The sequence below is a fragment of the Antechinus flavipes genome, chromosome 6 (assembly GCF_016432865.1).
Source record: "Antechinus flavipes isolate AdamAnt ecotype Samford, QLD, Australia chromosome 6, AdamAnt_v2, whole genome shotgun sequence".
In the NCBI taxonomy this organism is placed as follows: Eukaryota; Metazoa; Chordata; class Mammalia; order Dasyuromorphia; family Dasyuridae; genus Antechinus; species Antechinus flavipes.
In genome coordinates this window covers 155,785,351-156,073,708 of record NC_067403.1, presented here as the reverse complement: position 1 = coordinate 156,073,708, position 288,358 = coordinate 155,785,351, and the positions used below count along the sequence as shown (strand labels likewise).

Sequence of the window (288,358 nt, the reverse complement as noted above, 5' to 3'; positions counted from 1 at the left end):
TAAATTGAAGAAATGAAATTCAAATTAGAAAACTGAAATCCACAGGTGATGAGGTCCTCAATAGTGTGTTGGACAGAGAGAAACTCAAGAATTGATCCCTGAGGCAAGCAGAGAAAAGGCACTGATAGAAATCAGTTTATCTCCATAGTCTCACTCCAAATTATGTCAATCCCCTGAAAACCCACCCTCAGTAGGGGTCCAGCAGTCTCATCTTGCCATGCCTTGTCAAAAATTCCAGTCACATCCCTGAAGTTAAAAATTCCCTTTAATCTATTTATGGGCCATCTTATGGATGCTGCCTTCCTTTGGATCATCCCATCATGGCACTCTGCCTTGTGATGTCTTTCCTCTTTCCCTTCCACCATGCCACATAGTATCTCTCCTAACTCCACTATTCTTCTCAACCCCACTCTTCCTTATAGTAAACTTTTAAAAAAAAAATTATTTGAAAATTTTTTTTCTTACCTATTATGCTTGTTTTTCTTTTTTTAAAAAAAGCTATTTATTTTCAAAATATATTCATATTTTTTAACATTCACCCTTGCAAAACCTTGTGTTCTGAATTTTTTTCTTCCTCTGTAATGTTTTTAATATTTTATTTGAATTTTTGAGAGGGAGAGATTATCTGGGGGCAGAACATAATCCATTTTGTTCACAGGGCTGAATTGGACTTTTCTCTCAAAGAATTCAGCATCAAATGTGAGATGCCAATGATTTTTATAGGGCTCTAACAATCAGGGGAGACAACGGCAGGGGGTGGAGTTCGAACACTGGTGAGCCCAGGAATTTCCAGGAAGAGACCATTAATACTGTTCTAACAGGTTGGGGGTAGGATCATAAATTCTGATAAATTGGGAGGGAAGTAGGTAGTCAGCTGGAGACAGAAAGTCTGGAGAGATAGAGGTAGAGGATGCCAATTAGATATCTGAGATAGGACATCTGGAGTTTTATGACTCTTTTGGAATGTCAGAGTGGCCAGATTTCCACAGCCCTTCAGTCCTAATGAACAGGAAAGAGGGGGGGGGGTTCAACTAGGGGAATTGAAGCAGAACAACTAAGGGAAACTGAGGCAGAACAATAAAAGGAAACTGTGGCACAACACCTCCCTTCCCTCCAGCCCCCCTAGACAGTAAATAATCCAATATATGTTAAATATGTGCAATTTATATACTTATTACCATAATTACGCTGCACAAGAAAAATCAGATCCAAAAGGGGAAAAAAGGGAGAAAAAAACAAAAAGAAAGCAAAGAACAACAAAAAGGTGAAAATACAACTTTGTGATCCACACTCAGTTCCCACAGTCTTCTCTCTGAGTACAGATGGCTCTCTCCATCATAAGACCATTGGAACTAGCCTGAATCACTTCACTGTTGAAAAAAGCCACGTGCATCAGAATTGATCATCATATAATCTTCTTGTTACTATATACAATGTTCTCTTGGTTCTTCTTACTTCACCTAACTCTTTTAGGGTGCTAAGTCCCTTTTAGGATTTAGCCTGCCAGCTAAGGCCCCAGGACCTCATGGGGTGCTCCCTTTCTACTGGGTAAATGTGAGTTCCCCTGAGGAACTTGTCTTTCATATGCTTTCCTACATTATTTCATATTTACCATTCCTAGTGTCTATCGTATCCCTTCATTTTGTCTGTAACCTATTCCCTAAATAAATCTACCTTTTGCCAAAGAAAATGGCTATTGTGGATTCTTCACAAGACTGAACCCCAACTTTTGGTGCCGGCCATTATCTGGTATCTACATCATCCACATCATGTGGGTCCTCGAACCACGTCATTTGGCACCAGACCCCACATCATAAACCACAATCCAGGAACATCAAAGAATAATGGAGGGTGGAAATTATCTTCCCCCAAAGAATGTAAGCTCCATGGGGCAGGGACTGACTTTTGTAATCAGGAGTGTCAGCCTGAGATTTGAAAAGAATCTTTTGTTCTTTGCCCTTAAGCCCTACTTTGTTACTCTTCTGTCCTTCTAGAATGCAGGCTCTTTTGGGTCAAGGACTGGCTACATGAAGAGGGGTGAAATTCATGTTATATGATCTGTAATATCCTGGGGAGGAATCTGTGCTTCGGGATAGGAAATAAAATGCTGCCTTTTGTAGTTTCAAAAGTGTGTCTACTAATCTAGGCACTCATTCTTTTTTTTTTTTTTTCCTTTATTAAAGCTTTTTATTTTTCAAAACATATGCGTCAACATTAGCCCTTGCAAAACCTTGCTGTTCCAATTTTTCCCCCCTTTTCCCCTACCTCCTTCCCTAGATGGCAAGTAGTCCAATATATGTTAAACATGATGGAAATATGTTATCTTGTCTAGGCACTCATTCTTGCAGGAATGTAAAATAAATCTTTCCTACCTTCATCAGTGGGTCAGTGGATTTCTTGGTAAGATATTTTGTTTCTTACAAAGATGACTGACGATGGCCCCCAAATGCAGTGGATGATCTTGGTGTCTTTGATATCCAACTAAATTCTAAGCTACCTTTGTGGCCAGTTGAACAAGTTGTTCTCATCTGCCCATTCCTTTACATGCTTGGGGTGAAAACCCCCCACTCACTGACAGGTTTGAGGCCTGTTGGTTGCCCTTAACCTAGTTAATGCTGAGGTGGTTTACTGGAGTGCAGCCATTGTGCATGCTACAATTCTTGAAGACACAGGTAAGAGTTGGGTGAATCAGGTGGACACCAAAGGGAGGATGAGCAGCTCTGAAAAAGGCAGGTAAGCTCTCACATCAGAAGTGCTAATCCTCTTGAATATCCATACACCCTTCTGTGATAGCATATAAAGGCTGGGAAAACTGTCCCCTGGGGCACTGATGCTGGGGAACCAAAGGCTTTAACATGCTTCCAGTCTGCCTGGTTATGGAAAGTATAGCTTAGAAATCATCATGGAGCAAAAGTATAGCAAGGACACGTGTAACTATTTCTTCACTAAAAGACGCCAATATCCGGCTATAGAGTAGATCCCAAATGTGAAAAGAACTAATCACTCACCCTGGATCTGAATGTAATGCTATGAAACATCATGTCACTCTCCAAAACAATCCTTTCTCCTAAAACTGTAAGTTGTTTTGAAGTTTGGGCTTTGCCCTTGGTTGTCTCCTCTATTTTTTATATCTTCTCTTGGCTCTCATGGATTCATTTGTAATCTGTTTGAGGATACACAGTTTCATCTCTTTTCTATACTCTGGTTCCATATCATTGTCTTCATTTAAATGTCACACAGTAATCTCCAATTCAATACATCCAAAACAGAACTCATTATCTTGTCCCTAAATTCCACCTATTGCTTAATTCCTCCATTTCTGCCAAGAGCATCACTCCTTTCAGTCACCCAAGGCTGACAATCTTGGAGCTAGTCTTGCTTTTTCCTTGCCTCTCATCTCCCATTTCTAACCAACTGTCAAAGTTATTGATTTTACTTCCATCTTATCTCTAGCATCTATGCTCTTCTCTCCAATTTTCACAGCCTTAGTTCAAATCCTCATCAACTCTCATCTAGATTATTAAAGTAGTCTCCTAATGTATCTTCTACTTCCAGGCTCTACCTTCTCTAATACATCTTTAATTCTTGAAGCATAGGTCTTACCATGCTCAAAAAAATTTCAGTGGTTTCCTATGGTCTCTATTTGCTATTTAAAGTCCTTCATAATCTAGGTCCAATCTATTTTTTCAGTGTTTTTCATATTACTTCCCCATGTACATTCTCTCTTCTGATCAAACTTAGTTTTCTTTTTATTCTTTGTACAATGTTGTGTCTCTGCATATGCTATCCCCAAAATCTTCCCTCCTTATTTCTATGTCATGAGCTTTCTTGCTTTGTCTATGTCTCAGCTCAACTGCCATTTCCTGCAGGGGGATCTTTTCTCATTCCTTCCCCTTTATTATGTCTCCTTTCTGCTCCTTCCAGTTCTGGATATCAATTTTGTATTTTCTAATCAGTGAACATGCCAATAGAATATAGAGGGAATCAGTGCATAATACTTTCCCGTAGTAGAATTCAATAGAATAAAAACTTTTTTTGGTCTTTCTATCACTGATGCTTACCATAGTGCCTGTAGGTTGAATTACATTGAATATCTAATATTCTTCAATTAAATTAAATTAATTATTAAATTATTAAGATAAATAAAATAAAATTAAATAAATAAAATTATTAGAAACCTATGTAATAAGCATATTAATATTCCAAATGATTAGGAAGAAATTTGATATTATATAAAATCAATTCTGCCTACATGGTAAGAACACTTAATACCATTCCAAATTCAGGCTTAAGAACACAGGAAACCGACAGATAAAATCTATGAGTCATAATCAGAACTATTATTTAAGGATTTTTGAAGGCTTAAAAAAGATGTCACTTGCCTGAAGAAATACAAACACAGCCCTGATTTTTGTTTGGGCAATAAGAAATAGAGAAGAAAAATCACTATATTATCCTGGCCATTAGCAGAAGACCATTTGGAATAGTGCATAAGTGTTAGCCTTGGACTTCAAATCCCCAGATAAGACATGCACTAAGGAGTATGCTCCTGGGCAAGTCATTTATCCTCTCTTTATTGCACTTTCTCTCTTCAGGGAGTCTCCAAACTAGAGACTTCTTCAAGTATAGCATTAAGTTAGCTTTCATTTTAGAGAGAGAAAATAGAAGTCCCACTTCAAAAAGTTCTCAGAGTTACATGAGAACAGCAAGCAATCTTCATCATGTCCCTATTCCCAGTTTTTTCTCCTAGAGATTTAGGGAAGTTTTCTATTGTGTGAGACATTCTCTTTTGGTTGAACTAAGTTATCTCACTCCCAGTGGTGAGAGTTCATTTATTCTGTACTATTTGGTATAAATTCTCCTATCTATACCTTCTCTGATTTCTTTTTTGGTCTGATTTGGATAAACGGACTGCTTTGCTTTTCACTCTGTCTTGAGTATTGAACTGGTATTAGCAGGAAGAGGGATCAAGTCTTGGGCCTAGAATTTGGGGTCTTTCTCTCCCCAAAATGATGAAGTGATCAGAAGTTGGATGGAACTTAATCATATCCCCTAGATGAACAACATGCAAGGGAACAGATAAACCTGGAACCCCCTCTCTCTGAGGGGGGACCTATGGCCTCAAATTTCCTGCTTCCCCCTGGTGAGAATGAAAAATTCCCTTGGAGAAGTGGGGTGGGGGGGAAGGATAGGAAGAAGAGGCTATCGAGGTTATTCTGCTTCTATCTGAGCCACGCAAGAAGACAACCACAAGTGGAGCCTCACTATACATATAGGGCATGATTTGACAACAGGTTTAAATAAATAAGATTTCCTGTCAAGTAGTATGCTCTGTGATTTTTGGTACAATATAGCAAAAGAACCAGATTGTACAGAAAACATACTTACAAATGGAGTCATGTACAAATAAAAAGCTGTAATTTGGTGGGGAAAAAATTGAAGTGTCCTCTTCAGATTTGAACGATTTTTAACCTTGGAAAGGCCACATATGGAGTTTCAATATAAACATGTAATCTTTGGCCGAGACAAATGGATCCTCTTGTAGATGACAACATGTGGCACTACTTACATCCGTTACATTCTGCTTTGGTCAGACTCGACAACCTTGCCACATCCTTCCTTGTGCTATTCTTGTCCTCTTTTACTTTATATACTCTCCATAATCCCCCATCTTGCAGCAAAAGAAAACATGAAAACAAATACTCACATATTTCTTAACAAATGTTTATTGAATTATTGGCAGAGTTTTTGCTCTAAAGAGACTTAGTAAGGAAACAAAATTCATACACAAGAAAGACTGAACTGGCCATGAATGCAATCTAAAACTAGGGAACAAAGCAAAGCAACTTAGTTCATCTACCTTGGTCTCATTACTACCTGGGTGTATCTAAACAAATTAATGAGTCAAAGGTATGAGCAGGTAAGTTCCAAACCAATCATATATAGTGCTATTTCAGTGAAGCTACCCACTGATATGTTCCTTTACTCTTATATTCTATGATCTAGCACATCCAAAAGCATTTGTTCAACTTTCCCTTCTATATTTCAGTTTATAGCAAATCATACCCTGTTTCTTTTTTTCTTTCATCAAAAAATTTGGAAAGTTATCTGAAGTGACCCTAAAGGAAAATTTTAAGACCATAAAGCTCCCTTCCATTCTTCCTCTTGCCTGCCATTGTTCTCTCTCCTATTCATAATATATGTTTTTATTTTTATTAACATTAGTAATTTTAGAAAATTTTAGCATAATGTAATTATTATACACTATATCTTTATATATAGTTTTTATTACATAGAGTGTGGTCTTTTCTCAGTCTTTGTCCTTCTTTGTCTCTCTGTGTCAATCATCTCTTTTTCATTGATACTCTTTCTTTCTGGGTTTTCAAAAACCATTCTCTCCTATTTCTCCTCCTACATATGTGACAATGCCTCATCAGCCTCCTTTGCTGTATCTTCATGCAGGTCACATGCGTATCTCGTAAGCCTCTGATCTAAGTCCTCTTTTCTTCTCCCTTCTTCATTTGGTGATCTCATCAGTGTCTTGGATTTAATTATTGTCTTTACATTGATGATTCTCAACTCTACTTTCCCTGCTCTAATCTTTCTGCTGACCTCTAATCTTGCCTCTCAGATGTCTCATTTTTAATTTTTTTTTTTTTTTTGCAAAGCAATTGGGATTAAGTGACTTGCCCAGGATCACACATTTATTAAGTGTTTAGTGCCTGAGTCCAGATTTGAACGTGGGTCCTCCTGACTACAAGACTCGCACTCTATCCACTGCACCATCTAACTGTCCCCGGCCTCTCAGAAATCTCATACTGGATGACCAATAGACATCTTAATCTTGCCGTGTACAAAACTGAACTCATCATTCTTCTTTCTAAATTCATTTCCCTTTCTATTACTGTCAACAGTACTATCATACTCGCAACTCCCTAAGCTCATAACCTAAATGTCATTCAATGTTCTTCACTATCTTCCACCTTCCAAATTCCATCAGTTGTCAAAAACTGTTGATTTGACCTTTGCAATATCTCTTGAATATGCTTCCTTCTCTCCTCTGATTCAGGCTTTCATCCCTTACTTGGACCATTGTAATCATCTTTCATTGTTCTTTTTGCTATGTCTCTGAGCACCCCAGTTCATCCTCCACTTAGTTGACACCTATCATGTTATTCTTCCTACTCAACAAATTTCAGTCCATCCCTATCACCTCTGGAATCAAATACAAATCATTTATTTGACATTTAAAACCCTTCACAACCTACTCTCCTCCCCTTTCCAATTTTCTTACACCACCCCCTCTCTCAGATACACATACTTATCAATCTATCGACAGTAGCCTCATGGCTTTTCCACAAACAAGACATTCCATCACTCAGCTCCAGGCATTTTCTCTCATCCCTAAAATGTTCCCTCTCCTCATCTCTACCTGTTGGCTTTTCTGGCTTCCCTCAATTCTCAGCTAAAATTCTTCCTTCTATAGGAAATCTTTGACAATCACAATCCTAGTGAAATTTCCCAATTTCAATCCTTTAAATTCTAGTGCCTTCTCTCTCTTGATTATTTTTTGTATATCATTTATTTGTTTATATTTGTTTGCATGTTATCTTCCCCATTAGATTGGGAGCTCCTTGGGTCAAGGGATGTCTTTTGCCTTTCTTTGTATCCCTGACACTTACAAGAGTGCTTAATATATTCTTATTGACTGACTATTAACAAAAATATTTTTTGTACCCTCCTTGTTAAGTTTCTCATGCACATATCACAAGTTGAGCATTCCTGCCTCAAAATAACAATGGTATTATAATCTTTTCTTTCTCAATAATTTAATCTCCATACCATTCCCAAAGAGAGGAATACTGTGTTACTGAGTCCTCTGTTTTCAATTTAGATTTTATAATCCTTAATTTAAGAGAAATGTAAAAAGTCCTTATGTCTATTATGTGTTTTCTGAAAAGAAGAAGCAGTTTTCCCCTTTCCAACAGAAAGCACTGAGCTGACATGTCTTATTTGATTTAAACTCTGTCTCCAAAGGAGAAAGGAAATTGCCCACACAGAAAAAGCTAACAATTTTCTATAATTATCTTCTCCCCAACTCAAACCCAAATAGAGCTAGTATTCATCTCAGTGCTTACAAACCACACTGGTAGGGGGAAGGTAAAAGGAAAGAAGTGATTCATTCTAAGTAGTCAAACCATCCAGTCCCTCAAATGACCTGGTGAAAGTCAATGAAGTCCCAGTGAGCCAGTGAAGAAAAATTCCCATCATCCACCTGACTGAGTACATCTTGGAAGAAGAAACTGAACTGATAAATAAGACTTATTTAGAAAAAAGGCAAGATTACTCTAGACACTATGCCAACATTTCTTTTCACCTTCATCATGAAAGCAGTCTAAAAGTACATCATTAAAAGTGTGTTATACTTGGACAGTATTACTTTTTACAGTGATTTTTCCACAGAGATATGCATAAACAAAGATTTGGGAGACAGAGCCAACTTAACACACTGGCTAGTCATAAAATTAGATTCCTGAATTTAGGCAGCTAAGTGATGCAGTGTAAAGAGTACTGGTCTTGGAGTGAGGAAAAGGAATTCCTATTTTGCCTCAAACATAACATTTCTTAGCCTCAATTTCTGCCTCTGTAAAATGGAGATGAAAATGGAGGCTTGTGGTGAGGATTAATGAGATAACATATGTACTGTGCTTTTCAAACCTTAAATACTAGCTATTATTGTTGTTTTGGAATAAGAAAGCTATGCTTGTTTTGTGATATGTTTCATTCCAAAATGAATGGAATTGGAGATGTATGAACAACTTCGGTGGTTATTATATCCTCAGAGCTTTTTAACCTTATCATTTGGAGATACATATACTATCTTCTTTAGATTAAAACTTTGAGAACTTGATTTAAAAAAAAAAAGAAGATACCAGTCTAAGCTTAATGGCTTAGAAGAGATAGATTCAGTTAGCAGATTTTCCTTTTCCCTGAATTCAAAACAGTAGTTCTAGGGAATTCTTGAAGATTCCCTTTTGCTTATAATAGTCTATATGTGACTTAATGAAAGCCCAGGATGGTGGTTGTGTCAGAGAAGAAGAATTATCTACAAAATATATTAGAAAGATCGAAATGAGAAGTGAACTGAGAGTCTGGATCGCTATGAGGATGTTGGTACCTTGGTCTAATAGGAAAGTTTGGAAGAAAGAGTTCTGAAGGGAAATGATGGATTCAGTTTGGATATATTGAATTTAAGATGTCTGGAAAACATCTAAATTATGATGTCTAATAGACAGTTGGAGGGGGGAGTATAGAGATTGGGATGATTAGAGCTACATTAGTAGAACTAAGAAACATCAGTATAGAGATTATAATTGAGTTAATAAAAGCTGATGAAATTACTAAATAAAGTATTATAAAGGTTGAAGAGAAGAATGTCCAGGACAGAGCCCTAATGACATACACCATTAGCAGACATAAACTATGTTTTCATGCCCGCACAAGAAATGTATTGTGTTTTTCTCAGGCCTCTGATAATTTCAGGGCTGCCTAGGAGTCTTCTAGGCAGAATGTGATATGCAAAAATATTCACCCTTCTTATGATTGACTCTAATTTCTTTTGAACTCCAGTTTTCAGTACACCCCAACTTGGATATGGATTGCCCTCTATCAGTATGTCAAACTCAGTATGTTAAAAATTAATTTCTTCTGTAAAATCTATTTCCAAACTTCATCTTTCAAAAACACATCTATTCTAAAAATAATCATTACCATCTCCTCCATGAAACCTCCAATTGCCCCAACCAGAAGTTATCTATTTGTCTTTGAGCTTCCATAGCCTTTGATTTGTGTTTCTCTTATAGGATTTATTATACATTACTTTGTATTATAGTCATTTGCAAAGATGTCTTTTTAAAATTTATTTCATTTTTAATTTATGGAATAAAAAGCATTTTTTATTAAAAGATGATTGCACCTGAAACTGCAGATCTACCACACACAACTTATTGTTCTCTCCAAACATGCGAAAAAATAACTGTCTATCCTATTGTACAAAATTTGAATTCCAGAATCCTATAGTCCCTTGTTCTCTAGAAATACTCAACAAATATTTGCTAAGTATTCAATGAAAAAATTTCCCCTTTCTCCAATAAAAAAGAAACCGAGATTTACCCCTTAGCTCTGCCAATGTAGAAGTGTGCTTACTTTAGACCACCATGTGACTTAACACTTTAACCTGCTTAAAAAAAATAATTAAAAATCCAGCTTTTTCCAAAGTGTTTATTATTTATAATACATACTGATCTTAAACATTGAAGGGTTCTGCATATAAACTACCAAATTATATGCCTTTGGTGGAATGGAGGAGAAAATCATATAGTTTACTTGAAAGTTAATCTTAGTAACCTACCTCCTTCCTGAGCAACAATGAATCAAAACTTTTTAATAGCACTGGTGGAAAAACTAAAACCAAAGGAAATATTTTGTAATATTCCTAATATTCTAAGCAGAAAAGAAACTTCTCTTTGTGAGATGTACCAACATGGTCAGTTCATTTACAGCTGATGTTGATTCACTTCCTTCTTTTCTTTCCATCTTTCTCTCCTTCCCTCATCCCCCAAACTTTACTTCATTTCCTTCTTTTTTTTCCATTCTTCCTTTATTATTTTAGATGTTAATAAATCAGATTTTGAGGTAATCAAAACTAAAAACTTACTAATTTTCAGGATAAGAAGTAAGGGAATATAATAAACTTGAAGGAAGTATTTCTATTGTGGTAAATAGAATTAGGATTCCTCTCCCCTCCTCCCTTTTTAAGTACAAATTTGTGACTTCATCATTGTGGTTCAAACTCCCTCTTTGGAAATTCCTTCCATTAATGCAGAAAACCAACTTATTTGTAATTCTAGTCATGTGAGCTGACTGGGGCACTGATAGGTTAAGTTCTATGCCCAAGGTCACAGAGCCAGAAGCAGGGCTTCCTGACTCTGAGACCAACTATCCATCTACCACACTTAGACAATAAGTAATTTAGATTTTTTTTTCCCATTTGACTCCAATAAGTTAGTAATAACAAATTTCTTATGAAAGCAGCATAAAATTCCATTTCCCACTGCTAATTTATTCTCAATTTGTCATAGCCATCCCTACTACTCTATTGAAAGTGATTTCTCAAATGGCAAATTCTCTTTTTTTTAAAATAACGTTTTATTGACAGAATCCATGCCAGGATAATTTTTTACAGCATTATCCCTTGCACTCACTTCTGTTCTGATTTTTCCCCTCCCTCCCTCCACCCCTCCCCCAGATGGCAAGCAGTCCTTTACATGTTAAATAGGTTACAGTGTATCCTAGATACAATATATGTGTGCAGAACCAAACAATTTTCTTATTGCACAGGGAGAGTTGGATTCAGAAGGTAGAAATAACCCGGGAAGAAAAACAAAAGTGCAAGCAGTTTATATTCCAAATGGCAAATTCTCAAAGACAAATCCAATAATTTCTCCATTGCTAATTTCCTTGATCTTGAAACATCATCATACCAAACTTTACACTTAACACCATCTCCCTTTATTTTCATGATAATACAATCTCTTCTTAATCCCACCTCTTGACCCTTCCTTTTTTGCCTCATTTACTGACACTTCTTTCCTTTTACTTATCATTTATGGGGGGATTTTATCTTCAGTCTTTTCTCTCACTCACCAGTATAACTTCAGTGATTACCTCTACCCAAATCTGTTTCTCCAGCTCCACCTACATTCTTTAGCTCTACATTTACAAATAGATTCAATTTCAATAAAAGATGAAATATATTAGCAGTAGCATACTTACTATTTGTACAGTACTTTGGTTCACAACAATCCTGGTAAGAGGGGTAGAATTAAATTGATTAATTTGGTGCAGCTAGTTGACAAAGTGGATAGAATACCAGTCCTGAAGTTAAGAGGACCCGAGTTCAAATTTGACTACCGACACTTAACTTCCTGGCTGTATGACCCTAGGCAAGTCAATTAATCCCAAATGCCTCAACAAAGATAAATAAATAAAACAAATAAAAATAATTAACTCAAGATTTTCCAAGTCTACTAACACTGGGATTTCCAAGAAAGGGTAATTGCTACAAGGATCATCTTTAAGACTAGGGATAACCATCCTGAGTAGAAATTCCTACCTACAATGTAGGTCAAGAACCCCTACCACCATGTTTTCCATTAACAAATCAGCTGAGATAAGCTAGTTACCTCAACCAAAATTATTCGCCAAAAAAGACAAAGCAGGAGTGGAAAAATGTGTTCTAAAGAGCAATGTCACTCAGGATGCAGCCCAGGATGACCTATTTTACATATCTGAGTTTAACCACATATGAAAAAAAGCTGGATATTTAGTAATAAATAGGTGTTTGAAACCTTGTGGGAAGGAAAATTAGAACAGAAGAGATTGTTTGCTATTCAAGCATTTCAAACAATAAAAATAGAGAAATGAACAAATGCAACAGGAAAGGATAGCAACGGCAACAAAATGACAAAACTTCCTAAATATACAGGAGACAGGGATCATGTCGAAATGCGTTAGAGGCATCAGGTTAACACTGGACAGAACCCCTTGCCTACAGGTGAATTAATGTGTCATCGAATTGTGTGTGTTATGTGTGTGTGTGCACATCTACATTGATGAGAGTCAAGTGGTAGAGAATTGAGGTCTGAGAATCACCTCTGGTCGACACAGGTCCAACATGAAAGAATTCGCGAACCCGAAAAGTCTGAATGGCAAAAGGGATTTTTGTTGGCACTGAGAAGTCAGCTTTGCTAGGAAGACAGACTTCTTAGTGGCAAGAGGTCCTGTTAGGGAAATAAAGGTTATCACTAAGAAGAGGGTTCTTCTCTTCACAGAGGACAAGAGTCCTGGCAGGCAGCTGAGCCAAGAAGAGAGGTCCCTTCGCAAAGCATGATCCTACCTCGGACTTCTGTGTAGAGTGGGAGTTCAAATTTGTCTTTTATTGGCTGTCTGGGGCTAGGGCTTCCATTGAATGACATTCCTTCAATGTTGGCAATGCCCCCAGGCCTAGATTTCCAGTTGAAAAGAGAGTACTTATCTTGGAGTTTCAAGCCACTCAATAGGAATATCAGGCCCAAATCTCCAACTGAATAAAATCATTTTGAAGGCTTTTTCCCAGAGCCTGGAGTTTCCTGAAGAGGATCCAGGCCACACCAAAAAATCAATGGAAGGTGATTTGACCAAGATCTCCAATTGAATGAAATTACTTAACTTGGAAAAGACTTGTCTGAGAAAGTATGCTTTTTCCAAGACTTTTCAGAGTCTGAGATCCTGAATCTAGTTTCAGGGTTTGCTGCTGTCAACATGACAATATGGGAGAGATATGAAAGAGGCAGGGAAGCAGGGAAATAAAAAGGAATATGTGATGTACTTAGGTCAAAATGAAGAATAACAAATAAGGGACCATGACCTCTGATCCGTGAAAGAAAAGAACCTACAGCTGAATGAGTAAGGATGAAGGGAGAAGGCTTGAAAATGGAAGAAAGGAAGCAGACTTCAGTGATGGGAGATGTTTCTATAGGTGAAAAGATATGATCTGTGAAGGAAAATGAAAATCTTATACTGGGTATGGGTCTGGGGAATTTAATGCTTGAAAAGTCTACTTAGCCTGCATAGGGAGAGGGAGAGTTGAATCCTTTGGGGCCACTGGCACCTGTAGTCAGAGAACATAGAGACTCACGATCGTACTATTGAGGCAAATGTGGGACAAGATTAGTGGTAGGCTGCAATCAGGGACATCATGGGGGAAAGGGTGCTACAATGGAACAGTATCCTCTCTAACCATCTGTAGTAATTGACATTGTTCTGGGAATGAGGCATTGCTGGAAAAAGGGAATTCATGACACAAATACAAAAAGGTAGAAGCAAAACCAAATAAACAAACAAAAACACCTAGAGAAGAGCCTAAAAGGATCCATGGAAAATTTGATTACATGAAGAATATAAAAGAGAGAGAGAGAGAGAGAGATCAGATAAGAGGTCATGAAGCAAAAAAGTAAGTAAGGAGCAAAAATAAAAAGTGAATAGGATTGATTCAAGGAGAGGGGGAAAAAAGTGGGAGTTTACTTGGCTGAGAAGATTAAAAGGAGCAAAGAAGTATATAATAAAGTAAAATCAGGAGAGAAAAAGGAATTAAAACAAAATCCCAATGGAAGTGGTCAAGGATTATGGGTTAAGGAGAGGAAAGCCAATGGGAACAGGGCCTTTAAAAATATTAAATTAAAGGAACTGAAGGAACATAGAACTGTGTTTATAGCAGAAAAGGGGGAAAAGACTGTTGCAGGAGTTTCTCCAGTGTTTCAGAATAGCACTCACTTCCCTGTCTGCTTAAGGAGCAACTAGATGTAGCAAGTTAGAGTACCCAATCTAGAGTCAGGAAGACCTGAGTACAAATTTGATCTTAGCCACAGACTAGCTGTGTGATCCTGGATAAGTTACTTTACCTTTTTAAACCTCAATTTCTTCATCTGTAAAGTGAGCTGCAGAAAGAAATGGTAAATAGTTTCAGTACCTTTGCCAAGAAAATCTCAAATAGAATCAAAAAGAGTAATACATGATTGAAATTATTGAATAAAAACAAAATATTAGAGACATATGGACAAAAGCATAAACCTCTCATAGCTTTAAATATGAATGGATTTAAACAATCCAATAAAATGCAGATAGATTAAATAAGAAAACAAAACTTGACAATGTTTCACAAACATATTATATATATATGTGTGTGTGTATATATATGAATACTATTTATAATGTAAATTAACGCACAGGAATTAGCAGGGAAATGGAGTTTTAACAGTGAATAATTAACAAGAGGAGAGACAAGTATCCTAGTAGAACTTACAGTTAACCAGAAGGAACTCACCATTAAAGGGAATATGCCTTGAGGTAGGAGGACACCATTGACTGGTAGACTAAATACATAGAAGAGTTTAGCAGACTGAACCCAAAAAGGGATTAGTAGGGGAAGGAGTTACACTACTTACTGGTGGGCTAACCCTGAAAGAATTAGCTATAATGGAAAAAGACATCATGAGGTAATGGATGGAGGAGGGAGAACAGGAAGAGAATGAGAAGACAAGCACCATGAGAAGGATGCCATGGTGGGCTAATCCTAAAAGGAATTTAGCAAAGATCTATACTATAAACAGATTTTTTTAATAGCGGAAATATAACCTCAGAGATTTGATATCATAACTTGACTTTCTGATTGGATAAGCTGGTGTTTCTAAAGACCTCCTACTGCAATTAAAAGTCCACTTCAACAAAAGACTTCTTTGACAAAAGGCTCACTTAATGATCCCATGGATGCCCTTCCTGATTGCTTTTGGAAGTATTATAATCCTAATCAGTGCTTCAGGCTTTCTCTGCTAAAGGTCTTTCCAGCAACACAGGATCTGGTCATTAACAATACCAATCTGGTTACCTTTTCCATTACTGATTGCACCTTTATTCATTCCTCTCAGTTCTCTGCCCTAGGCAGTACTTCTTGCTCCCTATTTCAATTTAGGCAATAACCTCTTCTCCTTTGAAGTTCATGCTATTCATTTCTATTACCCAAATAAAATTCTGATAGCTGCTGTGTAAAGCCCCCATCCCCACTCCACCAGGTTACTTTTCTTTTTTTCTTCATTGAATTCTACATATGGCTCACAATTTTTCTGTCTTCCCAAATTCCTGCCCTCATGCTAGGAGACTTCAGCATGCAAACTCTCTTTCTTTCAAACACCCTAATCATGAGTTCCTCCACCTACTCACTTTCCATGAACTACTCCTCCACCCAACCTTAGCCATACATTAAAAGCTACCTCCCTGTAGGAGAATTCCAAAATCCTACTATCCAATCAGGATCTATTGGTGTTGTTTTTTTTTTTTTTTAAACTTCTCTTTGCCTTTCCATACATAACTCTGTCTGCACTATGACATTGAATCCCTTCATCCCTCAGACCTCTCAGGCCTGTTTTCCTGCACTAGCCATTCTCTGTTCCTTTCCTCATCTTGACCCCTTGCTGAATCAATTCAACTCTATAGTCTTTCTCTCTTAATACTCAGCTCCCTTTACTTTTATTATATCTTGCTAAGTCTCACTATTGGATCACTCTCAATATTCTCCACCTTCACTCTTACACACATGTTGAGAAACAAAGGCAGAGAAAATCATGCAACCATTCTGACAGGGTCCCTTTCACCTTTGCAAAATCTCTCAAATATCCCCCTTTCTCTTCTTAGCCACTGCCATCAATATTGATGCTGGCTCTCATCACCTCAAGCCTGGACTATAGCAATAGCCTGCTGCTTTGTCTGCCTACATCATGTCTCTCCCCATTCTAATCCATCCTCCCTATAATGGCCATTAAAGTGATTTTCCTAAGGTGCAGCTCACTCCCCTTCCATGTCTCTCTTCCCCTCACCTCCCAGAAACTCATTAAAAACAAATGGTTTCTAGTTACTGCCAGGATCAAATACAAAATTCTGTTTGGCAAATACTTTTATACCCTGAATTGACTATGTAACTAAAAAGAAGCTCTAGAAAACAAGAGATTAGACCCAAGTAGATTGAAAAATCTAAGTTCTGAAAATCAAAGAAGAGAGAAACAAAATTGAAAACAAAAACAACAATGAGTTGGAGGAAGTCATTTCTACTCTTTTTCTTGATCTCATGGAGCCCCTAACCATGTCTATAACTTTCCAAGCCAAATATTTTTTTCCTAGACATCACTCCCGTTTATATATTATCTTTCTTTATTAGAAGCCAAGCTCATTAAGAAGAGTAAATGTCATTTTTGTATCTTATTTCCAGAATCTATCACAGTACTTGTCACATAATAGTAACAGATAAAGATCAATATGTGTCCCACCAGGTTTTACTAAGCCCAAAACTGTGAGAATGGAGAACTCCTTGAGGAAACTTCCCTTGCACAGAATTCAATACAAAATCATGTGGTGGAGTACATAACAGGGAAGGGCAGCTCCTTTATATTACGTTTTGATGATAAATAGGAAGACTTAGGATTCTTTTCCTGCTTTGATTGAAAATGAGTGGTTCTAAAGTACCACCATCCATTTTCGTTTAGCTAGGCAGAGTTTGTTAACCAAAATGACAACAAATACACTGAATTGGAAACTCACTATATGGCATCACTTTAGACTTCTTAAAACCATAGATTTTTTTTGTCTGATCCATAAACCTTCTGTACACAAAATTAAAAGCAGATGCTGTCTGTTTCACTGTAGATATTTATAACCCTAGAAGTCTACTTCTAGGCATTCTTTAGATAGCAAAACATTTTGAATTTGTAGTATCCATGTAATAGTCTAGTTTAGCTTTTTTAGATTTTTCTCTTTCAAAAGGGACAGAATTTTTTGGTTCTTCCTAAGTAGAAAATAAAAATAAAATAAAATAAAAACTTGCAAAATGAATTCAAAGTTCTTTTCTACTTTAACACAAACACTAGGGTCTACATCTAATAAACTAACTCACACATTTAAATTAATTGTCTTCTTCTTCCCATTAGTAAGAGCTCACACTTCCCTCCCCACCCTTCAGTCTTGGCAGAGTTGTTGTATTCATTCGGCTTTGGGACACTGTCTCAAAGTTAAGCTATACTACTTCCTGGAACATTACATTTAACTGTCCCCAAAACAAGCTTAACATCTCACCCAGCCATCCACCAAGACACCAGACCCTACCAAAACACTGATGTCTAGCCATCCATGTTATGTTTATCACCACTCCCTCCTCACTTGCCACTTCTTGCTTTTGATTTGGGAACAATAATAAATCCATTGCTAATAGCAGGAAAGAATGTGATGATCTAATACCTCACAGATCCACTGGTAATCTCTATGACTATCCAGACTAAATTCTCCCTCTTCTGGTCACTACTCCCCTATGTTTACTGTTTCCTCTGAATATAAACTGCTGGTGTTCAGGGACTGTCTTACTTGAGTATTTGTATCTTAAGTACCTGGCATAGAGTAATTTTTAATAAATGCTTGCTAACTGATTGATTCACCCGTGCAACCCAAATATCCATTGTAAGTTTTTAAGTTCATTTATCTGTTTTGCATACCACCCTAACCCTTACTTATACATAGTATGTTTTAATGACATTAATATGCTCCTTTCCACAGAAACCTATTTTCCCCCTCTATGTTCTCCAAATAATGCTATATGGATATGAACCATGGAAAACCAGTGTCAAGAATAAAAATTATAGGAAAAAGGTAAAACTAATAATGTGTATAATAAGGGGCAGCTCATTACCAACAATGACTTGTAAAAGAAATATCATAAAAGAAATTATCAAAAATGTGTCATATTTGACTCTTCATGATACCATTTGGGGCTTTCTTGGCAAAGATATTGGGGCAGTTTGTCATTTTCTTCTCCAGCTCATTTACAGATGAGGAAGCTGATGCAAACAGGGTTAAATGACTTTCTCGGAGTCACCCATCTAGGAAGAGTCTGAAGGCAGATATGAACCGAGGAAGAGGAGTCTTTCTGACTCTGGACCTGGCAATCTATCCATTCACTGTGCCTTCTAGCATCCCATCAAAAGCATACATAATTTTTAAAAATGTAAAAGTTGCTTCTGAGATATAAAAATCTTCCGTCTTTTAGAGTCCTTTAAAACTTCATCTCCATTTCGAGTCTACCAACTCCTTGGCCTTTCTCCACATATTTTGTGATTCAGTGATACCAGCATCCCTGATGTTCCTTGCACAAGATGTTCACCTGACTGGGTGCTTTCACTAACTATACTCCTTTTGGAAGTCTCTCCCTCCTCATCTCTACCTCCTAGCTTCCTTTGTCTTCCTTTAGGTCTTAACTAACAATCCAATCCTTTTTTTTTTTTTTTTTTAAATTATTATAGCTTTTTATTTACAAGTTATATGCATGGGTAATTTTACAGCATACCCTTCTAGTATATATATGTATGTGTGCATATATATACACACATATATGTAACACACACACACACACACACACACACACACACATATGGATTTTTTTGTCCCAGAATACACTTCTCTACAATTTCCATTGCCAAGGCCCACAGAAACTCCTTAGTGTTTCACTATCTCTTCCTTACACAGTATTCCTTTCTCCTTTGCCAAATTCTACCCCCTTGTGTTTTAGCAACTCCATACTACCAGCAGGAGCTTATTCCTTACCCAAAACCACCTTAAAGTTCTTATCACATTGGCATCTCAATAGGGTCCCATCTTCCCTTTATAATTGTCTCCATGCTACTGCTCTACACCAATCCAAGGTGGTGACAATTAGAGATCATAAATTTTCTAAGTGCTAAATTGGTACATGAATACTAAAAGGTCTAAGAGGAGGTCTTTAATATGTTGTATTGTTATTCTATGGAAGATTGGTTTTTTAAAAATATGTGCAAGAATAATACAGAATAAAAGATGGGAATAAGTTATGATCTGTGACAGTCAAAATAGTAAACAATGATAAGGTCATCCAAAAAAATGATAAAATCATAAATCCATTAAAGCAGTTTTGTGCAATGGAAAGAGCCATGGTCTGGATTAGAGTATTAGCTACATTTTAAACTCAGCATGTCCAAAACTGAACTTATTATCTTTCCCTGAAAATCCTCTTTTCCTCCCAATTTCCTTATCACCATATCACCTTATTAAGGGCATCACCATATTCCCCAGCACAAACTCTCAGGTGTCAGACTTAAGTTCTCACTCTCTCACACCCTATATCCATCAATTGCTAATTGCTGCTGACTTTACCTTCCAAATATTTCTTTTGTATTCCCTTCTCCTCCTCCACTGCCATCACCATTCTGCAAGCTACAATCACCTCACACTCACCTCTCTCTCTTTCAGTCCATTCTCCACTTGCCTGTCAAACTGATCTTCCTAGAAGACAGATCTGACCATATCACACTTCTATTTAATAGACTCCAGGACTGACTCCCCGTTGCTTCTGAGATATAAAAATCTTCCGTCTTTTAGAGTCCTTTAAAACTTCGTCTCCATTTCCCAGTCTACTAACTCCTTGGTCTTTCTCCACATATTTTGTGATCCAGTGATACCAGCATCTTTGATGTTCCTTGCACCAAATGTTCACCTGACTGGGTGCTTTCACTAACTATACTCCTTTTGGAAGTCTCTCCCTCCTCATCTCTACCTCCTAGCTTCCTTTGTCTTCCTTTAGGTCTTAACTAGCAATCCAACTTCTTTTTTTTATTATTATTATTATAGCTTTTTATTTACAAGTTATACGTATGGGTAATTTTACAGCATTGACAATTGCCAAACCTTTTGTTCCAATTTTTCCCCTCCTTCCCCCCATTCTCCCCCAAAATGGCAGGTTGACCAATACTTGTTAAATATTTAAAAGTATAAATTAAATACAATATGAGTATACACGTCCAAACAATTATTTTGCTGTACAAAAAGAATTGGACTTTGAAATCGTGTACTAAACAATCAAACTTCTTTAAAAAAATCTTTTCTAGTCTCCCTTAATGTTGGTGCTTTATCTCTACACATACTCACACATCATACATATATAACATATATGTATATATATGCATATATATTCCATATATATTCATATATCTATATGATATATGACCTCTATAGATTTTAATATATAAGCATATGTGTATATGTGTGTGTTTTGTTGTGGCCAGCACATCACAAATGGGCTAGTGGCAGTTGACAATAAGGAGACGGGATTGCTGATAATTCAACAGAGCCGTTTAATGAGAGAAATCATGTTGCTTATATATCTTAAAACAATATGTTACTATGAAAAACAGTGTTCTGTGACCAACCCTAGTTTCTGTTTTCTATGATCTAATTCTCTGAAGCATGTTGTTAGTTTTTAGAGACAATCCTATTTAAAGTTCACAATGCCCCAGAAATTATGCCAGGACCTTATGTTTTCTCATGATTTCAAGCTTAAATATACTCTTCATTAATCCTAGGAGGAAGGGTATATCCCAGTTACTGAAGTTTCTAGTTTTCTGGGAATTTTCTACACATATACATCTCCATAGATATTCATATATAAACATATGTATATATGTGTATGTGTGTCTTTTTTGTAAACAGTTGTTTATAAATTGTCTCCTTAATTATATTATGATTTTCTTGATAACTGGAAGTTTTTTTCTTTTTTTTTTGTATCTAACCACAGTTCTTACCTGACATATAGCAGATGCTTAATAAATGCTTGTTGACTTGACTTGATATAACACCATCTAAGCTCTGCCGGGTATAAAAAGGAATGTAGTATGAATATTTGATCAGAAAGAATTTGAATACATTTATGACATGTCATACTTAATATGGGGGCCTTTGGAACATGTCCAGATAACCTAATATGGAAGTTTCTGCATTCCCTATCACATGGTAGATGTGACCTCCTTTGATTGCTTACCTGTATCCTTAAAATTGTCAAATCTGAGCCCACTTTTTCCTCCATTTTTTCTGCTGCTTTCTTTTCAGCTACTCTTAACTTCTGTCTCTTGGTGAAGATCACAGTACATTTGTAACATGGGAGCCATGAACTGAACTTATGAAAGAAAAAGGACTTCCTTCCTCTTTTACCCCTAGTTCTGAGAAATGGTGATTCCAGCTTGTGTTTTCTCTTTTTTGTTGTTTGTTTTCCTCAGTTTCAGGTGGAGCTGATCTCTACTAGACTCAAGAGCTCAGGCCATGACAATCTGGAATCCGGGATTGTAAGAAGTAAGCTGAGCAAGCTGGAACTTGAACCTGAGAAGAGTTTTTGATTTGGATTTGGGACTGTGTTTTATAAGAACCAAGTTAAACTATGAACCTTATTCCCTTTCCCTCACTGAGACTAAGGTAGTATAGAGGAAAGGGATTATGTCTTTCATGAATTAGGGGAATAGATTTGCATATTTGTGACAATGCCTTTTGAAGTAAACACCCCTTGGTAAAAGTGAATTCAATTGTTAGTGGCTATACGGAACTCAGGTACAAGAGGACCAATTGAAGAACCATTGATGAAAGCCAGAATTATTGGCAAAGAATTTAGATTCCCCCCTAAAGGCACCAAATAACCTTAGGAGAGGTGAAATGTAACATACCTGCCTTTCCTTCAGAGAGTGGGGGCCAGCATAGTCTCTTACCAAGTATACAAAAGTTCTTCAGTAGGTGTTCAACTAGTTTGCTTCCTACAAAGTTGGGTATTCACTATGGCCCATTCCAGGTAGACCTGACCCCTTACTAAAGGAATATACTTGACAAACATAGTTGGTTCGTTGGTCCTCATGATTGAAGAGTTGTGATTAATGTTATTATTGTTTAATTGTTTGGTCATGTCCAACTCTTTGTGACCACATGAACCATAAAACACCAAACCCTTCTATCCTTCACCATCATTTAAAATCTGTTCATGTTCATTGTTTCCATGACATGATCTATCCATCTCATTCTCTGCTATCCCCTTTTCTTTTTGCCTCAAATCTTCTCCAGCATCAAGATTTTTTCAATGAATCTTCAGCTTCAATACTTGACCTTCTAGGGAATTTGTTTCTGGATTAGTTTCTTTAAATATTGACTGATTTGATCTCTTTGCTATCCAGAGACTTTCAAAAATTTTCTGCAGCTCTTCAGTTTGAAAGCATTGATTCTGCATGTTTAACTATTTTATGGTTCAACTCTCACAGTCATACATTGCAAATGGAAAAACCACAGTATTGACTAGTGATATGGATTTTTGTTGACCAGTTGATACTCTCGTTTTTAGTATGGATATCTATGGTTTTTAGTAAGCTGCCCAGATTTGCCATAGCTTTCCTTCCAAAGAGCAAGCAAGCAAGGAGCAATTGCTGTCTGCAGTGATCTTTGAGTCCAAAGATACAAAATAAGACAACAGTTTTCATTTCTTCTTCTTCTATTTGTCAGGAAGCAATGGCACCAGTTGCAAAGATCTTAGGTCTTTTTTTTATGTTAAGCTTCAAGCCAGTTTTTACCCTCTCCTTTCTCACTCTCATCAAGAGGTCTCAATTCTTCTTCACTTTCCACCATCAGAGTGATGAGTAACAGTACTCAATAAACCAGGAATAATCTGCCTCAGGAGACTACAAGAGATGTAGAAAGGCTCTACCTTTTCTTTTTTGAGCATATTATTTAGGACCCTGCCAGTTCTTCCTTGTAAATCTAATTAAGCAAGAAAATTTATCTTGCTTGTTAACCATAGCCTACAAGTACGTGGAATTGGGTATATTTTCTTTCCTAGATGAGCTTACAACTAGACCTCAAATTACTTCCTATCTTTTCTTTTTTGTGTTTTCTTTAGCTGAGCATATATCATCAAACAGAGATGCTATAAAATGAACAGTTCCAGCCTTAATAACTATTTTATGATTTTGAAAATTCCTAGGCTCCTAAGGTGATTACAACTACCTAGCAAGAACCATATTGTTTCTCAGAGAAGATGACTACTAGTACAATCATTTTGAACCTGAAGGGACTAAAGAGTCATTCCTTATTGGACAGGAGATACAGACTTTGTAATTTGCTCATACAGCACAGATCTGAGGTAAAGATATCTGTTCTACGCTCCTACAAAATTGTCTTTACTTCCAGGAATCTAATAGACATGATGTGTATTAACAAATACTTAAAACACAATACAATTACACATCGTATCTTTGAGGCAAAAAGAAAAGGGGATAGCAGAGAATGAGATGGATAGATCATGTCATGGAAACAATGAACTAATTTTGAATTTGTAGACCCTCTGAAAGGATTCTCAAAGTGTGGTGCAGTGAATCCTGGAGGGTCTCTGAAATCCTTTCAGAGGGTCTACAAATTCAAAATTAGTTTTTTTTCTATTTATGATAAATATCTATTATGTAACCCATATAAACAAAAACTCTTTGGACATAGTTGTTAATACCGTAAAGATATTGAGAAAATGAGTTTGAGAACCACTGTTTCATAGTATTTTAAATATGTTTTTTTGTGATAGAGAAAATAAATAACTGACCTATACTTGATATCTCTTTTGGATATTGAGAACCTTCTCTGCAAGAAATGTTTTAATAATATCTTTTAGGCAGGCCCTAGACATGAGTCATACCTACACTTTGTTCTAAACAATTTCCATCCTTCTAAAGTGGGAGTAATGAAAAAAATCATCCTGCTCTTCTCTCTTTGGAGTTCCCTCAGAATGAACTTGGTTTGTATAACTCCAGAGGCAGAGACATTTTTCTTGGGGAAAGCCTTCTTGGCTATGAGAAACAAATGAAAAGAGGAAGTTTGTTTTAATAGAGAGAACACTGAACTGGGATTCAGAAGATCTGGATTTTAGGACTTACCTTGCCACAAACTTGCTGTATGAACTTGGGCAAATCATTTGATGCATTACTCTTCTTTTCTTTTCTGTAAAATGAAGGTATTGACAAGACTATATGATACTCCAAAGTATCTTCCAATTCTATAATTTAATTTTTTTCCGAATATGCCAAAAAGAAGGAAATAAAGAATATTTAGGAGGAGAGAATGATGCCTATTAAATGGCACATGATAGAATATGAGAAAGAATTAATAAGAGAATTAGGCCAATATCAGCAAAAATTTCTAATTGACAAGTCATTGTCCACATTCTCTGGTTATCCCAAACAAAATTAGTCACCCTGTACTTCAGGTCTGCCATTCCAAGATGATTCTTCCTTCTCTCATCCTGCTTCTTAGCTGTGCCTTATTTCTTAATTTGTCTCTCCTGGGGCTCTTCAGGATCTTTCCTTCCTGTTACTCCACTAGATTATTAAATTCAGCCACCCATTGTCTCCTCTAAGCAATTTTTTTCAATCAAAGAAGAAAATTGTGATTAATATTATCCATTTTAACCAGGATAGAGTAATGAAGACATTACCTTAAGGAGGCAAAATTTGGAGAGTGCTGACAGCACTTTCAGTACTTTACCAGTGCAGAAACCACTCTTTAAAAATGCTTTTTAACTCCCATTTAAAAAATAAAAATAAAATATTACAAGCTGCTATCCTAACCCTGCCCACCCATCAGCCACACAACAGGTGAGGTCCTGTCTGGTCTATAGGCCTGTTGCCCAGCATTCCATGTACTCAAGAGAAATATTTGGGGTTTTATTTCATGACATTTGCCTTGGGAACATTCTGTGCTACTTGTTCAAGTCGCAAAAATTGCAAATTATAGTGCTGCTCTCTACTCCCACATGCAAAGGACATATTACCTTTCCTAAAACTAGCAACCTGAGTTCTCTTTATTCTCCAATTTACAAATGTGATCAACTTATTAAGCTTGTACATAAATATATCCATTATGTTTTTACTTTGTTAATAAAATGTCTGTTCAGTTTATAGATATAGAAATGTGTTGATATTTATATATTTTCTTTATATTCTGTGTTATTGCTTGTTTTGCAGCACCAATGTACCATTAAGTACTCTAGATGATGGTAAGAACTAAGAACAATTACGATGAATTAGAAATGCTCAAAAAGAATTTTAATTTTATTTTTTGCATTGAAAAGGCATCCATGAAAGACTAATGTATTAAATTTGACACAATTTTCACATTAATAACATTTATTAGGAGTCAACTCTGTCAGACTTCTGACCATAGAACATCTATTTCTCACTTTCATTTTTCAAGAAAACCGGATGGAATAATGGTAAAGAAACTCAATGAGAAATTATAGCAATAACTTCTACCATGGAAAGGAAAGGAGTGCACTTTTATAATACAGCGAAAAAATGCTAAGCACTTTTACAAATATTATCTCACTTGATTCTTATAGCATACCTGGGATTTATGTGCTATTATTATTCCCAGTTTGCTTAAGAAAACTGAGGCAAACAGAATTTGAATTATTCCCACATAGCTAATAAGTGATTAAGGTCAAATGTGAATTCAAATTTCAAATCTTCTTGACTCCACTATCAACTTCCTTTAACTGATAGAATGGGAAAGGAGAGCAGCAAGAAGCTTGAGGGACTGCAGCAGGCTAGTAAAGAATACCCTTCTAGCATGGCCAGACATGGACCAGGGTCATATGTAGTTTGCAAGACTATGTTTTCAGTCAGAAAGAATCTAAGAATGTCTTGAAAAAATTCTGGCGAGATCAGAAAGCCCACAGATGATCAGAAAAACAGCAGTAAGAGGGAGCCATGAAAGTCCCAGTAAATGGCAATGAGTTGTGGAGACACTCAGACCTAGACAGTCCAGGCCAGGAAACTTCCTAAAACTCTCTTCTGAGAAGCCAGAAAGGATCCTAAAGTCCTTTTTGAAACTCAAAGATTCAATCAGGTCTCACTATAGGAGCTTCAATTAACAACAACAACCAAAAAATGCAGCTAACTCAGAGACAGATCAAATGGGACCAACTATCATCTAAATTCTAGCAGAAGATAAAAAGCTGGCACAAAGGCACAAATCAGGAACCACAGGTGAAAAAATGGATAAATCAAAGAAAGCACTGACTTGTTTCCAAAGTTTTTTGTAGATCAAGAGATCCTTCAAAAGAAGAAGTCATTCTTCTGACTGAAGAAATCTGAAAGGGAAAACATGGATTTTTTGCAAGAATCACCAAAAAGCAAAAATAAGGATTTTTAACATAATAAATAAAAGATCTAGAAAAAAGAATCAGAAAGAGAACAAATAGCTTAAAGAGAAAGTAGTAAACTTTACTAAATAATAGAATCACTGAAATAAAAAAGAAATCAATTATTCTAGAAAACATAGAGAAATATTAGAACAAACCAATAAAATTAATAAATATAAAATGTAAAATGTCTGATATTAACCTTGAAAACAACTGAAAGTGAACAATTTGAGAATCACTGGACTCCATGAAAACCATGATGGGGTGGGGGGGGGAAGAGGTCTGAATACTACATTTCAAGAAATTATAAATGAAAACTCCCCAGATTTGTCAAAATTAGAATACAAAGAAAATATAAAAAGACTCCACAAATCATCTCTTGAAAGGAACTCAGAAAGGAAAAGTCCCAGGAAAAAAACAATATCCATTGAAAGAAAAGAATCTAAGTGTCTTTCTTTCTTCTTATTATTATTACTATTATTATTATAGCTTTTTATTTACAAAACATATGCATGGGTAATTTTTCAACATTGACCCTTGCAAAACCTTCTGTTCCAAATTTTCCCCTCCTTCTCCCCCCCCTCCCCTAGATGGCAGCTAGTCCAATACATGTTAAATAAGTTGAAATATGTGTTAAATCCAATATATGTAGACATATTTGTACAGTTAGATTGCTGCATAAGAAAAATCTGATCTAGAAAGAAAAAAAACCTGGGAAGAAAAACAAAAATGCAAGCAAACTAACAGAAAGAGTGAAAATGCTATGCTGTGGTCCACACTCAGTTCCCATAGTCCTCTCTCTGAGTGTCGATGGCTCTTCATTACTGGATAATTGGAACTGGTTTGAATCATCTCATTGTTGAAGAGGGCCACGTCCATCAGAATTGATAATCATACAGTATTGTTGTTGAAGTAAATAATGATCTTCTGGTCTTGCTCATTTCACTCAGCATCAGTTCATGTAAGTCTCTCCAAGCCTCTCTGAAATCATCCTGTTGGTCATTTCTTACAGAACAATAATATTCCATAACATTCATATACCACAATTTATTCAGCCATTCTCCAATTGATGGGCATCCATTCATTTTCCAGTTTCTAGCCGCTACAAAAAGGGCTGCCACAAACATTTTTGCACATGTGGGTTCTTTTCCCCCCTTTATGGGATATAAGCCCAGTAGTAACACTGCTGCATCAAAAGGTATACACAGTTTGATAACTTTCTGAGCATAATTCCAGATTACTCTCCAGAATGGCTGGATCCACTCACAACTCCCAGTTTTCCGGCATTCCCTCCAACATTCATCACTATCTTTTCCTGTCATCTTAGCCAATCTGAGAGGAGTGTAGTGGTATCTCAGAATTGTCTTAATTTGCATTTCTCTGATCAATAGTCATTTGGAGCACCTTTTCATATAACTAGAAATAGTTTCAATTTCTTCACCTGAAAATTGTCTGTTCATATCCTTTGACCATTTATCAATTGGAGAATGGCTTGATTTCTTATAAATTTGAGTCAATTCTCTATATATTTTGGAAATGAGGCCTTTATCAGAACCTTTAAATGTTTTTCCAGTATATTGCTTCCCTTCTAATCTTGTCTGCATTAGTTTTGTTTGTACAAAAACTTAAAAACTTAATATAATCAAAATTATCTATTTTGTGATCAGTAATGATCTCTAATTCTTCTTTGGTCACAAATTCTTCCTCCTCCACAGATCTGAGAGGAAAACTATCCTATATTCTTCTAATTTATTTATAATCTCATTCTTTATTTCTAGATCATGAACCCATTTTGACCTTATCTTGGTGTACGGTGCTAAGTGTGGGTCAATGCCCAGTTTCTGCCATACTCGTTTCCAATTTTCCCAGCAGTTTTTGTCAAATAGTGAGTTCTTATCCCAAAAGCTGGGGTCTTTGAGTTTGTCAAACACTAGATTGCTATAGTTATTGACTATTTTGTCCTGTGAACCTAATCTATTTCACTGATCAACTAGTCTATTTCTTAGTCAGTACCAAATGTTTTTGATGACCACTGCTTTATAATATAGTTTTAGATCAGGTACAGCTTGGCCACCTTCATTTGATTTTTTTTTCATTAGTTCCCTTAAAATTCTTGACCTTTTGTTCTCCCAGATGAATTTTGTTGTTATTTTTTTCTAGGTCAGTAAAATAGTTTTATTGGTATAGCACTAACTAAATAGATTAGTTTAGGTAGTATTATCATCTTTATTATAAGGAATCTAAGTGTCTAGAAAGAAACTATTGCCAAGAAACTATAATCATAATTTCACAGGACCTGGAAACTTCTACTTTAAATAAGAGGAGATCCTGGAATACAATATTCCAAGAGAAAGGAAAGTATAATTTACCTTATAAACCTTATCAGGCATAAAATTTATAGAGTAATAATAATTATCCTATAAAGTTGATTATGATGTTTTATAGAGGAGATGGACCTTTACTGGTACAAAAGACTTTCAAGCATCTCTAATGAAAAGATCAGAGCTAAGTATGAGCTTCAAATTACAAACAGAAAAGTCCAGAGAAATTTTTATATTAACCCTTCAAATGACAACATGAATTTTACTAACATAATATAAACTATTTTTTTCTAATTCTTATCCTTAAAATAACAAATGACAGAATAACTTATTAAGTTTTTTAAGGTGAAGGTGAAAATACAGAAATCAGGACAGGAACAAAATAATAACAGTAGCTAGAATATATATAGTGTTTTAACATTTGTAAAGTACTTTACAAATATTCTCTCATTTAATCCTCACAACAACCCAAAAAGGTAGATGATACTATTATCCTCTTTTTACAAATGAGGAAACTAAGGTTGGCAAAGGTTAAGTGACTCTTCATGGATCACCTATGGTAAGGGTATGAGGCTTGATTTAAATTCAGGTTGGACCTAGTGCTCTATTTCACTGTACCATATAGCTGCTATTGTTATGGAGCATCAAAACCAATAGGATCCAATTTTCTCATCTGTTGAATAAATAATCATCATGTTCAGAAAAGGAAGAAATAAATAATCTTGCCTTCCAGATTGTTCGAATGAAAAACACTTATGTAAATAGAACACTACAAGTAGATTGCAATAAAAGAGTAAAAGAAGATAATGACAGAAGAAAAAGCATATCCATCTGTTCAAGAATAGACTTTTACTAATCTCAAGTGGCAATAATAAAACTATGAGTCAATTTTTTTTAAATTAGGGAACATAATATTCCTAAATTATTAATGCTATTGTAAAGGTGTTTTTGATATTGTTTCAAGTTTAGTAAAACATAATAGGCCCTTATCTGATGTTGAGGATGGCAATAAAATTATGAGAAAAATGGGATACAGGTAATTGTTTAAATATATAATAAAGTGCAACAAAAATACTAGGACATATTAAAAGAAATTTAAATGAACATTTTATGTATATTATAGAAGAGAATAACTAAATTGGCAGCATAATTGATTAAAAATCCATAATTTCAAATTATTTATCTCAGATGTGAAGTTCAGTTAGTTCTAAAGGAGTAGTGTTACTGTTGCTTCAAAATTATCAGCAGAATGTTTCAATTCATTTTTATCTGCTTTAAATGACTGTGACTTCAATATTGAATATATGAAAGCAAGCTTAATTGCATTTTGTTCCGATGTGCTAATTCAATTTTGAAAAGAAAGTCTGGAGTTGCTACAGAGTTGTTAGAAAATTTGCTTTAAATCACCATTTGACACTATTTATATAATATAAATGCAATAAATATTATAATTATCATGTGATAATTCAATATCTGAAATAAAATTAATTAGTTACTTTAAAATATTTCTGGGAAAATTTTATTATATTTATCATCAATCTAATAAAAATCAAAATGAGCTAAAAACTTGAAATTGAATTTATTAAAATTGAATACTGAGTCCAAGATGGGCAGCATGAAATTTATGAGCTGTACAGTATCTGTGACTTACATTATAAATTTATTTTTAATTCTGTTTATTATAGATTGGCAAACATGTAAGAAAAAAATAATTTCTAGCAAAACTTTGCTTCAATGATTGCCATTTCTGAAGAAGTTTCATTTTTTCCAACTGAATTGCAGTTAAGGTCAAATAAAATGAATGAAAACTTTTGAAAATTTAAAAATTGTCAGTTGAAAGCATTAATCTCAAGTGGAAGATTTGATTATGTCAGATATGTATAAATATATTCTATTTAATAGTGACCCACTGCTAAGTGTCAAAGTGAGTGAAGCTCTGGGTATGGAATTAGAAAGACTTAAGTTTGAATTAGCTATATAACTCTGAACAAGCCACTTAACCTTTTTCTCTCTCACTTTCCTCAATTGTAAACTGATGATCAAAATAGTACCTATATATTTTAATAGTCCCACATTAGTTGTAAGAATCAAATGAGGCAAGAATTATAAAGCACTTAACATAGGATTTGGTACATAGTAGATACACTTAATGAATTCTTGTTTCTTTCCTTCTTTAATGTTTTTCTTAGAAATGTTTATATTATATTATATTATGAAAATATAATTCAAACTTTAATTTATGTCTTTTATCAGACAAAAACAATGATGAAATCACTTTAATTATTTTGATTTATTAATCTACCTAGTTTGTGAAGAACTAATAAGTTCACCATAGATATCTGGTGAAAAAAAATCATTTCATTGAAGTAAAATTTTAACACATAAAATTGATTTGAATTATCTGGGGAATTTTTAGATAAAACCAGAGAACCAATCAATGTTACAATCCTTATAGCCATGTACTAAGTTCAAAGGAGTTCACATAATTACATGCAGAGGTGCTAAAAATGAAAGAGGTTTCAACTTATGAAATATAATTTGCATGAAGGTGAGAAATAGTTTAAGAGTAAGTCATAGGGCAGATTAATGACAACATTGGGAGAAAAGTTAGAGAATTGGAACACAAGGCCATTTGTCAAGTCATGGTTAAATATTGGCTACTGATAAAGAGTTCGGCAAAAATCACTAAAAGCATTCTGTGAGAATCAATTAAAATAGTGTATTATATTATTATTTGTAAATTGTACGCTATACATTCTTTGTATCAATAAAATTTATAATAAACATATGCATCTACGCATACTTTTTTGTTCAGAGATTCAGATGTTAAACAAATATCAGCACATCACTGCTGAACTGAAACTCTACTGTAAGATTTAGTGGAAAGATTTCCTTAAGGAAAAACTTTGAACCAAAAAAGATTGTTGAAAAAAAAAAAAGACAACACTTCATCCATCTGATTATGGCATAATCAAAGGCTGATTATGCCAGATAATCCAAAACATAAGAATTTAAGAGAGTTAAATAGGAATTCTCTGTTTTCTCTGGGCCAGAATATAAACCTGTTGAAAGCAGAGACTGTTTTGTTTTTATCTTTATTATCTCCAGTGCTTAAGACATGATTAAGTAATTAATAAATGATGGATTGAATAAAAAATATTATTCAACAAAATGGCTACTATAGAGTTGAAAAAAGAATAGACATTTCTCTCATTTATTATGATTTTTTAAAACTCTCCAAAGCAAAAATCATGCGCAAAGATAATGCAACTTCAGCTTTCCATATGGATACTAATTGGAGGTAGGAAGGTACCATGTGACAGTTCACTAATTCTGTTGGAAAGAGCCCAGCATCTCAGGTAGATGACAATCTTTCAGGTGAAGGGTCAGGCTATTAAGGAAGACTGTGGCAAAAATCTTGCCAGAAATGACTGAGAGAATACAAGTCATCTCCCAATTGTTAAATAGTCAAATAATATTAACAAACAATTTCCAGATGAAGAAATTAAAGCCATCTATAGTCATATGAAAAATATTGTGAATCACTATTAATTAGAAAAATTCCAGTGAAAGCAATTCTGAGTATTTCATACTTAACAGATTATTTGAGATGACCGGAAAAGATAATTTTGGAAAATTTTGAAGAAGATGTGGGAAAACTGGAACTCTTTAATTTATTGTTGGTGGAGTTATAAACTGATCCAGATATTCTGGAGAGCAATTTAGAACTATGCCGAAAAGTCTATAAAATTGTTCATACCTTCTGATCCAGCAGTCTCACTACTGGGTCTGTAGCCCAAAGAGATCATAAAAGAAGGGAAAGGGACCTACATGTACAAAAATGTTTGTAACAGCTTTTTTCGTGGTGGCAAGGGATTGGAAATTGAGTGAATGCCTATCAACTGGGGAATTGCTGAATAAGTTATGCTATATGAATGTAATGGAATATTATTCTTAAGAAATGATGAGCAGGCTGATTTCAAAAAAGCCTGGAAAGATTTGCATGAACTGATGTCAAGTGAGCAGAACCAGGAGAATATTGTACAGTATAACAACAGGATTGTGGGATGATGAGTGTAATGAATTTGGCTTCTCTCAGCAATGCAGTAATAAATAGCAATTCCTATAGACTTAGGATGGAAAATACTATCCACATCCAGAGAGAGTATTATAGAGACTGAATTTATATAGAAGCATAATATTTTCACTTTTTTGTTTGCTTTTTCTTTCTTGCAGTTTTTCTCTTTGGTTCTGATTTTTCTTTCACAACACTACTAATATGGAAATATATTTAAAATGATTGTACATATATAGCCTACATCAGATTACTTGCTGTATTGGCAAGGGGAGGCAAGGGAGGGAGGGAGAACTCAAAATCTTATAAAGATGAATGTTGAAAGCTAATCTTTTATGTGTAATTGAAAAAATAAAATACTATTATATAAATAAATGAATAAATAAATAAATACATATGCTGCTATGATACCCAGGGAACTGCTAAATTCCAGTGCTGCTTCAGTTCAGTGACAAGATGATCCTCTGGCCTGGGATGTCCATGTGCAAGATTGTGACTAAGCTTCTAGTGTATCTGCATATACTACTTCATCATTTATCTGTTACCACAGCACTTTGAGGTAGGTAAAAATAGTAAAATGATTTGGGTGATGCCTTTTGATTTTCACATGAATTAGATTTAAATAAGGTAGAGTTGCACAAAATTGGCAACCTTAGAAATGATAAGTAAAATTAAAAGTGGTGATTTGAAAATACTAATAAAATTGACATACCATAAGAGCAGAAAATAAAATCAATAAAATCACAAATGTGCAAGGTGAAAACACAACAAAACTAGAAGAAATAAAAAGAATAACCAGAACATATTATTCACATAAATAAAAGTGAGAAAAAAGAAATAGAAGAATATTAAAAATATAAAATACTCAAACTATGAAAACACTACATAAAGATCTTAAAAGAAAATGGGCCAGCTGTGCCCAGTGGTTCAGGAACATCCCCAATGACAGTGCATATGTATACCAATGCTGCCCTTTAATGAAATAACAGCAATTACACTGAGTCACAGAGTATCAGAACTAGAAGGAGACTTAGCTATTATCTCATGCAAACATCTCATTTTATAGGGGAATAAACAGGCTTAGTAAAGTAAACTGATTAGTCCAATGTCACCCATGTAGAACTCAGAATAGACTTTTACTCTTGGACTCAAATCCTCCTCTAATTTCAATATATACTTACTATTTACACACTTTTATCTCTATCTCTATCTATTTCTTTATGCATTTATTTCAAAAATCTCAAAGAATTTCATAAATTATAATTAATTTATCAACTCAGCATTTCCCAAGTAGTTTTAACTTCCTCAAAACTTATGGAGTGCTCACATTATATTTGCAGTCTAAAGAAAAAAATAAAAGTTAGAGGGAAAAATACTTTTTCCATGTTCTCACTAAAAGTTAATAGCAGAACAGAAACCAAATATTATATTTCCAAGTTTGTTACACAAACCTATAAAATTCTATTATTTTTATACTAAGAAAGCAAACCCAACATCAACAAGATATAAGTAACTTATTCTGCTATGGTAGAATGTCATATAATGATAGTTAGGCTAGGGTTTATTGAAATCCCATTTTTATTTCCCTAGCTGGAACTGTACCTGACATAATTGGTATTTAACAAATGCTTATTGATTAGTTGATTGAAGATAAATGATGTGTACTGATCTGCTTGAATCTTAGCCCAATCTCCTTTGTTTTTAAGTAAGATCAAGAGTTACCAATCATGCTCTCAAAAATCATGTTGTTAATAGACATAAAAATTGTCTTTAATTTTCAAGAAGAAAAAAATTAAATTATTTCAAATGAAGGAAATAAGAATTTATTAAACTTGTACTACATGCCAGACGCTTTGCAAATATTATCTGATTTGATTCCCAGAACAACCATGGGAGACAAGTACTATTATTATCCCCATTTTACAATTTATAATTTTTTATTTTCCAATTTACAATTTACTGAATAACCAGAAACAAATAGAAGTTAAATGAGAATCATCAGCATAGAGATGATAATTGAACCCACAGGAGCTATTATCACCAACTAAAATCATATAGAGGGAGTAAAGTAGAGGGCTCAGGGCAAATTCCTAATGACAACTATGTGACAAGCTACCTGGATCAAAATCCAGAAAGGAGACTGAAAGGAGTGATCAGACAACTATGAAAAGAACTAAGAGAGAAGCTAGTCAAGAAAGAATATCAAAGGAAGAAAGGGTGATCTATGGTAACAAGAGCTAAAGAGAAATAAAGAAGAGTGAAGATTGAGAAAAGGTCATTAGGTTTAGGAATTAAAAGATCATTGGTAACTAGAGAAATCGGATGACTTGGGTCTTCACTAGGAAGAAGGCAATAAAACAATAGAATTAATCTTAACCTGGAGAAATAGCCTGGTTTTGTTAGTTCCCTGCCTGGCATAATTATTTATAATTTTAACTATATCTGTCCCATTTGTTTAAAACTCTCTTCATTGCTGAAGATTGATTACTCAATCCTCCATGCCTGCAAGACAAAGAAAAATTGATGAGAGCTTGGAAGAAGATAGATTCAAGGCTTCTGGCTTACACTTTTCAGAAAACTCCAGACCCCCTTTACATCCTGAAGGGTGAAAAAGATTCTTGGATTTCTAGTCCAAGTGAACATTAGGAGAGGATTCTCTAAATTTGAACAATTTCCATTTCTTTTCTTTTCTTTTCCTTTTTTTTTTTGAGGACAGCATGCTATACTGTATAGTCCAGTGTCAGTGTCTCCCATGCCAAAATATAGAGAAGTCAGTACCTCAACAATGTCCTTCTCCCTAGATACACTAGAGCAGGGGTCAGTCAACTATGACCTAGGTCCAGACCTGACTTATCATATTTTAAAAAGATAAATTAAATATAAAAATGTGAATTGAAATTATAAATATAAAATCAAAATATGAAAATAAATCTTATTATGGTCGTTGCCCCTTATTCTTGAAGAAGATCAAAATGACATCATTAGTCAAGTTATAATGTTTCAGACTGTGATTGATAAGACTAATACAAATTCAGAATGCTCTACCACAAATCAGTCACAAATAATCCAAGTGAACATTTGGAGAGGATTCTCTAAATTTGAACATCTTTCATTTTTTTAAAGTGACTTCACTTCTTTTTTGTCCATAGAGCACAGTGCCTTCTCTGATGATGGCATGCCATGCTCGGGAACCCTGTGTCAATGTCTCCCATGTCACAAATCAATTCCAAAGTTCTTCAGAGACCTTGAGAGAACCCTTGTATTGCTTCTTCTAACTTCCATGAAAGCTCAGATTCCTTTGTATGCCTTCTCCATTAAATAGTCTTTCAAACAAATGTATGTGTGACATTTTGGGCAACTAACTCATCAGAGCTGTGTTCTCTGCAGTAACAGTTCTGTTACTCTGCAAGTAAATGCTTGGCAATTTAGTCTAAGAAAAGACTTCAGTGTCTCATATCTTATCCTGCAGGTGATCTTCAGAATATTCCTAAAACAGTTCAAATGGAAGGAATTCAATTTCATTACCTGGTAATGGTATAATGATCTGGTTTCAGTCAACAAGGAAATCAGCACAATGGTTCTGTACACCTTCCAGTTTGGTAGTCAGCCTAATTCCTCTTCTTTCCCACAGTTTCCTTTGGAGCCTCCCAAACTCTGAGCTAGCTCTGGCAATGTTTGTGGCAACCTCATTATCAATGAGTTCATCTCTGGAAAGTGTACTACCAAGGTAGGCCAACTTATCCACAGTATTCAAAACTTTACCATTTGCTATCCAATGGTTCCATGCACAGATAGTGTGGCTCTGGCTGGTAGAAAACATCTATTTTCTTGGCATTGATTGTTAGAACAAAAATTGATACAAATCCTAGAAAATTGATCCATATTTTGCTGTATCTCAGTTTTAAAGATTGCATTAAGCTCATAATCTGTAATATTCTCTTCTCTAAAATATAATTGTTCTCTGGGAGCAGGTTTCTTGGGAGGTTTCTGGGAGCAGCCTTCATTTCAGTTCAGGGTAATAATCACTTCAAATGCAACCAGCTGTTAAAGTCCAGATCCTTTATTGTCTCCTTCAAAGTCTTGAATCTTTTCCTGGGGCCTGGTTAACTTTAGTAGAAGTCTATTTCTCTCCTTGGTTCCAAGAGCTCCTCCTGAATGAGCTTCTAGTGGGCTTCTGACTTGTGAATCTCCTTAAGTCAATCCTAGCTTATATATAAGCTCTCTAAAGGTGTGAACTCTAATGTTGAATTAATGTGTGAACTCTCTTAAAATTGTGAACTCTAAAGTGTGAACTTTCTTAAAGGTGTGAACTCTAATGTGTGAACTCTCTTAAAGGTATGAACTCTAATGTGTGAACTCTCTTAAAGGTGAACTTAAGAGAGTGAACTCTAAAGATGTGAACTAAGTACATAAGCATTGTCTCTATCAATTCCAGTGACTTAGCACCTTGTTTCAAGTTCTGGCCCATGACAATAATCGTCTACAAATAAGAAATCCCACACCAGATCTCCCTCTACTTTAATCTTGACTCCGTCCCTTTTTCAAGTTAAATAATTTACCATCAATGGGATAGCTGACCCCAATGTCACATTCCTTCTCATTGAAGGCATTTGACAGCATTGTTGAAAACATCATGCTAAAAAGCAAGGGAGCAAGTGCACAACCTTGCTTTATTTCATTGGCAGCTAGAAAGCACGAGAGCATCATCCATTAACCAGAACTTGGGCAAGTGTGCCAACGAATGAATTTCTCTGAGTAACCAAATTTTGATATACTTTTCCCTAAATCCTCATGACTGATAGTGTCAAAGCCATTTACAAGGCAGAAGATCCATTGTTCATACAAAAGCCAACTGAAATTTTCTGGGTTATATGGCAGGAAGAGTTTAATCAGTGATGGCAGGATTCTTACCACCCTTAACCTCCTCTTATCATATAACAGAGAAGATTTTGGTCTGTTTTTGTATAAGCAGTGGACCTTGTAAATCTCAGCTTGGGTAGAATCAGCACCAAGCACTTTGCCACATAAGAGGAATCAAATGGCAATCAAAACCTCTTCTTCAATTAGAAGCTTCACTGGAGAGCGATTGACTTCAATTGAGTGTGATGATTGCGTATTTTAAAATCAGCCAGAGTCAGGAATTCAGGTTAAAGGAAAATCTTCAATCTTTATTCTTCGTGGAGGTGAAGGGCGATGGAGATAGGAATGTGAGCAGCCACGACACGAACCTGGCCATCAGTCTCTCTGCCTCTCTCCCCACCTTTTTCTCTCCACCCACCAAAATCATCCAAATGTCATTTCCTATACAACACATCAGAACTTGCACAAAGAGTGGGCGGAGGCCATTCTTTCTCCAAACATATATATTAATAGAGTATGGTCCAATTACTATTTAGCCTCACGTGCTTGGGACCTTAGTGCATCAATTCAAGCTTCAACCCATTACATCTGAGGAATATGGTTAATAGCTTCAGTATTGATTGACAACAGCTGATTGATGAGAACACTATAAGAGTTTTGAATCCCTCTCTCCAAGTTCATGTCCTTATCACTAATCACAAATCAATATAACTTCATCAGCACTAAGTAATTGAGATGCACAATATGTCTTTGGTACATAAAGAGCATCAGAAAAGCACTTTGGATTGTTACTAACAGCATTTAACTAAATGTCATCTGCCTTTTAACTGATCCAAGAGTAATGCATCTGTCTAAGCTTCACTGTACTTTATTTTAATGAAGTTAAATGCTTCCTTCTCTGAGACACATAAACTGTGCTCCTGGTAAATCCTATGTACTTTTCATTTTTCATTTATCAGCTTCTGAATTTCCCCATCATTTTAATCAGAGCAGTCTTAATGTTTGTGAGTGTTTTGGCCCAGATGAGCAAATACAGAGTTGTTCAGCAAATCTCTGAAAGTTGTCTACTCTTTTTCTGCTCTGCTGTTGCCAGTGGTATTTAGCTTAGTTTTCCCTACAAGTTCCCTACAAGTAAACTGTTCCCCATAAGAGAAGCTCTCTAATCTGTTGACATTAAGTCTTTTGGTAGTCATCTTGCCTAGGGGTCACTACTTTTGTTGAATTTGAATGTTTAGCTTAGAGACAATAAGTCTGTGATCTGTCCAGCACTCTGGACCATCCATCCTTTTAGTCACTCTCACATGCTGTTTCTTCTCCTTATAATGACATAGCCTATTATATGCCAATGTTTGCTGCAGGGTAAATCTGCAAAGATTTTTGTGTTTAGGTAAATGGAAGACAATGCTGGTGATGAGGAGGTTATGAGATACACAAATCTTCAGTAATAAATGATTGTTGCTGTTGCTGTCTCCATCTCCATTGTTTTCAAGGACTTTGTGCCATATCTGTGCCCACTCTTGCATTAAAGTCACCCAGAATTATTAGCTTGTATTTTTTAGCACATTGACAGTGAGAATCATCAGGTCTTTATAAAAACTTCTTTTTATCTTATCAGGATTCATCATGATGGAATATTGGCATGGAGTGTTCTGCAAGTGGCAATCAGATTGTCCCAAGCCTATTGTTCACTCCTTTGGAGAGTTTATGAGCCAAATTAGTTTTGATTATGAAACCTATGTGAGATTCATGTCACTGCTAACCCTGCAGCTGCTTCCAAGAAAAAAAATGGTGTATTCAGCTTTAATTTTTTTGAAAGCTTTTTATTTTCAAAACATATGCACGGATATTTCTCAACATTGACCCTTGTTCATGGCCAAATTTTCCCCTCCTACCCCCATTCCCTTCCCTAGATGGCAAACAATTCAATATCTGTTATAAATGTTTAAATATATGTTAAATCCAACATATGTAAACATATTTATACAATTATCTTGCTGCGTAAAAAAATTAGATCAAAAAGGAAAGAAAATGAGTAAGAAAACAAAATGCATTGAGCTTTGATTTCAGCAAGCTGGTCTTTTTCACTCAGATCTATGATTTGGATGGATAACTACTGAGTTCTCCTGCAACAAGAGCTGTTTATCTTTCAGGTCTAGTAGATTTTGTACTGTCCATAAGAGTGCACAGATTTCATGTACCATGGGGTATGACATTATCTGTGCAGAAATTTTTGTCAATATTTTTTGTGTTTTAACCACAGGGCAGGATCCCTGCTTGCCATAGTAAGCAGTTAGGGTTAGGTTAAATCAAGCAAACAATTTTTAGGACACCTTTTCTAGCCCTTTCCTCACATCAGTGAATGCTATGATCTTTTGAAAGGCTGCTCAGACTCCCAGGGGACTGCTAAATTCCATTGCTGCTTCAGTCCAGTGACAAGATGACCCTCTGGCCTGAGATACCATGTACAAGATTGTGACTATAGTACCTAGTGTATCTCCACATGCTGCTTCATCACTTGTCTGTTATCATAGGACTTTGAGGTAGTTATTTTCCTCACAGTTCCATTCTTATTATTCTATATATATCTACAATATATTCTATATTACAATAATTTGGATTCTATTATTATTATTATTATTGGATTTTGAATTTTGTCAATGAATATTTTTATTTTATCTCTTGTTAAATAAATTTTTTTATCATCCTCTATTTTTTCCTAACCCACAAAACAGAAAATATTTACTATTTAACCCTTCATAGAATATGTTTATCAACCCTTGAATTTCTCCCCTTGGGTAAGATTTGGGATCCTCTTTATTGGCTAAACTGAGATACATCACTCTCAAAGGGAGAGTTTATTTATTCTGGGTATAATCTGATATGAATTCTTATGTATATACTTTCTCAGATTCCTGTTTGCTATCAGTTTGGATAAATGGATTTTATTTTCTATTTGCTACAGGTATCCATTGTGGAAGGAAGTTAAACCTTTGATGTATATCTTGGGATATTCTACAATTAAGAAATAGTTGTCATAGGCAGTACTTCAGTGTCATAAGTAAAGAGTTACTTGGGCAATATATGTACTCTGGCAACATATGGTACTATATCAGTGCTTGACACCTGTGGACTTGGGATACTTGAGTTCCTGAGATATTCCCTGTCTGAAAACATCCTGATGATGAGTGCGTAGGATATATTCTTTGACCATAAGCATTTCCAACGTGTATGTTCTTTCTACGTGTTCTCTAGCCATGAACATTATATTATGCTTTTCCTCAATGTAATAATCCATGTGTACATGGACCTGTGCATATTTTCTTATCACCTTGTTTGTGATGATATTTGATCAGATAGATATCTTTTATTTTGAACTATTCTGTCCACTGACTGATAAACAAATGGAAACTTATTAGTGGGAATTTGTAAGTGGCCAATCAATCAAACATTTATTAAGCATCCATTAAATGGCCAATCAATCAAACATTTATTAAGCCTCCATTAAGCACTATGCTAAGCATGAGGGTACAAAAAGAGGCAAAAGACATTCAAGGAGTTCACAGTGTAATGGGGGAGATAACATGCAAACAAATATATGTAAAGCAACTTACATAGAGAATAATTTTAAAAAATAATAATCAATGGAAGGAAGACCTGGAATTAAAAGAGGTTGGGGAAGACTTCCCATAAAAGGTGAGATAAGAAGTTAGGGAGGTCAGTAGTCCTGTGAAGTTTTTTCTACATATCAGAGATGTCCTTAAAGATTTTCTTAACATAAAGTATCATGCATAAGATTTGTAATCAAAATTAAAGAGTGCTAGACTGGCAAATGAAGGCCAGCTTGCTGAAATAGGTACTGTATTTATTTTTTTTCCTGGAGTAGCTGCAATGATGGGAAATACCATGAATCAAAACTAATTTGGTCAGCAAGCTTGTATGCCTACCAAAAGGCATTAATGATAGGAATAATCTTAATAATTGATTAGAAAATATTTTAAAGAATACTTAGTGATGCAGCATATCCTAATCCTTATTTACATAGCATAAAGGCATATATTTAAAGAAATCTTATTATTGAGGTAAAACAAAACAGAATTGATATATAAAAAGCACAAAATATTGGGAAATATGATGACCACTAAGCTACAAGAAATGTTAGGTATCACTTTATGGAAATGTTTTTTACTTGAACTAAACTTATAATGTATGGGAAGTTGGGACACCAAACGTGGGCCGAAACTATGGGAACAAATCCAGAGAATTGGCTTTGGGAGAGAGCATGTGGGAAAAGGACAGGACTGTATGCTGGTAAACACCTCTTCATTGGAACCACAGACTATACCCAAACCCTTCCTTTAAAACCTTACATTCATTTAGAAAAGTGGAGAAATATGTTAATATAACCTTTGTAATGTCTTACCTAAACAAACAGAAGATTTTGTGTGTGTGTGTGTGTGTGTGTGTGTGTTTGCCATCCTACTCAAAGTAAAACAAAACACTGATAAGATGTGTTTATTTTCCTTTCCTTAAATTTCCTTAAATTATTTTTCTTTTGTAGATGCCTACCAATAAATGTTTCATTTTATTGCTGGACATTATATAGATCAACACAGAGCTATATAAAACCTTAGAAAAACATCCTTCTTTCCAGATACACTCCAGATACAACAAAAACAGACTCCCACTACTTATGGCTGATTGCTTTACCAGTTACATTTCCTGATGGTTGCTTGAACCCAGGGGTATTGTCAACTTCCCAAACAAAGCAGATTGAAAATAGATTTTGGTCAGTGCTGGGATAGTTAAAGTTTGACTTTTTCTTAAGTTCTGATAAAAAATCACTGAGTCTGGGAATTTCTCTCATAATTGCAACTATTGCCACACTAGACATATGAGTCATTTTGGTGTCTCTCATTAGCCGCTCACCCTCTGGCTATGTTTACCTTTAAGAACATGTTCTTGAGAAAAATGCCCTTACAAATTAGTCAGTTAATAGGAAAGCTACTTGGGTAGACATTAATAAGCAAAATCAGACAAAGACATCGTTTAACTGGGCCCATTCATTTAGAAATTTCAGTAGAGAGAGAAAAATACCTTTATAAGTTATGTATCTTTATGAAGACACAACCATGAAGTAAAACAATTGAGGTGCTTGAGAATATGATTGGGGACCCAAGGGAAAAAAAACAAATTGAATTTTTGGTCATTTATGCTAGGATAAATGAGGAAAGCAAAAGTGCAAAACATACTTTAGGTTGATATGTGAAAAGTTGGATAAGATGAGAATTCTCTAGACAAGATGTGAATTTTCTAGATAATGTGTGAATTCTTCTTATCCTAAGACCTCTTACCTTACTAAGAAGGTCATTTTTTTTTGCATTAATATAAGTTCATGGCTTCTTTTTCATGGTAAAAATGAGAATTATTGAGTTCATATAATAAAATCACAAAGTTCACATACATATGATTTCTGGGCTTGACATTTAAAAGGACAGAAATACAGAGGTACAAAGAAAAAAGTCCTATTTGGGGTTAGTCCTAGATGAGTAGCTATAAAAACTTTATTCTTTCCAACGAAAGAATAAAAATAGAGAGGGAGAAAAGGATTCAGAGCCTGGAGAAAAAATGAGAGAAGAGACAAATATATTCAGACTCAGGACCTAGAAAGAAGGCTTCAGGCCAGACTATAAGCATATCCCTAAAGAAGAAGCATAATCAATCAATAGGTCAATTAAACACCCACTTTGTACCAAGCATTAAATATAATAAAATATAATAAATGAAACAGTCATTACTTTCAAGGAGTTTACAATTGAAGAATAAGTAAAGCAAAGAGCTATGTGTATTCAGATGCAACCCAAATTTATTCCTTCACTGGTAATCTAATTCAAATGAACTATAGAGATCCCATGGGAAAATGGGATCCAACTGAGGTTAGCTAGCTTGATATCAAAAAAGGGGAAGATAATTTTCCTGACATTTTAGGGGATCAAATATGAGCTCATTCTGTATTTTATGTCAGATTTTTAAAAACCCTGTCCTTTATTCAACAATTAATATTATTATTATAATAATACTCATAATAGTACTTGTAGTATAATTATATTGTTATAATCATAAGCCTTTGTGCTTGCAGGAAAATTGAGTGCCCTTTTTGTGAGCCAAATTCTGATGCTCCCAGAGTAACATTTGATCAATTGATTAATTGATAATGACTATACTAAAGTATAGTTATTAATAGTTACATGCCAATTTGAAAAGAGGCTTCTGGCAATATTTTCCAGTAATCAATGCTTGTTTAATTTTATTTTAATTGTCTCAGATAAAAGTATCGATGGCATCATTTTCAAATTTGCAAACAGCACAAAGCTGAGAGGGTAGTTAATATATAAAATAACAAATTCAGGGTTCAAAAATTTAGGCACAAATAGAATATGGCAACCATATATTTAGCACAGTTGGCCCACTCTCTGTGCATGCACACATGTGTTCAAAACAATTGTGACATAAAACATTGGATGAAATTTCACAAGATGAATTTGAATAGAGTTGATTATACTCCTAGAGTTAAAAAAAATTAACTTGGCAAGTACAAGAAGGGGATGGTATAACCAAAGAGTAGTCTGAAAAAGATCCGGGGCTTCAATGGATTGTAAACTTAATAAGCCAAATAGTGTGATGTGCTAGAAAAAAAAATCTAATGTAGTCCTAAGATTAATTAAGTGAGAGATAATGAGAATGGGGTTCCTCTATATTCTGCCCTGTCATTACACAGAAGTATTCAACTCTTGGTCTCATGCTTTGAAAAGGGCATTGATGAGCTATAGAATGTTTCTAGGCAATTAGAAAACGAAGGATCTTGAATTCATGTAATATGAATAGGCTGAAGGAATTAGGTATGTTTAGCCTAGAAAAGAGAAGTTTTAGTGAGACATGACAGCCATCTTCAAATATTTGAAGTGTTATCATGTATATGATAGAGAAAGTAAATGACCCAATTGACTCATGGAAATAGAGTTGAGAATAGTTTATGGAAATTACAAAGAAAAAAGTGTGGATTTGATGTTAAGACAAATTTGAGAAAGTTGCCCCCAAAGTGAAATAAAATGATTTTGATTATTTCCTCTTTTCTGGAAGTCTTTAAGCAATATGGCTATATGGCCCATAATAAGGTATCACATAAAGACTCTTTTTTTTTTTAATTAAAGCTTTTTCTTTTTCAAAACAGTGGACAATTCTTCAACATTAGCCTTTGCAAAACCCTATGTTCCAATTTTCCTCCCCTTCTCCCATTACATCCCCTAGATGACAGTAGTTCAATATATGTTAAACATGGTAGAAATATATATTAAATCCAATATATGTGTACATATACATAAATTATTATTGTATACATATATACATATATTATTATTGTAGACATACAATAATGTAAAATAACAAGTAATGTATAAATGACCATTGTATATATACAATATTATTATTGTATACATACATTTATTGTGCCACACAAGAAAAAAAGAGAAGCAAAATAAAATGCAAGTAACAAAAAAAGTGAAAATGCTATGTTGTGACCCACACTCAGTTCCCTTAGTTCTCTCTCTGGGTGTAGATGGCTCTCTTCATCACTGAACAATTGGAACTGGTTTGAATCATCTCATTGTTGAAGAGAGATATGTCCATCAGACCTGATCATCCTATAATATTCTTGTTGCCATGTATAATGATCTCCTGGTTCTGCTCATTTCACTTAGCATCAGTTCATGTAAGTCTCTCCAGGCCCCTCTGAAATCATCCTGCTGGTCGCTTCTTACAGAACAATAATATTCCATAACATTCATACACCATAACTTATTCAACCATTCTCCAATTGATGGGCATTCTACCTTATCTTTCTTTTCCCTAAAGTTGTCTCCAGAGAGCATCGAACCAAAAGTGTCTCCAGAAGAAATAATGACAAATGTTGCTCCTCTCCAAAACTCTTGCAGCAGTTCTTACAGCAACTCTAACCCTCAGAAATCCACATAGCATCATGTCAGCATTCTTTCTATCAGTTAAGAGAGTCTTAGGCAAAATTTTACAGGCTTGATTAGAAAACAGATTTTCAGGAAGATAAACCAAAGAACTAGGAAATTATATTTTTCTCCTTTGTCTCCCAAAGGAGATCCTAATTATTAATCCCTTGCTAATCAGCTTACAAATGTTTGTTAAATTGATCCAAAAGCCTTTTGGTAAATTGAATACTGCATTGTCTAAGAAATAAGGTGGAAAGGAAGAGGATTATTTAACATATATTGGATTCCTTAATGTCTAAGGGAGGGACCGGGGGGAAGGGGAAAAATTGGAACACAAGGTTTTGTAAGAGTTAATATTGACAATTTATCCATCCATATGTTTTGAAAATTAAAAAGCTTTAATAAAAATATTTTTAAAAAAAGAAAAAAGGGGAAACAGGAGTTACTTCATGGTATCAGCTTAAGCCTTTATGATTTATGCTGGTAAAAGAATTTGGCATTTTGTAAATAATCAAGGAGTAAGCTTAAAAGATCACAAGAATGATTTTCTTGTTTTTCTTTATTAAAGGCAGACCTATAGAAAGTGCAGAAGCTTTAAGGGAATTTTGCTAACTGTAATCTTAATTATCGATCTCTACTTCCAAGAAATCTTAACAACACTGCCAGAAACTTTGTACAATACCAGAAATTGAGTAATCTCACCCTGGAATACCACTGCCCTTATGATGACTACTATTTCAGGTAGACTCAGTCATGCTTCACTTCACTTCTTATTTCCTGGCTAGCTTAACAACTTCTTAACAGTTTTGATGCTGGATGAATAGCCTCCTTCCGCCTGATTTCTTTCACCTCTAATTTCCCCACTCTACAATTCTGGAATCATGAATAAACTCTGCCACTATTCCTGAAAAGGTCATCCATCAACTCAATCAACATTCATCTTGAAAGTAGATAATCCTGCCCTTTGGGAGCTTGCAATCTAATGAATGAAGAAAATACACAAAAGAGAACCGAAAAGGATTTATGTACCCAATACATAGACAAGATGTTTGCTTGAGACAGCAGAAAACAAGCAGAGCTGCTGATAAAAAAGGAGAGTTACCTGGAGAATTCTTAGCCCTCTAAAGGAAAGTTTTGTGGTTATTCAATGATGTCTTAACTCTTCATGAACCAGTAGATCATATTGTCCATGGAGCTTTCTTTTCAAAGATAATGGAGTGGTTTACCATTTCCTTCTCCAGTGGATTAAGACAAACAGGTTAAGTGACTTGTACAGGGTCACAGATATGGTTAAGTTTCTAAGACCATTTTTAAACTCAGATCTTCCTGACTACAGATCCAGTTCTTTATCCATTAAGTCATCTAACTGCCCCAAACAAAGGCTTTGAGAGGAGTTTATTATTCTACCTTGCAGCCTTCCAGTCAGAAGGAACAGGCAGGCAAGGGAGCTGAAAGGTGTCAAGTAACAAAAATTTATGGGCCAGCTAGGTGACTCAGTGAATAGAATTAGAAAGATTCCTGAGGTCAAATCCAGCCTCAGACATTTACTACTTGTGTGACCCTGGGGAATATCACTTAATCCTGTATACCTCAATTCTTCATTTGTAAAATGAACTAGAGAAGAAAATGAATGGCAAACCACTCCAGTAATCTTTCTTAAAAAAAAAAATCCCAAAGGAGATCATGAAGAATTGGACACAAGTGAAACAATTGAACAACAAATCAAAAATTGAGTCAATTGCATGAAGATTAGATTTTAGGTGACCAGTTTATCTTTATAGATTACTCATAATGGTCCCTGGAGTCAAAGTCAAGCAGAGCAACAGATTTTGCTGCCAAAACAGGGAATTCTGATAAGACTAACCTTAGAGAAATACATGTTCCAAAGGAACCAACTTGACATTTAACAATTCCTGCGACCTCTATAATTGTTCAATTTCTATCACACCAGGAACAAGTGAAATTTTGTTTAGATGGAATATACCTGTCCCAGGTAGATAGGACTGTAATGTGACATACAGTTTACATGAAAAGGAAAAACTTAGAAAAAATAGCAGGAAAAAAGATTTTGAGATTAAAAGGGCAAGAGACAAAAGACACAATTTTTAAAAAATGGTTAATGGGAGCCCTCAGAGTGGCAGACATGTAAGCAGAGTCAATCTTCCTTACCCCCCAGAGGTCCCTTGATTCTAGCACCTGGTAGCACCATTCTGCTAAGAATGGGCATCTCCAATGAGATAGTTTAGCTAAGTGGAAATTTTATCTCACTCTACTGTAAAACTTTTCCAGTTCCTGTTTTACAGAACAGTGTCCATCACATAGCAAACACAATAAAAATGCTTGTTAGCTTATTTGGATAAAAGTTTTTGTCCACTAACCATGAGTTTCTTCTATGTAGCAAGAATTTTGAGGAAAGATAAGAATTAGCCTGCAATGAATGTGATAGATCCACTCAATGCTCCCAGATAAGGAGACTGCTCATAGGACAAAAGGAACTGACAATTAGCTATAATCTGTAATAACTGCAAGCATACATGTGCACACAACACACAGTCTTAAGCTAGTTGAGGAAATAACCAGGAGAGCTAAAGAGAGGCTACAGTGTTAAATCCAACCCCCTATATGTACATAAGCTCAGTAGTGAGAATGAAAGGAAAGAATCTAAAAGAGGGATTGGGCAGCCCACTCTGCCCCTTAGTCCCTTTACCTCTGACACTCAAATTCTATCTTTTAGAAGGGAGCCAGTTAAACTGTTAGTTACGTGGAATATGCCATTACACTGGTTTGGGATGCCTAGAGAGAGTTAGACATATTTTTTTAGCAAGTAGGGAATCCAGGATGTGAAAGACTGAAAATTAAAGAGAGAATTTCTGCTTAAAATGGCAGCATATAAGATCATAAGGGAACTCGGTTTCCCTGCATAGATTAGAGCAAATATATCTTTAAAAAGACAATCAGAAGAAATTATGATCAAGGGCAACAAGACGAAATTTCTGTTAAGTTCCTCCATTCAATTCAGTACCTTACAAGAAGACAGTCAGAAGCAAAAAGGTCACAATAGAGGGGGCATTAGACTCAGTTAACTGGCAAACAGCCTGAAACTTGCTGATGCTCTGTGTGCTGATAGGGCCGGAAAAGCTAAAACCAGCCCAGTTTCTTGGATTCAGAAACCTGTGGATGATCTGAATCATTCTCTGAAAGAGAGGAAGAAATAAGGGAGGACTGGAGAAGAAAACACATATCTAACCCAATCTCCCAGGATTGGAAACCTGCAGGAGCTCTGAGCAGGGACAGCAGACTAAGAGAACATATACCCAACTTGATCTTATAGGGCAGAATCTCATAGATACTCTAATCAGGAACATATCAAAGAAGCCAGCTCATACTTTAACAGTCAGGACTGAAAGACAGGGAGATATCAGTCCTTCAGAGAAGCAGAACTAGCCTTCCTGAATTAGTTCACAGTGGAGCAATGCCAATTTTGCAGCCGTCAGAGACATAGAAGGAGACCTGGGAAACTGGATGACTTGGCTCATATGCCAGGTTTCTTTGAAGGAAGCCCAAAACCAGTTCTATCTCCAGCTTCCAAAAAAGGAGACTGAATTTAGTAATCCAAGTCCAGGCACATGGAATGTGGTGAAATTCATGTCCAGATCATCTGATCAATCTACAACAAAAGACCTACCCAACATTTTGAGAAGACTTCTACTTCTTTTCATATTATTTCCCTACCAATAGAGCACTCAGGCTTTCCCCTAGTAAATATTCTCATCATGTGAGATCCATCTTTTGTTTCTCTCATACATATCTTTGATGATAACCTTTAAAATGCTTCTTTGTGTGATCAATAGTTTTTAATGTGTTGGATCTTGCACATTGTGCTCAAGATGTACTTGTACTCCAACCCTTTGGGTAGTGCTTATTTTCAGTTCTTTAGAAATCTTTTTTTTTTTTTATTTTAATAGAAAGCCACATAACATTACTCCAAGAATATTGTTAAGAAGATGGGTTTTTGTTTCAGGCAGAAGCTTGGAGTTTTTAAAACAAAAGTGCACGTTCCAAAAAGCAATCCAACTTATCCTATTCTAGTGGATTGCACTTTGTTCATATTTTTCACAGTACCAGCTAAAGGATAGGTATATGTGGTTCCCTCTCAGTACAGGCTGGATGCCAGCTTATCAGTAGACTTTATTTCCCATTACAAAATAGGGGGCATCCAATAAAGAAAAACTATATATATAGTGACTATAACAATATAAATAGAAAGAATATAAAAATAAAAAAGAAAGAAAGAAAAAAATTGAACAGTGTTGATCAATCTTGGCCCTAAATAAAAGAGACGTGTCTTCCTCTTTTCATTGCAGAGATGAAAAGACAAATGGCATGGAACATTGCATATACTTTTGACATACTTTTGACTCAATTTTGCTTATGTAAAGGTGAATTGAGTACACTGATCAAGTTACTCCACCTCATTTTTATGTAATAAGATGCTTATTCTAAATGATAGTCTTTAGATTGTTAAGTCTTTGAAAGCCATTGGATGAACTGAAATGATACCAGATAAGAAGTCTGACTAAGGAATATCACCCCTCCTTCTTCTATATAAAAGCACTGAGTTCCAGAGTGATAAGCTAGGAAATAAGTTTTCTGATAAATCCTTGGGGAAGAATAACCTGAGGAAGAAGAAATCTCATTTTGGTCTTTACCTGGCTTTCCTTCCCCTTTGACAGGAGGATGCTGAAGTCATTAAATGGACCTGAATATATGGCAAAATATGGAAGATATTGGTTTTCCCAACCTCCTTTCAAGGTCCTAGCAGCAGCTCCCTATCAGTGAATGGCAATGTTTCCTTTGGAAATCAAGGAAATAAAAAATGTATAGTTCCATAAGAATCACAGTATAGTAACTATAATATGTTTAAGGGAATCTTCTTGAATATCTCACAAATGAAAGAAAAGGACTTCTAGCAACCAAGAGCTTTTTACCATATATGCTAAGCCTGAGCCACTTTTTTCTAGATTCCATTTAATTATAGAATATCATATCACAAACTTTGGGGAGTATGTTTTGCACTAATTATTTTATCTTAGTAATCATACCTTTTAAAAAGAAATCTATCTGGGACTGGTTGAATAAAATGATTTTCAACTGATAATGTTTAAAGAGGAAGCCCACTGGTGGGGATATGAGTCAATGACATTAGAAAGTTATCCCATAATGCTGTAAAAAATTACCCTGGCATGGGTTCTGTCAATAAAAAAGTTATTAAAAAAAAAAAGAAGAAAGTTATCCCAAAATCCTTAGAGGTACTATCTGAAGGAAAGAGATAGTCTTACTTTAGTACCTGAGATTCATCTGTGAGAGTGGGAATTGGGATAAGGATTCTTAGAAGTTGTACTAAATTGGTTTTCCCCTTTCTCTCTCTTTTTAAATTTTTGTTACAAGGCTTAGCTCTCAGGGAGGGCAATGGGAAAGATTTTGGAAATAAAGATAATATAAATATATATATATATATAAGCTTAAAAGAGAAAGTCTTGCTGCCTTTATGTCTTATTAAATTGGTTAGATTAATATCAGGAAATATTTTAAATTAGAACTGTTCTTTTAAGGTTATAATATTCTGAACCATTTATTCAGCAAAAGGTTTTTTCTTTAATGATGAGCAGGATGATTTCAGAAAAGTCTGGAAAGACAAAAAAAGGGAAGATAGAAAGAAAAAGGAAAACATTGTACAAAGAAACAGCAAGATTATATGATGATCAGCTGTGATAGACTTAGCTCTTCTCAGCAATCCAAGACAATTTCAATAGATTTGGGATGGAAAATGCCATCTGCATCCAGAGAGAGAACTATAGAGACTGAATGTGGATAAAAGCATACTACTTTTACCTTTTTGTTTGTTGGCTTTTTCTTTCTCATGTTTTTTCTCCCTTTTGATATGATTTTCTTACACCACATGACAAATATGGAAATATGTTTTAAAGTATCGTACATGTTTCACCTATATCAGATTGCTTGCTGTCTTGGGGAAGGAGGAGATAAGGGAAGAAGTAAAAAAAAAAAAAATTGGAACACAAAATCTTACAAAAATAAATGTTGAAAACTATTTTACATGCATTTGGAAAAAATAAAATACTATTGAGGAAAAATGATTTTCCCCTAGTTTTATTTTGTTTTTAACTACTCTTATGATCAAGGCATTGTGCTAAATATTGAAGAAGATATTAAATGTTTAAGGTGGATCTTTACTTGCCAACAGCTGAGAGTTACCTCTCTGCTAACTTCTTCCCTATCTTTACACTTAACACTTTTATACAGGTTAAATCAGTTTAAAGAAATTTAAGCTTATCTTGAGGACAAAAAAGAACAACATCCAGACTGAGGGACATAAAAGAGGGAAAGAGGATCCCTCTCCTCCTTTTGTCTTAGTTTTAGTACTGAAGGGCAGATTATATTAGCCATATAGACCTTGCTGAGTCTTCATTTCTCAAGAACAGAGCTGCTCTGCTTCCTATACCCCAGACTGAGTTCCTGATTTCCTGCCCAGGAAACTTGATATTCAAAGCTGGACAGAAATTGCTAAAGTCCAAGAGAAGCACATTATAGTAATTCTACTCAAGGTCAAAGTAACATGAGCCTCTAATGTATGTACTCATTTATAAAATGAGGACATTAGTACAGATAATTCACAATTGGTCCTTTAGTTCTCTCTTCTGATTAACCTTTAAGAAATTTCATAAGCATTTATCAATTTATTTTCCTCCTTAAATAGATAAAATATATAATTACATAATAAATGTGACACAAGCTACACAATATCTAACTCTGGTGATAAACTAGTTGAAAAAACACTAAGGACACAGGTCACATATATCTCGTGTTTTGAGCTCTATAAAAACACATACACACACCTGCAGAATTCATTAAGATTATAGAAAAGCATCAGAAATAATCTGAAGTTATGGATAGCATGATTGTTAGCAATTTAGAGTTTTATTTTGGAAATAATTTTTTATCATATGCAGATGAGGGCTTTGGTTTCTTATTTCTTTCTATCACACTATTTTTTTTTAAACAATAAAATACTCCAATTTCAGAGTTGTATCATATAACTTTGTCATCCAAGTGAAATAAGAGATGGACTCACATGGATAGTATGTACTTATAGCTAAAGAATTCACACTTTACTTCTGTATATGAGAATGATATACTTAAAGGATCCCACTTCAACAATATGGATATTCCTTTCATAGATGTAAATCATAGTCCCTCCAAAAGAAATTCACTAATTGCTTTAGCTGAAGGTTTATATTCAAAACCTTCTAGTTTGTAGGTCTTGTTGAAGGTAATAATTCTTTGTAGAGCCTTAGGGTCACCCTGATGAGACCATAATGAGACATCAAAGTAAAATTTTAGTGGGAAAATATTATTTTTAATTTAATCAAAAGGAAAAATATTTAGTCAAAATGGTTCAAAGCTAAGAGACAGTAAAGGACATAAAAACCATATGTAGGCAAATCCCACAGGAACTACCACATAGTAGCTGCTACAAGAAACAGTAGAATAAGGTAGAGACTAATGTAACACTATTTCTGTATTATTTGGGGACCTAACTAATGGGAATGATCTTGGATCAAACTAACTAATATGTTGCGATGGATAGAACATATGGGAAGAATAATGTTATAAGAGCGTAGGGCCTAGGAGAAATGCAGCCCTTGCATGAGCAGTTCTAAGGTCTGAGTCTTTCTCCTCTTAGGTTAATGTTATAGGGACAATACTGGGGAGAAGAGGAAGTTTAAAATATATAAATTTGGTCTAGGATCAAGAATCGTGCTGTTCTAAAGTCCATTTCTAGATACCTTAGTGTTAGATGAGTAACTAACAATGAATATCATGACCAGATCCAGATTAAATCTGCTCCTCTGAATTGTTGGAACACATCTGAAAAATTACTATCAATACTATATAAAATGTTCTTAACAATTAAGAAAGAATGCACTCTGCTAAATTATTTTAATGAGACAAATATCTAATACCCAAACCAGGGAAGGATATTGACATTAAGAACTATTTCAAAAATTTTAAATTAAATCCTGTCAAGCAGATTTCAGTAATTCATCCACAAAATCATTCATTATGACCAAGTTGCTTTAATACTACAAATTCAAGGATGGTCCAGTAGTAAGAAAATAATCAACATAATCATATTAAAACAAAAATTTCCAAAATGATGTGATAGCTCAATAGATAAAAAACCCCACCAAATACCTTTGATTTAAGTACAAGATCCACTTTATTTAAAAAAAAAAAACACTACAAAGTAGAGGCAAGTCTTTTAGTGTCACAAAATATATTTATCTATCTAAAACCAAAAGCAAGCATCATATATAATGGACAAATTTGAACATTTCCCAATTAAACCAGGAAGAAAGCAAGGATACCCATTCTCCCCCCTACTATTTGATAGAGTTCTAGAAATTCTAGCAATAACAATAAGAGAAGAAAAAGAAATTAAAGACAAAAAAAGAAAAAAGAAATAACACTACTCTTATTTGATAATGGCATGATGCATTTTAAAAATCCTAGTAAATTAGTAAAGATACCAATTGAGATAATTAATTGCTAAGCAAATTTTCCAATTGCAAAATAATCCCCCACAAAAAAAGTATTTCTAAGTAATGATAACAAAATCTGAGACCATAAGAGAAAGAGAAATGCCATTCAAAATAACTAGAAAATATATAAAATAAACATACAAAATATTAATCTATTACTCAATTTTAAAGTGTTTTTTAAAGAATCAAAGAATAATTAAAATAGCTAGAGGAATGTTTAATGCTCATGGCTGGGCAGTCAAAAATTACTTGGAAAAAAATATCTTGTTGAAAAAAAAACACCAGAAAGCATTCTGAAATTAGGCTCATACCAACAATTTACTCCACATTCTACAATCACAAACAACAATAGTAATGATAATAGAAATGAAAGTCAAAACAATTGTAAAGTCTTACTTCACATCCAGAAAATGGGGGGGGGGGGAAAGATAGGGATAAGTGAATTTTGGAGAAATTATGGAAAAACAGGCTTATTCATTGTTGTACAATGACTAACTACAATAATTTTAGAAAGGAATTTCAAACAATGTGAATATAGTGACTAAAATATTCATGTCCTTTGATCTAGAAATACTGTTCTTATCTACCATGGAGGTAATTGATAAAAAGAACATCCCCATATATACCAAAATATTTATAATATCACTTTAAAAATATGTAAAGGCACAATTTGATGCAAAGTGAAGTAAATAAGTCAAGAAAAATAATGTGCACAATCTTTATAACATTGTAAATGGAAAGAACAAAGATAGAAACATCAAAAGATAATGTTTTAAAAGCATAAGAAACAAATGTGACTCTAAAGAAAATGTACTGGAAGACACTTTTACCATATTTACAGATGTGGGAGTTTTAGAGATATGTATGTATTGAGTATATGTGTAAATATAGATGTAAATATGCATTTATGTATAAGTATGTATACACATATGTATAGAAAAACTGTATATTTTCAGATTTTTTCAACTTATTAATCAATTTCACAAATTTTTCTTTTATGTTTTTCTTTAAAAAATTATTTGTTGGGGCAACTAGGTGGTGCAATGGATAGAACACCAGTCCTGAAGTCAGGAGGACCTGGACAGGACAGGACAGGAGGATCAGATTTGACCTCAAACACTTAGCATTTCCTAGCTGTGTGACCCTGGTCAAGTCACTTAACCCCAACTGCCTCAGAAAAAAAATAAATAAATGATTTGTTATATGAGTGGCTTCCTGAGAGAAGAAAGCAAGAAATACAGAAAAAAGGTTTTGCTGGATAAAAAACAAAAGATATCAATTAAATTATTTTTTTAAAAAAGAATGTGAATGTTTCACAATTAAAAAAAAAAACCTAAACAAAACCAAAGCATGGCTCCAAAGAAGAGATAGGAAAAGACAGCCCTACCCTATTCCTTTGCAGAAGTGAGAGATTCTTAAGTGTGGAACATTGCATGTATTTTAAGACTTTTTCCATGTGTTGATCAGTTTTGCTGATTTTTTTCCCTCTTCCTTTTTTTTCTTTAAAAAATGTTCTTTGTTATTATCTGGAAGGAAAAGGGACTTAGGGGATAAATTTAGTCAATGTAAATACAAAAGATACAAATAAAAATGTATTTATTAAAAAGTGGCCATCTTTATCAGGTAAAGTTTCCTGGAGGCTACAACTAAGAAACTGCTATATCAGAGAGCTTTCCCCATTCTTTATTTAGTGTTCTTTTGTCAAACAATGTGGATAGAAAAAGAGATAAAGACAGATATAGAGATGATAAAGATACAGAGATACTATATTTCTTTGCTTACTCATTTGTGTAAATGTGTCATATTCTTCCAGAAGAATATAATCTTCTTGAGGGCAGAGACTTTATCCATCATTGTGACTGTATTTCCAGTGCTTAGTATAGCCATATAGTAGGTATTTAATACATGTTTATTGATTAACTATAATAGTTTGTATCTATGTGTATATATATACCTACATACATATTTGGCATTTCTATTATATATCATTTGATACCCATAAATATATCTTCCACATTGTTAGCTTCTATACTTTTGCATTATTCATATACATGCATAAGATGTATACATATATATGTGTGTGCTCAAATATATAATGTAAACAATGGTACATTCTGGGTTTTGGTGCCTATTAAAATGTACATTCTATAATCTTCTGTATAAACAATTTGAGGAAGAGATCCACTAAACCTATTGACCAAGAAGTTATATTAATACTGACATATTGGTATTATTTAGTAGTTGAAGTCATTGTTCTAAATACCACACATATTTTCATTTTTTTATTGCCCTGGGACCATCATGTTTCCAATAATTAGAAATTGGTGTAGGGTATAGAACAGCCCATGACTTTTTGGATTGCCCCTTTACCATTTGCTGTGGTTGTATTCTCTTTTGAGAAGGTGCTGATCTATATCGGTAGAAGATGTTTCCTCATTAGAAAAATAATTAGAATCATAGAGCCAATCCCTGGTCTTTTGTTTAGCATGCATGTGCTGTGGACAGGAAAATCCAATTCATGGTTATGTGTCAAAAACATACTCTCTACCTTCCTAACAATTAAGCATCTTAAACAAACTCCTTAACCATAAACTCATAAATTTTTATACTCTGTAGAATCTCAGAACCAATGTCATTTTTGTTGAGTAGCAGGAAATATTACAATGGCAGGAGTTTCAATTTATGGAGACTCAAGACAGCATGGAGAAAAGAAAATACTTTTGTGTAGACTTTCCATTACTTCCTACTGATTTTCTTGTTGAGAAAAATTTCTTTCAGTAAGCACCAGGGGAAGGTAGTATAAATTAATTTTGGTCTTTTCCTTAGACATTTAAATGGGTCCCTTTTCTAACAAGAAATTCAGTCTAAACAAATCACTGTCATTTGTTTGAAAGATCATTTTTCCAAACACTGCCATCTTGTGGAACTTTACAGTTATGCCCAAGAAACTTATAGGTGAGGGTCTCAAGATTCAATTTAGTAAAGCTGTGTTGCAGAATTTTATTCCCATTACAATTTTATATTAAACTGTAGTAGAGATACACAGTAAACTTCAATGCTTACTGTAACTGTATGGTGCTTTTTAGAATATATGAATTTACTCCATAGATTTCATAACATATCAGACCTGTGTAGGTAATGTTTTCAAGAAATAAGCTTATTTAAAATGTAGCAATAAGAGAACTATTTTACAAGTTTATTTTTTAACACTTGAGAATTTACACATATTTATAAAATATATAATATTATAACACGCGTATATATAATGCATTGTAGAAGACAAATCTAACAAGATTAACTCATTTGGAATAGCACTTAGTTCTAGTAACATCATTAAAACGAAACAAAATAAAAAACTATGGAGTTTTCCATTAACCTTGAGAATAAATTCTGAACACTGCTTAGCATAAGTTCAAGTCAAAAAGGAATTGACCTGTGAAAATGCTAATAAAGAAGTCCATTTATCTTACATCTTACTTTGCACATAATCCTTTAAATAATTCTGTGAGTAAATGAGCATTGTAATCCACATTTCACAACTGGAAAAATGTGACTGAAGCTAAGTGACCTCAAATGACAATCAAATATTGTAGCCAGAAATGAAACTCTAAAACTTCTGTTCCTACATTTAAATTGTATCTCTTGCCTGTTCTCTCATATGTGTGATTTTTTTTAAGTCTTCAAATCTTTAGGTACATGAATATTTTTTTAAAGCTCACAAATTAATTAAATTAACATTTATATAAATTGTGGGACACAAAGGGACACAAATTGTAGGACAGGAAACCCTGGTTAGAAACTCATGAGGTACAAAGCAAATGAAATAATATTTATAAAAGAACTTAGCACTTAGTAAGTGTTGTATAAATGCTGATTCTTTCCCTCCCCTCTCCTCTGGAGTCAGAGGAGTTGGAATCAAATCTCGCCTCTTAAGTTTCCAGTGTGTATCACTTGAGAAAGTCATTTAACTCCCCTGGGACTTAACAGTCTTATCTATTATATGTGTAGTTTGTATTCAGTGCTTTGGAGGTTCCTCTGAGCTGTGAAAGTATGATTTAATTCCATTTTTTGTATATGTGATATTCCTGTTGTTTGGAATGTACAAATCTTAAATAGGAATGGCACCAAATGACAATATCACAATCAATCAAAATTTTACAGGAACATAGGTCTTTATTTTAGCAACATCTGGAGTAGGCTTCTATTTTTTATGACAAAAAAAAATAAGATTCTCTGCTGATATACAAGCATGCCCTGATGATTCATATTGTTTCAATAATGCAACTAAAGTGCTATCTCCCTCAAAGTTGTTGTTAGGTTCAAGAATATAGTGTGTGTGTTTGTGTGTGTGTACACACATACACAACTGCACATAATACACAATACAATGTAAAGCTAGGTGACCTCAAATGATAATGAAATACTGTAGCCAGAAGTGAAACTCTAAAACTTCTCTTCCAATATTTAAATTGTATCTCTAGCCTGTGTATACTCATGTACACATGCACATGATACACATGTGTGTTCATGAATGTTGTATATACATATGTTGATATGTGTATATGAAACATACACATTTTATTGTCAAACTAGTATGTATCTTAGAGTATAGAATGGCTCTTAAGCATTAAGAATAGACACAATTGTGAGGTCTTAGTGTGTCTGTCAATTTCATTTTTCTGAGACATTGTTCATAATAAGAGCATGGGTTCCTGTGGTGCTCTATGATTTACAAAATCTCAGCTATGTGAGGCAGAATGTGCTAGTGGATGAAATTACTTTTTTATTACTAAATTGAGGCTCAGCTAAGTTTCATGATTTGCCACTACTACTAAGTAGCAGAAGGATTCAATCCCAAATCTTCTCCAACTCCAAGTCTAGTGCCTTTTTTCCTACTATAACTTGGGTCAGAAGAAATTAAGGACTTGCTTAAGATGTTACCCGTAGTAAATTGAAAAGCCAGTATTTGAAACCAGATTCCCTGACTAACTTACTTTCCATTTTCTGATTTTAAACTTTCACTTACTCTGAAAGAAATAAAAATTCATTTAACTTACTTATCATTTGTTGCTGGCTTATTATCATGAAAAACTATGATCGCCCAATACCTAAGTTATAAACTAAACATTTCCAGAAACTGATCTTCTTTGCTTTTATATTGTTTATTTTACCTACACCTACTCTTGAGTCTCTTATATGATGATGTGTTAAACCCTCAGAGGAAACTGCTAGGAAATTACAGAGTATGTAAGTTATGTTTTAACTATAGGGTAGTTTGTATTTGCTTTATAAAAACCACAAAACCAGAAGGAAAGTGTGGGAGAAGGTGGGCTGGACAGTGGCATAAACTCATGACATTTTTCTCCACTTCTCAGTGATTGGCTAATAAGATCTGGGACAGCATTTAAATTCTAGCTGGTCACAACAAGAGAACAGTGTGAAGAGGGGCATCTTGAAGAGAGACCTGAACAATCTTCTTGCTAATTGCACCTTTTGACCCAAACTCCAGCTCAGGTAATTATATTTTTTGTTTGTTTGCTTTATCACTTTGCTTCTTAAAATCTCCACTTGGGTGATTAGATGGAGCTATTCTAAATTCATGAATTATTTATCTCTTATAAAAGCTCATCATACTTTAAAGCTAGGCTGAAACAATGTAAATAGGGTTTTTTACTTATGTTATTTTAAAATGCAAGCTGAAAAGATTATAAAAACAATTTTGTGGCTGGTCTTTCTTATATTTAGAGAAAGATATGTAGTGCATATATGGTTGGCATTTGGATCCTATTCATGTTAAGTTTAAATGATTATCTAGTGATATTAGCTAAGAATAACTCTAAAGTAGAGAATTAAAACTACTATAGAATAGTAAAATGTATCCATGCTTTTTCAGTATTGGATGGCTCAGTTTTTTAATTCCCTTTTGGCAGTCAGGAACAGAGAAAAATAACGACATAAGATTTTAGAACTCCTTTTCAGATTTCAACTGAAAAGAGCAAAAATGTTTTAAATGTTAATAGAAAGGAAAGCGACTTCAGAATATAAAATCATTGTGATTAAATCGGTATTACAAGGTATCACTGGAAAGACTGAGGAAGACTCCATGATGAGGACTGCAGTGATTTGCTTCTGCTTACTTGGCATTGTCTCTGCATTACCTGTAAGTAAATATTACATTTCATTACATAGCTAAACTGAACCAATCGTGTATATTCTGTGCTAGAAATAAAATTGTACTGTAATCTCTTCATCTTTCTTGCTTCAAAGGTGAAGCAGCAGATCAATTCTGGTAGCTCAGAAGAAAAGCAGGTGAGTTTCCTTCAAAAATCTTTTTATTAATTTCTCTTATACCAACTTTTACAAAATTCACTGTGTAAAATATTTATTATGATTATATCTGCTGACAAAATAATAAACTTTCTCCTATTAATTTGAACTTATTAATAAATGAGCATTAACTTTTACCAAGCTTACTTTAGATTTATGGGAAAAGGATAAAATATTGTCACATTCTTTGCCATATTACATTCAAAGCCTGCTAAGGACTACATCTATTTAGGACTACAAAATTTTTCTTTTCTTTTGGTTTTGTAAAACCAAGCTAGGCCTTTTTAAAATAGCAAATAATTCTCTGGACCACAATGATTCATGAATCCTTCCTCTTTAAGTATGTGACTTGCCCTTTTGTGAGCCAAGATATTGTTTTATAAATAGTTCAATCCATTGTTTGAGGTCCCTAATAGAAAGCAGAGTTTAAAATACATTTCTGACATTAGTCTATAAGATTAGATGAATGGACAAAAGCATATGCAATATCTCTTTAGATGTTTGCTGCTAAGTCCACTGTCCAACATTTATGTCTATTGTGCTTGTCAACTTGCTTTCAAATCACATTTCCCAAGTAAAATGGGCATCAATACAAATCATATACATTTTACTATTAGATTGATAGCACCCTATTTGCAACTGGTCTCCAAAATCAGTCGTTCTCAAATTTTTGTTCTCAGTATCTGTACACTATCAAAAATTGCTGAGGATCTGTCTAAAGAGTTTTTATTTATGTGGGTTATATTTATGAATATTTATAATATTAGAAATAAAAACTGATTTTGAATTTGCCAGATCCTCTGAAAGGATTTCAGGCAGTATTCTCTAAACCACAATTAAAGAACCACTGCCCTAAACTGAGCCCAACAACAAACATGCATTGCCCCTGGAAACTAAACCTGTATAATACAATGTAAAATTCTAGATGGAGTAGGAACCAACATCGAGTTACCTGGGATCATTGCGATTATTGCTTAATGAAGGAATCAACAGAATTTTTTAACATGTAGCTTTTTCCTAATTAATTCTTGAGTACAAGATAATTTGAAATCATAATAAAATAGAAAAGCCAGCATTTTTAGAGATTATTCTAGCCAGATAAGGTTATCATTATCAGAAAACATAAAAGAAGGCAAAGAAGCATCCAAACAAGTACTCTTGATTGGAAAAAGTAAGAGAACAGATTTAAAGCTGTAACTACTACCTGGGTGGTGGAAATGATATTCGGGATGTGAATAAATAAACTTAAAGTTCTTCCTTCTGTCGCCATCACTACCATCATCCCTATCATAATCATTAGGATTTTCCATATAAATATTGGGGCACATAGCAAATGTAATTTTACTGATATATTTGGTACCCCAACTCTCTATGGAGAGAGCATATATGAAGAACAAAATTATTTAAAGTTATCTCTACTTTTAGTTAAACTTTGAAAGAAGGGTCAGTGAATTGGAATATTTAGCAAAGAAGAAGCTGTTACCAAAAATGTCCTGAAGGGAAGAAACAAGGATAACAGAATTCTTAAATAATTATGTCTTCAAATCTTATGCATTTCATATTATTAAAGCTTCCTAATTCATTTGTAGGTGCATATGCTTCCCTTTTAATAATGATAGATTTGCATTTTTTATAGCTTTATAGCAAACATCCAAATTTTGTGGCAACATGGCTGAATGCTGATCCTTCCCAGAAGCAAACATTATTACCTACACAGGTATTTTAAAACTTCTTATGATTAAATGCATAACTCAAGTGTTTATCTCTGTGTACGTGTACAAATGCACATATCTACTTATCATTCCAACTAATCAACTTACTAGTATTTATCAATTCCTTTTTACGTGGGAGACACTGTGCTAAATTCAGGGGATACAAAAAAAAATCTATGCCCTCAAAAAGCTTACATTTAACAAGGGACAAAACATGCATATAAATAACCATTATAATATATACAAGTGTATGTTTCCTACCAGAATCCTCCATATTAATGAAATAACAGGTGTTTTTTTTTTAAAAAGTATCTTGCATATGGATAAATTATATGGATGTCCTGCTGTGTTATATTATACAAGATGTGTCATTTTCATACTCATGAATAAAAATTTTCATTTGAATGCCAAAGTCAGAAAGAGATAATCTATTCCATGTTGACTTTTTTCCTTTTTAGAATTCAGTGTCCTCTGAAGAAAGTACAGAAGACTTACAAGAGGTTAGTACTCAACTTTGAGACATTTCCCAACACAAGGAATTCAATGGGTGTAAAAAAAATTATAAAGCTTCTTTCTCCTAATTAGACCGGGCTAGATACTCTACTTCTGATAATACACTAAAAAATTCCTTCTAGACTGGTTAAATATTTGGTAAAGCTTAAAGTATTATATACATTGGATCTGTTTGTGCAGAGTTGGCATAAAAGTCGGGCATGAAAGCTTAATGCTTAGACAGTATTGATTCAAAAGTACATCTCAAACTTGACTAGTAAAATTTGATCACATATTTCCAAAAAGATTCATCAGTAAGGAATAAACATATTTCCTATCTATTTAGTCCTAAAGGAAAGATTCATTAATATCAGGCTTAAAAACTTTGTTTGAAGTACTAGAAATTCACACAATCTCATATTCATCAAGTGACAAACTAATGCCTTTAAACAATAACCAAATCAATATTTTGTTTACATTGTTATTTTCATTTCCAAATTGTTTATAAATACTGTCTTCATTAGAGCTGTTAACATGTCAAAGCAATATTTGAGTCAATTATTTTTTTATCACATTGACAGTAACTTTTTTTTTTTTTTTTGCTGCTGAGGCAATTGGGATTAAGTGACTTGCTCAGGATCACACTTCTAGGAAGTGTTAAGTGTCTGAGATCAGATTTGAACTCATGTCTTCCTGACTTCAAGGCTGGTGCTCTATCCACTGTGCCACCCAATTGCCCCTAGTAGCTTTTTTTTTATATCACCATTTTGATATACCATGAATTCCTGATGAGGAAGCTAAATAAGCCAATGGAATGAGAAGTGTCAATACAAATGTATTTTCTTATTAATAGATATTAACTGGTTGATTCGGGTGATGCTTAAAAACAGTAATATATCTGCATATATATTCAGTAAAATTTCAATTATCTAAACAAATGAGTAGTAGTATACCAAAATAATTTATTTGCAAAATTTATAAACTGTGGATCATTTTGGAAAAGAGGATATTTTATGATGTGAATTTTCAGGTAGGATTTAGTAGCTAACATTTATGTAGATGTTTAAATTTCACAAAAACTCTTTTGGCTTTTAGACGCTCCCAAGAAACTCCAATGAAAGTCCAGATGACATCGATGATGAAGATGATGATGATGGAGATGAGGGACATAAAAGTATTGATTCTGATGATTCAGATGAATCAAATGAGGTAGTCACTGATTTTCCTATTGATACCCCAGCAACACCAAGTTTTCTACCTGATGGACCAACAAGAGGTGATAATGGTGGCAGAGGAGATAGTGTGGCCTATGGACTGAGGTCAAAATTGGGAGTACCCTACAGATCATCAGAACAGGTAATTCCCTTTACAAAAATTTTAGATGGCTGTGAAAAAGTCTTCTCTTTAGGAAATAAGAAACGAATGAAAGCAGTGTGTAATATCAAAATTACTATTTAAAATGTTTTACTTAATGCTTTTGGAAAATCCACATAATTTTCCATACTTTTCCTTACATACTTTTTACTTAAAAATTGTGATCTCAAAGCTTTCTATACTTTTTCTTGTCAAACACAGCACATTTTACTTAAAAATCATGGTCCCAAACCCCTTATTCCATCTAGACTTTTTTGGGAGAAAAGTCTCTAGAGTAGGACAATCATATTCAACCAAAAAAAGTTAAGTTCAAAAAAATCTAAAAATAAAACACATAAATCAGTTTCCAAGTTGAGCTGTGCAGAAAGTGTTTTTAAATGGTTTACATTATTTCTCTTCACACACTAAATGATCAAATCAAACTGATTGCATTGCTGTCCTTCACATATAACATTCCTTCACCCATATTGGTGTCATTGAACAGTTTCCGTCATAGATTCTCCTGTGGCATAAATTCATTCCCTTTTGAATTCTATCTCTTGGAATCCCTTGTTTCTGATGAAGCTTAGTGTTAATTTTCTACATGAAGCTTTTCTGCTTCTCCAAGGACTGCCAGTACAATCCTTCCCCTTGAACATAATTTTGTAATTTGTTTTTGTATATACCTATATGTGTCCTTTATTTTATCTGATGAAATGTGAAGTCCTGGTGGGCAAGTTAAGGCAACAAACATTATTATGCTCTTATTATGTGCCAGTATACTAAGAGCTGAAAATACAAATGTAAATAGAAAGTCAATCCCTGCCTTTGAAAAGCTTGCTTTATAAGGAGGGGAGATAATATGTAAAAGAGAGGTGAAGAAGGTAGAGGGAGAGTAAGGTCCTTATAGAAAGATTCTAGAGTCAGGAGTAGAGCCTGAAGAGGTATGAAGATAGATTTGGCTTTATACTTTCCTTGATTCTGGAAAGAAGCAGCCAATCAGAAGAAGGGGCTGTAGGAGCAAAATGTACTACCAGTATATGTACTAGGTGAACTTCCTGAGTTAGGAAGCTACTGTGTTGTGGTAGCGAAAATTCAGAGATTCAAAAGGAGAGAAAATATTTTATTTTTGTTTTTCTATCTTAGGCGACAGTTTTTTGATCCATAATGAACTACTGATTGATTGGTTCAGATGCACTTGTAACTTTGAAATCTTTCTGAGGCACAAAAATTCACTGAAGAAAAGAACTCCTTAAAAGTAGAATTGGTCAAATGGGAAAGGAGGTACAAAAGTTCACTGAAGAAAATAATAATTTGAAATCTTTCTTTGTTGTTTTGACACAGGTGCATGATGTTACAGAAGAAGATCTTACATCCCAAATAGAAAGCTACGAATCTGAAAAAACACACAAAGCGATCCCTCTCTCACAAACCTTTCCTAAGGTTTCATCTTGGGAAAGTAATGGCCAGGGGAGTAATGAAGCCAGCCAGGCAGATGAATACAGTGTAGAAACCCATAGTCATGAGCAATTGAAAAGCTTTCAACTTGAACGGAATATTTATGACAGCCAGCAGCAAAGTGACTCACATGGCAGTCAGGAAAATGACAAAGTCAGCCAAGAATTTCACAATCGAGAAGTTGACAGAGATAGCCAAGAATTTCACAAACAACAAGTTGGCAAAATCAGCCAAGAATATCACAGCCAAGAAGTTCATCTAGTCAGTGACCCTAAGAGTATTGAAAATATTAAACCTCTGAAACTTCATTCTCATGAAGTTGATAGTGCATCTTTTGAAACTCATTAATGGGGGGAGGAATGCTCAACTGTGCTTTTAGAAAGGACAGAAAAATAAAAATATTGCAGTATGGCTGGAGGAGGGGAGAGGAGAATTTCTAATACTTATTTCTAAGCTTTCTGGGTAAATAAATGTCTATATGGCATTTGGAAACATAATGGGTTTGATTTCTAGTTTTAGTCAAGTGGTATCAACCAGGTTAATGAAAGTTTAAAGTTTTCATTTTCATTTCTTAGTTGAAAAGGACATTAGTGTTTATTTTTCTGTTTTGAAGAGAATATATAAAGGCAAATGAAAATGGTTTATGCATATATCAGTGAAATATTACCTTTATGATACTGTACATTTTTGTTTTTTAATCAATGTATATTTTGTTGTGATTTTATTTTAAATAAAATGTTAGAAAAATTCTCAGATAAAATGAGAGCAAAGATTTATTTCCTATATCGCATATGCTTGGTGAATATTGATTCCACAAGCATTTACTGAATCCTGCTATGTGTCCAGCACAAACAAAAGTGAAACATGTCCTGCCCTCAATGAGTAAACAATCTACTGGAGGAAAACAACATGTAAATAGAAAATTAGATATAAAACATGTACAAAATAAGTTCTAATGAGAGGGAGCAGGTTGATTAAAGAAACATTTGTTAATTACACTAGAGTGGAACATCGAAGAAAAGAATTGCATAAAGAAACCAAAAGGGTAGGAGTGACATGGTTGGGTGAGTAGGAAGGAAAGTGCTTCAATCAAGGCAGCCTACAACTCCAAATCTCATATATTTGGAGTACAGCCACAATATCGTAGATTATCAAAATTACAGTACATGACAACAACTAATTTTACAATGGAAAAGACAAAGTCTTTCATATAAAGAAAGGAAATTTGAACAACTCATGGCTATACATTCTATACTAAGCAGGAACAAAAAGAAGGAATAGAATAATATATCCCAAAGAGCAAAGGAGCTCAGGATGCAATCCAAAGATGAAACACTTTTCAAATCTGAGATTTATTCATTAAAAAAGGATAAACATTAAATGAAAAAAAGAAGATTAGAGATAAATGATGGTTTTATAAACAAATTAGAAGAAATTACCTGTTAGATTTATGGATAAACAAAGAATTCATGATGAAATAAATGATAGATATTTCACATATAATAAATGATAGAGATAAAATGGATAACTCTGATTATATAAAGTTTAAAAACTTTTGCACTAGGAAAACTAATGCAACTAAAATTAGAATAAAAGTAGAAAACAGAAAAATCTTTGTGGCAAATTTCTCTGATAAAGGTCTCATTCCTAAAAATACTTAAAGTCAAATTTACAAGAATAAAAAGCATTTCTCAGCTGATAAATCATTAAAGGATATGAATAAGCAGTTTCAGAGGAAGAAATCAAAGCTATTAATAGTCACATAAAAAACGCTCTGAATCACTAATAGAGAAATGCCAATTAAAACAATACCCACCAAATTAGTAAAGTTCATGAAAAAGGAAATGCAAAAAGGTATGTGGGAAAATAGGCAATATTGATGGAGCTATGAATAGCCTTACCATTCTGGAAAGAAATTTTGAATTATGCCCCAAAGGCTATTAAACTGTACATACTCTTTGACCCAGAAGTTGAACTATTAGGTCTATACCTCAAAAAGATTAAAGAAAAAGAGGAAAAGCACTCATCTGTACAAAAATTGAATCCTCTTTTTTCTGGTGGCAAAAAATTGAAAACTGAAGAGTTGTTTATTAATTAGAGAATAACTGAACAAGTTGTGGTACATTAATGTGATGGAATACTATTGTGAAATGATAAACTGGATAGTAACAGGAAAACCTGGAAAGAACTGTATGAACTGATGCAAAATGAAATTAACAAGAGTTAACAGAAACATTTTAAAGATAATTAACACCAAAAGACATAATACATCTGATCAATACAATAATCCATCACAATTCCAAAGGACACATGTTATATCATGAGTCCTAAATAGGGAGGAAGGAGGAGAGACCAGAGAGGAGGAAATCATTATTAAAGACAAGGGAAAGAAAATATCAATCTATCTCTTATAACTTTCAATGTGAATGTTCAATATTGAACAATACAATAAATGAAAAAAGAATAGCAGCAAATTCAAATAATTGGTTGTTCACAAGAAGTTCCCTAAGAATCAAAGATATAAATGGAATAAAAGTGAAAAACTAGAACAAAATTTACTATGGATCAGGTGAATTCAGAGAAGCGGGAGTTGAAATTATGTTATCAGACTCAGACAGAACAAACTTCTACAATAAAAAAAAAAAAAAGAAAGAAAAAAGAAAAACACATTGTGCTGAAAGGAATTATAAACAACAAACCAATATTAATATTAAACTTACATAATCCAAATACCTTAGCCTCTAAATTTGTAAAAGAAATTTTACAATAGAAAATTTACAAAGAAAAAATTAACAATGTGACCAACAGAGTTGTGCTCTCTGCAATACAGTTTGAAGGCTTGATAGTTTAGTGACTGATATATTATCCTGCCAGGTAATCTTCAGAATCTTCCTAAGACAATTGAAATAATTGTAAAAAGGCAAAAATAATAAAGGTATTCTTTTTAGACCATAAGCCAATAAAAATAGTTATTAGAATTAAAGAACACAAGCTAAAAAATACAGACCCAAATAGAAATTTTCCAGTGAAATCCTAAATAATGAGTAGGCCAAAGAACAAATTTTAAAAAAAATAATTACATGAAAGAAAATGTCTGGCTTGTAACTAAGGCAATCTTTACAATGATCTGTCTCTAAATATACATTAATAAAACAGAAAAAAGGGAGTATTATAGTATTCTAGCTCCCATTCTTTTTGCAATAAGTATACTACCTGAATCACAATCTCTCTCCTGCTTTCATACTAGTGAACTTCAAAATACATATTGATATTTCCTCAAATCTTCTAACTTTGGTCCTCAAACTACTCATTTTGCATGAACTATTCTTCCAGCCACACACACAAAGCAATCCCATTTCATCTCATCTCCTTTATCTTGCCCTCATTTACAAATACCCCACCTCTATGTTTAAGAACTCTGAAATTTCCTCATCTCACACAATCTATTGGCTATCCACTTCTATCTCTGCTTTTCCATACTAAATCCTACTTTTAGTCAACACCATGACCTCTAGTCCCTTGACTCCTCACTTCCCTCCCAACCCAGCATTAGCCACTCTTTCCTTTTTTTCCACACTTTAACTTCTCAAAGAACCAATTTTATTGTACAGAGTGCTATAATCTTGAGTCCCTGCCCCTCGCCCCTATTTTAATCCTTCCATGCCTCAGCCTTGAATTATACCTACCATCCACTGATGGTGGATTCATGAACAAAGATGAAGAAAGTCAATTGATCATTCTGATTGGGTCCACTGTAAATATAGGTCACATAATCTCAATAGGCCCTATTACTGCTAAGCAATCCTTCCCTACCTTCTTTATCAACTCATTATTACTCTCCAGAGGGACTCTTAAAAAACCCTTCTCATTCTTTCTCAAGCGGTCCATGGCTCTCCTTCCCTTCCCATCTTAGCTAAGAATGCTGTCTCTTATTTTACCAAAAAAATTTGAGATTGTTCACCAAAAAGTCCCTCTTTCCCTCTCCTTCTCATCTCATATCTGAGTGCAGATGCCTTCTGTCACTATGTGCTCCTTCACCTGTCTGACATCTTCCTTATCAGGGTAAACTTCCTCTACCTGCAAAAGTATTCCCATTCTATTCCATTTCCTCCTGCAGACTACCCCTTCTAATAGCACCATTCTCTCACTTATCTTCAATCTCATCCTGTATATTTTCTATTTCCCTAATGAAAACATTATCCATATCTCCCCAATCCTCAAAAAGTCCTCATATGATCCTTTCATTCCTCTTATTTCATAAATTTTCTCTGCTTTGTGGCTAGACCTTTTGTAAATACCATCTACAATAAGTTCTTCCATTTTCTCTTCTCTCACACTCTTCTTAATTCTTTACAATACTTTTGACTGCATTTAACTAAAACTGCTTTCTCCAAAGTTATCAGTGACCTCTTGGTTTCTGAATCACAATATTCTTTTCTCAATCTTCCTACTTCTTGACCTCTCCACAGGTTTTGACACTGTCGATTGCCTTCTCCTTGATACTATTTTCTCCCTAGGTTTTCAGGAGAATATGCTCTCCTAGATTTCTTCCTACCTATATGACAGCTCCTTCTCAATTCTGCTGGGCCTTCATCCTGGTCACACTCACTAATCATCTATAAGATGATGATTTTCAAATCTTAGTCAGCCCTAACCTCTCTGCGGGTCTCCAGATTTGCATCTCCAATTATCTTTAACTGGATGTCTAGTAGAATTCTTAAATTCAGCATTTCCAATACCAAATTTATCATTCCCAATTGGTGGGGCATTACCATGCTCCTAATCCCCCCAGTCTCACAATCTAGGAATCATCTTTGACACCTTATTATCTTCCCACTTCCATTATGTTGCCAAGACCTGATGATTTCATTTTTGCAACCTTTCTTGAATTTGCCTCTTTCTCCCTTGTGATTCTACCAACCACCCTGGTGCAGGATATCATCTCCTCATGCCTGGACTATTGCAATTGCCTGCTGGTAGATCTGCCTGCCAAAAGTTTCTCCCTACACCAACTGTTTTTCCATTCAACTCACAAAATGATTTTTCTGAAGCACAGGGCACTCTCTAGAAACTCCAGTGGCTCCCTATCACCTCTAGCTTCAAATTCAAAATTCTCTAATGTTCAGAGCTCTTTATAACCTACTATCACTCATACAATTTCTGTCTTCTAATACCTTGAAATTCTCCCATATACTGTTCAAGCCAGTAATCCTGATCTCTTTGTGGTTATGTTTGTTCCTTCCCTATTTCTGTTTATTGATTTCCTTAGCTTCCTTCAAGTACCAGCTAAAATCTCATCTCCTATGGGAAGATTAATTCCAGTGTCTTCCTTCTATTAATTCTTTCCTATTTATCTATTGTGTATCTTTTGTACATAATTATTTACATATCTCTCCATTAGTTTGTGAGCTCTTTAGTTTGAGCAGAGGATTTCCTTTGTCTTTGCATCCCAATGTCTGGCACATAATAAACTCTTAATAAGTGCTCATTGACCAATTGGCTGATCTTGGATATTGATGCTCTGGTACTTTAACAGCCTACTGAGGAGCCTCCCCATTCATGCCAGGTCTAGCTATTTATATTTTGAAGGCAGCAACACTTTCAGAGTCCCTTAGTTCTTTGTCTCGTCTAAAGAATTATAACTAAAGAATCCTTAGGACTCATCAGTTCAGTATGAAGGACAATAATATCTCAGGTACTGGATGAACACCTTTAGTGTTCATGCATTAAATGAATTGGTAGTAAACCGTTTTTTATTGATATATTTAATTTAAATTTTTTTTATAACAGCTTTTAATTTTCAAAATATCTTCAAAGATAGTCTTCAACATTCACCCCTGCAAAATCCTGTGTTCCAATTTTTTCTCCCTCCCTTCTCCCCATTCCCTTTCCCTGGACAACAACAATCCAATATATATGCAATTCTTCTACACATATTTTCATATTTATCATGGTAGCAAACTTTTTACTGTTCCTCTGGACTGTCATACTCATTTAGCTGTATAATTATGTGACAAGCTGAAATTGCAACTTTCATCTTTTTTAATTGGTAAGACTTTTTTTTTTAGAAAAATGGGTAGTGGAAGTATTTGTTATATATTATAGCATGCCTCTTTTAGTGGAAATAATGAGTCCTGTGGAATGCTTACATTATTTGAATTTAAACTGCATATTTCTATTGGGTTGAAAACCCAATTATTTTATATTATTTTGCATATGTAAATAACAAATTATGTTACATAATTAAAACTCCAAATAGTAACTGCTTCACAAGATTTATTATTTGTACTTATCTGAGATTATCTGTGATTTTCTTGTAATTTATCTCACAATCTATTTTAAGCAAGTGTTGTTTTTGTTCATCATGAGATTAAATATATATATATATATAATTCCAGACCTGGGGTGGGAAACCTTTTTTATGCCAGCAATCATTTAGATATTTATAACATCATTTAAAGACCATACAAAATTATCAACTTATAGAATCACATTAGTTATTGTAAGTATTTCCAGGTTTTTCTGAAATCTACCTGCTCATTATTTATTATAGCACAATTCCACTATATTCATTCATCACGATATATTCAACCATTCCCTAATTGATGGGCATCCCCTTAATTTCCAATTCTTTGCCACCACAAAAAGAGCATTATAAATATTTTTGTACATGTCCTCCAGAATACTTTAAAAGCAAATTGAGTTCTGAGAAAATCTCCTAGAAGAACTTGGTGGAAATAAATTAAACTATCAGGTTGGAAAGCCTATATACACACAGCTTGTGAGTCTAAAAGTTCACTGCAATTATCTTCAAGAACTTATGGATTCAAAGAATATTTACATTAGTCTCTTCTTGCTAAAAGGCTATAAGTAGTTTACTCTTTAATTTCCAAATGATAAGTAATGCCTCAATTGTCCTTTTTGTAGGTATTACCAAAAGAAATAGCATCAGAAGCATTAAGGCCAATCAGAATTCATCTTCCATTGTACTGCCCATCCCACACTTCAATGAGATCATTTAATTCTTTTTTTTAAAAAGCTTTTTATTTTCACAACACATGCATAGATAGTTTTCAACATTCACTCTTACAAAACCTTGCGTTCCCTTTTCTCCCTCCCTCCCACCCATCTTCTTCCCTAGATGGCAAGTAATCCAATATATGTTAAACATGAGCAGTTCTTCTATACATATTTCCACAATTATCATGCTGCACAAGAAAAATCAGATCAAAAAGGGAGAATAATGAGAAGGAAAACAAAAAAGTAAATAATAACACTCACTCACTCCACACTCAGTCCTCACAGTCCTTTCTCTTGGTACAGGTGACTCTCTACATTACAAGACCATTAGAACTGTTCTGGATCACCTTGCTGTTGAAAAGAATGACATCCTTCACAGTTGATCATCATATAATCTTGTTATATATTCTCTTGATATACAATGTTCTCTTGGTTCTATTCAAATCACTTAGCATCACTTCATGTAAGTCTCTTCAGATCTTTCTGAAATCATCCTGCTGGTCATTTCTTATAGAACAATAATATTCCATAACATTCATATACCATAACTTATTCAGCCATTCCCCAACTGATAGGCATCAATTCAGTTTTCAATTCCTTGTGACTACAAAAAGGACTGCTACAAACATTTTTGCACATGTGGGTCCTTTTCCCTTTTTAAAAATAATTTAATTCTTAACCAAAAAGATCATGCCAATTGTTCTAGGTTGAATCTAACTCAGACCAGTCCCCTGGTAGTTTATGTTTAATATTAGATCAGTATCAAAATAGTAAGAACTAGTAAGTCATTCCTTAATTAATTAAAAAGAGAGATATTTAATCAAGATAGAAGGATATTTCCCAAGGATACAGAATAAAAACTCAGACCAAATTCATTCACCTGCATGAAGCTCCCTTGCCTGAGTTGCCCATTTCCCATCAATTAAGCATCAGAGAATGCATGGATCGACTTGTGGCTATTTCATATTCATTCTACCAATAAGTGAAGTCAATAGCCTGAATAATTAGTTTCTATAAACAAATCAAGTCTATATTTGGTTTCAATATCTTTTAAGGAAAAAAAAAGCCTAATTTGCAAAGAGGAAATGATTAGAATTTTGTACCATCCTATCAATTCAGATTCTTATTACTTCTCTCTTAGGCTATTGTAATAGCCTTCTAATTGGTCTCTGATTCCAATTTCCTCTTTCTAGTCCAACTCTCCATAAAGATGCCAAATTAATATTCTTAAAACACAGGTCTGATCACATCAGTCATCTGCTTCAAGTCACTCTATTGCCACAATCATAATATACAAATTCTAATGCTAGCATTTGAAAGCTTCCATAGTTTGTCTCCATCCTACAATTTCAGGCTTATTAATATTCGTAAAGTTCGGCAGCGAGGTGACAATAGAGTGAAATGGCAAATCACTCCAGTATTTTTGCGAAGAAAACCCCAAATGAGATCACTGAGTCAGACACAACTGAAAAATGACTCAACAACAATATATTTAAAGAGCATGTCCAGACTATTAGATGGACCTCTAGAGAATTTTGGTATGCAATGTGTGAAAAAAGACACTTTTGTGAAGACACTAGTTGGATGGCCTTACACACTGAGGAAATCATTGGAAGAGTTTCCACCCAGGATAGTTTTCACATTTAAGATTGGATGGTGCAAAATTGATACTGTAAAGAGAATTCTATGTAGTTTGGAAAGCTCATCCGTAGACCAGGTTAGGTCTGAGACAGAAGCCAGTTTTCTTCGTTACTGCTCTTTCTTTTGTTTGTGGATTGAGAAAGGCAGAGATGCTTAGGAAGTTTAGCAAAAATGCTCTTAATTTTATTATATTAGGTAATAATTGAGATTTTTATTTCTACATTATCTATAGACAAGGCAAACTAAATAAGATAAATAGGAAATAATCAACAGAGGGAAGTCTAGAATTAATAAGGGTTAGGGAAGACTTCTTGTAGGAGGCAAGATTTTAGTTGGGACTTAAGGAATTGTATATAATCCTACATTGGCTGTTTTAAGCACAGGGGAAATCCCTGGAAGGCAAAATTCAAACAAGGAAAAATGTGCAAGGAAGTTTGTCTGAGCATGCCTAGATCACCTAACATAAAGGTACTTTTCATCCCTTTCCATGTGAGTGGAAGAGAGAGATAGAGACAGGGAGACAAAGAGTCACAGAGAGAGGGGAAAGGAGGGAGAGAAGAGGAAGGAGGAGAAGAGAAAGAAAGAGAAACAGAGAGACAAAGAAAGACAGAATGAGACGGAGAAGAAACTATCTTTGTCAGAGATGGATAGCATGTTTCATCATTAGTTGATGGAATCAAGGTCATTATGTTGATCACAGTTCCTAAGTATTTCTTTGATGCTTTTTTCCTCCCTCTCCTTCTGAGGTAATTGGGGTTAAGTGACTTGCCCAGGGTCACAGAACTAAAGAGTTAAGTGTCTGAGATCAGATTTGAAATCAGGTCCTCCTAACTTCAGGGCTGGTGCTCTATCCACTGTACTACCTAGCTGCCCCACTTCCTAAGTATTTTAAAGCGGTCCAAATGAGAGTGAGGTTCAAATGTTAACCATTCTTCCCAAATTCTTCCTTGTTTGTATGGATTTTAATTGTGTATGCTGATTATGTAAGATAATTCCTTTCCCTTTAAGGAGGCAGTATTTATTCAGCACCTATGTTGTGCCAGGCAATGTGCCAAGTGCTGGCTAGATAAAAAGAGATAAATGGGCAAAAGACAGTTTCTGTCCCCAAGGAGTTTACTTAACTGGGGAGACAACATAGAAATAAATATAGACAAGACAAACTATCTAACATAAATAGGAAATAATCAACAGAGAGAAGACTCTGGAATTAAGGGGGGTTAGGGAAAACTTCTCATAGGAGGCAAGATTTTAGCTGGGGCTTAAGGGAAGCCAGGAAAGTCAGTAATTAGAAAGGAGAAGGAAGAACATCTCCAGGTATGGGCGACAGCCAGAGAGAATGCCTGGAGCCAAGAAATTGAGTGTCAGGTGTCATATTCATGGAACAGATCAATTTTATTGGATTAAAGAATATGTCTCAGGAAGTAAGAAAACTGAAAATGTACAAACAGGCTTAGGTTATAAAAGCATTTGACTACAGAGTACTTTATAATTGCTCCTAGAAGAAGCTACTGAATTTTATTGAGTTGTGTTTTGGGGATGATCAAACCTGCATTAAAGGAAAATTACTCTAGTGACTAAATAAATAGAGGATGAATTGGAATGGGAGAGACTTGAAACTGGTAGACCTACCAACAATCAATTGCAATAATCCAGGCTTAAAGTGATTAAGGCCTGCTTGTAGAGGTAGCAATGTCAGAAGAGAAAGGGAGTATATTTGAAAGATGTTACAAAAGTGAAATTATCAGATCTTGGAAATAGCTTAGATATCACTGGAAAGTTCAGGATAACTTCTAAGTTGTGAGCCTAATGATGGTGTTGCCTTCTATAATAAGAGGGAGGGAGTGGTAAGGGTTTAAGGGAAAGATAATGAATTCTGTTTGGGATACACTGATTTTTAAGATGTCTACTGGACAACCAGTTTGAGATATCTGAAAGCTTGCTTATTGGACCTTAGCTCTGGAAAATAGGCTGTCTCCAGTTCCAATGGTCTTGTGATGAAGAGAGCCATCTACACCCAGGAAGAAGACTAGGGGAACTAAATATGATTCACAACATAGCATTTTTACTCTTTTTGTTGTTGTTGGCTTACATTTTATTTTCTTTCTCATTTTTTCTGGTTTGTGTAGTGTTCTTCTTTTCTAAAATATGATCCTTCTCTGGGAGCAGATTTCTCGGGGGGCTTCTGGAAGCAGCCTTAGTTTCAGTTCAGTGTAATAATCACTCAAATGCAGCCAGCTGTTAAAAGTTCAGTCCTTTATTGTCTCCTTCAAAATAGCCCAGTTAGTTTTCTTAGAGGCCTATCTCCCTCCTTGGTTCCAAGAGCTCTTGCAGCTTGTCCCTTTTCTCTTCCATCTTCAGCTTCAACCTCCAGCTCCCTCTGAATCCTGGCTCTCAGTCTCCTCAACTGACTCCTGCTTTCTCCATCTCTCAAAGTCTCTAATGCTTATCCTTTTATATGCTCTTTTAGAGATGTGAACTCAAAGGTTGACTTCTCCTCTGAAAAAGTGGGATTGTGGGTTCCTGACTTGTGAATCTCAAACACTAATGTGTGAACTAATGTGTGAACTCTTAAAGGTGTGAAAGGTGTGAATTCTCAAGTAGAGAACCGCTAAGCATGGTGCTAAAATTAGACAACTGACTTATCACTTTGTAAGAATCCTAACAGGTTTGATTTGATTTTTCTTGTGTGAAAAGATAATTGTATAAATGTGTATGCATATATTGGATTTAATATATATATTTCTACCATGTTTAACATGTATTGGACTATTTGCCATCTGGGGGGTGGGAGAAGGGAAGAAAAATTGGAACACAAGGTTTTGCAAAAATTATCCATACATATGTTTTGAAAAATAAAAAGCTTTAATAAAGAAAAAAAGAAAATAGGGTGTCTCCTAATAGCAAAAAGTGAAGAGGGGTGGTCTTGGTATAGAGGTCCTAACAAAGCTGTGGGAGCTGATTAAATAACTTAGTGAAGTCAATATACTTCACTTGAAAAGAAAAAAGCTTACAAATGAACTCTGAGGGTCTACAACTGGAGGGCATAATATGGAAGAGGATCCAGCAAAGGAGATAGTGAAGGAACAGTCAGAAAAGGAGGAGAAAACTATGAGAGAAAGTGCCCAAAAAGCTAAAGAGAACAGTATCAAGGAGAAGAGAGTTCTAACAATGTTAAAAGCTACAGACAAGTCAAGGAGAATGACAACTAAGAGATAATTAGTAACTTTGTAGAAAAATTTTGGTGGGAAGATAAGGTAGATTATAAGGGGTGAAGAAGAGAGTGGGAGGAGAGAAGTAGAGGCACTCATTATAGAAAATCTTTTTGAAGAGTTTGGTTACAAAGGCCGAAGCAAAAAAGATACACAGAAAAGATAAAGGATGAATAGCCTTCTGTCTACATAGAGACTTCTTGAATTATCCTGATAATAGAGTTATGAAAGGATACAAGTATTATTTCGCCATATAAGACTATAAACAATTTATTCTTATTTATCCCCTTATGATTGCTCATTTATTTTTACTTTTTTATGCTTCTTTTGAACCCCAAGTTTGAGCTTCAAAGTTATTTACAATTCTTATCTTCTCATCAGGAATGCTTGGAAGTATTCTATTTCATGCAAAATCCATTTTTTTCTTAGCCATGTAGGTATATACCTAGTTTTGCTGAGTAAGTAATTCTTGAAAGTAAGCCTGGATCTTTTGTCTTCTGGAATATCATATTCTAAGCTCTCTGATTCTTTATAATGGTAATTGCTAAATTGTGGGTGATCCTGACTGTAATTCTTTTCTGTTTGAATTTTTTATATCTCACCACTTGTATTATTTTTCCTTTGACTAGAGAACTCTGCATTTTTGGTTATAATATTCTTGGAATTTTCACTTTAAGATTTCTTTCATGAGGTGACCAGTGAATTCTTTCTGTTTTCACTTTGTCTTCTGATTCTAAGAGATCGGGATTTTCTTTTGTGATGTTTTGAGCTGTGATGTTTAAGATCCATTTTTTTTTTTTTTTGTCTTGGTGTTGAGATGGTTCAGTGATGCCTAATTTTTTTCTCCTTAATTTATTTTCTGGGTCAGTTGATACTATGAAATATTACATTTTCTTCTATGTTTTCAGTCTTTTGATTTTGTTTTAATATATCTTGCTATTTCATGGAGGCATTGACATCTGTTTGATCCATTTTAATTTTCAAGGAGTTTGTTGCTTGAGAAATGTTTTATATTTCTTGTGTCAATTATTAATTCCCTTCCTAATTCTTTCTTCATTAATTCTCATCTTTTCTCATGTTTCATTTAACATTCTATTTCCTTGATTATAAACATTTTAAAATGACTTCCCCCAAAATTATTATTCATAACAATCTTGTCTTTTTACATTTTCAGTTTCAAATTCTTTCCCTCCTAACAATTTTCTATGCACTAAGAAGGCAAATGATATATCAATTATATATATGAAATAATGTAAAACATTTCCATATTAGCCATATATTTTAAAAAGCAAGACAAAGAAAGCAAGAAAATTATACTTTAATTGGCACTAAAAGTTTATCAGTTCTCTCTCTGGAGGTAGATTACATTTTTCATCGGGATGATCATTACAATATTTCTGTTACTGTGCACAATGATCTTCCGATTCTACTCATTTCATTTTATATCACTTTATTTAGAGCCTCCCAGGTTTTTTTTAATATAGCTTTTTATTTACAAGATATATGCATGGGTAATTTTTCAACACTGACAATTGCAAAACCTTTTTTTTAGCAACATGTAGTGTCCCATTGTCTCTTTTAATTAGGTTTATTTTTGATATTGCTTTCTCTGAGGTTTAATTACTATCTCTGCCTTTCTTACATCAGCTGAAGTATATTAGATTCTATTCCAGCCTTTTAACTCTGTATAATATAATTCTGCATAATATATGTATAACTGTTTCAAATGTGTCTCTTAAAAAATAAGAGCATATTACTGGATTCTAGTTTCTAATCCATTCTGCTGTTTCCATTTTATGGGTGAATACATACTATTCACATTCATAATTATGATTATTGTATCTTTCCCATCATTCCATTATGTTCTGTTTCTTCCTGAGCTTTATAAGAGAACAGATACTAACTAGAGCATGAATCCATGTTTAACCAGCAAATGTTCCTGGGAATTATCTAGACAATGTAGAGTCAAGGTGAAGCAAAATCCTGAAAATTACTTTATGTTCTGGTGAAATTTAAGTATTTGCCTTCCTCTCAACTGTAATAATAGTTTTAAGTTAATGAATCTTGGTTTCAGTCTTTCTATTAATGTGTATTATGATTCTTATGTTTATAATTTATTTTGTATAGAGAAATAAATTGCCTTTACCATATCTGATTTATATAGTACATTAAGTACCTTTTGATCCTTCCTTTTTGGGGAAAACTTAGACATGAGATCAGTTAATTTTCTCTTGAGTCACTGGGCTGGCGATTAATGAGTGAAAGAGAGTTAATGAATAAAAGAACTTGGAATCTAACTTCCCTCTCAGTAGAAAGTTCCCCAGGACTTAACCTATTCCAAACCATCTAGACAGGAGCAACACAGGAAATAGCACAATTCTGTGGATTCATCAGAGATTTCTTAAGGCCATATTTATTTTAGGAAAAGTTTAACCAACTTATAACATTATTTCTGTGGGAAAATGTCTTCTTGTAAGATAAATAAATAATAATAATTTTTAAAAAGTCAATAAAACCTTTCATCAAGGTAGTTTTGGCCTCAGGACACTTCCCAAAGAAGCTTTGGCATGTGGGACCTTTTCTGAACCTGAGGATCTCTTTATGTATTATGTTTCTTTTTCTTTTAAATAATTTTTCATAGTTGCTCTTATGACCCATAATAGAGGAGTAGCTATTTACTGTGTACATGAAGGGGAGTTGGAAAGGAAAAATTTCATTTCTATCTTGATTTATTTAATCTATATCCTAAGACACATTTTTTTCTTTTTAATTCTGTATCAGAAGTCAGGGTTCTATTAATTATCCCACCCACTTAAAAGCACTTAACTTTTATTAGGAAAGAATTCTTCTTGATGGAATCAATCAATCATAACTATATGAACAGGCTAAAATACCCTTTTGAATCACTCAAAACTATTTCTGGGAAAACCTTTGTCAAACTCTAAGGAATTCATTTTTTTAAAGTAGGGAAGAGTTACCTCAGAACTATATAGAGATTCTGACAGAAAGGAACAGTCATATAGTGCTAAGCCAGAAATTGAAAGCAAAAAGAGAAAAAAGAACTAAGATATGATAGAAAAGACTTATAGAGGATGGTCTACAGGTATTGTGAAGCAGAAGATCAAAGCTGATAAATGAAGCCTTTTACCACCACACCCCCTTTCTCAAAGTTGGAGAGTTTCAAAGGAAAGGCATGCTCTTCCACTCCTGGGCCCTGTGTTAGAATCTGCTGCTTCATTACCCAAACTTTTCCTGTAACTTGAATTTAACTCAATCACAAAGAGGCCAGGGGATAATTAAATAAAGATATAAATGCAAATTTAATCAGACAGCATAACTTCTGAATAAATGTTTGAAATTTTCTTACCTGGGGTCTTGGAGAGATTGCAGTTAAACATAAATTCAATTTCTCATTTAAAACAAACTCCCCAGAAAAGCAGTAAAAGGAACCACTGATTCTTAATGTCCCTAGGATTGATATGATTATTATTATAATAGGGTAGTTAAGGTAGTGAATTATATAAAATATAAAGTATAATAAGCAACAAGCAATTAGTAAGAAGTGCCTACTATATCTGAAGTACTGGGAAAACAAAGATGTTTAATCTTGCCTTCAAGGAGTTTATATTTAATTGGGGGAAAAATATATTATTAGGGTGAATGATTGAACTTAAGCTTTTATTGGAATAGAAACTCCCAGAGGAGAAAATTCTATCTAATAATGTAGGTTGTGACCTTTTGAAATTTTTGCTCTCAATGAGTTGGTTAAGGTTGCTGAAATGAGATTTGTGCTAGGTAACAAAGCCAGAATGTAACAAAAATGAGACTTGAGTCTAAGACCAGCTCTCTGTCTACTAAACTAAATTCAGGAATATCTTGTTTTATTGAGCTTCCTTGCATTTTAAAAATAAATTGAAGGATTGTGGTAACCCTGAATTAAGCAAGTATTTTGGTGCCATTTTTCCCAATAGCTGATGTTCATATTGCAAAACATTTTGGTCATTCTTACAATAGTTCAAACTTGTTCATTATTATTAAATTTTTATTTTGATTTGTAATCAGTGATCTTTGATGTTACTATTGTAATTTTTTGGGGGATACCATGTGCCTAAGATGATGGACTTAATCGATAAATGTTGTGTGTTCTGCTCCACCCATTGGCCATTTCCTGTCTTTCTACTTATTTCCAGAGTCTCTACAATATTGAAATTAAGCCAATTAGTAATCCTACAATGGCATCTAAGTATTCAAATGAAAGGAGGAATCAATCTATTTGGCAAACTTCATTGTCTTCTTAAGAAACTGCCAGTCACCTCACCCTTCAGCAACCATTACTTTAATCATTCAGCTGCCATCAACACTTGATTAAGATTATGATTTGCTGAAGGCTCATATGATGTTTAGCATTTGTTAACAATAAAGTATTTTTAAATTAAGGCATGTATATTATGTTTTTTTAGACATACTACTACTACTGCAATGGACTACAGTATAGTGTAACCTTAACTTTTATCTACACTGGGAAACCAAAATATGTGCGTGACTTGCTTTATAGCATTTTCCCTTGATTTCAGTAGCCTAGAACCAAAACAAAAATATCTACTAAGTATAACTATATAAGATTCCCAACCCCTAAATTAGTAGGAACTATAACCTGAGGGAGGGGAAGTGTGAAATCATCTGAACCTTATGTAGAAAGCTGATATTCTATCCCTTTCTTCTCCAGATTCTGTCATTCTCACTCTTTTACTTACTTTCTTCCCCCCTTTTAAAATTATAGTATTTTATTTTTTCAAATACACGTAAAGATAGTTTTCAACATTCACATTTGCAAAACCTCTTGTAACAAATTTTTCTCCTTTTCCCTCCTTCCCAATTCCTCAAGACAACAAGCAATCTGGTATAGGTTAAACATCTTGGGCAGAGCCAAGATGATGGAGAGTATATAGGATCTTGCCTAAGCTCGTCCTGCCTTCCTTCAGAATCAACACTAGATCAAGCCTCTGAATGGATTTTGGAGTTGCAAAACTCACAAATATTTGGAGTGTTATAAATTTCTAGCAAAAGATATCTTGGAAGGATTTCATGAAAGGTCTGTCTCAAATTGGGTGGGGGGAAGGTCAGGGGGCAGGAATGAGGCAGCATAGCACAGGTACAGGGCAGGGAAACCCAGAGTGGCAAGGCTCCATGGGAAGAATTTGCCAAAACACAGAAACATTAGTTACTTTCTCCTGGTTCAGAAGGCCAGTGTATCAGCAGACTAGCTGTAAGACCATCAAAGCAACTACAGAAGGCAAATAGTAAGCCCCCAGATCCCAGCATAACAAGTGGGACTTGGCCAGTCCCACCCAGTCCAGGGATGAAGTCTGAAGAAGCACAGACCCCAGCACAGACAATGTCTCCTATGCCTTAAGAGCAGACATCAAAAGAGTTCTCACAATAGTTATTTTGGAGACAAGGAAGAACAGAACTCAAACCCTGAAGACACTAAAGGCAAAATGCTTCAAGATGAAGCCTCAAAGGAGGATATGAACTGGTCTCCAAATCAAAAGGCTCTCTTGGAGGCATTCTAAAAGGATCTTAAAAGAGAAGAAAAATGAGAAAAAAAAATAAGAGTGCTGCAGGAAAGGTTGGAAAAGGAAACACAGAAATTGACTGAAGAAAACAACTACTTAAAAAATACATTTGGTGAAATGGAAAAAAATATAATGAAGAAAACCACTTCTTAAAAAAAAAACAGATTTGGCTAAATGGAAAAAGAAAAGAACACCTTGAAAAAATAGAATTGGTGAAATGGAAAAAGGAAACAAATCCTTAAAAAATAGAATTGGTGAAATAAAAAAAAATCCAATGAATAAAGTAACACCTGTAAAAGTATAATTGGCCAATTGCAAAAAGAGGTTTAAAAAAAGCTAACTTTAGAAAATAAATCATTGAACATGTTTCACTTACTTTCAATCTCTTTCTCTTTCCTGGCTCATTCCCTACTACCTACAAATGTACTCATGTCTCCCCAACTCTGAAAAAAAAAAACATCATTTGATTCTTTCATCCCTGTTAATTATTGTCCTATATCTAGTCTTCCCACTGTGGCTAAATTTGAAAAGATTGTCTAAAATTGGTGCCTTCACTTTCCTTTCATTCTCTTCTTAACCTCTTCACAATCTGGCTTCTGACCTTATCATTCCACTGAAATTGCTTCTATCTACTATCAGTATTATCAATAATCTATTAATTGTCAAATCCAATGACTTTTTTTAAAATCCTCATTCTTTTCCACTTCTCTGCAACTTATGATACTGCTGATCACTCTCTCCTTGATGCTCTCTTGTGTGACACGAACTCTTCTAGTTTTCCTCCTACCTATCTGATCTATATAAGTTTCTTTAGATTTTCATCTTCTAATTGTAGGTGACCTTTTCTCTTAACTTTCTAGGTTACTTCATTTGGTGAACTCATCAACTCCCATGAATTTAATTGCCACCTCTTCAGATGATTCTCAAATACACTTACATTTCCCTAAGCTCTCAGCTGACCTTCGATGGCCTTTCAGACATCTTAAAGTCCTAAAAAGTCTAGTAAACATCTTACTTACTTACTGTAAAAGATACCATCCTTCCAGTCTCGAAGGCTGATTACCCAAGAATCATCCTCGATCCTCACAATCTCAAATCCTCTTTTCCCTAATACCCAAACTACTGTCCAGACTTGTTGGTTTCACTTTTGCACTATTTCCCCATCCTGACACTGCCCCATTCTGGTGAACTATTGCAATAGCCTGGTATTGGATCTGTCTGCCTCAACTCTTCCCCAACTCCATTTCACTAAAGTCATTTTCCCAAATCGAAGCATGACACGCAATAAATTCCAGTGGTTCCCAGTTGTCTCCAGGATCAAAACCAAAATGTTCTATTTGGCATTCAAAGTCCTTCATAATCTATTTCTCCTCTACCTTTCCAGGCTTCTTACATCTCACTCCTCTCCAAGTTCTCATCCGTTCAGTGACAGGAGGCTATTCCATGAACAAGACCCTACATCTCCCGGGTCTGAACATTTTCTTGGAATAATGTCCCTTCTCCGCTCTAACTTCTGACCTGCCGGGCTTCGTGAAAGTCCCACCCTTCTACAGGAAGCCTATCCCAACCCCTCCTAATTTCAGTGCCTTCCCTCTGCTAATTGTGTCCTATTTGTCCTGCATATTGCTTGCCTGGTCTATATTTGTTTGCGCATTACCTCCCCCATTAAGTAAACTCCTTGAGGACAGGGACTTTCTTTCTTTTGCCTCTTTCTGTATGCTCAGAGTTTTTAGCACAGTGTCTGGCACAAGTAGGCGCTCAATAAATATTTATTGACTGAACCAGATTGATTGCGGCCAATCAATCTTTCCCGAAGCATCAGATCGGAGCATCCTTTGGGATGGACATCTTCCCTGCGTTGGGAAGACTGACGTTCGGGTAGCGCATCCCCTCCTCCAGCTCCGACCCGGCCGCCGCATCTGGGCTCCACGCACCGAGCCAGGGGGTGTGGGCGTAGGCGGCCGGGGGCGGGGGAAAGAAGCCGAGCCCGCCACGGGAATGCGAAGTGGTCGGGGGCGGGGAGCGGCGGGCTGCGGCTGCCTGGAGAAGAAAGGAACATGGCTCCTGCAGCTGGCAAAGCGGAGCGAGGCGAGCCCCGGCGCGCCAAGCTGCAGTGACCGCTAGCTCTCCAGCCATGGTGAACCCGAGCCGCGTGAAGCCCCAGCTGGAGGCGGGGACGCCCAGGAGAGCCCAGCCGCTGCCTCCACCGCGCTCTGGCGAGCCAGCAGCGGCCCGGGGCAGGCTGACCATGCCACCCCCCGGCACTGACGGCGGCGGCGGCCTCGCGGCCCCGGGCCTCTCATCCCCGGGCGGCCTCCGGGAGCAGCGAGGGCTGGAGATCGAGATGGAGCGAATCCGCCAGGCGGCGGCTCGCGATCCCCCGGCCGGAGCCTCAGCGTCGCCCTCTCCGCCCCTCTCGGCGTGCTCTAGGCAGGCGTGGAGCCGAGATAATCCGGGCTTCGAGCCGGAGGAGGATGACGAGGACGACGACGAGGAGGAGGTGGAAGGGGAGGAAGGCGGCATGGTGGTAGAGATGGACGTGGAGTGGCGTCCCGGCAGCCGAAGGTCCGCCGCCTCCTCCGTGGTCACCTCTTCTTGCAACAGTGGCCTAGGGCTCGGCAGCTTCCACGGCACTAACCTCCAGAGCGGTCGCCGGAGGAGGAGGGAGACCCAGGGCCCCATCTGCGCCACCTCCGCGGGTCCAGGAGAGTCGCTGCACCGCCACCTCCCCCTAGACGGGCCGCAGCCTCAGCCGCCGCCGCCCCGAGTGCCTGGGGCCAAGAGACTGCTCCAAGCGCTGAGAGGTGAGGGCGGTGTCCGGGGCGCTGATGCCGCTATCCTCGGGCTCGGAGCGCTCTTTGGCTTTCTCAGCACAGTCTTTCTCTACTTCCAAGGCTCTTCCCCCATCTGGGGTCACTTTCCTCCACTTCTTCTTGCAACCTTTGTTTAAATATTCAAAGTCAACAACTTTTAAAACGAATGTCACTGTAGTGTGGAAAAACATATTTACCATTGCAGCATTTGCACATTTTACAGGATTGTAAAAACAATATTGCAAAAAGTTTTAACTGTCGGGAGGTGCATGAGGGAACCCTCACACAAACAATTGCTGGAACAAAAAGATAAATTTTATAGCTTAGCTTCCTAGCCTGACTTTTTGGTAGACTGCTGAAACTGACAAGTCGGAATTGAGTATTCAGTTTGTAGAAGACAGGGAGTGGGGAGTTTTGGAGGTTATAAATATAGAGGATGAGAGTTTTCTATTTGGTGGATCAGATCCATTTTAGTCTGGTAGAAAAGTTTTGTCGGGGGCAGCCTGGGAAAAACAAACAAACTAACCCAAAACGTTAGATTTGAGCTTTACCTTAAACATTCAACAATGAAGTAGATTTTGGTGTATATTATGAGTTTAACCACTTGAAGAATCATATATTTCAAAGTTTCTTTTAGGGAAACCATTTTATCAAATATTTCTTGCTAAAACTTATCTAGCAAATTTACTTTTTCTGGAATATTTTCTCTCCTCCAAGGTCATGTTGAACTTAAATTCTGATGTAGAATTTAAATGTATGGTGTAAAAGTGTAGGAGTCTCAACTTTAAATTACTTTTAAATGTCTCAAGTGTTTAAACATTGTTTTAACGTGTACTCTAATAGTAAAAAGAATAGTTAGTTATATATTTCATGATACTGTTAAAATTGAAAGAGCTAAATTCAAGTCCCCCTTCTGATTGTTAATATTAGTGTGAATTTATGCAAGTTACTTACCCCTCCAGTTTCCTCAGCTCTAAATTAAGATTGTAGTTAGATGGTACTTAGATCAGAATCCCAACTCAAGTTGTGCATATACTTGAGAGTTTGTAGGAAATGAGATAAATTGGGATTGCATTGTTTAGGAATTTGAACTTTTCTGTAAACCTTGAGATTAAAACTTTTGAGCTGGCCAACGGAGGACAGTAGTCTAGAAAGAATAATCAAACAGTGGTATGCATAATGGATTAAAGGGATGAAGTGATTGAAGGATGAAGATCACAGAACCTCAGAGTTGGAAGGCATTTTGAAGCCCTTCTGTGTCCATTCTCTGTCTGAATTGGAATCTTCTATAAAATCCAAAAATATTTCACACATACTTTGTTTTGCTTGATCCTAAATCACTCACATGCATAAGGAATTCTTGTACTTCTCTTTCCGAATATTCATGAGTTTATTTTACTTCCAACTTAAAAATCAAATTAAATTTGGAAACCAGAGGCTATACTTTTGGGGGAAATAAAATGAATATTTGTCATTTGCTGTGAATTCAGTGAGTCTAGAATTCAGGCCTAATTCTTTAGTATACAAAGATGTGACAGGAAGAAAGGATCAGGTGGAAATGAACAGAATCTGTTTGCCTAAAACCATCCAAAGGGATCTGGACTTAGAAATTACGGTGAGTTCTTCTTTCCCCCCCAGCCTGCCAACTAAGAGGATTAAAGAAAACACTACCAGGTTTGGCCACTAAGAAACTGGTAATTTTAGAGAAAACAGGCTTAATTGATTGAGTGATGAAGTCAGAAGCCAGATTGCAAAGGGCTAAAGAGTTTGGGAGGAGAAGAATGGAAGATAGTGACTACAGACAACTTTTTCTTTATAAAAAAAATTTTTTTATTCATATGTTTTCTTATTATCCTCAGTCCCCGTTATTTCCCTCCAGTTGTACCAGAGAACCATCCTTCCTGATAACAAATTTTAAATTTTTTTTAAGTTTGGAAAAATTAACAGTGTTAATTATCTCTTCCTTAGGTCCAAGTTTGGTCAATACATATATTTCAATTTAAAAAAATTATTTTCCTTTCCTCTCATTTAACTTTTCCTGAAAAAAGAAAACTCTTCTACATTGTACATTACTTAGCCAAATCAATGTCTCTATTGCCTATTCCCAAAATAATTATTCCTTAGTCTGTACCTGTAGCTAATCACCTTTCTCTATAAAGTATTGGGTAGCATATATCTTTTCAAAACATGGTTGATAATTGTGGGTATCAGATTACTTAAATCTTACTAAGTTGCTTATATAGACAGCTTTTTTCAAGGAGTTCAGCTGAGAAAGGCAGGAGATTTTGTGTTCTGAAGAATGTTTCTTTCTAGCCTGAAGGCTGCGCTTTCAGGGTAATACTTATGAAATATTTTCAGGATTTTAGTGTTGCTCAAGTTGGCTAAACATGGATCATATGTTGTAATATAACAGTCCTTCCAGAGGAGATAGTTTTCCTTTCCTTCTACATGCGAAGATACTTAGTCATTCTTATCTGCCCTTCAGTCCACCTACCATTTCCATGTAGGAGAATTCAGTGATTAGAGACAGTAATATTTGAGGAATGATATTATTTTATTATAAAATGCAGCCAGGGATAGTGGCTAGAGAACCAGCCTCAAAACCAGGAATTCTGGGCTTATGTCCCACCTCTGACACATCTTGGCTTTGTGACTCTGACCAAGCACTTAAGGTCTCAGTGCTCTAGACAATTCTTTTCTCTAGACAATCTAGAAAGTGCCCAATTATGTTGGTAAAGGGAATTTCCTCAACTTAGGGTTTTCTTTACCAATTAAATTATAGGTCTAGACCCTGTCCCTATTTCTTCTCTTATTATGATTAAAAGTGGATTTTAAAAACAAAAGTTCTTATGAACACTTTGTATAAAACAGAACATTAGTTCTTTCATTGTAATTTATTGGCTGAAGAAATCAAGTTAGAAATTTTTCTCATCTACCTGTCTGAGCTCTCTGCAAGCTTGCTAACTGGCTAATAAGAATGATGGAACAAAACAATACCTTGTTGATGTGCTGAGAAATACTATTGACCCCCCACTTCCTCAAAGGGTTGAGTTAAAAGTATTCTTTCATAGCTCTTTTTTTTGGTCCTGTTTAATCTTTATAATTTTGTTACATTCACTTTTTTAAAAAATTACTTAAAACTTAAATGTAAAAGAAAAAAATTTCCTATTCTTGCTGATTCCTCTTGTAATTGCTTAACCTATCCTTCCCATCCCTAGTATCTTTCCCTTATTCTGATGATCCACCTTTTCCCTCCCTCTATATCCCATTCGTATTAATCTACACATCCTTTTATACCTCCACACTTTTCTTAAGCAGGCTACTCCTTGCTCAAAATTAAAGAAAGGTATTAAGCTATATTTTTGGTATCCAGGAACTAGTCTGATTTTATATGTAGCTTCTATAACTGCACCAAGAGTTAGATATTAGGATCTGTTGACATGAGGTCCTTGACAGCTGTTTCTCTATTATGATACTTGGTATTGTCATTTTTGTATAAGCTAACAAGTCTTTAATATTGCTGTGACAATCGAAAATTTCCAAGACACAAGAATTTCTAGGGAAGTTAAAATCAATTTTACTGACTACCTATAAAAGGCAGTCAACAAAACAGGTTCAATATCCTTTGGTAACTAAGAAACTGAGCCTGTCAAATCTTCAGTAACCTATAAAGTCTTTTTTAAAAAATGGATGTGCCTAAAGATGACAATCAACTCTAAGTAATAATAGAGAATGAATGTTATAATAAGAATTAGGCTATATTACAATGAGAGTAATTTGGAGTTAGGAGACTTGAATCACTTAAGTCTTAGTTAAAAAGACCTAACCATTTCCATATCACTTGTCTGAACAAAGGGAAAATCCACATTTTTCCAGGCCTGTGTAAATAAACACAATGAGCAGGAATCTTTTCATTCACCAAAGTTTAGAACTTTTTTCTAACTGTCTTTGATTATATCTTTACCTCCTTAAGTCTTTGCCCAAGTTTTCCCACATTGGTTGGTTGAGGATGAGAAAATAGAAAAGGGGAGAAATCTTGGTCTTGATTCAATAATTAGTTTTAATACAAGACAGAAATAACAATTTCATTGACATAGATTTTTTATGCCTATTGCTCAAGTTGATACCTATACTCCCATGGTGCTAAATTCCAGGGAATCTGTTTAGAGATCCTTGTGATAACTTTTTTAAAGCTGTTTCTGCTGTTCCTGTCCTGTTATGTCACTTCTATGAGAAGTCAGATTTTTTTTCCAGTTTTCATGAACCCAGAGAATTTGAGTTATTTGTGAAATGTCCAATGCAATAATTATTCTGTCCTCATCTATAAGATATATCAGTCCATATGAAACATTTGTTCTTCCACCAATTGGGAGGATACAAAGATTATAATTACAGGCTAAAGCCATAGTAGTAACTACATACTCATAACATTGTATCCATAATGCTGTCAGGAATAAAATATTCATTTCTTGAGCACCTGAGATCAGGTACTCTGAATATCTATAATCTGGTGTTTTTTGTGAATAAGACATGCTACTTTCTTTAAGGATATCAAGAAAATTTTCTTTCAAAAGAGCCTTTTGAGTTGGAGATCAATTCATATTCTCCTTTGAAGTTTCATCTAGAGACATTTTACTTTTAATGTCCTCAGCATTTGAGTTTTGTTCTTCTCTTTTTCCATAATAGCTATCTATGTTCGTGGCTCTTTTTGCTTTTTGCCCATTTTAAAAGGTTGAGGTCTGCTCCTAAGGCACAGGGGAGAGTGTTTCAAGTTTCCTCTATTGGACAACAGGGGCTTCACACTGCTCTGGGGCAGTCCTGCTGCAGGCTTCCCCATTGCACTGTGTGGGGCTGACCAGCTCCCACTTGTTATGGCGGGATTCAGGGGCTCACTATTTGCCTTCTGTAGTTGTGTTGAAGGTCTCAAAGCTAGTCTGCTGATATCCTGGCCTTCTGAACCAGGACAGTGTAGCCAACGCTGCTATATTTTGGCAAATTATTTCCATGGGGCCTTTCTGCCCTGGGCATCCATCCCTGCCCTGGACCTATGTTATACTGCCTCCCCCCGTCCAATTGAGACAGACTTTTCCTCAAGTCCTTCCAAGATATCTTTTGCTGGAAATTTGTTACACTCCAAATATTTGTGGGTTCTGTCACTCCAAAATCTATTCAGAGACTTGATCTAGTGTTGATTCTGAGGGAAGGCAGGAAAGTCCTATTTATTCTCTACCATCTTGGCTCCACCCAGAAAAAAATTACTTTATAACAGGAGATGGATTACTAGCATTTATGGATGCTTTAGACATAGTTCACGTTTAGTCCAAGAGGTTTTTGTAACCATTCTTTAAAAGTTGGTAAGAATATGCCAGTAAGAGGGTTTCTTTCCCTTAATCAATTCAGCTTGAACCTTCTTGTTGAAGACGAAATAGGAATCTTTATATTCCCATCCATTCCACATATTGATTTCTTTTTTTGGAGATTTTGCTGAACTCAGGTTCCAAAAGCAAAGTTGGTGTGGCGCTGGGTTTTATACTGATTGAGAACAAATGGCCCGAGGGCCCAGCCCTGCAGATATTTGGAGAGGACTTGTGGTAACCCTAGTCTTAGTCCTCTTGTTCCAAGATGTAGTCCAAGATGGATCCTATCTTGCCAGCTCCCACTGTTCTGGCTGCCTCTGCCAAGGCTTAATTCTTATGCAGTCTTCGGCCGCTGAGTCTGCTTGTTTTCCTAATATTGAACCATTCTTGATTCATCATGAGTCTTTTTTAAAGATGTCACTATATCTAGTCTATATCTAGTGACATATCTAGTAATAGGATTATATTTAGAATTTTTGAGTTGATATTAATGAAAGATAATGGCCTATAATTTTCTTTCTGTTTAATTTTAGGTCTTAAAACTTTATTTGTTTCATAAAAGAATTCTTGTAGGGCATGGAGTTGTTAGGGTTTTTTTTTTCAGTTTTTGAGGATATTCTGTAAATTATGGATACGAATTATTCTTTTAAAATGTGATAGAATTCTCTTAATTCTTCAGAACTCAAAGGTAGTTCTCTCCTCCCTCCCCCCCCTTAATAGTTACTTTACTGCTAGATTTATTTTCCTTTTTTGGAGATTGGATTATTTAATTTACCTGTTTAGTCTTTTGATAGATAAGGTATTTTATATATTTGAAGTTATTTCTCTATTACTTTTGTTTTCTCAGTTCTTTCCCTTTATAGTTTTACTTATTATTGGTTCCTTCTTTTCTCTTGATTTTTTTCTATTTAAATAATTCTTCCCCCCCCTCTTTTTTTTGGTTGGTTGACTCAGTTCCCCCTTTCTTTGTTTCCCTTCAACTAGCCCTATTCGTTAGTGGTTTTTTTTTTTTAAATTTTGCACCCTTTTCCAAAAACCATCTTCATTAGCCACCATCTCTTTCTGTCTATTTCTAGTCTTTCATTCTCTGATTCATGACCCCTATAATTATCTAATTTCTCTTCTTTCTCTGTATTCCTCATGCAATCAAAATTCTAGGGTATCCAATACATTCTAGGCTATCCCCTTTAAGTACTTTTTGTTACTATCTTTTGTAGCTTGCCCCCTTGATTACTCTTCCATTATGCCTCACTACTAAAACAATGCCTGTTATTATAGGCTCTTCCAAACCTTTTCATTCATCTTCAAATGCCCCGTGGCTTTCTCCCAACTGAGAATCTTGGCTCATATTTTATATGAAAAAATTGAGGGTATATGCAATGAGCTTCTTCATCTCTCCTCTTCCTTATCTCCTTTCACTACCTTTTTTATCTGCCTTCTGCTGCTGTCTCTTCATTTATCCTTATATTACATGAATAAATGATTTTTATCCTTGACAAGGCTAATTCAACCACTTGTTTAAGCAATCTCAGTTTATCTTATTTCTTCCAATAGTTTGCCCCATCTATCATCCCCATTCTCATTTATTTTCAATTTTTTGTCTGAAGAAATATGAATATGAAGAATATTGCTTCATTCTATAAAAACATCGTTAAAAAAAACCCTCATTTGGTCTTCTATCTCCACTGTCTCTTGTATAGACACGAAGTTTTCCCCATCCATAAATCTGACACATTTATGCATGCTCCCTTTATTTGCTTATATTACCCTTTATGTTTTGAAATTATGTACCCATTTTGAGCTTTCCTTTGCATAGTTTGTGAAATGTCAGCCTATGCTTATTTTTGCCAGACTGTTTCCCAATTTTCTCAGAGTTTTTTTTGTTTTTTGTTTTTTTGTCAAATAGTGAATTCTAGGATCTTTGGGTTTATCAAACATTAGTCCACTGTGTTTATTTCTCTATATTGTATACCCAATCTATCACATTGATGGTTTTATTGGTAACATAGAAATGCTTGTGATTTGTGTGAGGTTATTTTATATCCTGCAATGTTGCTAGAATTACTGTTTCAACTAGTTTTTCGGTTGCTTTCTCTAGGGTTCTCGAAGTATAGCATCATATTATCTATTAAAAAGTTATTACTCTGTTTCTTTGTTACCTATGCTCATTCCTTCAGTTCTTTTTCTTGTCTTTTCCATAGCTAGCATTTCTAGGATGATGTCGAACAATAATGGTGATAATGGTCATTCTTGCTTCACCTTTATCTTATTTATAAAGGTATCTAGACTGTTTCCACTACATGATAATGTTTGTAGGTAGATACTAACATTTTTTTTTAAGTTTAAACTTCTGTGTTTCTAGTGTCTTTAATAGGAATGGATATTGTATTTTGCCAAAAGTTTTTTCTGCATTATTGAGACAGTCTTGATTTTTGTTATTATTGATATGATCAATTATAGTTATAATTTTCTTAATATTGAAACAATATTATGTTCTTTCAGTTATGTGTTCTTGGTTTAAATCCTAGCCAAAGTATGTGAATTTTGTGGTATGTTGCTGTAATCTCCGTGTAAATATTTTACTTAAAATTTTTGCATCTATTTTCATTTGAGAAATTGGTTTTCTTTTTCTGTTTTCGTGGTTTGTAGTGTAAATATCAAAATCACATTTGTGTTGTAGAAGGAATATGATAGGGCTTCTTCATTTTTAATAGTCTATATAATATTGGAATTAATTGTTCTTTACATATTTGGTAAAATTCATTTATAAATTTATCTGGTCCAGTTGCAGTTCTGCCAAACTACTTTGCAGTTTTTCTCGAAATTTTTGTCAGATGAAGAATTCTCTCCCCTCCCCCAAAGCTTAGATCTTTGGGTTTATCAAACAGTAGATTGCTATGGTCATTTAATACTATGTATTATGTACCTAATCTGTTCACTGATCTGTCACTCTATTTCTTAGCTATTACTCTATTGTTTTGATGATTACCATAATACAGTTTGAGATCAGGTACTGCTAGACTATCATCTTTTATATTTTTTTCTTGATATTCTTTATGCATTGTTTCTCGAGATAATTTTGTTATTTTTTTCTAGCTCTATAAAATAATTCTTTGGTAGTTTGATTTGTATAGCACTGGAATAGCAAATTAGTTTGGAAATAATTGTCATTTTTGTTATAATGGCTCCATTATACTCATGAGCAATTAATATTTTTCCAGTGGGTTAGATGATTTACTTTGTATGAAAAGTGTTTTGTATTTGTGTTCATATAATTCTTGAGTTTGTCTTAGCAAATAGATGCCAAAGTATTTTTTTATTCTCTACAGTCCTTTTTAATGGGATTTCTCTTTCTGTCTCTTGCTGCTAAGCTTTGTTGATCATACATAGAAATGCCAGTGATTTATATGAGTTGTTTTATGTCCTGCAACTTTGCTAAACTTTGTTTCAAGTAGTTTTTTCATTGATTCTCTAGGATTATCTAAGTATACTGTCATATTATCTGCAAAGAGTAAATAATTTTGTTTCTTCTTTGCTTATTCTTAAGTCTTAAATTTCTTTTTTATTGTCTTGTTGCTATAACTAACATTTCTAGTAAAGTATTGAGTAATAATGGTGATAATGGATATCCTTATTTGATTCCTGATATTATTGGGAAGGTTTCTAGTTATAAGTCCCTATTAGAAATAATGCTTGCTCTTTGTTTTAGTTAGCTGCTACTTACTATTTTAAGAAAACTCTGTTTATTTCTATGTTTTCTAATGTTTTTAATAGAAAAGAGTATGTATTGTCAGAGGCTTTTTCTTCTTTTATTGAGATAATTGTGTTTTTGTTGTTTTTGTTATTGATATTGAAGAGGGAACCCCAAAACTGAAAATCCTTGAAGAAGAAAACCTCCTTCAACTCTGCCTCAGTGAGGGGACTCAACCCCAAACACAGACAGTTTCATCTTTGTTATCTTGGTCAGGTCACTCAGTTCCAAGACCCATTGAATTCAATTCAAATTCTAACCCTAACTGAAACCCAGCAAGGAGCCAACCTGAGACTCCATCCACGAGCCCCCTTCATCTTGTAGCCAAAACTCCCTATTATAAAAGAACCGAATTAAAACCCTCACTTTGCAGAGGTTCCAAACATGGCAGCCCTATGCTTGGCACGCCAAGGGTCTCTGCCCACTGGAATACTGTTTCCAGTAGCCTCCTCTTTTTATCCTCACCTATTTCCTTAACTAAACTTTAAGCAGACTTTAACCTTACTTCCAAACCCCATAATAAACCTCTTTTATCAATCTAGGTTTTAAGGTCTATAAATTCCTTTACAGAGGACTCTTGCACCATCACTAGACCTCATTTAACTCCCTGACCACCAGAAACCCTAATTTCATTTGGGTACCTCAAATCTAAACCTCATCATTATGATCAGTTATGCTTATAGTTTTTCTAGTATTGAAGTAGCTTTTCATTCCTAATATAAATCCTAACATAAATATAAATAAATAAAAATATAAATTATATATATATATATAAATCTTGTGATATAGTTCAGTAATCTCTTTGCTAGCTTTTTTTAAAAAATATTTTTACATCAACATTCATCAGGGGAATTGATCTGTGCTTTTTTTTCCTCCTGCCCTCAATTTAAGTATTAATTCCATTTTTGTATCGTAAAAGGAATTTGGTAGAAATCCTTCTTTACCTCTTTTTTTCAAATAGTTAATGTAGTTTTGGAAATAAGTTTAGAATTCATTTATAAATCCATCTGACCCTGGGGGTTTTTTCTTTGTAGGTTCCTTTATGGCTTGGTCAATTGCTTTTTCTAAGATAGGATGATTTGTGTTCTATTTCCTCAGCTGATAATCTGGTCAATTCATAGTTTTGTAAATATTCTTTTAGATTATCAGTTTAGTTGGCATGTAATTTTTTTTGTCCTACCTCAGTTTCTTGAATTGTTCTGCCTCAATCCCCCTGGTGGCAAAGTCCACCCCTTCCTGACCATTAGGACTGATATAATTTAGGACTGGTTATTCTAGGCTCCTAAATCCTCCTAAGTTAACAGAATTTATGGTCCTCACCCCTCACCCTGTCAGAACTGGATTAATAGTGCATTTCTGGAAATTCCCATGCTCATCAATGCTTGAATTCCAGCCCTTGCCTTTGTCTCCCCTGATCTTAGAGCCACATATAAAAATCATGGGACTCTCACATTCCATATTGAATTCTTTGAGATGAAAGTCCAATTCATCCCTGGAGGCAGAATGGATTCTGCTCTGCCTCCAGATTATCTCTGCCTCTCAGAAACTCAAATAAATCTCTATCTTGACTCAGTTTCTCCAGCATTACATTACTTGGACAAAATAGTTCCTAATAATTGTTTTGGTATCACATTTTTCATTTTTAATGATGACACTATCGGTGGTTTGTTTTATTGGGGTTTTTTCTTATAAAACCAGCTCCGAGTTTTATTTATTAGCTTAAATTATTTTATTTTGAATTTTATTAATCTCACCTTTGATTTCCAGAATTTTTATTTTGGTGTTTAATCAGGGATTTTAAAATTTGCTCTTTTTGTAGTTTTTAAAAATGCATATCCAATTCATTTATCTACTCTTTCTCTTCTTTATGATGTAAGCATTTAGAGAGAAAAAAAATTTTCCCCTCAGTACTACTCTGGTTGTATCCCACAAATTTTGGAATGTTGTCTTATTATTCTTTTAAATAAAATTATTGATTGTTTCTATGATTTGTTCGTTAATCCACTCATTCTTTGGGATAAGATTATTTGGTTTGAAATCAATTTAATCTATATTTCCAATTTTATTAAATGTAATTTTATTGCATCATAATCTGTAAAGTGCAATTTCTGCATTTGTTTGTGAAATTTTTATGCCATAATATATGGCCAATTTTTGTGAAGATGCCATGTAAAAGTGGGGGGGAAATGTACTCTCCAAGGACCATTGATTTAATTGCTTTCTGATTTCTACAACAAATTGCCTCTGATATTATCTCTATTTTCTCAATAGTACTCAACATTTCTCTTTATTGGCTGTTGTTTACAAACAAGCATATATCTTCCAAATTATTTATTAGTTTTCTCCAGTTACATGTAAAACAATTTTTAACATTTGTTTTTAAAACTTTGAGGTTCTGACTCTCTCCCTTCTTTTCTCTCCCCTCCATTGAGAAGGCACTTGTTCCATTGAGAAGGCACTTGTGAAGTTATGCATAACATTTCCATAAAAATCATGTTGTGGAAGAAAACTTAAATTCCCTCCTTCCCACAAAAAACCTCAAGAAAAACAAAGTGAAAAATTAAATGCCTCAATCTATATTTAGATACAGCCAGTTCTTTCTCTAGCTATAAATATCGTTTTTATCATTATTAAGTCCTTCAGGATAGACTTAGATCATTGTATTGCTGAGAGTAGTAAAGTCATTCACAGCTGATCATCTTACAATATTGCTGTTAACATTGTATGCAATATATTGTACTTTGCATGAGCTCATGGAGATCTTTCAAAGTTTTTTCGAGAGCATCCTTCTCATTATTTCTTATAGAACAATAATACGTTCTCCATTCTTTTAAATCTTCCAATTGATCCAACCATCTTTGCTTGCCTTTACCTTCAGCTAAGCTCCTTGAAAAAAACTGCCTCCAAGTACCTCTTCTCCTTCTCTCATTCTTTTCTAAATCTTCTTCAGTCTTGCTTCTAATCTTATTTAACAAATACTACTTTCTCCAGAGTTACCAAATGAGCCAATTGCTTAATTTAATGGCCTCTTCCTCCTCTCCATCCTTTTTGACATTCAGTACCCTTTCTTTTACCAGAAATTCTCTCCTCTCTAGGCTTTCCTCTCTTCCTTTCTTCACTGCTCTTTCTTGTCCCCCAGTCTTTCTAAGTACTCTTTCTCAGTCTCTGGGACCGATTCATCTCTGTTGTAGCCAGAACCATGGATGTCTCCACAGAGCTCTGTTCTGAGCTCTTTTTTTCTATCCACATTATCTCATTTGGTGATCTCATTAGTTCTCCTGGTTTCAATTATGATCTCTCTGCTGATGATTTTTCCATTTAACTTTACAATCCAACTTTACAATTCAACCATTTTATATTCAAATTCATTTCCTCTACAATGTTCTTAATAAAAACTTCTTTCGCTCACACAATCACCATCCTAGTTTAAATATTAATCACCACTTATTATATATAGCTTCTTAAATAGTCTCCCTTCCTCAAGTATTTCTCTATTTTTCTACTTTACCTTATATTCTACATCAGAGCTTCTTAAACTTTTTCTTTTTCATCCAATAGGTAGGTCTATATAAATATAGATATCAAACATTTGTTGATAATAAATCATAAATTAATTTAAAAAATTCTTTGGTATGCATATAATTTTACTATTTATTAGAAATTAAATTTGCAAGTGAGTGAGATAGATATGCTTGTTTATTTTTACATAAAGAATTAAATATTGGTGGAATATTTGATATTTTTTACTGTTGCTAGATTTTTCACAGCTCCACATAAGGTTGCAACCCACAGTTTAAGAAACTTTATTCAGTATACACAAAGCACCTGATAAAGGCTTATTGGATTGATTAAAAGATGCCTTTAAAACACTTTTAGCTTATCAGAAAAAGCATGTATAAACCAAGTGATGGTGGTAGTATTTAGTATATTTGTATTAAATACTATTTGAGTAATTTAAATGACTTTTTATCTTGACCAATACATTTAACATAAATTTCAATTTATGAATCTTTAAGGTGAAAACTTAAAAAACATATTAGTTATATAACTTATAGCAGATTTTGTAATGAAAAAATAGTTAATGGCCATAAATGGTAGTTTTAAGATTTTCTAGGGTTTTTTTTCCCTTGTCAAATATGTTATATTCAAAATGTGAATGAAATAAATTGACATTACTTTTTTCTTTCCTTTTTTAATATTTAAGGTCTCTGGGGAACAAGACTGATGGAAGAAAATAATACAAGCCGAGAGAAATATCTAAAAAGTGTTCTGCGAGAATTGGTTACGTACTTCTTCTTTCTTGTGGTTTTATGTATCTGTAAGTAGACCATTTCTTTCCATTAAAAAAGTTTATATGTTCCCTCAAAAGCATGGTTAAAAAATTATATGCTTGCACTCAAAGGGTCAGAGTAAAAGTGCTTTCTAATTAGTCAATTTTTTCACTATGATTCAAAATTTATTCAGGGACTCATGATCATTATTAAACATTAAGTAATATTTTGGCCTTTTCTGATTGATTAGTGCATGCTAATTAAATCAAATAAGCCTGTCATAATGATAATTGTAGTCTTTATAAAATCTGCAGAGATAGAAAATTTTATTAGCTACTGTTAGAAGTCGATTGGCATGGTCCAGCCATGAGCTATAATGACCTAGGTTTTAAATTCTGACTCCCATTTATACTAACTGTGTGATTACTGGCAAGTGACTTAATGGTACCCAGGTAGGCCTCTAAAACTTTAAGTTATACAAGAGTTGCCCATTTGCCTCCATGGAAAAAATTTCCTCACCAGGAATATTCTATATTGATTAAATCACAGAACTGAACAAAAAGAAAAACCAAAAAGAATTATTATAAACATAACTTGAAGCACAAATAATTTGTTGAATTTGGCAATTATAAATTTACTTAACGGCAATAGAGCAAACACGCAGATAAACATACACTGTAAAATGAAATCTTATATTAAACCTTTTTTCTAATAAAAAATTTAGGCAGAATAGCTCTGTGGTGCAATAGATAGAGTGCTGGGCTTGGAGAAGAGAACTTGAGTTTAAATTCTGCCTCAGGCATTTATTAATAAATTAATAATTCATGATTATTATTATGTCTCTAAACAAGTCATTTAACCCTGTCTGTCTTCATTTCCTCATCAAATGAGCTGGAGAAGGAAATGACAAGTACCCCAGTATCTTTGCCAAGAAATCCCAAAAGGGATCATGAAGAGTTAAGTATGACTGAAAAAATTACTGAACAACAAAGAACAAAATAGGCACCTTGAGAAAGTAGAAGGGGTCCTAGTGGTGAATTCTGAGGTCTTGGATTCAAATCTCACTTTTGAATTGATCCCCTGTGTGACTTTAGGTAGGTGATTCAGCCTCCCCAGCCCTCTGTTTTCTCATTTATAAAATGACAAAGGTTGTACTAGATCATCTTTTAAAGTCTCCTTTCTTTCTTAGACTGTGATCTTAATGAATATCTTGAAAATATTCACACCATTGGAGAAATGGTCAAAAATATGGACAGATAATTTTTGAATAAGGAAACACAGTAATGACATTAAAATATGTAAACCACTTAATAGGCATAGATATTTAGATCAAGATATCATAAGATATCACTTTATTTCTTCTATAATGGCAAAAATGCTCTTCCTTAAAAAAAAATCAGTGTTGGTGAACTGCAGGGAAACAGTGTTTGTATGGATATGGCATGGTACAAAATTTTGAAGTGCATTCTAACAGTATCCAATGACAGTCACATAAATAATCATAGCCTTTTCTTACCCTAAAAATATCTGGTCAATTCTGCACCTGTCCAATTTGGGAGCCCCTCAAAAAGTCATCCTTCTTTGAACTATTTTGCTCAACCCAAAATTTCTTCCAGGAATTTTTGAGTATAATTCATCTTCAGAATTCTTCAAGCATACATAAAAGCCTCAGCTTATTTTTAGGTACCCAAATTAACAATATATATTTGGTGATCCAGCAGTGTTTCTACTGGGCTTCTATCCCAGAGATCTTAAAGAAGGGAAAGGGACCTATATTTTCAAAAATGTGTGTAGCAGCTCTTTTTGTAGTGGCTAGAAACTGAAAATTGAATGGCTGCCCATCAATAGGAGAATGGCTGAATAAGTTGTAGTATGTGAATGTTATGGAATATTATTGTTCTGTAAGAAATGACCTTCAGGATATTTCAGAAAGACCTGGAGAGACTTCCATGAACTGATGCTGAGTGAAATGAGCAGAACCAGGAGATCATTATATACTTCAACAGCAATACAACATGATGATCAGTTCCAGTTATTCAATAATGAAGAGGACCAACTACACCAGTGAAAGAACTATAGGAAATGAGTGTGGACCACAACATAGCATTTCCACTCCTTCTGTTTTTGTCCGCTTGCATTTTTGTTTTCCTTCTCAGGTTATTTTTACCTTATTGCTAAATCTGATTTTCTTGTGCAGCAAGATAACTGTATAAATATGTATACATATATTGTATTTAACATATACTTTAACATATTTAATATGTATTGGTCTACTTGCCATCTGGGGATGGGATGGGGGGAAGGAAGGGAAAAGTTGGAACAGAAGATTTTGCAAGGGTCAATGCTGAAAAATTACCCATGCATATGTTTTGTAAATAAAAAGCTATAATAAAATAATAATAATAATAATAATAATATATTTGAGTGAAGAATAGTCACTTCAGAAAAGTGTAGGACTTGGAGACTCCAAAAGTTAATCCTATTCTCCTTCTTCTCTAAAGAGTCCTTTCTTTCTCCATAGTACCTATATAGTCATCTATACTCATGTGGAGAAGAAATAATTTGAGATTACCAGAGAAACTCCTCCCATCACACCTATACACTTAAATGCTCACAATCTAGTGGCGCATAAAGCCAGGTATTTGCTCCTCTGTGTTGAGACTAAATTCTTGTTACTGCTTCCTCTGGGGAACAAGAGCTTAATCTAATCTTTTCTTCAAAAAAATCTGCCACTTCAATGAACTCCTTTATTTTTCTCTAAATCTAGGAACTCAAAACTGTCCAGAAAAGACTAGCTCTAAGAAATGTGGGTTTCAGGAACAATTTAGCCACTTGGTCCCTCCTTCCTGAGGCTAAGTGACTGCTCATTATTAGGAGCAGGGAGCTATTTTAACCAGGTGTAAACATCAACCCCCTCACACCCGGGAACAAAGTCTGTTCACATATCTCTTTGCAAACTCTGTCTCTCATCTCTCCCTTTCCTTCTCCTCTCTTTTTCCCTTTCTTTCTCTCTCTCCCTGAACCCTTTCTTCACTTCTTCCTTTTTCTCTCTCTCCTCTTCCTTATATATTGCACATTATATAAAATAGTTTATTTTCACCATATATAATATATGCTATTACATGTAATCTATGATCTTAATATTTGCAGGTAATCTATTTGGAGGGGGGAGAGAGGGAGAAGGAAAGAGAAGGAGAAAGAGGAAAGGGGGAAAAAAGTGAGAAGAAGGAGGGAGAAAGAGAAGGGAGGAAAATAATAGAGTGGGTGTTTGCTAGCATTTTATTCAAAGTTTGTTCTTTGCAGAGTTAAAATACTTCAATATTAAACAGACTTAAAGATTAACAGATCACTCAGCTGAATAACCAGATTAAACTTCCCATTAGATGGTTTTCAAGCAAAAGGATGTATGCCTTAGGATATGCACATAAAAAGCATTATTCACTTAAAATTTTATTCTTTTCAATTTGTTTTTGGTGAAGAGTTATAAAACTGAAAATCTTAAAAATACCTTAAAATAATTTTTTTTCAAAAATGAAAAACTGAGGTTCAGTGAGATTAATGACTTGACCAAACTCACAATATTTCATCATGAATATATGTTTGGGATTATTTTAAAATGTTACATTTTTTAAATTTCAGAAGCTCAAAATTTTTGCCAAGTTATAGTTTACATTTTCTACTGTACTTTTTTAAGCATATACTTTTAGTATCCTTTCATTTAATAGTATAATTTATACTTATATCATTTCTTTTCTTTAGGATTCACATATAATTCCATAGAAAAGTAACTTTTAAAAAGTTGGTCTTGAGTTGTATTGACGTCTTAAGATAGTTTTTACTGTATTATGTAAATAGCCATAAATGTGGCCAATTCAGTTGGCCAGAGCACTATTTTGATGTAGCATGGACACTGGGTTTGAGCAACATGACTTCAATTAGGCTCTCCTTGTTTTGTATAGAATACCTCAGATTTATCTGCATGGTCTCAATTTGTAAGAGGAACTGGATTAGAAAGTTTGAATTTGTTATCCAAGTCAAGATGGAGGAGAAGAGGCAGGAACTTGGCTGAGCTCTCCCAGATTTCTAAATAACTTTAAATTATATTTAATATAACTCCAAATAACTTTAAACCATGCCTTAAAATTAATTCTTGAGCAGCAGAAATAATTTTCCAGCTCAAGATAATTTAATAGGATTATAAGAAAGGCTGCTCTGGATAAAAGGAGGAATGTAGCTCGGTGCAGGTGAACCAGCAGGAGGCCCCTACCCATAGCACAGATTGGTAGCCAAGGCTTTGTAGCCTCATCATAGCAGACCACTGGGCCAGCTATGGAACTTCCAGTGCAGCAGATGAGAAATTAGGTTCAGAGATCCTTTGTGCAACGGATGAGTGGTTAGGCTCCTGGCACCCCATGCAAGAAGCTTGGGACAGTACTCCTTGTATCCCAGGGACAGAGCTCACTTTTAAAAGTCATGAAATAAGCTAGAAAATGAGCAAAAAATAAAGAAAATCCCGACCTTAGAAAGTTACTAATGTAGCAGAGAAGATCAAAACACAAATTCAGAATAAGACAACAATATTGTGAAAGTGAAGCCTCTAAGAGAAATATAAATTGGTCTCAGGGCTAAAACACACACACACACACACACACACACACACACACACAGAGCAAACTCTCCCCCCCAAAAAAAACCTCATAGAAGAGCTTGAAAATTTAAAAAATCTAATAAGAGAGAAGAAAACTTGGGGGTGGAGGGGTGGGAATGAGAGTTATACAAGAGAATCAAAAAGTCATCAACTTAGTAAAAGAAGTACAAACAGTGGGAAAAGATGTAGAAAAATTCAGTGAAGAAAACAACTTCTTAAAAAGCAGAAATTGACCAAATGGAAAAGGAGGAACAAAAGCAAATTGCAGAAAATAAATCCTTAAAAATTAGAACTGGGCAAATGGAAGAAAATGACTCTGTGAAACATCAAGAATTAACCCAATAAAATCAAAAGAATGAAAAAAATGGAAGAAAATGTGAAATATCTTATTGGAAAAATAACTGACCTGAAAATTAGATTGAGGAGAGATCTTTTAAGAATTATTGAACTACCTAAAAGCCATGGTCCAAAAGAAAAGAAAAAACAAAGAAATCTTGATGAATAAATACAAGTGAATTTCCTTTCTTCAGTCCATGAATGGGTCCTTGAACATCTCCTTTATCAATCCTACTGTGTGTTTCCTGGATGATATTTTGTATGACTGAAACAGCAGAACAAAAGTGACGTTGAATTCAGCAAGATAAAAGTTCAAGATATTTCTGAAACATAGTACCTATATGTACAGGGGCCAGTTCTTTAGCCACCCAGCTCCCTCAAAGCCAGTTAACTCCAGGGCGTCCTTTTATAGATAGCTTGTCAATCTGTATTGATGAAAAGAATTTCCATATCAATAAAATGACTTTATTTTTGTGCTTGTTGATTTATATGTGATTTATTTTATGCCTTTTTAAATATATTGTTGATGGCATCTAGAATGGTTCAGTAAATAAAGTACCAGCCAAGACTCAACTCAGACAAATCTGAGTTCAAATCCAGCTTCAGTCTGGGGAAGTCACTTAACCCCAATTTGTCTTAGCTTCTCAGCTGTAAAATAGGGATACATTGGAGAAGTAGGTGGCAAATCATTCCAGTATCTTTGCCAAGAAAATCCCATGGGCAAAAGTCCATGAAGTCACATGGTCAGAAACAACTGAACAAGTATAGTACAATGTGTGTATGTGGATATATGTATAAAATCTGATGAAATGGGAGAGTATCAAAGAAAATTTTGTGGAGACAGTACACTATAGTTATAGTACAGTGTACAAATACAACTTTATTTCATTTTTAAAATTATTAAATAAGCACAGCAACCAGGTAACATCTCTTTGTGCTTCTGCTTTACTGGATCATGATAATTATATTAAAATTTTATTAATATTATTAAAAAGGAGCAAAAATTAAAATCTTACCATATTAACAAAGAGCAAAAAGTTATATCATTTGTACCTAATTTTTTAGGTCCAGAAAAAGACTAAATGGATTCTTTTAAATTGGACATATATATGCAACATTAGAATAAAGTATGTTCCTAGTAATAAAAACAAAAAAGAAAAATGGCTTCATCTAAAGTCTTCTGGACTCATAATTATAAATATATTATCAGAGTTCTAAAGTCTTTGAAGTTGTTTTTTCACAGTACTGTCATTTTGTATATTTTTTTAAAACTAGTACTGATACTGTTTCAGATCATACTGCTTTTCCCAATTCCCTTTGAAACTACCCATTTTGTTTTTTCTCATGGTGTGATATTTCATTCTATTCATAAATCATAATTTATGCAGAGAGTCTCCATTAAGTTAGCAAACCTTAGTTTCCATTGGGGACTTCTATAAAAAGAGCAATTACAAATATTCTGGTACATGTGGGTTCTTTTTCTCCTTCTTTGATCTCTTTGGCTATATGTTTAATTGTAGTATTGTATTGAAGACTGCATAATTTAGTCACTTTGGCATAATTTCAGATTGCTTTCCAGAATGCATGAATTAATTCATAGGTCCACCAATAATGAATTCATATGTCTCTTTTCCCCGAAATTCCCCTAACATTTGTTATTTTTCTCTTTTTTCATGGGACCTCTTGTTTTAATCTGAATTACTCTAGTTATTAGTGATTTGGAACTTTTTTTTTTCATATGGTTAGTGGTAATTTGGATTTCTTCATATCCTTTCATCATTTATTCATTATGAGTGGCTTTTATTTGAATGAGTTCCTTATGAATCTTGGATATAAGACACTTTAAAAAAAAAAATATATATATATATATAGCAAGGATTTATATCCCCAAGATCTATTTCCCTTCTAATTTTTCTAGATTATCTTTGTGCAATTTTTTTTCAATTCTGTATAACCAAAATTGTCTTTTATTTTCTGATACTTGCTATCACTTTAGTCGCACACTAATATCTTGTCTGATACTGTTTCTAAAAAAGATTTCTTGTTCCTTTGGTGTCATCCTTAATGTCTTAAGTCATATATTCATTTGGATTTTATCTTGGTATATGATGTGACATGTCAATCTATATCGAATTTTTTGCCAGATCACTTTTCATTATTTCCAGTTATTTTTGTCAAGTAATTAAGTCCTTACCTCAGTATTTGGTATCTTTGGGTTTCTTTTTCTCTTGCCTCTGCACATTGTGTATCTAAACTGTTCATTAATTTTAACCTATTTTTAAAAACCAGTACCAAATTGTTTTAATAATTATTTCTTTGTACCATGGTTGTAGTGCTGCTAAGTTCCCTTGCTTCCCACTCCTTTTCATTGTTTCCTTTGAGATTCTTGACCTTTTGTTCTCCAGATGAATTTCATTATTTTTTCAACTTTAAATCTTTTAGTAGTTCAATTGTTATGATACTGAGTAAGTAAATTAATTTCAGTCATTTGGTCTTTTGTGTTATATTGGCTCTATTTATCCCTGAGCAATTAATATTTCTCCAGTTAGGTCTCTCCTCTGGGTTTATTATGTCTTAACTTTGCCACATGTCATTCTCTCCCTTCCCCACCCCACCTCCAAGAAAAATGTCTCTTTGAACATAGTCAATTTAATTTTTTTTGTTTTTGTATCCTAGTGTCTTACCACATTTTAAGGGCTTAAAAATATTTGTTTAATTGACTTAAGTTGAACTTTCTATCTATTTTTTTCCCCTTCTAGTTCCATTTATGAATGCTCTTGGATGATTTGGCAAGTTTTCTGCAAACTCATTTTCAATGTTTTGTGAGGCAATACTGGTTATAAGATTGTTCCATTCTTCAGCTTAATAATTTGCAAATGGATTTAAGATATAAACTTTTATTGCCTTTGGCTGCTGTGTTTCTCAGTTTAACAAAAAGAATCTGGATTTGCTAACCAATGTGCTTTCTGTTTTTTTTAAAGACTGTTTGTTATGGTAGCTGCTTTATATAGGTTCAACTGCAATAGGAAATGGACATAATCATCTCAGGATCTTTCCTTTTATCCATTTCTTTTCAGCCAAAGAAACAGAGGGGCAAAAATCCATATCCATAATTGGAAAAGTGTTTCAAATTATTTCCCATACCAATAGCAGATTATAATGTAATCTTTATATATGAAATATAACATTATTTAGCCTCAGAAGTATATTATTCTTCTTGGATGGTTACTTTTTACATTAGTTCAGACACTTAGTAGATATGTTACTCTAGGCAAGTCATTTAATTTTTGCCTGTTCAGTTTACTCACTTGTGAAATGATGGTGATAATACCACCTACCTCTCAGGGTCATTGAAAAGATCAAATGACATAATTTGTAAAGTGTTTGGGCACAGTACATGGCACATAGTAAGTGCTTAATAAATGCATGTTTCCTTCCTTTCACTCCACTAAAAAGCAGCTGAAGGATCATCTGTAAATTGGCATCCTTATAACTGAGGGTTTATTTGTCTGAGTATTATCCTGTATTATGGACAATAGAGCCCAATAAGGTATGATCAAGATGAGTTGTGGAGGGAGGAATTTTCAGAGACTTCTTTTTTGTATTCCAAATTACCTGTTTAGTGGAGTTTTTCTTCTCATAGAATCTAGATGTATTCTAAGTTTGATAATTCCTTTCTTTTATTTCAAATCCTTTTTTCCCTTCTAGATTGCATTTTTTCTTCTCTTCCTTCCTTATTTTGGGGTCTCCTATTTTCCTACACTCTGACCTTTTTTGATCATCTTCAAATATTGTTCATTGAATGTAAGATACTGTTGTAATGTTAGTTGCTGTGCAATACAAGCCAAACAGAAAAGGTAACTGTCTTCTGAAGCTCATGCCTTTGTATATCAGCAAGATACCAGAGAAGGAATATTGGCTTGAGAGAATAGAATCTGGATTCTAATTCTTGATTAGCTATTGATTAGGCCACTTTCTTTGGGCAACTAGATGATGCAGTAGGTAGGGCACTGCACCTATTGTGAGGTCTCTTAGCTTTAGAAAACTTTCTAGCTATGTGACCTTGGGCAAGTCACTTAACCCCTATCTGCCTTAGTTCCTCATCTACAAAATAGAGGTACACTAGAAAAAGAAATGGCAAACCACTCCAGTATCTTTGCTAAAAAAAATCTTGAATATACCACTGAACAGCAAGCTATGAGAAAGGTCTTAAACTCTGTAGATTTTAGTCTCTCCATTTATAAAAGTGAAAGAGTTGTTAAGAACTGGATTGAGAAGTTTCTCATTCAAGATATGAGTCCCAGAGTAATAGTTTCACATCTCAAAGCCATTCAGAGTCTGACTAGCCACTTCTTTAAACATGGGTTCTCTTCAGAGCCAAGATGGGAATTATCAACAGTCTGCTGAATTTGCTTTACTAAAATGTTCATCTCCTTGAGAAGAAAGAAATAAGAAATGGGTCAAGTATCTCCTTCTGTTTGTTCTGTTCTTGTTTTTATACTGATTCTGAATATTCCTTGTCTTGTATGGTCATTAAGTAGTTGGTAAAGTAGTTCCATCAGCCCCCCTGTGTCATTACCTGCCATATATGTGCTGTAGTGACCTTTCTCTGTATACTTTCTTTATACTTTTGACTTTTGACGATGCGTTGAATTCTTTAAGTAACAAAATCATACATTATTTAATTTTAAAAAGTCATGAACAACTCTTTTTAAAAAATTCCAAAATCAGACTGAGCTGTCATCTAAACCACCAGCATGATATAGCAGCACTGGATATGGAGTCAACATCTAGGTTCAAAACCTAAGTCTTATTACTGTGTGATCTTAGGCAAATCACTTACTTTTTTGGATCTCAGTTTCCTCATTTGGAAAATAAAATTTTTATTTTTAATAATAAAATTGGACAAAATGCCTTTTAAAGTCACTTCAATTCTTTGGCTTTATGAATTATTAAGCCCCTATTATGTGGCAGGCACTAAATACTGATGATAGAAAGATTAGAAAGCAAAACAGAAAAACTGTCCTCAAAGCATTTAAAATTCTAACCAAAGAGATGCTATTTATGGCAAAAGTATATACACAGGGGCAGCGAGGTGACACAGTGGATAGAGCACCAGCTCTGAAGTCAGTTAGACCTGAGTGCAAATCTGGTCTCATACACTTAACACTTCCTAGTTTGTATGACCCTGGGCAAGTCACTTAATCCCAATTGCCTCAAGGTGGAGAAGTTTACACATATATATCTATGCCTTTGGCTTTTAGATAGGTTTGATTATATAATGAATAAGGCATGAACCTTGTCCTTGAGAAGCTTAACACTCTCACTAGGGAAACAAGTCATATGCTTGTGGAAGAGCTGCTAGAGATGATTATATGTGACTTTCAGGGTGGTCACATCAACAAGCAAGCCATGTATTCATTATCTTTTTTTCTGCTAGTCAGATGAATATTTCCTATAGCCATAAATGGCCCCAAAGTATGGAGTGAAAATTTTTCGGAATATCCACAAGGCAGATAATTAACCTGGATGATTGGACACTATTTGCTTGTTTATTTATGATACCATTTCCTTTGTGTCTTGCAGTGACCTACGGGATGGTGAGCTCCAGCATGTACTACTACACAAGGGTGATGTCACAGCTTTTTTTAGAAACACCTGTGTCTAAAATGGAGAAAACAAATTTCAAGACACTCTCCACAATGGAAGACTTCTGGAAGGTATTTGAAAAGTATTCTCTTTGTCACTGAAAAGTTCATTGAGGTAGATGGCAAGGTGGAAAGAGCCTAGATTTGAAGTTAGGGGACCGGTATTCAACTCAGCTTTGCCAGAAATCTCTCTATAGGTCCACACAACATTGAATAAGTATTTTAACTTTTCTGAAGCTCATTTCTTTATCTTTAAAAAGAGGAAATAAAACTATATGACTTTTAAAAGTTTCTCATGGCCTAAAAATACAATCCTATGAAAGTCCCTTGTTTTGGATATGAAACCTTACAGTGAAGCCAGAGATCAAACAAGTATCTTTGGCTGCCATGTCACTGTTAACCAATACGATACTTGCAATTCATTAAAATCCCAAGTTTGTCTTTATATGAATTTCTCTCCAGCCAAATTTACCTCATCTGTATTGATCTTGTAGATTTTTTAATAGACTACCAGTTTAGCAGTTAAGTGTTATTGTTCAATCATTTTTCAGTCACGTCCAATACTTTATGACCCCGTTCGGGGTTTTCTTTGCAAAGATACTGGAGTATCATTTCCTTCTCCAAATCATTTTCCAAATGAGGAAACTAAGGCAACTGAGGTTAAGTGACTTTTCCAGGGTCTCCCAGTTGTGAATGTCTCCGGTCATAATTTGAACTCAGGTCCTGCTGACTCTAGGGCCAATACTCTGAGCACTTGCACCAGCTAGTTTTCCCTAGCAGTCTGGTAACTTAGTACAAAAGAAAGTGAAATTAGTCTGGTATGAGCTTTTAAAATATTTCCTGTAGCCATGGTAACAGTTTATGGTCATTGTTTTCTTAACTAGTTGCTCACATACCATTTCTTAAATAACATATTCTAGAATTTTTCCAGGAAAGCCAGGTTTGCTGACATATTAACCTGGATGATTGGACAGTATTTTCTTGTTTGATATGCAAACAAGATATAGCAGGGTTATAATTAATGTTTCAAATAATGCAGAATTAGATTTCGTGTAAATTACAAAATGATAACCAGATCATATTTAATGTAAGGCAAAATTCAATTAATGAAACATGTGAATTAGTTGAGGGTTTTATTATGTTGCTATGTCATCAGGCTGCATTTGTTTATTATCATATCTAGATATGATATACTACTGCAAATTATATTACCAAGAATTATTTTTTAAATTTTTTAACGACCTTTTAAAATGGACAAAAGGAAGAATGCTGCAAATGGAAACATAGCCAACCCCCCTCCCCAAAGGCTTGTTGTTATATTAAAATAAAAATTTGATGTGATTGAATGATATAATGTAGTTATTGTAACACTAAAATAGGATGAAATGTTGGAATGTATAACATGGAGTATTATAAAACATGCAGGGATTTTTTTTAAATAAGAAAGAATTTTGGAACTCAATATTTTTTTAAAAAACAAATAAAAAAATTTTACATGTAATTGGAAAAAACAAAATGGAATTTTTTTCAAATTCAAAATCTCATCAGCTTTTTGTGATATGCAAACAACTTACAAGGAACATATTGTTACAGTGAGAGAAATAGCATGTCTTTTAGCTGTATGGATTAAAGATGTCAATCAAAAATGCAGGGGTTTTTTGGGTTTTTTTTAGCAGGTCAGTCATTCAGACGAAAGCTTCAAGTTTATTTGAGGCAGTGAATGAAAATGTGAAGTGAAATGGAAAGTTAAGCTCTTACTGCAAGCATTGGTTGTTTTTTTTCACTTGAAACATTGACTTCAATAACAAAATGTTGAAATTCCTGAACAAATGATTAGTGCAGTTGAGGACATAAGCTAAATATCCTGATGTTTCTAAGAAAATAATTGAAGGTGGCAGATATATTGACCAATAAAATTTTAATGAAACAGACTTATTCTGGGAAAAGATGTCTTCTAGAACTTATATTTTTCAGAAAGAAAATAATAAATGTGGGTTTAAAGTGTTAGATCCATCTAATGATTTTATTGGAAAGTACTGGAGAGTAGATTTTCAAATTTAATCAGTGCTTGTTTTGTTGGCCTTGAAAATTTGTGAACTCAGTTCTTTTATGGTCACATGAGAAAGCAAGTATGACTAAAACTATTTTTGAAACTTTTAAAAAAGTTTTTGAAGTTTTATTTTGGTACAGCTGTTAAAAATACAAGGACAGTGTTATTGTATTTTACAAGTATTTACTGACTTTAGATTATGTCCAAGACACCCAATTACACATGGTTCACTGAGTGAGAATGTAAAAATATTTTTTCTTTGCCACTAAATACAGCATCTTTATTGCAATCCTTAGAGTCATCGCAACTTAAGGTCTACTACTTTAGGAAAACTTTTGAAGAAACAAGTGCTAAAATTAGAGGCATCTGTTCAATTTCCTTAAGTAACTAATAGAAAAAATTATAGCTTCAAAGATACAATCAAATTCACTGTAAATGGCAACAACTACTGTAATCAACATTTGCTTGTGTATGTAGAAGCACATTTTGCTACATTGTACAAATTATACAAATAGTAATTTTGAAAGTTCTCCCTCTTCATCTGAGAGAGTTTTCCCTCTCAAATGCAGACTGTTACAAATATTGCAAGGAAAGTTTGGCTTTGATAAACTAGAAAATGACAATGTTTGGAAATTGCTGGATATGCACTTGGAAGAATTGACAGATTATAATCTTCCTTTAAATAAATAAGTGTTTAGGAAAGCAAACATGCATTGAATTCAGTGGTACTATTGATAAGAATAGTGAAATCTGAAGGGAAAGAGCTGATTGTGGGAAAAGAGATAGCAGAGCTAGAAATTAAAATGCATAAGTCATTTATTTACATACAAGTTAAAATTATGAAAGTGGATGACATATATATGATAAAGCAGAAACCAAGAAAAAATCTACAAGACTCAGTCTGAATCCCCCATTCTTCAGGAAACCTTTTCCCATCTCCCACAGCTGCCTTTTCCTTTGAGATAATCTTTAAAATACTCTAGATATATCTTGTATATGCCTAATGTTTTCTCCCCTGTTCAAATGTGAATATCTTGAGATTAGGATCTGTTATTATTTTGGCACTTTTTATTTATTTATGAATAAATACATGAAAGAATGAGTAAATAAATAAAAGCTAGTATATCTATGTGTATATATATATAGTTTTATATAGCATTTATATATTTAGTTCTTTAAAATTTGCAAAGTACTTTACAAACATTATTTTATTTTATCCTCACAATAGTTATGGGAAGTGGGTGATAGTATTATCTCCATTTAAGATGAGTAAACTGGGATGGGCAGAGTGACTTGCCCAGGATCATAAAGCTAGATTTGAATTTTGGTCTTCTTGATTCTGGGTACAACACTCTATCCACTTACCTACCATTAGTTTGCTACTAATTTAACTTCTACTGCTTTTAATAGGTATATAATCAAAGATCTTTACTCAGCTCTCAGTTCAGTTCAGTTCCCATCTCAGCTACACTCCAAACTCAGGTCTCCTTGAAGATCACAGCAACATATAATAGAAAGCAGAAGAGTTTGGTAATATTGGGGAGGGCTAAGGTGGCAGCAGAAACTAAAACTCTTTTTAGGAGGCCAAAGGTAGATTGTTCTTCCTCCATCCAGATCAGGGGACCAGAGCCCACCATGGCAAAGTAAACGGACTTAGTGATTTCACCAAAGCTTAAAATCCACAATCTGCAATAGCCCAATGTCCCCAAAAATTCCCTAACTCGTTTTTTAGTAGTTAGAATGGAAATAGCAAGAACAGCATTGATTCTGGCCAGGGAAAGAATATTTCTGGGAGATATTCTAGATAAGTAACTCGTGACAAGCATAGCTGGGGATTGCAAGAGACAGGAATGAGCAAGTGACCTGGAGACAGGTAGATTCAGAAGGTGCAGTCAACAGATCAACATACTGAACAAGTAAGCAACTAGGGTTATAGGAGCAAAAAGGTTATAAACCTTTGTGAAAAGCCTCATCAAAAAAATAAATAAAAATGAACCCTTGAAGCAAATCAGGTCCAGGTAAACTGGCCCAAGAAACTGTCATCAGGGTCTATTCCACTGAAAGGCAAACAGGGGTTGACTTACAGGGACCAGAAGAATAGAGAAAAAAAAAAACATCCTTCAGATCTAAAACTGTATAAAAGATATGGTCAGAGGGTAGAGACTTAAGAGAGTGTATGGATTGGGCATTGTAGAATGGATAATCTTTACATGCTTATTGATTTCATATAGAGCTTAAACAGGCCTAAAATCCTGGGAGCCAGGTTTGCAAACAGGGAGGAGAGGGGTGTTCCAAGCTGACAGGTGACTAGGATGCCGGCGTCTCGGAGACACTTGATATGGAATGAGATCCCTTTCTTGGCCTGGTTAGACATAGGATATTATCTAACAGAGACAAGGGAAGCAGTGGCCAGGGGCTGTAAGACTATGGGAGGTGGTGAGAGGCCAGTCCAAGAGGATTTGATTCTATCCAAATGGAGAGGAAGTCAGTTAAGAGGGTGGTCAGATAGGGAGACTGAGGAGAAAAAGAAGCATAGTATGAGAATCAGCCAAGACATATTTAGAGACCAGAGGAAGAGTAACCATGACAGGGAAGGGGATTTGAGGAGGAATATGTAGGGTGGCAAATTTCTCCTCGAAAGAGATGGTGACTTGGAGTTAATGGAAGAGATCTCTGCCCTGAAGGGGATAAGGGCAGTCCAGCATGACCAGGAAGGAATGGATTATGGTACTGGATCCCAAAGCACCAGGTGTTCATACGTCCAAGGATACATGGCAGGGTTGCCTGTAGCTCTTTGAATAGGAGAGGCTTTTGATTGACAGAGGACTCAAAGGTTTCTTGAGGACTGAATAAGGAGCACCCATATTAACTAGGAAATCCACAGGGTGATCCTCAACTTGAAGTTTTACCCTGGTTAAAAAGGAACCCCAGGGCCCTTCAATCCTCAAGAGAGAATATTTGGAGGTGATTTGAGTCAGAGCTCCTTTCCCTTTTTCTTCTTGGGAATTCATTTTTCTAATGTCAGTCTCTTTGCAGTAGGCGCACTAGTCCTTACACAAAGGTGGCCTGGATTTTGCCCTTGGTCTGAAGGGCAGGGAGTCTCTTAGGGCCACCACAAGGATTTTAGCCACCTCCTTGCCTATTTGTTTATCTGGAGTATCCCTAGTATTGAAAAACCTTCTGGGTTATCTCAAGTAGCTGAGATATAACCATGCCTTCAAATCCTTCCTTGCAATTTCTTTCTAATATCTGGGGTAGATTGGATGATCAGCCCGAACATGTTCAGGGCCCTTGCAGAGAGGTCTCAGAGTCTATGGGAGTATAGATACAGTATGCCTCATAGAGCTTCTTGAGGAAAGCACTGGGGGGATTCCTGGGGGCCCTGTAGGACTGAAGAGACTTAGGACAAGTTGGTAGGCACCGGCTTTAGCCAAGGAGGAGAAATCGGTGGTATGTACCTAAAGAAGTTCAGCTCTGTTGAGAATTGGGAATCCCATTGCCGCGAGCTAAGGGAAAATAAACCTCATATCTGATCCCTTTGATCCTCAATGTGCCCAGGACAGCCTTCTGAGCCTCCCATTTGATCTGATCACACTCCTCAGTAGTAAAGAGGGTGCCGAAGATTTGCTGGCATTCATCCCAGGTGGGCTGATGAATGTGAAAAACAGACTCTAAAAAGCTGATTAGGGCTTGTGGCTTTTCTGAGAAGGGAGGATTTGGGGGCCTTCCAATTATATAGATCACTAGTAGAGAAGAGGACATAGATTAGCAAAGGGGTTCTGCCTTTGGGGTTAACAGCTTCCCTGAGGGGAGGGATTGTTGATGGGGATTGACCAGCACAGAAGTCCACTTCCTCCCATGGTGAGTGCTTCCTCGAGTATGGGGCTGCCATAGAGGAGACAGGGAGGGAGCAAGTCCCGAGACATTAGGGAGTGGCAGTGGAGGCAATGCAGGTAGGATGGTGGTAGCTCAGGGCGGAGGTAACCCAAGGGAGGGTAAGGTCGGGGATATCCTCCAGCAGATTTTGTAGAACAGGACAAGTTTTATTTTTGTCCTTAGATTGGGATGACTGAGTCTTTTTCTTTGACAGGGGTGTAGTTTGGGGCACAAGGATCCAAATTCCCCATTTCAAAGAACAAGCTCTAAGCCAGGTAGGGATTGGAGGACCAGATCCAGCCCCGATATCAATGGAAGGTAACTGGTCTGGATGTCCAGAGTCTCCGGTAACTATCCACCAGACAGAATTCATCACCTCTCTGTTAAGGAATCCCTGCGGGTGCCAGCCTGCACCGAAAGTCGGCCACCCTTTTTGACAGAACAGGATCAAATTAGGCTTAGCCAGTCTGACACCATAGTCAACACCATCTTTAAAACCTTCCTGAAAATGGCTCAAAAAGCAGCTTAAAGGGGAAGAGTAGAAGATATTATTTCCAATAATATTTCCAATGTCCTAAACACAAATGTGCCCACTGATGTCTCAGGGGCACCCTGAAAGAGGGGTGACTATCATGTCTGAAGTTCCCAGCCCACTCTCAACAGAAGTCTAAGCCAGAAACAGAACCAAAGATTGTACTTACCTCCAGAGGATTTTACTTTAACTCCATGGCTGCCAATTGGGGATCTGATCAGTATACTAAGAGGCCGAAAGAGATGTGAGATAAAACAGAAATTTGACATGAAGATTTATTGTAATGGGCTGCTGCAAGGGGAATTCAAGTCCCAGATGGAGCAGGCTGCATGGAGGGAGAGTCATGCTTATAAGGAGCAAAGTGAAGGGGAGGGTTCTTATCGCCATAACCATTATTTTCTTATCTGGGAATGTCCTTAGGCTTTAAGATGTTTCAGGGAGTTAACAAAGGAAGGGGCTGGTTGAAAAGCAGTCCCTAGGGGCCTAAGAGAAGAGGGAACTTATTGTAATTTCTCTGAAATGGGGCAACAGGGTATATCTACAGTGGGGTTGAGCATGGGCTACTAAATTTGTGCTTATCTGTTGTGCTCGAGGGGGTGAGACCTATCCAGATTTTTGTATGGGGTCAAGATGTCTCCTGTTTTCCTTGAGGACGGTGGATTGAGCCATGCAAGCTATGGTGAAATAGCAGTTTTTCCTTCCGGGCCCCAGGAGTTTCACTGTACTTTAAGTTATCCAAGCTTTCAGAGTTAGGTTAAGATATTGGGTTGAGGGGAAAGTAGGTGGTGCGATGGATAGAGCATCAGCCCTGAAGTCAGGAGGACCTGAGTTCAAATTTAGTCTCAGATACTTGACACTTCCTAGGTCTGTGACCCTGGGCAAGTCACATAACCCCAATTGCCTCAGCAAAAAAAAAAAAAAAAAAAAGTTGGGGTGGCACTGTTGGGGTCAAGAAAATGTCTTGTGTTGTTCTTGAGGGCAGGTAGGTTAAGTAATGCAGACTATGGTGAAATAGCACTTTTTCCTTTCAGGCCCCAGGGGTTTTGCTGTACTTTAAATACAGTGAAGACTTTAAGTCGTTTCTTACAAGACAATAGTATTCCAAAGCATTCATATACCATAATTTATTCACCCATTCTCCAATTGATGGACATCCACTCAGTTTCCAATTTCTTGTCACTACAAAGAGGGCTGCTACAAACATTTTTGCACATGTGGGTCCCTTTCCCTCCTTTAAGATCTGTTTAGGATACAGGCCCAGTAGAAATACTGTTGAATCAAAGGGTATGCACAGTTTGATAATTTTTTTTAAGCATAGTTCCAAATTGTTCTCCAGAATGGTTGGATTCGTTCACAATTACACCAATAGTGTATTAGTGCACCAGTTTTCCCACATCCTCTCCAACATTCATCATTATCTTTTTCTGTCATCTTAGCCAATCTGACAGGTGTATAGTGATATCTCAGAATTGTCTTAATTTGCATTTCTCTGATCAATAGTGATTTGAAGTACCTTTCCATGTGGCTATAAATAATTTCAATTTCTTCATGTGAAAATTATCTGTTCATATCCTTTGATCATTTATCATTTGGAGAATGGCTTAAACTATTATAAATTTGAGAGTCAATTTTCTAAATACTTTAGAAATAAGGCCTATATCAGATCTTTTGGATGTAAAAATGTTGAGGGATATAATTTTTCAATGAAATTAGTAATCTCTATTAACTGAAGTCAGAAAGAGATGATAGGCACAAATATGAATTAAATTTGAGGATAAAAAAGATTGGGTTAAAGAGAAGTTATAGAAGAAGATGGAAATCTAAATAGTTTCTCAATGTTTTATCAAATATCAGAACTATGCACAAAAATAAACTCATTGCAGTGGTCTCCAGTGGTTAAAGACACCAAGAAGCTAAATTTAATGTTCTCTGTTCAGTTTTCTTGGGGTCTCTGGAGCAGCCTTCATTTCAGTTCAGTAATCACCACAAGAGTAGCCAGGGGTTAAAGTTCAAATCCTTTATTACCTCTTTCAAATTTTTGTCTCCTCTCCTGGGCCCAGTTAGCTTTCTTAAAGGCCTTCCAGAGTCTTGGTTTCAGTGGAGAAAATGAAAGAGGAGAGCCTGACACCAAGATGGTGTGAGATGGGATAAATGAATCTGAGTCTAAGAGCTTGTGCTTCAGCCTCCAGTCTGCTTGTCTTCTCTAGCTTTCTCCTGAATGAACCTGGCTGAGGCCCCCAGCTTATATGCTCTACACTGAGTATAAATCAATCATTATATCACTAGAAAACCATTATTTGTTGTTGTTGTTAAATCAATCATACTGAATTTAGAGAACTATTAAGCACCATGCTAAACTAGATAACCATTGTCTCATCAATTCCACTTAGTATCTTGTAAGAATCCTTGTTTCAGTTTCAGAGTTCTGGCTAATAACAGCTTAATGAGATCTAAAATTGGAAATTGGTTTTAATTCTAAGCTAAGGAATTAAATTCTAAATTTAATTTAATTTTAGTCAAGCTGACTTAGGTTAACTAACTCTCTTTTACAAACTAAACTCTTTTCCTTAACTTACCCTTATAACTTTACCCATCACTTTCTGGAGAAATTTGTCTAAGAGTCACTCTTTCCTCTTGTAATTACCCCAACCTTTTACTCTAATAGCCTCTTCAATTCACTCAAATTCCTTTCCTAATACTGTATTGTTTGTCATTGCTCTAATATTCATACTTATACCCCATAATTCTGAAGCTACAAAGGAACCCCACACTCCATGATTCTGGGTTACAAAGCAACAGATCTCTATTCTGCCCCTTATCACTAACTTGGCTGAAGAGGTATAGTAAAGCAGAAACCTGCTCTACCCAGGGAAACAGAGTTCAGAGGGAACTGGGACAATAGTATACCATTGGGTATTTGGAGCCTGAAGGAAAGGAGATTGACATCTATCAGGAGCCAGTTCTGAACCTATAGAACTCATATGGAGCAGGAATTAAGGCTAGTAAAAAGGGATTTCCCCAGCTTGGAAGGAGACTGAGATAGTTTTAAGGGCCAACCTTAGATGGAATCTCCACTAAAGGAAAAGGAGTAAAAAACTGAGTGATAAGGAGATATAAAAGGGGAAAAGCAAATTTACTAATAATCTTGGAAGGAAACTCAGTTAATCTTGAACACAAGCAGAAAAATCACCAGGAAAAATAATAACAATGAGAAAGACAATTATCAGAACATTTAAAGAGTCTGCACATGTCTGATTCAGTGTTTCAAAACAACACCTGATTAAGCAAAAGAATCTGTGGATTCCTAAGAGAGGGTAGAACTACAGCGGAATGGTCAAGATTCTGAAAGTTTCAAGAAAAATTTTCTTTCATGGTTTCATAAAGAGAATTTCTAACCTTCAAAGCAGAAATTATTGGCAGAATGAAATAAAATGAATCCATCATAGCAGGTCCCAGCTTATAAGCAAAAGAGAGCACAAATAATTATAGATACAAATATAGAAAAATGAAGATAATATTGAAGTAAAATAATACATAATCTCTATGCAAGTAAAACTTACTGATCTCAAAGATGCAAATTAAGATTATAAATCTACTAGAAGATCATGACATGTCAAAAAACTTGAATTCCCTAACGCAGGAAATGGTACAAGAAAACTGCTTAGAACTTAGGAACTCACACACACACACACACACACACACACACACACACACACACACAATGGCTATCAAAAGAATGCCAGATTTTTTCCAAGGGAAAACAAAAACAAAAGAAACAACCTTATACTGTAAACTACAAAACACCCACTGGCTAAAGTAAATGATTACAGTGACAAATAAGTTTTTCAAGTAAACAAGAGACTATTCTACCCATCACTGTAAACCTCAGAAGGAAATGGAATAGTGTTCTGAAGAAAAAAAGGAGCTTAAAGTACATTCCAACATAATATACCCTGCAAACTTTTATTAAATTGTTAATAAGAAGGTGGACATTGAATAAAGTAGTTATTTGTTGGAATCTTTACAAACTGCTAACTAATTAGTTGATCTAATCTTACAAGAAGATGTTTTGGGCAGAACCTTAAACAAGGTACTAAGTAGAAGTCAGGGAGGTCATGACCATCTTATGTTCTAAAACAAAAGAAAGGGGGAGATGTGGAATCTTTACAAACTGCTAACTAATTAGTTGATCTAATCTTACAAGAAGATGTTTTGGGCAGAACCTGAAACAAGGTACTAAGTAGAAGTCAGGGAGGTTATGACCATCCTATGTTCTAAAACAAAAGAAAGGGGGAGATGTTGGAATCTTTATAAACTGCTAACTCATTAGAGTTGATAGATTGTTGATCTGATCTTACAAGACGTTTTGGGCCAGAACCTGAAACAAGGTACTAAATAGAACTAATTAGTACAATGCTTGTGTTTACACCTTTACTCATCAGAGTTCACAAGTTTGCCAGATTCACAAAGTAAACTTTGTAACTTTGTGAATTCACACCTCCCTTAAAGCTCTTAGGGCCAGAGAGCACTATGGGAGAAAACCCATAATCCTTCTCTCTCGTATCCCACAATTCCTCCCTCTTGTATAAAAGAAACAGACAGAGGCTCTCGGGGAGATTTCAGCAGAATTATGCCAGAAGCCCTCTCTCCAAGGCAAGAGAGAATATTTTCCACTTGGCTGGCTGGTGGCAGAAGAAGAGTTTTCAGAGGAAGAAGCTACGAGTCGAGAGTTCAGCGGACAACCAGATTCATCTTCATCTCACACCACTGTGGTTGGTGGCTGGGTTCCTGCACTCCCCCCACTGAGACCCAGCTGGTCTGAAAGACTCACCAGAAAGCTAGCCGAGCCCCAAGTGAAGGAGTCAAGAGATTCATTCCATCTTTGTGCTGGTTGGAGGCTGAAGAAAGCAGAGGCAGAGGCTAAAGGACAGAACCCTTGGATTTGGAGATATTCGGAGGGCTCTAAGCTAACCGGGCTATATTAGAGACAATAAAAGATCTGAACTTTTATCACCTGGCTGCGTTTTGAGACGAAAAAGCTCACCACAGTTATTGAAAGCATTTCTATGAAGAAATCATAGGTGAACAGTTTTTTTGTTTTGGGGTTTGGTTTTGTTTTTTTGGTATGCCCCCTATCCCTTTAACAGAAATCCAAGACAGACAAATAAATATGACAGCTGAGGAATGAATATGTAATGAAATAAATTTTAAAAGGAAAAAAAAAGTAAGGAAGCCTAGAAAGAGAAAAACACTATGAGATTTAAAAATTCACAACCACCACCACAAAAAGATTTTCTTGTAAAAGTACAAAAAGAAACATGGGTAAAAGCATAACAAATAAAAGAACCCATGATAACAGATCAGGCCTGTAATACCCTGGACTAAACCTCATGGCATATTATGTGCAAATGAATCAATATTTTTTCAGAGATTTAATTGCAGAATGGGAGAATACATAAAAGGAAAAAGAGGATGATATAAATACAATGAAATGTTAACATGCCCTCATCAAGTCAATGTAAACAGTGAAGGAAAATAATTTTTATCTTTTAATAAAAAGTAGGCTGACAAGAGAAAGTGAGGTCACAAAAGAAGGGCTTGAAATAAAAGAGGAAAAAGGAGAAATGTCAGGCCAGTGGTGACAGAAAGTCCCATTGAAGAATACCTTGGTGTGGGGAATGGTAGTTTCTGTAACGGAAGATGAGGACCTAACAGTTGTTATAATCACTAGAACTAGATACTGTTACCTTTGAAAAAGTATTTTATCTTTATAGTTAACATCCTAACTTGAGTGAAAGTGATGTAATATGATTTTAAGGTCCTCTTATTTTAGGGGGACTTCTGTTCTAACAATAAGTCAGTAATCCTTAAACCTTCAGGTTTAGGAGTCTGCCTCAGGGACTTCCTACATTCTCAATCTAAGAACAGCAATCTGTCTGATTCTGAATAGACCACTCCTCAATTCATTGCTGACTGTCAGATAGCTTCTGGCCTCAGGTTGGTCCCAGAGATGGACCACCTAGGGATGATCTGGTCAGTGAGAATCAAATTCTAGAGACTACTCCCTGACCCTGGCCCTATCTCTGGGCCATAGATGGATAAAGCTGTCTTCTCTCTCTTAGAACTTTGCTAAATTCTCTTGGAACTTAGCCCACAGGTAATGGAGTTATAACTACAATAAAACTTTGCCCAGGATTCAAACCTACAAATTCTTTTGAGACACCTTATGACATTGGTCTATGACCCCAAACTTTTGGAGTCCCCTTTTCAACCTCAACACAGGGAGTCAGAGTTGGTGGGCAACTGCCATTCCCAAAAATTTTAGGGCGCCTAAAGAGGAGATTCCATTAAAAATGGAATTTTAAAAGGGGAGGTAGTATAAATAAAACAAGTATAGCAAGAATAAAATTAATGCAGAAATTGTGAAAAATATTTTATAGACAATCTCTCTGGTAGTATGTGATTGTGTTGGAATAATGCTGTGATATAGGAAATGAACAGCACAGAAAAGCTGGGTAGCTTGAAAAACAATGTGTAATTATTTATTGTATAGGTTTTCTTGAAATGGAAATTTATTGTTTCATATTGAATCCTCTCATGTTCTGCTGTGTACATGGCAGTGTTTTTTTTTCTTTTCTTGTTTTGTACTTGTTTAAAATGAAGAAAAATTTAAAAATGAATATAAAAGAAACAAAAATGGGGGAAAATAACCAGAAAAGAAGCAATGATTTAATAGTAAACTATACAATGAGGGATACAGGAAAAGGTCTACAAAATAAATTTTCAAAAATCAATAGCCTTGCTATATAGTAATAATGAAACATAAAAAAGGCAAATCCCTTTTCAAATAACTATAAAATCATAAAATATATGTATCTCCTAAAACATGTAAAGGAGTTGTATAGATTCAATTAATATTTTTTTTAAAAACACACACATATATATGTATATATACATACATACATACATACATATATATATATATATATATATATGAAACATCTTAATTAACTGGAGAAATGTTCAGGTCATGGCTAAATCATTACCAATATAATAAAAATGACAGTGCTAACAAAATTAATTTACGTTTTTTTATGCTATACCAAACAAATTCGCAATGGGATACTTTAGAGCAAGGGTCCTCAAACTGTGGCCCACAGGCCAGATGCAGCAATGAAGACATTTATCTCCCTCACCCAGGGCTATGAAGTTTCTTTATGTAAAGGCCCATAAAACAAAGTTTTGTTTTTACTATAATCTGGCCCTTCAACAGTCTGAGGGACAGTGAACTGGCCCCCTATTTAAAAAGTTTGAGGATCCCTGTGTATAATAGATTAATATAGTAATTATAATAGAACATAATAATACTATTAAATAATAATAATAATAGAGCAATAATAATTAAGGTAAAGTAACAAAATGCATTTAGGAAAAAATAAAAGCTCTGGACTATCAAGAGGAATGATGAAAAAAAGAAAGGATAAAGGGGGAAAAGCTCCTTAAATTTAAAGTAGCAGTCATCAACACCATCTGATATTGATTAAAATAGATAAACAGAACAGCTAAAGGAGAAATGAAAACAATAAATATAAATTACCTAGAAAAAACTCCCTATTTGAAATATAATTTTAAAATAACAATTTGATTAAAAACTGCTGGGAAAATTGGAAAGTAATCTAGTAGATATTAAGCTTAAATTATCACATCATATTCCAAAATACATTCTATACATATGAGACCTTTATTTTAAAGATCACAATATAAAAAAATTTAAAAAGAAACATATACCTCTCGTAGGTATGTGTTCTACATATATTCTTAATCAAAAAAGAGATAGAAAGATAAAATAAATAATTTTGATTACTTGAAACCCAAAGTCTTTTCCATGGGCAACATGAATGCATCTTGGATGAGAAAGGAAGTGGGCAAATGAGGAAAAAAAAATTTTTTTTCTAAAATGTCTCTAATAGGGAAAACAGGGACACTGCTACATTGTTGGTGGGATTGTGAACACATCCAGCCATTCTGGAGAGCAATTTGGAACTATACTCAAAAAGTTATCAAACTGTGCATCCCCTTTGATCCAGCAGTGTTTCTACTGGGCTTATATCCCAAAGAGATCTTAAAGAAGGGAAGGGGATCCACATGTGCCAAAATGTTTGTGGCTAGTAGCTGGAAAATGAATGGATGCCCATCAGTTGGAGAATGATTGAGTAAATTGTGGTATATGAACGTTATGGAATATTATTATTCTGTAAGAAATGACCAGCAGGATGAATACAGAGAGGCTGGGAGAGACTTACATGAACTGATGCTTAGTGAAATGAGCAGAACCAAGAGATCATTATATACCTCAACAATGATACTGTTTGAGGATGTATTCTGATGGAAGTGGATCTCTTCGATAAAGAGAGCTAATTCAGTTTCAATTGATCAAGGAAGGACAGAAGCAGCTACACTCAAAGAAAGAACACTGGGAGATGAATATAAACTGCTTGCATTTCTGTTTTTCTTCCCAGGTTATTTATACCTTCTGAATCCAATTCTCCCTATGCAACAAGTGAACTGTTCGGTTCTGCACACATATATTGTATCTAGGATATACTGTAACCTATTTAACATGTAAAGGACTGCTTGCCATCTGAGGAAGGGGGTGGAAGGAGAAAGGGGAAAAATCAGAACAGAAGTGAGTACAAGGGATAATGTTGTAAAAAATTACCCTGGCATGGGTTCTGTCAATAAAAAGTTATTTAATAAAAAAAAAGTCTCTAATAAAAGTTGGATATCCTTGATACATAAACAATTAACATTTAGGAGTAATAACCATGCCCTCAATAAATAAGTAGTCAAATGAATGAGCAAATAGTTCTCAAAAGAAGAACTTCATATAGTATTTGCAACACATGAAAGAATGCTCAAAATCATTAATAGTAGAAATGCAAATCAGAATAACCCTGAAGTTTTACTATATATCCAGAAAATTAACAATGACAAAGATAGAAACAGTAAATGTTGTAGTGTCTGTGAAAAGATAGGTACCTTAATGCATTGTTTGTGGAGTTGTGAATCAATACAGCCATTTTGGAAAACAGTTTGCAAATACAATGACTAAAATATCCGTAGTCGGAGATTCAACTATTAGGTTTATATCCCCAAGAGGTCATTCATAAGAATTTCCTATATAACCCCAAATATTTAGAGCAGCCTTTTTGTGACACAAAATTAGAAACAAAATAGATGATCATTGATTGAGCATGGGTTAATAAATTTTACATGAATGAAATGGAATATTATGTTGTCAGAAATGTTGAACATGATGAATAGAGAAATATGGAAAGATTTATATAACAATGCATAGTGAAATAGATGCAAGAAAATAAAATATACAATGACCATAACACTGTAAATGGAAAGAACGATCACAAAAGTGAATATTGAAAAATTACAAAAAATAAACATGGCCCCCAAATAAGGGGGCCCTCCCTTCCTTTGCAAGATCTGTGGGTTGATGCAATGCATATTTTTAGGCTTTTTGTATATTTATTAATTTTGTTGATTCTTTTTTTCTTCTTTTTAAAATATTATTTATCATATGGAGTGTTTCCTTGTCAGGGAGCAATAGGAAGACTACTAGGAGAAAGTCTGATAATGTAACGATCAGGCAAGATAAAGTCTTATTGGATGATCTTGACCCCAATAAAGCAAAAAACCAGTTACTTGCTTAGGTCCAGAAGGGAATTAAGGATTTTATTAGTATAAAAAATTTTGGAATAACTGCTATTCAAAATGTACCAGAAAGTCTACAAAGGTTGAAAAGTAAGATTTTCTGGGTAGCAATAAAGACTTTTTTGAAATGAGCAGATTTGCATTATTAATCAGAGAAATGCAAATTAAGAGAACTCTGAGATACCACTACACACCTGTCAAATTGGCTAGAATGACAGGGAAAGATAATGCGGAATGTTGGAGGTGATGTGGGAAAACAGGGATACTAATACATTGTTGGTGGAATTGTGAACACATCCAGCCATTCTGGAGAGCAATTTGGAACAATGTTCAAAAAGTTATCAAACTGTGTTTACCCTTTGATCCAGCAGTGTTTCTACTGGGCTTATACCCCAAAGAGATACTAAAGAAGGGAAAGGGACCTGTATGTGCCAAAATGTTTGTGGCAGCCCTGTTTGTAGTGGCTAGAAACTGGAAATTGAAAGGATGCCCATCAAATGGAGAATGGCTGGGTAAATTGTGGTATATGAATGTTATGGAATATTATTGTTCTGTAAGGAATGACCAGCAGGATGAATACAGAGAGGACTGGCGAGACTTACATGAACTGATGTTAAGTGAAATGAGCAGAACCAGGAGATCATTATAAACCTCAACAACGATACTGTTTGAGGATGTATTCTGACGGAAGTGGATCTCTTCGATAAAGAGAGCTTTAATTGATCAAAGATGGACAGAAGCAGCTACACCCAAAGAAAGAACAATGGGAAACGAATATAAACTGCTTGCATTTTTGTTTTTCTTCCCGGGTTATTTATACCTTCTGAATTCAATTCTCCCTGTGCAACAAGAAAACTGTTCGGTTCTGCACACGTATATTGTATCTAGGATATACTGTAACCTATTCAACATGTAAAGGACTGCTTGCCATCTAGGGGAGGGGGTGGAGGGAGGGAGGGGAAAAATCGGAACAGAAGTGAATGCAAGGGATAATGCTGTAAAAAATTACCCTGGCATGGGTTCTATCAATAAAAAGTTATTTAAAAAAAAAAAAAAGAAAGAAAAGAAATGAGCAGATTTGTTTTTAGGGGCATTAAACTGTTTTTTCCTCTTCAAGCATTTTTCAATATTCTCCTTATAAATTGTTTTCAATAAATCTGTCTAACAAAGTTTTTACAAAAACATTTTTCAAAGATAAACCTAAATTCAACTTTGTCAAAATTATTATAAATGTTTAAATAAGACTGAATTAACAAGGTTATGGTGCATAGAAAAAAGATAAGATGAGAATGTGAAATTAAAAGAATCTTTATGAATCTGTGATTGCTTTTCAGTCATGAAAAAATGTTTATTTTTCCATAAGCAAACACCCCGTTAATACTTTAGATTAGAATTGTTGATCTTGTAGAGAAGTTATTATTTTTTTTATTGTGCCAAGAACTCTCTCATGAATCCAGTTCCATATTCCCATTTGAAGATATGTTGGAGGTTCAAATCCCCTACTACTATTCTCCCAGTGACTGCTGATCCTCAGTGGCTGGTGGTCCAAAGACTTTGGGGAAAATGAAACATCCTTAACTAGAGAATTTAAGATTCAAGAAAAGATATGTACTTGAAATGAAATATTTAGCCTGAGTTGAGTCTTAGGAGTGTTAGGTGGATGAACCATTGCATATTTTCTCAAACTCAGGAATGAGTTTGGGAAGTCTAGCTTTTGAGATTCAAATCCTAACAAGGGCATGAGGAACAAGTTCATGAGTATTGACACTAGGAAGAGTGAAACCAATGTACATAAGGAAATCAATGTTGATACATGTTTCTCAAATACTGTTTCTCAAAGTTTGTCCAAGTTCATATTTGTTGTTTTCATGACAATATCTGCACATTTCATCCTCTGCCATCCTCTTTTCCTTTTGCCTTCAATCTTTCCCAACATCAGAGTCTTGTCCATTACGTCCCATCTTATCATTATGTGGACAAAATATTTCATCTTCAGCTTCAGTGTTTGACCTGTGAATAGTTTGAATTATTTTCTTTAAGTATTGACTGATGTGATATCTTTGCTGTCCAAGGGACTTTCAAAAATCTTCTCCAGCAACATAATTTGAAACTGTTAATTTTATGGTACTAGACTTTACTTTATAGTCCAACTCTCACAGCCATTCATTGCTACTGGAAAAACCATAGTTTTAATTATATGGACTTTTCTCCATGTCCAGGCCCATTGTTCTATTAACTAAACCACTTAGCTGCCCCACTTTGAAAAGTCCTGATATCCATAACTAAATCACCTGCATAACCAAGAGACTCAAACATGTCTATTTTATTATTCCCCTAAGACAAACTGTTAGAACCATAACTGGGTAGGATGAGAATAGGAAACATGAGGCAGATCTAAACTGGCCAGAAGTAGAAACAATGGGGAAATCATTATGACCATAGATTTATTTCAGTGCCCTTCTACTGCGCTCTATATTAGGAAGGTGGACCTTCAGGTTACTCTGGTAGCCATGTGGAAATTTTTGGCAGCAGGAAATGTATTTACTCTTATTTTGACTTATCAGACCTTTTCTTTTCCTTTCAGTTCACAGAGGGCTCCTTGTTAGATGGCCTCTATTGGGAGATGTGGTACAGCAACAGAACAGTAGCTGAAAACCGGAGTTTCATTTACTATGAGAACCTCCTTTTGGGTGTGCCCCGAATCCGTCAACTAAAAGTCAGAAATGGGTCTTGCTCTATTCCCCCAGACTTAAGAGAGGAGATTAAAGAATGCTATGATGTCTATTCTGTCAGCAATGAAGAAAGAGCTCCATTTGGTCTCCGACATGGAACAGCGTATGTCCTTTTTCCTTACAGGCAATTGTGTTTCCTCTCTTGTTTCTCCTATGTTTCCATTCATTCTTTCAGCAGTTAGAAAATGTTGTCAGTAATTTCCCAGTGCTTGTAATCCTAGATTTTGTCAAACATATTCTTACTTTTTTTTCAGAATGTGTCCACTCACAAGATTAATTTTGTATGTTCCCATTCAGTCACTGAATCATAGAATTCCCAAATTGGATGGAATGACCAAAGAATCCTCTTTACAATATAACAAACAAGTGGTCATCCAACTGTTGCTTGAAAACTTCTAATAATAGGATTGCACTTGCACTTATGTTAAGCTCAGCTTTTCTTGTTTTGATACAGCTATACATTACTGATAGTGCCGTCCTTTTGGACCAAACAGGAGAACTCTAATTCCTCTTTTGTGTGACAGCTTTTTAAATACTATCATGTAGGGACAGAGACAACATGAATTCTTTCCATTATGGGAAGAAGTACAGCTTAGTTCATCCAAGAAACCTGCTCCACAAAGGTGTTAAAACGTAACAAAAACCCAAGAAAATTCTGATTGGAAAATCCAAGAAAAGTCAAAGTGAGTCATTTTTATAGACTAGGGGGACTTAGGGAGATAGAGGGGACCACAAACATTAAGAAGGAATGGTCTGGCCAAAAGAGCATCACATATAGAGGATGATAGCACCCAGGAACAGAAATTTTAGACTGAGGACTACGACAGGATAAGATCCAGGGGAATCTTTGAACTAACATTGAGTGTAGGAGTAGTTGCCTTTTGGCAACTCTGTTGCTTACAGTTTAGTTCCAGATTAGAATAAAGTAGGGATCTGCACATAAGTAGAGGTGATAGAGAAGAGTGTCAGTGACAGGGCCTGTCTACTGAGCAAGGAACAAAAACTGAAGCAAACAGTAGCTATGAGAATATGATCCCAGGGACAGAGCAGGAACTTCTTTCTACCTCTAGTGAAAGCCAGGAAACCTTCAGTGAAGTAACCAAGGCAGGAGTCGCAGACCAAAGGGCAACTTGTAATTGAGTTGCTCTGAACCTGCAAAGCCTTTCAGTGAATGAATAGTGGCTGAGTCCATTAGTAGACTGCTAAAATCCCCAACCAAGTAGAAACCAGTAGATTTAAACATGTGTGAGGAACTTGCTGAGCTCAAACCAGGGGGATAGTGAGTGGGCTTAACCCTGCATCACTTTAATTTGCAAGTTTTGAGAGCTTGCAGGTCCCCAGCCTGAGCTGTGAAAACAGCAAGGCATAAAAGAACAGAAACTAGCCTAGCCATTCCCCCTTGACTCACAGAGAATCCTATACTCACATTACAAGAAACAGGCATAGAGAATGAGCAAGCAGAAAAAGATTCCCACCCCAAAGAGCTGTTATGGTGACATGAAAATTTATGACACAGACCTTGAATAGAATTCTCTAAAACATCTAGAATCAAAGCCTCAAAGAAAAATGCAGCTTGGATACAAGCCCAGCCAGAATTTCTGGAAGAGTTAAAATTAATTTTTTTAAAGAGCTAAAAATAATTATAAAAACCAATAAATATGAAAGGAAATGATAGCTATGGAGGAAATATATTAAAAGAGAATTAACAGCTAGAAGTAAGAGGCAAAACTTTGTCAAGAAAATAACTTCCTGAAAATTAGAATTGACCACACTGAAGCTTGAAAAATCAAGAAATATTAAAAGTCCAAAGTTGGGGGGAAATAGAAAAAAATGAGTGGTAAAAACAACTTATTGGAAAATATTTTGAGGAAAGATAACTTAAATATCATTGGATTATTTGAACCCAAAGACAGTATATTTCAAGAAATCATAAAACTGCTCAATTTTTTAAGAGCCAAAGGGCAAAGTAGCAATCTACAAATCACCTTCTGAAAGAAACCTCAAAATGACTAGGAATATCATATCCCAAATCTAGAGCTTTCAGGTCAAAGGAAAAAAAATACAAGCATTCAGAAAAAAAGAATTCAAGTACTAAAGAGCCATAGTCATGTCATAAAAAATTTAGTAGCCATTAATATAAAAGAAGAAAAACCTTGGAATTTGATATACAACATGGCTAAAGATATTGGCTTGCAACTAAAAACAACTAAGCCAGCAAAACTGAGTATTTCTATGGGAGGGAAGGGAGAGGGAATAGATTTTTTAGTGAGACAGAGGATTTGCAAACTTTCCTGATAAAAAGACTAGAGCTGCATACAAAATTTGGTGGATGTATACAGAAATAAAGAGAAACATTAAAAAGTAAACCTGACCAAGAAATCATAAGGTTAAATTATTAAATTTTACATTCTTATGTGGAGAAATGATGCATATAGCTCAATATTGAAGGTCATATAGAGAGTGCCTGGAAGGGATTCTGTTTTGTTTTGATTATCTTAAAAGAAGAATAAAATGGGTGAGGAAGAAAAGTATACTAAAGGAGGAAGTAAGAGGGAAAAGGGGAAAATTATCTCATATAAATAGTATGGACAAGGAAAAGTCTATATAATGAGGAAAAAGTCCGAAGTAGGGGGAATTGGCAATATTTGAACTTCATATCTACTAGTCAAAGGATGAAAGAATACACACACACACACACACACACACACACACACACACACCCTACTTCAGGGACTCCAGAGGGAAAGAGGAGAATAAGAAAGAGGGCAAGACAAATTCTTAAAGAGGGAATGGAGGAGAGGAAAGGAAAAATATAAGTTAAGATGGAGGGAAATTCACAATTAACAATCATAATTGTGAATATGACTGAAATGAACTCATCCTTGAAATAGAGGAGAGAAAAATGGATTAGAAACCAGAATATTAAAATATATTGTTTACAAAAAACATGTGAAGCAAAAAAATGAACACAGTTAAAATAGGAGACTGGAGCAGAATCTATTATACTTTAAAATTAAAAAAGAGCAAGGGCAATAATCATATTTTTAGACAAAGCAAAAGCAAATATAAACCTAATAAAAGAGAGAAACAGGAAGACTAGATTTTTGTTAAAAGCTAACATAGACAATATTATATATGTACACAAAAAAGCAAACATGCTCAAGAAGACCAGAGGACCAAAATGTGCATTCCCTTTAAATAATTCCATTATTGGACTTACACCTCAAGATTGTATTTGTTATGAAGAAAGTCTTCACATATACCAAAATATTTGCAGTAGAACTTTTTGTGATAACTAAGAAATGGAAACAAAATAGAAGTCCATCACTGGGCAATGACTAAGTATATTGTGATACATACATCTAATAAAATATCATTGTGCTGTAAGAAATGGTGTATATGATGGATAGAGAAAAGCATGTGTTAATTTCAATGTAGTGCAGGATTGGGAATTATAAATCATAAGTTTTAAATAAACATAATTATGAAGAATATTCTGCGTAAATCAACTGAGAAGAAAATGAGTTTACCTTTCTTAGCATATCTTATATTGATTATACTTTAGGATGTCAATTTCCTGAACTGTAAATTTCATCAGTAAATTATCTTTAAATAATTTTGTATGATGGGTTACTTCTGGAAAAAACTGAGAAAGCTAATTCTCTAAGTTCGATTTTTTTGTTAAGTATGCTCATAGAAAATATTACTTCCTGATCTTTTCTATAGAGCTTGAGCTCTCTCCTGGGTACTCTTGTCACTGATCCTGATTTATTACTTTTGTCAATCTTTATAGTTGCTAATAAGTATTGACTGTGATGTTGGTTTTTCATTTTGTTTTTTTACTTAGTTGGACTTACACAAGTGAAAAAGACTTAAATGGGAGTAGTCACTGGGGATTGATTGCAACTTACAGTGGAGCAGGCTATTATCTGGACCTGTCAAGAACCAGAGAGGAAACTGCAGCACAGATTGCTAGTCTCAAGAAAAACATCTGGTTAGACAGAGGGACCAGAGCAACTTTTATTGACTTCTCAGTATACAATGCCAACATTAATCTCTTTTGTGTAGTCAGGTATGTATTTTTGTGATCATATTGTAAATTTTGGTTTGCTTATGTTTTATATATGGATGTATGTGATGATACATTCTCAGTATATTCACAAGTAAAAAATGTACTTTATTTTATTAAACAAGAGTCGTAAGATTCAAAATGTATAGCAAAGAATGGGTTGTAGTACTGATAAAGAAAAGACAGAATGGTTTTATGGTATACTGAATGTTTTTTGGTATGTAGATTAAAAGTATTAAATGTTAGAATCTTAAGAGTAGGAATGTTTATCTAGTGTAATCACCCTGGGAGAAAAAAAAGATGTTTTTCTATCATCTATCATTTAAGAGAATGTCATCTCTTTGCCATAGACATGTCTCATGACTCTGACCTTTACTCCATACTTCTTTTCCTAAGTTTGTCTTCCTCTGCTGGCATCTGGCCCATTTAACATATGAACTCAGGTGGAATGGGGATTGTAGAAAATATTCTGTAAACAACAAAGGTTACAGCTCATGCTAAATACAGACTAAAGGTAGAATAAATGCATTTTTCAACTTCTGTATTTCAGAGGATAGGTCAACTTTGGATAAGAACAATGCTTTTCTTTAAAAGCAAAAAAAAAGGTGCTCTGACTTTCCCACTGTCCAATTTAATACTAATGTTTATCACTTAATTTTGCTAGTTTTCTATTTGCTCTTTTATGAAATGAGGGATTGACTAGATTATCTTTAAGGTGTTATGACTATTCTGTTCAAAGACACAACTGTAGGTTGACAACCAGATAATCCATCACCCAAGATTCAAAAAACTATTTAACTATTTGAAAGGACAGTTAAATTATAGAGAAAAATGAGAGTTCATATGTGCCTACAAAGTTATTTTAATCATAATTTCGAGGAGGAAAATATTAATTGGCTATAAACAGATATTTCTGTCTGTTGCCTTAAGAATTGTAAGGAATTCCTCAAGGTTGGGGCTACAAGTGAAGGAAACAATAGCCAGATGGAGATGAGAAAAGTCCATGAATTCAACAATAGTGTAGAATTGAGGGAACCAATAATCTCCTATTACCTTCAGCAGGCATCCAGATAGAATGAAGTACTATTTTTAGTTGCTAATCCCAAAGAACTATTCGTTATTTGTAAGATTCATCTTTGATGTGCCCAACTAGATTTTTTTTCATCTCTAAATTTAAACATCTTTAGATCTTTTTTGGAAAAAAATAATATCATGTTAAATCTTATAGTACTTATTTACAAAAGAAAAAAAGAAATGATTGTAATTACTGCTGAATTCTGTTTAGAACATGCCTAAATGGGAAGTGGTATGTGGCTTTTTTGAAGACAGGAAAGGCAAAAGCAGCCAAATAGTTCCATCTGTATTCTTTGTTATTGACTGTCTGTGTTTAAATAAAAGCTACCCTTGAACTTCCCTTCCCATAATTTGATTATGAATGATGATACTGCCGTCTCAGAATCTCAAAACACTTTAGAGATGCTAGATCAGAATGCCCCAGGTGAGTGGGTAGGTGAGGGTACTAAATGAGGAGTGTGTCTCCTCTGGACATATATACACAGAAGGTATTCACACTATTCTACTGAGGCTCCGCACTCATCCTGAAAATATTATCATGTTAAAAAGAAAAAAGGTAAAAACAAAAGGGATGGAAGAATTTCCCCATGTTTTTAGTCTAAGTTTAATCCAAATTTCGTCTTCTTTTCGCTATTAAATTATGTTTGTATAATTATACTATAATTAGTAAATGCAGAGATGAAGAACAACTGTTTTGATACAGAGTAATAGCATTAAAAGTGTGATACTTGTTAGGCCAGTTTTGGTTCTAGCTTTTAATGATTCTACATCATTAAATCATTTTATATTATTTTCCACTGATAAAAGGAAGATAAGACTAATCCATATAGAAGTTTAATGATCAAAATCCCTACTCAAATTATATGTAGAGATATTACAGAGATATTGCTATTATAATTATAGTACAGGGATACTGAACACAGTGTCTTACAAGATTAGGCCATCAATAAATGTTAAGTGAATGAGTGTTAAGTGAATTCTTGCTCTGAAGTCTTAATTAGGAAAGAAAAGAATGACTTCATCTTATTACATGCCATTGTATCTAACCAAGCACATTGCTTTCCTTTAGTAGGGACTTATAAGATGAGTAATAACATATATCTTATATTTAAGTTATTAAGTTAGTGTTACAGACAGTGAATATTAAAGGAATTAAGAAAGGGAGAGAGACCCATAACTCAGATAATGATACAGATGATGATGCATCTCATACAAGAGACCCTGCTTGACTGCAGTAGGTTTGGTCAAGACCAGGCCTCTCATGGGTCAGAGAACAGTTATACCTGTTGTTCTAAGAGCTAATTTTTAATAAAAACTTTACTGTTTGGAAGAGCTAATCAGAGAGGAAGGTGCCTTTAACTTTCCTAGCAGCCTGAGATGTGATAATTCTTCAGAGCCCTTAACATTGTAGCCAGAGAAACTGACCTGGATCCCAAGTTCATGGTTTTTATTTTATTATTTTGTTTATTATAATAACAATAATTTATAATATCATTGTTTATATTTATTTTATTTGCTTTTTTCTCTTACTGAAATAGATTTCTTTTCTTCAACATCCCTTCATATCATTAGTGCAATGAACTTTGTGTAGTTTGAAGCTGATCAGAAAGATCTTTAGCAAATTCTCCTCTTTTACATCATCAGAAACATTGAGTACACAAGTGTCAAAAACAGCCTTTTAATGATTCAATGATTCAAAAACAGAATGGATTATTAAAGGATTCAGTGCTATTAGATGACTCTTGGCATTTATAGCTAGATAGGTGACTGTTCCAGTCATTGCTTCTTTGTGTGTGCTAATAGTTGTTCTGCCAGATTTTGAATTAGATCCTATGTTTGGCCAATCTATAGCCAATCTTTCTATGTAATTTTAATTCCAGTGAAAGGAAAAAACAAAAACTTCTGCACCAAGTGTATGTTCTACTAGCTCATGCTTGGGAAGTTTGATAACAAAGGTGTACTGCCATAGATGAATTATCACTTCTTAATGCTTCTCCAAAAGAAGATCCAAACATATGATTCTATTAAAGCAATTAAGAATCAACTTCTAGAAAGATTTTTTTCATTAGTATCTCAATTAGTTAAATTCTCTTCATGCAAGTAATGAGATATTTATTGAGCTCCTAAGGATACCAGTCAATGAAATAAGTTTTTATTAAGTACTAAATAAGTTTCAGACATTGGGCAGAAGAGGCAGAGGAGAAACAAAACCAAAAATTAAACAGTTTCTTTCCTTCAATAACTTTATGTTTTATACTAGGAGGTCAGAATATATAAATGTGAATAAATTTGAAGTAATTTTGAGGGGAGATTGCTATGGGCAGGGATTGGGAAAGGTCTCATGTGGGAGGTAGTGTTTGCGCTAAGCTTGAAAAAAACTAGGGATTCTGAAAAGTTCCTCTATGGGGCATTCCAGATATTAATTAAGCTAGTTAGTATTGTTCTAGGGGTGACCTTGCAATGAACAGGGCAGTTTTGGGTGGTTTGTGAAATCTAGTTCATTATTTTCTATGATGCTTTCTATATATGCTGGATAAGAATAGGATGCCATGTTCATTCAGAAATGTCCATTTTTTCTTATGGCTTTTTCTTTTACTGCAACATAGATTGTTGGTTGAGTTCCCAGCCACTGGTGGAGTGATTACATCTTGGCAGTTTCAACCTGTGAAGCTGATTCACTACATCTCAACATTTGATATCTTTCTGGCGACCTGTGAGATCGCCTTTTGTTTTTTTATCCTTTACTATATAGTGGAAGAGATTTTGGAAATTCGTATTCACAAATTGCATTATTTCAGAAGTTTCTGGAACTGTCTGGATATCATGATTATTGCGGTAGGTTTGGATACAATAACCATAAACCTTATTTACTTATTTTTTAATTCTGAATTTACAGAATTCATATAGAAACAAAAAAAGGAACGTTTTATTTGCAAAATAGAAAAAGTGTTATATTTGAAATCACAAGTTCTGTTATACAGTTTGGTTTCCTTTTTAAAAAGTACAAATAAATTCAATATGTACTTTCTTTTATAACCTTCCTGCTTGTCTATTGCCCTCTGTATGTCCTTCGATTCCCTTCTATTAATTTAAATTTTTTTCAATAGCCCTCTTTTCTTGTTTTCTTTAGCAACACTATCATTGTCTTTTTTATAATAATGAATAATTTTGGTCCTAAGAAAATGGGGAGGCAGGGAGAGAAAGGGATAAGCATTAAGTGCCTATTATGTGTTAAGCATTGTCCTAAATTCTTTACAAATATCTCATTTGAAGGAAGAACAAATGTACCTACCTTCTTCCCGTCTTTGTAGAAATGGAGTATGATAATTGCAGAATGTTTCCATATTTGTCCAACTCAGTTGATAGATGAATCACTTTTTTCCTCCTCTATTCTTTTTTTTTTTTATTCTTTGTTGGAAGGCATGACTCTCAGCAAGGACATGAAGAAGCACATATTGGCAAATGAATTGATATAAAAACAAAAGATAGGAATTTTTTTTAAATTTATCAACTTAAGACAATGAAATTGGTAAAAAATGCTCACATTTCTTTTCCTAGCTGTCAGTTGTAGCTATTGGAATTGACATCTACAGAAAATCCAATGTGGAATTGCTGCTGAAATATCTTGAAGATCAAAATACTTTTCCCAACTTGGAGCCTCTGGCATATTGGCAGATACAGTTCAATAATGTGGCAGCTGTAATGGTCTTCTTTGTCTGGATTAAGGTAATTTGTGTGTGTCACATATTCTGAGACATAGTTAAACCGTGGGATTAGGAGATATATAATTGTCAGTCATCCTAGTTTTTTTTTTTTAATATTGTAATTTACACTCTTGCAGGACTTAGTGTAAATGAAACCTTCAGCCTTGCTCTATATGAGGAACTCTACAGCCCCTGTCTAGAGTAAACATACAAGTTCTCTAGATTGCCAGAGTTGGAATAGGACCCATTTTTGACCAGGATTGCAAGTATAAAGTGATTTAGTCTTGCTGAGCAGAAAAGGATGATGGAGCAAAGATCAGGAGAAAACTATACATGGGAGTACTTGATCATAAGCATGTCTTTTTCATCTAGATTCTACAGTATCTTACATGCTGTGTAAATTTCAAAGGGAACTCTGAGTCTATCTAGTGCAGCCCTCACTTGGTACATCTGTCATCTTTAGTTATTTATGGTCACACAATAAGCATTAGTGGCAGGATTTTAATCTGGGCCCTCTGACTCCAGAGTCAGTATTCTTTCTATTGTGTTCACAATGTAGTAAAATATTCTGTGGGTTTTTACAGCTTGAGTTCCTATTTAGAGTTTCAAATCACAGGATCCAGCATTTTATACTATACTTTCAATACATTTCAATCAATCAATCGGTATTTATTGATTAACCACTATGTATCATGCACCAAGGAAACAAAGAAAAAAGAAATAGCATCTGCAATCAAGGATCCTTGATTGATTGATATACTCTTATCTGGGCATACCACATGTATCTAACAATAATAATTATAAGCACATATATATTGCTTTAAAATTTGCAAAAGAATTATCAAACTATCTGAAAACTGATCACCTGGATATCTTATTTCAGTTAAATATACCCAGAACCATAATTAGAAAGCAGAGTGAAAATAGGTACTATCTGATCACTTCCAGAAAGACACCTTAAAATAAAAACTTATAGAGATATCATAACTAAAATCCAGAGCACCTGGGTCAAAAAAAAAAAAAAAACTACAAAAAGCCAAAAAAGAGTTCAAAAACCAAGTAGTCACAATAAGAATTACACAAGATTTAGCAGCTCCCACAAAAAAGGAGAGGAGACCTTGGAATGTTACATTTTCAAAGACAAGGGATAAATGTGTCAACTCTGAAAATAAATGACCAGAGAGTCATGGAGGTTATGCAATTGCTGTTAACTCTGAAAGTGTTATTTATTTTGCAAAATTGAATATAATCCTTAGGAACAAAAGTAAGAGGGAGAGGGGAAATGTGCCTTAAACAGGACAAAGGATTTCCAAGGATTCCTGATGAAAAGACCAGAATTAGATATTTGGAAATGGAAATACCAGCTTCACAAGACATATTTGTATCTATATTCGTTTAATGAAAGGAATTATGTGGGAATTAATTTTCCTTTAATGGTAGTAGAGGGCATGTGTCTGACATGCAAATGCCATGTGAAAAGACAAATGTCTTTTCAGAACCATAATATTCAGAGGCCTAAAAGGTCATAGAGAAAAACTAAAATGAATGAAAGTCTTTAAATGGTTTTGTTCTGTTGTAATGGTGTTAGGAGAAGGCAAAAATGTGAGGAACAGGAAATTGGGAAGGAAAAGTAAGATAGGAATGGAAATCACTGTTACATAAGAGAAATGCAAAAGATAAAGAAAGAGTATATAGTCATGGGAGAAGTGAGCCAGTTGAGTTTGCTCTCGATTACTTGGTCAAGATTATTCCATAGGAAGTTTCAAAGATGAGGGCATTATCTCCCTCAAACTCTTAGATGTGAAAGAGATGGGTAATACTTTCTGGTGATCCAGCTGGAAGGTACTATTTCAGATGGTGAAAAGAGGGTAAAAGTCTAGTCTGAGTAAAAGTCTAGCCCTGTACAGTGGGCTCATTATATCTGTCACTCACTAGTGGAGGGGACCAGTCCCAGGTTAGGACTTTGCTATCTTTTCGCTACTCTAAGTACTTGACTGGTTAAATGGGGTGGAGAGGGAAAAGAGGATCAAGTTCTTTATATTTTTATGTTTTCTAATCTTTGTGAGGTGAATACTTTTTCACTTGAAGTGAAATTTAATGACCCCTGGTTATACTCATAGGAAGTTGATGGTTCATAGAATTCTTAGATCCAATTCATATTTCTTTTACAGCTTTTTAAATTCATCAACTTCAACAGAACCATGAGTCAGCTGTCCACTACCATGTCCCGCTGTGCCAAGGATCTTGTTGGCTTTGCAATTATGTTTTTGATTATTTTTCTTGCATATGCTCAATTAGCCTACCTTGTCTTTGGCACCCAGGTTGATGACTTTAGCACATTCCAGGAGTGTATGTAAGTACATCTGCAATTTTCAGAAAGGTTTTGTGGACCATGATCTTTATGTCCTGGGGACCTTGTGACAGAATTGTTCCTTGGTGACCGAAATTTAAAAAAAAAATTTAAGTACAGAAGTATTAGAATAGTATTTGAAAGATGATGATTATCTCTAAATGTTGGCACTTATTTTGGTAATTTTTTAAAGAGGGTTACTAAGTCTTTTTATATTTATATTTAATTCATTCAATTAATTGCTCAATGAAGGTTAGCTTTTAATTCCATAAACCCTCCCTACTAAAGTAGTCTTGACCCTCAGGACTTTTTAGTACCAAAATGTAAATGTTATCCATTATAGGGTTGCTAATCCTGTTCCTTATTTGCATTGAAAGTTGTGGTTTTACTTTTTATTTTCGAATAATTCTGTGAATAAAACTATCTATGACCCTTATTTTTCAAAAGGGCATTCAGATGGTATTTCGAATCTTAGAATGTTCCACCTAAGTTTTCCCCCTCCCCCAAAAAAGAGCAAGGTCTGGAAAAAAGTAAACCATATCAAATAATTAGGAAATGGGAGTTCCTTGTCCATAATAGTTTTCTGTTAATATTGCTGACTAATAAAAGGAAGTACTTGTTAGCTTTCATTAAGATCCACACTGCCAACACTGAAGTAAATCTTCAATCTCATCACTTAGATGTCTGGGAACTTATAAAATTTTTCTAGTTGGTTTTCAAACAGATTTTCTAATGGAATCTACCCTGATTTTTGTGATTATTAGAATTGTTTCCTCAGAAGTACCCATTGAATTCTTAATATATGTCACTTTGCAATCTCCTTTATGGTTAATCTATGAAATTTCCTCCTTAATTATCCAACTATAAGGTGACATATTTGTTACAAAAATTTATTTCCAAAAATCTGCTGGTATAAAATAGTAATGTTCCTTTACAAGTGCCTAATAATTTTCAAAGCAGACAAAAGATATGTTATTTTTGTTGTTTGTCAGTTGTTGATATTGCTTATAAGTAAAATCATAATTAAGAAATATTAAGTCAACTGCCAGTCATTTGTTTTGTTTTTGTAGCTTCACTCAATTCCGTATCATTTTGGGAGATTTCAACTTCACAGAGCTTGAGGAAGCTAATCGAGTTTTGGGACCCATTTATTTCACTACCTTTGTGTTCTTTACATTCTTCATTCTTTTGGTATGTACATTTATGTTTCTGATGAAGTGGTTTGTGTTTATTTGTTTACTCATCCTGTTTTTTCTTTCACTTTGCTCTTTTTTTGAGATATGACTAGTGTAAATGTAACCTTTTATTAGCAACAATTCTGAGGAAAATTCCAGAGATAGTGTACTATTGTTGGAATGGATAAAGAGATGAAATTGTTAAGGACTGGTCTTCAATATGTTCAGATACCTCATACCCCATCTGTGACTGTTTGCTCTTTGGGGACTTTTACTTCTTCAGAGGCAATGATGAATTGTAACCAGTAAACCACCCATCATTTTATATATGGCATTTGATCATTCCCCAGAGTTTGCCATAGAAAACAAAACTAATGTATTGATAACTTTTCTTGAAATGCTTTTTACTCATCTTTTCTGACAAATAAGCAATATTCCATTCCCATAGTCCTCTGTTTCTGCAAAAGATAAATGGAAAGTTCATTTTCTCAACTCTTCTGGAACCATTATTACTGGGATTTATTTTACTATCTAAAAAACTTAGTTTTAATTAGTAATAAGAATATAATAAATCCTTAAGTGGTACAATAGCCTACCTGGAATGAATTGCTAAATAAGAATGGCTTTTCCTGGGAAAGGGAAAAGGTTTTCCCATCTACAAAGTGAAAATTTTAGGGATCAACAGATAATATGCATATATTAGATAGAGTATATCATTCTAAAATCATCATTTTTAAAATCTGTCATTATTTAATAGACAATGCCTTATAGATTCTAATCTTGTTTTTTATCCAGTTTTGTATTTGTTTTATTAGACTGGTGACACAAGACTTTAAGTTATGGTTAAATTCCATTTTTATAAGTGCATATGACAAGAAAAAGAAGTATTTCCTTGTTCTTAATAAAAAGATCCTTAGGGAGACAACATGTAGAACCCTGTTTCAGAAGGCACATACTGTATGTTCACTTTATTGAATGAGAGAAAGGGCCATCCCCAAGCTACTTCCCCATCTTGAACAGACAGAAGTCCAAGTGTAGACACCTTAGAGTTTCTTTCTGCTCTTAGGCTTTTTACAGTCATGGGAATGGAATGAAGGTTGAGAGAAGGAGGGAGTGAGTGAGGGAGTTATATCTATCTATAGTTACCTCTGGTACTCTTTGCTCAATAACTTTTTCCAGTCGTCAAGATTCTTCTTTTAAAATGTCCATAAAGGACCCTACTTAAAACCTTTAATCAATAGTTGACACTTCAACAGGAGATATTTAAAGGACAAGACTTACCTCTGGATGTTGCATTGGATTAAGAATCAAGAGTTCCAGATCTGCCAATTACTTTATAGTATGACTGGAGCAAGTTAATCCTTTATAACTCAGGTTTTTTTGAACTGTGGAATAGGTAGGTATAGAGAGAAGGATCTATGTATCTATCATGAATATATCATTGGTGCAGGAAACTCCTCCTCAAAGAAACTATTTCTGCTACTGTATGTTACAGATCTACTGGTGATCCATTTTCCTACCCCATCCCACACACAAACATACCATTCTAGAATTAATTAAGAGATATACACTATCAGACAATTTTGACTATTCACAGAGTGTTTTTTTTAAATAAATAAAGATAGGTATTTTTAAAACCTCAAAATATGGAACTTACTCAGCCAAACAAATAAAATCACATGCAACCACTATGAAGAAAATTGCTCAGGGACTTTTTTTCTTCTTTTAAATTAGGTGATATATTCACTAGAATAAGAGATTAGATAAACATTTAAAAATAAAATAGTTAAAAGGACTCCTATATAATTTTGGGACAATATACATACAAGTGTCTTAGAATTTTCTGAAATTGAATTAGGAGGAAGATAAATCTAAAGAACTTTACTGAGTTGATCCACTGGTAACATTCAAACTCTCCTCACAATTTTAGAAATTCCAGTCAAAAATTAAGAAACATACAATTCTGAATGTCCTACAGAAACTATTTTTAAAATAATAAATAAAGCTATAAGTCTGTAAGTCCTCACTAGTATGGCAATGTAGGCACAAGTTTAGAAAACACTAATGATGTATAGAAAACATTTTGATAGCTTATTAAGGAGAGTAGTCTGTCAAGCCACATTATTTGGAAATCAATTTATTTTGCAAAGGAAAAAATCAGATCTTTTTTTTAAAAAGAAAAAATGTCACCCCACTTTTTCCACATATCTGGCATGGACATGATAGTCATGACAGATTATGAAAAACAATCCAGGAAACTGCTAGAATTAATGAAAAACTCATAAAGCCGACTCCACAACATATAGTCTTAATTGGCTACGACCCTAAGAAGTTAAAAAGCCATACAGCCAGTATATAACAGAAGTGAGATTTAAACCCAGGTCTTCTTGCTCTGAACTTTCAAGCTGGATGGCTATGAGCAAATCACTTTATTTCTTTCAGCTTCTGTTTCCTTACATATAAATGAGGAAACGACTTGAATGTGATAGCTTTCATTGTTAATATTAATCTGAATGATTAATTAATTAATTGCTATTATTAATTGCTGTAATTAATTTCCTAATATGTTAGTGAAAATCAGTTTTTAAAAAACAATTTAAAAAAAAGAACATATATCCAACATAAAGAACACTGGACATCCCAACCATTAGCAAAGGCTTTATTGTGTTCCTGCTGTTTTCAATCAAATTCAGCTTTAATTCTTTGAACCAATCTTGACACTAAAGTGTTCCCACGTCCTTATTAGTTATTAAAAATGCTGATTTAAAAGTATTTAAGAAAAAAATTTAAAAGTTCTATGTTACTTGAAGGCACTGTAACAACAGTCTGGAAAAACACACAATTCTATATATCTGCTTTACAATATTTGTTCAGAAAGTGCTGTTAAGCTTTATTTCAAAGAGAGCCATATTATTGTAGATAGAGAACTGGTTGGGGTATAAGGAGATCCTTCATACATAGGTCACTGAGAGATGTCCTTGTCAATAATAGTGAAATTAGGAGGAGAAGAGGGCTTGGGAGTAAAAATAAAGAAATTCTGTTTTGGCCATTTTGAGTTTAAGATGTACAATTCAGGATGTTCATTAGACAGTTGGAGATGCAAGATGGAGATCAGAAAAGAGATTAGGGCTGGATAAAAAGATACGAGAATCATCCATTGTATTTTGTATTTGTTTTACATTTGTTCTGCAGATATTCTTTCTATATTTTTTATGGACATAGGAATCTATATCAATCCAGTTCATCAGAATTTATGATCCTGTGATATAAAGGAGGAATTGTGCCACTTTCAATATCTTTAGCCCTAGCACCTAGCACTTAGTAAGTGCTTCTAAATGCTTGTTGCCTGGTTGATTAGTTGAAAATACTTTACAACATTTAATACTAAAACTATCAGAAACTGTTCTCAGATACTAGGGAGATTACAGTAAAAAAGGACAAAAAAGCTCGTATGGGTTTCCCGATTGTTACTTGAAAATGATCTTTAAGATATATCTTTCTTTGTTTTCTTTAAAATAGAATATGTTTTTGGCCATCATCAATGACACATACTCTGAAGTTAAATCTGATATGGCTCAGCAGAAGACTGAAATGGAACTGTCAGATCTCATCAGAAAGGTAGTAATTTATTTTTTTTTTAATGTTTCCTTTTGGTCTGGATTCCTAAATCAAAAGACATTTATACATTTTTTTTCTAAATTTTTTTATTTAAACTGATCAGTGAAGATTCTTTTAAATAAAAATTATGTAATACTTTTTCTATAGTTTAAATATTACTTTGTGGGAATGACTGTCTCTGGAACTACTGATTATAATTTTTTTTTAAAAGTTTTATACATGCTTTTGTTTTTTACACCATAATCACTTCCTTATAAACACACATGCACACACATAGGCACACATACACACATGTTCCTGTAACAAACAAGCCAACTACAATAATAGCATCTGATAGGAGATACCACATTCCCCAGAAACAGTCCCTATCCATCTACCTTGCTTGTTCTCAAATTATTATTCTTCAGAGTTCAGCTTTTTTTGAGAGCTCATTTTGCTTGAATTGTTATTGTAGTTATATATTTTGTGCTCCCTTTTCTGTTTAATTTGACCTAAATCAATTGATATAATTTTTCCTGTGTTTCTCTGAATTCCCCATATTATTGCTTTTTCTTTTTTGTTTCTTATTCTGAAATAGCAAAAAAACAAACAAGTAGTGATTTTTATGTACAATATAGAAAAATAAAATTTTATATTAAACTATGAATATTAAGCTTACTTTTGCTTACTAAATATATAATAAATTTCACATAATTTTTAAAAAAATAATAGCCTTTTGTTTTTCAAAATACATGCTAAGTGGTGCAGTAGATAGAGCACCAGCCCTGACGTCAGGAGGACTTGAGTTCAAATCTGACCTCAGACATTTAACACATCCTAGTTGTATGACCCTGGGCAAGTCAGCCCCCAATTGCCTCAGCCAAAAAAAAAACTATATATATACATACATACACATATATGCAATGATAGTTTTCAACATTTACCTATGCAAAACCTTGTGTTCCAAATTTTTCTCCCTTCATCCTCATCTATCACCTCTCCTAGACTGCAAGTAATCAAACAGGTTACACATCAACATAAAAATTTCAGATGTCCTGTGTGTGTTTCCTTCTGACCTTTTTTTGGTTCTCTTCCATGCATTCTTAAATCCCCCATTTTTCCTATTCTATTCTTACTTTTTTATTCTCCTCCCAAATCCCATTGAAGAAAAAGAAAAACAAAATCTGTGTAAAAAAGATGTAGTCAAGTAAAATATTCTTATTGCCTTGACGTGTCACATCTGAAAATATCTTATTTGCTCTTTGAGTCCATCACTCCTCTGTGAGGATCATATTTCAGAATTCTTGAGCCTCTAGAGTACTTGGTCATTGCATTATTCAAAATTATTAAATCTTTCAAAATTGCACTGCTTTCCTAACTCTCTTGTTTATTTTGTTCTCTTGGTTCTACTCCCTTCATTACACATCAATTCATGGAAGTCTTCCCAGGCTGTTCTGAATTTAACCCTTTCACTACAGGGTTATATTACAGGGCAATAACATTCCATTACCTGCTTTACCCTCTTACTCTATGGAATCATGGAAGTGAAAGTGAATAAAAAGACAAATCAGGATGAAATCAATTATTTCTCACTTTTTAGGGCTGTCATAAAGCTATGATCAAACTGAAACTTAGAAAAAACACTGTGGATGACATCTCAGAGAGTCTGCAGCAAAGTGGTGGCAAGTTAAACTTTGATGAACTTCGCCAAGATCTGAAAGGGTAAGAATCCTGTGACCTAAGCTCCAGTAAATGCCAGAATTGATTTTTGTTTTATGGTAATCCTGGTGATGTCTAAATGCACATGTACTAAATCAGGGACAGTGTCTTACTAAAGTGATTACTATGGAAATATCTGGCTTCCTTTAAGTAATTCACTTCATCTTTTTTGTATCTTCCTTTTTCTAGACCACTGATCTCAATAAATTTACCTCTATTCTTTCTATTTTTAGGAAGGGCCACACAGATGCAGAGATTGAGGCAATATTCACAAAATACGATCAGGATGGTGACCAAGAATTGACTGAACATGAGCACCAGCAGATGAGAGATGACTTAGAAAAAGAGAGGGTATGTCTAGTTTGGGACACTGGATAACTTCCTAGAGCATTTCATTCTGATAGCATTTTTGCAGCGAATCTAAAAGTTCTGTGTATTTGACTCTAGAATATATGTTTTTTGTCTGTATATGCATTGTTGATTAATCTTTCTAATTCTGTTTCTTAAATTATGATTACCATTAGTATATATTACTTAAGCTTCCAATGACATTCATTGTGGTGTTTAAGTGACCCCAGGTTCTCACAAGCTGTGCAGCATAGCTCAACCCTTTGGCAGAACCTAATAAATTCAAAAGCCTTCAAATATAGGTTCACTGATAGTCTCAGTATCCTTTTGTCTGAAGAGCAGCCTGGCTAAATTTAGAAATGCTCACACAAGAAGATTTATATTGAGTGATGAATCCAGAGGTTATTTATATTGGGGAATAAGCTTATCTTTATTGGTGAAATCATAGAATTTTGTTTTCTCCCTTAATAATATGCAAATTTTTGAGAGCCTTTTTTTGTCTTTACATATTAATAACTAACATACTAGGAACATTGAAAGAAATGGAAGGAGAGAATTCAGGCACAGAAACAGACTTAATTTCACCAATATAGGGAACTCTACATCAAGAAAGTTTTCAAATGCAGAGCTGCACTTGCTCTATAATTACAGTCTTAATCAACTTGCCAAGAGTCACACACCCAGCCCGTAGGTGATAGATACCAGACAAGTCCTCCTATCTCTTAGCCTAGTCTCCTTTTTCTGTGTCATATGTACCTGGAATACAGCAGGTATTTAATAAGTGCTTATTGGATGAAATATGTTCTCTTAGTACCCATGAGTTGAGAAGCTTATTTAAATTGGTTGATTTGGAAAGCCTTCTTTTTCATTTAAAAGAAAAGTGTCTATAGACAAGCAAGTTCAGTAGTAGAAATTGTCATAAATAGCCATTACCCCTCACTTGATTTAGGGCATCTTCACCCTATAAGCCATATATAGCCATCACCCTATAAGTTTCTTCCCATTTTGTGACTAAATTCCTTGAGAAGGTTGTCTGTGATCAGCTTATTTTCTCTCACCTTCTTAATTCCCTGCAGTATAACTTCCAACCTAATCATTCAACTAAAACTGCTGTCTCCAAAGTTACCTATAAATGATCTCATCAGATCTTATGGCCTTTTCCTGCTCCTCATTTTTCTGACTTCTGTAGTCTATGACACATCCTGTCAACCCTTCTCCACAATATTCTCTTCTCTCTAGGTTTTTGTGACACTTCTTTCCCCTTGTTCTCCTTCCCCTCAGACCATTCTTTTACTCTTTTGATGAATCCTTATCTAGATCATGTCCACTTAACAACAGATATCCCCTAGGCTTTTCCTCTGAGCCCTCTTTTTTATTCCCTCCATACTATTTCACTTGGAGGTCACATCAACTGCCATAGGTTCAATTACCATTTCTTTGCAGATAAATCTCAGATTCATTTACTCAGCCCAGCCTTTCTTCTGAATTTCAGTATTGCATCTTCAACTGCTTATTGGAGATCTTGAATTATATGTCTCCTGGAACACCTTAATCCCAATATGGGGATTATTAAACTGAATAATTGAAACTGAATTTGAATTCAAATTTGAATTTGAATCTGAACTCATTATCTTTCCCTCAGAATACCCCTTCTTTCCTAACTTTGACATTACTATTGTACCATTTTTCTAGTCACCCTGGCTTGCAATCTAGATGTCTTCAAATCCTTGCTCTTTATAACTTCTTGGATCCAATCTCTTGCCAAATTTTGTTGATTTTCCTTTTCAAATGTCTGTCATATACAGTCTTTCTTTCTTGACACTAAAGTATCCCTGATGCAAGACCCTATCACTTCACCCCTAGGCTATTATGTATTATTGGAGGGGGCTATTATATATTAATTGCTGGTTGTTTTTCCTGCCACTCGTCTCATCACCCCAGTCCATATTCCATTCTGTTGTCAAAGTGATTTTCCTAAAGTGCAATGCATGTCTGACCATGTCACCATTATTAAATTGGGACTCCTTGGGGATTCAGGGATTGTTACCTTCTTTTATATCTCTTGTCCTAAGTATAGTGCCTGGCTTACCAATGGCACTAAATAAATGCTTAGATTAGATTGTGACTCCTTGAGGATTCAGGGACTATTGCCTTCCTTTGTATCTCTGGTCTAAATATAGTGCCTGGCTTATCATTGGCATTAAATAAATGCTTGTTGATTTGTTAGCTTTTTTTTTTAGCCTCCTTATTCTTTTTTTATTAAAGCTTTCATTTTCAAAACATATGCATTAATAATTTTTCAACATTGACCCTTGCAAAACTTTGTGTTCCAAATTTTCCTCCCTTTTCCCCCACCCCCTCTCCTAAATGGCAAGTAATCCAATACATGTTAAAAATGCTAAAAATATGTTCAATCTAATGTATGTATATATATTCATGCAATTATTTTTTAAAAATTTTTCTATTATTATAGCTTTTTATTTACAAGTTATATGTATGGGTAATTTTTAGGATTGACAATTGCCAAACCTTTTGTTCCAATTTTTCCCCTCCTTCCCCACATCCCCTCCCCCAGATGGCAGGTTAAACATTAAATATGTTAAAGTATAAGTTAAATACAATATAAGTATACATGTCCAAACAGTTATTTTTCATGCAATTATCTTGCTGTACAAAAAAATCAGATCAAAAAGGAAAAAATTAGAAAAAAACAAAAGACAAATAAACAACATCAAAAAGAGTGAAAATGCTATGTTGTGATCTTCATTCAGTTCCCACAGTCCTCTCTCTAGGTGCAGATGGCTCTCTTCATCACAAGATCATTGGAACTGGCCTGAATCATCTCATTGTTGAAGAAAGCCACGAGCCTCCTTATTCTTACCAGTGTTCTTGTCCATTCTGCAGGAGGATCTGGATCTGGATCATAGCTCTTTGCCCCGACCTATGAGCATTCGAAGCTTCCCACGAAACCTGGATGATTCTGAAGAGGATGATGATGAGGACAGTGGGCATAGCTCTCGAAGGAGGGGTAGCAGCTCTAGTGGAGTTTCTTATGAAGAATTTCAAGTGTAAGCATATTTTGTTTGGCTTAGTTTTTATTAATGAGAATCTTAATAGGATCATCCATTCTTGGACTCTCTCTAGCTGTAAATACTGCCTCCCATCACTACCCTGATTTCACAATTGAAATAACCATTTGAGAGGTCTGATAAAGCATTTCTTTCAGATTCCCTCTCCCTCACCCCTAGATTGACTAGCTAAATTTAGAGAAAATGTTGGAAGACAATGGCTGCACCTTCTCATAATCATTGGTTTCCTGCAGACTTGTTAGACGAGTAGACCGGATGGAACACTCCATTGGCAGTATTGTCTCCAAAATTGATGCTGTCATTGTAAAACTGGAAATCATGGAAAGGGCCAAACTGAAAAGACGAGAAGTATTAGGAAGACTTCTAGATGGAGTAGCAGAGGTAAGAGGTTCTGTGAGGTAACTGAAGTAGAATAAAAATTGTGACACTATCACATTTCTTCAATAACAATATCTGTAATATTGGTGCTGGTCATACCTAGTATAGTAGCATTATGGAAGCCAGGTGTTAATTCCAACAGTACCAAGGTAATATAAGAACAAAGCCAAAAGTGGATTTTTCATAGGCTCACAGTGAGAAGCATTTTTGACACACTATGACATCTGTCCCAGAGCATAGGTCTGTACTAGTGGATCATTTATTTCACTTAGGTCTGTTCTAGAGCTATAACTTATACTCCTACATCTAGTTATTATCTCACTAATAATATGCTGTTGGTAAAAGAGAGAACAGAATGAGTATATGAATGGACTAGCACAAATCCATCTTGCTATTAGAGTGGCAAACTGGCTGACTCAATGCACCTCGTTAATGACTAGAACCATCTTTGTATATGAAGAAGTTTGGTTTGAAAATTAACTATGGAAACCTCCCTCTCTTTTATAAAAATGTCACCTACTTTCTATTTGTTCAGTGGTGTAATAACAAATTTAATACAAAAGTGCCGTAAAACATTACTGTATTGATTGACTAATACATCTAATAATGAGCTCAGTTTTTTTCATATAAAAAATTAGAATTTATGTGATTTATTTTTAATCATTTGTTCTTTTGTCTTTCATAGTATCTTTTAAACATAATTAAATGTTTATAAATTATATTATAAATTGAATGTCTACAAATAAATTCATATTTCTGAATGTGAATTGTAGGCATAAATTTATGAGATCACAAATTTAGAGCTGGAAGAAATCTTAAAGGCTATGGAATTGAACACCCTCATTTTATAGATGTGTCATAAGATTGTTCTTAATCTTAATCCCACCCAGGTCCCCTAAGCTTCATTCACATTTTTCCCATGTTTCAGAAGGCATTCATCCTGCCTTATAATTTCTAGGTTCTGAATCCCCTATCATCACCTTTGTTTCTTCTTCACCCTTAGGATGAAAGGCTTGGTCGTGATAATGAAATCCACAGGGAGCAGATGGAGCGCCTAGTGCGGGAAGAATTGGAACGCTGGGAATCGGATGATGCAGCTTCTCAAATCAGTCAGCGGTTAGGCACTCCTGTGGGACCCAGTGGTCAGCCACGTCCAAGGAGTTCCCGCCCTTCATCCTCCCAGTCCACAGAAGGAGTAGAAGGTGGAGGAGGAAATGGAGGTGCCAGTATCCATGGATAGTCTGTGCCTTTCTAGAGAGAAACCAGCAAATCCTAAATTGCAGAAATCTATAAACTATTTATATTTCATGGCCACAGTCTGATGTTGGTGGTCCCTTTGACCATTTGTCCTTTTTTCCGCTGCACTTTAATTTATTGTATAAATTTTTTCTCATAGATAAAGGAAGGTATTTTTTCCTTTTCTCTTTGTTGAGTATAGAAGCAGCCAGGTCTTTTTTGTAGAATACTGAAAGCAGTATTGGATTGCTATTGCAAATCTTACTATATTGCATCAGTTGATGATAAATTAGCCTTTTACACATACCAACAGCAATAATGCTTTGAGAAAAAAAATAGAATTGTTTCCAAATCCCCCCCAAAAACAGTATTGTATCATCTTTGAAGAATGGTTGAGGGAATATAGCAGTATTAACTTCAGTTCAGACTTATCTGAATATTTCGTGTCACATCAAGCTTAGTTCTTAGCTTTACTTTTATTTTTTTTAAGTCTTTGTCTCAACAGGGTGACCAATATGAAACATACATGAAAGATAAGAAAGAAAGGGACTCTTAAACCAAAGGATTAATAGCCCTGCTTAGAATTTCTTTGCTTGATTAACACATTTAGCATTTATATTCACCATCCACTTAATGTATTGTTTATTAATCTGTGAATAGAACTAAGACCATAGTCTAGCTGTCACATGGACATTGATTTGAATTCATGGAGACAAAGATCCCACAGTGGTCTCTCTACCACAGAGTCATAAAATAAGATTAGAAAGGATGTGGAGCACTGGTTGTTCCCTAAATTAAATCAAACTAAATTTTTTAGTACACTTGGGTGAGAAAAAGAAAACGATCTTTACAGTTTTCAAACCAAGATATGGGGAAATCAGGACTAATTTACTAAATTCATGTACTAGGAAAATTCAAATTTTATAAGAATTACTTTATTAAATGTTAATATTAGTATAGCATATAACCAGAATGTACCAGTTTTTTGGAAAGGAAGTTTTGATATTGAAAGTTAGATTATTGTTGAAAGATTGGTTTATTTTGGATTTGTAGTTACCAAATTTTAGAACTTTATGTTTTGAAGAAGAGATGGTATATTTGAAGAAAAAAAATTCTGACAAGTGCCAGGCCTGGAGTTAGAAAGACTCAGCTCTCTGAATTCAAATCTGATCTCAGTCACTTAGTACCTATGACTTCATATCTATAACCCTGAGCAAGGCACTTTACCCTGCTTGCCTCCATTTCTTCAAGGAGAAGGAAGTGGCAAACCACTCCAAGTGTCTTTGTCAAAAAAATTTTGTGGAGTCACAGAGTCAGACATGACTAAAAATCACTAAGCAGCAAGAGGAGAGCAAAATATTTCAGGGCTTGATTATAACATCAAGAGTTGAAAGAAATAGATAGGTCAGGATTATTTGGGATTTTTGGAGTATGGAAATTGTTTATATAAATTACCATGTTGGTCATCCATTAATTGAAAACATAAGCAAATATGGTCCCTCAGATTAGTTTCTAGAGAAAATACGCCACATTCAAAATACTTCCTTAGTCTGACTTTTGCACATATTTTCATTCTAATGTTATACTTTCTTTCTGAATATGCTATATCACCACAAAAAAAACCTATTTACTAAAAAAGAAATCAATGCATTTGTATCACTATGGTGAGTGTGTGTGTGTGTGTGTGTGTGTGTGTGTGTGTGTAGAATAACATGTTACTTATGAACAAACTTCATCTTGAAGTGCAATAAATTTCATGGAATTTCCATGTATGTATGTTGACCATGTGCCAACAAGTAATCATGGCCAATAGTAAACTTTTATACTACTTTTATATTATGTTATTTTTATTTTAACTGTAAAAATTTGAAATAGCTGTCATTTTCTTCTATATTGCAATTGCCATCCTTTTCCTTGGTCTTTGAAGAATGTAATCTTGCCTCCATCTCCTTTCCTTTCCCACTCCTTCCCTCTATTGGTCTTAGTAAGAAATTCTTTATTTCAGGTTTTCTACAGCAGTCAAGAATTTTAATCATTTTCTAACTCTGAGCACTTTATTTCCTAATAAAGATCTGTATGTTATATATAACAGCACATGTATGAGTGGTTTTTATCAAAAGGAGAAAAAACTTGGTTTTTATTTAATCATAAGTCATAGGATATAGAATTTGAACTGTAAGCTTAGAAATGGACTTGTCCAACCTCTTTCATTTTACAGATGAGGACTTGAGATCCAAAGAGCTTAAATAAATAACTAAGATTAAAAACTTGGATCCTCCCACTTCCAAATTCTCATCTGAATGTTCTGCCATCTCTCTTTTCCATACCACAATACTACAAAAGAGAATACTTTTGGAGCAAATAATGTCCTTATGTTAATTATATACTGTTTCCAGTTATTAAAGTGACAAAATTCCTAAAGCATATTAAAATCCCTTCTCTCCTCTAAAATAACTGGCAAATAGATTCATAAGAACTTATAAACACCAACAAGAGCAGCAGATTTGAAATTGTGAACACCAACTGGCCCTTGTGTTTATTAAAGATTCCTTTTATAAAATATTTTATAGAGATAGTGGTTTGTTGAGGTTTTTAAAAATCAGTCATTTCTCAGTCCCACCCCACCTTGCCAAGAAAATTCTCTCATAAAAAAGTACAAATAAGCAAAACAACATTGATCGATTCCAGCAACATAGGCCTCATTCTACATTTCCCACACCTCTCTATTGATGAAGGGGGAGCATTTAGCTCTCTTCAAGAAGCTTGAGATTGTGTGGCAAATCAACTCAGAAGCCTACATCCTCATCTTCTCTGCTTCCTCAGCAGCATATCACCCACCTGTTAGAACCAATTAGTAGATTCTCATTCTGACCACTTCTGTCTGACAGATGGAGGGGTTTCCTCTGACCCTGTGTTTTTGTCCATAGGAAGCCAGTGGGCGGCTTAAATTCAGGCAGTCACACTGTAGGATCTAGCCATCCTAAGTACTTTTAAGTAGCTTTCAAACTTGTTTCTTTCTCATAATCTTGTCCTTAAAAGGGAAGAACAGTGAAATGTCAGAATTACTTTTTAACTCTTGCATTTTATACATCTGCTTCACTATCTTGGCTTTACTATTAATCTATAAAATGAAAAAGATAATGCCTTCTTTACATATATTACAGGGATATATATCCACAGTAATGAAATAATAGAACCACCAAAAAATAAAATGCATAATAAAGCAGGAAATTCTGTTCTGTGAAATGTCACAAAATGTGAATTAAGTCAATATCTCTGAGGTCATCCAACATAAAAATATCTAAATATGAATCCTCTTTATAACATGTCCACCAATCATTCAAATTTTACTTGGTGGCCTCTAATGTGAGGAAGCCCTTAGACAATTCTGATTAGAAGTTTAAGGTTATGGAAAGACTTCCATGAGCTGATGCAAAGGAAAATGTACTGGGAACAAAGTAATAGTAATATTGTAAGATGATCAACTGTGATCTTAGCATGATTTAGCTATTCTCAGCAATACAATGATCCAAAACAAATCTGAAGGATTTATGATGAAAAATGTTATCCATCCTCAGAGAAAACTGATGGTATCTAAACGTAGATTGAAGCACTTTTTTTTACTTTATTTTTCTTGAGGTGTTTTTTTTTTTTTGCTCTCTTTTATTTCACAACATGATTATGGAAATGTGCATGACTACACATGTATAATCTATATTGAATTGCTTGCATTCTTAGATAGAGGGATTGAGAGGAAGGAAGGGAAAGAATCTGAAACTCAAAATTTTAAAAACAAATGTTAAAAATTGTTTTTACATATAACTGGGGGAAAATAAAATACAAAATGAAATTTTAAAAGTTTAGGATTAACTTTCAGTAGATTGTAGTGAGATAGCAACTATATTTTGTACAAAACTCTTGACTCTGGAATCATATAAATGATTCATTACAAAGTTTCCCACAAACCTACTGTTCAGTACTCTACACTGTCCTCCCTTGAATCCCTACAACCCATATATCACCAACTATGTCCAGGTAAGTTTCATTCTTGGCTCATTCCCACCATTTGTCATTTTCATGCCTACATACGTGCAACTGAATGAAAATACAAAAAAGTACACTATCATTCTGACTGGATTCATTACACATTTGTGGCTCTTGTGGCTTGTTAGGCCATACCTGCCTCAGCAATTCATTACTACCTGTAAACATACCCATGTCTTCCCAATCCTGAAGGAACTCACGTGGTCCTCCCATCCCTAACTTCTGTGCTTTGTAGAGAAACTCCTGAAAAAGGCCATCTATTATAGGTGCCTCCATTGTCCTCTTGATTTCTTATACCTTGCAATCCAGCTTCCAATCCTCATTCTACCTGAACTGTTTTCCCCATAGTTACTAATGATCTTTTAATGGTCAAATCTAATGGCCTGTTCTCAATCCTCTGTTGCTCGCTGGCTCTTGTCTCTGTTGATCACTCTCTCCTCCTTGGTACTCTAGATTTTGGGACACTACTTCTCTGGTTCTTATCCCACTTATCTGACCACTCCTTCTCTCTCTTTTGCTGGATTTAGATCACATCCACTAATCGTAGATGTCCTGGGCTCTCTACACCCCCCAGATTGTTTTTTATTCTTCATTCTCAAAGACCAATGACATCAGGAAGGTAAGGTCTTAAATTATAAGTGAAGTGAAATAAGGTAGAGCTGTGCAAAGTCATCAGCCATGGTCTTTTACCAGAGTCTACCAGTGCTCAAGACATAGGTCAGGACAATCTGTGATGGCCTTGAATGCAGGGGAGACCTTGGCTTTTATAAGCTACATTCTTTCTTAGGTCTCAGTTTGTCTGAGATAACACCTATTCAATGATCAAAGGTTAGATAAAAACTGTAGCAAAAGAAGACCTTGTTTGCCTTCAAAAAAGTATCCTCCTTTATATCATTTCACTTGATCTCAGCTTGCACGGGCTTAATTACAATCTCTATGCTAATGATTCTCAAATTTATTTATTTTATCCTACATTCTCAATAATCTCCCATCTCCCATCTCTAACTGCCCATCAAACATCTCCAACTGAATGTACAATAGACATCTTAAACTCCACATATCCAAAACTGAACTCATCTTTCCCTCTAAACCCTCTTCTTCTCCTAGATGGCAATACCATTTTCCCAGTTCCTCAGGCTCAGAAACCTAAAAATCATTCTAGATTTCTCACTATCCCTCAACCCCATTATATCAAAGCTGTTGCCAAAACCTTGATTTCACTTTTGCAGTATTTCCTTCTAGGATCCATCCTCCATTCAGCCACCAAAAGGATTTTCTCAAAATGCAAGTCTGACCATATCATGATCTTACCCAAAAAACCCCAGTGACTTCCTATTACCTCTAGTATCAAATACAAAAATTCAACATTTTGAAAGGGCATTCAAAGCCCTTTCTAGCCTAGCCCCTAGCTGACTTTTTCAATCTTCCTTCTCCCTTGATATGTACTTTCTGGTCCAGTAAAACCAACTTCCTGACTATTCCATAAATAATACATTCCATCTCTTGGATTTAGGCATTTTTCTCTGCTTGTCCCCCATTCCTGGAATGCTTTCCCTTTTCTACTCCCAACAACCAACAACTTTAGCTTCCCTGAAGTACCAATTAAAATCCTTACTTTTACTAGAAGTCTTCCCCAACCCCTCTTAATTCTAATATTTTCCCTCTGTTAATTACTTCCTATTTATCCATTATATACCTTTCCCTATATATAATTGCTTACATGTTGTTTACCCCCATTAGATTGGGAGTTTCTAAGGACTGTCTTATGACACTTTTATTCTCAGAACTTAGCAAAGTGGCTAGCACAATGTAGATACTTAATATTTATTATTTAATTGATTAGTCCTAGTAGGGTGATTACTAAGTCTAGGCAGTTTTATAATTCTCATTGGGTAACAAGAATTACTTTCCCAAATTCCCAAATTTCCCATATTATATTCCAAAAAGATTGGACCATTTCACAATTCCATTAGTAATTGTTATAGCACATTCATATAAACACTGGAATTTTGATTTTTATTTATTGTTGCCAATTTAATAGGTATCAGAATGTCAGAATTGTTTAAATTTTCATTCAATTAGTAGTTTTTAATATTTTCATGACTTTTATGACATCTCTTTTGAGGGTTTCATGTTCATGCACTATTACCACTTATTGGAGAATGGTTCTTCCTCATATAACTAGTCCCTTTTGCATTTTAAATGTAAACTTTGTATGTTAACTTTTCATTAGAAATATGTGATGCAAAAACAGTTTTTTCTATTTATTTATTCTCTATTTTCTTGAGGCAACTATGTAGAGCAGTGGATAGAACACTGGGCATAGAGTCAGGAAAAGCTGAGAATAAATGCAGTCTCAGTAAGACATGTCACTTAATCTCTGCCTCATTCCTTAATTATAAATAGAAGCTATCACCTATAAATAGAACCTCCTAACATTGTTGTAAAATGAGAACTATGACAATTATATTAAACAGATCTCCATATTAATCATGTTATGGAAGAAAATCAGAACAAAAAGGAAAAATCAGGAGAAAGAAAAAGCAAACAAAAAAGTGAAAAAAAAAAACTTTGCTTTGCATTCAGTCTCCACATTTCTTTCTCTGAATGTGGATGGCATTTTCCATCACAAGTCTATTGTAACAGTCTTGAATCATTGTATTGCTGAGAAGAGCTAAATCTATCCTAGCTGATCATCACACAATCTTGTTGCTGTGTACAATGTTCTCCTGATTCTGCTCAGTTCACTTAGTATCAGTTCATCTAAGTCCTTCCAAGCTTTTCTGAAATCAGCCTGCTGGTCTTGTCTTATTGAACAATAATATTCCATTACATTCATATACCATAACTTGTTCAGTCATTCTCCAATTGATGAGCATCTCCTCAATTTCTAGTTCCTTGCCACCACAAAAAGCTATTACATATGTGCATCCCTACCCATAAAATCTCTTTGGGATACAGACCCAATAGTGACACTGGTAGATCAAAGGATATGCAGGTTTTTAGAGCCCTTAGCATAGCTCCAAATTGCTTTCCAGAATGGTTGGATCAGTTCACAACTCCACCAACAATGCATTAGTGTCCTAGTCAGTCAGTATTGTCTACAGTTATTTTAAATGGAATTTCTCTTTCTATCCCTTGCTGCTTTATATAGAAATGTCAGTGATTTATATGAGCTTATTTTATATCTTGAACTTTGCTCAAATTGTTAATTTTTTCAAATAGGTTTTTGGTTGTTTCTCTAGGATTCTCTAAAAATACCATATATCATATAAATATATATGTATACCACATCATCTGCAAAGAGTGAATTTTGTGTTCTTATTGCCTATTCTAATTCCATCTATTTTTTTCTCTTATTGCTAATTAACTATTGCTAATCAACATTTCTAGTACAATATTGAATAGTATTAGTCATCTCAGGTGATCCTATTGGGAATGCTTTTAGCTTATCCCTATTATATATGCTTGCTGATGGTATAAGATAGATAATACTTATCATTTTAAGGAAAATTGCATTTATTCCTATGCTCTCTAATGTTTTTAATAGGAAGGAGTGCTGTATTTTGTCAAATGCTTTTTCTGCATTGCTTGAGATAATCATATGATTTTAGTTTTGTTACTGGTATGGTCAATTATTCTGCTAATTTTCCTGAAATTGAATCAACTCTGCATTCCTGATATAAATCTCACCTGTTAATATTGTGTATTATCCTGGTGACAAATTTCTGTAATTTTTTTTGCTAATATTTAAACATTTTTGCATCAATATTCATTAGGGAAATTTAGCTATAATTTTCTTTCTCTGAGCACTATATTTGTGTCAAAAAAGCATCATATTATGCCAATATTTGGCAAGGTGCCTTCACTTATTTTTTCCAAATAGTTTATGTATTAATGAAATTAAATTGTTCTTTAAATGTTTGGTAGACTCCATCTGGCTGAAGATTTTGTTTTAGGGGATCATTGATGATTTGTTCAATTTTTTTTTCTAAAATGGGGTCAAGCATTTTATTATTTCTGCTGTTAATCTGGGAAAATTTATACTTTTGTAAATAGGCATCCTTTTTGCTTAGAATATCAGATTTATTGGCACATAGTTGGGCAAAAATAGCTCCTATTTATTTCTTTCATTTTCAATGGTGGTGAATTCACCCTTCATTGATACTGGTCATTTGGTTTTTCTTCTTTTTTCTAATCAAATTAACCAAAGGTTTAGTAATTTTGTTTCCCCTCCATAAAACCAATAAGTTTTACTTATTGAACTAGTTCAATAGTTTTATTTTTTTTTTACTTTTAATTTTATTAATCTGTCTTCTGATTCTCAGAATTCTATTTTGGTATTTAATTGGTGATTAAAAAAATTTTTTTTTCCAGCTTTTTTAGTTGCTTGCCCAAATCACCGATCTCTCTTTATTTTATTCATGTAAGCATTTAGAGACATAAAATTTCCCTTAAGAAGTTTTTTGGCTGCATCCCATAAATTTTTGTATATTGTCTCATTATTGTCATTTTCTTGGATGAAATTTCTGATGCTTTCCACAATTTGTTGACTAATTCTTTATTAGATTATTTAGTTTCCAATGAATGTTTCATCTTTTTCCAAGGCCCTTAAATCCACAAATTTTTATTATATTATGAGCTGAAAGGGATTCATTTAATATTTCTGCTTTTCTGCATTTGATTGTCATATTCCCTGATATATGGTCAATTTCTGTAGATGTCATATGCCACTGAGAAAGATATATTATTTTCTTTCCCCATTTGATTATTTTCAGAGGTCTGTCATATCTAACTTTTTAAAAATTCTTTTAACTTAATTTCTTTTTTGTTTATTTTATGGTTAGATTTATCTGTTTTTGAGAGAGGGAGGTTGAGATTCCCCCACTTGTATAGTTTTGCTATTTATTTTTTCCTGTAACTCACTTCTCCTCTAGGAATTTGGATGTTGTGCCACTTTATGAATATATGCTTAGCATTTATATTACTTCATCATTGATAGTCCCTTTTAGTAACATTTAGTAATCTTCTTTCATATCTCTTTTAACTAGTTTTCTTATTTTTCTTTTTCTTCGAGATTATCATTGCTACTCCTGGTTTGTTTTGTTTTTTTCACTTCAACTGAAATGTAATACATTCTGCTTTAGCCTTTTACTTTTATTTTGTGTGCATTTCTCTAGAGATATTCTTTCTCCTGGATCTATTTTCCAGCTCAGTTGTTTTTCCAAAGCGGTATTTTATGTTTTCTTCTATTTTTTTTTTATTCTTTTACTTATGTTTGACTGACTTTTGATGTCTCATAGAGTAATTGGCTTCCACTTGCCCAATTCTAATTTTTAATGAATTCTTTTCTCCTTTTTAGCTTCTTTATCTCCTTTTTCATTTAACCAACTCGACTTTTGGAGGAATTGTTTTCTTCAGTGGATTTCCCCCCCCAGTTAGCCAATTCTATTTTTAAGGAGTTGCTTCTTCAATTTTGAGGGGTTTTTCCCTAACTTATTGATTCTCTTTTCATAATTCTCCTGCATAACTTATTTCTTTTCCCCATTTTTTCCTGCATCTTCCTTGATTTTTAAAACACTTTTTGAACTTTTCCAACACAATTTTTTGAGTTTGAGACCAATCTATATTCCCCTTTGAGATATCACATGTATGTATTCTGCTAGTGATGTCTGCTTCTGAGTTTATGTTCTGATCTGAACTTCCCTGTCATTATAATATCTTTCTATGGTCAGAATTTTTTTTGGCTCATTTTTAAAACTCTACTTCTAGGCCAAGGGGATATTGTACCAAACTGATTTTGCTGGGAGACAGGGATCTTGTCACTGACTTTCTGCAGTGGGGTTAGAGGTGTGGCAGCTTGCCCACTATAAGGACTGGCCCAGACTAGTCGTGTCTGTTGTGCCAGTATTCTGGAATTCACAATTTGTCTTTTGCATTGGGGCTAAACTCTCACATGAGTCAAGATCAAGGGGTCTCAGTTACTGATCTGTGAAGTGGCTAAGAGCCTCCTGCTAGATTGTCTACACTGTGTCTGTGATGAGTTGAGTTGCCCTTTTCCTGAAGTCCTTCTATGTTATCTTAAGCTGGAAAATTGTTTCCCTCCATCTTTTTGTGGGTACTGTTACTCTAGAATCCATTAGAGGCTTGATTTAGCAATATTTCCAAGGGAGATGGGGAGAGCTCAAGCAACATCCTGGCTTCTCTTTGTTATCTTGGCTCTCCTCTTCCCTCCTCCATATTTAAAAAAAAATTAGATCATTTCCCCTTATCTCCTTCTTATCCCCTTTCTCTTATCTGTCAAATGCCTCCTGTCATTATTTTTTACCTTTACCTTGGTCTGACACAAAGAGGTGGCCCAACTCCTGCTTAAGCAAACCCTTCTACCTACAAAAGGAATGCCATTTCAATCTGTCACCTTCAATAAATTGCCCTCTCTGTCATCCTTTTTCTCTCACATCTTCAGCCTCTCCCTGTCTACTGCCTATTTTTCTGCTGCCCATAAACATGGCCATGTCACCCTAAAAAAAATCTTACTTGATTTTTCCATCCATGCTATCATTCTATATCACTTCTGCCTTTTGTGGCCAAATTTTCTGAGAAGGCTGTTTACAGTGGGTGCTTCCACTTCTTACTCTTTTTAATTTACTACAATCCAACTTCCAACATCATTATTCTATTGAAATCAATCTCCCCAAAGATAGCATTTATCTCCTAATTGCCAAAAATGGCAGACTTTTTCATGCTCTCACTGTTCTTGACCTCTTTGCAATTTTGACAAAAACACTGGTTTTTTTAAACTATTTTGACATTTTTTGCTTTAACACTGTTGTGTTTCTCTCTAGATTTATTTGCCACCACTCTCCACTGGTTCTCCTCTTACCTGACTGTTTCTCATCCAAGTCACACTCACAAAATCCATGTAAGTGTCCCACAAGGACCTGTTCTTTTCTATTCCCCTACAATAAACTTTATTTGGTGATCTTATCAGCTCTCATGGATTTATAGAATAGAATTCTATTGTTTTTGAATATTTGTCTGTTCCAAGAATCTCTCTCTCTTTACTCTCTTTACTCTTCAGCTAATATAAAATGGTTTTGGTGAATGCAATTTTATAATATAATCTGTATCATTTTCCCTTTTATCCATATTTCTTTTTTCAACATTTCCTTTGGTATCCAAATCTTTTGTTTTTGGATGTTACTCTTATTATATTAAGTTTTATAAAATATCCCTTGGAAATTTGATTAGTATAACATCAAAAGTGTAAGTTAATTTATTTTTATTATAGTAGAATGGTCTACATATTAGCATTGAATATTTCTTCAGCTATTTCAGCTGTTCTTTATTTCTTTAAGATGCTTATTTAAATTTTTAGTGTGCTTGGGAAAACTGATCCTCTACAGATTTTGGAATTGTTTAGAATGGGCTTTCTCTATTATTTTTTCTTGTATTATTATATAGATATACTTACCAAAAGTTTCTCTATTTTGTTTTTTTTTCATAAAACCAACTCTTAGTTTTATTTATTAATTCAATAGTTTTTTTTTTTTTACTTTCAATTTTATTAATCTCTCCTTTTATTTTTTAGAATTTCAAGTTTGGTATTTGGGGCTTTTTAATTTGCTCTTTTTCTAGCTTTTTTAGATGCAAACCTAATTCATTGACCTTCTCTTTATTTTATGCAAGCCTCTAGAGATATAAAATTTCCCCTTATTCCCGCTTTGCATCCCACAAATTTGGTATTTCGTCTCATTGTTGTTATTTGCTTAGGTGAAATTACTGTGTCTATGATTTGCTGTTTCACCCATTCATTCTTTAGGATGAGATTATTTAGTTTCCAATTACTTTTTGGTCCATTTTCCCCTGGCTTTTTATTGAATGTAACTTTTATTGCGTCATGATCTGAAAAGAATGCATTTACTATTTCTGCCTTTCTGTATTTGAATTTGAGGTCTTTATGTCCTAATATATGGTCAGTTTTTTTATAGGTTCCATGAACTGCCGAGAAAAAAAGTGTTTTTCTTTCTATTTCCATTAAGTTTTCTCCAAAGATCTATCATATCTAACTTTTCTAGTATTCTATTTACCTCTTTAACTTCTTTCTTATTTATTTTGTGGTTTGATTTATCTAATTCTGAATTCTCAAGATTGAGAGCTCCTACTATTATAGTTATGCTGTCTATTTCTTCTTGCAGCTCTCTTAACTTCTCCTTTAGGAATGTAGATGCTGTACCCCTTGGGGCATATATGTTTACTATTGATATTGCTTCATTATCTATGCTACCCTTTAGCAAAATATAGTTTTCTTCCTTCTCTCTTTTAATTAGTTCAATTTTTACTTTTGCTTGATCTGAGATCAGGATGGCTACCCCTGCTTTTTTGACTTTACCTGAAGCATAGTAGATTCTGCTCCAGTCTTTTACCTTTAATCTGTATGTATCATCCTGCTTCAAATGTGGAAACACATTACAGGAAACTGTAAACAACATATTGTAGGATTTTGACTTTTAATCCAATCTGCTATCTGCCTCTGCTTTATGGGAGAGTCCACCCCATTCACATTTACTGTTAAACTACTAATTCTGTATTTCCTGCCATTTTATTATCCCCAGATTATGCTTTTCTTTCCTTTCCCCCTTACTCCCCCCCAGTATTAAATTTATGAGCACCACTTGCTTCATGAAGCCTTCCCTCTTTAGAATCCCTCCCTCCCCCTTAAAGTCCCTCCCCCTTTCTTAAACCTTTCCCCTATTATTTCCATATTCCCTTCTATTTAGCCTACCCCTTCCCTTTTTGCTTTTCCCCTTCCAGTTTTCAATGATGGGGGAGACGTTTCTCTTTGAGACAAATCTATTGAGAGTTAAGATTCACACAATGTTCATCTCTCTTCCTTCTTTCCCTCAATAATAGGTTTTCTTTGCCTCTTCGTGAGATGTAATTTCCCTCATTTTACTTCCATTTTTCTCTTTTTCTGGTTCAATTTCCTTTCCACCTCTAGTTTCTTTTTTTATATTATAACAGTAAACACCAAATTATACATGTACTCTTTATGTATACCCATAATAGAAATGCAGTTCTCAAGAGTTCTTTTAATCTTTTTATGCTTCTTTTGAGTTCTATATTTGAAGGTCAAATTTTTTGTTTAAGCTTTTTTTTTTCATCAGAAATAAATGAAATTCACCTGTTTCATTGAATGTCCATCTTCTTCTCTGGAAGAAAATACTCAGTTAACTGAGTAATTTATTCTTGGCTGCATTCCAAGTTCCTTTGTCTTTCAGAATATCAGATTCCAGGCCCTTTGATCCTTTAATGTGGATGCTGTTAGATCCTAAGTAATCCTTATTACAGTATTTGAATTGCTTTTTTCTGGCTGCTTGTAGTACTTTTTTCTTGGTCTGATAGTTCTAAAATTTAGCCACAATATTCCTTGGAATTTTAATTTTGGTGTCTCAGTAGGTGATCAATGAATTTTTTCAATGGCTATTTTACCTTCTGATTCTATGACATCTGGGTAGTTTTTGATGATTTCCTATAAAATAGTGTCTAGACTCTTTTTTTCATCATGATTTTCAGGAAGTCCAATAATTCTCAGATTATCTCTCCTAGATCTATTTTCTATCTATTTTCTAGGTCTGTTGTTTTCCCTAGTAGGCATTTAACATTTTTTTTTTGGTTTTGCTTGATTCTTGATGTCTCCTTGAGTCTTTCATTTCCATTTATTCAGTTCTGATTTTTAATGAATTATTTTCATTTACTTTTTTATTTCTTTTTGTATTTGTCCAATTGAGTTTTTAAATGATTCTTTTGTTCTATGGAATTTTTTTCCATTTCACCAATTTTTTTTAAAGGAGTTATTTTCTTTTTCCAATTCACCAATTGTTTTCCTGGGAATTTTTTACCTTCTCCAATTCACATATTCTGTTTTTTCAGGGAGTTGTTTTCTTTTTCCATTCTATCTTTTAATGAGTTATATGCTTTATTCAGGCCCTCTTGCAAAGCTTTCTTTTCCCCATTCTTCTTCTAGCTCTCTTTTAAGATCCTTTTTAATTCCTTCTATAAGAGCCTCACTTGATGGGGATCAGATCATATTCCCCTTTGGGGTTTCATCCAGAGACAAGAGCCCGCTTTGCTTTTTTACTCATTTTAACAAAAAGGTAAAATAAAATAAAACGGGAAAAAAAAACCCACTGAGGTCTGCTTTTGGGGCAATGAGGGATTACCCAGCTTCCTCAACAGACAACAGGAAGTGGCAATGAAGTGGCAGCAGCTGCACTGGGATCTGCTGGGATAGTGCTGAGTCACTTCTGGTGTTGGGTAGGTGTAGCCAGGTCCTGTGACTCTCAGGTGCTTTGGGGTACACTCTTTGGAAGTTTTATAATTTCTCTGCTGACCTACTGGCTTGCTGCCAGAGAAAGGTAGCCAAGACTTGGTAGAGACCTCCCCAAAGATTTTCTGACCCTGGAGACCACACCCTGCTCCCCCCCCCCCCCATCTGCTCAGTATGCTGTCCTCCCTGCTCTGCCTGCCTATTCCTGGTCCAGAATCCTTCTGTGCACACCCAAAACACACCTTTTCTAGAGATCTTCAAGATTATCTTTTGTTGTTAATGTGTTGTATTCCCAATATTCGTGGGTTCTGTCAGTCGCTTCAGAGGCTGAATTTCATAGTTTGAGGGAAGTGAAGGAGCTCAGAATGAAACATGTGTCTCTTCTGCCATCTTGGCTCTGCCCGAAATATGGATACTGTTTTTTTAAATAACTTTTTATTGAGAGAACCCATGCCAGAGTAATTTTTTACCGCATTGTCCCTTGCATTCACTTTTGTTCTGATTTTTCCCCTCCCTTCCTCCACCCCCTCCCCCAGATGGCAAGGAGTCCTATACATGTTAAATAGATTACAGAATATCCTAGATACAATATATGTGTGCAGAACCGAACAATTCTCTTGTTGCACAGGAGAATTGGATTCAGAAGGTATAAATAACCCAGAAAGAAAAACAAAAATGCAAGCAGTTTATATTCATTTCCCAGTGTTCTTTCTTTGGGTGTAGCTGCTTCTGTGCATACTGTTTTTTTAACATTTGGTAGAATTCACTCTGGAATCCATTAGGACCTGTTTTTTATCTTCTGGTAGTTCCTTTACCTCTAGGATCCATTTCCTTTTCTGAGATTGGTAAAATCTCCATATCTGATCTTTTGATAATTTGGGTATTCATATACTTTTAAAAGTATTCCTCTATCTGTTGTACTCATCTTTGTTAACACATAACTGCATAATGTTCTAATTACTCTTTTTATTTCTTCTAGTTTTAAATTGTAATTTACTCTTCTTTGTATTATTTTATTGAATTAAGTTTTTGCCCTTAAATCAGATTGACTAGGGTTTCTCAATTTTATTAATCTTTCCAAATAATCAACTTTTGTTTCATCAGTTCTATTTTTCCCAATTTATTTCCAAATTTAAAAAAAAACCTCTTTTGTACTTACTTTAGGTTTATGTATTAGTTTTATAATTTTTAAAAATGCCTATTTATTTAGTTCATTAATCTTCCCTATTTTCTTAATATATGTTTATAAAAATATTAATTTTCCTTTGAAGACTGATTTATAGCTGCACCCAAGAAGCTATGGTATAATTTCTTCAATCTCAGCATTTAGAGCAATTATTACTGATGTTTGTTGTCTCTAAGTTCTATGAATATTACTTCCTATATACTTTTATTTTTTGAATGTTTGTTTTAACTTTGTCAGATGGTGAAATGGCACTTTTCAAAGAATTCTCTATCTTCATTGTTCAACTTTTCTATCCACACTATACCTTCATTCTCTGCTTCATGATCCTTTCTATTTACCTCATCTCTCTTCTTCTCTATATTCCTCATATAATCAAAGCTTCCAAGGTCTCCCTTCTAGATCATTTCTGCCACTGCCTTGTAAGGAAATCCCATTCCAAGAAGGTCCAAACACCACCTTCCCCTCTCAGGAGGTCCTTTGTCTCGACCAATAGAATGTAAATTCATTGTACATAAGGACTACCCTCATTTTTGTCCTTATATCCACAACACCTGACAAAATACCAGAATAGGTATTTAATAAATTCTCAATAAGTAATTTGCCCAAATAATGAGCAGCAAAGCTAAATCCCCATTCTTCATTTTCTCTCTCAATTTCTTTCCACAATGCAAAGCCTTTTAAACACAAGTTTTCTAAGTATTATTACTCCAGAGAAAAATATCAAATTTAGCTCATTTTAACAAGTTTATTATTAAACAGCAATAGTTGGTCCATTGTCACAAGTCCAAACACATAAAACTTAATGTCCCAAGACATTTCAAAGTTGACATTGCAGAAATGTCAATACTTATGGTTTATCATTTACTCATCAGTGCCAGATCAATGAGTTATGCTAGTGTTATGTATTTATACTAGTTTCTATAAACATATAAAAATTATATATATTATTAGCTTATGTTGATATGCTTCTTTCAAAGATTACAATATTGCAAACATAATTTCTACAACACCTTTATAATGAACATAAACTGTTAATCACAGTAAAATTAAATCCAATTTAAATGGGAGTAATTCTTTAACAAGAAAAGCTCAAATAATGAACATTTTACAATAAATACTTTGTGAGACTGAATTGCACTGATCTCACAAAATTCTTTATGAAAACTTCTTCAGAAACAACAGTTTCAGGTAGGCAATGGTAAGGAAGATGACGATCATACAGGCTAAAGCAATATGGTTCTGCCACAAGCCCCATGGAGACAGGTCAATCCCTTGGTTTCTCAGGAAGTCTTCTCCAGAGCACCTGAAATCCAACATGAACAGGAAAAGGCTTTTAGTCACCTTGGCAGCAATACCTTTGGCTTCATCACACAGCACAAGGCAGGTCAAGTCACTTAAGAACCAATATCCACTCACAGAACCTGAGAAAATACCTGTTGTCACCCAAATGATTATATATTTTATAACACACTAGCCTTCAACTAGAGAAATGAATGGTTTGGTTTTTTAAACAAGTTCCCCCTGACCTAGTAGAATTATACACTAAGAAAGCTAAAAGAACATTTAACCAAGGATGAAAATTAGCCTACAAGTACTTTGAGGGGGGGGGGACTAAGTGTTTTCCTATCTTATATAAGTTATTTGAACAATATTCATAGGCCTGAAATCACAGCTAATAAGATCCTGAACTAGTATTCCTGATTTTCCCATCCATCCCATTCTCAGACAGAATTCAAGAAATCCAATAATTTCAGCTTTCAGTAACAGATTACAGGCATGTATCAATATGCCAGAGCAATGTAAATAACTTCAAAATAATTACAAGTACAGTCTTTTTCCCATACTTCCCCCACTTTCTTTTCTAAAACTGAATTTCTACAAATGTTTTTAAAATCATACTTTTTAAAGTATATAGAAAGCTGGCCACTGGCCACACACCATGTCCACATGAAAAGAGTTGATCTCTAATGCTTCTTTTAGCTCTAAATATTTTTCCCTCCACATTTTATTGACCTTTTAAAATGCTTTTATTTTTATGTTTTAGTGATATATTTGGATTTTATATCCCTTTTATTTGAAAATATCTCTACATGTGCAAGTCATCTCTATAATAAAGAATTCAAATCATCATATACATGAAAAAGGACTTTCAAGGATCTATGTCCAACAAAGATGACGATTTTTAAAAAATCCTAATGATAGTGATTTATCATGTATAAGATTTTACACATATTTTAATATTTTTATATATATTTTATATATATATTTAATTTACAATTAACCTTAAAAGATTATCTGAATTTTAAATGAGGAAAACAAGATTCAGAAACTCTTAAATGAATAGCCCAATCACAGGAAATTTCAAACTTAGATCTTCTGGATTGATTACAACAACTCTTGTAGGAAATTGTCTCAAATTGCCCCATTTGGTCTTATGCCCCAAGAAATAACTTTATATTTACTCTGTGTATGTATACATGTATAGGCAAATAAATGCACAGTGGCAGAATACTGGGGCTGAAGTCAGGAAAACCTGAGTTTAAATCAAGATGGTGTGACTCTGTCAGCAGTCAATGCCATCTATCTGTCTCAGTTTCCTCACTGGAAAAATGGGAATAACAAACAGCATCCACCTTGCAGGATTTGGTGTGAGGATCAAATAAGGTAGTAATTGTAAAGCAGTTAAGCAAAGTGTACGGTGCATAATAAGTGCTATAAAAATATTAGCTATTATTATATCATTCTCTAGGCTGTCTCCTAAATACACAAGCATGGCAAAAATAGATGCTTAAAAATGCATGATGAAAGATTGATCAATTTATCCATCAGTACACACTAGGTTAACAATATCAGCAAGCAAGTTTCCATTCAATATACTGTGTTGCTATTGCCCTCTTTTCTGAGCAGTAAATCAATTCCTAGAAAGTAATATCTTGGTTGCCCATATATTTTTTACATAACTAAAAATACCATGAGTAATCAATAAGTATGCTGCAAATTATTTAAATCAAGTACAATAACCTCAAAAAGTCATACTTCATAGAAATGAATTTTTAAAAACAAAATTTTTGCTTGAGCTGAATTTCTTTTAAATATTTTAATGCCTTTAAATAGATACTGGAGAAATCTTTGCATGGAAAATCATCCTGAATTTTTGTGTGACATCTTTCTATTGAAATGTGTCTTTCCTTTTTTGTTTTATTTTTTTTCCTAGAGGAAGAAACTAAGGTAATTATTTGCTTGAAATGGGCTTAAATCAGTTCTGTAGATGGTCATATGTCTGGGACAAGACCATTATTTCTGTCAGTAAACAATGTTGATTTTATTTATTTTGCTATCTGGATAGTAAGGTTCTTGAAAGTATCATCACATCTCCACATCTGATAAAACTGTCCTATGGTACCTAGTATAGTGCTAAGCACAAAATTGGTGCTCAAATAATTGTGGGCAACATTGCAGGCTGGTAAATTTTATGTTCATCTTCAAGGCTGAGTTAAATATATAAATTTGTTTCTCAAAACATGGCAAATAAAAGAACGTTTTATACATCAAAAAATAAAAAAAAGATTTTTTTTTTACTAAAATAACTTAGATAAAATCTAGACTTTGGAAAAAGTAATATAATGGCAATTAGCACACCAACTTACACTGCATATTTACAGGTATCATTTGAAATTGTTGTGTTGTCAGTAGGACAAAAGTTTAGGCCAAGAAATTCATTATGTTGCAGAGCCTATGACATAAAAAAAGAAATAGTTAAAATTGTCTTAGGATTCAATATTTCCAAGTTATTTACCTTCATACATACCTTCATATGTACATACATACATAAAGAAAATATTTACCATTATTTTTAACAGGTATAATTAATTTTTTCTGAACATTCATTTTTTAAAAGTTTCAACTCTCTCTCTCTCTCACACACACACACACACACACACACACGTTCGTACATACACATATAAAATTATACTATGCACGCTTCTATTTATCAGTTTTAACTCTAGAAGTGAATAATATTTTCGTTCATAGGCTATAGTTGACCTGAATATTTATAACACTGAGAATAGCTTAGTTGTTCAGTTATTCTTTGAACAATATTGTTGCTTTTTCTAATGTTCTTTTGGATCTCTCACTTCACTTTTCATTATTTCACACAAGTTTTTCCATGTTTTTCTAAAATTAACCTGATCATCATTTTTTACAACGCAGTAGTATTTTATCACTAATTCATATTCTCTCAATTTCCAGTTTTTGCCAACATAAACAGAGTGTACTATAAATATGATGTTATCTTTGCGCATAATTCCAGATTGTTTATCAAAATGTTGGATAGTTCAATTTTACCAAACACATTATCAGTTTTCTGATCTTTCCCCATCTCCTCCAACATCTGTCATTTCTCCTTTTAATTATTTTAGCCAATCTGAGAGATATGAGATGATACTTCAATGTTGTTGTAATTTACATATCTCTAATCAATGTTGATTGAATATTTTTTCAGTTGACTATATAGATCTCTGATTATTTCATCCTGTTTATGTCCTTTGATCAAGTATCAATTGGGAAATGATGTATTCTTTTAAATTTGACAATTCTTCTATCCATAAGTCTGGAATGTTAATAAATCCACATTCTCCTAATTTCCTTACATTTTCCTTTATATGTATTCATTTTCACATTATTTTGGTAAATGATCTTAGATACTGGCCTATACCTAGTTTCTGTCATACTGTTTCCTAGTTTTCCCAACAATTTTTACCAAATAGTGATTTCTTAACCCAAAAGTTTAAATCCTTACATCTGTCAAAATGAAAGATTAATCATTTACTACTGTATTTCTTGTTACTTTATACCACTAATACATGTTTCTATTTCTTAGTCAGTACTCCATAGTTTTGATATACTTATAATAAATACTATTCAAGACCTGTACTGCTAGCCTTCTTTCCTTTATATTTTTTCATTAATTCCTTTGATATTCTTGACCTTTTTGTTCTTCCAAATAAAATTTTATTATTTTTTTCTAGTTCAATTTTTTTTTTGGTAATTTAAATGGGGTGGGCACTGCATAAGACAGTAAAGTTAGGTGGAATTATTATTTTTATCTATTAGTTCAGCCCACCCTTGAACAATCAATATTTCTCTAATAATTTAAATCTGATTTAATTTGTATGAATCATTATTTCATACAATTTTCTAATCATGTTCATATAGTTCCTGAGTTTGTCTTAGCAGATAAATTTCAAATATTTTAAGCTGTTTGTGGTAATTTTAAATGGGGTACCTCTTTTTACTATCTCTTATTGAAGGATTTTATTGATGACATATATCTTTGTGGCTTAATTTTATATCTGCTATTTTGCTAAAATTGTTTCAACTAACCTTCACTAGCTGAGTTTCTAAGATTTTTTTCAAATATATCATTATGTTGTCTGGAAAAAGAGACATTGTCCATTCTGATTCCTTCAATTTCATTTTCTTATATTATTGCTATGGCTTGCATTTTTAGTACAATTTTGAACAATAATGATGATAATGGGCATTCTTGTTTTATTCCTAATTTTTCCAGGAAGGCTTCTAGCTTATTTCATTATAAATGATGTTTGCTGATGGTTTAAGGTTCTTCACAAGGTTTTTGCAAAGATTAATTTTGAAAACTGTCTTTGCATGTATTTGGAAAAATAAAATACTATAAATAAACAAAAAGGTAGATTTTTTTAAGGAAAAATCTTTAATCATTTGAAAAGTTTTTAATAGAAATTTATAGAATAGAAATAAATAGAAGTGTTATTTATAATGCTTTTTATTGCTTTTATTAATATAATCATATAACTTTTGTGACTAACATAATCACTTATGTTGCAACTAATAAAAAGTCACTTATATTCCCCAGGTCAAATCATCCCTGGATTCATGGTATAAATTCCACTTAATCACAATGCATATATTTGTGATATATTATTGCATAGCAACTAATATTTTACTTAAGAGTTTTTGCATCCATATTTATCAATGAAATTGTCTGTTTTTGTTCTTCCTGGTTTAATAGCATATTTGTTTCTAAAAGCAGTTTGGTAGAATTCCTTATTTGCCTATTATTTAAAATAATTTGTTTAATATTGGAATTGGTTCATGTTTAAATGTTTGATAGAATTCACTTATATATCCAATTTGATCTTGATGCTTTTTTGTTAGGAAAGTCATTTATGGCTTATTCATCATCTTTTTTCTAAAAAAACTTATCTTGATATTCTCTACTGTTAATCTAGGCAGTTTATATTTTTGTAAGTATTCTTCAGACTAATTTTTCTGCTGCCAATCTTATTTTCAAGTGCTAATGCTTCTTAGGCCTCCTACTCCCATTTGATTATTTGTCCTTGAATTGTGCCTTGTAAAAGGTTATAAATAATGGAGTTGCCAAAAAAAATCATCCAGTCCTAAACCCAATACTAGCACAGGGTAAAACAGAAATTGAAAGAATCCACCAGTCACCTCCTGAAAGAGATCCCAAAATGAAAGCTCCCAGGAATATTATAGTCAAATTCCAGAGCTCCCAGGTCAAGGAGAAAATTATGCAGGCAGAAAGAAACAGTTCAAATATCGTGGTGCCACAGTCAGGAAAACACAAGATTTTGCAGCTTCTACATTAAAGATCAGAGGGCTTGGAATATGATATTCTGGAAGGCAAAGGAGCTAGGATTACAAGCAAGAATCACCTAGCCAGCAAAAGGGAGTGTAATTATTCAAGGGAAAAATAGGTTTCAAGCATTCTTGATGAAAAGACCAAATCAAAATAGAAAATGTGATATTCAGATATAAGATTCAAGAAAAGCATAAAAAATTAAACAGGAAAGAAAATCATAGGAGACTTAATAAATGTTCCCACATAGGCAGGTGAAAAAAGGTAATAATAGAACCTTATCATTTTTAATGTAGTCAGAACTCTCCATATACAAGGGGCGACAGAAGAAGGGAGTTAATTACATTGGGACAATCTCAAAAAAATATTTTGAGTGGGAAAGAGAGATGTATAAGAAGAAGAGGAAGAAGAGAAGAATGGGGGAAATTATCTCATATAAAACAAGAACACAAAGAAAAACTTTGACAGTGGAGGGGAAATAGGGAGGGAGATGGTAGGCAACATTTAAATTCTACTCTCATCTAAAATGGTTCAATGTGTGTGTGTGTGGGGGTGGGGGGGAATTACACACACATACACACCATTGGATAAGAAATCTACCTTGCCAAACAGGAAAGAGGAGGAGAAGGGAATAAAAGAAAGGAATGGGTAATAAAAGGGAGAGTAGATATAGGAAGGTAATGGTCAGGAGCAACACAAACTTTTAAGAAAGAACAGGACAAAAAGAGAGACAGCAGGATAAATAGAAGAAAACAGGATGGAGGGAAATGCACAATTAGCAAGCATAATTGTGAATGGATTAAATTCACCCATAAAAGGAAGCAGACTGCAGAATGGATTAGAAAACAGATTCTAATAATATATTGTTTGCAGGAAACATACTTAAAACATAGTTAAAATGGACACATATAGGGTTAAAATAAAAAACAAACAGAATCCATTATGCTTCCATAGAGGTAAGAGAAGCAGAGCTTGAAATCAAGATCTCAGACAAAGCAAAAGGAAAAATAGGGTCTAATTTTAAAAGATTAGCAGGAAAACTACTTCTTAGTAAAAGATATCATAGACAATGAAGGATCAATACAAAACATATAAATATTATATATACCAACATCCATATTTTTAAAGGAAAAGTTAAATTAATTCCGAGACGAAAAATAGGATAAAACTATACTCACAGGGGGATGACAATTTGCCCCTCTCAGAGCTAGATAAATCTAACCACAAAATAAACAAAAGCTAAATTAAGAAAATGAGCAAAATTTCAGAAAAGTGAGAAATTCTTGCTCTCTGGAGAAAAATGAATGGGAATACCATGGCACTTTCACAAAAACTGACTATTACATAACACAGAAGTTTCACAAACAAATGCAGAAAAGCAGAAATATCAAATGAACCCTTGTTGAACCACAACAAAATAAAAATCACATTTAATAAAGTATAATTTTTGCATTTTATTTTTCTTTTGTAGTAAGGCTAATATGGAAATAAGTTTTACATGACTTCATATATATTAGTGATATTTTATTGCCAGTCTTTTCTCAATGTGTAGAGAAAGAGTAGAAGGAAGGGATGGAATCTGAACTCAAAATTTTAAGGATGAATATTAAAATGTTTTAAAATGTATTGGAGAAACATTTAAGGAAAGAAATTTTAAAAACATTTGTAAAGATATTCCTTTTGATTCTACTTAATTTTTTAGTTTGCATCAGTTTATAAGTCTCCCCAGGTTTTTCTAAAATCATCCCCTTCATTATTTATCATAGCACAGTAGTATTCTATCACAATCACATATCACTTGTTTAGTCATTCCCCAATTAAAGAACATCCCTCAATTTCCACTTTTTTACCATCAGGAAAAGAGTTTCTATAATTATTTTTGTAATATAGGTATTTCTCCTTTTACTTTGATTTATGAGTATTAATTTTAAAATATATTGGGTTTCCCAGTCTTTGTAGACAAATCACACTTTTCCCACCCTAACAAGCCTTAGAATCAAGGTCTATAAGGCAAAGAAGCACTTGGGTATATGACTCTTGTCAGTATGGTTTCCTAATTTCAGATTTACTACAATAAAGGCCAGTATTACCTCAATTACAACAAAGAAAAAAAGTAACACTTACTGTATAACCATATCGAGGAATGCTGAAATATTGTAGCCATGAAAGCCAAGGCACAATAGTTCGGAGATTTACTAACAACCCTGCAAATATCTAGAAAAAAAAGCAAGAAAAGACACAATTTTTAGGCTCATATCACAAGAAACAGATTTCAGATATTTAGCTATTTCTATGGAATGATCTTCCCAATCTTTTCTTTACCAGGTTATGTCCTCATACTTGTTATTAAAGACTAAAAAAAAAAAATCCCACCAGCCATGCAATGATGATTTCCACTCACCATCATGAAAACAAATGCGATGGTCATCAAGATATTGGCCACAGATACTACACTCTGACCGGCAGCAATAGCTAGAGCCATAGAACTGGCAGTATATGCAACCATCATCAGAGTGAACATCATGATGAAGAAGGCCCCAACTTCCTGTTTCAGTCCTTAGCATGGGGAAAAAATAAAACAGGAAAACAATCCAAGCTGTTTACAACATTGTGTTTTTTGAGACGGAAAATAATACAATTTTATAAAATATAACATGTTATATATCTTAGTAATTTTTTATATTGTGTTGTATTAAACATTATATTAATTAGCAAAGGCCTACTATCCTTGTCTTCATTCTCATATAGGAAAACTTTATAACTGGCACATTTACTTGCTGAGTGGCTGAGGACAAGTTACTTCATCAGTACGAACTTTTCTAATCTTTAAACAAGAACAATGATCTCTATGGTATCTTATGGCATGGATACTTTAAGGCTCAGATGGAACAATGTGTGCAAAGCACTTCTCAAAACATAAAATGTTAAATAAATGCCAATTGTTATTGTTATCTAAGATCATCTAATAAGATCCCTTTTACCACTGAAGACACTGAAGAGATCTGTGGATTTTACTAGTTTGTCCAAGATCATATCCGATTTGTAAAAAAAAACCAAACAAACCAGAAAACCATATCTCCTAGCTCTTTCTAATTCATCAATAAGCATTTATTAAGTGACTACTCTGTACAAGGACTAGGGATACAAATCATAAATGTTTTTTTTTCTTCTGGCATTTTCTTTTTTTAGAAAACTTACATTTTATTTCATTTATGTCATAAAAATAAGCATTTTTAAAAATACTTGTTAATTGGGTATTTTAATCAAACATAATATACTATCTTGGTAATATATCATTTTATGTTTTTTCCATGTTAGATATACGATTATGTGCCAGAAGGTAGTCTTTCTTTGTATCTTCCCATATACTCCCACAATAAATTCAAGGACTAACAAAGTTTATCCAGTAAACTATCCTCCCACCCCCAACTATGAGGTATCAGAAATGAGTTTTACAGGCAAAATAAAAACTCCTAGAGTGAACATGAGATTGAGAAAATGATTATGAACCATCTCCCTACTACTTCCACAAATACCTCATGACTTTTTTCTGCTCTTATCTGTAGAGAGCCAGAACTCTGGAGAACTATACTTGAAATAAGGAGACTTACAACAAAGTATTAACTCAGTGTGATTGATGATTGTTCTCTAGTTCACACATACTTAGTATGCTGTAATGATGTAATCATAATGAGATATTTAAGGGTTGAGAGGACTGGAAATGGGACCTTCCATTTTTGACCATCCTCCTGGTGGCTCTCCGGCCTGCTGCACTCCTCCACTAAGATCAAGACTGATCTCGAGGTCCTCCAGAAAGCCAGCCTGAAAGTTACACTAACCACGCAAGGTTTACTGCCAATTCTGGCTACGGGGAAGGAAGGGTCCATAGCAGGCCTGGGATACCAAAAAGTCTAAATGTGGATATCTAGACTACTAAAGGTTAAAACCACTACAGTAGCTTATTTTAAACATAATATCCCTACTAATCAGTAAATATTTTATCAAGTGCTTTTGTTCAGTCATTTTCACAGTTGTGTCTGTAACCCCATTTGGGGTTTTCTTGGCAAAGGCACTGTAGTTGAGTTTTGCCAATTCCTTCTTCAGCTCATTTTAGAGATGAGGAAAATGTAGATTATTGGAGGTAACTGAGGTAAATAGAATTAAGGCCCTACCCAGGATTATATAGTTGTGTCTGTGTCAGAGGCCAGATTTGAACTCAGAAAGTTAAGTTTTTCTGACTCTGGGTCCAGCACTTATATCCACTGTGTTACTTGGTTTACTATTCAGTGTAATAAAAGGTCTATGATTTGGCTGGTTTATAGATACTGGGGATATAGATTTTGTATGAAGCTGCTTTATCACCCATGCTTAGGAAAATGCACTTAATAAATTCTTTTTTAATTGGACTGGGTTTACTCGTTCTGTTTTTAAAGAACTGAAAAAGAACATAAATTGTTGTGTTCTTCATTAAATGATTTTATTAATCATTCCTTTAATACATACTGGACTATGTTAACTCATGTCTCCAAGAGTCAAACCTAGTCAAAAGTCACGTATACTTTATATTACTATTCCAAAAAATGAGGACTTTAATGGTACATATACTTTATATGACTATTCCAAAAAATGAGGATTTTAATGGTTTCTTTAAAAATCAAATATAAAAATTTAATCTTTCTTTTTATCACCTTAATATGCTAAGCATCAATTCAGATATTCTTATTAATAGGATTTCATCATAAGAGGGGAAAAAAAGTCTAAAATCTAAAAAGAATATCTCAGCCCTTGGAAAGAGATTCCAAAATAAGTCTACCTAAAGTGACTTTAAGGACCAAACTTTATATGAATATAAATAAATGTAATTTCAATCAATCAACAAGTACCTATTATATGATGAGCACTGTGCTAATCATGGGAGAAAGTAACAGAATACATCAGCTGTTTCTTCTAAAATTGAATTGCTTAAATAAATCATTTTTTGTTGTTGAAGCAATTGGAGTTAAGTGACTTGCCCGGGGTCACACAGCTAGTAAGTGTAAAGTATCTGAGGCCAGATTTGAACTCAGTCCTCTTCACTTCAGGGCTGGTGCTCTATCCACTGGGCCACCTAGCTGCCCCCAGCTTAGATAAATCTTATCTTCATATTACTTACCTAACATAAAATAAGTTATACAAGTGAATATGATGCTTGGCAACATTCTCATGGGTAGTAAATCAGATAACAGTTTTGAAAAAAAATATGAAGAAACTCTATAGTATCCACTGACATATTCATGTCTAAAAAAATAAAAAAAAAACAAGTGTTATGGACATATAGATGTATACTAAATGGACAATTTAACAATTTAGAATTTATCAAACTTTAAACAGCAAATTAAAAAACAACATTCAAAATGAGAAACTATTTTATTTATAAATATATATTTATTTTTTGCTGACTGATTTGGCTGAAGAGACTTCTTTTTCTTCCTTTTTTAATCAGTTATAAGGGGTGTCTGTCTTGATATGGAAGAGATAATCAGAAATATGACATAAAATCAAATAGCATCAATAAAAATACAATTAAAAATAATTATAATTGCTGTGAGTTTCTTATTTTTTATTTTGCCTGTCAGAAATACTGAAGAAATCTTAATTTAATAACTTATCTGGAATAATTATGATTTTAAGATTCAAATAAACCTACAATAAAACTAATGGAATATCTTCTTCAGGGAACAATCAAGAGGCCAATGTCACTAGATGGAATGACACATGACAGAGAATAAGATGTAACAAAATTGGAAAAATAATAGGCAGCTAGATTTTATCAAGGGCTCTAAATGCCAAAAGTATCCTAGAGACCGACTATAGATCAGCAGAGTTGGGGCAAGATAAGTAGATTTGAGAATCATCAACAGGGATGCTAACTAAATCCAAAGGAATTGATGAGATGACTGAGAAGGAGTATAGAGGGAGAAGAGAAAAGGGCCCAGGACAAAATGTAGGACATTTATGATTAGTGAGCATGATCTGGAGAAGGATCCAGTCTTGAGACAAGATAGACAGGACAAGGACCAGGAGTCCCAAAAACTTAGAGGGAAGATAGTGTTGTCAAGGAGGAGAGAGTGATCAACAGTGTCAGAGACTGCATGCAGAGAGTTCAAGGAAAACAAGAATTGAGAAAAGGGCACTGGATCTGGACCAAGAGAGCATTAGTAACTATCCAGAAATCAGTTTTGATAGTATGATATGGTCAGAAGTCAAATTGTCAGGGGTTAAAAAGAGAGCAAGAGAAAGAAAATCAAAGTATCTATTGTAGATAGATTCTATTCAAGGAGTTTCCCTAAAAGGGAAAAAGAAATATACTTAGCAAAGATAGAAAGCTCAAGTGAGGTATTTTTTGGCTCCCCCCCCCAGGATTAGGAAGACAAGCAGTAAGGAATGAGCCAAGAGACAGGGAGAAAATGAAAATAAGTGACGAAGGGGGAAAACCATTTAGTTTTATTTGATTTATTTATTTAATATTCCCCCTCCCCCCGCCTCCAATTACATTAAAAAACAAGTCTTTTTTTTTTTTTTTTTTTTACATTTCTTTGAAAAAATTTTGAGTTCCAGGTTCTCTCCCTTAATCCCACCCAGAATTAAGGAACTACTTGTGACGTTATACAAAACATTTCTATAAAAGTCAAGTTGTGAAAGAAAACAGATCTCCTACCCTAATGAAAATTAAAACACTTGAGAAAAATTGAAAGAGAGAGAGAAAGAGAATAGAGAAGAGAGAGAGAGAGAGAGAGAGAGAGAGAGAGAGAAGAGAGAGAATATACTTTAGCCTTTATTCAGATATAATCAGTTCCTTCTCTGGGAGTGGATGGATTTTTTTTTATCTTAACTCCTTCAGAGTAGTCATGAATTATTGTACTGCTGAGAATAGCAAAGTAATTTACAGTTGGTCATCCCAGATCATTTATATTACTTTGTATACAGTACATTTTACTTAGCTTGGGTTCATGGAGGACTTTCCAGGGTTTGTTTGTTTTTTCTTAGAGTATCCTGCTCTTAATTTTTTCATAGAACAATAATATTCCATCACAAACACACACCACAGTTTACTGAACTATTCCCCAAGAGGCAACTTTGGGAGAGAATATCTGGGAGGAAATTGCTTAAGCAAGTAGAGGGGGATTAGTTTTGTAAGGAATAAGGCCATTTTATCATGTGGAATGATTTTAGAGAAGATAGTGGCAGAAGGTGTTGGAAAAGGAGGAAAAAAAGATTCACAATGTTTATTCTTTCTTTTTTTGCAGTGGTAATTGGGATTAAATGACTTGCCCAGCATCATATTGTTCTTTGTTTCTTCTGTAAAATAAGAGACAAGATTTTCTCAGCTAAGTGAGGAAGAAAGAAAAAGCCATGGGAAGGTTGAAAAGATGAAAAAGTTTTGAAAAGATGAAAAAGTTTAGAAAAGATGTTGTGGAAAGTAGAATAGCAAGTGGATAAAGGATAGAAAGATAACATAGCAGCAGCAAGGGTCCAGCTGAGATTATGTAACATAAATTTGTGGTGAAAATTAGCAAATGATTTTCTTCATCTTTTTTCAGCCCATGTGTGTAAAAACAGAGCTGGTGAATGGTAGAATTATGTGAGGTTGAGGCATGGCATAATTGCAGTTATGATTAGAGGGGGTATAAGGGATTCAAGAAAGGACAGTATAAAGTTGAACTGGTTCACCAAACGATCAAGATAGGAAAAGAACTGGGAGTATCTAACAGCAGGCAGATAATCTGCCTATACTAGGGATGGGAAATCACAGTGTAGACTAAGAATAGGGTTTTCTTTTTCTTTTTTAATTAATTAATTGACTGATTTTTAATTATACCTTTTTATTGACAAAACATATGCAAGGGTAATTTTTCAACATTGACCCTTGCAAAAATTCCGTTTCAACTTTTCCCCTCCTCTCCACTGCTTCCCCTAGAGGGCAGGTAGTCCCATACATGTTAAATATGTTAAAGTATATGTTAAATACAACATATGCATATATTTATACAGTTATCTTGTTGCACAAGAAAAATCGGATTTAGAAAAAAGGTAAAAATAACCTGGGAAGAAAAACAAAAAACAAGTAAACAATAACAGAAAGAGTATAAAAACTATGTTGTGGTCCACAAGAGTAGGGTTTTCAAACAAAGGAAGAGAGGGATAAAAAATCAATGGATTATGGTAAAATGAGGTTCTTCAGAATTTTTGAATGTAGAGATCTTACATTTATGGGTGACAGCAAAATCAAGAGATATGATCATCTTTGTGTATAGCTAAGGTAGAGTGGAAGAATGAATAGATGGAGGAACTGAGTGGTTAAAGTGCTTGAAGGAACAGTCAGTATAGATGCTGATATTCCTTAGAGATCAGGACAAGAGAGGAGAGAAAAATTATGTACTTAAAGGAAGTACATGTTCTTGAAGAAGGAAAGAAGTAACTTGGAGATGTTTTTGATTTTGGAGGATTTTGATTTTGATTAGGCAGTAGATATAAATAGCATGAACCTCAAAGGAGGAGGGGTTACTGAATGATGGAACCTAGAAGTAGCATTCCAACTCCCTATCTTGATCAGAAAAGCCAAGGAAAATAACTAAAGTTGCCTGAAGTACTTGAAATGTTGGCTAGGATGGCTGTGCCATCTAGGGAAGACAGAAGGAGTGAGAAAGGAAAAAATTTAGAATGAAGGATAGTGTGTTGCCTCTGGAGCAGGAGGAATTCCACAGAGTACAAGAGTGAGATGATGTTTTATTGAAACTTTGCAAATAGAAGTTTGAGGGGAATGGGAATAAGAAATTAAGTAGATGGATGGGGCACTGAGTTTGGATGGTGACCAGCAAGGGTTCAAATTCAATGAAGGGTATTAAAAGTATGGCTAAGTGTGAGAATATTCATCTCTAAGGAGAGGATACTACTCCTATTTCCAAAGGAGGTTGAGATCAGGCTGGAGAAAAAATAGATGGCAGGCACATAATCACATACTTAAATGGACTTCACTATTCCACTTCTCTCTAAGATCAGAAAATTAGGCAGGAAGGGGGACGGCAGGAGATGGAAGTTGAATTTGTTTGGCAGATTCCTCCTCTGTCCTTATGGGATAGATGCAAGTAGAGATGGAAGGTCTAGGTCAAAGGGAAAATTGCTCCTCTTTTGCACCTGAGGCTTCCCATGTCACAGTGGGAAGACTTGGTAGAAGCTAAAGCTGTAACAGGAGCTGGTACTCTGCATTAGATGAAGATGTGTACTGATCTATTGTTGCCTTCCCTTAGAAGACACGCTGTATCCAACAAGAGATGGAAGGCACAGGGAAGATGGTCAGAGAAACATTTGGCGACTCTTGCCAACATGAAATATCAGAAACTATGTCATTTTTCTTTTTGTATCCCCAACACTAATCACAGCATTAAGACCATATTTTTAAAAAATAATATTTTTCATTGATTTGTTATAAGAAAAAATAGAAAAGAACACTAGAAGATGCATTTAGAAAATCATCACTGATTATTATTCAGAAAAAGGCTACTTACATAAACAGTTTTTTTTCCACAACTAAAAGTTCAACTGCAGAGACACTGCTGAAACACTGGTTGTTGGTCAAGAAAAAGAGCACCCCAGCTCTGTGAAAGAAGAAATTGTTCAAAACTCATTTGCAGCCAATCACATGCCCACATGAAAACAATATGCTTTTGTATATAAGTAATAAAAACAGTAAGTATGATTTCTAATCATTAATAATTATCACCCCCCTTCTTCTAACCAAAGCCTTAGTGAGAACACAATGTCACTAGAACTATTTATGCTGTAGGAGTCAAACTATTCCTATCCTGTCTTAGTGGATTTATAACATGCAGCAGTCCCAATCTTAAACTGAGAGAAATAAGATGTAAGCATGGTAACATTTCACTTGCATAATATATCTGGGAAATACTTCATAAGATTAGATATTCCAGATAATAAAATATTCCTTTATATGACAAAAGTTATTTATTTTATTTTCAAATGTTTTGGATGAAAATCTTGCTGAAATATACTACACATTTCCCTGATGCTCATCATTAAAACATGCTCTCCCTTCTTCATTACTCAGAATTCTCAAAATAAATTGAGTATTATTTACAATATGCCTTGATAGAATGCACTATACATTAATGCAATGATGTTTTTGTTTTTTTTTTTTGCTGAGGTAACTGAGGTTAAGTGATTTGCCCAGGGTCACACAGGTAGCAAGTATTAAGTGTCTGAGACCAGATTTGAACTCAGGTCCTCTTGACTTTAGGGCTGGTGCTTTATCCACTGTGCCACCTAGCTGCCCCCATACAATGATGTTTAAAACAAAACAAAAAAAAGTTACTGAGTGGTAAGTAGTGAAATAACAATTGTTTTCTTGAGTTCTTGAAGAAATTATTTACCCCACTTAAAATCTGATGTGAAGCACAAAAACATATATCCAAATGTCCTAGGATTACATCTAAAATAAGAGAAAAGAGATACTAAAGAGCGCCCCTATAAGTCAAGCACTTCCAAACATGGCTACATGAAATCTGTTTTGTACTGATTCTCATTTTTTTTTGGGGGGGCCACTTATGTCCCATTTGTGATATGATCACCAAATAAGTGAACTCTTATTAAACAACATAGAAAAATCCTATTCATCTGGAATCCAAACAAATAATAAGCTCAAGTAATCAGAATTTCTTACACAGGGAGAAAGTTGGGGGTGGGGAGAGGGGAAGAAATGCAACCAAGAGAATATAATAGTATATATGTTCTCAGAAAGTGAAAAATGTGAATAAGTGCTAAGGCAAACAGAAGGGGAAAAGGAAAGAAGAGGAGGAACAAAAGAGACAAACAGAAGCAAAAGGAGGGGGAACACAGGACAACAAAAGGGCAAAAAACATTATAGAATTCAGTTTAATCACTCGTGTCATTTCCAAAAAATCTGGGTGAAAAATAAAGAATCAAAGATTTGCTAACATTAACGGGAAAAACAGACATCTTGTGCACCAAGGTGCACACGGTGTTAATGCCAGAAAAATTATTTTTAATAATAATAACAAATAACATTTTAAAGCTGACAAAGAGTAGATGCTACAATTCTTCAACAATTCCTATTTGGGGAAAAAACAGACAAAACTGTTTTATATGTGCATAACACTATACTTGCTTTTTTTTTTTTTACAACAAACTTAGCAATTTTGCATTTTTTGCACTAGCCTTAATTGAATATGGCTAAGAACTCAATAATGGTCATTTATCATTAATTTAAAAACCAGATAAAATATACACAAATGGAGTTGTCAGAAAAAGATGAAAATTAACCACCATTTCTGATCACGAATCTGTTTACTGTTTATTTCCTTCAATTTAGGAATGGCATTTATGCCTATTATACACTTGAAAATTATTCTTGTCCCTTTCACAGATATTCCAGGAGAGGGTTTACTTACCTGTTCTGAATTCCAGTGGGATCATTTTTTAGTCCAAAGAAAATGGCACCTACAACCAATCCAAGGAAAGCTGTGATCATTACCTGCCAATCAATCAACAAGCATTTATTAAACATTGATTATCTACCAGGCAATGGCTAGGAGCCAGAGAAACAAATATAAACTGAGACATACAAAGAAATTACATTCTACTGAGAGACAATTTGTAAATATGTTTTATATATGGAAGTCAGAAAGACCCGAGTTCAAATCCAACCTCAGATTAAGTACTTTAACACTTCCTAGCTGTATAACCCTAACTGCCTCACCAAAAACAAATGGAAAAAAGGCTAGTATACATAGAAGAAATAGTGTTAGCTGAATACAAGGGACAAAAGTCTATGATATTTAAAATACTTAACACCCTAGGAATCTATAAACCCAAATTCACTCAGAAGCTTCACAAAATAAAGTCAAACCCCAAAATTTTCATTAGAACAAAAGCAAAAAAACAAACCATGGTCTTTAAGATCTTTAAAGCCTTGTAAGTAAGATCTGTAAAGGTATGAATTTTTGAAATGTAGAACAAGCAATATATAAACATTCATTAAAACTTTGTTGATGCATTTTTTTGGGTTAGGGTCTGCAATTTTCCTGGTGTGGGGGATACTCAATAAGTTAACTCCCTCTATCAGCACAAAGCATTTGCTTTGCAACTTACAGTTTCAGATAGATGCCTGGGACAGAGAGAAGTTAATTTTTATTTCCAAGGTCATAGTCTTCCATCAGAAGCGAGACTTGAACCCCAACTTTTTTTAAACTCCAAGAGGGGCTATTTGCTATCTTGGAACCAGAAGGTAATACAGAGTGCCGCACCCTTAAAGTGCACTAAGATTTTTGGAGGGAGGAAGGAGGGAGTATAGTAGTGAGAAGGGTAAGGAAATTGGGAACAACTTGAGTTATTTTTAAAATAATAAAAAGAAAGTTTATGTGACTAGTAGTTTCTCTTTATATTTTGAAAGTGGTAGTTGAGGCTAATTAGACCTTCTTTACCATATTCCACTGTAAAAATAGGATTTTTCACTGTTCTCAGCATGTAAAATAAGAAAGTGCCCCTAAAAAAAAAGTTTATAAAGGATTTTGTACAAGAATGGACATGGGTATTAGCTGTGAGCCTGCCTATACCAGCCACAAGGGGACATCTCTCAACTCTTAACCAGGCTTCCCCAACAGGGTAAGAGTGTGCTGTGCTACCATTTCTGTTCTCTGTGGATTCTTCCCTGGCAATCTGTATCAGCAGGAAGAAGGGCAGATTTAGGTTTTTTTTTCCTATCTCTATCAATCTTTTCATTTCTTCACAAATACAATTCTCTATAAAATATTCTGTCAGAAAAACCAATATATCTAATATTTTATAAGAAATATAAGAAACGGTTTTAGGGACATAAAAATACTTTGGTTCATCACAGATGATAGAAAAAAGTGACATGACACAAAGTAACAGGACTTTGAGTCAGAAGACAATAGTTGAAAGCTTCACCTTTACCTCTTACTAAACTGGTTATATCACTTATAATAATTTTTCCAAATCCACTTTTGTCAATTGAAAAATGGGAATGAGAATTGTGCCAAGTACTCTGTCAAGGGTATATATCATTTTGTCAATTTAAGTGATACTGAGGAATGAGATAATTTATGGGAAAAAATTCTGTCTGCAGTAGTTTTCTATGATGCAAGAAGAGAAACCCTAAAGAACAATGACAAAAATTTTAATATAGCATGGTAACACAAAATAAAGTATCTGAAAACACATTACTGCTCATTGGTTCTAAAAAATATTTTCCTTGAAGTATAATCATGATATACCCACATACTACTGAGGGACATGGTTAAAAACCGTATCGTGATGGGGATGTGGGGAAGGATCATACTGAAATCAGTCTGGGAAGGAAATGACTAAGTAGCCAAGGAAGGAACTTTTACACACAGCAGAAAACTGTTAGATTGTAATCCTTGCAATGGAGTATTATGAGACTAATAATAGATAACTTGAGTTTGGAAATTCTGAGATGCAATGCAAAAACTAGAATCAACTTAGTGTTCTTATTAAATCTGGCAGCAACATGGGAAGTCTTAGAGAACATGAAGACTGGGGAGAACCAACTGGCTGCCTATGAAGTGCTAAGCTGAAAATAGAGATCAGAGCTTCTGTGCTAGTCAGTAGCAGCATTAGGACTATAAGTGAGCATATTTCTCCTTAGCCTAAGCAAGATAGGGGGACTTAGTTAAGAAAAAACGTCCATTAATCCTGGCAAGTTGTAAACTTTCCAGAGTGAAAGTTGTCACAATCAATCAACAATCAGTTATTTAATTTAATCATCTACTATAGGCTCTGTACTAGATTCTATGGAGAGAAAAAAAAGGTTTTTCATTTCAAGGTTACTTACATTGTCACAAAGCCAAACTTTCACAAAACAGTTATTAAACCATAAAGAATAAGAACAAGCACACACACACTGATTGGTCTTAACATTTTCCTCTAACACCTTCAGAAGCAATGCTTCTTTTAGGGTAAAAATCAGTAAATTCTTCTCATTTCACCTTATTCGTCTCTTTAAAGAGCTTTTCCTCTTTTATTATCACTACTAGAGGTAGTTAGAAATCAAAAGAATAATGAATTTTGAGGTAAAATTATTCCTCTTGTGTTTTATGAATATTTTAGGAGAAGGCAGAGAGATGTGAAGAAATATAGGCTAAATCTGGAATTATGATTTTAATGGTATAAAGAGTTCCCCTTGAGAATATTACTTCTACTACTGTAAATTAGCAAATATTCTGCATGTTAAGGCAATGACATTAAATTACTTGCCCAGAATCATATAGTAAATGTGTCAAAGATAGGAGGACTTGAACCAAGACTTTCCTGACTTTAAGGCTAGTACTCATACAGCCTCATTAGATCTTGAGTTTCTAGAAGGTAGAGACTATTTTCTTTCTATCTTTGTATTCCCAGAATTTAGCACAATGCCTAATGCATAGTAGGCACTGAATAAAAGTTTAATAACAGATTGCCTCTCCCCCCACACACACTGATGCTAATTTTCAAATGAATTCTTATTGAATCCGTATTATTCTCTCCTTAATATCTAAAACAAAAAGTTAAAAATCATACAACAGAACAAAGAGGAATAAAACCCTAGCACTTGATGCTTTTCACTTCCAAGTATAGAAAATTATATCCTTTTCCCTTTCTTTTTTTTTAATTCTTAATATAATTCAATTTATTTTCATAAATCTCTCTTCCTCATTTCCCACATTGAGAAAGAAAAACAAAATCTGTTATAAACAAGTACAGTAACACAACACAAAACTTCTCATTGGAAATGTCTAAAAATTATGCTTCAGTATGCATGTACTCCATCAGGAGGTAGGAAGCATGTTTCATCATTAGTCCTCTAAAATCCTGTTTGATCATTATACTGATAAGAGTCCAGCATAATAGTATTCCACTACATTTATATACAACATGTGTGTGCACACATATATGATGCATATACATATATATGCACATATATACACACATACATGCTATGTATATGATATGTAATATATACCAGGACTTGTTTATCCATTCCCCAATTTATGGTCACCCCCTAATTTTCCCCTTCTTTGCCACTTGAAAAAGAGTTGTAAATATTTTTGTACATCCTTGAAATATTTTAAGACTAATTCTTCTCTTAATTTACTCTTTAATTCTCCCCTTCTTTTTTCCCTTGCCCTTCTATTTCCCATTGAGTAAAATGTATTTTTGGACCCAACTACGTGTATATATAGTCTTCTTTCTTTTGACCAGTTCAATGACTTTAAAGTGTCAGTTGCTCCCTTCTCCCATTCTTCCTCTGATTGTGTGTAGCTGTGTACTTATGCACCCTGATGTAAGTTAAATTTTCCTTGTCCTTCCCTCTCCTTCCCCACATCTTCCCACTCCTGTCAGCATATTTCTCTTCCCTTTTCTTTATATTCTTAAAAATCATCAAAACAGAACTAAAACACTCCCACATCTTGGCTAATTGGACTTCCTCGATGAACCTTGATGATGAAAGGGACACATGTATCACTTCCCTATATTTGAATGAAAGCAGTGTGACTTTGTTAATTGTTCATTATGTTTACCTTTTTAGGTTTCAGGAATGCTTGTAAGTTCTCTAATTTTTTTCCACTTAAGCACTTGACTTAGTTTTGCTATATAAGTGATTCTTGGGTCTAAGCCCAAATCCTTTTTCTTCTGAAATATTGTAGTGAAAGTTCTGTGTTCCTTTATAGTGGTGGCTGCAAAATCATGTGTGGTTCCAATTGTGGCTCTTCAGTTCTTGAATTCTTTCTTTCTGGCTACTTATTTATTTTTGTTCTGACTGGAATCTCTAGATTGGCTATGATATGACTAGAAGCTTTTATTTTGCAAGTATCTGGTAGATTTTATTACCACTTTGCCTTCTGCTTCTAAGAGATATGGATTATCAATGCAGACAAGATTAGAAGGGAAGCAGAAAACTGAGAAAAAAATTTATATTTAAGGGTTCTGATAAAGGCTTTATTTCTAAATTATATAGAAAATTGACTCAAATTTATAAGACTACAAATCATTCTCCAATTGATAAATGGTCAAAGGATATGAACAGACAATTTAAGATGAAGAAATTAAAATCATTTCTAGTCTTATGAAAAAATTTTGTAAATCACTATTAATTGCAAATTAAGACAACTCTGAAGTACCACTACACACCTCTCAGAATGATTAAAATGGCAGAATAAATGTTGAAGGGGATATGGGAAAAATGAATAAAGACCATCAGTGTTCTTGAATGGGCCTCATCAGTTCAAAATAATGACACAATAGGAATAAATTCTCCAGAACTAAGAATAAATATGTTCTTCATAGCAAAAAACTGCAGGTATATTTTTAAAAGATATGAAATATCAGACTAATTTTTTCCAAAAAAATTATAAGACAACAAATCAAAGGGAGTGTTCATCTCCTCATACTGACTACCCAATTTGTTTATTCAGATGGCTCTAAATGACTTTTAGATGTTCCCAAAAATAAAAAATATCCTGCAAAAGAAAATGTGCCATCAATTAATATATTTTTTAAAATGCTCCAATGGAAAATAAATCCAAGAGGCTTTCCAAAAGTGTTTTGAATGATGGCTGCATCATTGCTATGCACTCAGTACTTTGTGACTATACTGAGAGAAACAAAATTCCAATAAACTGCTTCTCTAAGCTTTCATAATTAATAAAAACTACTGATTCATCCTTTGGGACAATGGCTTGAGAAAAGGAAGATAAACAAAAGAAATGGTTTAACATTAGAAAAGAGAACAAAAAGCAGAATAATCTATAAACTATCAATCATACCTCGTACTTTATGCCACCAAAAACTTTGTCTTGTAGTAGAAATGGTCTCAATCAGCATCTAACAATTTAAGATCTATTATAATCACATAACAGATATAGCAACTTTACCTGAGCTATGGAGGCCTGAGGGCTACGCAGCAAATTTTTGAATGACCGTTTGGACACCCATTTGAGTTGATGAAAGAAGGAAGTAATATAAATTGTTTCCTTGAAAACAGTTGTCTTCATCTTTTGAATTCCCATAGACAATTTATCTAGTTCTGCTTTGGTTTCTTTGAAGTAGGTGGAACTAAGATAAATCTCTGCTAATTCATCTATAATGGGCTTATGCTGAGCAGAATCAGAATTTTTCTTAGCTTTGAATTAAAAAGAAAAAGCAAAGTTGAATGGTTAAAAGTACAATTGATATAAACAATTTCTCATTAGTTTTCTTAACTTCTTGATCAAAAAACTTTATAAAACAAAATTTTGATTTAATTAACACAAAAATTTAACTGGACTTTTTTCCCTATATACTGATGAGATAAGGCTCACATAATGAAAAAAGTTAGCAACATTTCTTTAATAGTTACTTATTACAAACTCCAGAACTGAAGTTTTATTACTATATTTCAGAGGTTTTAACAAGTTATTTTGTTTATTCTCTTTTTTGTGATTAGTTCAAATCCTCATTTTCAATATTTGGTCCTTAATATCAACGAAGTGGAAACTCATAAATCCTTACACTCAGCTTGAACATCAATAAATGTATCACTAAAATTAATGTTCCATGCAACTATTATCACTCACATCTAGAGTGGGGCACTATATGAGCAAAAAATGTCTTATTTATCAGCCAGCTAGAATACCAATTACTTAAACTTTATTATCAAAAATTAAATATTCACTGTTTATTTCACACTTTCATATCAAAACTTTAACTCTACAACCTTACATGGTCATGTTTCATAACTTCAGCCAACTAGTATGGATATGAAGCTAAAAATCTAATTTAAACTCACAAATCAAAATTTTCCCTTTCCTTACCTTCACCAGTTCCTTCATCTCTATTTAATAGCACAGCCGAAGAGTCTCCATTGATGACATCCAGGAAGAAATCTGCTGGATTATTATAGGGCTCACAACGATAACCTACAAAAGAATCCAACATGGCCACTCGCATAAACATACTAGGTGGGAATTAGGGGAGGGAAGTCAGTTAATAGTGATCTATAGGGATGAAAGGACTGAAAAGATCAATTAAAATGCACAAAGTCCAAAAATTTTGAGTTTATCTTTTTACTTGTTTTTCTTTCCTTTAACCCTGATAATCCAATAACATAGTTTTGATCAATCATTCCCTTTTGGCCAAGAAATTATACCCCATACTGTTCTATACACTGAAGGAGAATTATCATGCTAGGCACTGGGTATTTCGTCCCTCAGACACCCCCATATTAAATGAGAATAGAAGCAGCCAAAAAAGTGATTTGTCCTGCTTCATTTTTCTACTGATATCCCTCAAATTTGGCGAGACTTACCTCTGGGAGTGAAAGGAAGAAATAGGAAAAAATTAAAGAAACAGATCATGAGGAAACTACTCATGGAGTAGAAATATTAAGCAGAACCAACCATCCTGTACCCTGATCTGCCCTGAAGAGAAAGCAGACCTATTAAGTAATAGACTGGTGTTAAAGACATCAGTGTACACAATATACAGACATCTATAAATATATACAGAGACATAAATATCCATTTACACACAATCAGAATATCATTTTTCAGATGTTCTTTTCCTCACCTCAGAAAAAAAGACTGAGATTGCCCCTTTTCCATTCTACAAAATTCATCTCAATTTAAACCTTGTTTTTTTTCCTCCTTCAATGTTGCCCTCCATATGAACAAAATTAACTTCAAATAAACATTAATAGAGAAGATAAGGAAGGGAAAAACACAAAGCATGATTTGTTTTCTAGAGGTCAAGATCTTATTATTTAGTTGATTCATTTGTGTCCAATTCTTTATATGACTCTATTTAAGGTTTTCTTGGCAAAGATATCAGAGAGGTCTGTCATTTTCTTCTTGAGCTCATTTTCCAGATGAGAAATTGAAGCAGAGTGAAGTAACTTGCCTAGGGTCACAGAGTTAGTGAGTATCTGAGGCCACATTTGTACTTAGATCTTTCTGACTCCAGGTTCTCTACTGTGCCACCTAGCTGCCCTTTGTCATGGTTTACTTCAAATTAACTTATTAATTCAAACATTTATAAAGGGCCTATACTATCATGAGAAGTTGGGAATGAAAAAACATGAGCTGGGTTACTTCAAGGGGTTTCTCCCCCTCATGGTGAAGTCACATATATACAAACAAGAACCATAAAAAGTAGGGTGTAAAAGGAGGAAAGGAGAAAAAATTCTTTAAGGACATCTAGAATAAGAAAAAATATTATGGAGAGAGAATTCAGAGTTCAGCAGGATCTCCTTCAGTTTCGCCATTTTGGGACATAATAGATGCCTGTTAACTAATATAATAAATGCTTGTTAATTAACTAATTCAGGGATAATGTAATATCAGAGAAAGAAAAAGAATTTGAGCATAATTTATGTGAAAGCCTCCTAGGAGGATATGGCATAGTGTGCAATAGCCAGAAACACAGGGTAAACTGCTGGTCTAAAAATGAAGTAATATAGAAAAAGGCTGTAGAGGACCTTTGTGCAGGTTTGAATCTTATCTGATCAAGAGTAAAGAGACCTCAGTTCTGCTACTCAATCTCAAGATGACTTTGGGAAGTTCCCTTTTTTTACAGAATCTCCAAGTTTATTCATTCAGGAATCAACCATCATTTGTTAATTGCTATTAAAATAACAATATACAATTGACTCCTACAAATTCAGCTGAAAGAGAGGGTGAGAAGAAAACAAGAGCAAGAGAAAGAGGAGAGAGAGGGGGAGAGGAGACACACAGAGAAAGGAGAAACCGATGGACAGATAAAGGGAAAGGGAGAGAGGGGAGGTAAAGGGGGAGGGAGAGAGGGGAAATAGAAGGGGAGGGAGAGAGAGGAGGTAGAAGGGGGAAGGAGAGAGGGGAGAGAGAGGGGAAAGGAGAGAGGGGAAAGGAGAGAGGGGAGGAAGAGGGGGGGAGGGAGAGGAGGGAGAAGGGGGAGGGAAAATAGGGAGGGAAAGTAGGGAGGGAGAAGGGGGAGGGAAAGTAGGGAGGGAGAAGGGGGAGGCAAAGTGGGGAGGGAGAGGGGGGAGGTAGAAGGGGGAGGGAGAGAGGGGAGGTAGAAGGGGGAGGGAGAGAGGGGAGAGAGAGGGGAAAGGAGAGAGGGGAAAGGAGAGAGGGGAGGAAGAGGAGGGAGAGGGGGGAGGGAAAGTGGGGAGGGAGAAGGGGAAGGGAAAGTGGGGAGGGAGAGGGGGGAGGGAAAGTAGGGAGGGAAGGGGGGAGGGAAAGGGGGAGGGAGAGAGAGAGAGAGAAAATGTGCACACACAACTTTTATCAATAATTCCACCTACCATTCTACTCTATATGAGCATATACTTTGGAGCGAGTATAAAGTTAGTAGGAAATTGAAATCTGTTGTTCCCTCAAACAGTCTCAGTTCTTGCATGCTGCCTCTTCACTGTGTAAAATCTTATTGTGGGTATGAATCTAGAAATTTCCTTTTCATCAAAGCTACTTTTTCTTCATTCATTTTGCTTAGGTTAGTAGAGTCAGAGAGAGATACTCTTAGTTGGCTTTCCTAGCATTACAATTTTGTTAGAAAGCTACTATGTTCCCTTTGATCTCTCTGAGTCCCTTTTCCCTCATGGCCAAGGCAAAACAAATAGTGTGATAGTAGTGTGATTACCCTTTAATATAATCATACCTGTTTGTGAGGACCTTTTAAAAGTAATTTTTATTTCATCAAATTTTGTGATGTCTTTTCCTTGATTCTCTTTTCCCTGATTTGAATACTGGTATTAACTCCTGCTTCTTTCCTCATCAGTAACTTATTCAAGGTAGTGAAAAACACAAATTTATGTTCAATTAAACATATTTGCACAGCAATAGTTATGCATAACTCTTTTTTCTTTAAAGAAAACCTACTCTAATATATTTAATATGTATTGGTCACCCTGCCATCTAGGGGAGGAGGTGGGGGGAAGAAGGGGAAAAATTGGAACAAAAAGTTTGGCAATTGTCAATGCTGTAAAATTACCCATGCATATAACTTGTAAATAAAAAGCTATTTAAAAAATACAAAAAAATAAAACCTAACTCATTTGAAACTGCAACTGTTATAATACTTTATCAATGATTTAAGGGACTTTTTCTTTACATTTTCTTGATGTATGGCTTTCTTTTTTAAATCATGACTTTCAGGTTGTCTACAATTCTTAAATGATCTTTCCAGATCGGTTATTTATTTTTTAGTCGTAATTTCTTTTGATAATTTCAGGGGATGATAATTAGCTTCCACTTGGACAATTCTTTTAGGGTATGATTTTCTTCATTGAGTTTTTGTACCTCTCTTCTTTCATTTGGCCAATTCTGCTTCTTAAGGAGTTACTTCCATCAGTGATGCTTTGTTGATTATTTTATTACCTAGCCAATTCTGTTCTATAGAGTACTGTTTTCTTCAGTACTTCTTAATGCTTCTTTAAGCAAACTGTTAATTCTTTTCACAGCTGTCTTGTATCACATTTCTTTTCTTAATTTTTCCTCTATCATTCTTATTTGATTTTTCAAATCACTTTTAGCCCTTCTAAGAATTCTTGTTGGGTTTGTGGCTAATTTGCAATATCTTTCCTTTGAGGCTTTGCTTGCTGTAACCGTTTTGACACTCCTACTTTCTTCTGAGTTTGAGTCTTGATCTTCCTTGTCATCACTGTAGCTTATAATGGTCAGGCTTGTTGTTATTGTTTGCTCATTTTTCCAGCCCATTCTTGACTTTGAACCCTATGTTAAAGTTGAGCTTTACTCTTGGCAATGGGGCAGGGATGGAGAAGGGGTAGTGTGGGCAGAAGCATTGTCCCAAGTTTCAGGCTATTTTTTTTTTGCACTGCTGTTTTAAGAGCTAGTTCTGTAAGGTTTCTTATTTTTATCCAGGGAAGAGTCCTTGATCCTTTGAAATTGTTCCTCTATTGCTCCTGAGGAATCCTGCTTTTCTGCAACCTAAAGCATTCCTCCTTCCCTTTAGAACTGCAACTTGGAAGTGAGAGTTGGCAATGGAATTATAAAACAGCTCCAGGTTCTGTAACTAGTGCTAGGCACAAGGGTTCACTATAATCTCTTTCTGACTGAGCTTCTGAGAACTCTAAAAGATAACTACAGTCATCTGAGCCTACAACTGGAGTTACTGCTACAAATGCACTCTGAGACACACCCCCCATCCTACAGATTTCTCCTTTCAACTTCCTAAGTTGTTTTATGCTGGAAAAATATTTCACCACAATCTTTGTTAGCTGTGCTGATCTAGAATTCAATTTCAAGTGTTATTTTAAGGTTTTTTAAAGAAAAATGTGGGAAAAGCTTGGCTACAGTGTTTCCCCTATTTCATTATCTTGACTCTCAATTTGAAAGACTTTCAAGGGTCAATTTTGACTATGACTTTCCTTAATTACTGTGCATGAGATGAATTCATGACATGATTTTACCATATATTCAGAGAAAGTGTGGCCATTAGGAAAAAGGAAAGTTAGAAATCTTGTTCATTATTCCTATATAGGCTGAATCTGAATTAATTATAACAATTGTGAAGGAACAAAGAATTGAAGATAAAGAAGACATGGCAATTGAATAGTAGCAATATTTTATCTGGTAATTGAGTTTCAGACAATCCCATAGTAACATATCACAGATGGATGATAACGTGGACCTTTTTGTTTTGTTTTGTTACTACCCCTACCATTCCCACAACACCCAGTTTTTCTTTTTAGGATCCTGAAAATCTGACCCATATTATATGAGATTTATAGCTGTTTGGGGAGGTATCTTAATCATCTAGTTCAATACTTTTCATAAGTGCACAAAAAAAAGTACTATACCAGCAGAAGCAAAGTACTCCAAGGCTTCCTGAGCAGGACCATGGTAAATCAATCTTCCAGAAGCCAGTAAGGTAAGACTGTCAAACAATTTAAAGATGGAATAGCGAGGCTGATGTATAGAGAAAATGATTGTTTTTCCCTGCTTAGACATCCTAAATCGAAGAGAGAAAATGGAATCAGTGAACCCATAAAGAACGTACTTCTTTCAAAGAAGACACAATGTGAATTTCTCCTCTAATTCATTAGAGTTTACTCTTATCTAGTTCATACCCTGTTTGCTCTCCATTTTGAAATCTAAGAAATAACACAATAAAATAAAAAGCAATCTGGTTTCCAAATTTTTTTTTTAACATTTAGATTAAATAACAAAATTGGTCATAAGAATGTCCTGTGTCCACAATCTTTAATAAGTGAAATTTGCTTTTGAAATTTACAAGATACATATATACTAAGACAGCTTTTGAATCCTGAAATGTACTTATTTTTTATTTTCTTATTTTCACTAGAGAAAACAATTCTGCTCAACTGCCTCCTAGGAAAAAGGATAAAAATAAAGCCTATTAAGCATCACAGAAATTTAATTTCTGTATTATGAAGGAAGGCTGAAATTATGATTATTTCAAGTCCAGACAAAAAATTCATATGGTATTTTCATATCCTTTTACTATTTTATGAAGTCATCCAAAATGTTAATCGTATCCTAGAATAAACCATATATAAAGCCAGTTCTCACTTAATTTAAGTGAACTGTTCTGCAAACTTACTCCTTCCCCTCACAGAGCTCTGTATAATCTCAACATCTCCATGGCTCTGAAGCAGTATAAGTGTCTGAAACAGAGGACCCCTGACCTGGGCCTACACCATTACTCCCACCGCTACCCTCCCCGCCACCATCACTATTGTCTTCCAGGCGCCAGAGCTAGAACCCAGGCCAGTGTAAATCTGGCCACCCACCAAGGAGCTTAATTTACAAAATGCAAATTTATACAAAACAAAAACTCTCAGTAATAGAAAAATTCTGACAGTTTTTCTATTCAACTGGATTAATTAAATTAATCAATTAAATTAATATAACAATTATTTATTAAGCACCTACCACGTGCCAAGCAATGTACAAAGGGTTTTAACAATAAAAACAAAATCTTGCTTACAAGGAACTGACATTCTTCTTAGAAGGAACATCATGTATACATGTAAATACAAAATAATTTGAGAGATAGAGAAATGATAACTTCAGGAATTAGGAAAGTCTTCTTGGAGCAGTGGTACTTGAGTGAACTGTACCTTCCACAATCCTTACCTCTTCAATAGTAAAAGAACAGCATTTGCTGTGCTGGAATCTAAGCCAGTCGTGGGTTCATCCAAAAACAAAACAGATGGATCAGAAATAAGCTCCATTCCAATACTGGTCCTTTTTCTCTCTCCTCCAGACACACCACGAGAAAATGGAGTTCCCACCTAAATAACAAAAAAGCAGTAAGTTCCACAAAAAGATAAGTTCTATACTAAATTGTTATTTTAATGTTAAATTATGGCAACAAATTCGAACACTGAAGACACAATTTTCAATTTGGTAAAATTCCCATCTAAAATAAAGAGAAGAAAGGGAAAAGAAAAACTATTGCTTACCAGATTCATAACCCTGAGGAAGGGTTAAAAAGAAAAGATTAACTTTAATAGATCAGAAAAGAATGTTTTCTGTTCTTACTCTCTTAAATCAACTCACATGCCCAGCTTCTCTAGAAAGCTTTCCTAGCTTCAATTAGCATCTCTGTCTCAACCTTTTTCCTCAACATTTTTAAATTTTTTATACAGTTAATCATGTTTATGTGCCTTGCCTAAATCAGGTCTCCAGAGTTGGGAACTATGCACTCCCAAACGAAATGTGATTAACCAAATGGAAGATGGCCTCATAAGAGCCAATCATGGGGTTTGTCCACTGTGTAGACTTTCCAACCTCTTCTTACTTAGGGTGTAAGATGGAGAGGAAAAAGGAGACTAGCCCTCTCAGGTCAGCTAACTGCTACCCAGGGATCCACAGTTGCTACTGGTACCCAATAGGGAAATTCTTCTCTATCTCCGGTTCTCATATGATGCTATGGCTTCAAATATTCATTTGATGGATGGGCTCTATATTTAGGGCAATAGCTGATGACTAAGAGCTCTGTCACTTCCTCTTTTCATTTTGGTTGGGAAAGAGTTTCTTAAGACAAGCAAACATAAATATATTAGGATTTATAATCACAAATTTCATTCTTCTCAACAAACTCACATCATTTTCATTCCCTATGGTTTACTCTCTCTCACCCCACATCCAGTTGGTTGTCAAATCTTGCCATTTCTACTCCTGCAATAATTTCTATTTATTCTGTCTCTTCCCGCCCTCACACCCCCTTCATCACCTCTGGCCTGGATTACTGCAAAACCTCCTAAGTGATCTTCCTGATTCAGTTCTCTCCCTTTACCAATCCTTCTTCCATATACTGCCAAAGTGATTTTCCTAAGCTCAGAAATGAACAAATCACTTCTATTCAATAAACGTCAGTGATTCTATACAAAAGACACTATTTGCTATCTCATTATTTTAAAATGCCTATTTTCATCTACCTTTATAATAGACATAACTATTAGTATAATAGCAGATATCCACAATTGTAAATAAAATATTCAGGCATTCAAGTTGTGTCCAACTCTTTGTGACCCCATTTGGGGTTTTCTTGGCAAAGATACTGGAATAGTTTGTCATTTCCTTGTCCCATTCATTTTACAAATGAAGCAACTTAGATAAACAGGGTAAAGTGACTTGCACAGGGTCACAGAGCTAGTAACCATCAGAGGCCAGATGTTAATGCAGGAAAATATATTTTCCTAACTCTAGGGCCAGCACTCTATCGAACCATAAGTATACACATATTGATATACTCAAAAAATTTTTACAGATAGGAATAAGAAATTTTAAAAGTTTAGAGACTTTTTAGAAGCTTTTTATTATTTTCTTTCTTTCTTTCTTTTTTCTGCTGAGGCAATTGGGGTTAAGTGACTTGCCCAGGGTCACACAATTAGGAAGTGTTAAGTATTTGAAACCAGATTTGAACTCAGACCCTCCTGAGTTCAGAACTGGTATTCTATCCACTGCATCACCTAGTTGCCTCTAGAGGCTTATTTTTAGAGACATTATGTCTTTTAACTTCTAAATCTAAACTTTGAGACTGTAAATTTCTTAAGGAGATAGATTATGCCTCTGTATGTTTTACTCTATCTCAACCACCCATCTCTATGAATGAGAAACTTTCTGGGCGACTTGCAAAAAATAATAAAAGAATATAAAGAGACAAGAAAAAAAAGGTACTGAAAAAAGAGACTGGCCAAAAGGAAGCTGACAGGTAGAAACAAAAAGTAACAGTCACAAAGCCCTTCTTAGACATAAGTTAAAGACATTTTCTGTAAAAGTCAACAGAGCCAGAAATTACCCATGAAGTAGCATTCTCAACAAAAATGAATAAAAATCTACTCTTCACTAACTTTGACCTAGTGATATCATGGATACATAAAAATCTCATTTTTATTGTTTTCGATAAAATCTTTCTTTACTACTAACTCTAAGTGACCATTACATAGAGATTTAGCATAATTTAGTGTAGATAGTGCTGTATGAATCATATACTAAGAAGTAACAAAATAACCAAAAGGAAAAGGGAATTAGCAATAGCCAACAACCATAACAATTGCAACAATGCTATCATACATGGCACAGGGCCATATACTGGTTTTAAGGTTTTACTTAACACGTACTGGTTTTAAGATTTACAAAGTATAGTGTAGCTGGTACACAAACTACTTAAGAAAGAGTTGACTGGATTTAATCTTTTAAATGTCAGGGACCTACTTCCATGGGAGAACAAATAAAGACAATGTGAGATCTCTTGTCCATTCACTTAGCTTCTACAACAAGTGGTTCAGGATTACTCCAATTAAGTTTAGTAAATTTTTCTATTTATTATATTACATAAAAGGTCTTTGGGAAGAAGATGACATCCATAATGGGCAGAAAGAGAAAAGGAACAAAGTAAGAAAATCTGACTGGAGGATGAGAAAAACAATGTATTTTTTTAAATGATATGGAATCTGTGAACTCCAATTCTGTGACAAAAGGAAGACAAAAGAAATGAATATAAATAAGAATACTTTGGATATTCCCTCTTTCACATCTTTAGTGCAGAATACTTATTGATTAAAAAAAGGCAGTGTGAAGAACATTTTTTTAAATAAGGGGGATTGGCAGATACTATTCTTAGGGCTTTCAGCAGGTCACCTGACTATGTTTGCCTCAGTTTCCTTATCTGCAAATTTAGAATAATAGCAAAATGTTAGCTAAAATTATCATTATTTAATTTCTTTGTAATTCTAATTTTATTTGAAAAATGAGGATAAATTTATTCTACCTACATGTCAAAGTTGACATAAGGAAAATATTTAATTATATAAATTGTAATTATAATTACTGTCATAACAATACAGGTTAATGAAAATTTTAATATTATGTTATTAAACTAGCCATTTTATAAACTAAAAGTCATTTATAAAAATGATATAATTATCAATAAAATTTCTAAATATAGAGAATGTAACTCTATGGATTATATAACATTTGGTACCAACTCTTCTGAAACTATCAGCTTTTATTCATTACCTTGGAATCAGCTACTTTCTCCAAACCTAGCTCCTTGATAATCCTTTGAATTCGTTCATTCTTTTCACGGTTCTTCATGCTTGTTGGAAGTCGAAGTGCTGCTGAGAATTGTAGGTTTTCTTTTACTGTGAGAGTACCCATCACAACATCATCCTTATAAGAAAAAAAATATTTAAAATTAATTTTAGGGTTTCACTTGGCCTTCAACTCCCTAACTAACTAAAATTTACCATAGTCCCAAAGGTGTTTAATATTATATTACAAACTATAAACATCCAAAGAATAATACTGCTGAACAAGGCAACACTGTAGTAGTCGCTGTACCTCAGATAGTATATAACATATTACACACAACTTCATATTAAGACTTAACTTACTTCTGGTGGATTATCATCCTTCCATTCTCAAAGAGGACCAAAAAGAGTCAAGTTGTTGGAGTCAACTATGTTGAAGTCAATTTACAATGTGTCCAACTTTGGCTGATCAGAATATGAATTCAAAATGACCTGCCACAGATTGGACACAAATATTCCCTTTGAACATGGGGTTAGCTTCTCTAATTTTGCACATCTCAAGTTTCTTCTGAGCTAATTCAATTCTACAGCACCTTCTTTGATGAAGGAACGCCACGCTAGTTAATCTTGTGCCAGTGTCTCCCCATGTCATATAGTCAATTCTAAAGTTCTTAAGAGATTTTGAAAGTATTCTCAAAGTCTCTCTTAAGAACTTTAGAACATACTCCCCCCAACAGTAATTTAATAGAAAAAACAAACATGGAATTCCTTATCTGATTATTCAATGAACTGATGATTATCACAGAGGTCCCTAAGGGAGATAAACATACAAAAGTCTTCCTGTTTTGGAGACCTTCTTTCCCTTTTTCCCATTTCACTTGGTGATCTTTCTCAGCAGTTCCTCTGGATCAAATCCTCATCTCTATGAAGACTTTCAAATCTACTTGTTCACTGAACTGCCTATTAGATATCTCAGATTACACATCTTATTCACATCTTAACATGCTCACTATGTCAAAAATTGAATTTATTTGCCCCTTAAACTTTTCCTCCTCCTCCTAGTCCTCTCTGTTTGACTAGCAATATCTCCTTCCAATGTCCAGACTAACATTTCCAACTAGATGCCTTGCTAACATTTTAAACTCCATGTGTGCAAAACTGAAATCTTTGCTCCAAACTCTTTCCTCCTCCTCTCTGTTGTTGAGGGTACCACTACCATCTTCCCAATCACCCAAGTCCACAAGCTAGGGATCATACTCAATTTCTCACTCTCATTCCACATATTCAAGCAATTGCCAAGTCTTGCCATTTTTACCTCAGCAATTCATCATATGCATCCCCTTCTCTCCTGACATTGCAAACAGTATTAATCTTTTTTTCTCTGCCTCAAGTCTGTTCCCACTCCTCTCCATCCTCCATCATTGATCAAATGCATCTTCCTAAAATACAGACCTTCCCCCTTCAGGTTAAAGAAAGTTAAATAAATCGATAACCGATTACTAAGGATTTATCAGTTGTTTACTCTATATTAGGTACTGTTCTAGTCTTAAGGAATAGAATTATAAAGTATGAAACAATCCCTAGTTACAAAGAATTTACATAGATAAAAAGTACACACACACATGTAGTTATTCAATTCTCTGACTTTTCATGACCCCATGTGGAGGGTGTCCTTTTTTTTCCCATTTGGATTTTCTTGGCCAAGATACCATTTTCTTCTTTAGCTCCTTTTACAGATGAGAAAACTGAGGCAAACTGGATTAAGTGATTTGCCCACGCTAGTAAGTGTCTGAAGCCAGATTTGAGCTCAGAAAGATAAGTCTTTCTGACTTCAGTCTTGTGTATATATAGCAAGAATATTAAATTAATATTAAAAAGTTTCAAAATAGTTAAATATAAAGCAGTTCTAGAGGGAGGGCACCATCATAGGAGAGTGGGAAGGAGAGAAATCAGGAGAGGTGCAAAAAAAAAAAAGTTACAGAGATGAGACAGAAGTAAGAAGGGAATCCATTTTAGTGCAAAGCAGAGATAGAAGATATGTGATCAGCAAAGCCACCTAAAGAATACAACAGCTGATAAAAGAGAGAATGAATCAGTATTTGTTCTTTCTCTTTATATGGATGACTTCATATGTACCTGGGAGATGACATGAAACATGTCCTTAAACTGAATTAACACATATTATGGGGCCCAAGGTATTTATATCTTATTTTCACTATGACTAATTAGCTTTAAAACATTTATCTTGGCAGGTGTCATTAAATAAAATACAAGGAAACACCCCTTTATCCTGTAATGAATACAGCACCTAAGCTTTTCTATGAAGGAAGCAGGGGGTTGAAAGGTTAGAAGGGAGAGCCTTTCAAAAGTGGGGATAGCCTGTACAAAGAAAAACAAAGAGCCAGTATAATATCATGACAGAAAAGAGTTTGTAAGGCAGAAATGATTAATTAAAACAAATAGAAATTGATGACATCACATGAGAGAACATAGAGGGGAAAGAGAAGAGAGCCCAGGATAATGTCTTGGGAGACCATCCACGGTTAATGATCATAATATGGATGAAGATCCAGAAAAAAGAACCGTAAGAGGAGATTCAACAGAGGGCAACATCATGAAAACACACACTGGGGACAGTAGCTGGAAGGAGAGGGGTGATAAACAGCATTAGATGCTGCAGCAAAGTCAAGAAGAATCAGGATGGAAAAAAGGCAACAAGATTTGTAACTTGCAGATCTCTGGTAACTTTGGAAAGAGCAGTTTCTATTAAATCATGACAGAAGTCAAGTTGCAAAGGGTTTAGTTGAGAGAGGAGAGGAAGTGAAATATGATAGTCTTCTTAAGGAATTAGTCAAGAAGGGAACGTGGGAAATAGAACAACAGTTATAGCAAGGATGTTGAGGCCTGTCAAGGTATGACAAGAAGGTGAGGGACTTGAGAACAGATAGTTTAGAGGAGAGTTAGTTTATCAAAGAATTGAGAAAGGGAAAAAAGAATTTAACTAGTTCAAAGATTATGGTTTACAAAAGAGTAGAGGGAGAAGATATGAAAATCATGACAAAGATGAAGAAAGGGTTATAAGACATAAAGATGGAGTGATAAATAAGGGTTGTAAGGAATGGATAAACATAGAATGATAAAATATCAAACCAAGGAATTTCAAGACTCCAAAACCAAAGTGGAACACTCAATGATGATGACAAGATCAAGGATATGACTTATTTCTATATGTAACTGACAGAGTGGAGAAATAAGGTTATATCAATTGAGCAGATTGAAGAACTGGGAAGTTGGGATATCTGAAGGATTATATTTATGTATGCTGGAGTCTCTTAGGGAGAAAAAGACTGTAAATTCATCAGAGGAAGGAAAGAGGATATTATAGGAGTTGATAAGACAACCATTACCAGAAACTATATTAAGTATTATAATTCAGGCCTTATGAAGCTCAAAGGAAGATAGATTGCTTAGTGAAGATAATAGAGGAAGGATCTAGAAATGATTGTGAGAAATAGTATTGATTCACTCACAGGACTACTGAGTTGGGAAGGGGGGAATGAGAGAAATGTAGCTACTACTAGAAATGGTAGGGAAGAAATTACTGTTATTTTTTTTTTAAAGCTACTGTTACCAGGAAAAAGCCACAACTCATTTTATCTTACAGATAACAGGAAATTTATGCTTTTTGAACAAGCATGTGACATGATTAGAGTTAAGAATTATATTGGGAAGCTCTATGTGGAGGCAGAACTGGATTGGGGAAAGACTAGAAGCAGAAAATAATTAGAAAGCAAAAGAGCAAGCAACAAATATTAAGAGGCCAGATTAACAAGCCATTCTCCAATTGATAAATGGCCAAAGGATATGAACAGACGATTCTCAGATGAAGAAATTAAAACTATTTATAGACATATGAAAATATGCTCCAAATCATTATTAATCAGAGAAATGCAAATTAAGACAACTCTGAGATACGACTACACACCTGTCAGATTGGCTAGAGTGACAGGGAAAGATAATGCGGAATGTTGGAGGGGATGTGGGAAAACCGGGACACTGATACATTGTTGGTGGAATTGTGAACACATCCAGCCATTCTGGAGAGCAATTTGGATCTATGCTCAAAAAGTTATCGAACTGTGCATACCCTTTGATCCAGCAGTGTTTCTACTGGGCTTATATCCCAAAGAAATACTAAAGAAAGGAAAGGGACCTGTATGTGCCAAAATGTTTGTGGCAACCCTGTTTGTAGTGGCTAGAAGCTGGAAAATGAATGGATGCTCATCAATTGGAGAATGGCTGGGTAAATTGTGGTATATGAATGTTATGGAATATTATTGTTCTGTAAGGAATGACCAGCGGGATGAATACAGAGAGGACTGGCGAGACTTACATGAACTGATGCTGAGTGAAATGAGCAGAACCAGGAGATCATATATACCTCAACAACGATACTGTTTGAGGATGTATTCTGATGGAAGTGGATTTCTTCGATAAAGAGATCTAATTCAGTTTCAATTGATCAAGGATGGACAGAAGCCGCTACACCCAAAGAAAGAACACTGGGAAATGAATATAAACTGCTTGCATTTTTGTTTTTCTTCCCGGGTTATTTATACCTTCTGAATCCAATTCTCCCTATGCAACAAGAGAACTGTTCAGTTCTGCACACATATATTTTATCTAGGATATACTGTAACTTATTCAACATGTAAAGAACTGCTTGCCATCTGGGGGACGGGGAGAGGGAGGGAGGAGAAAAATCGGAACAGAAATGAGTGTAAGGGATAATGTTGTAAAAAATTACCTTGTTAAATAAAAAGTTATTTAAAAAAAAGAGGCCAGATTAAGACTCTGGCTAAGTGCATTGAGAAAGATACAAAAGATGCTACAGATTCAACAAGACTAACTGCATGAGAGAAAGGGAAAAGTTAAAAGAATGACAGACTGTCCAATCACTCTCCAAACACACAAGCTGCCAATATCTTCACAATGTCAGAAGTGAAAAAGAAGTTCTCTATAATTAGTGGAAGCCAGACTAGATGGACAAGAGTCATACAGGATGAGCAAACTTAAATAGAGGATGGGCAGTACACTGGAAGGGACAGCCATATTGATACCATCACAAATTCATGAGTTGAGTAATACATTTCTCCTGAGTTTCCAATCCATATTATCAACTGACATGCCCCAGAAATTTCTTTTTCATCATGTCCAAAAAAACACTTCTCTTTTCCCCAAACTCCTTTTTTCCTAATTTCACTTTCTTTTGAGGACATTACTATCCTATACTAAGCTAAGTTTTATCAATTCTTCCTCCACAACATTTCTTGCATTTGGTCTGCCTTCTCTATATATAATGTCTATACTATTTTAGCTTCTAATCACCTTAAGTTATATTGAATTTCTTCCATAATAGTTTTAAAAAACACACATTTTTGTGCTTTATGGCTTACCATAAATAGATAGATGGATATAGTTATAACTATATGTAGATATACACAAATGTGCATATACATAGACATGTGTAGATATAGATGCTTGTATGTATACACACATATGTATTGATAGGAGGATTGGGTATTTGTTGTACCTTTTTCAAGGGTTCTTTAATGACTGATGTATAGATGGTAGATAATCTGTTGGAAAAGAACTTTCGGGGTAACATTTTTTTCCCTACTGAATAAAACACCTTTTAAAAAAGCACCAGTTTCCTGAAGATTCTGCATCTTTTGGTCAAATGTGTGAAGATAAGGTAAAAGTGGACTATTAGCCTGTAAAGTCTACTTGTTCTCTATTAGTATCATCATCGAGGATGCTGTTGGAAATCATTCTTCAAAGAATTTGAAAATTTTTTATAAATTTGAAAATAGGTCTATTGGTTGATCAATATTTTTCAAAATTAAACATAAAGCCTTTGGTATTTCTTTTTTCTTCATTTAAATACTATGTGTTATCAATCACCTAATGCCATCACATTTGTGTCCCTCTTAGCATGTTATTTCTTCTAAACATATTTAGTCTAAGCCAGCCAGATTATTTATTATTGTTATTAATTAAACTATTATTCTGTCTTTAAGACCAATTCCACTTACCATTTACTCTTGTAGCAATTAGAACTTAAGTATGGTGGCTTCCTTGTGCTTGATGGTAAAAAAATAGTTTGTAATAGAAATCTTAACAAGTCTCTTCCATTTTCATCTAGAAATGACCTTAGGATAATAAATGATCTTTTCTTATAGTTGAGTCTCAGGCCAAGATTCCCTTAAAGTGGGTTTACCCTCTACTGCTTCTCTCTGCTTCATGAAATATTACTGCTCATAATATTCCATTGTCCTTTGTAAGATTTTACACACAAGTTTGTATTCTAAACTGCCATCTCTTCTCATTTGACATATCTATCAATTGTTTGTTGACTAAGGTATCCTTTAGTATCATCTTTTTGGCAATTCATTTACATATTTTTAAAATAAAATTTCATTTTTCATTATCAATAACTTGTTTAAATAGGTCAGGATTACATTGTTTTAACATTGTTAAAAAGCAATAGCTTTTTTTCCTTATTATTCTTGTTCTTGTTTTATATTATTTTTATATTTATTTTCCCTTCCTCTAGATTTTTGTGACACTGCTCTCTACTGAGTTTCCTCCTGTCTAAACCCTCCTTTTTTAGTATATCTCAACACTACTGCAATTTGGCTTTCATATCCAGAATTCTAATAAAAATCTCTCAACCATCCTAATAATCTATTCACCAAACAGATCAGAAAGTTTTTTTTCATCCCTCATCCTTTTTTGTAGTATCTGAAACCCTTGATGACTTTTTTCTCTTCTGGAAATTCTCTAACCTAAAAGTCACAATTCTATTTCTTCTTGACTCTGTCACTACCACATTATTATATTATGTTATTACATTATATTACACTATATTGTATTGTGTAATACCTATTCCTAAATGGCTAGATTTCTAGTTCTTTATCGTTAACCTTCTTTTCTTTACCTCTTGATAAATTACTCCTTTAATTATTCCTCCACATATGACTTCCAAAATTCAAACTCCAACACTGACTCTTCTGAATTCTACTCATAGTTGCCCATAAGATATTAGCACCTTAAACTCCTACCTCACACCCCACAAAAAACTCCTTTTATTCCCTAAAATCTGTCCTTCTTTCTAACTTCACTCATCCCATCAGACATACTATCATTTGCATGGTCTCTCATGTTTAAAAACAAGGTCTTTCTTCCCCAGCCTCTCACAACCAACAATAACTATTACATTCTGTCCATTCTAATGACCTAACAACATCTCTCACATACATCTCTTCTCATTCAAACAAAAATTTAAGTATCTACTATGTACAAGAACAGTGCTAGGCACTATGGATACCAATAAAATGGTAGAAGCAATTTATATCCTCTGCCGACACATATTTACAAGCCCTCATTATTAGACCTACACTTCTAAATTAGCTATTAATTCCATCTCTATTCTTTCCCCTTCCAAAACTTCCATATACTTCCATCAATCTAATCTCCCTTATGAAAAGATCTGCTTAAGTTATTCTTCTGCTGAAAATCTTTTGCTCATTTATGCCTATAAAGTTCAACCTCCTTTGCTTACTATTCAAAGTCCTCAGCAATCTAAACTATTATATCATTCCATATCAGTCTCTTAACACTTCCTTTCATGTCCCTTTAAGGTACTACCCAAATTGAACTTTTTCTCTCTCCTGAACAATTTCACCCTGGTTTCCCATTTCTATGTGCTGACTCTATTCTTTATGATTAGAATTTCTTTCCATCTTCTTGTTTTTGCCTAATAAATCCCTATATATTCTTAAAAGCCCAATTTTGTCTGCCTACTTCAAAAAGCCGCCTTCCTCCATCACATCATGAATAACCTTAATCCATATCTCACTACCACTACTCACCTCTCCCACCTCTCCAAAAATCCAACTGGCAAAGCATTTGGTTTTCATCTTTCTAATTTCAGTAATGTTTAGTAGGCCTCTGTCGCTCCTAACTATGACTCTGCAATATACTTAGCATGTATAGTTTTATAGTATCAATGAGAATCACATCTATACACTAGATTATAAATTCCATGAAAGCACAACTATTAGCATGACTTTGCACAGGGTTCTAAATACAAAAAGTGCATATATAATGACAGTATGTTGAATTTAATTGAGTAGTCAAATCACACAATGTTGGGATGTATTCATAACCAAGGGAAAAAGAGGGAGCAAAGTTTTGCATATAATCCTCTTTTTCCATGTAGAAATGGTCATTTTTGTTAATGTTTGTCAAATAGATAATTAAAAAAAGAAAATATAATTAAAAGAAAAAGAGGAAGCAGAAGTAGGAAAAAATGAAAACATAAGGGAAAATTAGTCCAAAAAGTAGTCAAATGTAGTTTATTTTTCTGGTGTTGATCATTTGATCAATATACTTTCAACATCAGTTCTATGCCACATTTCTCCTCACAATCAGCCAATGTTGTCTTCCTGAATACCATGGAGGATTCAGGGAATGCAGAGGGAAGATATTGTAGAGATGGCTCCAGCTTGACCAAGCAAAAAAGTACAAAAAATAGAAAGTACTGCTCTTATCCATTACTTACTTGTACAACATAACCTGAATTACATTTGAAGTTGGCAGGCTGAGGAGCTCCGTTCAGTAAAACTTGTCCTGATAGTCCTTGAGGGTCTTTCCTAGCAGCTAAAACATCTAACAATCTGTAAGGAGAAAAAATGTTGTGTTAAATTCTTATAAAAGAAAACCTTTTTACTTTGCAAAACATAAATCTAACATTCTGTTTCTAAATCTAAATTAAGAAAAACAAGTTGATAAATAATTCCAAAGCTAAACACTATTGGGAATCAACACAGAATATAGAAATATACATTTTATTTGAATCCTCAAGCTCTTTTCTATTTAAATCAATACAATTCTGTAGCACTTCCTAAAGTCACATCATGGCACTACTATAAATTATTTCTCCTTGCCCCTGCTCATCCTTGTGTGGATTTAAAAACTAGGAAAGTTGGGGGTTCTTGTTAAATCAGGAGGACCTGAGTTCAAATCTAACCTCAAACACTTACCATTTGCTATGTGGTCCTTTTAAAAAAGAAAATACACTGAAGAGAGATCGTCTAAGAATTATTGGACTTTCTAAAAGTCTTGATCAAAAAGTCTAAATATCATTATTCCAAGAAATTAAAAGAGAAAATTTCCCTAATAGGTGAATTCTTTCAATTTCTAATTTAATCTATCACCATCTGAAAGATTCCAAAATGAAAGCTCCCAAGAATATCAGAGCCAAATTCCAAGGAGAAAATTGAGCAAGAAAATGAAATAAAGAACTTCTAAGCATTCCTGATAAAAGGACAAGAACTAAATAGAAAATGTGACATTCAAACACAAAGCTCAAAAGGAGCATTAAAAATTAAACATAAAAAAGAAATCATAAGAGACGCAATAAAGTTAAACTGTTTACATTCCCAAGATGAAACAGAAATCTTAAGAGACTCAATAATGTTAAAGTGTTTACATTCTCACATGGGAAAATGATACAATTCCTAGGAACTTTATCATTACTAGGGCATTTAGAAGCAGTCTACATAGACTAAGGGCAGAGGTGGGAGTGAACATTATGTTGGGAAGAATCAAAAAAACAAAAACCCAAAGGGTTGAGAAAAGGATGGATGTACCAGGAGAATAGAAAAGGGGGAAGATTATCTCACATAAAAGGAAATACAAGCAAAAGCTTTCACAAGAAGGGGAAACTGGGATATGAGGGTGGTGAGCAATGTTTGAACCTCTAGTTCAAAGAGGGAAGAAAAGGTATACACTTTACACACATATACACACACACAAACACATATACAACTGAATACAAATATACCTTACTCAACAGGGAAAGGTATAAGAATAGAAGAAATGCTAAAAGAGTCAGCAGATTGAGGGAGGCAGAAGCAAAAAAAGAAGTCCTTTTTTGGAAGGACAGGATAAAAAGAGAGAAGGATCAACAGAAGAAAATAAGATGAGGAAAATCCTCAGTAAACATAACTAAATGTGAGTAAGATGAATTCACCCATAAAATGGAAGCAGACAGAAGAATGGATTAGAAATCAAAATCCAAAAATATATTATTTATAAGGGACAGATCTGAAACAAAAAGATTTACATACGAAGTTAAAATAAGGGGACTGGAGCAAACTTTAACAGGCTTCAATTGAAGGCAGAGGCAGTAACCATGACTGAAGTCAAAGCAAAAGCAAAGTATAAAATATATTTAATTAAAAGAGAATAAAGGAAACTACATTTTGATAAAAAGGTATCACAATGAATCAAAATCAAAAATTTTGCAGCAAGTTTCTGATACTTTAAAGATAGTTTTCAGATGAAGAAATCAAAATCTATAAAGCTGTATGGAAAAAATTGCTCTCACTCTTGGCTAGAGAAATTAAAATTAAAATAAATCTTAGGTACCACACCTCACACTTATGAGAAATGACAAATGCTGTGGGCAAAATAGTTACACCAATCAATTGTTGGTATAGTTGTGAATCAGTCCAATTATTTTGGAGGACAATTTGGAACTATGCTTAAAGAGCTATGAAACTATGACTATCAGTTGTAAAGAAAAATTATAAAAGGACCTATGTGAACAGAAATATCTAGATCAGTTCTTTTTGTGGTGGCAGAGAATGAAAAATTGAGTGGATGTTCATCATTTGGGTAATGCCCGAACAAGCTGTGGCTTATGATTGTGATAAGAGTATTATTGTATTATAAGGAATTAAATAGGTCATACTTTTAGAAAAACCTGGGAACACCTGTGTGAACTGTACATCAGTGTGTAGAATAACAGCAATGTTGTGACCAAGATCAATAGTAAAAGACTTGCCTACTATGATCAATGATCAAAGACAATTCTAAAGAATTCATGATGAAAAATGCTACCTACCTTCCAGAGAGAAAATTGATGAATTCTAAGTTGCAAATTAAAGTATTGTTTTGCACTTTTCTTTTTTTTGTGATATGGTTATTATGGAAATATGTTCTGTATGATTTTTACATGCATTAAGTAATATATTTTGCTTGCCTTTTCAGGGGGTGGGAGAGAGGTAAGATGGGGGGAAGAAATTGGAATTCAACTTCTACAAAAAGAAAGTAAATTTTTAAAAAGGGAAAAAATTCTCAATTTGAAATTTAGACAATCAACAAAGCAATTAATCAAGCTCTAGTTTTTAGTAGCTTTTAATTTCTAAGATATAAAGAGCTGGCATGTCCCTAACTGCAGGAAGAATTCATAGGAGGCCCTTTTCCCAACATTTTTCAGGGAAATAACTACAGATGAAATTCTCCCACCGCTGAGAGGAATAAGTTAAAAGGTCCAAATTATATCATAAAATATCTGCAGGTGACAATACCAGCTTTTATTAAACTGGACTCCAAGGTTTACAGGGAGATTCTAGAGAGATCTGTAAACTTGTATGGGAAAACAATTTCATGCATTTATTTTCATTAACCTCTAAAATTTAGCATTTTTCTCAAATATGAATGTAGGCAACCCACACTCTGAAAAGTGGTTCACACAAGCTTCATTAGACTGACAACATGGTTTATGATACAAAAAAGGTTAAGAAGCCCTGCTCTCCAAAATAAAATTAACATCCTTAATCAGATTTCAGATCTAAATAATAGAGAACCTGGGAAGTAATGATAATTCACATTTATTTAAAATTTACAGAGGACTTTCAACAGCTCATGAGAAAAGTAATACAGGTATTAAATGCTCAGTTTTATAGCTGAGGAAAATGAGATACAGAAAGACCTATTCAAGTCTGAGTGGCCAGTCATATAAAACAAGTTCCTCAGACTCTGACTCCAGCTTTCTTTCTATTATATTAAATAATCTCAAACAAGATTTATTATCATCCTGAACATGGGCAAGTGTTTAGTAACAACTCAACCTTCATTATACATAAGCAACTTTATGCCTCTGAGTATTTCTAATTATGGAATACACAACTTGTATCAATCTTATTTAAATGCTCTTTACAGAGAACTATGCTCAGTTCTGGAGCAAATTCAAGTTCTCATGGTCTCTCTCCTGAAGAAACTGCTCCTTCCTCAAAGAATGTGAACAAGCAGTTTTCAGATAAAGATATTTAAAACTATTATATGGGAAATAAAGCACTACTTTTTAGAGAAATGCAAATTAAAACAATTTTGAAGTACCATCCCACTCCTATCAGATTGGCGATGATGACAGAAAAGGAAAATGTAAATGTTGGAGAAGATAAAATTGGAATATTAATGCAATGTTGGGGAGCAATTTGAAATTTTGCCCAAAGGACTATAAAACTATCATATCCTTTGATCCAACAATACCACTTCTAGGGTCTGTATCCCAAAGAAAGCGTCAAAAAGGAAAAAAAACATGTACAGAAATGTTTATAACAGCTCTTTTTGAGATAGAGAAGAATTGGAAACTGAGAGGTTTCCCTCAATTGGGGGTATGGATGAATAAATTGTACATAAATGTAATGGAATACTATTGTGCTATAAGAAATAATGACCAAATAGATTTCAGGAAAACCTGCAAAGATTTAGGTGAGATAATACTGAGAATATTGTACAACAATAACAGCAACATTCTGCTAGGACCAACTCTGACAGACTTAGTTCTCATCAACAATGCAACGATCCAAGACAATTCCAAAAGACTCGATGGAAAATGCTGTCCATATTCAGAGGAAAAAAAAACTATGGAGTCTGAATGCAAAATGAAGCATATAAAATAATATGATGATAAAACGAAATGAAACTGCATTTTTTGTTGTTTTTTTCTTTCTCATGGTTTTTCCCTTTTGTTCTGATTCTTCATTTGCAACATGACCAACATGTAAATGTTTAATATGATTGTACATATATAACATATCAGATTGTTTGCATCTTGGGGAGGGAGAAGTCAGGAGGGAAAAATATTTGAAACTCAAAATCTTATAAAAGTGAATGTTGTAAACTGTCTTTATATGTAACTGGAAAAAATAAGATACTATTAAGTTGGGGGAAATTTTAAAAAATGGTTGAGGCTAAAAAAACTAAACAAAACTTCCTCCCACTAGCAAAATACAACAACCACTGTTCTAATTCTTCCCTGAAAAACCTTGGAGCTGATGGCCATTATTTCCCGCTCCGCTCCCCCCATATCTTCCCCAGAATGTTATTTTCCTTTTATATCATATTAGCTAATTTGATAAGTATGAAATGGTACCTCTTGTAATACTGGAGAAACTTGAGGCAAGATACAGATTAAAGAGTTTTTAATGCTTTATTTGAATGGGAGAGATATACTGGGACCAAATTAGGATCCATGGTTTGATCCCAGGGCTGAATGAGACTACCGTTTCTTAGAATCCAGCATCCAGCCAGCATCCAATGTGAGTTTTCAATGGCATATTTATACACAGTAGCTAAACAAAGGCAGGGGGGTGAAGTCCAAACTCTAGGGAGCGGGACTCTCCAGGCAGGAGCCATAAATCTGGTTCTGACAAGTAGGGGAGTAGGACCATAAATTCTAACAAATTAGGAGTTAAGAAAATGCTGGACACCAGACACTGTGTTCCCCTTTCTGAGTTTACACATTGACAGTTTATACCCTTAAGAGCAAATAGCCCTGAGTTATATGTCTTAATGAACCAGTGGGGGGTGGGGAAGGAGGAGAAGATGGTTTGCAAGTATGGGGATTGAGACAGAACAATAAGGAAAACTGAGACAGGACCAATTAGGGAAACTGAGGCAGAACAATTTAGGGAAACTGAGTCTGAACAATTAGAAGAGAACTGTGGCACAACACTGAGTATTTTTTAATTTAGTATTTTACTTTTCCTAATTATAAATAAAAACAATTTTAACCATTTTTTTTTCAAATTTTGAGTTCCACATTTTTCCCCCTCTCCCTCCTCCCCTCTTCACTGAGAAGGCAAGCAATTTGAAATAAGTTATATACACTATAGTCAAGCAAAACACATTTCCATTTAATCATGCTGTGAAAGAAAACACAGATTATATATATAAAGGGAACAGATCTAAAAAAATGATCTTTAATCTGCATTTAGGCTATATACCTCTGGAGATATACAGCACCTTCAGAACTGCCTTGGATCATTACATTGCTGAGTTATTCAGAGAAGATCATTATATAATATTGCTGTTACCATGTACAATGTTTTCTTGATTCTGTTCATTTTACTCTGCATCAATTCATGTAAGGCTGATCTATATTCTTTAAAAAATAATAATTTTATTGGATGAGAAATCAATATTTCTCCAAATTAAGGTTTTCTATTTGCTTGGCATCTCTAAAATCTGACACTGATATCTAAGCTATAAATTAGACTAGACCTCCAAACAATGGGACTGTCCACACCAAACTCTTCACAATCTGTGCATTAACAAACTTGCCCTCTATCCCAGATTGGTTTTAAAATGCATTTAAGTGACAGTGATCACCCAGCTTCTTTCCTTTCTTTTGTTCCTAAGTTTCTCAAAGGAGAAGTCAACATCACTTGCTTCAAATGCCTTAGTTTTCCCTACTCCAAAAATTTTAGCATACTACTGAGCACAAACTAGATATTAAATTAACAGATGGGGAAAAAATTATATTTTTATATTAAATTTTTTTATATTAAAAAAAGAATACTCTCATAGAAAAACGTGTTCTTCTAGTTCAATACTTACGAAGATTTGCCACCACCTGTGGGTCCCAGAATGGCATTGAGGCCTGGCTTCATGATCCCACTAAAAAAAAATGAAATGTTAACATTGGTTCACTACTTTCATTATAAAAATGATTCCATTAACTTAAAAATTTGTTTCTAAATAGTAATTAAAAATTATTTTTAAAAACCTGAAAGATTATCATAAATTTTAAGTATCTATTGAGTTAGTACAGAAAACATATCAAAGATATAAGTATTTTTAAGTAGGTCTAATTTACAGGATTAAAAGCCTTCTGAGGGCCAGAACTTGAGGCTTTTAGGGGAGAGAAATTTAAAAAAAAAACAAAACCCTGCCTTTTCTGGGATTTCCAAATATCTCAGGGTTGTGAAATCTATCCTGGCTAGGGATGGACCTGGCTGATCTGAATTCTTCTAGAGTTTGCACTGTGCCCTAATATCTTTGAGATCCTTTTTATAGCAGTAGAGCCCAAGGGGGAAAGCTTCCATCCATTCCAACTGGTGTCATTTCAAACATAATCTGAATATTTTGGAGTCAGATTCCCTCCCTCTGGAGAACCCTCCTCAATACCTTCTTATTTATCTTTAGACATATTACACATCTTTCAGATAACAATTTGTTCTGCAATTACACATATCTCTATCCACCAAATTTTCTTGCTTTTACTTTTGTTAAAGAGAAAACAAGCAAGACAAGCTTTAATTTTCTAAATAGCTTTGCACTAAATTTCAAAAAAATTTATAACACTTATCTAGCTGGGCTGACAAAATGTTAACACATAGCTGATATAATTATTACAAATGACCTAATATACAATTTAGCAACCAAATATATGAGCTTAAATATATTTCATCGATATTTAGGATATATACATGTGACCTCTTTAATCAAATCTAATAAAGACTTAAATTTCTAATAACAGTACTTCAATATCAGTGCATATATTTCCAAAATCTTAAACCAGAATAAACAATTTCACAATTTTAGGACTCCCTAATTAAGAGTAATTCTCACAAAAATTTCAGAACCAGAGTTCTATTTTAAACATACACACACACAGCCCTAAATTTTAAGATGGCTGATAAAATGCCCTTTTGAATCTGTCCATAGGGCTTTAAGAAATTGTCAGACTTAGGATCCTGGGAAAAAAAGAATTGGAGAAATTTGGACCCACGTATCTGGCTACAGTGGCCCAGCGAATATTATACTCTACATGTTAGAAATGTGGGGCCCCTCTAAAATTGACACTGCAATTAGGAATTTTTTGATGGGAGGAAGATTAATTGTGCTTAGAGAAACCTTAACAATACTGATACTGTATTTGTATATTTATATTTTCAGAAAAGTTTATTAGAGACTCCTTGACTGGATGAAGTTGAATTAAAATTTTTTTATGATGAAGAAATTAGTAATTCTGTTAGGGTTCTTTAATGTAAAATTAGAACAATATATGAGTTTTAATTGGTTGTATTGAGTCATTTTAAAGCTGTTTCCATTGTTTAGGGAGATTGTGAGAATAGTATTCTGTCTTTGTCCCTTTAAACATGTTTTGATATAGATTGATAATTGAGCATCTTAAAGTAAAATGATTTGTGTAATGCTGAATTTAAAACCCATCTACTTAGTATGAAGATAAGCTGTGAAATTTCTAGGATGGATCTTACTGTTATCAATGTTAAGTAGTAGTATAATCAATCCTTATTTAGGACATGTGAACCTTGAAAGCTAAATTCCTTAAAACTTTGTTGATTAGTAAGATTTGCTATTTTAGATAAATCTTTTGGGACTGTAACTGATATTATTTGGAGTTTTAAATTCAGATGATTGCCTAATGGATCGTCAAGCCAGTAATCCACCATCTGAAAGGAATATGCCACAAGCTACTCAAGAGGAATGTGATCCTGACTAGTTACAGGTGGAAGTTAGTATCTGGGCAAGAGTTGGAAAGACAACCTTGGCCTTCATTTAGGGATCCTTTTGATTTCAGTTTCTCAGGGGTGTTCCTTTGAATAAGAACCCACCTGATTTTTCCCGAGTCTGGCTATAAAGTGGAATTGTTAAACTGAGCTTAAAGATGTTTTATCCTGTCAGGTATGTGCTCTCAGGAGGCCCTGAAGGACCCGTTTTTTTTTTACTATTGAGTCTGTGGTTTTTCCTCTTACAGAAAAAATCAGGGCTAATATTCAGTAGATCTAAGATCTTACAGTTTCCTATCTGAAAATATGTGGGCATTATATCCTAAATAAGTAGCTATTGAGTATTTGGCCTAGTCATCTGTTGCTACATGCACATCTTTTTTTTTTCAGTATTTTTGTTGTTGCTGATAGGCATTTTTATTTGTGAAAGGATGCTTACTGAAATTACTAGGGACACAAATGGCTGGGGTGATAGATGGGGTCCCAGATATGGGAGTTGGGTACACAAAATCCCAATTTGAATGCTCAATAGGCTCATTAGACTTCCAGCCATGGAACACAAATCACTGGATTTGTTATAAATTTGAGTTATGCCCCCAAGGAGCATACAGACATATGTGTAAATATTACACACACACACACACACACACACACACACACACACACACACATATATATATATGTAATCATTTATCTGACACTTGAAGAAAACCAGAAAAGCCAGAAGATGGAGATCAAGAAGTACAGAGTTATAAACATGGGGATCAATTACAGAAAATGCCAAAATTATAAAATTGGAGTGTTGTGATCAAGTAACAACAAGGAAAAACTAAGTGGCTTGTAACCAGCCCTCAAATGTAATAACATGGGCTTATGGACTTACTTGACATTCTTGAGAATTTCTTTTTTAACGATCTTCCGACATCCTATAAAGCCTGTCTTCACTTTCACTTGATAGCAGATGTTATGAAAACTCAACACAGTCTCTGGTTGCTTTTTTATTTCTGTAAGAGTCCCTAATATAATCCTCTCATCTGGGCCATTCATGCTTGTTTGTGACATCGGAACCATGACTTGAATATCTGTTGACATTTTTCAGTCTTTGTCTCTCTCTAGATTGAAAAGAAAAAGTATCCAAAATCACGATCTTATCAAAAAACCACCAAGTAAAAGTACCAAAAATAAGATAAAATGAACAAAATTTCACTTTGGTGAAAGAGACCTGTTTTCAATGAATCAATTCACTGTACCCTCTTTCAAAATGTGAGTGACCACATAAAGGACTACTGCCATTTACATAATTAAAAACAAATAACTAAGTTCTAAAGATTTTACCTAATAGGGAATAACAGATGATAATAATTGACCTTGCACCCAACTACAAAAATTAATTACTCTTTTGTTCTCTAAAGAAATAATAAGATTTGGGAGATCTACAGGGGCTACAGACTTTTGCTTTCGCTGACAAATATATTTTTATTTAGTCTACAATACTTTAAGAAAGCTCAGTGGGAAAAAATAATCAATTTTAACTTCAGAGGCCTTAGATTTAATTCAAAACTTTGCCAATTATTAACTGGGTGACCTTGAACAATTCACTTAACCTCTCTAAATTAGTTTCTTCCTGTATAAATATGAGCCACTAAAGTCCTATCCAGCTCTCAATCTATCATCATCTGACCTTCCATATTTCAATTCCTTACTGAGGGTTATGGAGGCATCTCAATAAGCAGAGTATACAGCACAGCTGAGATCAAGAAGCTTTTCCCCTGAAGTCTGAGCTTGCACAAATCACCTAACCTCTTTAGAGTTTCCATTTCTTTTTCTGCAAAATGAAGAAAATAATACTGATCTCAAAGGAAAAATAATTTGAAAACTCTGGAGTCTAAATATGAACTATCACGAAAATCCACCTGAAATGAATGAAATGTATGCAACCTTTTGGAGGATATGTATACAAGGCTTTCCCAGGCAATGAAATTTGAAAATCACCACCCTGTTTGTTGCTCTCATGTGGTTAATAATAAGGGGAGACCAAAAACAAAAGTGAAATAATTTACATTCTATTCAGAGACATGTACTTAGAAGTTTGTCGATATTTATAAGTAAGGCATCAAACTAATTAGAAGTGGCAGTTAAAAGGGAGCATTCCAAACACAGGAAGCAGTCTGTATAAAGTCTTAAGATTATTGTGTACAAGAAACAATGGATGAAAAGATAGGTGAGAGCCAAGTGGAAATTTGGGCTCTAAATGCAAAAAGAGGAATTTATATTTGATCCTACAGGGAAAAATTATCCATTGTAAATTCTTGACATAGTCAGAACTGGGCTTTAAAATTATCATACTGTCAGTCTTATGGAAGGTAGATTACACACGAGTCAAGGAGAATGATATGCTATTTCAATAATCCAAGGGAGAGACAATCAGAACTAGAATTAGGGTGGTGGCTGTACAAGTGGAGAGAAAGAGACAAAGAGAAAAAAATATTGTAGGGGTAGAACTTGTATGATACAGGGGGGAAAAACTGTAAAAAAAAGTTCTATGTAAGCATTCAATGTATAGAGAAATTTCTGGGGGAAAAAACATTGTAAATGAAGACTTAAAATTTTAAGATTTAAATTTTAGAATCAATGAAGAACCAAGGAAATATTGAATGTAAAAAATTTGTGGAAATGCATATAAGAAATGATACAGAAGCAAAGACAATATCAATGCTATACTCAGCAATGTGAAAGGCCAACAAAGTTCAGGTGAAATACAAAGGACAATTTATGATATTGACATCATCATGTGCCTTTACTCCTGCTTTATTGGGCCTTTGCTCCTGCTTTATTGGCTCTACTATTATGTAGAGCCAATAAAGCAGGAGCAAAGGCACACAATTATGCCAATGTCATATTCAGCACTGTGAAAAGCCAACAAAGTTCAGGTGAAAGACAAAGGCAACACATCATTAAGGGTAGAGCAAATAGACCCCAGGGACAGAGCAGAGTCTCAGTTCCAGCTTCTTGCAGAGGAAGCACCAAAGCCGCAAAGTCCAGACCAAAAGGAAGTTGGAATTTCTGTGGTTCCAAACCAGTATAGCTCCCTGGCCAGCCCGTAGGGGCCGAATCTCTAGCAGTGTCTACCCTTGTTCTGACCAAATTCAGGAACTTGCAAAACTCAGAACATAGGGATATACAGCAAGCAAATTTTGCCTTGGATCATACCAATATGAGAACAATGAAAGTTTGTGGGTTCCCCAGGCTGATCCTAAGATTCTGGATTAACAGAGACTTCCTCTTCGAGTTTGGCAGAGCCCAGGCTTAATAACAAATTCAAAATCAGTTATTACAAATAGGACTGCTTGCCATCTGGGGGAGGGGACGGAGGGAGGGAGGGGAAAAGTCAGAACAGAAGTGAATGCAAGGGATAATGTTGTAAAAAATTACCCAGGCATGGGCTCTGTCAATAAAAAGTTATAATTTTTAAAAATCAGTTGTTAATAAGCACTCATTAAGTGCCTACTATGTTGCTAGGCACTATGTTAAATGCTAAAGATACAAAAAAGACAAACTACCCTCAAGAAATTGACAATCTAATTCAAAAAGTAGCCTGGAAGAATGACTCCTAACCAGCCACAAATACAGCCTCAGAGAATTACAGAGCATGAGCACAAGCTCAACTAGCATTCCTGGCAGAAATGAAACTAAATTGTTTCTGAAGAGTTTAAAAATGTTTATAATTATGAGAACATGAGGGAGAAAAACTGGAAAATGAGAGCTCTGCAAGACGAATTGGGAAAAGGTACCAAACTGTTCAAGCCAACACATTCCTAAAAATCAGAATGGACCAAATCGGAGCTGATAACTCTATGAAATAAAGAAATATTAAAACAAATTAAATTGAGAAAATAGAATATAAGGCATCTCACATTAAAAACTAACCTGGAAAATAGAATACAATTTTTAGAATGAGTAAGAGTATCTGAAAGCTATGAACAAAAAAGAAGGTAAAAAAGCTGAGACAACATCCTAGTCCAAGATATTGAAAAAGAAAGATCCCCCAGAGTCTTAGAACTAGAGGAGAAAGTAGAAATAGAAAAAAATATATCATTCACTTACTGAAACATCAAAGTGAAAATTCCCAGGAACATTATAATCAAAACCCAAAACTGTCAGAGCAAAGAAAAAAGGCTGAAAGTAGAAAGAATTCAAGTACTGAAGAGTCAAAAATCAGACCCACACAAGCCACCCCTATAAAGCAGCAGAAAATTTAGAACATAATATCCTGGAAAGCAAAGGCTATGAATTTACAACTAAAAATTACTGAGGAAAAAATAAACCTTTTATGAAATAGAGGACTATGAAATTCAAATACAGGAGGGTTAAGGAAATATAAACTAGTAAATGTGAATGAGCAAAGATGAATAAACAATGATAAATAGCAAAATAAACAAGGATTATACTTTATACAGGGTAATGATAAAGCATGTGACTCTGTGCCCGATCATCACAGAGAATCAATCTAATAAGAAAAAGTCCTGGAAGTGACTCTGTAATATCTTACTCTTAAAGTGACTCCGTAATATCTTACTCGTAAAAGGGGGAAAAAGTGGGAATGGAGGAGAGTGAGTTTGGGGAAATAGCTGACACTTCAACCTTACTCTCATCTGAATTAGAAGAATACATATCCATACACACCTACAATTTGTATGTATAGAAGGGAAGGGGAGAAGAATGAAGGATAATTAAAGGAAAACTAGCTTAAAGGAAGGTTCATCTCCCGCTTAGTTATCTGAGGTCTCTCTTTCTACCTCTTCGAACAAAATAGTGTATTCTTTCCACCTGACAAGCTGCCAGAGATCTCAAGCTTTCTTGCAGATAAAATCTTTCACATTCAACTCTCTAGTTCAATTCAATAGTTATAGAGTAGACACCAGATACAGAGGGTACAAAAACCAGGGGAAAAAAATGGGAAAGATCCCAGTAAATAAAGTAAATACAAGGTCTATATCTCACTTTGAGATATAAAGAAAAGCCTCCTAAAGAAGGTGCTAATAGAGCTGTGTTTGGAAGAAAAGGAACAAAAGCCAGTGATGCAAAGGGAATGAGATGAGAGGACAGCCCAGGTGTAGGGAATACCCAAGTGTTTAAGGTGAGAAAAAGAGGGCGGTGGATGATATTGTATGTGAGCAGTATGTAAGAAGATAAGAGCATGGTTGGAATGGTTTTGAAGATCAGAGGAAAACACTGGAGTTTACTGATATGGTCAGACCTGTGCTTTAGGAAAATCAAAATAACAATGGAATTGAAGATGGATGGAAGCAGGAGGGAAAGGTAAGAGTTGAGGGAAGAAGGGGTCTTATGGCAGACAGACAGTATGTGGATGAATGTAAATAAAAAGCATAGTAAAACTGTGCTGATGGTTGTTGTTGGGGAGAGGAGAATCAAGGAATGTATTACAAACTCTAAGTCTGTGTTGCTGTTCTTTCAAAAGATGCCATGATAGACAAATGAGTTGGATTTAAATGGGGGAGGGCTGTGCAAAGTTACCAGCCTCACTTTTTTCCTCCGAGCTTAAAAAGGCTTCAACAACAGCTCTCAGTTTGGCTGAGGCTACCTAAAAATTGAGGCAGAGAATGGCCTCATGGATGGGAAGAAAAAATTTCTTCCATTACTGCAGGCTCAGAATCAAGGCTTGGCTTGAGACCTCCAGCACTGAGAAAGGAAACTTTTGTCCTGCTCTGCCCATTTATAAACAGGTCTGGCATCTATATGTGTCTCTTGTCCATACACACTGGAGTACTATGTATCTTTTCTTAGTCCATGTCTGGCCCCCACCTGTCTATCCCCCTCTCGTGATTTTCCTCTGGGTGGTTTTTGCTCAGAAATGGAGAGAGAGGGAGAAAGGAAAGGAAGGAGGGAGGGAGCTATAGATACATAGATATGTATCTATAGATAATGCAGATATAGAAATATCTCTCTGTGTGTGTGTGTGTGGTCCAGAGGGTGTTCCTTCGAATGAGCTGAAATCTAGGCAATGCTTTATCCACTTGGTCTTTTCTGTGTATGTCTGTTTTGATCCTTTGAATGATTACAGATCTCTTCCAGAAGATACTATAATCAGAGTATGACACCTGCACATAAGAGTACCTTGTGATCCCACTTTGAACAGGATTCTTAACTGACTCTATGGTGAATTACCTTTGGTGACTATGCCTCTCCCTGTTTTATATGTCTTGTCTGATGATTCTTATCAGAGGATCATTGTACTTTCTCATTGGTCATTAAAACATTACCTTTATCCTGAAAAGACTAATTATGTTTATGCTTTCAAAAACATCTGCTAGATACCATGACTGACAGTCACGGGATATCGTTTTAACTTAATTTTGTTAAAGAAAATATATAATTACATATAAAAATATATTAACAATATTACAATTATAATTTTAAAATCTGACAATTCTTTAAAGTATTAAACTATAAAATAGACAGGAAGTTTCTATTTGATACAAAATATTTAGTCACTCACTATTTTATTATAAGAAACTATAAAGAATCAACAATTTAAAAGCCTGTTTTAATAAATTAATGATATCAATGACATTCTGTAGCATGTTGTACAGTTGTCTTATTGGCTTGCCTTTGAATGACGCAATGAATGACAAAATGAATGATGATGCTATCTTTGTAACCTTACCCAGGAATCTTTTTTAAAAAAAATTTTAATCAAAGCAGATACTCCTTAAATTACATCAACAATTTTATCCATTAAAACACACTTATTTTTTTAAAGTCATGGTAAATGGTAAATTTAGACTCTTCTTCAGTATATCTATACTCTCCTGAATTTTTTCTCCTACATAATATATTCTTTCTTAGTCTCTTTTGTGGGGAAATTACCTATGTACAGCTTCTAAGTGGAGATGTCCCCCCAAAGCATCTCTTCTGTGACTATAAATTCTTCTTTGAAAAATTTATTTTATTTTTAATTTAAATTTAATTTTTAATTTAAAACAAGAGACAGCGAATGAGTGTCAATCTATAAGTAGAAATGTGGGGACTTGAACTCATATAATCCATTTTCCCACCAGGTCATTTCTAATGGTTAGATGACTTTCAAATATAGCTCTAATCTTTCTCCAAATTGTTTCTCTGCCTGCATGTTCTATTTTGGATATATTAAAAGAACTAATTTTATTATTCATTTTGAACTTACTGCCCCATCAAGCTTCTTGATTTGTGTTGAGGATACCACTTTCCTGCACCCCAAGTGTGCTATCTCATACTTGACTTCTTCCCTCTCCTTCAATATTTCACCCAATCAGCTGCTAAGCTTGTCCTTTGCCTCCATAAGTGAACTCTTGCATTTATCTCTTCTCTCTACTCACAGAGCCACTCCTCTAATTCAGGTCTTCATTCAGTCTCTTATCAGGGTTTTTTTCATTGAAAATGTTAATTTAACAAAAAATACCCCAAATGCTCTGTGAACAGCTTACTATTGAAACATCACTTATATCACCAAGTCATCAAGCCCCGCCTATAAGAGTCACAGAAAAAGACTTTGTGAGGTATAATTAAGGAGAAGAAGGTTGAAGTTAACTGAGGTAAAGCTGTCTATAAGATGATATAATGAGTTTACCAAACTGACTTTCTAGTTTTCTCCTAGTGGACTTTGGCTGTTGGGTTCGAGCACCAAGCAATCTATAGAAGGAGCCACTAACTAGAAGCAGATTATGATGACAGCAGCAAGAAGCATGAGATAAATTTCCTCTAATGTAAACAAAATGGACTTCCATTCCATTTATTTTATTTTTATTTTGAACTTAAAGCCCCAATAAAATAAACATTTACAAATACACGAACATAACAGAAAAAAGAGAACTATACATGGAATTATAAATCTCTATTGCATCTTACTTCAAAAACTATCCTGATTGCCTATGGGATTCCCTCAGGTTCTTTATCCATTTTAGAAAATGCTTCAATGAGCCTCTTTTCTATGTGGGGCATAGGTGGGGGTGAGGGTGGGGATGAGGGAGATGACACAACTAGGGATCTCTTCTCCTTCCTATCCTCCCAAATGGAAAGAAAAAAAAAGAGGAAGAAATAAAAATCTATGGACTTAATGATCATTTCTAAGCCATTAATTGCCAGACCTATATAATTAATCCTTCTCTCTTTCCTAAGCTCCAGCACCATATCAGTTTGTCTAATGAACTACTTTTAGATGGATATCATATAGGCACCTCAAATTTGATATATCTAAAACAATTCTCTTTCCCTTCCAAAACCACTCCTTTTTAAAACTTTCCAGTTATCAATAAGATCAATACCTATCAATGATTTCAGAAAGGCCTGGAGAGACTGACATGAACTGCTGCTAAGTGAAATGAGCAGAACTAGGAGATCATTTATACACAGCAATAAGATTATACGATGATCAAGTCTGACGGACATGGCTCTCTTCAACAATGAGATGATTCAAACTAGTTCTAATTGTTCAGTGATAAAGAGAATCCTCTACACCACAAGAGAACTGTGGGAACTGAGTGTGGTTCATAACATGGCATTTTCACTCTTTTTGTTGTTTGCTTGCATTTTATTTTGTTTCTCTCTTTTTTTAATGGTTTGATTTGATTTGATTTTTCTTGCGTGGCACGATAACTGTATAAATACATATGCATATATTGGATTTAACATATATTTCTACTATGTTTAACATGTATTAGACTATTTGCCATGTGGAGGAAGAGGGAGAAAATTGAAACACAAGGTTTTGCGAGGGCTAATGCTGAAAAATTGTCCACATGTTTTGAAAAATAAAAAGCTTTAATTAAAAAAAAAAAGATCAATACCTATTTTCCACACAGAGTTGATAAACTGGTTGGTTCTGCTGAACTTCTCCACCCCATTGGGATATATTAAGAACTGAAAGTGATATATTAAAAGGGCAGCAATAAACACATGATGAAACAAATAAAAATAGCACAGCTTAGAATATTTCTGGAACAAAGATAAAAGCATATGATACTTAACCAGGGATGAAGTTCAACTAAAACTATAAAATTATCTTTGCCTGGAATTTTGCAAATCTAGTCAGTAGAACTTTAAATTGAAAAGAGAGGTGATACATATACGTGTGTGTGTGTGTGTGTGTATTTACCAATATAACATGGAAAGAACCAATAAAATATCAAGCAAGACAGGCACTAAATCCAATAAGGGGGCCAATAATTAAAAAAAAATCTATTAGTTATGGATAATAATAACAAGAAACTAACTTAATATTGTAAGTTTTACTAAGATGATAGGATACAATGAATGAAACAAAATACAAAAAATGAAACAAGAACTCTGGTGGGGTACATGAGGAAACCTGTTCAAAAAGAACTGAACAGAAAGACTGGAGGGAATAAAAAGATCCATGGATCCATACATTTTTCCAGATTACTAAAAAGGTCCACAACATTAAAAAAAAAAAAGTTTAACAATCTGCTTTAAAGAAAAAATCTGAATTTCTTTAGAATTAAATTAAGCTTGTGTATTCAATAAACCAAAATTATAGTAGAGTCCATTTCCCTACCTTCCTTTTGCTTGGGGGCAGCCAACATGCCATGGTGGAAGTTTGATCTACAAATATAGAACTCAAGAGAAATCTAAAAAGGTAAAGATTAATCTTGGGAACTATATTTTGACTATATAGATGTATAAAGAATACATGTATACCTTGTTCTAGAAATTGATGTGGAAAGGACATTGTACCAGAAAAAGGGTAAAGTGGGGGTAGTACATCTCATGAAGAGGCATAGGAAACCTATTATATCTGAGAGAAAGAATGGAGGGGGATGAATATAGTGGGTATCTTACTGCCTTCAGAATTGGCTTTAAGTGAAAAATCTTAAGACATATTCAATCTATGGTAAAACTTCTCCCACCTCATTGAAAAGTGAGAAGGGAAAAGTGGAAAGGGAAGGAATAAGCTAAGAGGAAGGGAATACAGGAACTGGGAGGGAAAGGGGTAAGATAGGGGGAGGAACTCTAAGGCGGGGGGAGGGACACTAAAAAGGGAGGGCTGTGAGAAGCAAGGGGTGCTCACAAGCTTAATACTTGGAGGGGGGGGAAAGGGGAAAGAAGGGAGGAAAGCATAAACCGGGGTTAACAAGATGGCAAGTAATACAGAATTGGTCATTCTAACCATAAACGTGAACGGGGTAAACTCCCCCATAAAGAGGAAGCGGTTAGCAGAATGGATTAAAAGCCAGAATCCTACAATATGTTGTTTACAGGAAACACACCTGAAGCGGGGAGATACATGCAGGTTAAAGGTAAAAGGTTGGAGCAAAATCTACTATGCTTCAGGTGAAGTCAAAAAAGCAGGGGTAGCCATCCTGATCTCAGATCAAGCTAAAGCAAAAATTGACCTAATTAAAAGAGATAAGGAAGGACACTATATCTTGCTAAAGGGTAGCATGGATAATGAAGCACTGTCTATATTAAACATATATGTACCAAGTGGGGTAGCATCTAAATTCTTAAAAGAGAAACTAAGAGAGCTGCAAGAAGAAATAGACAGTAAAACTATAATAGTGGGAGATCTTAACCTTGCACTCTCAGAATTAGATAAATCAAACCACAAAATAAATAAGAAAGAAGTCAAAGAGGTAAACAGAATACTAGAAAAGCTAGATATGATAGATCTCTGGAGAAAATGTAATGGAGACAGAAAGGAATACACTTTCTTTTCAGCAGTTCATGGAACCTATACAAAAATTGACCATATATTAGGACATAAAAACCTCAAACTCAAATGTAGTAAGGCAGAAATAGTAAATGCATCCTTTTCAGACCACGATGCAATGAAAATTACATTCAACAAAAAAGCAGGGGGAAGTAGACCAAAAAATAATTGGAAACTAAATAATCTCATACTAAAGAATGATTGGGTAAAACAGCAAATCATAGACATAATTAATAACTTCACCCAAGAAAACGATAATAATGAGACATCATACCAAAATGTATGGGATGCAGCCAAAGCGGTAATAAGGGGAAATTTCATATCTCTAGAGGCCTATTTGTATAAAATAGAGAAAGAGAAGGTCAATGAATTGGGTTTGCAATTAAAAATGCTAGAAAAGGAACAAATTAAAAACCCCCAGTCAAACACTAAACTTGAAATTCTAAAAGAAAGATTTATCTCCCTGAGTTCAAATTAGAACTCTGACACTTATTAGTTGTGCGATCCTGTGTTTGCCTCAGATCCCTCATCTGGAAAATGGGCCAAGAAAATCCCAAATGGAGGTCACAGTCACACATTATTGAAACAAGAACAACTGTTTTCCTACAAAAGCAACTATAAGATCTCACACTAACAGATAATCTAATCAAGGGGTCCTCAAACTACAGCCACGGGCCAAATGCGGCAGCCCCTCACCCAGGGCTATGAAGTTTCTTTATTTAAAGGCCCACAAAAGAAAGTTTTTGTTTTTACTATAGTCCAGCCCTCCAACAGTCTGAGGGACAATGAACTGGCCCCCTATTTAAAAAATTTGAGGACACCTGAATTCTAATCCATCATGTAAGACCTGGCAGATTCTGAAGAACCAGTTCAACTTTCTGTTTAAAAAAAAAAAAAAACTAAGTACAAATCTTATCCTTATTGATTTCACTTGCCTGATAAATTTCACACCATGTTTAACCTATCAGAATAGTCAAACAAATCAAAACAAGCACCTTCTTCTAAGCACAAAACTTTCCTGAACAGACAACACATAAAACCGAACTGAGCACTTTCCAGTATCATCTAACTATAACCCACCTCTGTTGTACTCTGTTCCCTTGGCATCTTCTTATCAGCAAACATTACTAAATATCTATTGGCAGAGTTGAGAAATAAGAGATAAGAATGCAAGGCTAAATAAATGTGCTCAAAGGGCTTAAGGTGACATTCTGGCGAATTATAATCTTTAAACAACCTCAAAAATGACATTAAAATAGTATAACAATAGTATATAAAGATAATGGAAAATTATTGTTCTATAAAAAATGAACAAGCTGATTTTAGAAAGCTCTGGAAAGATTTATATGAACTGATGCTGAGCAAAACAAGCAGAACCAGAAATACATTGTACACAATAATAGCAAGAACGCGAAAATCAACTATGAAAGACTTGGTTTCTTTTCAGTGAGGTTCAGTGATCTAAAGTAATCCCAAAAGACTTTGGACAGAAAATGCCATCTGCATCCAGAAAAAGAACTAAGGAGGCCGAATATAAATCTACATGCTATGTTCACTTCTTTTTTGTTTTTTTTCTTCCCTCTTCTATGGTTTTTCCCTTTTGCTCTGATTTTTCTTCCCAACATGATTCATAAAGCAATGTGTGTTAAAAAATAAAAACTAAAATAAAATTTAAAAATATACATATTAAAAAAATTAGTCAGGGGCAGCCAGGTAGCACAGAAGATAAAGCACCAACCCTAAAGTCAGGAGGACCTGAGTTCAAATGTAGTCTCAGATACTTAACACGTCCTAGCTGTATGATCCTGGGCAAGTCATTTAACCCAAATCACCTCAGCAAAAACAAAACAAAACAAAAACTCAAAATTTCAATTTCTATATACTTCAAAAATAGAGACCTTTATTCCTCTTACATGATACTGCACACAGTGGAAGACAGTGGCATGAACAACTTGAAATCAATAGAACTGAATTTAAAGTCAGTTTTCCTATTCACTTAGCTTACTTAACTAGCTGTGTGATCTTGAACAAGTGATTTAACCTTTCTGGATCTAAGCTTCTTCATCTCTAATATAAGGAGGTCGGAGTAAGTGGTTTTTAAGTAAGAGCTTCTTTCCAGCGTCAAGTCTGTGATCCTATATTGTAATGTATTTTAAAAATTAAGCTCTTTGTAGGACTCTCACTTTAAGGAAAAGAGAAATACAATTCATAACATCTAGTTCAGAGGTTTTTCAACCAAGTATTTTTTAAATTTTATTTTTAGTTTATGGAATAAAACAAGCACTTCTCTAATATAGTACAAGAAAAATGAGTGTATATGAAACTACAAAACCGCTATTCTTTTCAAATAAACAACAAAATCATCACATAAATTTCTTTTTTTCTTCCCCTCCCTACTCTAGAGATGGCTACTGTTAGACACTGTGGTGTGTGTGTGTGTGTAAAATTATTCTATACACAATTCTACTAATCATTTCTAAGTATTTAAGCAATGAGATTCTAATACTAGCAAAAGGAAAACAATATCTGCCCTCAAACAGCTTATATTCTAATGGGGGAAGATAATGAGGAATGAAGAAATTAACAAGAACAAGACTATCATTTTGTCTTTTTGTATCTCTATTGCTGAGAACACTAATTAAACTTATATTTACCAATTCTTGCAATCAAATTTTATACACCAAATGTGTGCAAACATCAATTTGTCACAAGTAAAATTTAACAAAAGAATAAACTGAGGTAATTCTCTGAGCAAAATGACATTTATTAACAGAGGCATGCACCTCATCAGTAAAAGGTCAATGGCTTGCTTCCATTTATGCCAAAGTCCCCCCAAAAAAGGACAGTGCCTTTTTAATGGATTTTGAGGAGTACAATAAAGTACAGAATAGATGACACCATGAAATTTACAGACAACGTGACTAGTTACAAAACTGAATTGCAGGATACAATCTATGTAATGGGCAACAACAACCCACTTTCTTTTTTCTTGAAACTTAGACTTAGAAGTGCTCATTGTTGAATGCAAGTTCTAGGCAGCAGCCCAGACTTTTGGAGAGAAAACCAAAAAGTCCTAGGAGGATAGCTTGATGGTACAGAGATTAGTCTCAACTCCCTTGTGCTCATACCTGTGAGAAATCCTAAAAAGTTAAGAATGTTGCAAGCTTCAAGATAAAACAACAAGTACTACTGAACAATGGGTTTTTAGAATGTGAGAAATTAAGGAAGGTTAAAATTCCACAGAACAATTAAATTTCAATCTCTTAGAAGCCTCCAACAAACAAGCAATTGGGGAATTAGGAAGGCACAGGTGAACTCAACCATTTAGAAAGTCTTGTGGCTTTGACAAAAACACAAGTTTTATATATTAGCCAATCCAGCTCAAAATGGTTGGGCTTGACCAACTTGACCAAATTAGTACTGTGCCTACTTAATAGGCTAACTGAACATTAAACACCACACCCCCATAAGAGTTGTTTTCTACCATTTTTTTAAAATGGGATGTATGAGGAGGGAGGGGGGAGGGGAACAAAATCTGAATTTCAGTACCAAATTTCCAACTTCCTAATACACAACCTGAGTCAGAAGATATATGACTGCATAAACTTAACTCTTCAGTCAGCTTTAGTCATCTGTAAAATCTGGGTAACAGCTGTACTTTCATAACATGGAGACAACCTTAGGTTCTCAATAGTTATAATAATTATACTAATAGAACAAAAGCCATAGGGACTTAACCATGGCAACATACACATTTGGAACTGAGTTGTGATTTCATCTATAATCAAGTTTTATAGAGTTGCCTGGGGCATTGAGAGGGCCTTTAGTTAAAAGACTAAATTTAAACCCAAGTGGCCTGTCTCCCCAAGGCTAGCACCCCAACTCTATTCACTATATTTACTACTGTACATACAAAATAAAGTACTTTAGCAAGAAGGGCTACAAAAAACTATGGGCATCAAGAAAGACTTCTTACAGGAAAGGTTACTTGAGCTGAACCCAGAAGACAAGGAGGGAGCACCTTCTAAGCTTAAGAAGAAGCTGTGTGAAGACACAGAAAGGAAATAGAAAGTAATAGCCAGCGTGGCTGGGGGCAAAAGGGACAATTTGTGTAATTAGACTGTAAAGAAAGGCTGAAGCCCATGTGAAGAATTTTAGAAAACAAAATAAATGTGTATTTTTATCTTGAAGGCACGAGGAAACCACTGAAACTTCTCTATTAGGAGAGTGACCTAGTCAAACCTAAACTTTAAAAACATTAATTTGATAGCAGATAGCTATCAAATGCTGATAACTCTACAATACAATAGAGGGAAGATACTGTGTTAGAATCCTTACAAAGCGCTAAGTCAGTTGACCAATTTAGCATGGTACTTAGCAAATCCTCTAACTCACTAATGTATTTAAGTACTCATTGGAGTTCACACTTTGGGGAGATTCACAAGTCCGTATTCAGTATGAGATTCACAAGTCAGAAATCCACAATCCCACTCTCTAAGAGGAATCAACCTTTGAGTTCACACCTCTAAAAGAGCATGAAAAGGAACTGAGTTAATGAAGTCAGTCAATTCAGAAGATTGACAAGCTAGAGACTGCAGTCGGGAAGAACAAAGGATTCGGAGGAGCAGAACCAAGATTGAGATTGAGAACTGGAGATTCAGAGAGAGCTGCAAGAGCTCCTGGAACCAAGCAGAGAGATAGGCCTTTAAGAAAGCTAACCAAGCCCAAAGAAAGAGATCAGACTTGGAAGGAGAAAATAAATGTTTGGATTTTATCAGCTGGGCTGCATTTGGAGTGATTATTACTCGGAACTGAAACTAAGGCTGCCTCCCTCCCCAAGAAACCTGCTCTCCCAGAGAATTATTATATTAAAGAAGAGAACACCACAACATTGGATTCAGGAAGCCAATCTAATTAAAAGATATTGCAGCAGTCCAAACAAGTAACAAGGTTCTGAATTAAAAGTAGTTGTAGTATGAGCAAAGAGAAAGATCAATAAAAGAGACACTATGGAACTAGAATTGATTAGATGTGGCAATTAATTAGATGGGAAGACGGGTGGGAAGAGTAAGAAAGTAGAGAATCAAGGATCATTGCTAGGTCTAAAATCTGGGTGACTAGAGATGTGAGAGCTGTATACATAGGTTTTTAAGTCACAATCAAGAGATGATAGTTGAGGGGCTGGGGAGTTCAACCAGAGAGTATGTAGAGAGTAAGAAATCTCAGGAGAGCGCCCTGGTGTATATACCCAAACATATGAAATAGAACATGGATTATAATCCTGCAAAAGAGACTGAGTTGATGGACAAGTAGGAGGAGAATTAGAAGCTATTATCACAAAAAACCATTAAGAAGAGAGTACTCAGCAGGAAAAGATGGCCAGCACTTTGAAAACACTTGCAGAGAGGTCTATCATAAGATAATAAGAGCTGGAAAAAAAAGTCATTGCCATTAACAATAAAGAGATCATTGATGACACTTAATTCTTTAATTTTTGGGAAAAAAGAGCAGTTTTATAACATAATATAATAATAATTTTAAAAAAGATCAGCTATCTTAAAGTTCATATTTGACAATGTCATTCTCCTGATGCTAAAGCTTCTTGGTCCTCCATGTTAAAGTGAAGATTCTGTTTTGGTATCTTAAAAAGGTTTACCCTAGGATTCTTCTACCTCAATTACTTCCTTACTGCTCCCTCAGAATCTTTAGCTTCTTTCAAGCCTACATTTATCTCATAATTCAGAATAGGTAACTTTCAATAGGCAAATTCCAATTAAGCTCTTATTTTGTGCTGGATAAGAACACTAAATATAAAGTCTTGCTTTCAAGGAATTTACATTCTACCAGGAAGAAAGCACACACAGGCATGCACAAGCACACACATGAAATTATACATACATGTGTATGCAAAAAACAAAAGTGGTTTTGGGAAAGAGTACAGTATAGTCCTAACAGCCAAGGGAATAAGGAAAGGCCTTCTATAGAAAGTCAGTCAATAAATATATAAGCATCTTCTAGGTATCAGAAACTATGCTAAGCAGCAGGGGATTAAATTAAAAGGAAGTTTTTATTCCTGAAGAGCTTATAGACTAACCAAAAAGATACACACAAAAAAATCCAAGACTGAAGAAGAAATACCAGTCAAGAAATGCAATTTTTTGGAAATGAAGACTTTCTGGGAGTCTTTTTTAAAATGGAAACTTTGAAAGGAATTCTTTCTTCTGCCCTCCAGCCCCTTAATCAGAGGGTCTAAAGGTACTGAGCTACCCAAACTGATGCAGTTTCAGAAGATGAGTTTCCTCATAATGAGATGTCCTAGAAGCATTATCATGGAACTCAGTTTTACAAGAAATTAGGAATTCTAAGAGGAAGATGTATATTCCAGATGTTGGGGGACAATCTGTGGAAAAACACAAAGAGATAAGCGATGGAGTATTGTTTAAAGAATAACAAGAAATACATTCTCACTGGTTTGTAGAGCATGTGAAAGAGAATGATATATATCATATATATCATACATATATATTATATCTCATATATGTGACATATAATATAGATATAATATAAGGGAAAGAAAAGAAGCATTTCTACAGTGCCTTTGCTATGTTCACAAATATTATTACATTCAGTCTTTACAAATCTTTACAAATATCATCTTGTTTAACATAGGTAAAGCCTTCATAGTTTGGCTTCAACCTAACAAGAAATGAGTCTCTACTTGATTCTAAATTCAACAGGGAGCTAGTCATTGAATAAAGGATTGACATGGTCAGACTTGTACAAGGACTATCACCACGGCAACTGTGTGGAGGATGAATCAGAAAGGGGAAAGACCTAAAACAGGAAGATAAATTAGGAAGCCACTATAGTAGTCCATACAAGAGATGATAAGGTCCTAAAGTAGTGCAATCACTATCCAGAGAAGGGTAACTAAAGAAAAGTTGTGGAGATATAAATCAGCAAAATTTGGCAAATGAGTTAGTGAACAAGAATAAAGGAAGCCAAGCCTTTATTGATCCCATGATTATTAGGGTTCTTTCCTTGATTTATCTCATTTTACTTTGTATAAGTTGTACTGCTAAGTAAAATATAAACCCCTTGACCATAGAGATTATTTTTCAACTTTCTCCATATTCTCTGCAACTCATACAAGGCCTTATAAAGAATAAACTTAATAAATGTTTAACTTTATCTATCTTAATTTTCTCATGGAGATTATAATATCTGCATTATCTATTTCCCTGGGAAAATACTGTACAGATCTTAAAATTCCATATAAAGGAGGTTTTTTTGTATATTAGTTTTCTATATTAGCTACAATCTGGCTGTAGTCAACCTTTTCAGATCTTTCCAAATCTATTTGAGTCTGCACTTCATCTAATCAAACTAGACTATTCAGTTCTTTCCTCTATTTCATTCTTATCTTTCCCACTTCCTACTTCACTTGTGGATAGTCTTAAACTTATTTCTATTATCTATATTTGCTTTGTGTCTACACTTGCAATTTCCTAGGAGGTATCTGATAAGAAAACACCCTGGATAAAAACAGATCAACTGTTCAGTAATTCATAGTCCTAAAGAATTGCCTGGAGAACTGAGAAGCTAACTGACTTATCCAATGTCACATAACCAGCCTGCATCCAGAATAAGATTTACCCCCAAGTCTCTTGGCTCTGAAAACTGGCTTTCTGTTCATTATGCAACACTCTCCCTAATGAGAAAATATGAAAAGACAAGAAAAAAATATTCAAACTTAAAAGAAAGAAAATTTCTTTCAGCAAATTTGGATTAACACTAGTATCATGTTTCTCCAAAACAGAAGTCAACTTAAAAATATTTCCTTTGCCAAAAATCAGTTCCAAAGGCACCTAGTCTAGAATATCAACATTTCCTATTCTATGTGAATAAATGCTCTTCCTACTAATAAACATCACAATCTAGGGCTTTTGTGAAGTACTGTTTAAAAAAAAAACAAAATCCTAACCTTCTGTCTAGTAACAAGCTTCTGAGCAACAAGTTGGAATGGTGCTCAGAAAGCAAAGGCCACGCTGGTCACCAGACTTGAAGCCTTCCTGGTTTAACTGGACCCTTCAACCACTAAGAACACATTATCAACACATCTTCTCTAGACCTCAGGTTTTCTTCTCTGTAAAATGATCTCCAAGTATCCCTCCAGTTCTTATTCCTATGATCTATAATCCATATTAGTTGTACTATGCCTGATTCAGCAAAATTGCACATTTCCTAACAAACAGTTTAAAGTCCAACTCTGAAGGCAATGCAGTATTCCTAGTCAGGGAAAAGATCAAATAAATTTACCCCATTCATTTTACTACTTCACTAATCTTTCTTACTTCTATGTCATACATAAATAAGGGAAATGCTGTGGATAGTTTATTTTGGTAAAATCTCCCACACTATAGTCTGTCAAAAAGATAAAACAATATTAACTAGAGTTAGTTACAGTTAGGCAGATTCAGGACTGACTGAATAGCTAAAAGCAAAAGAGAAGTTAGGAACAGGCTTGATATGGTATAGCTTCTAAGGGAAAATGGCCGTGGTTTGGGGGTCTCCTGTTCTGGCAATCTGATTCCAAAGTCCTCTGACTGCCCCTCCAACCTAGAAGGGGCTAATGTTCTGACAATCTGCTTGATTCTGGGGACCACTCCTCAATACATTGCTGACTAATAATGTTGTGAGAGAGAACCAAATTCAGGAGACCACTCTTCCTTCCTACCTATGAGCCATAGAATTAATCTCTCTATAATACATAGCTACGATACATACATAGCTCCTTGCTTCTGTTTCTTTGCTAATTTCTTTTTGAAATTCAAATTTTAAATTCTGCTTTGTAATGGCAATACAATTACAATAAACTTTGCCCCTTGACTTGGATATGGGTTCAACCCTGCAAATTCTGTGACCCCAAACTTTTGGGATCTCCTTTTCCAACCTCAGTCTGACATTAACTTGGAAGGTCCTCATTGGAAAGTCCAGATATATGTGATTAATTCTATACTATTTGGTATTTTTTATTATTGATCTGGATTAAAGCATAGAAAGCATGCTTATGAAATATACAAATAATTATGAACTATAAAGAGAGAGCTCTCACATTATGATAGTCAGGTTTCAAAAGTATCTTTACAGGTTAGAATCCAGACATCCAGAAACAATAAAGTCAAAAGAAATGAAAAAATAGAAGAAAAATTGATCTCATTGGAAAAACAACTAACCTGGAAAATAGCTAAGGAGAGATGATTTAAGAATTAGACGACTGAAAGCCATGTTCAAAAACAGACCCTACACCTCATCATTCAAGAAATTATCAAGAAAAACTATCCTTATATCTAAGAAACTGAAAGAATCTACCAATCACCACCAGAAAGAGATCAAATGAAAACTCCCAGGAATATTATAGCCAAATTCGAGAATTCCCGAGTCAAAAAAAAAATTGTGCAAGTGGCCAAAAGGAAAAAATTCACATACTATGGAGCCAGTCAGGATAAGACAAGATTTAACAGCTACCACATTAAAGAATCTGAAAGGACAGGAATATCCTGGAAGGCAAAAGCTGGGATGGTATGGGGGGGGGGGGAAGGCAAAAAACAGTCAAGAAAAAGATAAAGTAGAATGGGGAAAATTATCTCATGTCTACGAGATCAGAAGATTAGGACAGATCTAAAAGAATGCTAGTGGGCTTAAAAGACAATTTACTACAATTATCTTCAAGATGCTATTTTTATAGACACACTATATTCACAAGTTTTTTCCTGGGAGACTCATAGTAAACAACCTCTATCTCCAGAGATTATCGCAACACATCTTCCTGGAATACTTAAACAAGTTTATTAAATTCTAATCCTACAAACTGGTATGGCAGGGAACTCACTTAAGCCAGTCTCTGGGTACTTTAGGTCCAATACTGGAACAAAACAAGACTTATGATCATTTAGCAGCTTCAAAAAGAAATTTACAATTTATTTAGCCATAGCTGGAGAAGAATATTTAAAAATAAGAAGGATGAGCATTGAGGAAACCTCAAGTTGAATCAGCTGAGCAAAGCTTCCTTTGCTTGAATTGCCCATCATTTTTCAGCAGCCAAATTCAGAATGAGTATGTAGATCTTATTACATGCAGTCAACAAGCAAGTGATGTGAAAGCATTTAGAGCCTAGGTCCAGAATCTGGAGAATGGACTTCAATATCTTAAAAACAAAACAAAACACTGGCCTAACAAGTATAAAGGATATAAAAAGGATAAGGTCATTTTGCCTACCACAGCACAGAAGACATGACAATTGCATTCAAAGACTTGTTCAGCTTGGTCCCAGACGGAAGAACTAGAAACAAGGGGTAAAAATGACAATGTAAACTTAAATTTAAGCTCCATTAGTACAAAAAAAAAAAAAAAAAAGTCCTAATTAGGACAAGTAATGAATCCCTTAAAAAGGACACATTATTTGAATTTACATTACACATTTACATTGAGTATAACCAATTACAATATTTCACATAATTATACTTCAAATAGTACCAACTCAAATATACTTCAGGCAATTCATTATTCAACTAATCAAGACCTACCTGTAACAACAATTAAAACTGGATATAAGGAGAGAATAGGTGATTTCGAGCAATAAATTTACTCTCACTCTAGATCTTCAAGCAAAATTGGATGATCATCTATTGGGCAGAGAGAATTCTTGCACATAGGAGGCTGGAGAGGATACAATCTAAATCTGAAATTCTTTTTTACAACAGAACCCCCCTCTTTAATATACAGCCAGTTACTTGCTCATACTTATTCACCAGTTCCCGACTCCCCTCCCCTCCAACAAAGCTTATCTTTAAGATATAGATGAGTTAACAAGGTCTTTAAAGAAATTATTTCTCTCCAAATTCAAATTATATTCAAGGTGATTTTTCCCCTTCACCTTTGTTCTAATTATAGTTTTATCCTTCCCCAAAATGACCCAGGTTCATTTAAAAAGGTGATTTTAGAAGAGGAAGCAGTAGAAGTGGGAAAAAAAATGCTTTCTTCCTTCTACTTCTTTCCTCCCAGCAGGTAACAGAAAGGAAAATAGAATGTCTTTTAAATGTTAGTCTTATGCATAAAAGATGGTACAGTGAGTGCCTAAGGTGTCTTAAGGGTAAGGGTAGAAACACACCAGTCTCCTCGTGAATAAAGTTTTTTCCCCCCTAACCTTTTAAAATTCTTTTGAATCTTCCTCTAATCCTGCTACCAAGGCCATGTTATAATAAGGAACAGACAGACTAGGAATATTTGGCTCTAATGACCAAGAAGGTAGCAAGCTAGAATCCTGAAATTTAAATACTGTAGCCAAGTCTGCTTTTCCCCCATTTTTACATTAAGTAGACTTCAGAGTGCCTTCAACACATTAAGTGCTGGAAAAGAATAAACAGTCCTAATTGCAAATCACAAACACTCCCAAACCCTTATGCCTCAGCCATTGTTAAGGTTCTAATTAATGTCAATAAATGGGTTTCTGAGAACTGTACTTTGCTAAATAATTTTAGCCATTATTAGATTTTCTTCCTTCTGGACACTCCCCATACCCTAATGCTCCCGTTTTCCAAATACTATCCTTACATATATAAGTTATATAACACAACATGGTTGTATATTATAGTCTTGTTGTGGATTCACTTGACTTAAAAAAACAGATCACCATTTACATTCTCAATCACCTTCTACTTAACTGAAATCCAGTAATTTTTAAAATTCTTAAATTTGGCTCTGGATGCAAAAGGTAGCTTGCTGCTAATAAGATGAGAACCTACTTTATATAAGGTACTCTGCTAGGTGCGGAGATAGAAAGCAAAAATGATATGGACCTCCCCTCATGGAGCTTATATTATTCTAAGGGAAGAGAAGCACACAAGTTCAATAGCAGGAGTTGGCACTTGAGCTAAGCTTTGAAGGGACTCTTAAGAAGCAAAAAGAACATGCATTTAAGGGGATTCTGATTTAGGGGGGAAATGACTGTCAGGGTTTTGAAAAATATTTTTTCCAATCGGCGTCCAACACCACTATATTTGGGAAAATATCCTACACGAAACTAAACATTATTTGTTTTCATTTTGGATTAGAATTTGAGGGCAAGTATAGCCACCTAATTTAAGGGGGAAAAAAATCACACGAAAGTTTTTCCATTTTCCGGAGATGTGATAAAAAAAAAAAACAAATTACAAAACCAAAATAAAGCTATAAAAAGTTATCTCGTTTTAAAAATACACAGAATACTATATAGGGTCGGGGGGATCAATCTGATCCAAATGAGGAAGCCGGTGATTTTACCACTTGTGTTCGTGCGAGTTAACTTGTGGCCGAAGTACAAAGTTTATGTAAAGTTAACAATTTCTTAGTGGTGCTGAAGAGAAATCGGACTAATACTATAGAAACTGCAATTAACACGAATTTGCTTCACTGTTTCCGCGGCTTCCAAATAGAAACTTCCCAAATAAACACCTATTAAACAACAGGTAAAGCACCCCTACACCGGGGTGCTCTTCTTTCCCGGGGGAATTACAAACTCTAAGCCCAGATGTAAGGCTCTTCCTGTAAGCGGTGGTAATTAAATTTATGTTTGCAAAACCCACGTGCGCGGGCAAGGGCTGCGAGAGCGACTAGAGGCAGCAGCAGTCCAGGCTTCCTATCCCAGCTCAGGCGCCCCCCACCCCATCCCCCGCCGTTGGCGCCTCTTCCCCGGTTTTCCTTTTTTTCTTTTACAAAGAAAGTGCCTTTTCCAAGAGTAGCTCCAAGTTTCCCGGGAGGATGCGAGGGACTAAAAAGAGGTAGGAGGAGTAGTCCCAGCCACGAGCCCCAACAGGAGAAGTGTCCCTCCTTACTCACCGTTATCCCGTCGCGACTGAAAGAGGAGTCCGAGCTGAAGCGGGAGCAGGAGGAATTGGGGAGGAGGAGGAGTTGGAGGAGGAAGCGGCGCCACGGGGGATACAGGGCGTGGAGGAGGCCCGCAGTAAAGCTGCACGTCCTGATAAGGGCGGAGGACGGATCAGAAAGCAGGGGAGGGCAGGCTGCGGGCTGAGGAGGCGCCCGGAGCAGCAGGAGGGCCTCAACTTTCGCGGGGCCACACCCTGGAAGCGAGGGGCCGACCTCCTGGCCACCCTTCTGCTGCTTCTCGGGGTTTGTGGTGCCGGAGGAAAAGGCCACGAAAGGCTGGGGGGTGGGTCTGGGAGAGACAGGCATGACTTAACTTTTTTGTTTGTCCGACCTTTCGTGACCCCGCCGACCACAGCGCCGAGGGGGGTTTCTTTGCCGATGCTGCTGTGGTTTGCTATTTCCTTCTCCTCTGAATTAAGGCAAATTGGAGTTGTGATTTTCCCGGGGTCACGCAGCCGGTGTAGGAGCATGCAATCGCTCTTTCCACAGCGCAGCTCGGGCGCTTGCGATTTAACCAGTCGTAACTTTTTCTGACAATCAAGCCAAGTCAAATCAATCGTTTATCAAGCGCCTTCCATATGCTCCGGGGATATAAAGAAAGACCTAAAACCTTCTTGCCTTTCTATTAGCACAATTTAATGGGGATGAAGTGGAAGACAACATGCGATCACCTTTGTGGGGGGTGGGGTGGGAAATACACCTAAGATAAATTGGAGATAATCAAAGGGAAGACGTACTAAACTAAGTGGGATCTAGAAAGGTTTGTTATCTAAGTTGGTATTTGAGCTGAACTTTAAAGCCTACAAGATAGAAACGAAGGAGGGCAATTGCAGACTAGGAACAGCAGGAGAAAAGTGTGGGCATCCTACACATGGAATGCTGGATGGCAAGCTAGGAGCCGGGGTTAAGTAGGTGACAGTTACAAAGGTAAGAAGACTGAAAAAATAGCAAAGTCTTTAAAAAGCCAAAGGAGATTTTTAAATATTTTTTTTCTGGCGGCAATAGGGAACCACTGGAGCTTAAAAGGAGTAAGTCAAAATCGTGTTTTAAGAGTACATAAGGAATTAGAGTAAACAATAAGGAAAACAACTATCATTCTTTGTAGTTGATGGTATATTTAGAGAATCAACTAAAAAAACTATTGAAACAATAACTTTAGCAAAGTTGCAAGGTAGAAAATAATAAACTCTCATAAATCATCAGTATTTCTATGTTACCAGCGAAGCCAAGAGACAAAAATAGAAAAAGAAATCTCATTTAAAATAACTGTAGACAATATAAACTATTTGGGAGTCTCCCTACAAGACAAACCCAGGAATTATATAACTATAATTATTATAAAACATTTTTCACATAAATAAAGTCAGATCCAAACAATTGGAAAATGTCAATTATTCAGTCAATTAGCCCAAGCTAATAAAATAATTTTACCTAAATTACTTATTCAGCCCATATCAATCAAAATGCCAAAAATTATTTTTTACAGCTAGAAAAGATAGATTTTGTAATTTTCTGTAAGAACGAAAGCCAAGATTATCAAGGGACTTAATGAAAAAATAAAATGCAAAAGAAGGTGCTATCTTACCAGACCTAAAACTATAATATGAAGCAGCGGTTATCAAAACTATTTGGAACTGGCTAAGAAATAGAAGAGTAGATCTGTGGAATAGTTTAGATACACAAGATTCGGAATCAATGACTACTGTTTGATAAACCCAAAGATTCCAACTTCTGATAAAATGGCTGGAAAAATTGGAAAAATGGCAGAAACTAGACATAGGCTAATATCTCATACCCTACACCAAAATACGATCAAAAATGAGTTAATGTTTAGACATAAAGGATGAAATCTATAGCAAATTAGGAGAGCAAGGGATGGTCTACCTGTCAGATCTATGGAGAAGAGAGGAATTTATGGCTAAAGAACTAGAGAACATTATGAAATGCTAAATGCATAATTTTGATTAGAAAAGAAACAAAGTTGGGAAACTGTGGTGTTCTCTTCTTTTTTAGAATCTATATGATGGTTCTCTGGGAGCAGGTTTCTTGGGGAGGTTTTCTGGAGGCAGGCTTAGTTTCAGTTCAGAGTAATAATCACCCCAAATACATCCAAGAGTTAAAATCCAATTTTTTATTGTGTCCTTCAAAATCTTGAGCTTCAGCCCCTGGCTCCCTCCAAATGTCTCCAGCCAGCACAAAGGTGGAATATGGAATGAATCTGACTCCTCCTGGAGAATGGGATTCTGTCTGGGTTTCTTTGTCTGGCCCTGATAGCTTCTTGCTTATATTCTGTACACTGAGTACACATCAATCATTATATCACCGGGGAACCATTATTTGTTGTAGGATTAGATCAGTTCTAAACTAGATTTAAACATTACCTCCTCAATTCCACTTAGTACCTTGTTTCAAGTTCTGGCCCATAACATCTCCTTGTAGGATCAGATCAATCATACTGAACCATGCTAACTTAGATATTGTCTCTCTCAATTCTAATGACATAACACTTTGTAAGGATTCCAAAAGGAAACAATTTGTAAAACCAATGTTTCAGATAAAGGCTTCATTTCTAAATATATGAGAGAACTGAGTCAAATTTATAAGAATATAAATTATTAATTGATAAATGATCAAAGAATATGAACAGGAAATTTTCAGATGAAGAGATTAAAGCATCTATAGTCCTATGAAAAAATGCTCTAAATCACTGTTGATTAGAGAAATGCAAATTAAAACAACAGATACCACTTTACATCTATTAGATTGACTAAGATAACAGGAAAAGATAAAGATAAATGTTGGAGGGAATGTGGGAAAAATAGGACACTAATGCATTGTTGATAGAGTTGTGAACTGATCAGCCATTCTGGAGAACAATTTGGACTTATGCCCAAAGAGCTATAAAACTACATACAGAGCAGCCAGATGGTCCAGTGGATAGAGCACTTAATACTTACTAGCTGTGTGATCCTGAACAAGTCACTTAATCCCAATTGCCTCACCCCCCCCCAAAAAAGAAAAAACATAAAAGAACTGCAAACCCTTTGAACCTGCAGGCTCCCTACTGGGTCTGTATCCCAAAGCGATCATAAAAGAGGGGAAAGGACCCAACATGGGCAAAAAAAAAAAAAATGTAGCAGCTCTTTTAGTAATGGCAAAGATTTGGAAATTGAGTGGATATTCATCAATTGGGGAATGGCTGAATAAGATATGGTATATGAATGTAATAGAATATTATTATGTAAGAAATAATGAATAGCATTTACTTTCTTTTTTGATCTGATTTTTCTTGTGCAACAGGAAAATTGTATAACTATGTTTATACATATTGGATTTAACATATATTTTGACATGTCTAACATATATTGGATTGCTTGCCATCTGGGGGCGAGGGTGAGGGGAAGGAGGAGAAAATCTGAAACACAAGGCTATGCAAGGGTCAATGTTGTCAAATTATTCGTGCATATGTTTTAAAAATAAAAAGCTTTAAAAATTTTTTTAAAAATGAATAGGCTGATTTCAGAAAAGCCTGGAAAGACTTTAGATCAACTAATGCTGAGTGAATTGAACAAAATCAAGAGAGCATTTGTTCACACTAACAGCAAGATTATGTGATGATCAATTATGATAGACTTATTTTATGATAACTTATGATAGAACTCAGCAAAGCAATGGTCCAAGATAATTCCAATAGACTTGGAATGGAAAATGCTATGCACATCCAGAAAGAGAAAATGGAGACTTGACTAAAGCATAGTATTTTCACTTTTTAAATTTGTTTTCTCTTTAGGTTTTTTTTTTTTCCTTTTTGGTCTGTTTTTCTTACACAACATGACAAATATGGAAATGTGTTTAAAAGGATTGTACATACATGACCTGTATCAGATAGTTTGCTGTGTTAGAGAGGGAAGAGGTATGTGAGGAAGAAAGAAAAAAATTGAAATGCAATATTTTACAGAATGAATTTTGAAAACTCTTCTTCTAAAAATAAATAGAGAGCACATTTTTACAACTGAACAAAAGTTGGAATGGAATGGTGAGGGATGAGGCAAGGTCAAGGAGACTGTCCAGAAGGCTTTTACAGTGGTCCTAATATGTAGGAGGATTGTGGTAATGTTAGAAGAACAAAGAGGGCATGTGAAAGATGTTATAAAGGTAGAATGAACAAGACTTGACAATAGGCTAGTTATAGGGATTAAGAAAGAAGAATGGAGGCTGCCATTTAGATTGTGAACTTGGGTGTCTGGGAGGATATAATGCAGGGGGGCAGGAAATGAGTTCAGTTTAGGACATGTTGATTTTAAAACATCCATTCAAAGTCTTCATTAAGCAAATATAGTCAAGAGAGAGGTTGGTGTTGAATGAATCATCTGCATAGAGATGATACATGGGAAACCATGGGAGCTGAATCAATGGCCCTAAAATATTTGTATAAACCAAGAGAGGGCAGTGTCAAAAAAACACAAAAAACAAAAACCTAGAAAAAAATTTCAAAGGATTATCAACTGTTAAAGCTCAAGAGAGAAGAGGACTTAAAAAAAAAAAGCCATTAGATTTGGCAATTAGATCGTTGTTAAGTTTGCAGAGAAAGAAGTCTTAAATCAACATCCTAGTATTAAGAAAGTTGCCTGAAGAACTAAGAGTTTATAGGATCTTAAGTTTGGATCCAGAAGAGATTAGAGAGGCTAGTGTATTCACACGCCCCTTCCCCGTACACAATTTATGAGTGAGAAAACTGATGATGTAAAGGTTCAGTCACCTGCCCATAGTCATAGCCAGAGGCATGAATTGCATGACTTCAAGGTCAGCTTTATCCAGTCCTTCAAGATGCCTCTGTTGTACACAATACAACAAACATGAAAATGTTTGTTGAAAGGTTACATTAATACCCAACAAATATTTTCATCAAGCATTTACTAGACACTTACTATGTGCCAGTCACAAAACATACAAGGACAAAAATCATAGTTATACATATAGAAGAGACTTTTGAGGTTTTCCAGTCCAACTTCCTCATTTTACAGTGGCCCAGGGAAATTAAGCCACTTACCCAAGATCACACCATAAGTGGCAGTCGGAATAGTCCCTCCCTTCAAGGAGTTTACAATCTATCCCAGAAAATAATACATGAGTGTCTAACAAAATAAATTCAAGGTAATTTGGTGATGGTATAGTACTCACAACTACTGTGTTAAAAAAAACTCTTGTAGAGTGCATTTTAATTGATCTTTGAACTAGATAAGGAGGAAAGCATTAATATACATATTCTAGGTATGGGGATCAAGGCTAATGGAATAACATTTTTGAGGACATCAAATAGAATGGTTTGTATAGTGTTCTTCTACTTAAATCAAGATATTTTAACTCGTGTTTTAATAAAGAAGGGGAGTTAGAAATTTTATCCAACTTCCCTCCCAATGAAGTATTCCTATAGAGCACTTTTGGCATTTACACAATCCTTTCCTAACTCCAGTGCTTGAGATAAGCACTGAAAGCCCTGTTCCAGATATACAGATGAGGAAACTAGTCCTGGTTGAAAAAATAGCTTGTTCTGTCACATAATTATTGAGAGTAGAGTGGAAAGAGGGAGGTTGAGAAAGAACTTCAACAAAAACTGATGAAATGAAAATGGACAAAACTATTCTGAAAAGCAATTTGGGATTTTACTAAGAAGATTTTACAAAACAACCACACTTTTTGCTATAGATCTAGATCCTAACAACAAACTTGTAGGAGATATATAAGATAATTGTCACATATACACCAAAATATAATAGCGTTTTAGATAATAACAAAGAATTGGAAACAAAATACATGCTCATCAGTTGGGAATAGCTAAATACATTTTGCAGTACCTGAATGTAATAGAATATTACTGCGGAATGAAAATGATGAATAGGAAGAATAAACAGAAGCACAGAGACTCATAAAAACTAACACAAATTGGAGAAAGCAGAATCAGGAAACAATATGTACAATAACTTCAATGCTATATGTGGAAAGAACAACTTTAAAAAAAGTCAAAACAATACTCTGAATTGAAATAACTAAGCTTGTCCTTGAAGAAAAGATAGGAGGATGGACTTCTCTTTCTTTATGGAAGTGAAGGACTCTAAATGTGGAACACTACATATAATATCCAACTGGGCTGGTGGTTTTGGTTAATTTTGCTGAATTGCTTTTCTTTCTTTTTAATTATTTATCTCAGGTAGGAGTGGGTGAACATACTTGGAAATAAGATGTGGAAAGAGCCTCACGTGATCTGGGAGTCCATTTGGACCTGAATTTCCCTGAGAAGGAAAGCTCTGTTTTGTTTTTGGTTTGTTTTCTTCTCTCTGTTTTTCACATTGTTAGGATTTATACCAGGAATACAGGACTAAGTTGTATTAGGAAAACTATCACCATATTGACCATATCGATAACAAAACCATATGATTATCTCAACAGATGCAAAAACAGCTTTTGACAAAATACAATATTCATTCCTTTTCAAAACAATGAAAACCATAGGAGTAAGAACTTTCCTTAAAATGATTAGCATTATTTATCTAGAACCATCAGCAGGCATTGATATAAATTCAAACAACTCTGAGGTACGATCTCACACCTGTCAGATTGGCTTAAATGACAGAAAAGAAAAATGATAAATATTGGAGGGGATGCAAGAAATTGAGGCACTAATACATTGTTAGTGGAATTGTGAACTAATCTAACCATTCTGGAGACCAATTTGGAACTATCAGACTATGCATACTCTTTGACCCAGAAAGGACCATTTCTATGTCTGTATTCCAATGGGCAAGGGGGGGGGGGAGGAGAAAAGGATCTATATTACAAAAATATTTATGATTCTTTTTGTGGTGGCAAAGAATTAGAAATTGAGAGAATGCCCATCAATTGGGGAATGGCTAAATAAGTTGTGGTATATGAAGATAATGGAATATTATTGTTTTATTAAAAAAATCATTAACAAGTTGATTTTAGAAAGACCTGGAAAGATTTACACAAATTAATGCTGAGCAAAATAAGCAGAACCAGAAATATATTGTACACAAAGCAGAGAATGTGTGATGATCAACTATGAAAGACTTGGTTCTCAGTGGGTCAGTGATCCAAAGCATACCCAATAGTCTTTGGATAGAAAATGCCATCTGTATCCAAAAAAAGAGCTATGGAGATTGAATGTAAATCAATGCTATGTTCACTTCTTTTTTTTTCTGGTTTTTTTTTTCTTACCCATGGTTTTTTCCTTTTATTTTGATTTTTCTCTCCCAATATAATTTATAAAGTAATGTGTATTAAAATAAACAAATTAAATTTTGAAAAAAAGAAAAGAAATGAGCAGAATGCTTTCAGAAAGCATGAAAAAATTCACATGAACTAATACAAAGTGAAGGGAGCAGAACCGGAAGAATATTATACACAGTAACAGTAATATACAAGGATCAACTATGAATGACTTCATAGTTCAAGCCCAATGACTATTCTCAGCAATACATTGATCTAGCACAATTCTAGAGGACTTACAGTGCAAAATGCTACCCCTCTCCAGAGAAAGAACTGATAGAATCTGAAAGCAGATTGAAGCATACTATTTTTTACTTTATTTTTTCCATGTTTTTTCATCTGTTTTCTTTTACAACATGACTAATATGGAAATATATTTTGCATGACTGCACATATATAACCTATATAAAATTCTTTGCTTTCTGAAGGAATGGAGAAAGGATGGAGGGAGGAAGAGAATTTGAAATTCAAATTAAAAAAAAAAAACAAGAAATCTTTACATTTTTTTCTTTTTTCTTTTCTTTTTTTTTTCCCTCTGAGTCAATTGGGGTTACTTTGCCTAGGGTCACACACCTAGGAAGTGGTAAGTGTCTGAGGACAGTTTTGAACTTAGGTCTTCCTGACTTCAGGGCTAGTGCTCCATCCACTGCGCCACTTAGCTGCCCCTAAGATTTTTTCTACATATAATTGAAAAAAATTAAATAGAAACACTTTAAAATAATTATTAAATAGAACACAACTAATACAATAGCACAGTATTTTTTTACATTTGAAAAAGGACCACACAGGTACTTCATTTTTGATGAGTTTTGTATAATAGTATTTTTAATTTTTATAACTTTGCCTTGGATTTTGATTGTGATCAGCAGGGCTTTTAGGTGGTAGAGTCCTCCCTAAAGAATATTTATGTGGGGCAGCTAGGTGGCGCAGTGGCAGCCCTGCAGTCAGGAGGACTGCCTTCAAATCAGATCTTAGACACTTAGCATGTCCTAGCTGTGTGACCCTGGGCAAGTCACTTAGCCCCAACTGCCTCAGGGGGAAAATATGGGGGTGGAGGAGGGGGAGAGGGAGATAGGACTTGTACTAGGCCGGACTGGTCTGGTAATTTAGGCTCAATACTGTAATGAAGTGAGAGTCATAGAACTTCTAACTGCCCACTGACAGGGAACCCCTTTTGTGGTGGAGATGGAGACCCTGCTCCATTTATTTTCAGGAATTTTTCACTGCAAAGGCAGAGTGGAGTTGGCAAGAGGAGAGAAAGCTTCAGATATTAGCCTGTTCCCTCTGGGACTCTCCAAAGGCAGTCCCCCTTCAAGCCCTTTTTGAATATCTAATTGCTCCTGGTTTCCAGTTTTAAGAGGGAAGATGGAAGAGGATAACCCAACTTTAGATTGCTGAGAAAAAAAGAACTTAGAAAGACATGAGTGGAGCTGGCAGTCTCCACCATATCTCTGTTCCCCAACTTATCACACCTCAGCCTCCTACGAGTCAAAGTGACATCCAAGACTTCTTGAAGAGTCCCAAAAGAACGTGGTTCTCATTTCCACCAATAATGATAGTCCCATACCAATGGGCTTATATAACATTTAGCAAAAGGGGCTTACTTAGGTGTAGCAGAGGAAGGACATCCAGAGCAGTTGTAGAAAAAATATATTAACCCGAATACTATAAGTTTAGGGAAATCAATTTTTTTCTCCCTTACAGCATTCCACAATCACCTTGCAGGTCAAAGAAATGAAGCCTGCAGGACTGGTTCTATCACAAAGAGAGGCCTCCATTATCTTAAGACACCTGATCCCACCAAGATGGTATGAAGTGATAAACCATAGCGAAAACTGCTAGAACAAATTTGGTGTCAGAGAATATAAATGGTTCGGCTAAGCCCAGATTCCTAGTGCTAGTCATGCTGCCAAGCTAAAGACTCAGGGCCAACTGAGCCCTTCGTGATACAGTAGTGGGCTAAGCAAAGATACCTGAGAACAACATTGTTCTCATAGAGTGAGCAAAGACAGTCAGTCACTAAGCATTTATTAGCTATCTACATGGGCCAGGTACTACTCTGAGTGCTGAGGATACAAACAAAGGGACATTCTAAGGGAGGTAACAAGCGAACACATATGTACAAACACTATTTAGGATAGATAATATGGAAGAAATGAATAAAACCTATATAATCTTGCTTCATATTTTGCAGAAAAAAGCCTTTACAAGTACACACACACACACACCCCACGATGGAATCATGTGGGTACATAACAGCAGAAGTCTATACACAACTTTATCAATCTAACCAAAGTCTTTAATATTGACAGTCATGAGGATTTGTGGAAGATCATTATTAATCAATTAAATAATTGATATTAAATAAATAACTTAAATTTTAAATTAAATTTAAATTAAATATTAAATAATTAAAATTCAATTAATTTAATACTAATTAAAATTCCCAATTACATCCAAACTTGATTGCCTAGAAAAATTCATCACTATTGTATTCCAGTTTCTTGGTGGCATATTTGCACAAAATATGGACAATGTACAATGCTCTTGTACTTTCCCAATCACGAATGAAGTGAAGGAGAGCTGTGTGCCCATTTCCATACTTTTTAGCATGGTTATTTTTTTTAGCAATAGTCAGACAATGTACTGACAGCAGATTGTTTAATTTGAAAAGGCTATATACATTTAGACCAAAAGTAGGAGAGTGTTTTGTTTACAGATTATTGTGTATTCAATGTAGTCTCTGAGAATGAGATGTAAGAATTTGGATCAATTCTGTGCCACATTTGCTCATTTGGGCTTGACAATTAGCACCAAGAGTAGAGGTTCTCCACCACCCATCTTTACATGCAGCCATTGGTTACAGCAAATGGAGAAATTTTGAATGCTGTTTCTAAGTTCACTTAACCTTGACAGTGTATTTTTTTTCTTTTTTTCTTTTCTTTTCTTTTCTTTTTCTTTTCTTTTTTTTTTTGGCTGAGGCAATTGGGGTTACATGACTTGCCCAGAATCACACAGCTAGGGTACGTTAAGTGTCTGAGGCCACATTTGAACTCAAGTCCTCCTGAGACAGTACGTTTTCCAGAGAAGTACACAAAAACGATGAGGTTGATACTTGCATTGACAGAGCTAGCTCAGTGTTTTGGAAGCTTTGAAGAAAAACATGGGAAAGAAGAGGTATTAGATTGCCCACTAAACTGAAAGTCTACAGAACAGTGTGCTGCCTTCATTGCTGTATGCTATGAAATCAGGCTAATCTATCAGCACCATGCCAGGAAATTGAAATGCTAATATTTGAATTGTCTTAGGAAAATTCTAAAGCGCTCCTGGCAAGATAAGATACTGAATACTGATGTTCTTTCTCAAGTTGAATTGCCAGATACTTAAGCTCTACTTCAGAGTCCAACTCCCAGGGAGCTGGCCACATTATTCAAATGTTAAACATGCATTTACCTAAAAGATTTTTAGGGAGAACTCACACAAAGCAAATGTGTAAAAAAAGAATCAAGACAAAGACACTCTCAAGTTTTCTCTTGAAGACTTTTGGAATCAACTGTGAGAAATGGGAGACAAAGGCATAGTACCACCCAGCATGGATGTTCACATAAAAGTAGGTACTATGACCTATGAGCAAAGCAGAATTGCAGTGGCTCAAAGAAATGATGAGATGTGCAGATTTGGAGACATCTCCAGTCCAAATGTTCATGTGTTTTCATTTTGTGCCTGAGTGTGGTGGAGACTTCCAAGTTCGTATTGGTCTGATCAGCCATAATTGAACACCCTGTACATCGATCCCAACATAATGGTGGTGTTTTGGTCCCCAAAAGACACAAAGGACAACAACCAACCAAATCCTTTGGGTTATTTTAGGCATAAGAATCCAACAGATGAATCTTTGCCTTTTGTTCCATTCTGTAAATATTCTCTATCATGGTCTGTCAGATTTGTCAGATTGTGCTTCCTACTTATAATTTGACGAGCTGATAATGTGCTTTTGAAGTTCATTGAAGAGAATTCAAGATTTTAAATGACAAATCAAAATCTCAAAAGCTATTTGTTCCTGAAAGATATTAAATATTCCCACTCTACTTGTTTATAAAATCAGTGTTCAATTTGTCTTTTTTTGTTTCAACAATCTGACAAATTCAATAATTGTCATTTTATTTTAGAAGAGAACAACAGGAACTAATTTTTAATCTTATTTTGAAACATTTTTATTCCAAATTTTAAAAATACTAAAAAATGAGCAGAATAAATAATAGTTTCTTATTTATTTAAAGGATAATTATACAAATTAAGCTATAAGTTTCTATTATGTATAGCTTGCTTTCTTTTTAGGTGTATAATAAATTCGACTTACAGATTTCAAACTTTCAGCTAGGTAGCTTAGTGAATTAGCGAGAATACTAGACCTGTAGTCAGGAAAGACCCGAATTTAAATGTGATCTTAAATGTCATTAGCTGTGTAACCCTGGGCCTTAACTTCTATTTGCCTTGATTCACTAGAGAAAGAAATGGCAAACATTCTAGTATCTTTGCCAAAAACAAAAAAAAAAAAAAGAAAGAAAAAATCCATAGTAGATCACAAAGAGCCAGACCGGACTGAACAACAGAACAATAGCTTTCAAAGCTTTCCTGCTTGTCTCTGCTTCTTTCTGGATTTTTTTCTTTTCTCTCCTCTCCATTATTAAAAAAAATCCCAATGGAGCGATTTGGAACTATGCCCAAAACTATGGCTTTTAAACTGTGCATACCTTTTAATCCAGCAGTGTCTCTACTGGGTCTGTATCTCAAAGAGATCATAAAAAAAGGACCCACATGTGCAAAATGTACAGCAGCCCTTTTTGTAGTGGCAAGGAAATAAAAACTGAGTGGATGCCCAATGGCTAAATAAGGTCTGGTATAGGAATGTAATGGAATATTACTGTTCTATAAGAAATGATCAGCAGGATGATTTTAGAGAGACTTACATGAATTGATACTAAGTGAAGTGAATAGAACCAAGAGAACACTGTATACAGCAACAAAATTATGTGATGATCAACTATGATGGACTTGGCTCTTTTAAACAATGAAGTGATCTAGGCAAATTCCAATAGACTTGTGATGGAGAGAGCCATTTACATCCAGAGAGAGAACTATGGGGACTGAATGTGGATCACAATAGTATTTTCATTTTTGCTGTTGTTGTTTGCTTGCTTATTTTTTCCCCTAAAATTTTCCCCTTTCTGATCTGTTTTTTTTTTTTTTTTTTTTTTTTGTGCAACATTATAAATGTGGAAATACGTTACTTTCGGCCAAGATGGCGGAGAGGAGGCACACAGCTGTGTAGCTCCACATTTTCTCTCAGAATCCATTTCATGACAAGCCTCTGAATTAATGCTTGACTAAAAAAAACCCACAAATAGTTACCAAGAGAAGCCATCATTGAGATTCGCCAGGAAAGGTCTGTTTTTGCTCGAGGGCGGGGACGGTTTTAGATCTGATGCAGGCTGAGGGCAGCAGTGGCAGTGAGAGCATAGGAAGTAGCTCATAGCCGAGCAGACCGGAGAGGGGGTGGGGTGGGGTGTGATCACAGCCGTCTCTGCCGGGGGAGCTTTGCTACACTGGATACTTTGCCCTGGCAGCAAGTCAGCAGCCCAGCAGAGAAGCTAAAAACACCAGGGGTGAAGAATACAACCCCAAACAGCTGGAGTCTCTCGGGACCTGGCCACCCCTCCCCCCAGTGACTCAGCACGCTCTCGGAGTCTCAGAGCGCAGGTGCCGCAGCACAGTAGGGCCAGTGCCTCGCTGCTGCCCCCCACAGTCTGTAGAGGAAGCTCACTAACACCACCCAGCCCCTCCTCCCAAAAAGCAGATTCCTTTTGGGTTTTTTTTCCTTCTTTTTTTCTTTGCTAGTTTGTCTTTGATTTTTCTCTGACAAAATGAGCAAAAAATTGAAGAGGACTTTAACCCTTGACAGCTTCTATACGGATAGAGAGCAGACTCTTAACTCTGAGGAGACTAAAAACAGACAGTCTCCAGGTGAATCTCCAAAGGAGGAGATCATCTGTTCCTCAGCACAGATGAACCTCATAAAAGTAATTAAAAAGGCTCTCACAAGGGAGCTAGAAGAAAAATGGGAAAAGGAGAGGGAGGCTTGGCAAAAGGAGAGGGAAGCTTGGGAAAAGGAGAGGGAGGCTTGGCAAGAGAGTCTGGAGAAGTCAGTTAAAGAGAGAGTGGATAAAGAAGTAAAATCCTTGAAAAATAGAATTAGTGAACTGGAAACAGAAAACAGCTCTCTAAAAAACAAAATTGGCGAAATGGAAAAAAATTCCACAGAACAAAAGAACTCAATGGGACAATTAGAAAAAGATTTTAAAAGAGTGAGTGAAGAAAATACTTCATTGAAAATCAGAATTGAACAAATGGAATTGAATGACTCGAGGAGACAAGAAGAATCAGTCAAGCAAATCCAAAAAAAAATCAAACAATGGAAAAGAATGTGAAATACCTTCTGGGGAAGACAACAGACCTGGAAAATAGAGCCAGGAGAGACAATCTGAGAATCATCGGACTCACAGAAAAGTCTGATTAAAAAAAAGAGCCTGGACACTATTTTCCAGGAAATTATCAAAGAGAACTGCCCAGAAGTCATAGAAACAGAGGGTAAAATAGACATTGAAAGACTTCATCGATCACCCACTGAAAGGGATCCTAAAATCAAAACACCAAAAAATATAGTGGCCAAATGCCAGAACCCTCAGACGAAGGAAGAAATACTATAAGCGGCTAGAAAAACCCAATTCAAATATAAGGATCACCCAGGATCTGGCAGCATCCACATTAAAAGATCGAAGGGCCTGGAATATGATATTCTGAAAGGCTAAGGAACTTGGTATGCAACCAAAAATAACTTACCCAGCGAGAATGAGCATCTTTTTCCAGGGAAGAAGATGGACATTCAACAAAATAAGTGAATTTTACCTATTTTTGATGAAAAAACAGAACTTAACAAAAAGTTTGATCTACAAATATAAAACTCAAAAGAAACCTGAAAAGGTAAAAAGAAATCATGGGAACTATATTTCTGCTATAAAGATGTATAAAGAATACATGTATACCTTGTTCTAGAAACTAGATGTGGAAAGGACATTGTACCAGAAAAAGGGTAAAGTGGGGGTACTACATCTCATGAGAGGCAAAGGAAATCTATTATAACTGAGAGAAAAAAATGGAGGGGGATGAATATAGTGGGTGTCTTACTGCCATCAGAATTGGCTTAAAGAGAAAATTTTTAGACATATTCAATTTATGGTGAAACTTCTCCCACCTCATTGAAAAGTGAGAAGGGAAAAGTGAAAAGGGAAGGAATAAGCTAAGTGGAAGGGAATACGGAAATGGGGAGGGAAAGGGGTAAGATGGGGGAGGAAATCTAAGGCGGGGGGAGGGATACTAAAAAGAGAGGGCTGTGAGAAGCAAGTGGTGCTCACAAGCTTAATACTGGGAAGGGGGGAAAGGGGAAAGAAGGGAGAAAAGCATAAACAGGGGTTAACAAGATGGCAAATAATACAGAATTGGTCATTTTAACCATAAACGTGAACGGGGTAAACTCCCCCATAAAGAGGAAGCCATTAGCAGAATGGATTAAAAGCCAGAATCCTACAATATGTTGTTTACAGGAAACACACCTGAAGCAGGGAGATACATGCAGGTTAAAGGTAAAAGGCTGGAGCAGAATCTATTATGCTTCAGGTGAAGTCAAAAAAGCAGGGGTAGCCATCCTGATCTCAGATCAAGTTAAAGCAAAAATTGATCTAATTAAATGAGATAAGGAAGGGCACTATATCTTGCTAAAAGATAGCATAGATATGAAGCAATATCAATATTAAACATATATTCAACAAGTGGTGTAGCATCTAAATTCTTAAAAGAGAAATTAAGAGAACTGCAAGAAGAAATAGACAGCAAAACAATAATAATGGGAGATCTCAACCTTGCACTCTCAGAATTAGATAAATCAAACCACAAAATAAATAAGAAAGAAGTCAAAGAGGTAAATAGAATACTAGAAAAGTTAGATATGATAGATCTCTGGAGAAAACTAAATGGAGACAGAAAGGAGTACACTTTCTTCTCAGCAATTCATGGAACCTATACAAAAATTGACCATATATTAGGAAATTAAAAACCTCAAACTCAAATGCAGTAAGGCAGAAATAGTAAATGCATCCTTTTCAGACCACGATCTAATGAAAATTACATTCAACATGGAAATATGTTTAGAAGAATTGCATATGTTTAACCTATATTGGATTACATGATGTCTAAGGAAAGATGGAGGTGAGAAGGAAGGTAGAAAAATGTGGAACACAAGGTTTAGAAGAATGAATGTTCAAAACTATCTTTGCATATATTTTGAAAAATAAAAAGCTATTATTAAAAAATAACCTCAATGAACTTCTTTCATTTCATTTTTTGTTTGTTTGTTTTATGCTATTTGCAATATTCAAGCCTAACTCAGGCAGATACTCTCTCAGGTAAAGTATGCTGTAGCAAAAATACCTCCAAAACAATTGTAGTTAATTCAACAGTTAACAGTTATTTATAGCATAGAAAGAAAATTCAATAAAGATACTCCAACACTTAGCTTGGTTAGATCTCCCTGCACTTCTTTCCCCCACCACTTCCTTTAGTCCTGGACTTCACCAAGTCTAAAGGGCCCTGAATCCTAAATCTGTGCATGAAACTTTTATGTTCTGATCAATTCTGATGGATGTGATTCGTTCCACCAATGAGATAATTGATGCCAGTTCCAATTCTTCATTGATGAAGGCAGTCACCCAGAGGGACTGTGGGAACTAAGCATGGACCACAACCTAAAATTCTTACTCTTTTTGATGTTGTTCCCTTGCATCTTATTTTCTTACTCATTTTCTTTCCTTTTTTGATTTGATTTTTCTTGTGCAACAGGGGGAATTATATAAATATGTTGGATTTAATATATTTTAACATGTATAACATATATTGGATTGCTTGCCATCTAGGGGAGGGTGGAGGGAAGGAGGGCAAAATTTGAAACACAAGGCTATGCAAGAGTCAATGTTGAAAAATTATCCATGAATATATTTTGAAAATAAAAAAGCTTAAAAAAAACTGTTATGTCCCTTAGTTGACCAGGAAATCAAAACTGATAAGATCAAAAGTTACCAGAATTTTACTTCAAAGAAAAAGCAGCCTGTGCTTTAGCCTTTTGAGCCAATCCAGCCCCTGGGAAACCTTTATCTGTTTCCCTTTCAAGGAAAAAATAGCCTAATTTATAAAGGAAAGAATGTTCTATGCTTATGCCCATCTCACCTCACTAACCTAACTCCCATCTCACAAAAATGAAAAACAAATTCTTTGCGATAAACGTATATAGTATGCATGTTTTGACTCACTTTCCCAGAACTGGGCTGCTACATTGTTCTAGTGAAAACCTAATGGTTTGGGCAATATCAATTCTCTATTGCCATCAACTCAATCCCTTGCTGGCTGTGCTCCTCAATTATGTTTAACCACTTACCTTTTCCATCAAAGATATAATGACATTTTCCCACCATACATCAGGATCATACTCTTCCTTGAGCATCTTAGTCTCTGGGGATAGTAGGTCAAAGATATAATGACATTTTCCCACCATACATCAGGATCATACCCTTCCTTGAGCATCTTAGTCTCTGGGGATAGTAGGGTCAATTTTGCTCAGCCTTTACATAGAACCAGTCCCACTAAATTTAAATCTAAAGGTGGAATCAATACCTTATGAGTCTTTGTCTCAGATACACTAACCTGAATCCTTAAGGTCACTCTCAAAGAGAATTACTTGCTCCTCTGGCACCACTGAGTGCTCTACTGGCTGCAGATCTCAATTCTGGAATACCAGGATGCCAAGGTGCCCTCTAGACCTTTTGAGCTCACAAGATTGTAGGCTCCATTCCTTTGCAAGTTGCCGTGAGGGAAGAAGTTACCAACCTCCTCCAGGAATGCTAAAGTCAAAGTAAAAATGGTACCTCATCAGACTCTTCTGGAATCAGACTCCCCAACATCTCCACATAAGAAAATACCATTAGAAGCATTCTGCCCAGATACTAGATCTCAATTTCATATGCATAGTCAAGCAAAATAAATTCCCACATTCTCTATGTCTGAATTAGAATGGATCCTGAATCCATCACCATTCTCTCAAGATTTGGATAAGTATGTTTTATCACTAATCCTTAAGAACAGTTTTCTCATTGCATTGATCAGAATTCTTAGTTTTTTTTTTTTAGAATTCTTAAATTTTCAAAATTGTTTTTCTTTATAATGTAATGCTGGAGAAACTGAGACAAGATAGAGATTAGAAAGTTATTAATATTTTATTTGAAAGGGAGAGATTTACTGGCACCAAACAAATCCATGGTTTGGTCCCAGAGCTGAATGAGACTATCATCTCCAAGAATCCAGCAAACAGAGATTCTTTATAGGGTGACAGGAACAATGACATAATGAGGAGAGTCACCGGAGATGGGGGGAGGCTTCTGATATTCTGATGGGAAAGGTATCATATTCTGTGCTGATTGGGATGGGGAGAGACATCTGATATTCTAAATTATAAGATCTTTTATCCTTATCAAATATTCTGATGATTAGGAGGGAGAGGTGGTGTTGACCAGAACAATTAGGACCTGAGGCAGGACAATTCAGGGAAACTGAGTCAGGATAATAAAAGAGAACTGTGGCACAACAATAATGATATTGGATAAATTGTTCTCCTGTTTTTAATCACTTGACTTTATATTGGTTCATACAGGTCTTCCCAAATATCACTAAAATCATCCATTTCATCATTTCTTACAGTACAAAAGTATATCATTATATTTATAATTCACAATGTGTGGGCATTCCCTTAGTTTCCATGTTTGTTGTTTCTTCTATAAAAATAGCTGCTATAAATTGGAAAAATAGACTTAATAGTAGTCTATGGTTATGCAGTTTAGTGACTTAGAAGACATGGTTCCAAATTGTCTTTAAATTGGGTGGACTATATGCCAATCTACAGTGTTTGAGAGCATTTCTTCACTGGAGTTCTTACACTAATTGTTAAGGGAAGGTATAAATCCGGGACAATATTAGTCCCTGTTTTATAATGAGATGAAATAAGGAACTTATAAAATATTGAACAGTTCTCAAAAAGATGTTTATTTTCCCTATTATAGCAAGGATATACAACAAAGATACAGTGAAATTAATCATCCTGGAATGGGAATGGATCTCATCAACAGGACAAGTGATCCTTGTGATCTTTATCAACAACTCTTGTGATCTTTATCAATCAATCAAGTTGGAGGAGTCCTGATTCCACTTGTCTGGGACTTCTTATGCCCTTAGGTGATTAAAGAAGCTGTATCAGGGAGGCTGAAGTGAGAACTTCATTGCTGTGAAAGGAAGAATTAATTCCTATTGTGGGGAAGTGAGGAATCCTGGCCCTAAATATCTTAAAGAGGATCTTTAACTATTTAAAGGTTTTTCAGGCCTTTTACTAGATACCAGTTCTGGCACAGGCAATACTAAGGGGGAAAGAAAAACAGGAGGGGAAAACTATAACCATTACTTCCCAAAAGAGTCACCAGAGAAAAAAAGGGAAAAAAATATGGAGAGCACAAAAGCCAGAAATCTAAGGGATTTTTCTCCCCTCTTTGGAAGAATAGAAATTCAGATCATAAGGATTTAGTCCCAGGTGCTGGGAAATTGCATAGCTAAAGTTCATAGTGGGTTTCCCTCACAAGAAGTCAAGAAGCCAGAGTAGTACCAGGGACATTAGAGCTACATCAGTTGGTGATACGTCTAGCATAATCAACAATTTTTCATTATGCATCAGGATGCTCTGTAGTAAAAGAGCTAACAAATCATAAGCCTCTTACATTGTCCTGAAGGCTAAATTGATATTGAGGTTCCTAGCTTATCCACTAAAATCTCTCCTTCCCTAAGAGCCAAAATCAGGGGAATAATTTGAAATCTTTGCCTTGGAGAGACAGCTCTAGAAGGACTATAGATGGAGTCTCCACCACCATGAAGGACCTCAGAATTTCTCTCTACTCAACAATGGGATCTCCTTTCTTCTAAGTAAATACTTATCCACCATAGCTTATAGAAATAACTTTACCTCCCACTGCTATTAGAAAGCATAACATCTCCTAACAATATGTCACTTGATCTCTGCCAGGCCCCTTTTGCAAAGGAGTTGCCTGAGTTATCTCAGAGAAAAGGAAGCCTACCAATTGAGGGGGTATAAGCTACTTTCTAAGAGTATACAGAGCCCTCTGAAAGGACAAGGATGTTAAAGCAAAGGCAAATAGAAAAAGTCATTATAGGACATGTGACTTCAGGTCACTCAGGTGCATAAAGCTATTGATTAGCAGGGTCAGACCTCTTGCCTTGAGATGGAAAAGCACCATTTTGCCATTTGGGAACAGGTCAACAGCCACTTGGATGAAACAAGTAACACTTTTTTTTTCTTTGCGGGGATCAATATGGTCCCATACTCCCACAACATAACATCACTACCCCAGTGTTCATATTGGCACTGGGCCAGCTCTTTAATCCCTGCTATTCTTGTAATATTCTACACTGGTTGTTTAAAATATGTCCTTGGTGGGTATTATCCTGACCCACCAAGAACTATATGCAATAGAAGGCATCAGCAAAATTACTTCATAGGACTTAATTGAAAATGGGCAGTCTTTAATTATCTAGAATTGTTCTCTTTATCCAAGACTACTTGTCTAGATCCATTCCCAGTCCTCAATATAACTCCATCCCTCAAGTCTTTCTTCATAGAGCCTGGAATCCATCTGGCCTTAATGGCTGCTGAAATCTACTCCTAGATTCTGCTCCCATAGCAGATAGAGCCATTAGTAACCAGGCAAAATGTTATTGCTCAGGAGTCAAGCCCTTATAGATGGGGGCCCACGGGGCTGGTACAGGAGACAGGGTTCCAAAATCTGGACTGGATGCCTCAGTCTTTGAGCACGTATTTATAATAGGCATTAATACCAAAAAGACCCAGAATCATGATTTTCAATTTGTGATTTCTCTTCAATAAAAGAAGTTTCCTGTTATCTACTGATCTTATTAGAAGGACCATCTTGCATTACTCAACCCAGGTGGTAACATGCCATCATCTGTTCAGTAGCATCATAGGCTCAGAAACAAATGAATAAATGTTTTTCGATTATTTATTCTGGCCAACATTTAGTGCTTACCAAAAGCTCCACTCAGCTTGGTCTTTCTGGCTTTAGAAATATGGTACTTGCAAGATCATAAGGGCCTAGATGAAGAGATAGCTGGATAGCCTACTGTAGATCTTTCATGGCTGTGACAAGTGGGGTACATTGCTTGAAAGCAGTAGATATTGAAGTAATTTTTCATCATAAGTCCTTCAGACTTGTTTTGGATCATTTATTCCTGTGAATAGCCAAGTCATTCGCAATTAGATCATTTTATAATTTTGCTGTTACTTTGTAGATAGTACATTTCACTTTGCATCATCAGCTCATGAAAGTCTTTCCAGGTTATTCTGAGAATACCCTATTCATCATTTTTTAAAGCATAATAATATTCCTCATAATCATATAACTTGTTCAGCTATTTCCCAATTGATGGACAGATCCTCAATTTCCAATTATTTGACACCACTAAAAGAGCTGCAATAAATATTTTTGTACATGTAGGTACTTTCCCTTTTTGTTCTTTATCTGTTTGAGATACAGATCTAGTAATGGCATTGCTTTGTCAAAAAGTCTACATGGTTTTTTAGCCCTTTGGACATAGTTCCAAATTGCTCTCCAGAATGGTTGAATCAGTATACAACTTCACCACAGTACATTAGTATTTTAATTTTTCCACATCCCATCCAATATTTGTCATTTCCCTTTTCTATTATATTAATCAATCTGACAAAATTGAAGTAGTAACTAGGATTTGTATTAATTTGCATTTCTTTCATCAATATTTATTTAAAGCAATTTTTTTGTGTAACAACAGATAACTTTGATCATTTTGTCTGAAAACTGCCTGTTTGTATCCTTTGATCATTTATCATTTAAGGAATGGCTTTTATTTCTATAAATTTGACTCAGTTTTCTGCTTAAGAAATGGTCTTCATCAGAGAAACTCACTAAAAATTTTTTCATAGTAATGATGAGCAACTATGTATTATCCTTCACTCTGTTTTCTTTTTGTTTCTCTGTCTCTTTTTCTATCTCTCTCTCTCTCCCTCCCTCCCTCCCTTTCTCTCTGTGTGTATCTCTCTCTATCTCGCTCTCCTCCCTATCTCTGTATACCCTGTCCATTTTCAAAAGTGTTTTGTTTTCCCCAAATTACCTTCTTTTCTATCAGTTGCCCCCGCTTTTTCCTTCCCTTCCCCTCCTATTTTCCTATAGGTAAGATAGATTTCTATACCCAATTAAGTATGTATATTATTCCCTTTTTGAGTCAATTCTAGGGAGGTAAGGTTCTTGTGCTTCCCTCCGTGCTTTCCTTGTTTTCCCCTCCAATGTGAAATCTCTTTCGGGCATCTTTTATATCAGTTAATTTATTCCATTCTACCTTTTTCTTTCCCCTTCTCTCAGTGCATTCTTTGTTCTCATCCCTTAATTAGATAGATATAGAAATCTAAATAATTATATCATCACATTTGATTCACACCTCTGCTTTCTGCCTATGTATACTTCTAATTGTCATAATAAAGAGAAACTTTTTGGGAGTTATAAATATCATTTTCCCATGGAGGAATATAAACAGTTTAACCTTATTCAACACCTTATGATTTATCTTTCCTTTTTACCTTTTTATGTATCTTTTGAATCTTTTATTTGAAAGTCAAATTTTCTATTCAGCTCTAGTCTTTTCATCAGGAATGCTTAAAAGTCTTCTATTTCATAGACTATCTATTTGGCTAAATATTCTTGGAAGTTTTCATTTTGGGATCTCTTTCAAGAGGTGATCAGTGGATTCTTTCAATTTCTACTTTATTCTCTGTTTCTAGACTATCAGGACATTTTTCTTGATAATTTCTTGAAAGATGATGTCTAGGCTCTTTTATTGATCATGGCTTTCAGGTAGTCTAATAATTCTTAAATTATCTCTTATGGTTCTATTTTCCAGATCAATTATTTTTCAATGAGATATTTCACATTTTCTTCTATTTATTTTCATCCTTTTGATTTTGTTTATTTCTTGATGTCTCATAAAGTCATTACCTTCAATTTGCCCAATTTGAATTTTTAAGGAATTATTTTCTTCAATGAGCTTTTATACCTTCTTTACTATTTAGTGAATCCTATTTTTTAAGGAGTTCTCTTCAGTGAATTTTTGTATCTTTTTTCATTTGGTCAATTCTGCTTTTCAAAGCATTCTTCTTTTCCCATTGGACCTCGTGTGTCTTTTATCATTTAGCCTCTTCTGTTTTTTTTAGATGCTATTTTCTGCAGTATTTTTTATGTCTCCTTTACCAAGATGTTGTCTCTTTTTTTTTCATGATTTTCTTGTACCACCCTCATTTCTCTTCTCAATTTTTCCCCTACCTCTTTTGCATGATTTTAAAAATCTTTAGTTCTTCCATGACCTGAGACCCATCAATTGGGAAATAGCTGGAAGAGATTAATCAGATTGATTAATATAATAGAAAAGGGAAATGACAAATATTGGATGGGATGTGGAAAAATTAAAATACTAATGTACTGTGGTGAAGTTGTATACTGATCCAACCATTCTGGAGAGCAACTTGGAACTATGTTCAATTTTTTTCTGTTGTTTGCTCATTTTCCAGTCTATTTCTTGACTTTTAACTCTTTTCTAAAACTTTGCTTCTCAAGTGGAGAGGGCACTGCCCTCAAGGTTTTTTGTGCAGTTGTTTTCAGAAATAATTCTGGATACTTAAAAGTTTTTGACTTTTCCAAGGCAGTGTGATCTAGGGAGCATTGTTCTTACTACTCTCCTGTACTATGTACTGCTTTGTAAATGACCACCAACACTCTTTCTAACTCTTGAACTGTGACCAGGGGTCTTATTCTTCTGCAGATACAAATTTTGTGGTATTTGTGCTCCTTCTTGTACTGGGACCAAGACCCAGAACTATGACCCAGATCTAATTATAGACACTGTAAATCTCTGTAAAACTCCTTTCCCTGTCCAATCCCTTTACCATCTGTGGGCTAAGAGGGCTGGAAACTGCTACCACTGATTCAATTGCCCTGAGACCTGGTCCTGGTTTGCTAAAATCTGGTCTTCACTGGTGCATTCTGCTCTGGACTACACTCCTCTTTCACCCTGGCACTAAAGATCTTTTCTGCCAACCTTCTAAGTAGTCTTGGACTAGAAAATCACTCAATCTTTAGTGAGTACACTCGAGAATTTGTTTAGAGTAATTATTTAAAGGTATTTGAAGTGGCTGGTGGGGAGAGTTCAGGTGAGTTCCTTCCCTTTACCTTGTTGATTCTACCCCTGCCTCCAGACATTTATTTATGCAAAGAATGCCTTCACTCCCTCATTCTCTTCCTCATTATTTATTTTAATTCATATCTTTATTAAATACTTTTAGTATTGATTGTTTGGGCTGTAAGTTACATAGTTGGTGACTTTTAAATATCAAAAGTAAATCTAGAAGTACCAAAGAGCTTTAGAAGTCAGACTTCTGAGTGCTATATATCATTGCACTATTAAAAAGTGTTTTTAAATATTTCTCTCCATCTTCATTTCTTTCTCCCTCTCCCTTTCTCTCTTTCTCTTTCTGTCTCTCTCTCTCCATCTCTATCTTTCTCTCTGTTTCTGTCTATCTGTCTGGCTCCTCGCTTTCTCCTTCTCTCTCTCTTCCTTTTCCTCTCTCTCTCCCTCTCTCAATTTTTCTCTTTTTTCCTCTCTCTCTCCCTTTCTGGCTCTCTCTCTTTCTCTCTCTCTCTCTCTCTCTCTCTCTCTCTCTCTCTCTCTCTCTCTCTCTCTCTCTCTCTCTCTCTCTCTCTCCCTCTTTCTCCCTCTTTCTTTCTCCTTCTCTCTTTTCCTCCCATATTCCTTTGATTAGGTGCAATGCTTGCCGGAAGTAAAATACCTCTTTTTCTGATTTCAGAGAATTGCCTTCTTCACTCTCCTCTTCTGAATTTGGAAAATCCCTAATCTTTCCTCCAACTGAAAAATAAGATTACCTAATGATGTATCCTAATTAATTGTTTCTTTAATAGTTGTTTTAATGGAATATAAAAGTCTCTCTCCACTTGTATTCAGAATCCAGTGCCAAAGCTGAGAAAGGTAACTGGTTCCAATTTGCTAGGCAATTGACACGTATTACTTGATATATGCTTAGAAACTCAAACTTTTGTTTCCTCAGTTTTTCATCTTTCACCAGCCACAATATGTGTTAAATGTTTGTAGCCTGCAGAGATGTTTTACATAGTTCCTACTATTTCCTGGTATAAACCACATTGATCAACAAAATCAATTAAAGATAATTCTTCTGTAACTTACCTTGGAATGACCAAATCCTGAATTGCCTTCATAAATCCTTCTGTTTCCACAGATAAGCATGACTCAGGCATTTGTCTGATGCTTCTTTGTTGACATAGTTTAGGTTTATGTAGATGTCATCCATGTTTGCACTTTGGATCCCATTCTTGGATTTTAATCATTTACTAAGCTCTACTTAGAAGTAAATAAAACAGTGTAATTCCTCTTATCAGCTGTTACTTTTTCTCAATGAAGCAATATCTGTCCATTCTAAAATTATTTCTATACTTAAAAAAACACATTTATCATATATTCAAGGAATGAATCCTATTCCTGATATTTAGTGAGGAAATTTTAACTTTTCTATAAGTATATTAGGATGACAGGCCTTGTGCTTTGTTAATATTACACAAGGTTTGAGTTTAAAAAAAAATCAGAAACCCTTTATGGCCCATTTAGTAGTTGCAAAAGTATGTATTAAATTGATATTGTGTAGGTGTCATTTGTTTTAAATATGTTATTACAATTAAGCTTGGATTTTAGGAAATTGTTTTGATTAATTGAGGTCTTTCCTTGGATAGCTTTCTGCTCAATGTGAATTTTTTTTCATCACCTGTGAATTTCCCAGTGCTTAAACTCCGTCTATCCCTAAATATTAACAAAAATTCTACAACAAAGTGCCTAAAGTAATGAGAGATTATGACTTGCTCAGTTTTGCATACTGAAAAATAAGTTTACCTAATGATGCATCCTAATAAATTGTTTTCTTTTAATTAATTGGGTTACTTAATTGATTCCAGGCTGTCCTGACTCCAAAATCAGCTTTTTATTACCTATATTTCTTGGAAGAAATCTATATAACATAATATCCAATATGGGAGATTTTCTAAGTCTACATCATTAAGGATTTAGCCAAAAGAATGTGACTGGCAGTGTGCACATTTACTTTAAGCGAACCTGTTATATGATGATGAGTTTTCCCACGTCCATAATTGCTCATTACCAAGTTTACATTAGGATATCCAAGTTTTGGGTTAAAAACCAACGTACAGAAACTTGGAAGGTGCTGCTATTTGCATTGGTAGAAACATTATCTACACTTACAGTTAGGTAAGTATTCTTGAAGTAACAGCATCTTCAAATCACAAGTATATATTCATATACATACACACACACAAAATAAAATAAGAAAAGCAAAGTGAAACAAACAAAAATAAAAAGTCCAAGAAATTAATTTGTTTGAAATCTTTGGTTAAAAGATATTGTTTTAAGGTAGTTTCATGCTGAACTAAACTTATTTCTGTCCTTACTATTCAAAATGTTTCCCATCTATCAAGTTAATTTGGCAAAGCAATACTAGTCCCTAATGTACTAATCACCTTCTCTCACTCCTCCTCTCTTTCCCACCAAATTGGGATTTGTGGATTTGATGTACTTCAACAAAAGATTTCCAGGGCACTGAAAATTTTTGGCATGTGAAGAAATCTAGCAGCTCTTTCACTCGGTATTCCTATTGATACTATGACTACTATTACTGTTACTTTAAAAATCAAATAAAATGTTCTGAAAGTGGCTATTTTAATTGTCTCTGGAAAAATTACTTAGAGTTTGAAAGAAATTAAAAAATATACTTTTATCATGGAGAGAGAGAAATTAGAGAAGACAGAAAGAAAATAGAGAGGCATTATTTCAATGTTTACCTTATGAAGAAGATGAAGAACTCACATGATAAGAGAAAAACTCAATATTCTGCATTTATTTTGCCTAATCTGTCAAAGATGATTTATTTTCTTCAAGCATTGGTGCTTAGTAAAAGAGAGAAATTCAAATTATGGTTTCTTTTTGCTTATGCAGGTAAGAGAACCAGAATAGAACAGTCATGAAAATCTGGTAAGAAAAGAGCATCATGATTGTGTCAAAGACTGCAGAGAGGACTGAGAAAAGGACAATAGATTTGGTAACCAAGAGATCATTAATAACTTTGGAGCAAGCAGTTTCAGTTGAATTATGAGGTTAGAAATCAGACAGTAGAGAGTTAAAACATCAATAAACAGGAAAAAATGGAGGAATTGATTTTTCATGGCCTTTTCAAGTAATTTAGGCAGAAAAGTGATGAGAGATAAGAGATGATAGCTGTCTATCCTGGCAAGGACACATGGGCATATTTGCTGGCAATAAGGAAGCAGCAGTAGTCAAGGAGAACTTGAAGAAAGAATGAAAAAGTTGGGGTGATAGACAGAATAATCCACTGCAGTGGAGAAGATGGGATCACTTGTTCAGGAAGGATGACTTTTCTTGGAAACAAAAAGTCTTTATATTGGTTGATTTTTGTGTGACTGATTAGACCAATATGAGCTTGGAATGCTCTTCACAAATCAAACAAAATTATCCCTATGAACATTTAAAGTGACTTTTCTATCTTTTAGCACCTCATATTTCTCCTGAGCTAATTCAATTCTGTTTTGCTCAACAGAGCACAGCAGTTTTTTTGACGAGGGCATGCCATGCTGGGTGGTCCTTTTCCAATGTCTCCCATGTCATACAATCAATTTGAAAGTTCTTGAGAGACCTTGAGTATGTCCTTCTAGTGCCTTTTCTGACCACCTTGTGACATTTACTCTGTGTGAGTTTTCCATAAAATAATGGCTTGCATATATTTGGCATTTGAATAATATGGCCAATGGAACTGTGCTCTCTACAATAGAGTTAGAATGCTTGACTAAATTTAGTTCAATAAAGGACCTCAGTGTCTGGTATCTTATTGTGCTGGATGATCTTTCAGAATCTTCCTGAGACAATAATTCAATTCTCAGCTGAAAGAATAGGGAGAAAGAATGATGGAAGGTTTAAGGAAGGACAAAAAAGCTTGGAAATTCTACTGTCATGAGTGGGATGATGAGTTAATTAAAGAGGTATAAAGGAATTTCTTTGCCATAGTGAAGGCTCAATTAAGATTATGGAATTATACTTTAAACATTATTTTGTGATTTTCTCTAGTTTTTTCAACAGTTCTTAAGCAATAGTGATAGATATCCCACATTCTAAGATGTGGGAATAATTCAAGGTTGAAGCTTAGTAGGGAATTAATGATGATAGATAAGAGCCAAGGGACAACAGAGGAAAGGACAATGAAGAATTGAACTAATTGGATCTTGGGCTCCATTAAAAGAAACATGCTTATCTTTACATATAAACAAGTAAAATCTCATTTTAGGAAAAACATTAACCACCAATGTTACATCTGTAGTTATAGATCATCCATATGAGGTCATTTGGGATGGTGAAGAGAATCAAAAAAGAACTGGCTTAAGAACTGAGGTTATAGGGGCAGCTAGATGGCACAGTGGATAGAGCACTGGCCCTAAAGTCAGGAGGATCTGAGTTCAAATCGACCTCAGACACTTAATACTTCCTAGCTGTGTGACCCTGGGCAAGTCATTTAACCCCAATTACCTCAGGAAAAAAAAAGAATTGAGGTTGTTTAAATTGGAGAATAAAAGACAAAGGAGCGGATACATAGATATCTTTAAGGAGAAAGGAGAGTATAGATAGGTCAGTGAGAATAAGGACTGGAAATCATGGCAAAGATGAAGAAAAGAGTTAGGATTTTCAAGTCAGAGAAAGAAGTGGAAGAGTCAAAAGATTTTGGTTAGATAAGGGAATTCCAGAATTCAAAATATGTTAGTTGTATATAATGCCTCCAGGATCAAATACAAAATGTCATTTTGGCACTCAAAATCCTTCAAAACCTAATCTTGAATTTTAAAAAATATTTTAATGGATATTTTCTATTTTTTCAATTATCTATCTATTCATCCATCCACCCACCCACCCATCTATTTATCTATCTGTCTGTCTGTCTATCTATATTCTGTTTCATATGATATTTTCCTATCCCAAAGCTCAATGGTATGGGATTTTCCTTATTGGTGGAGATGAAGGTTGTACCCTGTGTGAGGGGTAAGGTCAAGTATTGGGAGCAAGAGAGCTCCAACCTTTTTTGGTCTTCTTAGGGCCTCTTCAATCTTCAAGTCATTTTTGGCCCATCTGGCCTCTGTCTTCAAAAAGAGAGATGGAAAAGGACAATCCTGCTTCAGACTGCTGAAGGGAAAGACTCTAGGTAGACATGAAAGGAACTGGAAGGCTCCAGTATTTCCTTCCCTTTGGGTAAAATCTAGAACTAATTTTTTTCTGTCTGGCTATTGCTCTATCTTTTTCTCTCTTTCTGTTCAGCTGAGCCAACTTACTCCCGTTGGGAGAGCTCTTTTACTCTGTATTATCTGGAACATATTATCCTATGTATATTTTCTCTGATAAATATGTTTATACAGTTTTGATAAATAGGTTTCTTTGCTATTCTCTCTGTGTTCATTGTGGAACTTGTATTTGGGGGAGAAGATATAGAGCTGGAGCACTCCTTGCCCCAATAATGTGAAAAGGTGATCAGAAAGATTGAATCTAGTCATATCCTAGGTAGATAGAATTCTAGTTCAGTACATTCTCTCTCTAAGGAGAACAGAGTGACCTCTGGTCTCAATTTCTTTCTTTGTTTTTAATTAAAGCTTTTTATTTACAAAACACATGCATGGGTAATTTTTCTACATTGGCCCTTGCAAAACCTTCTGTTCCATCTGTAAAAATTTTCTTCCTTCTCCCTGCCTCCTCCTCTAGATTGACTTCAATTTCTTACTTCCCTTAAGTATTGGGAGAAGAATAAAAATGTCTTTTCTAACTTCCTTTGAGGGTGATTTTTTTTTAATGTGCCATTGTTTTTTCCAGTCACATTATTGTAGTCATTGTGTATATTGTTTTTTGGTTCTGCTTAATTTTATTTGATATCATTTCATAGGTTGTTTCCATATTTCTTTATATTCTCTACTCACATTTTTTTCCCCTGAGGCAATTGAGCTTAAGTGACTTGCCCAGGGACACACAACTAGGAAGAGTCTGAGACCAGATTTGAATTCAGGTCCTCCTGACTTCAGGGCTGGTGCTCTATTACCACCTAGCTGCCCCATCACATCATTTCTTATAGAACAGAAAGTTTTATTTTCTTGCTTACTCAATATCATTACATTCACATATCATAATTTGTTTAACCATATCTTAATTCATGGTATCTACTTTGTTTCCAATTCTTAACTATCACAAAAAGTGCGGCTATAAATATTTTAGTGTGTATGAATATTTTTTAAATGATGGCTTTTTTGGGAGGTATAAGCCTTGGGTTTGTGATGGTAAGGATATTGACATTTTATTCACTTTGCTTGCATAATTCCAAATTGCTTTGGATACAGAATGGTTATATCATTTTACAATATATTATTGTATTGCAATATATTATTGTGCCTAACTTTCCAAAATCCCTTCAACATTGACTGTTGTTATTTAAATTTTTTTCCCAATTTCCAAGTATGAAGTGAAACCTCAGAGTTGTTAAGATTTGCATTTCTCTTATTATTAGTCATTTGGAGTCTTTTTTTTAATGTGGTTGTAAATGCTTTGCCTTTATGGGTTTTTTTTTCAGAACTGTTTATATCTCTTGACTATATATCTATTGGGAAATGGTTATTATATATACATACATATGTGTACACATATTGAATAGAGAATATGTAATATATTTTTACATACACATTATATATGTACACACATATATATAGTTCATATATCTTGAATTGAATCAAGCCCTTATCAGAGAAATTTGATACAAAGATTTTTTTTATTCAACTACTTCCCTTCTTATCTTAGATATATTAGTATCTCTTTTTAGTTTCAAGTAATCAAAATTATTGATTTTATCACTTGTAATTTCCACTATCTCTTATTTGATTAAGAATATCCATTTGTGATTAATAGACTTTGCATGGAAAATGCCATTCACATCCACATATGGAGACTGAGTGCAGATGAAAGCATATATTTTTACCTTTTTTTTTGTTTGCCTTTTCTTTCTCATGGTTTTTTCCTTTTGTTCTGATTTTCTGATTATCTGATTGATATGTTCATGATAAAAATGGAAATATGTTTAAAATGATTGTACATGAATAATACATCAAATTGCTTGCTGTCTTGGGAAGAGAAGTGAGGGAGAAAGAGAGAAAAAATTTGGAACTCAAAATATTACAGAAATGAATCTTGAAAACCATCTTTACATGTAATTGTAAAAATAAAACACTATTGAGAAAAAAGAATATCTGTCTTATCTATAACTGTGAGAGATATATAATTATTTTTCTCCTAATTTCTTTATAACATGATTTTTAATATTAAGGTCTATACATTTAAAATGTATTGTGGACTGTGATTGCAAGATGCCTATTTTTGCTGCACTGTTTTCCAATTTTCCCAGCAGTTTTTTAAAAAAATCAAATAGGTTTTTTTAAAACATAATTTAATTTAATGAAGTAATTTATTGTCTCTCATTTAATGGACTTCAAAACTTGAAGACAGAATCTCTTCTTTCTTAATTCTTATCTTTTGCAGAGTAACCTTTGCCAGTGACTTCAGTTAATCTTTGTATAGTATGGTTTTAAAGTCATGAAGTAGAACTAATCCTCTTTCTTTGAAATTGGGATAATCAACGCCTTTAAAGGTTGTAAGTTGCTCAAGAATACACAAATACTAAGAATTAGTGATAGGATTCAAACCTCTGAATCCAAAGCTAGTGTGCTTCCCACTTACCATAGTGGCTCCATACATGCTCCTACTTATTCAGATGGAAAAGATAGCTAATCATTTGGATATTGGGATAGAAAAGGATCTTATCAGGTTAAAATGCTAGGTCAAAGAAGATGGAATTTAACAGGGACAAACATAAAGGTCCTACAGTTGATCTTGTTGCTGTTTTTTAATCAACTATGTAAGGGACCCTAGATTTAAAAGGCAGCTAGGTTGTACAATAGAATGCCAGACTAAAGTCAAGCAGACCTGAGTTCTCAGATATTACTAGTTATGTGACCCTGGCCAAGTCAGTTAACTCCTGTTTATCTCACTTTCCTCATCTGTAAAAGTGATTAATGCACTTATTTCCCAGTTTTGTTGTGAGGATCAAATGAGATGATAAATTGTAAAACACTTAGCACAGTGCCTGGCACATAGTAAGTACTATATAAATGTAAGCAATTATTTTTTATTATTATTATGTATGAGATTATAGATTTAGAGATGAAAGAGAGAAATCTCATCCAACTCCCTTATTCACAGATTAGGATACTATGGCTCAGAGAGATAGGTATATGTAGCTAAGTAATGAGTTGTATTTTTTTTTAAAAAGAAAATAAACCCTAAGAGTTTTAAAGAGCCCCAAGCTCATAATATGTCATTTGCAAACAAATATAATTTGGTAGTCAAAAAACCTAAATCTGATCTTGGACTCCATTAATGAAAATATAGTTTACATTTGAAGTATTAGGAACTTCTTTTAAGAAAGACATGGACAACTAAAGACTATCCGGCTGTCAGGATGGTGATCTAGGAATAGGTTGAAGAACTGGGAGTTATTCAAACTATAGGTAACAAAGGAGTAGACTTGTAGATGTCTTCCAATTATCATAAGATCATCGATATAGATTGAATTGGAAGGAACACCAAATGTCATCTTGTTCAACAATCTCACTTTGTATATAAGGAAAGTTAGGCCCAATTTTCCTTGAGCAATTTGCTTAAGAAACTAAGTCAAAATTATAAGGTTCAGTTCAAAGAAGCTTAGGAAAAGCTGATTGTTAAATTTCCAGTGGGAGCATGTACATCTCAGAAATTAGAAAATAAGGGCTTGACTTATTATTTTGTCAATTGTTAAGACTTTAAAAGGTAATGAAGAAGATGTTAAAAATGTGAATTATATTTTAAACTGTGCTGTTTAGATTCTTTTTTCATAGAACACTTTGTTAAACATTTACCAGCAAACCTCTGCATGTGTCAGAAGCAGGATTTGGACAGTTTCTCTAACTCTAGAACTAGTACTCTTTCTAGTGTATCATGTTGCATGTTGTCTGAGAAAAAGAATTGATTTTGTTGACCTTGGAAGAATTGAAAGCAATGTTCTAGATCTCAAAGAATAGATATTTCAGAGAAATTAACTTAAGTGTGATAAAAGGGGAAACTTCCTAACTATTACAACTATCTAGAAATGGAATGAGTGCATCATCTCTGAAGCCTGGAATGCCACTTGTAAAAATGCTATGGAAGAATCAGATGTCTTCGAAAGTCCTTTCTGCCTCTTAGTTGTGGGCTATTGAACATGTCAAGTAATCTGTTTTCTCGTTTGTAAAATGAGAGTAGTGGACTGAATATTCTCTAGTTCTATAGTTCTATGGTTCCTGCTTGTTAAAATCGTGCTTGTAACAACCCTGTGAGGTAGGGGCTATTATTATTCCCATTTTGCAGATGAGGAAACTGAGGCAAACAGGGGCTAGATTTGTTCATCAAATCCTATATTTATAACTGATAGAAGTCTCCTTAGAAGTTATCAGTTCAACCTCATCATGGAGGGAATGAGAGATCAAGGAATGTCAACTCAGAAAAGTTGAGTTATTAATCCAAGTTCCTGTGGCTCCCCATCCAGGGTCTTTCCACTTAGCAGATGTGATTAACATTGCCATTAGCAAATGTCCCTCCTTTTTTTTTTAAATGACCCCTTCAGCACTCTTAGATTTGATTAAAGAACCTAGATGTTAATTAAATAGTACTATAGGATGTGTGGGACAGCTATGACCGCTACCAAAATTAAAATCAGAGACTCAAGGTAGAAAAGCAAAAAAGCATCTGTTATAAATTCGGGAGAAAGGGCAACTCCCAGCTGACAAGGTATCATCAGTAAAGGAGTACAAAAGCACAAACAGCAAAACACAAGATTGTATAGATCCTAATGCAGAATCCCCCTCCCCTCACTCTTTTCCTGGCTCTTCTTCCCATTGGCAAAGAGTCCAGAATCTCATTCTGTCCTGAAAACCTACTACAACGACAAAGAACACTACTCAATAACACACTTTTTACCATATTAGGTACTTCAGTGCTAATGAATAGATCAGAAGAGGGGAATATAAGTTTATCTAAGATAATTAAATTAACCATAGCTAATTTTAACTAGAGCTCAACTTGTTATTGCAAAGTCTCAAGTCACAAGACCATAATCTTATAAGAGGTCTTCACTCAGTTCATCCCATTCAGAAGGAAAGGAAGGAATAAGTACGCCAAAGGAAAATCTTTAATTCAATGGGTTTAAGGTTGAATTCTGGGTCCTCCTTATCCAAGAAAAAATTTCAGAGGCACCTGTTATCTTGTTTTTGTTGGTTGCAAAAAACAAACAGATTCCCAAGATCACAAACAGAGAAGGAGTATACTATTTGAACAACAATGGTCTTAGAGGCAGAGATTTCTGAATACAATGACAAGGCAAACCTGTTTATTTTGGCAGGATTTAAATTCTCCATAAAACTTCTAGGTGATGGCTTAACTTCCTCATTTTGTAGATAAGGAAACTGAAGGTCCTCTAAAATTGAGTGACTGGCTCAAAGTCATCCCTATTGTTATTGCTACTTTCAAGCCTGGCCAGAACAGGAAGCCTTTATTCACAAATGGCTGTAATGTACCAAACAGAATTTATACTATTTTGGATGAAACAGTTTGTTGTACACATTTGACTATATATGGAATAAATACAAGGTCATTTCCAAATAATGTTGGCTTCTTGGAAGAATTATTAGAATCTTTGCTCATAATTTGACTTTGGTTTTCCTAAATTGAGGTGGATCAAGGTCTTGAACTGAGATCCCAAAGTCCCTTCATTATACTTCATTATACTTACCATTACACCAGAGGTGACTCTTTTTACTTTGTTGGTATCATGGACCCCTTTGTCAGTCTAGTAAAGACAGTGGGAGGCTTCTCAGAGTACTGTTTTTAAATGCACAAAAAAAAAAAAAAGAAAAAGAAAAAGAAAAAAAAATGAATAAGCAATTACAACGAAACATGGTTATGTTTTTTTTAAAAGCTCATACACTCTGAGTTAAAAGCTCCTGATACTTTATTATGCAGTTATTCAGCATGATGAGAATTAAAGAAAATTACCCCAGAAAAAGCCTTTGGAAGCTATCTCCTTTTTGTGTCTTCATAGATATAATTATCTACCACAACATTCCTTGAGCCACATATGTCATCTATTTTCTTTTTAATAATCAAGGTGATTAGGAGGACTCCTGGTGATGTAGAAAGAGTTCAGGGTCTGTCTGAAGTCAGAGGCCATATTCTGGGGTTCTGCCATTTACCATTTTCTTGACCTTATAATGACCTTAACCACTCTGGGCATAATTTTCTTTATGTGTGGGAAGAGTAGCCTGATCTAGATACCTATCAAAGTACCTTCCAGATCTGAATCAATCATCTTGAATGAAAATTTTGTTTAGGTTCTTTGAGGTTCAAGACTTAAACTTTTGCTACTAGACTTAATTTTTGAGTGTTCTTTAAATATCTTAAATCAGTCCTTTGGGACAAAAGTTCCTTGTAAATAAATCAGATACCTGTGAGAATATATGAGACAAAAGATACTTAAGATCTATATCTGAAGTCTAAAAGGAGAAGAGATTCTAAATGCAAATAACTATGTATGACAAACCTTTTTTTCCTTTTTTATATCTTCCAGCTCTTTTGTAAGAAGATTTCTGAAATAAGGAAAAGCCTGATCCAGAGTAGGATCTAAAAATACTTGCTTCCCCAGGGAAAGAGGAAAACATAGATTATGCCTTAATCATTTTTTGTTCTATTCCTCATAAATGGTGCAATACAATAAATGTCTCTTGCTGGAAGGAAGGAAGAAAGGAAGGAGGTGTAATGCCAGAGAAACTGAGGCAGGAGAAAGATTAGAGAGGTTTTTAAATATTTTATTGATGGGAGAATATAATTGACTGGACAGGACTCTCGTCTCAAATTATCCAGACAGACAGACATAAAGATATACTGGGACCGAGGAATCCATGTTGGTCCCAGGGCTGGAGGAGACTGTCATCCCAAAGAATCCAGCGGATAGCATCCAGCATCCAGCCGCCAGCCTTCAGCCTCCAGCAATGAATGGAGGAACCCCAACTTCTTAAATACCTTTTCTCTAAACAAAGGAAGGGGTAAGAAGTGAGGGAAAACTTCTGTCAGGATGGGGGAGGCCATAAATCCTAGAAAACCCAGAGACAGGATGTCTAAATACACAGAAATAAAGATATCAGTAAGGTGTCTTGGAATATTTTAGAGATATTGTAAATTCTTGAGGACAGAAAAGAGTCAGGAGGTCTACTCTTTTGTTTATCTTGCTAACAATAATAATAACTTTAAAGCAAATGGTCCTCAGTCTTAATGGCCCAGAGAAGGAGTTTTACAATTTAGGGGATTGACACAGAACAGTTAAGGAAACTGAGATAAGGGAAACTAGTGCAGGGAAACTGAGTCAGGACAGTTAAAGAAAAATGTGGTATAACAGAGGGAAGAGAAGGAAGGAAAGAAAAAGGAAAGAAAGGAGGGAAAGAGGGAAGAAAGAAAAGAAGAAAGGAGGGAAGGAGGAAAAGAAGGCAGGAAGAAAATTATTATAGTTTTAGGCAGATACCTATTTACCAAAAGAATGGCCACAATTGTGCACATGTACTATGAGTGTCTCAGGAATACAAGCTTACATAAAATAATTATATAGTACTTTTAGACTGATGAAAAGGGGCTTCATGTTTTGAAATCTTCCCTTTCATTTCTTTTTCAGTCTAAAAATGAAGCAGACTTGCCAGTTTAAGAGTGGATCTTATGCAGTCATTACAGCAAAGAAAATAGTCATTCCTTTTCACAGAAAGGTACAGGGCAGGTTTGTTGAGTTTTGTTTGTTTGTTTGTTTGTTTTGTTCATTCTGGAAGTTGCCAGGGTTAGAAAACCTACAGAAACTCCAGAAGCAAGGTTGGACATAGAAATGAAATGGTAGCTACAGATCCTAAAGAGATATATTACTTATCAGTTGATCAGCAGATCAATTAGAATATAGTTCCATACAAGAATGCCATGAATTGGAAGAACCAGCCTGGGTAGATGAATGCTAGTTTCCCATGTTCTAAGGGCTGCCAGATCCTGCTCAGAGTTTTGCCTTGTTGCATCCTTGTTGGCCAGGAGCTGCTCTCCCTTTCCTGAAGCATATCTACCAGCAAAAGCTTGTTTGGAAATGGCTTGGGAATTTCCTGAAGTTCTATTTCCTCAGGCTAGAGGTCCTTTTTTTCATTTTTGGCAAAGAACTTCCTTCCTCCTCTCTGGTGGACAGTCACCAATGATGATTGCCCCAATTCATTCTGTTTTGTGTTTTTGAGATGTCTTTCACTCACCATCCCTCTGGTTTGCCAAAGCAAAATATTCTTCCTTGCCTGACCACCATTTCCTTTAATTTATTGACTCCTCTTAGAATATGAGCAACTCCAAGGAAGATGCTATCTTTATGTTTCTACTTTCTTGCATAATACTTAGCACTTAATGATTAATACATGCTTTGATTCATTAACTATTAGAAAATCTTATAAAGACCTTCTAGAAATTGTGGGGCAAGGCAATAGGGAATCAATATGCACAATGTTTTCTAGGAAACAGTTTGCTCTGATTATCCATTTATTTCTTGGTTTAATACATGGGAATTAAGGGCTGGAAGGAACCTTTGGTCTCATACATTCTGGGAGGTTCCTGATTTATCTACAAAATCTACCTACAAGGAATTTTTGTCCCAAAGAACTTAAGATATTTAAGGAATACTCAAACAATTTTGTAACAGAAGAGTAAGTCTTGGGCCCCAAAGAACCTAAACATTTTCACTCAAGATGATTGATTCAGATGGAAGGCATCTAGAGCAGACCACTTTCCACATGTGAATAATATTATGCTCAGAATTCCCAGGAGTCATTTTGCCAGTCTTGGGTACACACATACATCCCCCATATACACACACCTACACGTTACACACATACAGACACACACACTCACACACACAGTTTATAATGCAATAATCTTTTAAGATTCAGTGGCTTCATTCTATCTTCAGAATAAAATAAGAATAATGAGAGACCAGCCAATGAAAACCTAGTCTCTTGACCCGATGGATGTTTGGTTATCATGTATAATGAAGAATCCTTCTAAACTGCTTTGAAAGAGGAGCAAAAGTTCTGTGACTATTTCTTGTACTCTCACCCCACGACAAAGAAAAAGGCTTTTTTGACTGGCTACTGCCACTGCTGGGTATACAGACATTAACAAACCAAGGAGACTTCTCTTTCCTAGCAGTGATTGAGAAAAGGATTGTTGTGAGTCTCTGGGTAGATAAAAGCAGTGACAACATTAGCCTCCTGCTGCCAACTATCTCCCCAACCAGGATAACCTATGGCTATTGGTAAACATGGAGTCTGTTTCTTTATATTTGTTTTTTCCTGTTGTTAAGTGAATGAATGATAGAATAGATAGGAGATTGTGAAAGATCAAGGACCTAGAGCTCAAATTCTAAAAAGACTTTGTCAGTGACTTGACCTTTATCATTTATCTATAATATATCATTATATTTATCAATATAAACTCAGCCCAGCAGTGAGTTTATATTGATTTATAAGTGAATTTGATGGTGTAAATCCTTTGAAATAGCCACTTTAAGTTTCAGTCCATATTTTCAAGGTACCAAAATGGAGAGTATGCTTTTGGTTTAATGGGGTGTATTAGAACATTTTTTTTCTTTCTGTATCTTCTCAATGAATAAGTGCTAATTATCGGGTCACTCGTGTTATTGGGTAACTCAATGTTATAAAGGAGATTAACTCTAAATGGCAATTGGTATTGGAGAGATCAGACCTGAATAGTGAATTAAGTTGATAACTTTAGAAAGATACTCCACAACACTTTGAAATACCTCTAGAACCCTAAAGAGAAGGTACAGTTAGCCAGGATTTTGTTATTAGTTTAAATAGAAGTTAGCATAAGGACCCTCAGAATTTCATATAAATTATTTACAAATCAGTTCCTACCAAAATGTCATTTCATACATCCTGATATTTTTGGTGCTAGGGAAAAAAAATTGCTGCATAATGCTCATACAAATCCACAGTTACTTAAAAATTAAAATTTGCATTTAAATGTTTCTCTTGTCATTCTAATAAAATCATTAGCTATACTAATTATGGTTTTTAAAAAATCTCTGCCATGTTTTTCTCCTTCTACTATTCTTGTCATTCAATTTCATATTACCTCACTACCAAATTCTATCATATTAGCTTTCTAATTGATATCAGAACTTTCTGTCTTTCCTCCAATCCATCTTATACATTACTACCTTTCTACAAAAACATTAGTATAAAGTCCGTGAGCTTTGATCATTTTGTCAGAGTTCTCAGCAGTTTTACCTTTCCTGCTTTGACTGAAATGTAATTATTATGGGACAGTCAGAGCTTTGTCCTTAAAGCTGATATTAGGGGAAATGATTCTTGGAGGTGGAAGTATACTTTTCTCATTGGAGATCCAAAGGCTATAGTTCTTTTAATTTCATGGTCCTCCTCTTTTGTGCAGGAGAGGGAGAAGGATTAAATAATTAGATGGGCCATAAGATATGAAAAAGGAATAGGATCTTGGGTTGGAACAGGTGCTGTGGTCAAGATGCATCTTCTCCCATAGTGCAATTATCTCTAGAAGACAAATTATGGGTAATGTCCTGGAATATCTATTTTGCCTCGGCAGCATCCAGTCAACTAAAATCTCTTCCTCTGAGGGCAATGGTGTTCCCAGGATTTCAAGTGCCCTTATATATTAGGTACTACCTATGGAAGAGAGAAGTAATCTTCCTTTCTGGAGAACCCTGTTCCTTATCACCAGTTTCTAGGGTTATTTTGTGGTTTCACTTCCTAGGTAAAAAAGTTTCACAGATGTTCACCTAATCTAGGCAGCACAACCGTTGTTTCTTTGGTGTCTGTACTATAAAGTTCCCCCAGCCATGTGTCATTTTATAAAGAAAAAGAGGATATTTCAGCTTTCCAGGAAAAGCCTGCTTCTGTCAGTGAAAGGTAGAACAAAGAGTTTAACTACTCATTATCCTCTTCCACTTGTTTCTTTCTTGGCTCCAAAGAAGGGAAATAGTGGGATCCTCAACTATTTTTGCCAAAGGTAAAAAAAATTTTTAGTGTCAAGTAGTTTGCTGAAGACTACATATACATATGGAATGCAGCTGGCCAAAGGAAGACGATGACTTTGTCCTGCTTGGGATTAGATGGATTCCTGTGACATTTTCCCTCTCCTGTTCATTTGCTCAGTGAGCCAAAAAAATTTTGGAGTTGAAAAGTAAAGAAAAAGAGTTCTTCATATTTTTTGGAGATGTTAAACTGAGGGTATACTTAATTGATATTGAGGAAAAACAGAAGCAGCTCAATTATTAACAGATTCTAAAGAGAAAGATTCAATTCTTGGGCTGCAAAAATAGGATCTAACAAGGAGAAATCAAACTTCAGTTAACTCTAGGGAGCCATAATGTCTCTTAAAGTATAGGCCACAGAAGCAAAGCAAGGGGCAATCACCAATGGTGGCATGGGGTGGGGACTTATAAAAGTCAAGTGAGTAAGAGAACACTAGACAGAACTCTTCTACTTGGAGGAGAGGATCAGGGGACTAGGATCACTAGAGATCACAGCAAGGTCACCACTATCAGAGAATATTCCCAGAGCTATATTTTGTGGCCTCACATTCAGAAGAGAATCCATACCCTAGAGGTTTAACCCTTTCATCTGAAAATTCTGCCCTGTCTTCCTAATTCTTCTGCTTCATCTGGCCTACTATTTCAGGCAGGTCCCCAGCTATACTTTATACTCTCCAGCTGAGAGTAGAAGGCCTGGCCAATAATCTGGCCAAAACCTTGCCACCACCCCCATCTTCCTCCTTCCTCCCTACTCTGCCTCCCTGCCTCCTCTTCCCCCTAGTTCTGGAACTGTGATAAAATAAACTCTATTATTATTTCTGGAAGGGTAGTTCAATCTGTTCTTTTATAACCTCATTCAATATCCCTGTAACTTTCAGGACTCTCTATTAGAATGTAAATTCTAAGGAAATTAGGAAAAGTATTTTCTTTGTCATTCTTCTCCCTGATTTGCTTCTGACACTTTGCTACCATATTTATGCTAGCTTCATATCTTCGTAGTGAAATTCCCTGATCTTCTGTCTCCTCACCCTGGATAATCCCTCCACCACACAGTCTCTTCTTACAGTTGAGCTCCCTTTGGAACCTCCATTTTGAGGAAGGACTCAGGCCAATAATCCTTCATTCCTCTCCTGGATCTATTTTTGATTATCTGGACTTTACCACCATCCCCCAAAATGAATACCTTCCTCCTGTTGTGTTGCTTTTTAGTTTTCTTTTATGTATTGTCTACCACGTTAGAATAGTTGCCCCCAGCTTGTATTTGTATACCTGGTGTTTGGTACAGTGCCAGGCCTATAATGAACGCTTAATAAATCCTTGTTGATCTAATAAATATTAATTAACTATATTTTTATATGTGGCTAACAGGGACTGTCGTAGTCCCCACTGCCTAAGACCAGATATGTTAAATTTTATTCCTTCTGTAGGTTCCTCTGGTAACCTTAAATAGGATTGGATTGGTGATGATGATAGTAGAGAATTTACATTTTCTTCTATTGACTTCGGCCTTCTCCAAAGATTTTTTCATCATTATAGAGAGTCCCTGTACCAAGTTCCATTTGGTCACTAAATCACAAAGTCACAAGTTGGATTAGTTTTTACAAAGAAATATCTAATTTAGAGGTATAATAACAAATAAACAAATGTATTCTCCAGGCATAATCCTCACCACCAGTACTTTACTCTGGGAAGGAAAAGATTAGATTACAGTTTAGCTCAGTTTCTATATAGCACAGTTCTGAATCCAAGTTCAGTGCTTCCCTTTGGGCTCAAGTTCCAGGAACTCTGGCTTCTCCAAGCTTTGCTGCTGGATTGGCTGGCTTGGTTACAAGATCCTATCTCAAAATCTTTGCTCTAAGGTTATTGTGACTCTGTGACTCTGGGTCTGATAGAAATTACTCACCTCACTAAGAAGCTAAAAAATAAAACAAAACAAAAAATGAATGAGACAAACAAAAATGCAACAGGACTACTGCACAAAAGGGAAGGGATCAGACAAAGGAAGCCCTTTTCTTACCTAATCAATGAATGACACCTGACTGTAGGTAAACATTCAGTTTCTTTGGAAGCCGAACAGGAAAGAACTTAAAGGAAGAGCTATACTGACCTAGTTGGCAGTTTTAAAAACACAGCCTGTTCCTTGCCAAATAGACAAGATATCCACTACCCCATGTAGTAGGGAAATGTAGAATGTCTTCTCCCAAACACCCATGGGGGGTACCTCTGTGTTAGGTGATTTGAGCATTCTACAGAACCTCCCCTAAACTTATATATCCATGCTTAGCACAGTACCTGGAACATAGTAGTCCTTTAATAAATATTTAGTGCTTAATTAATTGACTGAGAGACAGACATAAATCTAGTTACATGGAAGCACTACGGAAATAAGGTTATGGCCAGGGACAAGAGATCACCCTAGACTCTAAAGAAGAATCCTGAAAACATTGAGCTAGCTCTTATACCCTTTCCTTTACAGATTCATTCCACCTACACAGACAGGGCTTCAATTATAAATGACTATGAAGATTGAAGACATAAAGTAACCTTGTCTAGGGGACTCACAGAATGGTGTGGGGCTAGTTGGTCCCAGGTACCATAAATACTTATGCTTCTACTTCCTGATATTTCTTATGTTTTCTTGAGGTTTTCTCTAACGCTCCTACACTGCCTCCAGGGAAGAACCCTCGTGGTTTGAGACCCAATGAACTCTGGCAAATGGATGTGACCCATCATAAATCTTTTGGTCGTCTGTCTTTTATCCACGTTGTGGTAGACACCTTTTCAGGATTCACTTTTGCCATACCAGCAGCAAAAGAGACAGCCCGAGTGGTCACTGAATTCCTCATTCAAGCATTCGCAATTATGGGTGTGCCACAAGAAATAAAAACAGATAATGGACCGGCATATACCTCCAAACATTTTGAACACTTTTGTGCACAGTATAAGATTTTACACACTACTGGCATACCCTTTAATCCTCAAGGTCAAGCAATAGTAAAAAGAAGAAACAGGGACATTAAGAATCTTTGACAAAGATGCACTGGCTCCAGCAGACAGGTTTTATAACCCACTGGAAGGGCAGTGTCCAGTGCGAGCAGCTCCACTATCTTTAGATAATCGCCAGGTGATGTGGAGAGACCCAGAAAGTGGTGAATGGAAGGGACCAGATAGGCTAACTGCTTGGGGGAGAGGATTTGCTTGCATCTCTACATGTGGAGAAGGAATCAGATGGGTGCCGACGAGCCGCATTCGCCTTGTCCATCGCAGAGAGATGGAGCAGACCCTTGAAACAAAGGAGAAGACCCAAGAAATATCCCTTGAAGTTAGAAAGTTTACTTTGTGAAGAATTTAAGAATCCCAATGCACTGAAGCTGGCATACTTGTGAACTCCAATGAGTAAAGGTGTGAACACAAGCCTTGTATTAATTAGTTCTACTTAGTACCTTGTTTCAGGTTCTGCCCAAAACATCTTCTTGTAAGATTAGATCAATTCTAATTAGTTAGCAGTTTGTAAAGATTCCAACATCTCCCCCTTTCTTTTGTTAGATGAAAACACCAAAGGAAATAGGAAATCTAATCAGATTAGTGGGTTTCTGAAGGGGTACACATAAATCCATCAATATGGGCCAGAACTTTGTAACAGATATACATGGTATACATAAATCCATCAATATGGGAGGCATTATACACAATTTACATAAGCACATAGCAATATAACACAGGCTAGTAGTAAGGTAACAACATGAATCAACCTGAAAATTTACACATGTCCATAAGTCCTAGAAATAGTCCATAAGGAATCCATTGTTAAGTTTCATGGACTAGCTCTAATCACTGAGAAAAATAGTACATTTTGTGTGCTGGACTTAGAATCCAGAAGAATTTCCTTTGAATCCTTCCTTAAATAATAGTTATGTGACTCTCAGTAAGTCACTTAATCTTTCAGTTTTCTCATATGTAAAAGAAAGGGGGTTAGACTTAATGTTCTCTAAAGTTTCTGTTACTTTTAAATCTTTGATCCTATACCATAAAAAGGAATTATGTAGCTTCAGAAGGAGGTGGTATAGTGAAGAGAATGCTGAGCTTGAAATCAGGAAGATTTGAATTCATATCCAGCCTTAGACACCAGGTGTGTGATTTTGAGCAAGTCACTTAATTTATTTGCCTCAGTTACTCATCTGAAAATGGGGATAATAATATCATCCACAGAGTGGGTGTTGTTGAGGATCAAATTTATTTTTAAATTTATAAAGCACGTAGCACAATAGCTGGTACATATTAAGTGCTATGTAAATGCCTGTATTGACAGTGATGGTGATGATATTGGCAGCAAACTGTCAGAATACTAAGTCAGGGCAAAAATGAGTGAAATTCAGTTGCCTTAACTTAGGAAGGAGGGCTGGAAATCAGTTGAAATTGGCCAAGAAACAACTCTCTAAAGTATTTTTTGCTGTTCTGACTGTGGATCTGAGTAAATTTTTTAAAAATGGAAATACAACAAATAGTCCAGAAGCATTTTGGCCCAAACTGTTTCACTATAAAAGCCTTACTATTTCCCTGAGTAAGTACAACAAAGTGATAATCTTTATGTCACACAAGGAACATAGCACTAGACAGCACTGAATCAGATAAGAGATAGTGATAGCAGGCAGTGGAGCAGTAGAATATTGATAAGAGAAGAGAGACTGGTTCAATGAAAATCTATTACCCAAGGATCCTAGGAGGTACTAGAACCATATAGCAATAAGACATAGGAGTAGTAAAGAAGGGTAAAGTTACTAAAAGCCATGCCATTCAAAGGCCAAAGTTATACTATGATTTATATAAACTATGACGTGCCTAAGAACGAACACCTTTTCCTGCTTGCAGGAGGAAGCTTTAACTCTCAGATGGTATTTAAAGTTAGAATAACTATATAAGTACCTGGTGAAAGGTGAAGCTCCCCAGATGGGAAATCTTTCTTGACTAATTATGGACTACAATAAAAGTAATTTGTGTATTTATTGGTAGGTACAATAAATGTATTCTGTGTTATATTTCTTGTTTTCTTTTTTGTTTAGGCAACGAAGGTCACACAGATAGTAAATATTTAATGTCTGAAGCTGGATTTTGAACTCAAGTTCTCAATAAGAGAAAGAAAAAAGTATACTTTGATCTGCTTTCAGATTCCATCTACTTTGGAACTGTCTTGGATCAAATTGTCATTCATAATTATATAATACTATAGTTAGTCCATACACTGTTCTCTTGGTTCTGCTCATTTCACTTTAGAGCAATTCATGTAAGTCTATCAGGTTTTTCTGAAAGCAAACTTCTCATCATCATCAGCAGCACAGTAGTATTCCATCACACTTTTATCCCACAACTTTTTCAGCCATTACCCAATTTCTAATTCTTTGCCACCACTAAAAGAGCTACTATAAATATTTTTATGCAAATAGGTCCTTTTCCTCCCTTTTTATGTCTTTGGGAAACTTATCTAGTAGTGATATTGCTAGGTTGAATGATATACATAACTTTATAACCTTCTGGGCATAGCTCCAAATTGTTCTCCAAAATGGTTAAATCAGTTCACAACTCTATTAACAATGCATTAATACCTTTTCCACATCCCATCCAACATTTGTCATTTCTTTTTTCTGCCATATTAGTCAATTTGATAAGTGTGAAGGTGGTACCTTAGACTTGTTTTAATTTGTATGTGTCTAATCAATAATGAATGAGAACATTTTCCCATATGACTATAGAAAGCTTTTATTTCTTCTGAAAATTTTCTGTTCGTATTATTTGACTGTTTATCAATTGGGAAATGGTTTGTCTTCTTATAGATTTAACAAAGTTCTCTCTATATTTGAGAAATGATGCCTTCATAAGAGAAACTTGTCAAAGTTTTCCCCTAGTTTTTTGCTTTTCTTCTAATCTATGTGTGTTTTGTTTGTGCAAGCTCTTTTTAATTTAATGTAATGAAAATTTCCATTTTATATTGTGTAATGCTCTGTCTCTTGGTTATAAAATTTTCCTTTATCCATAAATCTGACAGGTAAACTATTTCATGCTCCATTAATTTGCTTATGGTATCATACTTTATGTCTAAATCATGTACCATTTTGACCTTATATTAGTATATGATATGAGATATTGGTCTTTTACTTGTTTCTGCCAAACAACTTTACAGTTTTCCCAACCATTTTTGTCAAATAGTGATTTCTTGTTCCCAAATCTTAGATTTTGGGGTTTATGAAATACTAAATTATTATTGGCATGGTCTACCCATGAATAGTTTCAATATCTTTTAGGGAAATATTGACCAAATCTGCCTGTGATGTAGCCTTAGGATATTGCTCCCAATACAATATCTCTACTTGGTAAAAAGTTATAAAGCACTTCTCATGGATCTTCACCACTTTACATGTCTTCGGGATTATCATTGGACAATTGGGGGTTTCAAGAAGTGTAACAGAAGAAGCACAGAAGAGGAAAGGAAAAACTTAAAT

At 34.8% G+C, this 288,358-nt stretch overlaps 3 protein-coding genes across 5 annotated transcripts; 2 read left to right on the top strand and 1 right to left on the bottom strand.

Moving 5' to 3' along the window:
- Window positions 1–59,967: 59,967 nt before the first annotated feature.
- On the top strand, window positions 59,968–66,650 carry SPP1 (secreted phosphoprotein 1). The gene is made up of 7 exons (XM_051965378.1): window positions 59,968–60,062; window positions 60,623–60,708; window positions 60,816–60,857; window positions 62,512–62,592; window positions 63,046–63,087; window positions 64,175–64,435; window positions 65,777–66,650. The coding sequence occupies exons 2-7, from the start codon at window positions 60,652–60,654 to the stop codon at window positions 66,236–66,238; spliced, it is 945 nt and encodes a 314-aa protein (XP_051821338.1). The 5' UTR covers window positions 59,968–60,062; window positions 60,623–60,651; the 3' UTR covers window positions 66,239–66,650.
- Window positions 66,651–85,383: 18,733 nt separating this feature from the next.
- PKD2 (polycystin 2, transient receptor potential cation channel) lies at window positions 85,384–153,904 on the top strand. The gene is made up of 15 exons (XM_051967728.1): window positions 85,384–86,140; window positions 99,462–99,575; window positions 110,099–110,232; window positions 128,929–129,179; window positions 132,924–133,148; window positions 136,826–137,054; window positions 137,778–137,945; window positions 140,095–140,276; window positions 141,344–141,464; window positions 144,968–145,066; window positions 146,646–146,767; window positions 146,998–147,115; window positions 150,017–150,180; window positions 150,435–150,582; window positions 151,583–153,904. Exons 1-15 carry the CDS (start codon window positions 85,471–85,473, stop codon window positions 151,817–151,819), a joined length of 2,982 nt encoding a protein of 993 aa, XP_051823688.1. The 5' UTR covers window positions 85,384–85,470; the 3' UTR covers window positions 151,820–153,904.
- Window positions 153,905–168,106: 14,202 nt separating this feature from the next.
- On the bottom strand, window positions 168,107–241,963 carry ABCG2 (ATP binding cassette subfamily G member 2 (Junior blood group)). Of its 3 annotated transcripts, XM_051967689.1 has the most exons (17): window positions 241,865–241,963; window positions 239,267–239,330; window positions 219,146–219,374; window positions 216,347–216,406; window positions 210,216–210,330; window positions 201,576–201,728; window positions 198,186–198,343; window positions 196,886–197,037; window positions 191,907–192,011; window positions 190,989–191,236; window positions 185,484–185,566; window positions 183,564–183,653; window positions 179,171–179,295; window positions 176,420–176,574; window positions 176,143–176,232; window positions 171,023–171,108; window positions 168,107–168,678 (listed from the first exon to the last, which is right to left on the bottom strand). In XM_051967689.1, exons 3-17 carry the CDS (start codon window positions 219,352–219,354, stop codon window positions 168,531–168,533), a joined length of 1,977 nt encoding a protein of 658 aa, XP_051823649.1. In that variant the 5' UTR covers window positions 219,355–219,374; window positions 239,267–239,330; window positions 241,865–241,963; the 3' UTR covers window positions 168,107–168,530. The 3 variants fall into 3 exon arrangements, with proteins under 3 accessions (XP_051823649.1, XP_051823652.1, XP_051823650.1); XM_051967692.1 differs by lacking the exon at window positions 239,267–239,330 and having other exon boundaries at window positions 241,865–241,883; XM_051967690.1 differs by lacking the exons at window positions 239,267–239,330; window positions 241,865–241,963 and adding an exon at window positions 225,467–225,721.
- Window positions 241,964–288,358: the final 46,395 nt, after the last annotated feature.

Excerpts from the sequence above, each read along its gene's own strand:
- SPP1 (XM_051965378.1), top strand. The coding sequence starts at position 60,652 with ATGATGAGGACTGCAGTGATTTGCTTCTGCTTACTTGGCATTGTCTCT. Across the intron at positions 60,858-62,511 it reads GTAGCTCAGAAGAAAAGCAG|CTTTATAGCAAACATCCAAA; the intron begins GTGAGTTTCCTT and ends CATTTTTTATAG. Across the intron at positions 63,088-64,174 it reads GTACAGAAGACTTACAAGAG|ACGCTCCCAAGAAACTCCAA; the intron begins GTTAGTACTCAA and ends TTTGGCTTTTAG.
- PKD2 (XM_051967728.1), top strand. The coding sequence starts at position 85,471 with ATGGTGAACCCGAGCCGCGTGAAGCCCCAGCTGGAGGCGGGGACGCCC. Across the intron at positions 86,141-99,461 it reads ACTGCTCCAAGCGCTGAGAG|GTCTCTGGGGAACAAGACTG; the intron begins GTGAGGGCGGTG and ends TTAATATTTAAG. Across the intron at positions 137,946-140,094 it reads TCTTCTTTGTCTGGATTAAG|CTTTTTAAATTCATCAACTT; the intron begins GTAATTTGTGTG and ends TTTCTTTTACAG.
- ABCG2 (XM_051967689.1), bottom strand. The coding sequence starts at position 219,354 with ATGTCAACAGATATTCAAGTCATGGTTCCGATGTCACAAACAAGCATG. Across the intron at positions 201,729-210,215 it reads ATTCAGGTTATGTTGTACAA|GATGATGTTGTGATGGGTAC; the intron begins GTAAGTAATGGA and ends TTTTCTTATAAG. Across the intron at positions 176,233-176,419 it reads TCGCATTTGTTTTCATGATG|ATATTTGCAGGGTTGTTAGT; the intron begins GTGAGTGGAAAT and ends TTTTTTTTCTAG.